Genomic DNA, 272,769 nt, shown 5'->3' with positions numbered 1-272,769 from the left:
TACCAGTCTGTGGCCCAGGGATTGGGCCCCTGATCTATTCTGTCCTAGGATCTCCAGCCTTCTGAAAAGACGCTCAAAGGGAGCTCTCTGCATTTAAAGGCAGCTGTTGAGCTGAGTGTGATGTAATCCCAGTGCTTTGAGAGGCCAGTATAGGAGGATCACTTAAGGCCAAGAGTTCAAGACCAGCCTGGGCAACGTAATGATATTCCATCTCTACAAAACATTAAAAATTAGCTGCTAATGGTGGCACATGCCTGTAGTCCCAGGTAGTTTGGGAGGCTGAAGTGAGAGGATGCTTGAGCCCAGGAGGTCAAGGCTACAGTGAGCAGTGATGGCATCACTGCACTTCAGCCTAGATGACAGCACAAGATTCATCTCTACAATAAAAAATAAAAAATTAAACTGGTGCGGTGATGGGCACTTGTAGTTCAGCTATTCGGGAGACAGGCGGGAGGATTACTTGAAACCAGGAGTCTGAGGTTACAGTTAGCTATAACTGTGCCACCACACTCCGGCCTGAGTGACAGAGCAAGACCCTGTCTCTACAAAAACAGTAAACAAAGGCAGTTTAATTAAACTGTTCTGGCTGGGCACGGTGGCTCACTCCTATAATCCCAGCACACTGGGAGGCTGGGACGGGTGGATCACTTGATCTCAGGAGTTCGAGACCAGCCTGGCCAACATAACGAAACCCTGTCTCTATTAAAATAAAAATACAAAAATTAGCCGGGTGTGGTGGTGCACACCTGTAATCCTAGCAACTTGGGAGGCTGAGGCACAAGAATCGCTTGAACCCAGGAGGCAGAGGTTGCAGTGAGCCAAGATCACACCACTGCACTCCAGCCTGAGCAACAGAGCAATACCCTGCTCCAAAATAATAATAATAATAATAAGTAACTGTTCTTTCCCCACCTGCCCACTTAGAGCTTTCAAGATTTAAACTATATTCACATCCAGGGTCAGCTAAAACCTGTTACTTGCTCTACTAGTAATAAATGACAACAACAAAACCCAGAAACAACCTAAAATGTTCGATATTCACCATTAGAATAGTTTAAGTACTTCCTTGAAGTGGGAAATACATTAAGCAGTTAGTTATATTCAAAAGATTTAATGAATGACTTGGGAATCAGACTATTGCGATGTTAGGTGAGTTTGAGGTAGTCTACAGAATTGTGGGGTCTCATCTCTACATTACCTAAATGTCCCCCTGACCCCATCTTCTGTCTTCTCACTCCAGGGGTATTGAGTGATCTCAACAGACTGGCTCCTTCTGACTGAGATGCACAGTCTGGGAGAAGGAAGGGGATGGGGCTCTCTCAAGGGATTTAAAGCACTGTCCATGGACTCAATGTCCAGCCCCCACTGATGCCCCCTCTGTCCTCCCCTGTTGCAGGAATGTTCGTTGTGTTCACCTCTCTCTGGGCATTTTCCTCCTGAGTCCAGTGGTGTGCTGGTAAATGTCTAACCAGTTCTCTGGGGAGGAATTGGTATAAATCAAGAGCCCTGATGTATAGCATTTGTCAGTTACCATGGTATAAATTCTCCCAGCATGGCCAATTTCAAGCTATAAATATGGGGCCACTGAACTGAGCTGGAAAGAAATGGGTATAACCAGTTCTTGCAAGCTGGGATAAGCCGGCTCTACACACCACTGCCTGAGTCCCACTGTTCCAAAGGAGGGGTTTCACTACGCTGTGGCTTCTAGTTTATCATCCTCTCAAGTTACCTGGTCTTCCCTTTGTTTAAGCAGAGACACACTTGGAGGCCGGAACAGGACATGTTCAATCTAGTCTTGTACCATGTCCTGAACCACCATCATCATCATCTTCCCAGAACCCAGGAGCTTACCCTACCCGGACTCTGTCCACATCATGGTGATTTTTTTTTTTTTTTTTGAGACAGTTTCACTCTTGTTGCCCAGGCTGGAGTGCAATGGCACGATCTCAGGTCACCACCACAACCTCCACAGGAGGCTACACAACCACCGCAACCTATGCCTCCCAGATTCAAGCAATTCTCCTGCCTCAGCCTCCCAAGTAGCTGGAATTACAGGCATCCACCACCACGCCTGGCTAACGTGTGTGTGTGTGTGTGTGTATGTGTGTGTGTATATATCTCAGCCTCCCAAGTAGCTGGAATTACAGGCATCCACCACAACCCTGGCTAACTTGTGTGTGTGTGTGTGTGTGTGTGTGTGTGTGTGTGTATATATATATATATATATATATATATATATATATATATATTTTTTTTTTTTTTTAGTAGAGATGGGGTTTCACCATGTTGGCCAGGCTGATCTTGAACTCCTGACCTCAGGTGATCCACCCACATTGGCCTCCCAGAGTGCTGGGATTACAGGCGTGAGCCACCCTGCCTGGCCTACCATGGTGATGTTTTAAGGAGCCCCCCATGCCCCTCCTTGTAATGTAGCTTCCATCAGACCTCCTTAATTGTCTGTACTGTATGGACCCCAGGTATTGACAGAATTCAGGGGTTTTCCTATGGAGTCCTGGGCCACTTGTCAATCAGCTGTGACTGGATAACGGGTTATAAGGGAAGGGGGATGGCAGCCAAACTCCACATGAAGTTTCTGGGACCCACACTTCTTTCTCGTTAGCCTATGACAGTTTTTACCCTTGTCTAATTTCCAGCACCAGTCTCTCACCCGAAGCACACACAGCTTTCCTGCTCAGCTCCTGGGGGCCACTCCTCCCACACACAGCACCAGGCTCAAGGTGCATGTTCTATCCTATCCACTGGGAGGGTTTTTCCATCCCGTCTTCTCTGAGCACCCACCCCGTGTGCCGCCACGCTGCGAGGCAGCTTCCGGGAGCTCTAAGAGTCATGGAAACCAACCTCATACTAAAAAATGTAATATCAGGCTGGGCACCCAAGGGGAGTTTTTCATCCCTTCTTCTCTACCAGATTGAGTTAACTTCAATCTCTCCTGGTCCTGTTATCCCTTTTAGGCCTCTCTGAGGACGCAAGAAGATTCAAAGCATTGACCGCTGAAACCATGGAAAGATTGGTTCCCTAATCTAAGAAGGCTAAGACATGATACTTGCAGCTTGCTTCCTTCTTGTTTCCGTGGGGGTTTTTGTTTGTTGTTGTTGTTGTGTGTGTGTGTCTATAACATGGTCCCACTCTGTCATCCAGGCTGGAGTGCAGTGATGCGATCATGGCTCAGCTCACTGCAGCTTCGACCTCCTGGTTTCCAGTGAGCCTCCCACCTCAGCCTCCAGGTTAGCTGGGACTACAGGCGCATGCCACCATGCCAAACTAATTTTTTTTTTTTTTTGTAAAGGTGAGGTTTCACCATGTTGCCCAAATTCCCGGACTCAAGCAATCCTCCTGCCTTGACCTCCCCAAGTGCTGGGATTACAGGTGCAAACCACTGCATCTGGCAAAGACCCTCTTTTCTTGTCTGGAAACCTTACCATGCACGCAGGAATGCGAATTTCTGCCCAAACTTTGTACCATGGTAAAAACCCCAGCCAATCTACAGCTCAATGGGAAGGACCTATTAGCTTTTGGTATTATTATTTTTTGAGACAGGGTCTCACTCTCTTGGCCAGGCTGCAGTGCTGTGATCATACCTCAGCCTCAACTTCCTGGCTCAAGTGATCCTCCCACCTGAGCCTGTCAAGTAGCTGGGACCACAGACACATGCCACCATGTGTCTGTGGTTTTTATTTTTTGTAGTGATAGGGTCTCCCTATGTTGCCCAGGCTGGTCTTGAACTCGGGCTCATGATCCTCCTGCCTCAGCCTCCCAAGGTGCTAGGATTACAGGCGTGAATCACCATGCCCAACCTGGCATTAGGCTTTTCAGTATGAGGTGGTTGTTTATGACTTCCAGACCTCCTAGAAGCTGCTGCTGTAACCAACTGGGACATCTGCCTCTCAGTGTGGCAGCACACAGGGTGTACGGGTACTCAGATCCCCAACTCACCACCTATTGCTGTCAAAATGACATGAGGAGTTGGGTTTTCATGCACACCAGTCCTTTGTTCATTGTGCTTTCAAAGGTTTCTACCCAGGCTGGCAACAGCGGTAACGTTTTCCACCGAGTGCAGCACTGCACAGGGCAGGGATGCAATTCGTGTTGACAGAATGGCTGAATGACATCGTGTGCACAGTGCCTACATTTCCTGAGATTGGTTGATCTAAGAATCAAAGTAAACCATTGAAAGATCTAAAGTGCAAAGGCTGAGGACCTTCTCAGACGCTGTAGGTTCTGGTAAAGCTTTTGTTCGGAATCTTCCCCGATCTGTGAGTCATCACTTGTTGCTAGACTTAAAATTTTTTAAACCGGCATGAGTCAGAGACATTTAGCAAAACTTCCTAAAATGTTACTTGACCAGGAGATAATTGTCTTCAAAACATAGCCAAACTACACAGTGACGTTGTAGCCCTGTGTTTCCACTGTTGATTTTTTATGTTTTTAGTTTGAGTTCTGAAATTTCTCAAATAAGCTTTTGGGTGGAATGTGTTTTGAATTGGATGCAGGAAAAAGAAAATGTTCCTTCTGTGAGCAGAATGCAAATAATGTGTTCCCAGCGCGAAATAAAAATACTCCTCTAAATATATCCTCCCTCAAAACGGTCAATGGACCTCAGGAATACTGCTGTGAAATGCAAAGAAACGGGAGGTCCTCCTTACCTCTACACGTCACAATGACTAGAAACATCTGCTGACGTTTTTTCTTCTCTGATCTTTTTGGGTTTTCTTTACTTTTGACATTTTTATTGTTTATTTATTTATTCATGTATTTATTTTTTTGAGACAGTCTCACTTTGTCACCCAGGCTGGGGCGCAATGACACCATCTCAGCTCACTGCAACCTCTGCCTCCTGGGTTCAAGCAACTCACATGCCTCAGCCTCCCAAGTAGCTGGGATTACAGGTGTGCACCACCACGCCCAGCTAATTTAGATGGGGTTTCACCATGTTGGCCAGGCTGGTCTCAAACTCCTGGCCTTAAGTGTTTATCTGCCTCGGCCTCCCGAAGTGCTGGGATTACAAATATGGGCCACCTCACCTGGCCCACATTTTTGTTTTTTGTATATTACAAAAGGCTGGTAAATGGCTTACATTTGCCCATGTTCCTTGGGCGTAGGCCAAGTCCACGTCAGACATGTATGCCACTAATGGACAATTTTCAGGAACATCTATTATCAACCAAATGCTCTCTGGCAGCCTCTGAGTGGACCATTCATCTAGTGGGAACCACCTGGCTTAGTTCTCTGGAGGCTCAAATGAAAGAGAATCCTTCCTAAGCCACAGCCTAGCAACAAGAAGGATGGGTAAAGCTGACTTCAACAGTGTTGAACCCGGAATCCCACTAGGACTTTCTCTTTCCACCTTACATGTTTAATAACCTTTATTGCCTTTCTGACTTTAATCATAGGACATACTCAATATAAAACTTGGAAAAGTCAAACAGGCACAAAAGGAAAATAGACTGCCTGTGTATGTATATATTCACTTTTATTATGAAAGTTTTCAAAGCTGAATGGTACAATCACACACACACACACACACACACACACACACACACACACACACACAGTACCTAGGTTCAATCAATGTTAATTTTGCTGTTTTCCTCTCCATATAGTTTGAGCCAGGTGCAGTGGCTCTCAGCTGTAATCCCAGCACTTTGGGGGAGGCCAAGGAGGTAAGATCGCTTGAGCCCAGGACTTTGAGACCAGCCTGGGCAACACAGCAAAACTCCCTCTACAAAAAATTGAAAAAATTAGCCAGGCGTGGTGGCATAACACCTGCAGTCCCAGCTACGTGGGAGGCTGAGAGAGAGAGATCGCATGAGCCCAGGAGTTTGAGGCTGCACTGAGCTATGATTATACCACTCTACTCCAGCCTGGGCACCAGAGCGAGTCCATCTCAAAAAAAAAAAAAAAAAGTTGCTAGTATTGAAGCTTTGCCCATAATACACTAAAAAGAAGAACGTAATTACAGTCACATTATCGTACTGAAAAAAACAATTCTATATTACCTATATTCATTCCATTTTCAAATTTCCAATTGTCACAAGAATTGTTATAATCATTTATTTTGTTGAACTAGGATGCAAAAAAGTGATTCATCCATTGTATTGGGTTCTCTCTTAAATGCCTTTTAACCCAGAATACCTACTCCTTCCTTTTTTGAAATGACAGTGACTTACCGAAGAGCCCTGGCAGTGATGGAATATCACACATATTCTGCTCACCTGATTGTTTCTGAACGTTAACTTGTTCCTCTACCCCCTCTCCATATCCTGTCAGCTGGAGGTCTAGATGCTTGGTTAGATTCCAGTCAACAATTTCTTGGTGAGATACTGCTGTGTTCTTGATATCATCTTAGGAAGCACAGTAACATCAAGCCACCCCGTAAGTGACACTAGGTTTGATCACTTGATTATGGTGGCAGCAGTCAGATCTGTCCATTGTGAAGATTGGTGTTTTTCAAATTAGCCAGGCGTGGTGGCTCACACTGGTAGTCCCAGCCACTCGGTGGGGGTGAGATGGGAAGATCACTTGAGCCTAAGAAGTCGAGGCTGCAGTGAACTGTGATCACATCACTGCACTCCGGCCTGTGGGATAGAGCAAGACCCCGTCTCTAAAATAAATAAATAAAGACTGATGTTTTCCTTTTGCAAGTGACCTGTGCAGCAACATTTGAGCATTGTGCTAAAATTCTGTTCCTCAGCAGCCTTTTACCTGAAAGGTTTTTGGCATCCAGTGATCTTTGCCTCATCAGTTATCTCATTAATGGGCTGGGCTCTATGTTAAAATGTTGGAGCCTCTCATGGCACATGCTGAGTAGCCAGTAGTCTTTAGGACAATGGATTCTCCAGGTAATCTTGTCACCACACTGTTCCCAGTGAGGCTGGAAGACGGTTTGTCAACACCGTTATTTCAGGCTGGAGGTGAAAAGAAGCTGTTGAGGAAATTCCCTTTGCAAGCCCTACTCCCAGCTCCCAGCTGGTGAGACAATTTACACGGAAAAACCATGAATACAACACAAGATCTGAAGTGTCTCCACCCTCTAGGAACCTGGGAGAAGCTTGGATAGGCTTTGGTTCACTATCCAAATAGGATCCCGGCAACTAGTAGTCAGACCTGCCTTCCTAACAAACCTGCTGAAAAAGGTAGTAATAGTTAATGCAAAAATGAAAACCACAGGTCTGCCAAATTAGAAACACCTCCGCAGACCTAACTGGCACTTATCACCAGGTACTATACATTCAAATGGGAAAGAACAAAAGAATGTACACAAAATATCAGAAACACATTGTTGATAACTGTGTCTACAAGGCAGGGTGAGGACAGGGCATGTGGCTCAGGGCCTGTAATCCCAGTACTTGGCAAGGCCAAGGTGGGAGGATCACTTGAGGCCAGGAGTTGGAGACAAGCTGGGCAACATGAGACCCTGTCTCCACAAAAAAAAGTTTTAAAACTTAGCTGTGCATGGTGGTGAGCTCCTGTAGTTCCAGGGATGTAGGAGGCTGGGGCGGGAGAACTGCTTGAACCCAGGAGGTCGAGGCTGCAGTGACCTGTGAGGGCACCACTGCAAAAATAAAGGCAGGCAGGATGATGTGTAAAGAATGGACAGAATTTCAAAATGCAAATTTCTAGAGAGCTTTTCAGAATAAAAAGTTTCAAAAGTGAGATGGCATCCTAAGATATTTCATTTTATAATACGTAGGTCTGTTAAGTTTCAAATTATTTTCTGGAGGAAAATTAAACACCTTCTAAAAACCTAAAGGCAGATGAAGCTCACAGGTGAAAAGTCACTCCACTCTGGAGCTCCAGAAGGCTGAGTCTTAGTCAACATTATTTTTCTTTTTTCTTTTCAGAGACAGGGTCTCATTCTGTCACCCAGGTTGAAGTACAGTGGCACAATCTTGACTCACTGCAAAACCCGCCTCCCAGGCTCAAGCGATCCTCCTCCATCAGCCTCCCAAGTAGCTGGGGCTATAGGCAAGTGCCACCATGCTCAGCTAAATTTTGTATTTTTTGTAGAGACGAGGTTTTGCCATGTTGCTAGGCTGTCTCCACAAACTCCTGGGCTCAAGCAATCCTCCTGCCTCAGCCTCTCAAAGTGCTAGGCTTATGGGTATGAGCCACCACACCGTGTTCAACATGGCTTTTCTGAAAGCTCTGATTACATGCTGAATTTACAAATGGTGGAAAACAAGGAGTAATGGTTAATAAGCTGAATGGTACAGTAAGAATTACACAAAGTAGGCCGGGCGCGGTGGCTCAAGCCTGTAATCCCAGCACTTTGGGAGGCCGAGACGGGCGGATCACGAGGTCAGGAGATCGAGACCATCCTGGCTAACATGGTGAAACCCCGTCTCTACTAAAAATACAAAAAACTAGCCGGGCGAGGGGGCGGGCGCCTGTAGTCCCAGCTACTCCGGAGGCTGAGGCAGGAGAATGGCGTGAACCCGGGAGGCGGAGCTTGCAGTGAGCTGAGACCTGGCCACTGCACTCCAGCCTGGGCGACAGAGCGAGACTCCGTCTCAAAAAAAAAAAAAAAAAAAAAAAAAAAAAAAAAAAAAAAGAATTACACAAAGTAGAACAATATATGAATTAGAAATTTAAAATTTAGTTGAAATATAAAAGAAATATTGCCAGAAACACAAAGCACAGATGAACACAAAAGGGGAAACAGCTTAATGGGTTTCTGTTCTCTGAAAACCCAAGGCACATCTCTGAGTGATAAGAGTACCCTAAGAGGCAAAGCCCTCTGAGGTCCAGAACCAGGACAGTGCTACTCTACCTACTGCCAGTCTGGCACTATCTGTAGGCTGGAGTTGGGATGGGGATGATACATTCAAAATGGACTTTGGTAAACTAGGGGACGACGCAGACAAACACTGCAGAAAGGAGGAAGGACTCCCTCTCCAGCATCTCAAATCCAAGGCTCCAAGTTGCCAGGCTTGGGAAAAAGTCACATACTTTCTCAACACAGGCCATCTGCTGACAATCCAAATGTAAAAAATACTGCCATTAGGCCAGGCACAGTGGCTCACGCCTGTAATCCCAGCACTCTGGGAGGCTGAGGCAGGCAGATCATGAGGTCAGGAGTTCGAGACTAGCCTGGCCAACATAGTGAAACCCCCTCTCTACTAAAAATACAAAAAATTAGCCGAGCATGGTAGTGGGCGCCTGTAATCCCAGCTATGGGGGAGGCTGAGGCAGGAGAATTGCTTGAACCCGGGAGGCAGAGGTTGCAGTGAGCTGGGATTGCGTCATTGCACTCCAGCCAGGCGAACGTGAGAGGCTTCATATCAAAAACAAACAAAACACCCACAGCCGAGGCTGGGCGCGGTGGCTCACACCTGTAATCCCAACACTTTGGGAGGCCAAGGTGGGAGGATCACAAGATCAGGAGATCGAGACCATCCTGGCTAACATGGTGAAACCCCGTCTCTACTAAAAATACAAAAAAATTAGCTGGGCGAGGTGGCGGGTGCCTGTAGTCCCAGCTACTCAGGAGGCTGAGGCAGGAGAATGGCATGAACCTGGGAGGCGGAGCTTGCAGTGAGCCGAGACTGCGCCACTGCACTCCAGCCTGGGCCACAGAGGGAGACTCCGTCTCAAAAAAATAAAATAAAATAAAAAAACACCCACTGCCATTAGAAGCTTTCTTTTATTTACTTATTTTTTGGAGACAGGCTCTTGATATGTTACCCAGGCTGGCCTTGAACTTCTGTGCTCAAGCCATTCTCCTGCCTCAGCCTCCTGAGTGGCTGGAACACGTATGTGCACCACCACACAGGAAGAGCTTTATTTTACAAAGTCTCCAAGAAAAAAGAAAACAAAGTACTCATCTATGGCAAACAGTGATCTTCTGAACCTTTTTTGAGATGGAGTTTTGCTCGTCGCCCAGGCTGGAGTGCAGTGGCACAATCTTGGTTCACTGCAACCTCTGCCTCCTGGGTTCAAGCAATTCTCCTGCCTCAGCCTCCTGAGTAGCTGGAATTACAGGTGCCTGCCACCACACCCGGCTAATTTTTTTTTAAGTAGAGATGGGGTTTCACCATGTTGGCCAGGTTGGTCTTGAACTACTGACCTCAGGTGATCCACCTGCCTCAGCCTCCCAAAGTGCTGGGATTACAAGCGTGAGCCACTGTGCCCGGCCGAGTTCTTTTTTTAATGGAAAGAATTTGGCATTCCTGCAGTAGATAAAAGGCAGCAGAAACAGAAACTGCAGGCATGTGTAACAAGAATGCAGATGCCATTTATTTGGTCCATAAGTATAGTCGTTATTTGAGTTTTACAAAACATCGAATATAAATAACCTGAAACTGTAACAATACACAAAAATTGGCTTCTTACACAGACATACCAGGCAGTACAAACTGAAAACTTGAGTAAATTAACATTGTTTTACATTAATATACATAGTGCCATTTAACATTTAAAAACAAGTTTCAATGCATAGCACTTGATACTTCTTTGAATCTGTTTCAATCAGTTAAGAGTATGAAAATGGTTAGATCTAGGCTAAAAATAATTCTTCTTCTAGCCAAAAATAAAGGCATAATATTTATAACCAGGTATCAACTTTACTAAACCACAATATTTTGAAACTATTAATGATACCTAAGGGTATTTACATTAAAAAGGCAACATGCATTGTGTTGTTTTATCTCATGACTGGTTATGCATACACTTTGTTCAAAGGGTTTTTAAACTATATTCCTACTTTCAATACAGCATACTGCAATGTGTCTAACAGTTCTAGCAAAAAGAATGCTTTCAAAGGGAGCAGAATAATTTTCAAGTCACTGGTGTCAATTTTTTCCCTTTGGAACAAAGGACATAACAATCTGGTTCTGCCCAGATAAACTAAACAGTAAGAGGGTTCTGTTTAGAGGCGTTTCTGTTCAATCTAATGCTATGACATCATCAAGCTCTTCCTTCTGTTCTAGACGTGACCTCTTTGCACTGAGATTCTCTTTCTCATCTAATTTCCTCTTGCGGCTTCTCTCTTCTTCACTGACGTCAGCATTATTTGAAGAATCTTCTTCATCCGAATCAACTATAAGAACGTCATCTTGCTCTTGAGCTTATTTCAGAAAAAAGGAAAAAAGAAAATGGGTAAAAGCGTGGGAGTTACTTGTGCTCACCAGTATTTTCTGTAATTGAAAGCTGACTCTTCTAATATACACCAAACTTAAGAATGGCTGCATTTTCACTTTACACATCATGTATTTCCATACTGTTTTAAATCTTTTATATAATAAGCACCTATTTATTTTCTAATCAAAACAAAAAATTGTGACAAGCATTATGTAACTCAAAGGACCCATTACACATCCTTGATTCTACCTCTACCTTCTCCAACAGAAGAGCAGAGGGAACATATTCTAATAATGGTAGTAGTGGTAACAATAACAACAATACAGCACTTACAATGTGCCAGGAACTGTTCTGAGCACTGTGCATATGACAACTCATTTAATCATCACAACCCTATAAAGAAGATCACGATTATCCGCTTTCCAGGAAAGGAAACTCAGTGAATGACTTCCCAAGCTTACACAGTAGCAGAGGATGAAGCCAGGAACCATCCCCAATGCAAAAATGATACTAAAGGTGGTTTTATCTCCTCGTCCAACAAAATCAAAGGCAGAATACCTACCTTACTCATGGCTGTAACCCTGGAAACCTACCCACAGTAGAGGATCAATAAATGTACATTTCAAATTATGATTTTGGAAAATCTACCATATAGTCTCTTCCTCAAAGGAGGATGATGGACCTTTCTAATTTCAGTGAGGGGGAAAAAAAAACAGGTTATGAACCAATGACCCAGGCCATAATCTGAATGTTCATCTTCAAAAATCTCAAGAGAACATTAGAGCCAAGAGTAAACATATTCCAAAGAATGCCACAGACAGGGTCAAAGAAATGAAAACAAGTAAAAATTTGGTAACTTTTTGTTTCCTAACTAAAGGAAGAGAGGGAGCAGAGTAAATATTCAAATCAGAACACAGTAAAGAATCAGTTATTTGGAAAAATACCAAGCACCAGCACTGGAAATCCAGGGGAAAGGACTATACCCAAGGCATACTGGTGACGAGGAAACTCTAACATGCCTAAATTCCATACTTACCAAGCATTTGTTCACTCAAAATAGTCAGATGCATGGATTTATTGCTCCTAAATAAAACAAGCATACAAAACCCCAACCTGCTACTACATAGGCTGACTGCGCACTAGTAAACTCTCATTTCAAACTGTAAAAACCAATTAACAAAAAATAACAAAGTGTTCCTATTTTCTGTAAGAAATTTCCGTAAGAATTTCCCCCAGTCTTAAATGACTTTTTGTTTTGAGGTGGAAGTCTCACTCTGTAAACCAGGCTGGAGTGCAGTGGCACAATCCCGGCTCACTGCAACCTCCGCCTCCCGGGTTCAAGCGATTCTCCTGCCTCGGCTTCCCAAGTAGCTGGGGCTACAGGAGTATGCTGCCATGCCTGGCTAATTTTTTGTATTTTTAGTACAGATGGGGTTTCACCGTGTTGCCCAGGTTGGTGTCGAACTCCTGGGCTCAGGCAATCTGCCCGCCTCAGCCTCCCAAAGTGTTGGGATTACAGGCATGAACCACTGTGCCCCGCCTTAAATGACTTTTTTTTTTTTGGAGACATGGTCTTGCTGTTGCCCAGGCTGGAGTGCAGTGGTGCGATCATGGCTCACTGCAGTGTTGAGCTCCTGGGTTCAAGTGAACCACTCTAGCCTCCTGAGTAGCTGAGACTACAGGTATGCGCTACCATGCCTGGCTAATTTTTTTTTTTTTTTGTACAGATGGGGGTCTCACTGTGTTGCCTAGGCTGTTCTCCAACTCCTGGCCTCAAGTAATACTCCCATCTTGGCCTCTCAAAGCGCTGGGATTACAGGTGTGAGCCACCACACCCAGCCCTTAAATGTCTTCATGGTTCATAAATTCAAAGCTCCATTACAACAATCAATACCAAACCAATACACACCTCTAGTAGTTTTATGGATTTATGGTCAATGTTCCTAATAATCAGTTTGCTTTTATTCTTGCTTGGTGGGTGTTTAACAACCTGCTGGCTGGGGCCATACTTACCTGTGGAGGTAGAGGGCTGAGCTCCATCATCACTGCCATTGGTTATGCTTTTAGCAACATCTTCAGCTTGTTTGGGTCCCACTTTTTCCGGGGCATCACCAACAACCTCAAATTCAACATCCTTTCCTAGGTCTTCACTGTAGGAGAATCACACAGGTCACTGCTATGACTATTTACAAAGCAAAGGAGCACCAGAGAAATCCTGTTGTTCCTCAAAGCATACACTATGTACACACCAAATATGTGGATCCTAATTTTTTTTTTTAATTTTTATTTAAAAAAAAATTAGAGATAGGGTCTCGTAATGTTGCCCAGGCTGGTCTTGAAATCCTGGGCTCAAGCCATCCTCCCACCTTGGTCTCCTAAAGTGCCGGGATTACAGGCATGAGCCAACCATACCCACCTTGGATTGTAATTTTCAAAGAGCTAAACTTACAATAAGAAAGACGGTACACAACAATTTCTGTGATAATCTACATGCACTTTCAAATCAGGGCAAGGTTTTGGTTTTTTGTTTCTTTAAAACAGTAAATTAACTTTTATTGCTAAAGCAGAAAACTGAGTCCAAAACTCAGTGGCCTGAAGTGGTAACTCTTAGACATGATTTCTTCAGCCACCATGGAGTGCAGCAGCGAGATCTCGGCTCACCGCAACCTCTGCCTCCCAGGTTCAAGCTATTCTTCTGCCTCAGCCTCCCGAGCAGCTGGGATTACACGCAGCTTTTAGATACCATGTGGTATTTCCACTTCATTGTACATGTCCTTCCACTGTCTTTTCTTTCACAAGTGAAAACAAGCATGCCACTTACATCTAACTAGTGTCCAACTGAAGCAGGACCGCTTTGACTCCATTATACAACTGTGAAATACACTACTTACTAATAACTCTCATTCAGTCCTTCCTGTCATTTTTTTTTTTTTTTGAGACGGAGTCTCGCTCTGTTGCCCAGGCTGGAGTGCAATGGCGCAATCTTGGCTCACTGCAACCTCGGCTCCCAGGTTCCAACGATTCTCCTGCCTCAGCCTCCTGAGTAGCTGTGATTACAGGCACACGCCACCATACCCAGCTAATTTTTGTATTTTTAGTAGAGACGGGGTTTCACCATGTTGTTCAGGATAGTCTCAAACTCCTGACCTCGTGATCCGCCACCTCAGCCTCCCAAAGTGCTGGGATCACAGACATGAGCCATCACACCCGGCCTCCTTCCTGTCATTTTATGCTTTTTATAAACAAAGTATGAAATGCAGTTCTCTCCAAATAGCCACACAAACACTATGCATGTTTGTATACTCATGAAAATACTGACAAAATAACTGGACACAGGTGGCAGCACCACTAAACCCTTTGTTTGTTAGATGCTACCCAAAAACCCCAAGTCAGGCGCAGTTCCACCACGTCAGTGAGCATGAACAAAAATGCAACCTGGTCAACACATGAATATATAAGCAGACATGGTAAGATACCATGTCTCTCTTAACTGTGCTATAGACTCAGGAATCTGTACAATTCTTTTTTTTTTTTTTTTTGAGATGGAGTTTTGCTCTTGTCACCCAGCCTGGAGTGCAATGGCGCAATCTTGGCTCACTGCAACCTCTGCCTCCCAGGTTCAAGTGATTCTCCTGCCTCAGCCTAAGTTTTTGGGATTACAGGCGTGTGCCACCACCAGCCTTTGGGCAGGCTGGTCTCAAACTCCTGACCTCAGGTGACCCGCCCACCTTGACCTCCCAAAGTACTGGGATTACAGGTGTGAGCCACCGTGCCCGGCCAGTACAGACAATTCCCAATATTCTTTTGCTATTGTCAAAAAATCACAAACGAAATGATTTGTTTTATGGGAGAAATACTACGTTTTTCTAGAGAAACTTGAAAAACAATTAATAATTTTATTCCAGTTTAATTACTATAATGAATTCGCCTCTGTTTAAACTGTTCAAACACCTGGCCTCTAGCTCTTCCTGATCAGCCACCACTGATGACAATTACTCTTAAACATTTTTTGCTTATTTCTTTTATTTCTGAGTTTGTTTGTTTTTTTTAAGTTGGAGTCGCACTCTGTTGCCCAGGTTGGAGTGCAATGGCACAATCCCGGTTCACTGCAACCTCCACCTCCCGGGTTCAAGGGATTCTCCTACCTTAGCCTCCCAAGTAGCTGGGACTACAGGCGCCTGCCACTATGCCTGGTTAATTTTCGCATTTTTAGCAGAGACGGGGTTTCACCACGTTGGCCTTGAACTCCTGACCTCAGGTGATCCACCTGCCTCAGCCTACCAAAGTGCTGGGATTACAGGCGTAAGCCACCACACCCTGCCAATTTCTGATTCCCCAAATTTTCCTGTTGGTCAAACATCACGGAACTCAGTGACCAACTCGACCAAATATACGATACAGTTTCAAATGAACAGCAGGGTTTAAGGATAAGAAAACACTTTTCCTCCATTTCCTCTAAAGTTTATATATTCAAATAATTTCTTACAATTAAAATATTAGTAGCTCTTACCTATGAAGGATGTTGATCAATAAAGTATAGTCCTGGAGGAAGTCATCTGCTTGAAGCCGGCTGCCATTTCTAATTCCAAATTCTGACAACTTCTTGTGATTATTAGCTAGGAAATGTGAAAATAATTTAGATAGTTCAGTTACATCTTCATAGAGCAGTCAGGTTTGTTTTTTAAAAAGCTAAACCTCTGTTATGGGGCTGAATTGTGTCCCATCCACCAAAATCCAAAGCTTGAAACCCTAATCCCTAGTATCTCAGAATGTGATTGTATTTGGAGACAGGACTTTTTAAAGGAATGATTAAATTTAAATGGGGCCAGTAGGGTGGGCTGTAATCTGATCTGACTGATGTCCTTATAGGAGGAGGAAGGCAGGCACAGTGGCTCACACCTATAATCTCAGCACTTTGGGAGGCCAAAGCAGGATTGATTCCTGAAGCCCAAGAGTTGCAGTGATTGCACCACTGCACTCCAGCCTGCTGGGCAACAGAGCAACAAAATTTTTTTCTTAAGACTCTGTCTCCAATCAATCAATCAATCGCGAAATTTGGACAGAGACATCAGGGATGTGCACCCCCAGAGGAAAGGCTATGTGACACAACAGAAAGGCAGCTATCTGCAAGCAAAGGAGAGAGGCTTTAAAATAAACCAAACCTGCCAGCACCTTCATCTTGGTCTTCCAGCCTCCAGAACTGTGAGAATGTATTGTTTAAGCAACCTGGGCTGTGGTATTTGTTATGGAGGCCCTAGCACCCTAAAACATTAAAACACTGGGAATTCAGTCTTAAAACACTTAACTACCGAAACTACTTCAAGGGGACCAGACTGAGAAATTCTGAAAACTTTTCCCCATTCAAATCAATTTTTTTTTTAAGACAGGGTCTCACTGTGTTACGCAAGCCGGAGTGCATCCCAGGCTTGAGCGGTCTTCCTACCTCAGCCTCCAGAGTAGCTGGGACTACAGGTGTGCACCACCATGCCTAGCTAAAATTTTTTTTTTTTTTTTTTTTGGAGACAGAGTCTTGCTCTGTTACCCAAGCTGGAGTGCAGTGGCACCATCTTGGCTCACTGCAACCTCCACCTCCCAGGTTCAAGCGATTCTCCCACCTTAGCCTCCCGAGTAGCTGAGATTACACGCACCCACCACCATGCCTGGGTAATTTTTGTACTGTTAGTAGAGACAGGGTTTTGCGATATTGGCCAAGCTGGTCTCAAACTCCTGATCTCAGGTGTGACCCACCCACCTCAGCCTCCCAAAGTGCTGGGATTACAGCCACAATGCCCGGCCTAATTTTTGCATTTTTACAAGAGATAAGGTTTTGCCATGTTGGCCAGGCTGGTCTCAAACTCCTGGCCTCAAGTGATCTGCCCGCTTCAGCCCCTCAAAGTGCTAGGATTAGAGGTGTGAGCCACCGCACCAAGCCCAATTTTCTATATAACCTCAATTTTCAATCCCCTTCTTTTTTGTCTTTTTTTTTTTTTTTTTTAACATTTATTTCATCGTTTATAAGGAAGACGTTTAGAAAGGTTTTCCCTACACTGACACCCAGAACATACTAACGGTTTCTCCTAGTTCTTTTCCAGATCTGTTGCTTGCTTTACCATTTTTATCACCAGGAATGCCCTTGGCATTCTTACCCAGATTTCCACCTCCAAGCCCTTTCACACATCTCCACTGACTGCAAACCTCTTGGAACCATCACATTCAAAAGGAAAACCAATTAATATGGGTTCTTATTTTGGTGATTTAGCATCACCTGTGAAATCTTGTGCTGGCCTAACAACGCTGCTAACATTATAAGGCTATTCCTCAACTGGGCTCCAAGTTCTGACTTTGCGAATCTCAAATCTATCACCTGCCTCTGCCTTAGTAAAAATCTCTCAATCCCCTCCTCCCTAACTAGCTCCCTGCTACTCCCCTGTTTAAACCCTGGTGGCAGGTGGCAGTGAAATACTGCCCCTTCCTCTGGAGGGTAGGGGTCAAGGGAGAGGAGGAAGACACACAGTGCACGTATGACAAGAGAGACTCCAACCTCACCACTGCTGCCAACCCCTCAGCACCCCAGCTTCCAGTGAAACCAAATAATGGGCCACTCCCAAGGCAGTTTAGGTTGTTTCACAAGCTCACACCTTTACAGACAGATGTTCATTCTGTCTAAATGCTCTCTTCTTTGTCCAGTGAGTCCCAACTATTTTTTCAAAAACTGACCCAAGGGCCCCCCCTCTCCTATTACTCCCCCTCCCTTTCACAAAGCTGAGTATACTTTCCTTAGATTTGTACTGTGTACACACTCTTTCTACAGTTTTCCTTGGACTATGCTGAATTCAGCTGTTGACAACCTCCCTTCTCCTTCCAGGCCGCAAGGCACTTCAAGCCAAGGTCTGTTGTCTTATTCATCCTTGACTTATGAATACCCAAAACTATGCCTGTCATACAGGACTCCACACATATTCTGATAAGTGCTGTCTCACCCTCCAAACCACATGTATTTCTGTACAGAACGGTCACACTGAGAAGCCACTGAGATTCCTGACCAGTTTCCATTTTTAAGCTAGCATGTGAAAGTGCTGGCTACAACTAAGGGACAGCATATAATCACAGACAGACTTTTTTTTAAAAGTCAGCTGGCTAGAATAAGGCTTGAATACTCAAGTAGACTCCTAAAATAGAGCACCACACAGCCAAAACATGGCCTCCAATTACACATGACCTAATAGCCCAAACAATTTCTCAACAAGCAACTACAACCAAGAAGAACCCTGACACTAAACCTGCATTTAAAGCCTTAACATCTGGATCCCAAAGTATGAATAAATGACCAATGGACAAATAGGTATGAATTAACTCAATATACGGGGAAAACACAGGGCCTAGAACCTTTGAAAATAACAGTACACTGGCAAAAACCGGGACATGAAAAAACGAGAACAGCAACCCAAATGAGCTGCAAAAGTGACCGAGGAGGTACGGGATCAACGAGTAGTCTGAAGGAGGAATAACTACGACGCAATTCTTACTATGAAAGCTTCAACAGAATCAAATATATTGTACCTTGTATAGCAAATGCATCAGCAAAAGGGATGACCTGCTTGAACTTTTCAAAGGAAAGATCAGAAAGCCAAAACTGGGCACTGAATTTCAATAATCTTTCTGCTATATAGAAGGAACAGGCTACCAAGGCTTGCCCACTCTTGGAGAAAAATCTCCAAATGCCTTAGAACCCTCCCCATTGTGATTTGACGGAAAGAACAGTCTTCTCATCACAAGGTTAGCTCCCAGGATCCATGATACTGGCAAGGAGGTTCCTTGGAAGTGGACAAGAGCACTGCAGTCACTGCAAATGTCTGACATGGAGCTCCCAAACATGGAAGTGTGATGACCCCCAGCAATGTCACCTTGAAAGAGCACCTCCATGACCAAACACTGCCACTCTCTGTAATATTGAGTATCATATACAGTAAATGAATCAACTAATGTGCACTCTTTCCTTTAAGCAGTCTCCTCAATGAGAGGAGTGAATAAATGCAATGTATGATACCTTCCGTCTCTCCCTCTTCGGAAGATATTAGGATTGTTCCTTTCCCATCTTCAATTTGGACATCTGGTGCTACCATAGCAAATTTTTCTTTCACTATCTACAAAAACAAAACAAACAAAAAAAAAAAACACGGATTCAAAATATTAATGTAGGTAATTAAAGATCATAAGAAATCCTAGACTTCTATAAAGGCTCTTACTTTCCCCTTCGATTTATTGGAAACCGGCCAAGTCACTCTTCAAGATCCCTTAGATCAAGCAGGAAAGCCGTGAGGATTCACCTGAGTCCCATCCCCGCATCTGACCACTGATGCGGATCAGATCCAACTTCATCCCAACAGGGGACTAGGAACTCCCTGGCCGGCTCCTGCTACTTTGTCTTTCCCTGCAGATTAGGTAGTGAGCTACACACACTTGACATATTTCATTTCAGTCTCTGTGCCAACCCTGTAATGGCAGGGGTTTGATAGATGGAATCATTTCTCATTAACCTGACTCTCAGATAAGCCTCCCCATTCCATGCATTTAGAGAAGTGATAATATTCTGTTAAATCCTACCAGCTCCTAAAAAAGAAGGAAAAAGGGAGGAACTCTCTATAGGTCTAAGTATCCTACAAACAGAGGAATTACCTTTAAGCTCAAGAATCAGGAGATACCAAAGATAATTATTTTCTAGAAAAGAAACTGGGGCAACCACCCTCTGTTGTACCTGCCACTTCCCTGACCAAAACATAAGCTCAAATCAATCCGTCCTGTGTAACCAGTTTCTGGAAGAAAGGCCATTCCCTATCAGGCAGCACTGCTATTTGAGAAGGGCTGCTTCCTCCTCTCTCAAGAGGCATGTAAATATGTAGCATTATGATGGTCACAACCAGAGAACATCATGAAGTGATCTCAAAGTGGAAAGTGACACTTTTGGGTCATAAAAAAAGAAAACCTCCCTAATACACAAATATAGCCAATTTAACAGGAACTTAAGGACCAGACCATGTCCTAAATCCCCATTTCTTCCCTCACTTCAGCTCCAGAGGTGAACCCAGGTGTGCAAATGCTCTACGTCCTCAGGGACTAACTTACCACACCAGAATCAGGTCATATTAGTTAAGTGTGTACCACCACCAAGTCTCAACTCAGACCTCAGAAATAACAAAAGCCCCCTAATTTGCTGGGAGTGGGCACTGTCCAACATGCACAGAACCCAAAACTCTGCAAATGACTTATACCCTTTAATACAAAGCTGGTAACTGGGGCTTTGCTCTACTGGAAATGCAAACTTTGCACTGCATGCAAATACTTATCTGCTCACTGCCACAGTGAGGACCATTCAAGGATACCTGTTATTTGTCAAAAAATACAGAATTTACCCACTGTCTGGGAAGCAAAGAGCAAAGATGTCCTCTGCTTGCAGTGATACTGTGCCACCACTGTGCTGCAGATTCCAGTCAAATACTCCCACTCCGTTCTGGGATGTGAGGCACTTACTCTGGAACCACAGACAGAAAAGCCTGCAGGTATCCAGAAGGCAAAATAACCCAGGAAATCACAGCAACACATCTCTGCAGTCGGACTTTTTCAGAGTCACTAGCTAGTGTTTGCCTGTTATCACAGTAATACTGTAAAAGCAAAAGGAAAAGAGACCCAGGCCTTGCACTGACCTTGTCTTGTAAGGTGAGAACAGTCACTTTATGGACATTCAGCCGCACAGTCACCTCTGGCTTGCTGGCACATACGTAACAATTGGGGTTGGGAGGATCCAGTGCACAAGGCACAAGAAGCTTCTTTCTTGGGTTTGGTTGTTTATTCAAAAAAATCTTTGGAGGAGAAATAACAGGCAGAAATCAGAAACGTGTGCTATAATTTTATATACCATACAATCTAAAATTGCGTTTACCAGATATCCAATAAAAAATGACTTAAAAATTCCCTTCCAGATGGCAAAATGGATCAGGAAAATCATGAGCTTTTTAGGAGTCTAGTTTTTCAACCTTCTTTTCTAATCAGCTAAAGGCCAGGCTTGCTAGCCTTGCTGAAAAGACATCTCCTTGTATTATGTAACACTCCGTGTTCTTCTGCAACCTAATTTAGCAAGAGTAAGGGCAGAGGCATGCTCATCTGTGGTGCCTTCATTGTATCAGCTGCTGGTGTCCCTCCCTGAGGCTATTCTTATCAACCAAGTAATCTCATGACAAGACCAACACATTCATTTCTCCAGTTAACAATAATGCCTTTCACAGATGTCTAGAATCAATGTCACTGCCTTCCCAAATTTTCTGATTATAATAACATTTATATAATGAGGGAAAAAAATAACGTATTTCTGGCAGTATATGTACCTATTTACCATTCCTCTAATACTAAACAAAAAAATAATTAAGAACCAAGGCAGATATAAAAATTACATTGAAATTAAGAAAAGCTGGCCGAGACGGGCAGATCACGAGGTCAGGAGATCGAGACCATCCTGGCTAACACGGTGAAACCCCGTCACTACTAAAAAATACAAAAAAACTAGCCGGGCGAGGTGGTGGGCGCCTGTAGTCCCAGTTACTCGGGAGGCTGAGGCAGGAGAATGGCATGAACCCGGGAGGTGGAGCTTGCAGTGAGCCGAGATCCGGCCACTGCACTCCAGCCTGGGGGGGGACAGAGCGAGACTCCGTCTCAAAAAAAAAAAAAAGAAAAAAAAGAAAAAAAAAAAAGAAAAGCTCCAAGTTCCTGCTACTACTAAAGTTTGGAAAACACTAGCAAGATCCAACACAAACAACTAATGTCAGAAGACAAGAAGTTGAGGCACGAACCTTTATCTTGTGACTACAATGTAGTGTTAAGTCTGCTAAGAGGAATGAATTCTAAAGGAGTACTCTATGGATTCCCCCGAGCATACAGAACTAAATCCCTCAAGAGACACTAAAGCCCTCCTCTGTAAAATAGCTTCTCCCTACAATGAATACTGGCAGGTAGAAGGGCTAGAAGCAAACTGCCCAGGCCAAGCAGGTTACAGAGGCAGAAAGATTTGTTTGATTTTGGGCTTCACTGGGAAGTTAAGTGTGCTAAGGGAAACTGACAATAATAAAAGCAATTGCTACCACGATTAATACCTGGGCTAACATTAATCCATGCTGGAATTCATTTACAAATGTAAACAAATGAAATCCAGATATATTACTATTTTTTCTTTTGAGACAGAGGTTCACTCTTGTTGCCTGGGCTGGAGTGCAATGGTGCGATCTCTCGGCTCACTGCAACTTCGCCTCCTGAGTTCAAGTGATTCTCCTGCCTCGGCCTCCCGAGGAACTGGGATTACAAACTTGCGCTGGGATTACAAACTTGCGCCACCATGCCCGGCTAATTTTATTTATATATATATATATATATATATATATATATATATTTTAGTAGAGACCAGGTTTCTCCACATTAGTCAGGCTGGTCTCGAACTTCTGACCTCAGGTGATCCGCCCACCTTGGCCTCCCAAAGAGCTGGGATTACAGGCGTGAGCCATTGTGCCTGGCCAGATATATTAATAGTCCAAGAGTGACATGGAGCTAAGCAGGCAAAGAAACCAGAAGGATGTGATGGGAAATAACATACATTTTAATAAGTTTAGTAGTTTGTACACGCCTGTAATTCTAGCACTTTGGGAGGCCAATGCGGGCAGATCACCTGAGGTCAGGAGTTCGAGACCAGCCTGGCTAACATGGTAAAACCCCGTCTCTCCTAAAACTACAAAAATTAGCCAGGCATGGTGGCGCCCGCCTGTAGTCCAAGCTACTGGGGAGGCTGAGGCAGGAGAATCGCTTGAAGTTGGGAGGTGGAGGTTGCAGTGAGCTGAGACTGCGCCACTGCACTCCAGCCTGGGTGACGGAGCAAGACTCCATCTCAAAAAAACAGATACCCAAAAATAAAGTTATTAGAAATTAAAAATATATACAATAAAAGTTTAAGTAGAAATGACAGACTGGGCAATTTGATTCTGTTCCTTCAAACTGAAATTTCATGAAAATAAAATATTTTAAGAGTGCATCGAGGCTGCGCGCAGTAGCTCACACCTGTAATCCCATCACTTTGGGAGGCTAAGGAGGGCGGATCATTTGAGGCTAGGAGTTTGAGAACAACCTGGGCAACATGCTGAAACACCGTCTCTACTTAAAATACAAAACTTAACCATGTGTGGTGGCATGTGCCAGTAATCCCAGCTACTCGGGAGGCTGAGGCAGGAGAATCGCTGGAACCCAGGAGGTGGAGGTTGCAGTGAGCCAAGATCACACCACTGTACTCCAGTCTGAGTGACAGTGAGGTTCCGTCTCAGAAAAAAAAAAAAAAAAAAAAAAAACAGGAAGGAAGGGAGGGAGGGAGGGAGGGAGGGAAGGAAGGAGGGAAGGAAGGAAGGGGGGAGGGAGGGAGGGAGGGAGGGAGGGAGGGAGGGAGTGCATCAGGCCAGGTGCAGCGGCTCACACCTGTAATCCCAGCACTTTGGGAGGCCAAGCTGGGAGGACTGCTTGAGCTCAGGAGTTCAGGACCAACCTGGACAACATAGCAAGACCGCATCTCTTAAAAAAAAAAAAAAAAAAAAAAAAAACACGGCCAGGCGTAGTGGCTCACGCCTGTATGCCTGTAATCCCAGCACTTTGGGAGGCCAAGGTGGAAGGATCAGGACGTCAGGAGTTCGAGACCAGCCTGACCAACATGGTGAAACCCCATCTCTACTAAAAATACAAAATTTAGCCAGGCATGGTGGCGTATGCCTGTAATCCCAGCAACTCAGGAGGCTGAGGCAGGAGAATCGCTTGAATCCAGGAGGCAGAGGTTGCAGTGAGCTGAGATCGTGCCACTGCACGCCAGCCTGGGCGACAGAGTGAGACTCCATCTCAAAAAAAAAAAAAAAAAAAAAAAAAAGTGTGTATCAATGACACTGCAAAGTAAAGAGTACCATTGCAAACTAGGTATTTTTTGAAATTTCTGAAGGTAAATGGGTCATTTTATTTCAACAAAAAGGGGAACCTAAACAACAGTAAAAGTATTGGCTAATATTTCCTAGGAAGCGTTCTTGAGCTGGTAAGAAAGTGAAGTGTCTGCAGACATAACATCGAAGGAAGGAATCCAAAGAGAACATCCAAGTAGTGTTAGTCTTAAGAGATACACCTACCCCACCCACCACTAGGGTAGGAACTCTTAAAATAGGAGATCCTTACACAAAGCAAGGAGCTGAAAGGACAGGAGAAAAATACTTTCTCCATAAAAATTATCTTAAACTTGGTGCTTAGTGGAGGGGGAGGAGTATCTTCCCATATAATTCATGACAATAACACACGGCCCGTTCAGGTTTGTGGTCTGAATACATAAGTATTGAAAATCCTAAAATTAAGAATTGAAAAGTGGTCCTCTATTGGCAGTGCCCCAAGCACCCACATATAATAACCAGAAATGCTTTTTGAAGAAATACATCTACAATGGGTTCCTAAAAAATTACCAGACACAATTCTAATACAAATTCAGTTTTTAAAAAATCATAAACCATACAAGCGAAGCACTATGAGAAATAGCAGAAATGACAGCAGATTCACCCATAAAGATCTCAGACACTAACATGATCAAAAACTATAAAATAAAATTGAAAAGAATGACTCAACAGAATGACTGAAGAGGGGACTATAAAATGATCAAGCGGCCAGGCGTGGTGGCTCATGCCTGTAATCCCAGCACTTTGGGAGGCCAAGGCAGGCAGATCATGAGGTCAGGAGATGGAGACCATCCTGGCTAACACGGTGAAACCCCGTCTCTACTAAAAATACAAAAAATTAGCGGGCGTGGTGGCGGGCGCCTGTAGTCCCAGCTACTCGGGGGACTGAGGCAGGGGAACGGCGTGAACCCGGGAGGTGGAGCTTGCCGTCAGTGGAGATAGCGCCATTGCACTCCAGCCTGCACGACAGAGCGAGACTCCGTCTCAAATAAATAAATAAATAAATAAATAAATAAATAAATAAATAAATATAAATTTAAAAAATAAAATGACCAAGCAAATTTTAAAACCCACATAGCACTCTCAGAATTGAAAAACAGCTGAAACATCTTCTTTGTATAAGGACCACACAATGAATTCTTCCAAGAATTCAGCAAAATTGGAAATGTTAGAAGCAAAAGCAACTTCTTTTTTTTGAGACAGTCTCACTCTGTCGCCCGGGCTGGAGTGCAGTGGCGCCATCTCGGCTCACTGCAAGCTCCACCTCCCAGGTTCATGCCATTCTCCTGCCTCAGCCTCTTGAGTAGCTGGGACTACAGGCACCCGCCACCACACCCGGTTAATGCTAATTTTTTTGTATTTTTAGTAGAGATGGGGTTTCATCATGTTAGCCAGGATGGTCTCAATCTCCTGACCTCGTGATCTGCCCGCCTCAGCCTCCCAAAGTGCTGGGATTACAGGCGTGAGCCACCACGCCCGGCCGCAACTTCTTATTTCATTTTTGTTGCAATTTCCAGGAAGCTTAAACACACTCACTTGGTAACTAGAAAAATTAATTTTCCAGTGCTTTAAACCAATTTTATTGTTTTCATTTTAAAAATTACCTGTTTAATGTACTTTTTATTAATGATTTTTAAAAGGGGGTTGAATATAAATGCAAACAGAAATACTCACTGTTCTGCACTGGTCTATTTTTCCTGATAAAATCTTCAATCCTTCCAGTACTATCAACCCAGCAATCACTGCATTAGTAGTAGCAATAGCAGGAATAATGTTCCCTGCCATTGCTGGAAAAAAAAAAAGATGAGTATGTTTTGCTGCTTAAAAAAACAACTTCAAGGTTTTAGTGATACAACTTTAGTACAAATAACTTACACTTGATATCAAATCTACTCTTCATATTCATACTGAAAATATGCATCCTGAGGTTTGCAGCAGAGGTGACAAAATCCATTGCAGATGGGTCATCCTGCCAATAATTTAAACAATTTAACAAGTTTCTCCACAAATTTACTATTCTGAAGCATTACTTTCAGAACAATACTTTCATGTGTTTGTAACACTGTAGGCTTTCAACTAGAACGAGAGGGTGCTGAGCTAGGACCTCACAGTAGCATGGAGGTGGGCTAAGTAGGGGGCGGGGTCTTATCATCCGCTCCTCTGGTTCAGTAATGACTCTGATAAGAACACCAAAAACCTGCCGGGCGCGGTGGCTCAAGCCTGTAATCCCAGCACTTTGGGAGGCCGAGGCGGGCGGATCACGAGGTCAGGAGATCGAGACTATCCTGGCTAACATGGTGAAACCCCGTCTTTACTAAAAATACAAAAAACTAGCCGGGCGTGGTGGCGGGCGCCTGTAGTCTCAGCTACTTGGGAGGCTGAGGCAGGAGAATGGCGTGAACCCGGGAGGCGGAGCTTGCAGTGAGCCGAGATCATGCCACTGCACTCCAGCCTGGGAGACACAGCGAGACTCCGTCTCAAAAAAAAAAAAAAAAAAAAAGAACACTAAAAACCACCAGCTTCTAGGAACTCACTACAGCCTAAACAAAGGCACCAGAGACTCAGGTTGTACACCAGAACCTCAATTCTACTCACTGACAATGGCAACCCTTTCCTGGGTCCATTCATTAGTAATGAGAAGGTTGCTGGACAAACAGAATCTGGGCCAAAAGATGGGTCATTTAAGAAAACTGTTATAGGCTGGACATGGTGGCTAACACCTGTAGTCTCAAGCAATTTAGTAGGTTGAGGCTAGCAGATTGCCTGAGCTCAGGAATTTGTGGCCAGCCCAGGCAACATGGCAAAACCCTATCTCCACCAAAAATACAAAAAATTAGCCAGGCATGGTGGCGCACAGCTAAAGTCATCCCAGGTACACGGGAGCCTGAGGTGGCGGGATCGCCTGAACCCTGGACGCAGAGGCTGCAGTGAGCCAAGATAGTGTCACAGCACTCCAGCCTAGATGACCGAGTGAGACCCTGTCTCAATTTAAAAAAGCTGTTTCATTAACACTTCAGAAAAACCTGGATGACTCTTTTTAGCTCCCCTTTGCCAAACTTTCTTCATATGCGCCACTCTCTCATATGTGCTGTTTCTTCAGATAAGGCAATACAAGTTTTTCCCGTTAACGATTTATATTTTTTCTGAGACTATATCCTAGTCTCTAGATTTCAGCAAGGCTTCCTGCTTTGAACTGAGAAGATACTACCCTGGTCTAAAATTCAGAGGCATCACAGAACAGAAGAAAAAACACTGATAGCACAGCTCTTTACGTACTTATTGGTTCGCTGTGAATCCTCAGGCAAGTCAAATTCCCTGAGTCAAAATCCCTTAATCTATTAAATATGAGAAATTATATCCGTATCTCATAAGGTGTGGTGAGGACTAAGAATACTGAATACTCAACACAGTGTCTTCCCTAGGCAGCTGTCTTATCACACCCATTCCATGTGGACTTTACTCAAGAGGATAACAATTCCCGTTCCGAGGGCTCTTTATTTAGCCTCTGTGCACTGATGAAAACTTCCCAAATCACTAGCATAACAACAACAATGAAAATATGAAAAGTTACTCTTTAAATATCACAAAACCCAAGAGACTAATGTTTATAAGAATCCCAAGAATCTAAATATACTAGCTTCATTTTAGTGTATTTAGATGTCTGATTCAACCAGTTTCAAAATCTGTACACACAAATTTTTCTCAGGTTTCTAAAATTGGCCTTTATGCCTTAAGACCCATGACTAATCTTTACCACCATTCCTATCTCATACAAACTTTATGAGATAAAACACTTTTAGCCATAGATAATACTGATCACAATTAAGTAAGATTAATTCATAATATCAAATCTCAAAATATGACATAACTGCAGAGTACTATTAAATATGATTTTAACGTCTAAGAATAATTACATCTCATTTTTATATCAAGAGCTCCTTCAGACTTCTGAAACAGTCACAACTATTTCAATTCAAAGACAATCTTACTACTTTCGAGGGCAAATCAGGCCAATGAGATGTTTTCTCCAAATGATTTTATGACTTCTATGAACACATCTACACTACACAAGAAACATTTCACTTTAATATATTCACATTATTTTTCTAGTCAACATAATTATAAACCCCGAACACATCACTAGAATCCCAAATGAAGTTTTATGATATTGCTTGAATTCATGTACAGAAAATTCAGCTCCATACAGCAATTAAAGCTGAAAATATCCAAGCCAAATTTAACATATTTCCTCAAAATCTAGTAAATATTCAAAAAATGACTAGCTTCTATTACACCTCAAGAACTAACCTCAAGAACTAAAACACACTTTTGATATGTAATTACTTGCCACACATTGTCAAAACGAACCTTATCCCATATGAGCTCAGCTCCATCCCCCTTTTCTGCTAAATGAACTCTCAAAGTCTCAATGCTCTTTGAAAAAAGGCGTGCATAGCTCTTTACATCTAGAACCTGCTGGTCTTTCAGGCCTAACTGGGGTTCATTCTGTTGATCTGTTGCATTCGTTTCTTCTCCTTAAAAAAAAAAAAAAAAAAAAAAAAAGTATATATAATATCAGAAATTTCACTGATAAACATCATTCCTCTACTGTGCTCTATTTAACAAGTTCAATCCCCACCATTAAGAAATCAAATATGAAATAAATTCCATTAAAATAATTATCATGGGACCGGGCACAGTGGCTCACGCCTGTAATCCCAGCACTTTGGGAGGCTGAGGCAGGTGGATCATGAGGTCAGGAGATCGAGACCATCCTGGCTAATACAGTGAAACCCCGTCTGTACTAAAAATACTAAAAATTAGCTGGGCGTGGTGGCAGGAGCCTGTAGTCCCAGCTACTCAGGAGGCTGAGGCAGGAGAATGGCGTGAATCCAGGAGGCGGAGCTTGCAGTGAGCCGAGATGGCGCCACTGCACTCCAGCCTGGGCGACAGAGCGAGACTCCTTCTCAAAAACAAAACAAAACAAAAAACTGTTAAAGCTGAGATAGGAAAGGTACAAGACCACCTCAGAACCTCACAGGATTACTGGGAGATTCAAAGATATAATGTAGATAAAATGATAAATAAGCATTATGCCCAGCACCTAGTGAGAACTCAGTAAGCGGACACTACTAGAATCGTAATTAAATGTTTGATAACTATCCCCAGATTGTTGAGAACTGCTCTAAAATGATATCCCAAGTCTCCCAGGATCTTTTACGTTTCAATGCGTGTTATATTGCTGTGCATAAATTAATCCTAATATAGTTCAGATAAAGGAGAGACAAGAAGTGTTGAAGGGGAGTGGGATGAGAAAGCAGCCACAATTGTTTTCCTGCATTTAAATTTTTTTTTTTTTTTTTTTTTTTTTTGAGACGGAGTCTGGCTCTGTCGCCCAGGCTGGAGTGCAGTGGCCGGATCTCAGCTCACTGCAAGCTCCGCCTCCCGGGTTCCCGCCATTCTCCTGCCTCAGCCTCCCGAGTAGCTGGGACTACAGGCGCCCGCCACCACGCCCGGCTAATTTTTTTTTTTTTTTTTAGTAGAGACGGCGTTTCACTGTGTTAGCCAGGATGGTCTCGATCTCCTGACCTCATGATCTGCCCGCCTCGGCCTCCCAAAGTGCTGGGATTACAGGCGTGAGCCACCGCGCCCAGCCTAAAATTTTAAAATGTGCTGGGCACAGTGGCATACAGTCCCAGCTACTCAGGAGGCTGAAGCAGGAGGATGGCTTGAGCCCAGGAGTCCAGGGATGCCTTGCGCTATGACAGCCTGTGAACGGCCATTGCACTCGAATCTGGGCAACACAGCAAGACTACGCCTCAAAAAAACTTTTCATTTCTAAAAATTAAAAAAAATTTAAATTAAAAATGTGTTTCTAGATTAAATCTTAAAGAGATAATCACAAGGATACAATGGTGTACATAAATAGGCCAGGTGCAGTGGCTCACGCCTGCCATCTCAGCTACTCAGGAGGCCAAGGCAGGAGAATCGGTTGAACCCAGGTTGCAGTGAGCTGAGATAGTGCCACTGCACTGCAGCCTGGGCAACAGAGTGAGACTCAGTCTCAAAAGGAAACACCAAGATGTACATAAATATATAGTGATCTCAAAACTTTATTTCAGGGAAAATATGAAAACACTACGTGTTAATCAATAACAGACTAGTTAATTACACTGACTGACAAAAGCAAGTTAGAGTTTATCAATAGTATGATTCCATTACGCAGTGTATACACGATTGCCTGCATCTGTGTGCATAGGGCGGACCACCAGAACACTTCTGAAAATGTTATTAGTGGCTATTTCTCTAACTGTGGGACTTCAGTGACTTTTGTTCTTCATACTTTTTTGCATCGTTTGAATGTATGAAGACATATCATTTTCTTTTTTTTTTTTTTTTTTTTTTTTTGAGACGGAGTCTCGCTCTGCCGCCCAGGCTGGAGTGCAGTGGCTGGATCTCAGCTCACTGCAAGGTCCGCCTCCCGGGTTCACGCCATTCTCCTGCCTCAGCCTCCCGAGTAGTTGGGACTACAGGCGCCCGCCACCGCGCCCGGCTAGTTTTTTGTATTTTTTAGTAGAGACGGGGTTTCACTGTGTTAGCCAGGATGGTCTCGATCTCCTGACGTCGTGATCCACCCATCTCGGCCTCCCAAAGTGCTGGGATTACAGGCTTGAGCCACCGCGCCCGGCCGACATATCATTTTCAACCAACAACGGGGCTATACAAAGACTTTAGGCAAGAACATTTCCAGCTTAGCTGTTCCACGACTAAAATGTATTCTTTACCTTGACTTTGTACTTCAGCCCAGTCCAATGGAACTGGAGGTTTCCTTTTCCGCCACAGTTTGTCCATTGTCAACAGATACCTGATGTCATCTTTAAAAAGCTTAAAAAAGAAAGATAGATCCCATGAACCCTACAATCCCTAATTGATAAGATACAAGAACATTCCATTGCTGATCTATTATATTACACTATGAAATCTGATTTAAAGATACATGTCATATACCAGCAGCATAACAATTTTCAAAAGAAAAAACATTTGTAAAAGGAAGTTCTAACAGAATCCCTACATTGAAAACAGTGAAATGCAGAAGTGCTCTGAGGAATGCAGAGTAAAGGAGCCCTGAAATGCTGACTGCCCCTGCCTTCCTAAGTCACCTCTCCAAAAGCTCCCCTAAAACTCCAAAGATCAGTCTGAAGCACAATCATACAAATAAATGTACACCAGCTCTGCGGGAACTACAGACAATCACTGAGCCTAGGGATGCCAGTCAGAAATGCCTCCAAGCTCATGGGGACATGCCAATAAAGTATACAGATTTTTAAAGTAAAGTGCTTCACAACAGAACTTCTGAACTGCAGTATCTTTAAAATGTGGTCTCCTCTCGAAATATAACCCACAGAAACAAGAGCAAAAATAAAATGAAAAAACCCCCAAACACACAATTATTACAAAAACAAAAACATTACAAGTAGACGGAAAAACTATCCTATGAAAAGATGTGCTAGAACTTCAAGTGATTTTAATATTTTTTTCTTTTTCCTTATCTGCATTTTCTATTGTTAATTTATTCAACACATTTATTGCTGGTACCAGGCAAGAACAGAAATTTGGCTATATTTAAAAATCACAGCCATTTCTATCAAAATATACTTAATTCATCAATACTAATTGAGCATCCTTAATCTTTAGAGAATAAGCCAAATATACAAATAATCAGAATACAATTTAGTGCGAATAGCACAAAGCCTTGAGTAATATAAGGATTTCTGGCTGAGCGTGGTGGCTCACGCCTGTAACCCCAGCACTTTGGGAGGCCAAAGTGGGTGGATCACAAAGTCAAGAAATGGAGACCACCCTGGCCAACATGGTGAAACACCATCTCTACTAAAAATACAAAAATCAGCTGGGCGTGGTGCCACATGCCTGTAAGCCCAGCTACTCGGGAGGCTGAGGCAGGAGAATTGCTTGAACCCAGGAGGCGGAGATTGCAGTGAGCTGAGATCGCACCACTGCACTCCAGCCTGGCGACAGAGTGAGACTCGATCTCAGAAAAAAATATATTTCTATTTTATCTAAGAAATAAGGAAAGAGTCTCCTTGTGACAGCAACATGTGAAATGGGTACAAAGGCAAGGAGATGAATCCACTATGACTTGGGTAACAAATGTGGCTGGAAACAATTTGTAGAGGATGTGAAGGCTTGAACCAACAGTTTTCTAAGCCTAAGCTCCACCTCTTTCTCTTTTATGCAACTATTACTAAATATTAGGAGTCCCTCAGATTTCTGTACTGAACCATCTTTTCATTCTATCCTCCATGGTGTATCATGTCCATTTCCAGTAGTTAACCACATCTATAAACCTAGGAATCCCAAATATAACCCCAGTTGAAACCTCTCTACTTATCTACAAAAACACTTCTCTAATGTTCCAAAAGAATTTCAAATGGGCCGGGCGCGGTGGCTCAAGCCTGTAATCCCAGCACTTTGGGAGGCCGAGACGGGCGGATCACGAGGTCAGGAGATCGAGACCATCCTGGCTAACATGGTGAAACCCCGTCTCTACTAAAAAATACAAAAAACTAGCCGGGCGAGGTGGCGGGCACCTGTAGTCCCAGCTACTCGGGAGGCTGAGACAGGAGAATGGCGTAAACCCGGGAGGCGGAGCTTGCAGTGAGCCGAGATCGCGCCACTGCACTCCAGCCTGGGTGACAGAGCCAGACTCCATCTCAAAAAAAAAAAAAAAAAAAAAAAGAGCATTAAAAAAAAAAAAAAAAAAAAGAATTTCAAATGAGTTCAAAGTTGCTGTATCACCTTCTCCTACCCTCCCCCAACCCCTATACACACATCTGCTTCCCACCTCACTTACATCAGAGAACAGCACCTCTGTTCTTTGACCTGCCCAGGCTGAAGTGCAGTGGTGTGACCATAGCTCACTGAAGTCGCAACCTCTTGGGCTCAAGTGATATTCCTGTCCCAGCCTCCTAAGTAGGTAGGGACCGCAGGCTCAGGCCACCAAGCCTGGCTATTTTTTTTTTTTTTAGTGATGGGGTCTTGCTATACTGCCCAGGCTGGTCTTGTGCTCCTAGCCTCAAGTGATCCTCCCGCCTTGGCTTTCCAAAGTGCTGGGATTACAGGTGTAAGCCACAGTGCCCAGCCAGGTACCATTTTTTTATTCCACTGACCTTCACCATATACATCCAAAATCCTGTTGAGTCTACTCCTCCATGCTCCACTGGGAGTACAGATGGCTGTCTCCAGATTATTCCGGCACTGCACAACTCCAGGGGCACTGTCCCAGATTGGTTATGATATGAATACCAGATCCTAGGGTAGTGTGTGCATCCCTTCTATCCCCTTATAGTGATCCTGTAAGACTACCTTTCAATGGACTGCCACTGTCTTGCTGTAACATCCTTAACAAAGCCTAGAAAGTCTGCCTGATCTGACGTCAACTTCTCTCTCCAGTAATCTTTTTCCACTCTCCCCTTAATGGAATTTAAGTCAGTTTTCCAACTGAGAGTTTCCTTGCACATACGGTACCATATTCCAACTCTTATTCTTTCAAGCCTTGGGCTTAAATGTTACCTCCTCTAGAAAGCTTCTTCTGAAGCCTCTCCCTAGCAACATCTGAAATGGGTTCGCAGGCCAGGGGATGAGTCCATTAGATGAAAATTACTATTAAAGGGCTGCAAAGTCTCTGAACTTTATGTCATTAAGACTTTGAAGCTGAAATTTATTGTTCAATGTTTGACTTCTCATCTTGACTATGAACTCCCTCTAAAGAGCAAGCACTCTGTCTTCTGTCTTGTTCACAACTAAATCCCCTGTACTTAAGTGTCTGGCACACAGATGTTTAAAATTATCTGCTAAACAACAGATTGGGGATGCACTTCAGATTTTTCTGGCATTCAAGTGTTGCTCAGATTGGAATGGAAATAAGTATACCAGTTTGGAAGATACTGCTGATGCCCATATCAAAGTTTACAGCATCTTAAGTATAATAAAAATAAAAACTATTATGATGCTTAATACTGAGTGTCAACTTGATTGGTTTGAAGGATGCAAAGTACTGGTCCTGGGTGTGTCTGTGAGGGTGTTGCCAAAAGAGATTAACATTTGAGTCAGTGGACTGGAAAACGCAAACCCACTCTTAATCTGGGTGGGCACCATCTAATCAGCAGCCACTGAGGCTAGAATACACAGAAGGCAGCAAAACATGAAAAGACTAGACTGGCCTAGCCTCCCAGGCTACATCTTTCTCCCATGTTGGATGCTTTCTGCCCTCAAACATCGGACTCCAAATTCTTCAGTTTTGAGACTCAGACTGGCTCTCCTTGCTCCTCAGCTTGCAGACGGCCCTATTGTGGGGCCTTGTGATCATGTGAATTAATACTTAATCAACTCCCCTTTATATATATCTATCCTATTAGCTCTGTCCCTCTAGAGAACTCTGACTAATACAACCATGTTTTAGAAAGGGCTGTAGTGAGAAAATAAATGCAATAGGGATAAGAAAGTCAATCTGTAGGCTGGGCACGGTGGTTCACGCCTGTAATCCCAGCACTTTGGGAGGTCGAGGCGGGCCGATCACCTGAGGTCAGGAGTTCAAGGCCAGTCTGGCCACTATGGCGAAACCCCGTATCTACTAAAAATACAAAAATTAGCCAGGCATGGTGGCGGGCACCTGTAATCCCAGCTACTCAGGAGGCTGAGGCAAGAAAATAGCTTGACCTGGGAGGCAGAGGTTGCAGCAAGCTGAGATCGTGCCACTGCACTCCAGCCTGGGCGACAGAGCAGGATTCTCTCTCTCAAAAAAAAAAAAAAAAAAAAAAAAAAAAAAAAAAAGTCAACATGTGACTTTTCTTCCTCTGTTACCACTGGGGAAATGAGATGAAATACAAGCTGGGGAGAGCAGTATGTCATTTAAGACAGCAGAACCTGTGCATGCTGGAAAGCAGACAAAAGAAACCAAGAAAAAAAAGATGCAAGACACAGGGGAGAGATGAAAATCCTGTCTGAATAATGGTACAAAAGAAAAGTAAAAAGCCACACGCAAGAGTTAACCTTTACTGAAAGTGGTCTCTTTCCAGTAGAAAGAAAAAGGTTGAGTTTTCGGTGATGCGGATCATTCTCTCAACAGGTAAATCATGTACAATGGCTTCAAACCTGTTATTATATCCTTAAGGTCATCTGCTTAGTGAGAGTTGCAAGAATACTGACTCAGTTTGATAAGAGCTGAGAAAGTTTTAAGCTCTGTGATAAGCTTTGCTAGGGGCTAGGCTCAGTGGTTCATGCCTGTAATCCTAGCACTTAGGGAGGCAGAGGCTGGAGGACAGCTTGAACCCAGGAGTTTGAGACTTGAAACCAGGAGTTTGAGATCTGCCTGGGTAACATGGTGAGACCCCATTCTCCACGAAGAGGGAAAAAAGAGTCAAAAAAATCCACACATGTACAACTTGTTAGGGAGTCAAGACAGAACAAAAAACTTTCCAAACATGGACCTGAGGGTCTAGATGAACAATAATTATGTAGACCCAATAAAAACAATCTCATAGATTTCTCTAGAAATATTCAACAGGCAAATAATATATGCTGATGAAGAAGGATTTCACCAAGAACAAGGGGCCTACAGGATTCAAGGGTAATTTAGGACACATGTCAGTCAAATTGCTAATAAAATACATGAGCAGGAAATAAAGGTGAACATGAAGCCAGGAGGGGTGGCTCAAACCTATAATCCCAGCACTTTGGGAGGCCAAGGTGGGCAGATCACTTGAGGTCAGGAGTTCATGACCAGCCTGGCCAACATGGTGAAAACCCGCTTCTACTAAAAATACAAAATTAGCCAGGCATGATGGTGCACACCTGTAATCCCAGCTATCAGGAGGCTAAGGCAGGAGAATTGCTTGAACCCAGGAGGCGGAGGTTACAGTGAGCTGGAATCCTGCCATTGCACTCCAGCCTGGGCAACAAGAGCGAGACTCCGTCTCAAAACAAAAAAAAAACTGAAAATGAGAAGCAGCAGAAAAACCAAGAAGTTCTATAAAAAGTGAGGGAAGGCAAGACAACCAAGAAGGTATACAAGCCACCTCTAATTATACCTCCTATTTAGATGTTATACAGAGAAATTTAGTGTAGATGGTAACATTTTAAAACTTGCATATCCTGACTGCATCAACCATTTTATTAGGACATCATAAGGCATATACATAGAAGCTTAATTCAATTTTATGGACTATTTTAAAACAAGCAGAACTAGAATACATCTATGCACAACAATACATCTATCCATGATTATACAGAAAGTAAATCTAACCTTCGTAAAAAGTTTAACCGGATCATATCCAGTTGATTTAGCCCATTCCTTAGTAGAAATACGTTTAATGTCACCATCTTCATTAGATGCTCTAGCTCTGGCTTCAGCTTCTGTTGGTTCCCCTATAAAACAATCATTATTTTATTTTCAGCTGTAATAAATGTAGAACTGAACTCTTTCACTCACCTTTGGGAATAAAAAGAGTCACTTGGCCGGGCGCGGTGGCTCAAGCCTGTAATCCCAGCACTTTGGGAGGCCGAGATGGGTGGATCACGAGGTCAGGAGATCGAGACCATCCTGGCTAACACAGTGAAACCCCGTCTCTACTAAAAATACAAAAAACTAGCCGGGCGAGGTGGCGGGTGCCTGTAGTCCCAGCTACTCAGGAGGCTGAGGCAGGAGAATGGCTTAAACCCGGGAGGCAGAGTTTGCAGTGAGCTGAGATCCGGCCACCGCACTCCAGCCTGGGCGACAGAGCGAGACTCCGTCTCAAAAAAAAAAAAAAAAAAAAAAAAGAGTCACTCATGGAAATCCCCAAATGCAACACATTCTGAGTTCAAGGAAAAAGAAAAATAACACATTCATCAGCATCTTTTTGTATCCCAATTTTCTTTCTTGTTTTTGGAGACAAAGCCTCGCTCTGTCACCCAGGTTGGAGTGCAGTATTAAGATCTCGGCTCACTGCAGCTTCTACCTCTTGGACTCAAGCCATCTTCCCGTCTTAGCCTCACGAATAGTTGGGACTACAGGTGCACACCATCACACCCGGCTAATTTTTGTATTTTTTGTAGAGACGGGGTTTTGCCATGTTGGCCAGGCTGGTCTTGAACTCCTGACCACCTGCTTCAGCCTCCCAAAATGCTGGGACTACTGGCATGAGCCACCTTGCCTGGCCTATTGTACCTCAGTTTCTGAAAGCTACACAAATCAGTTAAAAGCACAGACCAATCATCAGATCTAGGAATAACTTGCAGCTCTATTTACTAGACTTGTAAAATTTCTCTTAACCTTGATTTTCTCATCAGAAAATGGAATCACATTTTTTTTGTAAAACATTGTTTTGGCCAAGTATGGCAGCTTACTTACGCCTGTAATCCCAGCACTTTGGGAGGCTGAGGTGGGTGAGTCACCTGAGGTCAGGAGTTCGAGACCAACCTGGCCAACATGGTGAAACCCTGTCTCTACTAAAGATACAAAAATTAGCTGGGCGCAGTGGCAGGTGCCTGTAATCCCAGCTACTCAGGAGCCTGAGGCAGGAGAATCGCTTGAACCCAGGAGGCGGAGGTTGCAGTCAGCCGAGATCGCACTACTGTACTCCAGCCTGGGCAATAAGAGTGAAACTCCATCTCTGAGAAAAAAAAAAAATTAAATAACACATGTTAAACACACATTACCTAGCACATATAGCAATTATTATTTTTTCCCTTAAGCTACCAAAATTAAACCAACAAAATAAAGATAATAGTCTCTAATAAAACATATGCCAAATAATTTACTCACAGGCAGCTTCAGGGTCAGCTCTGTCAGGAGATACTTCTTGATCAGCATCTTCTTCCCCAAACAACTGGCTATAATTTAAGAATAGTAAATACTTATGTACAACAAAGCATTCCAAACATGTAATTTATAATATTTCAAATATTTAGCAGACATAAAGACTGAACAACTGGTTGGGCGCAGTGGCTCACACCTTTAATCCCAACACTTTGGGAGGCTGAGGCAGACAGATCACAAAGTCAGGAGTTCAAGACCAGCCTGACCAACATGGTGAAATCTCGTCTCTACTAAAAATACAAAAATTAGCCACGCATGGTAGTGCATGCCTGTAATTGCAGCTACTGAGGAAGCTGAGGCAAGAGAATCGCTTGAACCCAGGAGGCGAAGACTGCAGTGAGCCGAGATCCCGCAACTGCACTCCAGCCTGGGCGACACAGCGAGACTCCATCTCAAAAAAAAAAAAAAAAGAGTGAACAACTGATAAATGACTATAAACTTAAAAGTTTAACACAATGTGCTTGGACACCTTGCATCCCAATTTCAACAGCAATGCAAGCAAGGTTAAATTTTAGCAGATGTACATCCATTCCTATCAGCAAGGCTCTGCGCATTTCAATGTTAAAACCTCTGCTCAAGAAACAGGTGAGTGGTTTTCACTTACAACCTGGATAACATTCTAACACCAGAATAATGTTTGTGAAGTACACTTGCAACTACCTGTTCAACGAACATTATTATATACCTTCAGGTGCAGATTCCTGATCTAGGGGATAGAAATTCAGCAATGAACAAGATTAACGTTTTTTCATGGTAGAATGGCTCTTTACTGCTGAACAGTCTTAACAAACAATTTGAAGGTATTAAGCTGAGATTCTCTTTTATTAATAAAGTTATCCTAGGCCGGGCGCGGTGGCTCAAGCCTGTAATCCCAGCACTTTGGGAGGCCGAGACGGGCGGATCACGACGTCAGGAGTTCGAGACCATCCTGGCTAACACGGTGAAACCCCGTCTCTACTAAAAAATACAAAAAACTAGCCGGGCGAGGTGGTGGGCGCCTGTAGTCCCAGCTACTCGGGAGGCTGAGGCAGGAGAATGGCATAAAAACCCGGGAGGCGGAGCTTGCAATGAGCTGAGATCCGGCCACTGCACTCCAGCCTGGGCGACACAGCAAGACTCTGTCTCAAAAAAAAAAAAAAAAAAGTTATCCTAAAAATTGTTTAATAACTCACGGGTATAAAATTTCCAGTGAGGCCGGGTGCGGTAGCTCACGCCTGTAATCCCAGCACTTTGGGAGGCCGAGGTGGGTGAATCACGAGGTCAGGAGATCGAGACCATCCTGGCTGACACGGTGAAACCCTGTCTCTACTAAAAATACAAAAAATTAGCCAGGCGTGGTGGCAGGTGCCTGTGGTCCCAGCTACTCGGGAGGCTGAGGCAGAAGAACGGCGTGAACCCGGGAGGTGGAGGTTGCAGAGAGCTGAGATTGCGCCACTGCACTCCAGCCTGGGTGACAGAGCGAGACTCCATCTCAAAAAAAAAAAAAAAAAAAAAAAAAAAAAGTTTCCAGTATTTCCTCAAATACATGAATAATGAAAGTTATCTTACAGAAATCCTTTGTACAAACCCCCCACCCAACTATAATTTCAAAGCTCTGACAGTCACTCCCAACAATGGCATGTTAACACTTCCTAAAATTAATGCTTTGCCAACTAGTGAGTGCAAAATAGTAGACAGCCCCTAACTTAAAATGGTTCCACCTATGATTTTTCAACTTTGCAACAGGTTTATTGAGGTTATATTAAAATGCATTTTTGTCTGGGCGTGGAGGCTCACACATGACCGACACCTTGGGAGGCCAAGGCAGGTGGATCACCCAAAGTCAGGAGTTGGAGACCAGCCTGGCCAACATGGTGAAACCCTGTATCTACTAAAATACAAATATTAGCTGGGCGTGGTGGCAGGCGCCTGTAATCCCAGCCATTCGAGAGGCTGAGCAGGAGAATCGCCTGAACCCAGGATGCAGAGGTTGCAGTTGCACTCCACTGCATTCCAGTCTGGACAACAAGAGCGAAACTCCACCTCAAAAAAAAAAAAAATGCATTTTTGACTTAACGGTATTTTTTATTTATGAGTTTATCAGGAAGTACACTGAGAAGCACCTGTATCTCACTGTGGCCTTATACTTAATTTTCCAAGTCAGTCTTATGATTAAAACATAACTTAATTTGCTTATTGCCTATTTAGGTTTCCCTTTGAGTGAAAAATGCTGCTCATATTAATTTTGCCAGATTATCTTTTTTTGTGTGTGACAGTCTCACTGTCCCTTAAGGCTAGAGTGCAGTAGTGTGATTACAGCTCACTGCAGCCTCAACCTCCCTAGGCTCAAGTGATCCTCTCACCTCAGCCTCCCAAGTAGCTGGGACCACAGGCATGTGCCACCATGCACGGCTAATTTTTAAATTTTTTGTAGTGATGGGGTCTCACTATGTTGCCCACATGCTGGGCTCAAGCAGTCCTCCTGCTTGGCCTCCTAAAGGGCTGGGATTACAGGTGTGTGTCACTGCACACAGCCACTTTTTTTTTTTTTTGGTCTTTTTCTGAGACACAATCTCCCTCTGTCCCCCAGGCTGGAGTGCAGTAGCACGATCTCCACTCACTTCAACCTCCGCCTCCCGGGTTCAAGTGGCTCTCACGGCTCAGCCTCCCGAGTAGCTGGGACTACAGGTGTGTGGGTCTGTTGGTTCCACACCATCACACCCGGCTAATTTTTGTATTTTTTGTAGAGACGGGGTTTTGCCATGTTGGCCAGGCTAGTCTTGAACTCCTGACCACCTGCTTCAGCCTCCCAAAATGCTGGGACTACTGGCATGAGCCACCTTGCCTGGCCTATTGTACCTCAGACAGGGTTTCGCCATGTTGCCCAGGTGGTTCTCGAACTCCTGGCCTCAAGTGATCCACCCACCTCAGCCTCCCAAAGAAAAAAAATGTTTGCCAAATAAATAAAGTTTCCAAGTGTGGTTTTTGTGAACACACATCAAGCTGACACTGTTACGTATACTATTCTGAGTGCAAAAATTAAAGACAATGTTTGCTGAAAGCTTCTAAAAAATACTCCTTTATCAGGTTGAGGACATTCTCATTTTAGTAAGAAGGTTTTACTTCTGTTTTAGTAGAAACTTTCCTCATGAAAGGCTGTTTGCTAAATTTTACCAAATGTTTTTTCTACATCTATGAAAACTACATAGTTTCTCTTTAATTTCCTAATGAGTGAACGACATTTACAGATTTTCTAATTGAAACCATGCTTATATTCCTGAATAAACACATTTGGTCAAGATATACATTTTATTTTATATGATTCTAGATCCATATGCTTTTTTTTTTTTTTGAGATGGAGTCTTGCTCTGTTGCCCAGGCTGGAGTGCAGTGGGGCGATCTCGGCTCACTGCAGTCTCTACCTCCCAGCTTCAAGCGATTCAGCCTCCCAAGCAGCTGGGATTACAGGTGCCCACCACCACGCCCGGCTAATTTTCTATTTTTAATAGAGACGGCATTTCGCCATGTTGGCCAAGCTGGTCTTGAACTCCTGACCTCAGATCAGTGATCCACCCACTTCAGCTTCCAAGTGCTGGGATTACAGGCATAATCCACTGCGCCCATCCCCAGGATATGCTAATATTTTACATAGGGTTTTTGTATCTATTATTTATGTGTGAGACTAACAATTTTTTCTTATGCTATAATAGCTTTGACAGGTTTTGCTATCAAAGACATTACCAGCCTCATAACACGAGCTAAGTAGTATTCCCTTTTAAAGACTTCTCAAGGAGAGTTTAGCTAATATTGTAATGCATTCCTTGCAAGTTTGGTGAAATGAATCTGTAAAAATAACATAGGTTTGGTGCATTATTTAGAAGAATTTAAACTACTTATGTTTCTCTAAGGTATAGTGTTAAATTCAGGCACTCTATTTTCTTTCCAGTTGTTTTTTTTTGAAACATCGTCTCACGCTGTCCCCCACGCTGGAGTGCAGTGGCCCAATTTCCACCCACTGGGTTCAAGTGGTTCTCATGGTTCAGTCTCCCAAGTAGCTGGGACTACAGGCGCCCACGACCATGCCTGGCTAACGTTTGTATTTATAGTAAAGACGGGGTTTCACCATGTTGGCCAGGCTGTTCTCGAACTCCTGGCCTCAAGTGACCCACCCACCTTCAGCCTCCCAAAGTGCTAGGATTGCAGGCCTGAGCCACCGCACCGCACACTTAGTACGTTTCTAAAAATATATTTACCCAGACCATTTAAATTTTTTATGTACTAGCATCGTCTTATAATCCCTTGTTTTTTCTTATAACTTACTTAATCTGTGCTATGTTCCCCGTTTAGTTCTCACTCACTGCTCTTCTATGTTGTAATCAAGAATGGGCTCTTACTTCAATTAATATTCTTCCTTCTCATTCATCTTTCTTTCTTTCATTTTAAGACAGCATCTCACTATAACCTGGGCTGCAGTGCAGTGGCACAATCTCGGCTCACTGCAGCCTAACCTCCCAGGCTCAACTGATCCTCCTACCTCGGCCTCCCACAGTGCTGGGATTAGAGGCATGAGCCACCATGCCCGCATCCTTCTCATTTCTTAAAGTGTATTCTGTGGTTCACTTTCTAACTTAAGATTCTTAGTAAAGATTTACTAATTAACGTTCAGCCTTTCTTCATGTATGTAAATCTGTAACTTTTTGCCAACCACCACATTCAATACGTTCTACAAGTTTCAGGTATAGCATTTTCAACATTATCAGTACAGGGTATTTTTAACTTCCATTGTGATTTCCTTTATAACCAATGAGTTATTTTTAAGTATGTGTTCACATTTCCAAATACATAGATTTTTATCACTTAGTTAGATGGCTATCTCCAATACAAGACAAGACTAAGCTTCCTGAACAGGCATGGCCAAATTTAATTTTTTTGAGACAAATTCTCACTCTGTTGCCAAGCTGGAGTGCAGTGGCATGATCTTGGCTCATTCCAACCTCTACCTCCCGGGTTCAAGCAAGGTTCCTGCCTCAGCCTCCTGAGCAGCTGGATTACAGGCACCCGCCATCACGCCCAACTAATTTTTGTATTTTCAGTAGAGATGGGGTTTCACCATGTTGGCCACGCTGGTCTCGAACTCCTGAGCTCAGGTGATCCGATCACCTCAGCCTCCCAAAGTGTTGGGATTACAGGTGTGAGCCACCGCACCCGGCCAGCTGAATTTTACCTAAGAAATACCGCAAGAAAGCTACTAAAGCATCCCTTCACCATATTTAAACATTTTAAGTTCAATCTCTTCAAGGTAATTAAATAAAAATGACTCCATTTTCCATCCTCAGTACCAAAAAGCATGCCAAGAAATAGATACACTCTTACTTGAACAAGTACTTTGCCCAAACGATGCAATGTATAGGTTCTGAAGGTGTGTTACGAATTGTACAGCCAGGAAAGGTTCTCTGGGTTGGCTTAGGATGACATTCATAACACTCGGTCACACCCTACAAAGTCAGGATATGAGAAAAATCTTTATTCCATGATAGCAGTTTCTCAACATTATAAGGTAATATAAACACTTCATTCATCTATATTCCAACTAGGTTTTATCTTGTCAAGGAAATTTTGAAATATTAGTGACTCTAAAACCCTTACTTTATGATAAACTAACACAAAAGCTAACTGAATCTATCAGTCACAGCTAAGGCTGTGCTTGGACTCCCAACTCCTGGCTCAGTGAACATGACTTACAAGCCAAAATAAAAATTACTACACCTGAGTGTCAAATATGAGTTTACCTTGATCGCACTAAACAGAAAAACTACTGGAAAGACAAACAGCAGCTTTCCAACAAATTGTTTCTTAAAGTTGTAAATGTTATTTCAATATTATTCACAGCCATTTCCTTTTTTTTTTTTTTGAGATGGAGTCTTGCTCTGTCACCCAGGCTGCAGTGCAGTGGCATGATCTAGGCTCACGGGTTCACGCCATTCTCCTGCCTCAGCCTCCCCAGCAGCTGGGACAGCAGGCGCACGCTGCCACACTCGGCTAATTTTTTCGTATTGTTAGTAGAGATGGGGTTTCACTGTGTTAGTCAGGATAGTCTCGATCTCCTGATCTCGTGTGATCCACCCGCCTCCGCATCCCAAAGTGCTGGGATTACAGGCGTGAGCCACCGTGCCCGGCACCCATTTTCCTTATATTTTTCTTTTTTTTCTTTTTTTGAGCAAAACTAAGTGGGACTGGGGAATACAGCCATATCCTTATCATTTCCTGTAAATTAAGTAAACAAAAGTATTAATTTCAAGATATATCTACCTACACAGAAAAATCTTAGGTATTACTAAACCAAATACTCTTCATTTTATTGATATACATAAGGAGGAGACGGAGTCTCGCTGTCACCCAGGCTGGAGTACAGCGGCGTAATCTAGGCTCACTGCAACCTCCAGCTCCCAGGTTCAAGCAATTCTCCTGCCTTAGGCTCCCAAAGAGCTGGGATTACAGGCATCTATCATCACTGCCAGCTAATTTTCATATTTTTAGTAGAGACGGGGTTTTTCCATGTTGGCCAGGTTGGTCTTGAACTCCTGACTTCATGTGATTCGCCCGCCTCGGTCTCCCAAAGTGCTGGGATTACAGGCGTGAACCACTGAGTCCAGCCCATTTTATTGATATACATTCAAGTTTAAAATTACAATTTAAGGGCCGGGCGCGGTGGCTCAAGCCTGTAATCCCAGCACTTTGGGAGGCTGAGTCGGGCGGATCACGAGGTCAGGAGATCGAGACCATCCTGGCTAACCCGGTGAAACCCCGTCTCTACTAAAAAATACAAAAAACTAGCCGGGCGAGGTGGCGGGCGCCTGTAGTCCCAGCTAATTGGGAGGCTGAGGCAGGAGAATGCCGTAAACCCGGGAGGCGGAGCTTGCAGTGAGCTGAGATCCAGCCACTGCACTCCAGCCTGGGCGACAGAGCGAGACTCCTTCTCAAAAAAAAAAAAAAAAAAAAAAATACAATTTAAGGAATTTATGCCTTGCAAGAAGTACATGACACCTGAGACAACTATCAAATGAATCATCTTTCATCATCTCAGATATTCCTAACCTCAGTCTTTTCTTTTTTTCTTTTGGTTTGAGACGGAGTTTCGCTCTTGTTGCCCAGGCTGGAGTGCAATGGCGTGATCTTGGCTCACCACAACCTCCGCCTCCTGGGTTCAAGTGATTCTCGTGCCTCAGCCTCCCGAGTAGCTGGAATTAGAGGCGCATGCCACCACACCCGGCTAATTTTGTATTTTTAGCAGAGATGAGGTTTCACCATGTTAGCCAGGATGGCTCCAACTCCTTACCTCAGGTGATCCGCCTGTCTTGGCCTCCCAAAGTGCTGGGATTACAGGTGTGAGCCACCACGCCTGGCTAACTTTCTATTTTTAGTAGAGATGGGGTTTCTCTATGTTGGTCAGGCTGGTCTCGAACTCCCGACCTTAGGTTATCCGCCTGCCTCTGCCTCCCAAAGTGCTGGGATTACAGGTATAAGCCACCGTGCCCAGCCATCTTCAGTCTTAATACATAGTGGTGTGTCGGAATTACAGTAACAAGGATATAAAAAGCAACGTCTGGCCGGGCGTGGTGGCTCATACCTGTAGTCCCAGCACTTTGGGAGGCCAAGGCAAGAGGATCACCTGAGGTCAGGAGTTTGAGACCAGCCTGGCTAACATGGCAAAACGTCGTCTCTACCAAAAATGCAAAAATCAGCCAGACTAACTGTTCAAGAACCAAAACTCTCAAACACTGTTTTAATATAAATTGCGGCTGGGTGCAGTGGCTCACGCCTGTAATCCCAGCACTTTGGGAGGCTGAGACGGGCGGATCACAAGGTCAGGAGATCAAGATCATCCTGGCTAACACGGTGAAACCCTGTCTCTACTAAAAAATAGAAAAAACTAGCCGGGCGAGGTGGCGGGCACCTGTAGTCCCAGCTACTCGGGAGGCTGAGGCAGGAGAATGGCATAAACCTGGGAGGCAGAGCTTGCAGTGCGTTGAGATCCGGCCACTGCACTCCAGCCTGGGCGACAGAGCGAGACTCCGTCTCAAAAAATAAATAAATAAATAAATAAATTGCAGCAGATTTAGAGTTTTCTCCGTAACACCATTTCTAATGCCCTCAGCCTTCCAACATGCTTTCTTGAGGGTAGCCAAATGGCAAGCAGTCATGAGATTCATATTGCAATGCAGAGAACTTCCGTCTTGATCTGTCAACAAATATTGAAGGCCTCCACTTATTCAACAACTTAATACACACTGACATACACAAGTCTTTTGTAAAATGGTATTGAATAAGGTTCCAAGAATAACATTTAACAGTTAAAACAAATAAAGACAATTTCTAACATGAATAAGCTGCCAAAAAAATATTAGACACAATCAGCAAATGTTAAGTACATAACTCTCTTTCTATAGTTTCAAAATGTGGAAAACAACTCTTCAAATGTATCTACAATATTTGATTTCTTAAAAGAACTGAAAGAAAAAATATCTGGACAGCAAATGAAGCTGTGTTGAGATTTTAAAAACTGAGGTATGCACTGGGCACGGTGGCTCACACCTGTAAACCCAGCACTTTGGGAGGCCGAGGTGGGCACATCACCTGAGGTCGGGAGTTCAAGAGCAGCCTGAACAACATAGAGAAACCCCAACTCTACTAAAAATACAAAATTAGCCAGGCGTGGTGGTGCATGCCTGTAATCCCAGCTACTCGGGAAATTGAAGCAGAAGAATCGCTTGAACCTGGGAGACGGAGGTTGTGGTGAGCCAAGATTGCGCCATTGCACTCCAGCCTAGGCGACAAAAGTGAAACTCCATCTCAAAAACAAACAAACAAACAAACAAAAAAAACCATAAATAAATAAATGAACCAAAACTGAGGTATGAGCACACAGGTATTTTGTTCTACTATTCTCTAGTTGTATTTAAATGTTTGAAATACTTCACAAATACACCACTAAAAACTTTTCAAAGTTCCCTTCCACTCTATAAGCCCAGACTCTTTTAGACAATAGAATTTTTTTTTTTTGAGATGGAGTTTTTTTAAGTTTCTTTTTAAGTTTGTTTTCTGAGACAGAGTCTTGATCTGCAGCCCAAGCTGGAGGGCAGTGGTGCAATCTCAGCTCACTGCAACCTCCGCCTCTCAGGTTCAAGTGATTCACCTGGCTCAGCCTCCCAAGTAGCTGGGATTACAGGCGCCTGCCACCATGCCCTGTTAATTTTTGTGTTTTTAGTAGAGATGGGGTTTCACCATGTTTGCCAAGCTGGTCTCAAACTCCTGACCTCAGGTGATCTACCCACCTTGGCCTCCCAAAGTGCTGGGATTACAGGCGTGAGCCACCGCACCCAGTTGCATTTTAAGTTTCACATGGGCATAAAAGCCCTTACATTTTGGATGTTCGCCTGCTCATTTTATATAAATATGAAGTCTATTTTCTACTGCTCCAAGGTCTCAAGTAAACATTTGTGAAGTTAAAAAAACAAAACTTTTCTTTACCTTTTTGATAGTAGTTACTTGTCCAAGATACCCAGCAGTTCCACTTTCAATAAGAGGAACATCAGCTGCCAGGCACATTCTATTAACATGGTTTCGGGCAGCTGGAAGTAAAAAAACAGTATGAGTTTTTGGGGAAAAAAAAACAAATTAGTTACCTTTAATTAGGATGACACAGACCTAAAACTATCTTACTGGACTCATTTTTTGTACAATTTTCTTATAGCTATGGCCAGAAAAATACAACTGTTAATTACAGACATTTAAGAGACATTCACTTAACAAAATATCAAACAGAATTTGTATCACAAATCTTTTCCAGAAGTACCCACAGAAACACATAATTTTAAAAATCCAAACTGCCATCTTTCTCTTCTATCGCTGTACCTTACACAAAACACTGTTTCAAGGTGTTCCTTAACTCACCACTATTCTAATATAATTATCAGATAATAAATGATAGAAATGAAAGCAGAATGTGGAATATCAACTTGGAACTATTAAAGTAGTTTAAGGCTAGGAAAAAAAGATGAGTCAGGTTAAAAGAGTAATTTCAGGCCAGGAGCAGTGGCTCCTGCCCAGAATCTCAGCACTTTGAGAGGCTAAGTGGGAGGACTGCTTGAAGCCAGGACTTCAAGGCCAGCCCAGGCAACAAAGCAAGACTTCATCTCTACAAAAACAAACAGAAAAAAAATTAGCCTGGTGTGGTGGCACATGCCTGCAGAGTAGCTACTGCAGAGGCTGAGGTAAGAGTATCACTTGAGCCCATTTGAAGGCTTCAGTGAGTTATGATTACACCACTGCACTCTAGCCTGGGCAACAGTGAGACCCCCAAGCCTTATATAATTAATATAAACATAATTTTGACTTTTCCTTGTTTTTTATTTAGGTATTTCTGGCCCAATTTGTTGCAAACTCACTTGATAGATATACTTTTACATGTGGAAGTAACGGCAGGCAAAGAATATCACCGAAGCATTCCACACCCCACCCTCTAGCCATACTTGTTCTTTTTTTTTTTTTTTTAAAGACAGGGTTGTACTCTGTCACCAAGGCTGGAGCGCAGCGGTGTGATGTGGGCTCACTGCAACCTCTACCTCCTGGGTTCAAGCGATTCTCCCACCTCAGCCTCTGGAGAAGCTGGGACTACAGGCACATGCCACCACACCAATTTTAGTGTTTTTTGGTAGAGACGGGGTTTCACCATGTTGGCCAGGTTGGTTTCAAACTCCTGACCTCAAGTGATCCTCCTGACTTGATCTCTCAAAGTGCTGGGATTACAGGCGTTAGCCACTGTGCCGAGCCCCAGTCACACTTTTTGAGAGCTTTTCACTTCACTTCTATTTATACCTTTTGGTAGAAATGCAAAGAATATGAAAGCTAAATTCCCACCTGGAATAAGTCATTTCTATATAAAACTGCAATCAATGGGCAAGCTTTAAACTCCATCATTTCTCTTATGTCTTTTAAGTTCTAAATCACAAGTAAATAGTCTAATAAATATTAAATTTGTAAACAAATTGGATATGTGAGAGAGAAAATACTGAGAAATTAAAAGTATATATAAACATAATCTCACCTCTGTTATCCAAAGCATTCATAACCAGTATAAACTGTCGAAAAAATTCCACATTATAGTCAGGACTACAAAACAAAATAAAAAAATGTCACCAAAATAACTAGCCTTCCACATCATCTTTGCAGTATAATAAACAGTTCTGAAAAAAACATAGTAAGTGTAAACAAAACTGATATTAGGATTATATGCCATATAGATAGTAAGGTTTGACTCTTCCCAAACATAAGCAGATTTTAAAGAAATTATTTCCCTCAAATTCCTATCCATTTTGGCCAGCTACCTAGGGCACAAGAGAAGGATCTCAAACTGGCAGAAAGATGGCATGACTTCACTAGTCCCACTAGGCCTTCTTTGGGCAGCAAGTGCCTGGGAACACATAAAGAACACATTCCCAGGATCTGCCTGGCCTCTGACTTCACCTCACATGGTCAGGATCAGGCAGGGTTCAGGCCCCTAGGGTCTCTGCTTTTAGCAGCACTGGGAAAGCAACACAGGGTAAGGAGGTTATAGGGCTATAGGCAGGTTCACAGAGTAAAAAACTAAAAAACAAGCCAGATACAGGCTGGGTGCAGTGGCTCATGCCTGTAATCCCTGCACTTTGGGAGGTTAAGGTGGGTGGATCACCTGAGGTTGGGAGTTCGAGACCAGCCTGGCCAACATGGTGAAACCCTGCCGACTAAAAATACAAAAAATTAGCTGAGTGTGGTGGCATGCGCCTGTAATCCCAACTACTCAAGAGACTGAGACAGGAGAATCGCTTGAACCTGGGAGCCGGACGTTACAGTGAGCCGAAATCATGCCAGTATACTCCAGCCTGGGCAATAAGAGCAAAACTCCGTCTCACACACACACACAAAATCCGGAGATACAACTGCCCTGAGAAAGTGTTAAGTACCTCAATTCTAGTACCTTAAACAAGGACTATTTTTAATACTATTTACTTGTGAGCTAAACAACCACAGATAAAGGACAATTTCAGCCCACAGTTCCTTTACTCCAATACCTCCAAAATTATATGTTTACTCTATCTTTACTAAGATAAATATATTTACGTACTGTCACTACTACTGCCCTACCATAATTCCAAGTGTTATATTACAGAAGTCACAGTCATAATAAACAGATTTTGGGAGGGAACCTTTTAAACAGAAAAAGGCAAATGCTTTAGAAAAGTCTGAGTCATCATAAATAAGGATATTTCATAGTTTAAAATATCTTCTTACTTAAGGCAAGCATATAAGGTCTTCATAAATTTCCAAGTAACTTACTTATTAAAAGTATTAAAATATCTCACCACTTATCTACATCATTCAAACCATGTATTTATGAACTGGTAAAAAGAATGCCACTTTGTGAGCAGAAACTACCACTGATTAATAATTCTAGAAAAATCATTTTTTTTAAAAAAGTTGAATGACTTTGAGCTATGTATTTGGCTTACAAAACCCTTATTCTTTACACAACTCTGCAATGTAATCATTAAAGCATACTTCATGATGCTGTCATGGTAGGCAACGATATTAGCTTTCGGGTAAAACTGTAGTACACTTTCCTTGGCAACCTGGAAAAACAAACAACACTGAATTACTACAATATTTCTGCTCCTATCTGAAATCTGCTTCTGGAAGCCACAATGCTGTTATCTACTTACATAGTACCTTACTTATATTAAACACCAAAGAAATCCAAAATTGTGAGCAAACTGCATTAGGGTTAAGCTACACTTATAAAATTATACTTTTATACTTCTAAAATAACCGGAGAGCCCCCTGCCAACCCATGTACCACCAAACACATTTCTACATGAATGACAAGCTTCAGCAAAAATACAACATGACGTACCCAAGTGTCATTCATTCATTCACTTAACAAGTATTTACTGAGCATCTTGCATGTACCAGGAACTATACAAAGTACATGTTAAGCAAGAGAGACATTAATCATATAGTAGGCCGGGCGCGGTGGCTCAAGCCTGTAATCCCAGTACTTTGGGAGGCCGAGGCGGGTGGATCACAAAGTCAGGAGATCGAGACCATCCTGGCTAACACGGTGAAACCCCGTCTCTACTAAAAATACAAAAAACTAGCCGGGCGTGGTGGCGGGCGCCTGTAGTCCCAGCTACTCGGAGGCTGAGGCAGGAGAATGGCGTAAACCCGGGAGGCGGAGCTTGCAGTGAGCCGAGATCGGGCCACTGCACTCCAGCCTGGGTGACACAGCGAGACTCCGTCTCAAAAAAAAAAAAAAAAAAAAAAATCATATAGTAATCCAGATTAAGTTCAACTACAAACTCTGATAAATGCCATGAAAATGATAGGAAAAGGCCAGGCATGGTGGCTCACGCCTGTAATCCCAGCACTTGGGAGGCCAATGTGGGAGGATCCCTTGAAGCCAGGAATTCTAGGATGCAGTGAGCCATGACCGCATCACTGTACTCCAGCTCGGGGCGACAGAGTGAGACCCTATCTCAAAGAAAAAGAAAAGAAAATGATAGGAAAAGTAAAGGTTGTTATGAGAGAAAAACCAACCCGACTTAGTCTAAAAGGTTTAGGAAAGTACTCCTGGAGAAGGAAGCCAAAATATGAAAGAAGAAAAAGAGAAACGAGTGGGGGTTTGCCAAACAGGTTGGGAGACAGGCAAAGGGAAAAGATGTTTTAAGACTCTGAATCACCAAGGAACATTAAAAAAAAAAAAACTAAACAAAGGTCGGGGGAACTGTCTTGTTTCAACTAGGACAGCAGCGTAAGGTTACTCTAGCCCCCAAACATAGCAGTAGTCAACCTCTAGGGGGTGCAGGAACACAAGGTGCATCCTAGGTAAACCATCAGAAACTTAAATATAAAGAGGCCATGAAAGTTACACCATTCACAGGATTATTTCCTTTTTAGAACAAAAAAGGAGGGCTTAATCTTTAGTCCTTTACTTGATATATCTTCATCCTTCACAATCTCTCAGCTGAAATGAGAGCTTCACCCATTTTTTCCCTTCTATAGGACAGGCAGGATTAATCTGGTATCACAAATAGATGTTCCATCAAATAATTATAGAAATGGTATGCGAAATATAGTTACCTGTGCCTTTGATCTTCCAACATGTTTCTTTTGAAACAAAAACTGTCTGTTGAGGTTGCTGACATCAATAGTATCCAGATCAATCTACAAACGCATAAACCTCAGATAAATGACAAATGTTTAGGTATGTTTGAGCTGTATCACTACTCTCTGAACCTATAATCCAGAACTTTTGATATTTGCTACATCAGTGGAGAAAACGTTTTACGAATCCGCCATACTAAAACTGTTAAACTGATAAAGAATAATTTAATGCATGTAAGAATCTAGATTTAATGTCAGAGATAACCTTCAAAAATACTTTGAAAGAATGGCATATTTTGTTTGTTTAATCATCCTGGCAAATATTTCAGGAAATGCCTTGGATGCCATAAAAATATGTGAATTTATTAAAACTATATGTGCTGTCGAGGTAAACACTAAATATATTAAAATATTTCTCTATGCCGGGAGTGGTGGCTCACACCTGTAATCCCAACACTTTGGTAGGATGAAGTGAGAGAATCGCTTGAGCCCAGGCGTTCAAGATCAGCCTAAGCAAAATAGTAAGACCCTGGTGGCTACAAGAAATAGACGAATTAAAATTAGCTGGGCATGCCTATAGTCACAGCTACTCGGAGGTTGACGTGGGAGGATCACTGGAGCCTGGGAGGCCGAGGTTGCAGTAAGCCGAGATCAGGCCACTGCACTCCAGCCTGGGGGACAGGGCGAGACCGTGTTTCAAAAAACAAAAAACATTCAAGTATTTCTTTCAATCGAATTACTCTTTCAAATACAAAATATTAAATTTAACTGTGTCCTGTTCTTTTTGTTTTTTGAGACAGGGTCTCGCTCTGTTGCCCAGGCTGGAGTGCAGTGGTGCAAACACAGCTCACTGCAGCCTCGATCTCCCAGGCTCAAGCGATCCTCCTGACACAGCCTCCTGGGGAGCTGGAACCACAGGCGCACACCACCACACCCCGCTAATTTTCTTTTCTTGTAGAGACAGCGTTTCTCTATGTTGCCCAGGTTGTGTTCTTTCTCTTAAATGATACATGGCAAACGTTTATTGAATTTTTGCTACCTCCCTTGATTCAAGCCTTCATCCATACACAATTTCATTTACTATTAATTAACCTAAGAAATGTGAAAGGAAACTTTTCCACATGGTTAAAAAAGTGTCGTAAGTTTTATTTTTGGTTAAATACATAATACATAAAGGAAAGAAACAATGATTCAGTCGGCCATCTGTACTTTTTTGTTCATTCCATGTTTCTACTAGCCCTTAAGACACTTTAACACACCCAAGGGCCAGTAACATCTCCAAACTCTAAAAAGTTTGCATTAGTAGAAATAACTTGATTCAAAATAGCACTGGCTTGTCACTGTACACCAATGCAAAGGGCACAATTCTAATGTCTTTAATGAAACAAGCCAGTGTACCGTCTACTGTGAGAGCAATGACAGGCACGCAGCCCGCGGGAGCCCTGCCACTCGCTCCGAGACCCAGGGTAAGTTACTCAACCCCATTGCGTCTCCCTTTCCTCATCTGTTAAAAATAAAGCAGGGTGGAAATAGCGTTTGCACTCCTCGGGTGGTGTGAAGATGGAGCGCGTTCCGTGTGTAAACCTTCTCGTGACCAGCGCTTGGGACGCGTTGGTCGCTATCATCGCCATCCTCTGCCCCGGGTCGTTACTTCGGAGTTAGGAAGGGGACCTCCAAATTAAAGTCACAACATCCGCGAGGGACTCAGTCCTCTCCCGCATCTCCTAACACCCATGGATTTGTTTTGAAGGGAGGATACGAGGCGGCTTCACGCCCTCGAAGCGCCACACATTGGCTATGCCGGGGAGGCGGGGGCCCGCGGCCTCCTCTGCGTCCGGAGCCGGCCCAAGGAGCGGAGGCCCGCCCCGTGCCCAAAGAACAGTCCCCTCCCGCGGGGGGCCACAACCCGGGCCTCTCAGCCTGCCCCCGCCCCGCAACTCCGGTCCTGGGCTCCTGGCCCTGAGCCTCTGAGCCCCTCGAGCCCCGGAACCCCCGAACTCCAGCCCCCGCACCACAGCCCGCCATTCACCCGCGCGTGCCCGGCCCTCACCAGGTCGATGTGGGAGAAACCGGTGAGCACGAGGTTCTTGAGGAGCTCGCAGCCGATGCCGCCCGCCCCCACCACCAGCACTCGGCCCCCGGCCACCGCCTCAGCCAGCTCCCGGGGCAGCCCCCGCGACAGTGCCATGGCGGGACAACCACGAGCCGCGGCGGAGGCGGAGGCGGGAGAACCAAGCCGCGGCCGGAAGCGGGTGGGGGAAGGGCGGCCCGGCTTCCGCTCCTGCGCACTACGGCCTCCCAGCAGACAGGCGGGGCCCAGTGCGCGGGGATGTGCGGCCGCCCGCGGGAGCGAGCCGGCACTTGCTAAGGGCTGGCGACCTCCCGCTGAGACCGGTGGTGTTATTCCCACACCAGCATAGGCCTGCCATGAGACCTAAAAAGTCCAGGGGTCGCCTTCTAGCCTGGGGTTTCAAGTCCCAGCCAAGACTTCCTTACAGGTTAGAAAACTGATGTCCCTATATGTAAGGAGCTCTTACAAATTAACAAGGGTCACCCCCCAAAAAATACAGGCAAAGGATGTGAACAGGAAACTCACAAAAAATTGGACAATATGATCAATAAGCGTATTAAAATGTAAACCACAAAAGAATTGCTTGAACCCTGGAGGTGGAGGTTGCAGTGAACCAAGATCGTGCCACTGCACTCCAGCCTGGGTAACAGAGCAAGACTCCGTCTCAAAAAACAAAACAAAACAAAATGTAAACCATGCACAATGGTAAGATTTTCACCTGCCGGGCGCGGTGGCTCCCGCCTGTAATCCCAGCACTTTGGGAGGCTGAGGCGGGCGGATCACGAGGTCAGGAGTTCAAAACCAGCCTGACATGGTGAAACCCCAGTCTCTATTAAAAATACAAAAATTAGCCAGGCGTGGTGGCGTGGGCCTGTAATCCCAGTTACTGGGGAGGGGGAGGCTGAGGCAGAGGCAGGTGAATTGTTTGAACCCAGGAGGCGGAGGTTGCAGTGAGCTGAGATCATGCCACTGCACTCCAGCCTGGGCAACAGACTCTGTCTAAAAAAAAAAAACCCAGCTGGGCGTGGTGGCACAAGCCTGTTACTCAGGAGGCTGAGGCAGGAGAATTGCTTGAACCCAGAAGGCGGAGGTCGCACTACTGCACTCCAGCCTGGGCGATAGAGCAAGACTCTGTCTTAAAAAAAAAAAAAAAAAGTTTTTCACCTACTAAACTGGTAGAAAGAAAAAACAAGTAACACTTAACAAGGTATTGGGAAACAAGCACTCTCACACACTCCAGGTAAGGATTCCAAAGCAAAGCTTCTCTAGAAGGTATGGTGGCTTGTACTTGTAATCCCAGTTACTCAGGAGGCTGAGGCAGGAGGATCACTCAAGCCTGAGAGGTTGAGGCTGCAGTGAGCTATGACTTTACCACTGCCCTTCAGCCTGAGAGACAGAGCAAGACCCTGTCTCAAAAAAAAAAAAGAAAAACCCTAAAATTGTGCACAACTTTCGACTCATTCATTCCAATTATAGAAAACTGTCCTGTAGCAGTTATCATTGATTTAATAAATAAATAAATAAATTAAGCTATAGGGATGGCCATCATGGGAATAAAATTTGGAAAAAACAAGTGACTAAAAATTGTGTAAAGCTTTTGATGTATATTTTTAAAATACAGCAATTATAAATTATGTTGTGGGAAAAATATTAATGGGAAAATGCTCCAAATATAATGTTAAATGTAAGAGACAAGCCCACCCCATGATCACCTGGGCCTCATTATCCTTATCTACACAGGCAGAGCATGTCTGAACATGGCTGGGAGTGTTTTTATACTGCTGTTACAAGGCTGAAGAAGGGAAGGGGTCGATCATGTTAAAAATAAAGAAAAGGGAGACTGGAAGGCAGCTGGATAAAGGGACAGTCTCCAGAACGGAGTAAAGACCCCTTCCTGGGATGCGACAGGAGGAGAAGGTGGGAGTGGGTGAGGGCGGGGACCTGGGCTGATGAACATGGGCAGGTCTAAACAGCCAGGGTCACAGAGCAAGAACCTCCAGCAGCTAGAGCAGGTTCAGTGGCTTGATCAGGTGCCAAAAATAGCATAGGGCGCACTGGAGTGCAGGTGTCAGAGGTGTAAACAAGAGGCAGACCACTGCTCTTGGCTCTTTTGCTGCTCTCCCTCCCCACTAGAATGCCCACCAGGATGGCTGTGCTGGCAACACCAGCCCTCTGGACTAGAGAGGAGCTACCTTCCTAGCTGCCACTGTGACAGCTGGCCCTGGACCCTGGAAGGGCAGACCAACCCACAGTCAGGAGGTCCTGGCCCAGCCCCAGCCCAGGCACCAGCACCCAAAGGCAAAAAGCAACTCAGAAAAACAGAGGTTAATAACTTGCAAGTTAAAATAAGGTACATACACACATACTTGAACATAAAAATTGTTTTAATTTATATTAATAAAAGGAAGTGCTCTTAAACAATAATTCATCTGGGTCTTCTTGTATAATACAAAATTCTTCCATGGGGATCTGATGATTTGGGGGCCAGCAACTCTTCTCACATGTGTAAACTAGAATTGTTCCAAATTCCACAGAAAGACCTGAAAAATACAATGTATTCAGGCTTCCAGCAAAAAGAGTTATGAGACTGATGTTACTCAAAGGAGTGATTTTACCTTACAAGCTGAAAAAATAATTAGGTAAAGCAAAAACAGTGCTTACTGCTTTCAGCTATAACAGAATCACAGTCTATCCTATAATAAGTGAATATTGATAAAAAGCAGAATTAATTTAAAGTGGAAGGAAAATGTACTTTAATAATAAACAAAAATTTCAACAAGTGTTCATCACAACTGTCTAGATATCTGATGTTGAAAATCTATATTAAAATATATCAGAGCCTTTGGCTAGGTGTGGTGGCTCACACCTGAGTTCCCTGCATTTTGGGAGGCCAACGGGGAAGGACAGCTGGAGCCCAGCCTAGGCAACATAGTGAGACACCTGTCTCTACAAAAAAAAAAAAAAAAAGTTATAAGAAAAAAAAAAAAAAAATATATATATATATATATATATATATCTCATATAGCCTGGTTGACATAGTGAGACTTTACTAAAAAAAAAAAAAATTCACTGGGTGTAATGGTGCACACCTGTAGTCCCAGCTACTTAGGAGACTAAGGCAGGAGGATCACTTGAGCCCAGGAGATAAAGGCTGCAATGAGCTATGATCGTACCACCATACTCTGGCCTGGGTGACAGAGGGAGACCCTGTCTTTAAAAAATTAATAAATAAAATAAAATAAAAATAAAAGAGAAATATATGGCCGGGCGCGGTGGCTCACGCCTGTAATCCCAGCACTTTGGGAGGCTGAGACGGGCGGATCACGAGGTCAGGAGATCAAGACCATCCTGGCTAACACGGTGAAACCCCGCCTCTACTAAAAAAATACAAAAAACTAGCCAGGCGAGGTGGCGGGCGCCTATAGTCCCAGCTACTCGGGAGGCTGAGGCAGGAGAATGGCGTGAACCCGGGAGGCGGAGCTTGCAGTGAGCTGAGATCCAGCCACTGCACTCCAGCCTGGGCGACAGAGCTAGACTCGGTCTCCAAAAAAAAAAAAAAAAAAAAGAGAAATATATATATCATAGAACACACTACTGCCAAAAAAGGATAAGGATTCAGGAAAAAAAAAAAAGAAAGAAAAAAAAAACCCTAAGAGTTTATAGAAAATTATCAATGAATAAAGCCATAAAAAAAAGCATACCAAGAAAACATAAGCAATAAGAACTCCCGATGATATTAGAACAGAAAAGCAGGAGTCAAAAGGATGACGTAGGCAATGATTTACAGCAGCAAAGGAGAAATACGTTGTTTAAAAATGTATGCATTGGCTGGGCACAGCATATTGGCTTAGGCCTATAATCCCAGCACATTGGGAGGCTGAGGCAGGAGAATTGCTTGAACCTGGGAGGTGGAGGTTGCAGAGAGGAGAGATGGTGCCACTGGGCAATGGAGCAAGAGTCTGTCTCAAAAAACGAAAGAAAAAAAAATGAAAAAACGGCAGAGTTTATTAACTGGTATATGACCTTCTTCTAGGAGAATGTGACTGGTAAGGGGAAATCGCCTCAAGTGAGCATGCCTACAACTCCAGTAAACACACTGCGCATGCGGCCTCTCCCAAGTGCTGGCGGGCCACTATGCCCATCCCAAGGGAAGAAACAAGAGAAGTAACACAAGACCCGGGAAGTACAAAATCCCAAGTCAAAGGTCAAAAATGGACACTTCAATCTCTCAGGTTGCCTGGTTGGCCCCCTCTTCCAACTGTATTTACTTCCTTTCGTTCCTGCTCTAAAACTTTTTAATAAGTTTTCACTCCTGCTCTAAAATTTGCTTTGGTCTCTCCTCTGTCTTATGTGCCTCAGTCAAATTCTTTCTTCTAAGGAGGCAAGAACTGAGGTTGCTACAAACCCCTACAGATTTACCACTGCTAACAGTATTGTGGCAAAAATGTTAGTTACAAAGGGGGGAAAAATCAGACCACCCTCATACCTCTACAAAGCTACATTCCATGCAAAAGACATTTCTATATAAGTGAAAAATCTCAGAGATCAGAATGCCCATAAGCCCTTCCAGAAAAATATATTTCCCAGTGAGACTGAACCACCAGATGACAGGAGGCACCAGGGCAATGGCTGGCAGGGCTTTCACAGTCAGAAGACAACACAGGGGTCTACAAGGTTCTGAAAAGAGAAAGTGGGATTTAAAAATTTTATACATGGGTTGCCCCTCAAATATGAAGCCACATTACCGTGCACAATCTGAAGCAAGGCACTTCTGAGCCCTCCTAAAAGCTATTACTTGAGAAAATCCAGCTAATGAAAAAAGAATCAAAATAAAACAGGAATAAAAAAGCTCATTGTAAGAGTGGTGATGAACACTGAATCCATTTACACATAGAATTAAGGCTATCCAAACAGCTGTGATAATTATGATACTCGCGGTGGCTCATGCCTGTAATCCCAGCACTTTGGGAGGTCAAGGTGGACAGATCACTTGAGGTCAGGAGTTCGAGACCAGCCAAGATGGCGAAACCCCATCTCTATTAAAAATACAAAATTAAGGGCCGGGCGTGGTGGCTCACGCCTGTAATCCCAGCACTTTGGGAGGCCGAGGTGGGTGGATCACAAGGTCAGGAGATCGAGACCATGGTGAAACCCCGTCTCTACTAAAAATAGAAAAAATTAGCCGGGCGCCTGTAGTCCCAGCTACTCGGGAGGCTGAGGCAGGAGAATGGCATGAACCCGGGAGGCGGAGCTTGCAGTGAGCCGAGATTGCGCCACTGCACTCCAGCCTGGGCGACAGAGCGAGACTCCGTCTCAAAAAAAAAAAAAAAAAAAAAAAAAATACAAAATTAGCAGGGTGTGGTGGTGGGCGCCTATAATCCCAGCTACTCGGGAGGCTGAGGCAGGAGAATCGCTTGAACCTGGGAGGCAGAGGTTGCAGTGAGTCGAGACAGTGCCACTGCACTCCAGCCTGGCTGCAGATTGAGGCTCCGTCTCAAAAAGAAAAAAAAAGATACTGGGTCCGGGCGTGGTGTGGTTCATGCCTATAATCCAAGCACTTTGGGATGCCGAGGCAGGTCAGGAGTTTGAGACCAGCCTGGTCAACAACAGTGAAACCTGTTTCTACTAAAAGTACAAAAAATTAGCTGGGTGTGGTGGTGGGCACCTTTAATCCCAGCTCTTCATGAGGCTGAGGCAGGAGAATCACTTGAACCTGGGAGGCAGAGGTTGCAGTGAGCTGAGATTGCGCCACTGCACTCCAACCTGGGCGAAACTCCATCTCAAAAAAAAAAAAAAAAAAAAAAAAAAGATACTGAAATATTTCAAGGTAGGAATAGGGTATGAATTTCCTTATCTACTATGGTAAGGTGCCAGATGCATACTATCTAAAACTGAAACATAGGAAGAATGTAATTTTCTGTTAACAACAGAAGCACCTTTCAGAAACTTGGGCCTCTTGGGTAAAGAACCTATTACCAAAAGTCCAGGCCAGGCGCAGTGGCTCATGCCTGTAATCCCAGCACTTTGGGAGGCCAAGACGGGCAAATCACGAGATCAGGAGATCGAGACCATCCCAGCTAACACGGTGAAACCCTGTCTCTACTAAAAAAAAAAAAAAAAAAAAAAAAAAAAAAATTAGCTGGGCATGGTGGTGGGCACCTGTAGTCCCAGCTCCTAGGGAGGCTAAGGCAGGAGAATGGCGTGAACCCAGTGGGCGGAGCTTGCGGTGAGTGGAGATCGTGCCACTGCACTCCAGCCTGGGCAACAGAGCAAGACTCCGTCTCAAAAAAATTCCAGTAACTGCTTCACTTATACTTAACATTCCTTCTGTTAATTTGTACAAAAATTTATTCTAAGACTTTTAATTACCATGTTAGTGAATTTCCCTATTTTAGGAAAATTATTTTCATCTAGCCATCCATACATTCATCTAACTTGCTGTTTGTCTTTAAGTCAAAAATGATTATTGGAATAATGGTTATTAACATTGATAATAGTTGTAATTTCTGGCCAAGCATGGTTCATGCTTGTAATCACTTTAGGAGGCCAAGGCAGGAGGATCGCTTGAGTCTAGGAGTTCGAGACCAGCCTGGGCAACATGGCGAAACCTTGTCTCTACAAAAAATGCAAATTCCAGCCTGGCCAACACAGTGAAACCCCATCACTACTAAAAATACAAAAACTAGACGGGCATGGTAATCCCAGCTACTGGGGAGGCTGAGGGAGGGGAATTGCTAGACCCTGGGAAGTAGAGGCTGCAGTGAGCCAAGAACGTACCACTGCCCTCCAGCCCAGGCAACAGGAGAGAGACTCCATCTCAAAAAATAAATAAATCAATAAATATATATATATAAAAAAAAGACTGGCTGGATTACAAATTTCTTTTTCTGTTTTTTGAGACAGAGTCTTGCTCTGTCACCAGGCTGGAGTGCATTGGCGCGATCTTGGCTCACTGCAACCTCCACCTCCTGGGTTCAAGTGATTCCCCACCTCAACCTCCCAAGCAGTTGGGACTACAGGCACATGCCACCATGCCCAGCTAATTTTTTATATTATAGTAGAGACAGGGTTTCACCACACTGGCCAAGAAGGCCCCGATCTCCTGACCTCGTGATCCACCCACCTGGGCCTCCCAAAGTGCTGGGATTACAGGCATGAGCCACCACACCTGGCCTAAATTTCTTAAAATAATTTTTTAATTCCCAAATTTTCTATAATTTGCTTATGATATTTTATAAGTAAACAAAAGGTTTTTCATTTATTTAAAAATAATGCCAGAAATCCACAAACTCAAATTAATTTAGGCTTCTCACCTAAATTAGCACTCTTGAGCATGCTGACCAGTGCTGGCATAAGCTGAAACTCAAATATCCTTCGGCCTCCACATTGGCTGCAGGCTGGAAGCTCGGTGACTTCTGATGTAGGGCAGGTCAGAAAGAGTGGCTCTCCACTCCAGGAATACCTAGGACAAGGAAACAAAGAACCCCGAATTAGAGCCACACAAGTCACATTCTAGCATCTAAGGCCATGCTTTGCAACCTTTCTTTGTTTCTTGCAGAAATCCTCCAAAGGCCCAAAAACCTAGCACCATGGCTGTAAAGCATAGCAAGATATCTGGAAATCTTGTCAGTGTTCGATTCAAAGTCTCAAAGGCACTAAAGTCAACGTTCAATTGAATCTAGGTAAAGCTGTGATGAAGTTCAGACCCAGCTCCACTGCAGATTAAATGGAATCAGCCCTCCACACTACTGACCTTACAGAGGAAGGGGCATGCCTTAGAGCATAAGTCCCCAACCCCCAGGCCATGGACCCCCAGGTCATGGACCAGTACTGGTCGGTAGTCTATTAGGAATAGGGCCATGCAGCAGGAGGTGAGCAACAGGCAAGCGAGCATTACCACCTGATCTCCACCTCTTGTCCCTATGAGATTCTCATAGCAGCGCAAACCCTATTGTGAACTGCACATGCGAGGGATCTAGGTTGTGTGCTCCTTATGAGAATCTAATGCCTTATGATCTGAGGTGAACAGTTTCAACCCAAAACCATGCCCCACGTCCCCCACCTCAGTCTGTGAAAAAACTGCCTTTCACAAACCAGTCCCTGGTGCCAAAAAGGTCAGGGACCACTGCCTTAGAGGGAGTAAACATTCACTTCTGTTTTTGGGTTTTGTTTTGTTTTGTTTTTTTTAGATAGAGCCTTTTCCGTTGCCCAGGCTGGAGTGCAGTGGCACAATCACAGCTCACTGCAGCCTTGACCCTCTGGGCTCAAGCAATCCTCTGACCTCAGCTTCCTGAGTAGCTGGGAACAGATGCACATCACCATACCCAGCTAGTTTTTAAAAAAAATTTTGTAGAGACAGGGTCTTGCTATACTGCCCAGGCTGGTCTCAAACTCCTGGCCTCAAGTGATCCTCCCACCTCAGCCTTCCAAAGTGCTATGATTACAAATGTGAGCCACCATATCCAGCTCACTTCAATACTACTGGTCTTCGATATATAATTTCTGGTAATCATTTTAAAAGTTCCTAAACAAGCAAAGAAGCAGGAAAATTTAACCCATAAAGAAAGTCAATGCAAGGAGACCCATGGACAAGATGATAAATTTATCAGACAAAAACTTTAAAATACCAATAAAAAATATATATATATATCAATAATAAATACATAAAAAAAAAAAAAAAAAAACCCTAGTGGAAAAGGTAGACCAGGTGCAGTGGCTCACACCTGTAATTCCAGCACTTTGGGAGGCTGAGGCGGGTGAATCACCTGAGGACAAGAGTTCGAGATCAGCCTGGCCAACATGGTGAAACCCCATCTCTACTAAAACTACAAAAATTAGCCGGGCACAGTGGCAGGTGCCTGTAATCCCAGCTGCAGGGGAGGCTGAGGCTGAGGCTGCAGAATCACTTACACCTGGAAGGCAGAGGTTGCAGTGAGCTGAGATTGCTCCACTGCAATCTAGCCTGGATGACACAGCGAGACTCCTTCTCAAATAATAATAATAATAATAATTATACAAAAATTAGCCAGACATAGTGGTGCACGCCTGTGGTCCCAGCTGCTTTAGACGGTGTGGCAGGAGGATCACTTGAGCTCAGGAGTCTGAGGCTGCAGTGAGCCATGACTGCACCACTGCACTCCAGTCTACGCAACAGAACAAGACCCAATCTCTAAATAAACAAAACAAAAAAACAAACAAAAAAAGCAACATAAAGAGTTAAAAAAAGACAAAAAAGGGAACAAAATAGCAAACTAAAAATACTCAAGTCACCGACAAGCAGGTTCAATAAAAGGAATACAGAAACAAAATCAAAAAACTCCCCACCAAATGCAAAGCCAGGTGTGGTGACAGATGCCTATAACCCTAGCACTTTGGGAGGCTGAGGTGAGGGAATTGCTTGAGTCCAGGAGTTCAAGACCAGCCTAGGCAACATAGTGAGACGCCCATCTCTTTAAAACAAAAAGGAAAGAAAAAAGAAATGGAGGAAGAAACAATAACAGAATAAAATTAACCCAACATGGCAGGGTGCAGTGGCTCATGCCTGTGATCCCAGCATTTTGTGAGGCAGGCGGGTCACCTGAGGTCAAAAGTTTGAGACCAGCCTGGCCAACACAGCAAAACCTGTCTCTACTAAAAATACAAAAAAATTAGCCAGGCATGGTGGTGTGCACCAGTAATCCCAGCTACTCAGGAGGCTGAGGCAGGAGAATTGCTGAACCTGGGAGGCAGAGGTTGCAGTGAGCCAAGATTGTGCCACTGTACTCCAGCCTGGGCAACAGAACAAGACTCTGTCTCAAAATAAATAAATAAATAAATAAATAAATAAATAAATAATCCAACAATACCAATGATTAAAGAGACTGCATATTCCGTGTTAAAAAAAATCATAACTGTTAAGTTGAACTTCATCAAAATTTAAAGCCATCTGTCAGAATCTGTTTGAATGCTAAAAAAATTAAACTGAAAAAGGACTTGTACTCTTGACCATATGAAGAATTCCTACAACTCAGTAACACAAACACAAACAATATGGCAAGAGATTTGAATGACGCTTTATCCAAGATGATATACAGAGATGGAAAACAAGCACTTGAAATGATACTCAACATCATTTGCCATTTGAGGAAATGCAAATTGAAGCCACAATAAAATGCCACTACACACCTTCTTAACTGGCTAAAATTAAAAACTGAACATCCCAAGCATTAGCAAAGATATACAGGGAGTAGAATTCTTAAAAAACAGCTAGTGGGAACAGAAATGGCATAACCACTTTGGAAAATGGTTTGGCCTGTTTCTTAACAAGTTAAACATGCATATACCACATAACACAACCATTCTATTCCTAGGTATCTACCCCCACAAAATCAAAACATGTCTTACAAAGAGATGTAAACAAATGTTCATAGCAGCTTTATTTATAATAGCCAAACACTGGAAATAACCCAAATATCCATCAACTGCTAAATGTATAGTGGCACATCCATACAATGGAATATGACACAGTGGTCAAAAGGAATGAACTATTGATACATGCAATAAGAATGAATCTTGAAGTATGCTAAGTGAATAAAACCAGACCAAAAAAAAAGTATATTCCGTGTGACCTTATACACTTTCACAGGAAATGCACTAAGGTGCGACAGAAAGATGATCAGTGGTTGCCTGGGGATTGGGGGAGCAGCACGGGACAGGGTTGGCAAGAACTTGCGAAGGAGTATGAGGAAACTTCTGGCAGGGAGGAATATGTTTACTGTCTTGACTGTTGTGATTTCAGGGTTGTATACAGATGTCAACTTATCTAAGTGCACACTGTAAAAATATAGGCAGTCTGTTGTATGTCAATTGTACCTCAATAAAGCTGCTGAAAAATAAATGTAAACAGACACACTTCACTATAGAAGATACATAGATGCCAAATGAGCACATGGGAAGATGCTCAACATCATTTGTTATTAGGAAAATGCAAATTCAAACCACAAGGAAATACCACCACCACCTACTAGAATGGCTACAATTTAAAAGATTGACAATATTTTTAAAACCACCACCAGGCTAGGTTTCTCAATGCCAACCATTCCTATACTCCCCGTATTTCAGTATTTGCATATTTAGTTCTTATTTCATTAAGGAAAAATTCCCAATTTTATCTTTGAATATTGTTTCTGATCCATCCATTAGGTTCTCTATTTTGGAGACCAATTCTCCTCATAGTAAATACAATTATGAACCCTTGCTCAAGTCTTTATACCAGTACTTTGATTTTTAGCCAAGTCTATTATGTTCCCTAATTTTTTTTTTTTTTTTTAAGACAGAGCCTCACTCTGTTACCCAGGCTGGAGTGCAGTGGCGCAGTCTCGGTCCGCTGCAAACTCCTCCTCCTGGGTTCAAGCAATTCTCCTGCCTCCGCCTCCTGAGTAGCTGGGACTACAGGCGCCCGCCACCAACCCCAGCTAGTTTTTCTATTTTTAGTAGAGATGGAGTTTCACCATATCGGCCAGGCTGGTCTGGAATTCCTGACCTTGTGATCCGCCTGCCTTGGCCTCCCAAAGTGCTGGGATTACAGGTGTGAGCCACCACGCCCGGCCTATGTTCCTTATATTCTATATGTATTAGATACGTAATGTCATGGGGCTTGGTTTCTTTAGCAATTCAATTTCCGATTCATACATAGTTACTTTATTTTCTCACCTTTGAGCTCTTGTTTTATGGAATCTATTGTCTTATGAAGTTCTTATACATTTTGAAGCATCTGCTGGGACTGATGTGCTCCTTGGATTGTATTTTATTTTATTTTTTGAGACAGAGTCTCACTCTGTCACCCAGGCTGGAGTGCAGTGGCACGATCTCAGCTCACTGCAACCTCTGCCTCCCAGGTTCAAGCGATTCTCCTGCCTTAGCCTCCTGAGTAACTGGGACTATAGGCGCCCACCACCATGCCCAGCTACTTTTTGTATTTTTAGTAGAGACAGGGTTTCACCAGGTTGGCTAGAATGGTCTCGATCTACTGACCTCATGATCCACCCGCCTTGGCCTCCCAAAGTGTTGGGATTACCAGTGTGAGCCACCGAGCCCAGCTGGATATTTTCTAGCAGACTTGGTTCTTGAGCTTTTTGTATGTGCTCTTCATTTCCTTAACTATTCTTGCCACAGTATGATTACCTGGGTGGCATGCTATTTTTCATCTAGCTCACGCCTAAAAGGTGCAACTCAGTTTAGACCATCTATTTGCTCTGAAATGTCTGCAGAGGTTCTCATTGATTTCCTGTCCATCTCATATGAGGCCTGTTTTCCCCTCTGGAGGAGTACTGCCCATTTCCTCTGCATTTCTGTAGGTAGTAAAAGAGGGAACTGGGGCGAGGAGATAGTTCTTCTGGGACTAGATGCAATCTTTATTAGAATACCTGGGCTTTGTTTTTTCCTCTGAGACAGTGTAAAATACTGTATGTTGAGAAAGATCCCACTCCAGTGGAGGTGAAATTGCCCTTAACTTTCCAATCATTGCTCTGACTCATCATGGAACAAAGGAATGTTGCTTCTGAGAGGCAATCCCCAATTCCTACACCACCTCCCCACCACACCCAGTTCTTCAGCCAACATGGTGGAGGAGGTCCACCATCCTCCACATTAGGACATGCAAACTCTCCTCCTGTGTGCTTCCTTCCAGACATTATTAACTGAAAATTCTTAGGTCAGGTGCGATGGCTCATGCCTGTCATCCCAGCACTTTGGGAGGCTGAGGTGGGTGGATCACCAGAGGTCAGGAGTTCGAGACCATACTGGCCAACACGGTGAACTCTCATCTCTACTAAAAATACAAAAATTAGGCCGGGCGCGGTGGCTCACGCCTGTAATCCCAGCACTTTGGGAGGCCGAGGCGGGCGGATCACAAGGTCAGGAGATCGAGACCACGGTGAAACCCCGTCTCTACTAAAAATACAAAAAATTAGCCGGGCGCGGTTGTGGGCGCCTGTAGTCCCAGCTACTCGGGAGGCTGAGGCAGGAGAATGGCGTGAACCCGGGAGGCGGAGCTTGCAGTGAGCCAAGATCGCGCCACTGCACTCCAGCCTGGGCGACAGAGCGAGACTCCGTCTCAAAAAAAAAAAAAAAAAAAAAAAAAAAAAAAAAAATTAGCCAGGCATGGTGGCACATGCCTGTCGTCCCAGCTATTCAAGAGGCTGAGACAGCAGAACTGCTTGAACCCAGAAGATGGAGGTTGCAGTGAGCTGAGATCATACCACTGCACTCCAGCCTGGGGGACAGAGACAGACTCCGTTTCCAAAAAAAGAAAATTCTTTGTGGACTCATCAGTATATTTTAGGCAGGTGAGAGAAAAGGCCTGTGGGATTAGAACTTGCACTTAACCATGCCAGAAATTTCTGTACCTTTCTCTGCAAAGACTAAATTAGTTACATAAGTGAATAAATATATGTGAAACACTCAAGAACTCTATTAGACATTTACTGATATTATATCCTGGGTTATCACTTTGAGTTTTATAGTACTAAGCCCTTTTCCTTTTTTCAATGCTGATAAAACGGAACTTCTTTTTTAATATTTACTGTTTTATTTGGGCTAATTTTTAGCTTTTAGATTCACTGTCGTACGTATCGGAGAAAAAGGCCATTTGAGCTAATTCTGCCCACTTTGTCTGGACCTGTTTTTACTATTTTTATAAACTATACCTGCTATTTTTATAAACTATACCTGCTGGGTATGTCATTTCCTCTAGGCCTTCCTGATAGCCTACCTAAAATAGCTCTATTTTTTCCTCATTTATCACTTATGGAAATCACACAGGTTTTTTTTTTTGAGACGGAGTCTCCCTCTGTTGCCCAGGCTGGAGTGCAGTGGCGCAATCTCAGCTCACTGCAAGCTCCGCCTCCTGGGGTCACGCCATTCTCCTGCCTCAGCCTCCTGAGTAGCTGGGACTACAGGCGCCCGCCACTGCGCCCGGCTAATTTTTTTTTGTATTTAGTAGAGACGGGGTTTCAGCATGTTAGCCAGGATGGTCTCGATCTCCTGACCGCATGATCCACCCTCCTCGGCCTCCCAAGGTGCTGGGATTACAGGCGTAAGCCACCACACCCGGCCCATACAGGTTTGTTTTTAATCTCCCATTCTAGAAAATAAAATATATGGACCAGGGGCAGGACGCAGTGGCTCAAACCTGTAATCCCAGCACTTTGGAAGGCTGAGGAGGGCAGATCATTTGAAGTCAGGAGTTCAATACCAGTCTGACCAACATGGTGAAATTCTGTCTCTACTAAAAATACAAAAAGTAGTCGGGTGTGGTGGCTGTAATCCTATACTCAGGAGGCTGATGCAGGAGACTCTTTTAAACCCAGGAGGCAGAGGTTGCAGTGAGCCAGGATCACGCCACTGCACTCCAGCCTAGGTGGCAGAGCGAGACTCTGTCCCAGAAAAATAAAAAAAAAATTAAAAAATAAAAATAAATATATGAGCCAGGGGTTGTGGCTGACGCCGGTAATCCCAGCACTTTGGAAGGCCGTGGCAGGAGGATCACTTGAGGCCAGGAGTTTGAGAGCACACTGAGCAACATGATCAGATCCCATCTCTACAAAATACATTTTTTTAAAAATTAGCCACACATGGTGGCACACACCTGTAGTTCTAGATACTTAGGAGGATCGCTTGAGCCCAAGAGGTAACGGTTACAGTAAGCAATGATCACGCCACTGCACTCCAGGGTGGGCAACAGACCGAGACCCTCTCTCTAAAAAAAAAAAAAAAATTAATAATAATAATAGTCCAGGCACAGGGGCTCATGCCTGTAATCCTAGAACAAACTCTGAGAGGCCAAAGCAGATGGATGGCTTGAGCTCAGAAGTTTGGAACCAGCCTGGCCAACATGGTGAAATACCATTTCTAAAAAAATATACAAAAATTAGCTGGGCGTGGTAGCATGTGCCTGTAGTCCCAGCTACTTGGGAGGCTGAGGTGGGAAGGTCACTTGAGCCCGGGAGGGTGCACTGAGCTATAATTGATCACACCACTGCACTCAAGCCTGAGTAACAGAGCAAGACCCTGTCAAAAAACAACAACAAAAAAATTAAAGCCAGGCGTGGTGGCTCACACTTGTATCTCAGAACTTTGGGAGGCCAAGGCGGGCAGAATACATGAGGCCAGCAGTTCGAGACCAGTCTGGCCAACATGGTGAAACCCCGTCTCTACTAAAATACAAAAAAAAAAAAAAAAATTAGCCGGGCATGGTTGCGGGCACCTGTAATCCCAGCTACTCAGGAGGCTGAGGCAGGAGAATTGCTTAAACCCGAGAGGTGGAGGTTGCAGTGAGCCAAGATCACGCCACTACACTCCAGCGTGGGCGACAGAGCGTGACTCCCTCTCAAAGAAAAAAAAAATTAAATTAATAATAATAATAAAGGCTATGAGAACATGGACTTCGTCTGTGCCATTTCCTGCTATGCCATTTCCTGCTATATCTGCAGCACCTACAAATAGCAGCACCTGGCATGCAGAATAGACTCCCTAAGTATTTGTTAGACAAATGAGTGCACTTTACCTTACTGAATCCTTCTACACAACTGAATCCTCCTACACATCCTATAACGTAGGTATATGGTCCTATAAAGCAGGTATTAGGTTCTCTCTTGATTTGGGGAATACTGTAGGTTTTGCTTTTCTCATATTTTCCTGTGTTTTCCAAACTAACATGTATTACCTTTATAATCAAGGAAAACAATAAAATGAACTGTGCCTTTTTTTACCTCAAAATCTGCTCCTGACAAGCAGCAATTCGCTTCATGAATTTATAAAACGTCTGATCTCCACTTTTAATTACGGTTTTCTCGTATTTTTCATCACCATCATTAGAAAGGCTAAAAACAGAAGCAGAAAACACTTGTGAATGTCTATATCCAGAAAATTACAGCATTTGCAAGAGGAAACAAGATAATTTTCTTTTAAAAAAATTTATCAGGCCAGGTGTGGTGGCTAACGCCTGTAATCCCAGCAGTTTGGGAGGCCAAGGCAGGCAGATCACAAGGTCAGGAGATCGAGACCATCCTGGCCAACATGGTGGAACCCCATCTCTACTAAAAAACACAAAAAATTGGCTGGATGTGGTGGCGCACGCCTGTAGTCCCAGCTACTCAGGAGGCTGAGGCAGAGGAAATCGCTTGAACCCAGAAAGTGGAGGTTGCAGTGATCCGAGATCACAACACTGCACTCCAGCCTGGTGACAGAGTGAGATTCCGTATCAAAAAAAAAAAAAAAAGTCATGCCTGTAATCCCAGCACTTTGGGAGGCTGAGGTGAGCGGATTACCTGAGGTCAGGAGTTCGAAACCAGCCTGGCCAACATCTTGAAACCCCATCTCTGATAAAAATACAAAAAATTAGCCGGGCGTGGTTGCGGGCGCCTGTGATCCCAGCTACTTGGGAGGCTGAGGCAGGAGAATCACTTGAACTCGGGAGGTGGAGGTTGCAGTGAGTCAAGATCGCACCATTGCACTCCAGCCTGGGCAACAAGAGTGAACCTCTGTCTCAAAAAAAAATTTTTTTTAATTTATCAGGTCAGCGCAGTGGGCTCACGCTTGTAATCCCAGCACTTTGGGAGCCCAAGACAGGGGGATCACTTGAGCTCAGGAGTTCAAAACCATCCTGGGCAACCTGGCAGAACCTCGTCTCTACAAAAAAATACAAAAATTAGCTGGGCATGGTGGTGTGCACCTGTGGTCCCAGCTATTCCAGAGGCGAGGCTGTGGTGAGCCGTGAGCACACCATTGCACTACAGCCTGGGTAACAGTGTGAGGCCCTGTCTCAAAAAGAAAAAGAAAAAAAAAACTGTCAAAGTAAAAAACTGTAAAACTGTCAAGTAATTTTTTTTTTTTTTTTTTGAGAGGGAGTCTCCCTGTGTCACCCAGGCTGAGTGCAATGGTGCAATCTTGGCTCACTGCAACCTCCACCTCTTGGGTTCAAGCGATTCTCCTGCCTCAGACTCCCGAGTAGCTGGGATTACAAGTGTGCGCCAACACACGTCCGGCTAATTTTTGTATTTTTAGTAAAGACAAGGTTTCGCCATGTTGGCCAGGCTGGTCTCCAACTCCTGACCTCAAGTGATCCGTCTCGGCCTCCCAAAGTGCTGGGATTATAGGCGTGAGCCACCGCACTCAGTCAAAAACTGTCAAGTAAATATTTTTGATATTTAAATTGTGTACATGTAGCTCTATAGTCCCCTGCCTCACCCTTCTCCCAAGCTATTTTCAACTCTTGGGTAATTACTTACAATTTAAAAAATCGCAGGGCACAGTGGCTCACACCTGTAATCTCAACACTTTGGAAGGCCAAGGAGGGTGGATCACAAGGTCAAAAGATCGAGACCACCCTGGCCATATATATATATATATATATATATATATTTTTTTTTTTTTTTCGGCTGGGTGCAGTGGCTCAGGCCTGCGATCCCAGCACTTTGGGAGGCCAAGGAGAATGGGTCACTTGAGGTTAGGAGTTTGAGACCAGCCTGGCCAACATGGTAAAGCCCCATCTCTACTAAAAATATAAAAATTAGCTGAGTATGGTGGTGGGTACCTGTAATCCCAGCTATTTGGGAGGCTGAGGCAGGAGGATCACTTGAACCTGGGAGCTGGAGGTTGCAGTGAGCCGTTATCACGCCACTGTACTCCAGCCTGGGCAACAAAGTGAGACTCTGTCTCAAAAAATAAAAAATAAAAATTGCCTGGGCGCGGTGGCTCACGCCTGTAATCTCAGCATTTTGGGAGGCTGAGGCGGGTGGATCACGAGGTCAGGAGAGCAAGACCATCCTGGCTAACACGGTGAAACTCCGTCTCTACCAAAACTACAAAAAATTAGCCAGGCACGGTGGCGAGTGCCTGTAGTCCGAGCTACTCAGGAGGCTGAGGCAGGAGAATGGCGTGAACCCAGGAGGCAGAGCTTGCAATGAGCTGAGATCGCACCACTGCACTCCAGCCTGGGCGATAGAGCGAGACTCCATCTCAAAAAAAAAAAAAAAAAAAAAAAATTTTTTTTAAATTAGCTGAGTTTGGTGGCACACACCTGTGGTCCCAGCTACGGGGGAAGCTGAGGCCAGAGGATCCCTTGAGGCCAGGAGTTTGAGGCTACAGTAAGCCATGAGCAGGCTGGGCGCGGTGGCTAACACCTGTAATCCCCGGCACGTTGGGAGGTCGAGGTGGGTGGATCACTTGGGGCCAGAACTTCAAGAAAAGCCTGGGCAATATGGCAAAAGTCCATCTCTACTAAAAAGAAAATACAAAAATTAGCTGGGTGAAGTGGCACACGCCTGTGGTTCCAGCTACTCGAGAGGCTGAGGCATGAGAATTGCTTAAGCCTGCAAGGCAGAGGTTGCAGTGAGCCAAGAACGTGCTACTGCACTCCAGCCTGGACAACAGAGCAAGACTGTCTCAAAAAAAAAAAAAAAAAAGCCATGACCACACCACACCACTGCAGTTCAGCCTGGGAAACAAGGCAAGTTTCCATCTCTAAAAAAAAAAAAAAAAAGACAAATACTCTAGAAGAAACCCACCAAAAATAAGCAAATACATAAAAACTTAAGAAATTAAAAAATAAAAAATCTTGCCAGGTGCAGTGGCTCACACCTGTAATCTCAGCACTTTGGGAGGCCGAGGCAGGCAGATCACATCATCAAGAGATTGAGACCATCCTGGCCAACATGATGAAACCCTGTCTCTACTAATAATACAAAAATTAGCTGGGTGTGGTGGCGCACACCTGTAGTCTCAAATACTTGGGAGGCTGAGGGAGGAAAATTGCTGGAACCCGGGAGATGGAGGTTGGAGTGAGCCAGGATTGCACCACTGCACTCCAGCCTGGCAACAGAGTGAGAGTCCATCTCACAAAAAATAAATAAATAAATAAATAAATAAATAATTAATTAATTAAAAGTCCTTATAACCATCAGTTCTATTAAGCGTTATTTTCAAACACCAACATGTCTTCATGCACTCCCCTTCATCATTATTCTGAAAAAGCCTACAAATGAAACAGTTCTGGTAAAGAACCAGGCCATTTCTCCAAACATTCTATTGTAATTTTTTTATTCTAATAGTAACAAATGCTGGGTGCAGTGGCTAAAAAAAATTTTTAGTCCAGGCGCAATGGCTCACACCTGTAATCCCAGCACTTTGGGAGGCTAAGGTGGGTGGATCACCTAAGTTCAGGAGTTCGAGACCAGTCTGACCAACATAGTGAAACCCCATCTCTACTAAAAATACAAAAATTAGCTGGACATGGTGGCACATGGCTGTAATCCCAGCTACTCAGGAGGCTGAGGTAGGAGAATCACTTAAACCCGAGAGGCAGAGGTTGCAGTGAGCCGAGATCATGCCATTGTACTCTAGCCTGGGCAACAACAGTGAAACTCCAAAAAAAAAAAATTTTAATTGGTCAGACATGGTGGCGTGCACCCGTACTCCCAGCTACTTGGCCTAAGGTAGATTGCCTGAGCCCAGGAGTTCAAGGCTGCGTGAGCTGTGATCACAGCAATTAACTCCAGCTTGGGTGACAGAGTGAGACCCTGTCTCTCTCAATCAATCAATAAGCAAAAATGATCATTCTTACTTCTTTAGAGAGCTTTGGTTTATAAAGCCTTTCAAGATCTACTCTCTCGTTTGACTCTCAAAATCATGTGATGAAACAGAGAACAGAGATAGCACTATCACTCTCACTTTACAGAATTCAGGATCTGAAAGCATCTCCGAGGTCCTGGGCCAGTTCTGGAGCCACAGCCAAGAGTCAATAAACAAATGGCATTTTTCTTTTCCTTTTTCCATTTTTTCACCCCAATCTTATTATCCCGGATCAAATGGCAGTTTTCTAACTTGCCTGGCTCTGCTATAAAGACATATTAGAAATATAAAAGAAAGTTAGAGTCAGTGAACGCATCTTCTATAAATACTTGCCATCTCTAACTTCTGTTTGTTCATCTTTGTTCACTGTCTTAACGGGAGTTATAAATAGAGCAGGGTTTTCAAGCTAACTCAAGTTGGCTAATAAGGAAGTAAAGTGAAAAGGTCCTACATACAAGTTCTGCCTGAAAGTTTCCCCAGGTCCTGTGGTGAAACTGAAGGGTAACTCCTGTGGCTGCTTCCCAATCCAGTCACCTGTCAACCTCAGGAGCACACATCCTCACCTTCGGGAAAGCAACTGATCCATGGCAATGCCTTCTCTCTGCTGATAGTCCCTCAGAAGGCTGTGGGCATGATCCAGGTTGACAAAGTCTATGTATTCATCCTCGTCTGCAACACAGATGTAGTAGGGCAGGAATAGCGGCAGCCCAGGAGACAAGGCGGTCTGCTCCCCAGGAGGCACAGGATGGGCAGCACCCAGGACAGCATCCTGCAGGCGGAGGTCTTGGAGCCGAGCAGTCCAGTCTACGTCTTTGGCACTGCTGGCATCATTCCCAAAATCCAAGGTAAGCTGTGGTGAAGGCGCCTCCTCAGTGTCACTTCCCCAGTCATCAGCACCTTCACACCAGTCCTCAGGTGCAAGGCTGTTTTCCTGTGTCTGGAAAAATATTCAGTGAATGAGGTCCGAGCACATTTGGGAGGTTTATTCCATTACATCGGTTCCAGCCACCCATCCCTGTGCCTTCCAGAGGGAGCCTTCACACCAGCCCCTTCCCCTCTGGCACACTCCAATCAAACTTTCTAGACTTTATGTACTCAAAAGTATGTTGAAGGAAACTTAAAATATTTGTCTTTCCTTTTCAGGGTGTGGGGAAAAGAGAGATCAGCTTGTTACTGTGTCTATATAGAAGGAAGCAGACATAAGAGACTCCATTTTGTTCTGTATTTGAGATGCTGTTAATCAGTGACTCTACCCCCAACCTTGTCCTTGCAAGAGACATGTGCTGTGGTGACTCAAGGTTTAAAGGATTTTAGACTGTGCAGGATGTGCTTTGTTAAACAAGTGCCTGAAGGCAGCTTGCTGGTTAAAAGTCATCACCATTCTCTTAATCTAAAGTAAGAGAAAAGCATGTGTCTCCTCCCCGTCCCTGGGCAATGGAACATCTCGGTGTAAAACCCGATTGCATACTCTGTTTACTGAGATAGGAGAAAACCGCCTTCCGGCAAAAAGTGGGACTTGCTGGCGCAATGCTGCTAAAAAGTGTGTGGAGATGTTTGCATATGCATATCAAAGCATAGCATTTTTCTTTAAACTTATTCATGTCACAGGGATCTTTGTTCATATGTCTTACTGCTGATTTTCTCCCTACAATGATCTATTTGTCCTGCCACTCCCTTATCTTTAAGAATGGTAAAGATAATTATCAATAAATACTAAAGGAACTCAGAGACCAGTGCTGCCATGGGTCCTCTGTATGCTGAGCGCTGGTCCCCTGGGCCCTCTTTTTCTTTCTCTATACTTTGTCTCTGTGTCTCATTTCTTTTTTCAAGTCTCTCTTTGCACCTAACGAGAAACGCCCACACGTGTGGAGGGGCAGGCCACCCCTTCATGGGGCGAGTGTGACAGATATAGTACATGGTTTATTCAACCATCTGTTCCAATATCTTTCTGTTGTGCTTCATGTATTGCAAGAACAGAAAAGAAAGAACTACATTTCCCAGACTCCTTAGCACCTAGGGTTTCAGACTCCTTAGCACCTAGGGTTTCAGATATGATTAGGTGTCTGCTAATCAGGTCTACTAGAGAGAGACATGAACTTGAGACAGAGTGAAGTAGAAAGACAGACCACGTAGCAAAAGGCAGTCAGAGTGTAGACATACACAGAACAAGGTTTTAGAGCCAACAGTTCTGTGGTGAAGACAGCATCTAGTTCACCAGATCACACTTAAGCTTCCTGACAGCAGGAGAGGTGGCATAGCAGCTCCTTCAGGGACAGTTCTCAGGTGTGATTCTGGAGGGCATTCCTGGAGCCTCCTCCTTCAGCCTATCCACTTACTAAAAACCTGACTCCTGTGCTAAGTCTGTCTCAGCTTAAAAGCCAGGCGTGGTTGCACATGCCTGCAATCCCAGCTACTCGGGAGGCTGAGGCAGGAGAACAGCTTGAATCCAGGAGGCAGAGTTTTCAGTGAGGTGAGATCACGCCACTGCACTACAGCCTGGGAGACAGAGTGAGACTTGGTCTCAAAAACAAAAACAAACAAACAAACAGTACTTTTCTAATTATCTGCACTTGAACACTGACAAATATAGGCACTGTCTTCAACATTTTATTCGAGTACTGCTAGTACTATGCCTAGCAAACATCAAGAACTGGGTGCAGGCCGGGCCCAGTGTCTCATGCCTGTAATTCTAGCATTTTGGGAGGCTGAGGTGGGTGGACTGTTTGAGTCCAGGAGTTCAAGACCAGCCTGGGCAACATGACAAAACCCCATCTCTACAAAAAATAAAAAAGTTAGCTGGACATGGTGGCAAGTGCCTGTAATCCCATCTACTCAGGAGGCTGAGGTGGGAGAATGGCTTGAGCCCAAGAGGCAAAGATCATGCTACTGCACTCCAGCCTGGGTGACCAGAATGAAACCCCATCTCAAAAAAAAAAAAAAAAAAGAAAAGAAAAGAAAAAAGAACTGTGTATATATAAAGACACATTTACAGTCAAAGGAGGCTAAATTTTGTTCTGCAGCTACCAACTTGCCTGCCTTTTCAATAAATTCAGATTTCATCTTATGAAATGTGTTAAAACATATATATACCTCATAACGTATATTTACTATAAAGACATATATGTTATCACATACAACCACATATATGTACATCCCCATATATATTCCCAAACAGGAAAATCAGTAAACTGTGTCTCAAGACCTTCAGTGTAAGTTTGAAAAAACTACTATATACACAATGGAATATTCTTCACCCTTTAAAAAAAAAAAAAGGAAGTTCTGTCGTTTGTGACAACATGGATAGAACTGGAGAACATTTTGCTAAGTGAAATAAGCCAGACACAAAGACAAATGCTGCATGTATTCACTTACATGTGGAATCTAAAACAATTAACCTCAAAGTAGAGTAGAATGGTGGTTAAAGAAATGTGGAGTGGCCGGGTGTGGTGGCTCACGCCTGTAATCCCAGCCCTTAGGAGGCCGAGGCAGGCGGATCACGAGGTAAAGAGATCGACCATCCTGGCTACATGGTGAAACCCTGTCTCTACTAAAAATACAAAAATTAGCTGGGTGTGGTAGTGTGTGCCTGTAGTCCCAGATACTCAGGAGGCTGAGGCAGGAGAATCACTTGAACCCGGGAGGCTGAGGCTGCAGTGAGCCGAGATCATGCCATTGCACTCCGGCCTGGCGAAAGAGCAAAACTCCATCTCAAAAAAAAAAAAAAAAAAAAAATCTGGAGTGAGCGGGGCATGGTGGCTCATGCCTTTAATCTCAGCACTTTGGGAGGCCGACGAAGGTGGGTCACCTGAGGTCAGGAGTTCGAAACCAGCCTGGCCAACATGGTGAAACCCCGTCTCTACTAAAAATACAAAAATTAGCTAGGTGTGGTGGTAAGCGCCTGTAATCCCAGCTACTTGGGAGGCTGAGGCAGGAGAATCCCTTGAATCCAAGAGATGGAGGTTGCAGTGAGCCGAGATTGTGCCATTGCACTCCAGCCTGGGCAACAAGAGTGAAACTTGGTCTCAAAAAAAAAAAAAAGAAAGAAACCTAGAGTGGAAAGAATAAGGAGATGATGGTCAAAGAATACAAAACCTCAGTTATTCAGGAGGAATGTGGGTTTTTTTAAGTTCTACTGCACAGCTTGAATGTAGTTAATAATACAGTATTGTGACTGGGCATGGGAGTTCAAGGCTGTAATCCCAGCACTTTGGGAGGCCGAGGCGGGTAGATGACGAGGTCAGGAGATGGAGACCATCCTGACTTACATGGTGAAACCCTGTCTCTACTAAAAATTCAAAAAAAAAAAAAAAAAAAAAAAAAACAATTAGCTGGCCGTGGTGGCGGACGCCCATAATCCCAGCTACTTGGGAGGCTGAGGCAGGAGAATTGCTTGAAACCCAGGAGATGGAGCTTGCAGTGAGCAGAGATGGCACCACTGCACTCCAGCCTGGGCAACAGAGCAAGACTCCATCTCAAAAAAAATAAAAATATTTTGTATTTCCAAATTGCTAAAGGAAATTTCAAATGTTCTCACAAGACGTTAAGTATCTGAGGTGATGAATGCATTAACTGGCTTCATTTAATTATTCCACATAATATTCATGAATCATAACCATCACTTTATACCTCATAAATTTATACATTATTATAAACTATCAATTTACAGTTAAAAAAAAATGTTGAAGACATCCAGGAGGAAGTCTCCATCTCGCTCTCTTTTTTTTGGGAGGGGAGAGGGTCTGGCTTTGCCACCCAGGCTGAAGTGCAGTGGCACAAGTGTAGGTCACTGCAGCCTCAACCTCCTGGACTCAAGCAATCCTCCCACCTCAGCCGCCTGAGCAGCTGGCACTACAGTTGCGCGGCCATCATGCCCGGTTAATTTTTTTTACTTTTTATAGAGAGGACGTTTTGCTATGTTGCCCAGACTGCTCTCCCAACATCTTTTTTTTTTATACGGAGTCTGTTATTCAGGCTGGATTGCAGTGGCATGATCTCAGCTCACTGCAATCTCCACCTCCCGGGTTCAAGCGATTCTCCTGCCTCAACCTCCCTTGTAGCTGGGATTACAGGTGCCTGCCACGATGCCCGGCTAATTTTTTGTTTTTGTTTTTAAAAGAGACGGGGTTTCATCATGTTGGCCAGGCTGGTCTCGAACTTCTGACCTCTGATGGTCCGCCCGCCTTGGCCTCCCAAAGTGCTGGGATTACAGGCGTGAGCCACTGCGCCCGGCCTGGTCTCCAACTTCTGAGCTCAAGCAATCCTCCCACCTCAGCCTCTCAAACAATGGTGGGATCACAGGCGTAAGTCACCATGCGGGGCCGCCATCTCCTTTTAACAAAGGAGTTAGAAAATAAAAATAAAGTAAAATAGAAGAAAAAAAAACCCTCACAAAACCTCAAGAAAATAGCATTCTATGGTTCTGCAGAAAAGCAAAAAACACTCCAATGTACTTCAAAGAACACGGCTTTAAAGTCTGTCCCAAACTATACTCTGGATAACATCCTCAAATGACAGAAAAAAAATAACATGCCAACCACAACCTTTACCTGAGCGTCCTGCGCCTCTCTCTCTGGAACCTGCAGGCACTGGGAGCGGAACACCTTCCAGCTTCGGGGTGAAGACAAAGGGCCGTGAGGGCTACACCCCTACTCCAGCCCGACGGCCCGCCCCAGCCCGCTGGAAAGGACACCCCAGGAGCAGCTCTGGGACTTCCCCGCCTACCTGCGCGCACCGCCGGTGCTGCAGCCGGGGCAGGCGCACGCGAACACGTGCAGCAGACGGTGAAACGGAGAGCCTTCCAGCGGGCAGTACACCTGCACGATCAGGGCGAGCGGCTGCCCGCAGCGCTGACACACGGGCCTGGGCGCAGCCACGGTGGGCAGAGCGTCCTGAGGGGACAGAGGAGGCGCTCAGACTCCAACTCTCCCCGGGACCTTGCCCACTCCCTCCGCACCCTTCGCCACCACCCATCGACCCCAGCTCCGGCACCCGCCCTCACCGGAATGCCGCCCAGCTTGCTAGCAGTCCAGGCGTCCGGCCCTGTGGGGCTGCCGTGCACCGGCGCATCTCGAAGTCCCAGCAGCACCGGCTTCAGAACGGCCGCCATGGCTGCCTGGCGACCAGGTGAAAACGCGAACTACGGCAGCCGAGCGGGCGCGCGTGTGCGCGCACGCGCAACGCATACACTGACATGATAGCCCCGCCCCCTTACTAGGATCCGATGCGGAGGCGTGGCTTTCAGGCGCGTGCACTCAGGTCCAAGAGCCGCAGAGGCGCTGCTGGCATTTTGTGCCCCTTAATACGCTGTAATAGGAAGTACACACCATCTACTAGGAAGTAGTTTTGCCAAAAAGCTAACTTTTTTTTTTCCTTTTTTTGTTGAGACGAGCACTTGCTATATTGCCCACACTGATCTTGAACTCCTGGCTCCTGGGTTCAAGTGATCCTTCCGCCTCTGCCTCCCAAAGTGTTGTGATGACAGGTGTGAGCCACTGGGCCCAGGCTCCAAAAAGCCTTCCCGGGAAATAAAAATTTTAGGTGGGATAATGGTATTATCAATAACAAGAAGAACAATGAAGTTTTTAATTTTTAGAGAAACACACCAAAATGCTTATAGATGAAATATCTGGGATTTGCTACTACATAATTAAAGTGGGATGTAGATACAGTAAGATTGGCCATGAATTGATAATTGTTGAAATTTGGTGCCAGGCACATGGAGATTTATTCTATTTGGGTTTTATATGTTTGAGATTTTTCGGAGTTTTTATTTTTGTTTTGTTTTTGAGACAGAGTCTCGCTGGGTCGCCCAGGCTGGAGTGCAGTGGCGCCATCTCACTGCAACCTCTGCCTCCCAGGTTCAAGCGATTCTCCTGCCTCAGCCCCCCAAGTAGCTGGATTAGGATTACAGGTGCCCACCACCACGCCTGGCGCCCAGCTTTTTTTTTTTTTTTTGAGACGGAGTTTCTCTCTTGTTGCCCAGGCTGGAGTGCAGTGGCATGATCCCAGTTCACCGCAACCTCTGCCTCCAAGGTTCAAGCCCTTCTTCTGCCTTAGCCTCCCAAGTAGCTGTGATTACAGGCATGTGCCACCACGCCCGGCTAACTTTGTATTTTTAATAGAGACAGGGTTTCTCCATATTGATCAGGCTGTCTTCGAACTCCCAACCTCAGGTGATCTGCCCACCTTGGCCTCCCAAAGTATTCGTATTACAGGTGTGAGCCACTGCGCCCAGCCACACAATACAGTTTTTTAAATTCCTGCAGCACAACGTGGGTGAATTTCAAAAGCATCATGGGAAGAAGCCAGACACAAAAGGTGCCGTTCTGGTCAAAGCAGAACTTCAGGGGAAAAAAGATCAGTTCAATGGTAGTCAGGAATTGGGATGAGGGAGTAGGACTGGACCACAAGAGTGTCAGGAACTTTTGAGGGTGAGGAAAATGCTGTATATCTTGTCTGTAATGGTTATAAGACTGTATAGCCGGGCGCGGTGGCTCAAGCCTGTAATCCCAGCACTTTGGGAGGCCGAGACGGGCGGATCACAAGGTCAGGAGATCGAGACCATCCTGGCTAACACGGTGAAACCCCATCTCTACTAAAAAATACAAAAAACTAGCCGGGCGAGGTGGCGGGCGCCTGTGGTCCCAGCTACTCCGGAGGCTGAGGCAGGAGAATGGCGTAAACCCGGGAGGTGGAGCTTGCAGTGAGCTGAGATCCGGCCACTGCACTCCAGCCTGGGCCACAGAGCCAGACTCAGTCTCAAAAAAAAAAAAAAAAAAAAGACTGTATATACACTTGTGAAAACAGAACTGTATAGCAAAGAAAGGTGAATCTTACTATATGTAAATTATACCACAATAAACCTAACTTTTTAAATGCAGGCTGCAAAAACATTATTTTAGGATTCATAACATGGTATGCAAAGGAAACGTATGTTTTCAAGGATCTACACCTCAAAGGAGGAAGCACCAGCCTTTGTGATGTTCGGCTTTAGCCCAGCAAGGACCTGGAGACGCAACCTGTTTAATCCTGTTTTATCACACTTCAACCTGACAGCTGTAAAAGGCCCTGTGACGCTGGGCACGGTGGCTTGCACCTGTAATCCCAACACTTTGGGAGGCCAAGGCAGGAGGATCACTTGAGCCCAGGAGTTCAAGATAAGCCTGGGCAACACAGTGGTGTCACCAGGGCAGGGTCTTGACTACAGGTTGTCCAGGTTCTTGGAATGCTGAACAGAGAGGTGGACAAAACACACAAAAAAGCAACAAAAGAAGGAACAAAAGCACAGATTTATTGAAGCGAAAGTACACTCTACAAAGCAGGAGGAGGCTCAAGCAAGTGCCCTGTTTAGAAAATCTGGGGTTTAAGTACCCTTTAGAGGTTTCCTATTTGGTTACACCCTATGTAAATAAAGACTTGGCCTGCCACCAATCAGAGGCTGAAGTGAACGCTCCCTTGTCTCTAGACCCTATTCTCCTGTCTCAGTGGGACCCTATCACTACAAAAATTTATTTTCTATTTTTCTTATTTTTTTTTTTTTTTAAACAACAGTACACTGATCTACAAAAATTTAAAAATGAGCTGGGTGTACTGGCTGTCTCACGTGTCCGTGGGAAAAGACCCCCAAACAGGCTTTGTGTGAGCAACATGGTTGTTTATTTCACCTGGGTGCAGGCAGGCTGAGTCCGTAAAGAGTCAGCAAAGGGTGGTGGATTATCATTAGTTCTTATAAGTTTGGGGATAGGCAGTGGAGGTAGGAGCAACGTTTGCAGGCAGGGGGTGGATCTCACAAAGTACATTCTCAAGGTGGGGGGAGAATTTCAAAGAACCTTCTTAAGGGTGGGGGAGATTACAAAGTACATTGATCGGTTAGGGTGGGGCAGAAACAAATTACAATGGTGGAATGTCATCAGTTAAGGCTATTTTCACTTCTTTTATGGATCTTCAGTTGCTTCAGGCCGTCTGGTCACAAAGGATATGATGGCTTAGCTTGGGCTCAGAGGCCTTACACTGGCATGCACCTGTGGACCCAGCTACTTGGAAGGCTGAGGTGAGAAAACCACCTTAGCCTGGGAATTTGAGGCTTCAGTCAGCTATAACTGCATCACTGCAGTCCACCCTGGGCAATGAAGACCGTGTCTCTAAGAAAAAAAATTCTGAATAGGCATGATAATCCCAACACTGTGGGAGGCTGAGGTGGGAGGTTCTCGAGCCCTGAAATTCAAGACCCGTCTCTACAAAAAATGAAAAAACTAGCAGGGCATGGTGGCACAACCTGTAGTCTCAACTACTTGGGCGGCTGAGGCAAGAGGACTGCCTGAGCCCGAGTGGTTGGGGTTGCAGTGAGCTGTGATGGCACCACTGCACTCCAGCCTGGGCAATGGAGCAAGACCCTGTCTAAAAAGTAAGTTGTTTAAAAAAAAAAAAGAGCCGGGCGCGGTGGCTCAAGCCTGTAATCCCAGCACTTTGGGAGGCCGAGACGGGCGAATCACGAGTTCAGGAGATCGAGACCATCCTGGCTAACCTGGTGAAACCCCGTCTCTACTAAAAATACAAAAAAAAATTAGCCGGGCGAGGTGGCGGGCGCCTGTACTCCCACCTACTCGGGAGGCTGAGGCAGGAGAATGGCGTGAACCCGGGAGGCGGGGCTTGCAGTGAGCTGAGATCCGGCCACTGCACTCCAGCCTGGGCAACAGAGCCAGACTCCATCTCAAAAAAAAAAAAAAAAAAGAAAATTGTGCCGGGCGTGGTGGCTCACACCTGTAATCCCAGCACTTCGGGAGGCTGAGGCGGGTGGATCACCTGAGGTCAAGAGTTCAAGACCAGCCTGCCCAACATGGTAAAACCCCTTCACTACTAAAAATACAAAAATTAGCTCGACGTGGTGGTGTGTCCCTGTAATCCCAGCTACTCAGGAGGCTGAGGCAGGAGAATAGCTTGAACCCGCCCGGGAGGCGGAGGTTGCAGTGAGCCGAGATTGCACCACTGCACTCCAGTCTGGGCAACAGAGCGACACTCAAAAAAAAAAAAAAAAAAAAAAAAAAATCCTATTTCCAATATCTATCTGCCTTTTAAAGTGAAAGAACTACCTGAGCATCTTGCCAGGAGATGGCAGTCACCCTTGGTCGTGTCCAGGAATTCACCCCAAACAAACATCATCTCAATGCCGTTTGTAGAACCACAGAGTGAACAGAGTATCCAATTTCTCCAGTCACAGAGGTGAGGAGTGGAAAACAGTCTTAGGATTTGGTGACACAGGCCAAGTTGCCCTCTTGACTGATTGTGCTCCCACCCCACTACTGTCTTCTGAAAGCACCTGGCTCCACTCTAGACCCGCTCACCACTTAGTATTCAGTGTCCACGGAGGCACAGGCTGCGTCCTACCGAGCGCTCCTGCCTTCTGCTACATAAAGCACCATCGCAGGAAAAAAAATCAGAGGCTGAGCCTACAACCTCCTCTGTGGCATCTTTATTTTTCTACACGGGATGTGAACGTGAACATGGGTCAGAAAAGTCAGCTGCACAAAAACACTTCAGCCAGTTGTAACACAGAGGGAGCGAACACATGGAGGGGCTGGGGGTAGCAATTTGAGATCAGCCCTCCCCACCAAGGGCTCGTGGTCCAAGCCCACAACCAGAGGGCGCTCTGGGTGGTGTCCAGGACCATGCAGTGCCGGCTCTGGGGAGCAGGGACAAGAGAAAGAGGAATCACAGAGGAGGCTGCGGCTGAGCATGAGTTTATTGGACTCTGGCCTCGCGCTGCTGCTTGATGAAGTTGATAAGCCCGTTGGTGGAAGCATCATGAGAGGTCACTTGAGCACTGCCATCAAGCTCAGGCTCAATTTTCTTAGCCAGCTGCTTTCCCAGCTCCACTCTGCCAAGAAAGGAAGGGAAGAGTGGTATGGGGAAGGCTCTAACGTTGCTACTGAAATCCCTGAGCCGACCCAAAGGTATTCCTGGCCCTCCCCTGAGTGAGCAACTCACCCCCACTGGTCAAAGCTGTTGATGTCCCAGATGATGCCCTGAACGAAGATCTTGTGCTCATACATGGCTGCAGAGGGGACAGACAGGGCACGTCAGGGCTCCGCAAGCCCATTCCAACCTACCCCAAGCCAGGACCTTTCCCCTACTCACTCACCGACCAAGGCTCCAAGCATAAATGGTGTGAGCTTGGTGAACACAATAGAGTTGGTTGGGCGATTTCCTTCAAAGACCTGCAGAAAACACCAAGGAATGTCGCCAAGTGAGTCCTGATCCCTCAACCCCTTGAAGGCAAGCACGCCCTGCCCCAGAGGCTGAGACGTACAGGTCTGTGAGGACAGGCCCTCCCACTCTGTAGGACAAGCCAGGCATGCCCCAAGCCCCTGCCTGGTGCCACAGCTTCACACCTCCAACTCCAGCATGCACCCCAAAGCCGAATGCAGAAGTGCTGACCTTATGTGGCAGCAGCCTCTCAAGGTCCTCTGGACTCTTGCCTGCAGCCTGGAGCTCCTTTCGGGCCTCCTCCGTTGATTTCCCCCTCATCAGGGCTTCCGTCTGGGCCAGGAAGTTGGCCAGGAGGATCTGATGAGCGAGACATCAGTTATGCTTGAGAGCACCGTCTGAGCTTCAGGCAGAGGGACAAGACCGCCTGGCACTTCTCAGCAGGGGTCAGTCCCAGCCTGGGTCACTCACTGTACAGCTCAGTTGGAGCGAAGGGAACACATCCAATGACACCACAAGGCAGGGAACAGTGATAACTGCTCTTTTAGAACTACACACCAGTGGCCAGGCACGGTGGCTCACGCCGGTAATCCCAGCACTTTGAGAGGCCGAGGTGGGTGGATCACGGGGTCAGGAGCTCGAGACCAGCCTGACCACATGGTGAAACCCCGTCTCTACTAAAAATACCAAAAAAAATTAGCTGGGCATGGTGGCGCGCGCCTGTAATCAGGCAGGAGCCTGACGCAGGAGAATCACTTGAACCTGGGAGGCAGAAGGTGCAGTGAGCTGAGATCACACCACTGCACTCCAGCACTCCAGCCTGGGCAACAGAGCTAAAAAAAAAAAAAAAAAGAAAGAAAGAAAGAAAGAACTACACACCACTTGCCGGGTTCCTGCTAACAATTTTACCAACATCTATCTTTTAAGATCCTAAGAAAGTAGCCGGGCATGGTGGTGTGCACCTGTAATCCCAGCTACTCAGGAGGCTTAAGCACGAGAATCGCTTGAACCCAGGAAGCTGAGGTTGCAGTGAGCCAAGGTCGCACTACTGCACTCCAGCCTGGGCAACAAAGTGAAAAAGTGTCTCGAAAAAATAATAATAATACTAAGATCCTAAGGAGGAAAGGCATCATTGCCCTGTTCTAGTAGAGCCTTAGGTTCTACAAGTCCACAGTGCTGGATCACAGAACTATAGATGGGAAGAATCAGAATTCAACCCAGCTCACTGACTCCAAAGCTTGTGCTACTGTTACTGTAACCCTATGCTGCTCTGCACACCTAAGACAAGGCACAATAAATTCTGTGAAGGAGTTTGAGGGCAGCTTGGGCAACAAAGTGAGACTCCATCTCTACAAAAAATAAAAAAATTAAAAAATCAGCTGGGTGTGGTGGTGTTTGCCTGTTCCCAGCTACTCAGGAGGCTGAGGTAGGAGGATTGCTTGAGCCCAGGAGGGTGAGGCTGCAGAGAGCCTGATTGTGCCACTGCACTCCAGCCTGGGCAACAGAACAAGACTCTGTCTCTTTAAAAAAAAAAAAAAAAAAATCTAGGCATGGTGCATATCTGTAGTCCCACCTACTCAAGAGGCTGAGATAAAAGGATTGCTTTAGCCCAGGAGTTCAAGGCTGTAGTGAGCTATGATTGGGCCACTGCACTCCAGCCTCAGCAGACTGACATGCTAGCTCTAAAATTAAAAAATAAAAATAAAATAAACAAAAGGGGAGATTTTCCTGGATTATCTAGTAGGCCCAATCTAATCACACTGGCCCTTAAAAGTAAAAGAGGGCCAGGTGTGGTGGCTCACACCTGTAATCCCAAAACTCTGGGAGGTCGAGGCAGGAGAATCACTTGAGCCCAGGAGCTGGAGACCAGCCCAGGCAACATAGTGAAACCCCATCTCTACTAAAAGTTTAAAAGTTAGCCAGGCATGGTGGTGTGTGCCTGTAAGTCTCAGCTACTTGAGGGGCTGAGGCAGGAAGATTGCTTGAGCCTGGGACGTCGAAAATGCAGTGAACTGTGATCATGCCACTGAAGTCCAGCCTAGACAACATAGCACGACGCTGTCACTTAGGGAATAAAAGAAAAATGCAGAGGAGGAAGGTGAACGGGTGGCCTGCCCCTCCACACCTGTGGGCGTTTCTCATTAGGTGGAACGAGAGACTTGAGAAAAGAAATGAGACACAGAGACAAAGTTTAGAGAAAGAAAAGGTGGGCCCAGGAGACCAGCGCTCAGCATACAGAGGACTCACGGCAGCGCGGGTCTCTGAGTTCTCTTAGTATTTATTGATAATTATCTTTACCATCTTAAAGAAAAAGAAGTGGCAAGATAATAGGATTATTATAGGGAGAAAGTCAGCAGTAAGATGTATGAATAAAGTTCTCTGTGACATGAATAAGTTTAAGGAAAAGTGTTGTGCCTTGATATGCACATGTAAACATCTCCATAAACCTTTTTAGTGCATAAAGAGCAGCACTGCACTAGAACCAGCAAGCTGCCTTCAGGCACTTGTTTAACAAAGTACACCCTGCAGAGCCCAAAATCCATTAAACCTTGAGTCACCACAGCACATGTCTCTTGCAAGGACAAGGTTGGGGGTAGGGTCACAGATTAACAGCATCTCAAATACAGAACAAAATGGAGTCTCTTATGTCTACTTCTTTCTATATAGACACAGTAACAGTCTGATCTTTCTTTCTTTTCCCCACAGAAGGTAAACAAGTCAGTCAGAGAGATGCAACAGAAGTGGCAAGACAGAATCAAAGCTTCAGAAGGATTTAACCTGCCATTGCTGGCTCTGCAGTGAAGAGGCCCACAAGCTAGGGAATGCAGGTGACCTTAAGAATCTGAGAAGGGGCCGGGCGCGGTGGCTCAAGCCTGTAATCCCAGCACTTTGGGAGGCCGAGATGGGCGGATCGCAAGGTCAGGAGATCGAGACCATCCTGGCTAACCTGGTGAAACCCCGTCTCTACTAAAAAAAATACAAAACACTAGCTGGGCGAGGTGGCGGGCGCCTGTAGTCCCAGCTACTTGGGAGGCTGAGGCAGGAGAATGGCGTGAACCCGGGAGGCGGAGCTTGCAGTGAGCTGAGATCCGGCCACTGCACTCCAGCCTGGGCGACAGAGCAAGACTCCGTCTCAAAAAAAAAAAAAAAAAAAGAATCTGAGAAGGACCTTCAGCCCACAGCAAGAAGTTGGACTTCAGTTCCACAAACATACAGAAATGAATTCTGCCAACCACCTGGCAAGCACAGAAAAGGCTTTCCCCCTAAAGTCTCCAGAAACAAACACAGTCCTGATGACACCTTGATTTCAGCCTGCAAGACTCTAAGCAGAGATACAGCAGGGCCTGCTGGACATCTGAGCTTCAGAAACTCTTGAGATAGGCCAGGTGCGTTGGCTCATGCCTATAATCCCAGCACTTAGGGAGGCTGAGGCAGGTGGATCACTTGAGGTCATGAGTTCAAGACCAGCCTGGCCAACACAGTGAAACCTTCTACCAAAAATATAAAAATTAGCAGGCCGTGGTGGTGAGTGCCTATAGTCCCAGCTACTTGGGAGGCTGAGGCGTAAGAATCACCTGAGGCTGGGAGGGAGAGGGGGAAGGTTGCAGTAAGCCAAGATCGCGCCACTGCACTCCAGCCTGGGCAACACAGTAAGACTCTGTCCCTACTCCCCACCCTCAAAAAAAGAGTATTGTTTTAAGCCTCCATGTTTGTTGTCATTTGTTATGGCAGGAATAGAAAACTAACGTGATTGTCAACCAAGGCATCAGGTTTCCAGAGGTCTGGGTGCAATGTGAGCCAGACCCTCCAGATGGGGCCAGATGGGGGCTCTTACCTTGTGATGCAAACCCTTCCGTATGGGGTGCTGGGTCTGGACCGGGATGAGGAAGTCACAGGGTATCATCTTGGTGCCTGTGAAGGGCACTGTGGTCACCCACATGACCCCAGCCCATGGGAGCTAGCCATACAGCCTAGAGGAGGGACTGACCTAAGTGAGATATCTCTTCTGGAAGATCCTTTCCCTCCCCAACGCCACCCTGCCCAGGCCACACGGGCCTACCTTGGTGGATGAGCTGGTAAAAAGCATGCTGGCCATTGGTCCCAGGCTCCCCCCACACAATGGGGCCTGTCTGGTGGTCCACACGGGTGCCAGATTTGGTGATGTATTTCCCATTGGACTCCATGTCGCCCTGGAAAAGGAACAGAAACCCAGCCCTTGGCAAAATGAAAGAACATTTAAAAAGAAAGAAAGAGGCTGGGCGCAGTGGCTCAAGCCTGTAATTCCAGCACTTTGGGAGGCCGGGGCGGGCAGATCACCTGAAGTTGGGAATTTGAGACCAGCCTGACCAACATGGAGAAACCCTGTCTCTACTAAAAATACAAAATTAGCCAGGTGTGATGGCGCATGCCTATAATCCCAGCTACTTGGGAGGCTTAGGCAGGACAATCACTTGAACATGGGAGGCAGAGGTTGTGGTGAGCCGAGATCTCGCCACTGCACTGCAGCCTGGGCAACAAGAGCAAAACTCCATCTCAAAAAAAAAAAAAAACAGAAAAAGAAAAGAAAAAAAAACAAACCCAACCCTCTACCTGCAAATCTTGATCCTTCACACACTGTACCCAAATCCTGCTCCTTCCTGCACCACGCCCAAGTTCTGCCCAGATGCTCCAGACAGACCCACTGTGCCCTGGCCCCGTGAGGCAGACCCGCACCCGTGTCCACAGGCACGATCCCCTTCCTCCCCGCACCCGTGAGGACACAGCCTCCCAACCTTTCCAGCTTAGGCCACGGTGCAAGAAGGACTCATGCCCAGGAAAAGGTGGGTCTGGAGGTCAGGCAAGGACCTCCCTAAAGAAAAAATCGGTCACAAAATCAACTCATTTCTTAAGGGAGAGCAGGCTGGGGTCCAGAGGGCACAGCTTTTTTTTTTTCCCCAAGAGAAAGAGTCTCACTCTGTCACACAGGCTAGAGTACAGTGGTAGAATCGTAACTCACTGAAGCGTCGACCTCTTGGGCTCAAGCAAACCTCTTGCCTCAGCCTCTGAAGTAGCTGGGACTACAGGTGCCGCACCACCATGCCCACCTATTGTTAGTTTTTGTGGGTTTTTTTGTAGAGACCGGGTCTCGCTATGTTGCCCAGGCTGGTCTTGAACTCCTGGCCTCAAGCAATGCCCCCCCAGTCTCCCAAGGTGCTGGGATTGCAGGCATCAGCCACCACGCCCGGCTTAGAGTACAGCCTTTGAGGGCTGTCACCTCAACTAGATGCTAGGCTTTGGGTACCCACCTGGGCCCTGGTCATGGCAACCCTCACCAAGGCAGCTGGGATTTGGGGAACCTTGGCCTCTCCTTCAATCACAGGATTTGCTTCCAGGTGTTGGTGAAGCCTTCTGTACCTGCCCAAAGCAACTCAAGAGCTGCTGGACAGGGACTGGCTTTGTACTAAACAAAAGCAAGGACAGGGTCGGGCACGGTGGCTCATGCCTGTAATCCCAGCACTTTGGGAGGCCAAGGCAGGTGGATTGCTTGAGGCCAGGAGTTCAAAACCAGCCTGGGCAACATAGTGAAACCCCATCTCCACTAAAAATACAAAAATTAGCCAGGCATGGTGGTGCATGCCTGTAATCCCAGCTACTTGGGAGGCTGAGGCACAGGAATCGCTTGAACTCAGGAAGCGGAGGTTGCAGTGAGCCAAGATCGCGCCACTGCACTCCTGCCTGGGTGACAGAATGAGAATCTGTTCAAAACAAAAAAAGCAGGGACAGTTGCGGAAAAGCTTTCTGGGACATAATGTGACTAGGAAAGGGCCTGCTAAGCCTCTCGGGGGCTCTGGAGATCCCAAGGCAGAAGAGGACCACGTAGTCTAAAGAGGCTACCACAGACTAGATACAGACTTGCTTTTCTGGAGACATAAAGGCACTACGGGCTACAAGGGATTCCAGCTTGCAGCCCCACCCTATGGCCAAATCCCACCTCCTCTAACATGGACAGACCCAGATCCTCATAACCGTACTAGATCCTGCCTCCTCAGATATTAATGGACCTAGGACCTCATACCAGGGATAGATCCTACGTCCTCAGACACTATGCTGGGCATGCATAGTGATGTGCAAGAAAGAAGTGACCCCAGCTGAGAAACATCCCCTGAGCCAAGCCAGGACCTCCCTAGCCAGGGCGACATGATCACCAGTCATGCCCCTCCCATGGTGGTCAAACTCAGATGACACTCAAATGGAACCAACCTCAGTTACAAAGATTCATCCTGATGAGACAAGGAGCACAGGTGGACCTTGGCCAGGCCCAAGGGCAATGGGGCAGAGAGCTCCTGGAGGAGCTGAAACCCAGGTTCCTGGGCCTCCCAGACCCCCCACAGGCCCTGCTGACTCCAAGGCCTGGTCTGGCAGCTGGTACCTGCTGGAAGTACGCAGCAAAGCGGTGCAGGTACTGGTCATAGGGCAGCATGGCATGCGTCTCACACCCAAAGCAGTTGATGTACCAGATACCCAGCAGGGCCAGCAGGACGGGGGCGTTCTTCTCCAGGGGCGTCGTGCGGAAGTGCTGGTCCTGAAACAGGAGCAGGGTGAGTGGAAGCTGAGCAGCTGCACGGGGAGGGGGAGGGACAGGACAGTGGGGGAGAAAGGGGAGGGACCAGGACCAACACACACGCCTCTGGCCAGCACTTGGCAGAGAACCAGCCTCAGCACTCACCATCCAGTGAGCCCCCGAGAGCAGCTGCTCGAAGTTGTCAAAACCTGTGACACAAAAGCAGAGTCAACAGAAGTGGCCACACTCTGCGTCCTGTGGGCAGTGGGCACAGCTCCTTCTGCAACCAAGGAAGGCTGCATGGAGAGCCAGAAGACACGACACGGGAGGACTCAGGCCTAGACAAAGCCCCTCCAGTGAGAGGTGGCCCTGAGTGCAGGGATCTGACTCTGCCTAGGATAGGAAAGAAACAGGACTGCAGGTGTGAGGGGCAGAGACGGGGGCCGACCCGCACACCCAAAAAAACCCAGACCTTCCTTATGGACATGAAATAAATATCCCAGCCAGCTGCAGAGAGGCCAGCAGCCTGTGAGGACAGCATGATGTTCAGGGACACGAGCCCCCTACCCTGTCTCCCACGGGGGCTACAAGACGCAGAAACATATACACTCACCCACGTGCAGGGCAATGGAGAGTCCGATGGCCGACCACAGCGAGTAGCGTCCTCCCACCCACTAGGAGAGACAGGACAAGGTGCTGAGGGCGGGCCGGCACACCCCGCCCCCCACCTCCTGCCGGAAACCCTATCCCTGGTCTTGCACAGGGGCATCTTGGAGGGCCCTGGCCCAACCCACCTCCAGGAAGCAAGGCAGCAGGCAGGCGCTGGCAACACACGGGAAGACCAACAGGGCAGACTACACGTGGAACTGACCACAGCCACAAGACAAACTGAAGAGCTTACCGGGGTCTTCCCTGAGATGTTGGGCCCTGTCTCTGCAGACACCAGCAGACCCAGGGCCTCATACCTGTGCCAGGACCCACCTCCTCAGACACGGACAGACCCCGGGCCTCATACCTGTGCCAGGGCCCACCTCCTCAGATACGGACAGACCCCGGGCCTCATACCTGTGCCAGGGCCCACCTCCTCAGACACGGACACACCCCAGGCCTCATACCTGTGCCAGGACCCACCTCCTCAGATACGGACAGACCCCGGGCCTCATACCTGTGCCAGGGCCCACCTCCTCAGACACGGACACACCCCGGGCCTCATACCTGTCACAGGTCCCACCTCCTCAGACACGAACAGACCCAGATCCTCATACTCATACCAGATCCTACCTCCTCAGATATGGACAGACCCAGGGTCTCATATCTGTGCCCAGCCTCACCTCCCCAGACACTGGCAGACCCAAGGCCTCATACGTGCACACAGCTTCAACTCTTTAGACATGGACAGACCCAGATGCTCGTGCCTGTGCCAGATCCTACCTCCTCAGACATTGAAAGACCCAGATCCTCATACCTGTATGAGATCCTACCTCCTCAGACATTGAAAGACCCAGATCCTCATACCTATATAAGATCCTACCTCCTCAAATACTGACAGACCCAGATCCTCATACCAGGGCCAGATCCAACCTCTTCAGACACTTAAAGAGACCCAGGTCCTAATACCTGTATCAGATGCTACTTCCTCAGACATAGACCCAAATCCTAATACCTGTATCAGATCCTACCTCCTCAGATACAGAGACATGCAGATCCTCACGCCTATATCAGATTCCTACCTGCTCAGATACAGAGACATGCAGATCCTCATGCCTATATCAGATTCCTACCTCCTCAGATACAGAGACATGCAGATCCTCACACCTGTATGAGATCCTACCTCCTCAGATACAGACATGCAGATCCTCACACTTGTATCAGATTCTGAACTCCTCAGATGCTGACAGACACAGATCCTCATACCTGTACCAGATTCCTACCTCTTCAGATATTGACAGACTCAGATCCTCATAACGGGTCAGATCCTACCTCCTCAGACGTGAGCAGACTCAGATCCTCACACCTGTACCAGATCCTGCCTCTTCAGCCATGGACAAACCCAGATCCTCACACCTACACCATATCCTACCTCCTCAGACACTGCAATACTCAAATAGTCATGCCTGTACGAGGTCATCCTCCTGAGACAGAGACAGACCCAAATCCTCAAACCTGTACCAGATTCCTACCTCCTCAGATACTGACAGACCCCGATCCTCATACTGGTACCCGATCCTACCTCCTCAGACATGGACAGACCCAGATCCTCATACCAGGGTCAGAGCCTACCTCCTCAGATACTGACAGATCCAGATCCTCATAGCAGGACCAGACCTTACCTTCTCTCACACTGACAGACCCAGATCCTTACATGTGCACCAGATCCTCCCTCCTCAGACATGAACAGACCAAGATCCTCATACTCATGCCAGATCCTACCTCCTAAGATATGGACAGACCCAGATCCTACCTCCTCAGACTTGGGGAGACCCACATCCTCATACCAGGGCAAGGTCCTACCTCCTCAGACATTGACAGACCCAGATCCTCATGCCTGTAACAGATTGCTACCTCCTCAGATACTGAAAGACTCAGATCCTCAAACAAGGGCCAGATCCTACCTTCTCAGACACTGAAAGACCCAGATCTTTACATCTGCGCCAGATCCTACCTCCTTAGACAGGGACAGACCCAGATCCTATTTCCTCAGGCATGGAGAAACCCATATCCTCATACCAGGGCCAGGTCCTACCTCCCCAAACACTGACAGACCCAGATCCTCAAGCCTGCAAGATTCCTACCTCCTCAGACATGAAGAGACCCAGGTCCTCATACCTGCAGCAGACTACTATCTCTTCAGATACTGACAGACCCAGAACCTCATACCAGTACCAGATCCTACCTCCTCAGACATGGAGAGACTCAGATCCTCATACTGGTACCAGATCCTACCTCCTCAGATATGGACACACCTACAGCCTCATATCTGTGCCCAGCCTCACTTCCTTAGACACTGGCAGAACCAAGGTCTCATACCTGCACACAGCTCCAACTCTTTAGACACAGACAGACCCAGATGCTCACACCTGTGCCATATCCTACCTCCTCAGATATTGAAAGACTCAGATCCTCATACCTGTATGAGATCCTACCTCCTCAGATATTGAGAGACCCAGATCCTCATACCAGGGCCAGATGCTACCTCCTCAGATACTGACACATCCAGATACTCATACCAGGGCCAGATCCTACCTTCCACAACACTGACAGACCAAGATCCTTATATGTGCACCAGATCCTACCTTCTCAGACATGGAGAGACCCAGATCCTCATACCAGGGCCAGGTCCTACCTCCTCAGACACTGACAGACCCAGATCCCCATGCCTGTAACAGATTCCTACGTCCTCAGAAACGGAGACACCCAATACTCATACCTGTACCAGATTCCTACCTCCTTGGATATTGAAAGATGTCTGGACAGACCCATAATGACGACATGAACAGACCCAGATCCTTGTAGCTGTACCAGATTCCTACCTTCTCACACATGGAGAGACTCAGATCCTCCTACCTATACCAGATCCTAATACCAAGACCAGATCTTACCTTCTGAAACATGGAAAGACCCAGATCCTTATGTCTGAGCCAGATCCTCCCTCTGCAGACATGAACAGACCCAGATCCTCATACTCATGCCAGATCCTACCTCCTCAGACATGGACAGACCCAGAACCTACTTCCTCAGACTTGGAGAGACCAAGAACCTCATACCAGGGCTAGGTCCTACCTCCTCACACATGAACAGACCCAGATCCTCATACCAGGGCCAGATCCTACCTCCTCAGACATGAAGAGACCCAGATCCTCATACCTGTACCAGATTCCTACCTCCTCAGATATTGAAAGACCCAGATCCTCAAACTAGGGCCAGGTCCTACCTTCTCAGACATGAAGAGACCCAGTTCCTCATACCTGTACCAGATTCCTACCTCCTCAGACATGGACAGACCCAGATCCTCTCACCTGTACCAGAGCCTACCTCCTAAGACATTGACAGACTCAGATCCTCATACCAGGGCCAGATCCTACCTCCTCAGATACTGACAGATCCAGATCCTTATACCAGCACCCAGACACTATCTCTTCAGACACTGACAGTCCCAGATCCTCAAAATCCTAATGGGACAGATCCTACCTTCTCAGGCATGAACAGACCCCGATCCTTATACCTGCCACAGATCCTACCTCCGCGGACATGAACAGACCCAGATCCTCACTACCTCCTCAGACACGGACAGACTCAGATCCTACCTCCTCAGATATGGAAAGATCCACATCCTCATACCAGAGCCAGGTCCTACCTCCTCAGACAGTGAAAGACGCAGATCCTCATATATGTACCAGATTCCTACCGCCTCAAACACTGACAGACCCAGATCCTTATACCAGGGCCAGATCTTATCTTCTCACACATTGACAGACCCAGATCCTCATGCCTGTAACAGATTCCTATCTCCACAGACATACAGAGACCCAGATCTTCATACTTGTACCAGATTCCTACCTCCTCAGATATTGAAAGACCCAGATCCTTATACCAGGGCCAGATCCTACCTTTTCAGACATTGATAGACCCAAATCCTTCTATTTGTGCCACATCCTACCTCCTCAGACATGGACAGACCCAGATCCTAATACCCACACCAAATCCTACCTCCTCAGACATGATCCTACCTAAACAGACCCAGATCCTTGTATCTGTACCAGATTCCTACCTTCTCACACATGGAGAGACCCAGATCCTCATACTTGTACCAGATCCTACCTCCTCAGAGATGGACAGACCCAGATCCTTACATCTGTATCAGATCCTACCTCCAGACACGGAGAGACCCAAATCCTAACACCTGTACCAGATCCTGCCTTCTCAGACATTGACAGACACAGATCCTCATGCAAGGGCCAGATCCTGCCTCCTCAGATACTGGCAGTCCCAGATCGTCATAAGCCTCATACCAGGGCCACATCCTACCTTCTCAGACATGGACAGACCCAGATCCTCATACCAGGGCCAGATCCTGCTTCCTCAGACACTGACAGTCCCAGATCCTCATACCTGTACCAGATTCCTACCTCCTCAGACATAGACAGACCCAGATCTTCACACCTGTACTAGATCCGTACCTCCTCAGATACTGACAGACCCAGATCCTCATACCAGGGCCAGATCCTACCTCCTCAGATACTGACAGACTCAGATCCTCATAATCTTACTGGGCCAGATCCTACCTTCTCAGACATGAACAGACCCAGATCCTCATACCTGTACCAGATCCAACCTCCTCAGACACGGAAAGACCCAGATCCTCATACCAATACTAGATTCCTACCTCCTCAGATATTGAAAGACCCAGATCCTCATACCAGGGCCAGATCGTACCTTCTCAGACATTGAAAGACCCAGATCCTTATACCTGCTCCAGATCCTACCTCCGCAGACATGGACAGATCCAGATCCTCATACTCATGCCAGATCCTACCTCCTCAGACACGGGCACATCCAGATCCTACTCCTCAGACATGGAGAGACCCAGATCCTCATACCAGGGCCAGGTCCTACCTCCTCAGACATTGACAGATGCAGATCCTCATACGTGTACCAGATTCCTACCTCCTCAAACACTGACAGACCCAGATTGTCATATCAGGGAGAGATCTTACCTCCTCACACATTGACAGACCCAGATCTTCATGCCTGTAACAGACTCCTACCTCCTCAGTCGTGAGGAGACCCAGATCTTCATACCTGTACCAGATTCCTACCTCCTCAGATATTGAAAGACCCAGATCCCCATACTAGGGCCAGATGCTACATTCTCAGACATTGATAGACCCAGATCCCTATAATTGCACCGTCCTACCTCCTGAGACATGAACAGACCCAGATCCTTATATCTGTGCCAGATCTTACCTCCTTAGACATGGACAGACCCAGATTCTCATGCCTGTACCAGATCATACCTCCTCAGAAATTGACAGACTCAGATCCTCATATCAGGGCCAGATCCTACCTCCTCAGATACTGACAGATACAGATCCTTATACCCGCACCCATATACTACCTCTTCAGATACTGACAGACCCAGATCCTCAAAATCCTAATGGGCCAGATCCTACCATCTCAGACATGAACAGACCCAGATCCTCATACCTGTACCAGATTCCTACCTCGTCAGATACTGAAAGACCCAGATCCTCAAACGAGGGCCAGATTCTACCTTCTCAGGCATTAAAATACCTAGATCCTGATATCCGTGCCAGATCCGACCTCCTCAGACATGGACAGACCCAGATCCTAATACATGCACCAAATCCTACCTCCTCAGACACGAACACACCCAGATGCTCCTATCTGTGCCAGATTCCTAACTCCTCAGATGTGGACACACCCAGATCCTCATACCTGTACCAGATGCTACTTCCTGAGACATGGAGAGACCCAGATCTTCACACCTGTACCAGATCCTACCTTCTCAGACATGGACAGACTCAGATCCTCATACCTGGACCAGATCCTACCTCCTCAGACACTGACAGATCCAGATCCTTATACCCGTACCCAGATCCTACCTCTGCAGATACTGACCATACCAGATTCTTATACCTGCACCCAGATCCTACCTCCTCAGATACTGACAGACCCAGATCCTCATAATCCTAATGGGCCAGATCCTACCTTCTCAGATACTGACAGACCCAGATCCTCATAATCCTAATGGGCCAGATCCTACCTTCTCAGATACTGACAGACCCAGATCCTCATAATCCTAATGGGCCAGATCCTACCTCCTCAGATACTGACAGACCCAGATCCTCATAATCCTAATGGGCCAGATCCTACCTTCTCAGACATGGACAGACCCAGATGCCCATACCAGGGCCAGATCCTACCTCCTCAGACACTGACAGACCCAGATCCTCAAAACTGTACCAGATTCAACCCCCTCAGAGATGGAGAGACCCACATCCTCATACCAGGGCCAGATTCCTACCTCCTCAGATACTGACAGACCCAGATCCTCATACCAGGGTCAGATCCTACCTTCTCAGACATGGACAGACCCAGATCCTTATACCTACTCCAGATCATACCTCCACAGACATGGACAGACCCAGAGCCTCATACTCATGCCAGATCCTACCTCCTCAGACACGGAGAGATCCAGATCCTACCTCCTCAGACGTGGGGAGACACAGATCATCATACCAGGGCCAGACAGTACCTCTTCACACACTGACAGACCCAGATCCTCATGCCTGTAACAGATTCCTCCCTCCTCAGACATGGAGAGACCCAGATCCTCATACCTGTACTAGATTCCTACCTCTTCAAATATTGAAAGACTCAGATCCTCATACCAGGGCCAGATCCTACCTTCTCATACATTAAAAGACCCAGATCCTTATACTTGCTCCAGATCCTACCTCCTCAGACATGGACAGACCCAGATCCTCACACTTGTACCAGATCCTACCTGTTCAGACATAGAGAGACCCAGATCCTCACACCTGTACCAGATCCTACCTCCTCAGACACTGACAGACCCAGATCCTCATACCTGTACCCGCACCCAGATCCTATCTCCTCAGATACTGACAGACCCAAATCCTCATAAGCCTCATACCAGGACCAGATCCTACCTTCTCAGACATGGACAGACCCAGATCCTCACACTTGTACCAGATCCTACCTCCAGACATGGAGAGACCCATATCTTCATACTTGTACCAGATTTGTACCTCCTCCAATATTGAAAGACCCAGATCCTCATACCAAGGCCAGATCCTACCTCCTCAGATACTGACAGTTCCAGATTCTTATACCCGCACCCAGATCCTACCTCCTCAGATATTGACAGTCTCAGATCCTCATCTTCCTATCAGGGCCAGATCCTACCTTCTCAGACACTGAAAGACCCAGATCCTCATATTTATGCCAGATCCTACCTCCTCAGACATGGACAGACCCAGATCCTACCTCTGCAGACATGAAGAGACTCAGTTACGCATACCAGGGCCAGGTCCTACCTCCTCAGACACTGACAGACCCAGATCCTCATGCCTGTAACAGATTCCTACCTCCTCAGACATGAAGAGACCCAGATCCGTATACCAGGGCCAGGTCCTACCTCCTCAGACTTGACAGACCCAGATCATCATACCTGTACCAGATTCCTACCTCGTCAGATACTGAAAGACCTAGATCCTCAAATGAGGGCCAGATCCTACCTTTTCAGACATTAAAAGACCTAGATCCTTCTATCTGTGCCAGATCCTACCTCCTCAGACATGGACAGACCCAGATCCTAATACATGCACCAAATCCTACCTCCTCAGACATGAACACACCCAGATCCTCCTATCTGTACCATATTCCTACCTCAGACACTGACAGATCCAGATCCTTATACCCGCACCCAGATCCTACCTCCGCAGATACTGACCGTACCAGATTCTTATACCTGCACCTAGATCCTACCTCCTCAGACACTGACAGACCCAGATCCTCAAAACTGTACCAGATTCAACCCCCTCAGAGATGGAGAGATCCACATCCTCATACGAGGGCCAGATTCCTACCTCCTCAGATACTGACAGACCCAGATCCTCATACCTGCACCAGATCCTACCTTCTCAGACATGGACAGACCCAGATACTCATACCTGCACCAGATCCTACCTCCTGAGACATAGAAAGACCCAGATCTTCACACCTCTACCAGACCCTACCTCCTCAGGCATGGACAGACTCAGATCCTCATACCTGGGCCAGATCCTACCTCCTCAGACACTGACGGATCCAGATCCTCATACCTGTACGAGATTCAACCTCCTCAGAGATGGAGAGACCCACATCCTCATATGAGGGCCGGATTCCTACCTCCTCAGATATTGACAGACCCAGATCCTCATACCAGGGCCAGATCTTACCTTCTCAGACATTGAAAGATCCAGATCCTTATACCTGCTCCAGATCCTACCTCCACAGACATGGACAGATCCAGATCCTCATACTCATGCCAGATCCTACCTCCTCAGACACGGTCAGACCCAGATCCTACCTCCTCAGACACGGGCAGACCCAGATCCTACCTCCTCAGACATGGACAGATCCAGATCCTACCTCCTCAGACATGGATAGACCCAGATCCTCACACTTGTACCAGATCCTACCTGCTCAGACATAGAGAGACGCAGATCCTCACACCTGTACCAGATCCTACCTCCTTAGACACTGACAGACCCAGATCCTCATACCAGCGCCAGATCCTACCTCCTCAGAGACTGACAGATCCAGATCCTTATACCGGCACCCAGATCCTACCTCCTCATATACTGACAGCCCCAGATCCTCATACCTGTACCAGATTCAACCCCTCAGAGATGGAGACACCCATCCTCATACCAGGGCCAGATTCTTACCTCCTCAGATATTGACAGACCAAGATCCTCATACCAGAGCTAGAACCTACCTTCTCAGACACGGACAGGCCCAGATCCTCATACCTGCTCCAGATCCGACCTCCGCAGACAAGGTCAGACCCAGATGCTACCTCCTCAGACATGGGGAGACATCAATCCTCATACCAGGGCCAGATCTTACCTCTTCACACATTGACAGACCCAGATCTTCATGCCTATAACAGATTCCTACCTTCTCAGACATGGAGAGACCCAGATCCTCATACTTGTACTAGATTCCTACCTGCGCCAGATCCTACCTCCTCAGACATGGACAGACCCAGATCCTCACACTTGTACCAGATCCTACCTGCTCAGACATAGAGAGACCCAGATCCTCACACCTGTACCAGATCCTACCTCCTCAGACATTGACAGACCCAGATCCTCATACCAGTGCCAGATCCTACCTCCTCAGATACTGACAGATGCAGATCCTTATACGGGCACCCAGATCCTACCTCCTCAGACACTGACAGTCCCAGATCCTCGTAATCCTCCTATCAGGGCAAGATCCTACTGTCTCAGACATGAGCAACCCAGAGCCTTATAAGGGGGCCAGATCCTACCTTCTCAGACACTGACAAACCAGATCCTCTTACCTGTATCTACACCCAGATCCTATCTCCTCAGATACTGACAGACCCAAATCCTCATAAGCCTCATACCAGGGCCAGATCCTACCTTCTCAGACATGGACAGACCCAGATCCCATACCAGGGCCAGATCCTACCTCCTCAGATACTGACAGACCCAGATCCTCATACCTGTACCAAATTCCCACCTCCTCAGATATAGACAGACCCAGATCTTCACGCCTGTACCAGATCCTACCTCCTTGGACATAGATAGACCCAGATCCTCATACCTGTACCAGATCCTACTTACTCAGACATGGAGAGACCCAGATCCTTATACCTGTGCCGGATCCTACCTCTGCAGACATGGACACACCCAGATCCTCATACTCATGCCAGATCCTACCTCCTCAGACACGGGCAGATCCAGATCCTACCTCCTCAGACATGGGGAGACACAGATCCTCATCCCAGGGCCAGATCTTACCTCTTTACACATTAACAGACCCAGATCTTCATGCCTGTGACAGATTCCTACCTCTTCAGACATGGAGAACCCAGATCCTCATACCTGTACTAGATTCCTACCTCCTCAGATATTGAAAGACTCAGATCCTCATACCAGGGCCAGATCCTACCTTCTCAGACATTGAAAGATCCAGATCCTTATATCTGTGCCAGATCCTACCTCCTCAGACATGGACAGACCCAGATCCTCATACTCATGCCAGATCCTACCTGCTCAGACACAGAGAGACCCAGATCCTCACACCTGTACCAGATCCTACCTCTTCAGACACTGACAGACCCAGATCTTCACACCTGTACCAGATCCTACCTCTTCAGACACTGACAGACCCAGATCCTCATACCAGCACCAGATCCTACCTCTCCAGATACTGACAGATCCAGATCCTTATACGGGCACCCAGATCCTACCTCCTCAGATACTGACAGACCCAGACCCTCATAATCCTCCTATCAGGACCAGATCCTACCTTCTCAGACATGGGCAACCCAGAGCCTCATACCAGGGCCAGATCCTACCTCCTCAGACACTGATAGACCCAGATCCTACCTCCTCAGATACTGACAGACCTAAATCCTCATAAGCCTCATACCAGGGCCAGATCCTACCTTCTCAGACATGGACAGACCCAGATCCTCATACCAGGGCCAGATCCTACCTCCTCAGATATTGACAAACCCAGATCCTCATACCTGTACCAGATCCTACTTCCTCAGACATGGAGAGACCCAGATCCTTATACCTGTGCCAGATCCCACCTCTGCAGACATGGAGAGACCCAAATCCTCATACTGATGCGAGATCCTACCTCCTCAAACATGGACAGACCCAGATCCTACCTCCTCAGACATGGACAGACCCAGATCCTACCTCCTCAGACATGGAGAAACCTTGACCTTCCTCAGACATGGACAGACCGAGATCCTCATACTTCTATGATTCCTGCCTCCTCAGACATTGACAGACCCAGATCCTCACACCAAGGCCAGAACCTACCTTCTCAGACACTGAAAGACCCAGATTCTTATACCTGTGCCAGATCCTAACTCCGCAGACACGGACAGACCCAGGTCCTCATGCTCATGCCAGATCCCACCTCCTCAGACATGGACAGACCCAGATCCTACCTCCTCAGACATGGAGAGATCCAGATCCTGCCTCCTGAGACATGGAAAGACCCAGATCCTCATACTTGTACGATTCCTACCTCCTCAGACACTGACAGACCCAGATCCTCATACCAGGGTCAGGTCCTACCTCCTCAGACATTGACAGATGCAGATCCTCATACCTGTAACAGATTCCTACCTCTTCAGATATTGACAGACCCAGATCCTCATACTAGGGCCAGATCCTACCTCCTAGGACACACTGGAAGACACAGATCATCATACCAGGGCCAGATCACAACTCCTCAGATATTAACCGACCCAGATCCTTATACCTGCACCAGATCCTACCTCCTCAGGCATTGACAGATCCAGATCCTTTTACCTGTGCCAGATCCTACCTCCTTAGACACTGACCGACCCAGATCCTTATATGTGCATCAGACCCTACCTCCTCAGACATGGACAGTCCCAAATCTTCAATACTGTACCAGATCTTACCTCCTCATACCCTGACAAACACAGATCCTTATACTTGCACCAGATCCTACCTCCTCAGATATTGACAGACTCAGATCCTCATACTTGTGCCAGTTCCCACCTCCTCAGAAACTGACAGACCCAGATATTCTTACCAGGGCGAGAGCCTACCTCCTCAGAAACTGACAGACCCAGATCCTCTTACCAGTGCCAGATCCTTCCTCCCCCGACATGAACAGACCCGGATCCTCACACCTGTACCAGATCCTACCTTCTCAGATAATGAAAGACCCAGATCCTTATACCTGTACCAGATCCTACCTCCTCAGACACGAACAGAACCAGATCCTCATACTCATGCCAAATCTTACCTCCAGACATAGCAGACCCAGATCCTCACACCTGTACTAGATCCTACCTCCTCAGACATTGACAGACCCAGATCCTCATGCTTATGCCAGATCCTACCTCCTTAGTCACTGACAGAACCAGATTCTCACACTTAATACCAGATCTCACCTCCTCAGACACTAGAAGATCCAGATTCTCATACCTGTGCCAAATGCCACCTCCTCAGACACCTGAAGACCCAGATCCTCACACCTGTACCAGATGCTACCTCCTCAGATACTAACAGACCCAGATCCTCATACCAGGGCCAGATCCTACCTGCTCAGACATAGACAGACCCAGATCCTCATACCAGGGCCAGATCCTACCTGCTCAGACATAGACAGACCCGGATTCTCATACCAGGGCCAGATCCTACCTCCTCAGACATTGAAAGACCCAGATCCTCACACCTGTACAAGATCCTACCTCCTCAGTCACTGGAAGACCCAGGTCCTCGTTCCTGTATCAGATGGTAACTCCTCAGACTTTCACAGATGCAGATCCTCATACCTGTACCAGATTCCTACCTCCTCCAACACTGACAGACCCAGATCCTCATTCCTGTACCAGACGGTAACTCCTCAGACATGGACAGTCCTAGATCCTCATACCAGGGCCAGATCTTACCTCCTCAGACATGGACGGACCCAGATCCTCATACCAGGACCCGATCCCACCTCCTCAGATACTGATGGACCCAGATCTTCATACCTGTACCCAGCCTCACCTCCCCAGACACTAGAAAACTCAGGGCTTCATACCTGTGCCAGATGCTATCTCCTCAGGCAATGGAAGCCCAACGGCCTGACACCTGAGTCCAACCTCACCTCCTCAAACACTGGAAGACCCAGATCATCATACCTGTGCCAGGTGCTACCTCCTCAGACATGGGAAGACCCAGATCCTCATACCTGTGCCAGGTGCTACCTCCTCAAACACTGGAAGACCCAGATCATCATACCTGTGCCAGGTGCTACCTCCTCAGACATGGGAAGACCCAGATCCTCATACCTGTGCCAGGTGCTACCTCCTCAAACACTGGAAGACCCAGATCATCATACCTGTGCCAGGTGCTACCTCCTCAGACATGGGAAGACCCAGATTCTCATACCTGTGCCAGGTGCTACCTCCTCAAACACTGGAAGACCCAGATCATCATACCTGTGCCAGGTGCTACCTCCTCAAACACTGGAAGACCCAGATCATCATACCTGTGCCAGGTGCTACCTCCTCAGACATGGGAAGACCCAGATCCTCATATCTGTGCCAGGTGCTACCTCCTCAGACATGGGAAGACCCAGATCCTCATACCTGTGCCAGGTGCTACCTCCTCAGACATGGGAAGACGCAGATCCTCATACCTGTGCCAGGTGCTACCTCCTCAAACACTGGAAGACCCAGATTCTCATACCTGTGCCAGGTGCTACCTCCTCACACATGGAAGACCCATATCCTCACACCTGTGCCAGGTGGTACCTCCTCAAACATTGGAAGACCAGATCCTCATACCTGTGTTAGGTGCTACCTCCTCAGACACAGGAAGACCCAGATCCTCATACCTGTACCAGATGTTACCTCCTCCGACATCAGCAGACCCAGGGCCTCATACCTGTAACCTGCTGTTACCTCCTCAGACATCAGCAGACCCAGGGCCTCATACCTGTAACCTGCTGTTACCTCCTCAGACATCAGCAGACCCAGGGCCTCATACCTGTAACCTGCTGTTACCTCCTCAGACATCAGCAGACCCAGGGCCTCATACCTGTAACCTGCTGTTACCTCCTCAGACATCAGCAGACCCAGGGCCTCATACCTGTAACCTGCTGTTACCTCCTCAGACACCGTCAGATCCAGGGCCTCATACTTGTACCAGATCCTACCTCCTCACACACTGGGAGACCCAGATGTCATACCTGTACTTAGCCCATCTCCTTGGATACCTCTTCCAGCACCACATACCTGTACCAGGCCCTACTTCTGTAGACACTTGCAGACCCACAGCCCCATACCAGTGCCAGGACTCACCTTCTCAGCCTCATACTTGTGCCCAGGTATGCTTCCTTGGACAATGAAAGACCCAGCAGCTGTCTGCCGCTCTTGGCTGGGTCTCCTCAGATATTAAAAACCTACAACTACATTTCTGGTCCCCAGCCCACCTGCTTGCATAGTGGCCCAGTGCCTCATACTTGTGCCAGGCCCCACATCCTCAGATACTGACAGACCCAGATCCTCATACCTGTGCCAGAAATTCTCTGTTGAACAATGAAGACTCATCACTTTGTACCTGTGCCCATTCCCAACTCCTCAGGCGGTACTGACAGATCCAGAACCTCAGACCTGTGCCTCACCCTACCTCCTGGACACCGACAGGCCCAATGGGTCATACCTGGGCTCGACCGATCTTCTCGGCCCATCACCTAGGCCTATCATTCACACTGCACCTTCTCAAGCCACACCCACAGGTTCCACTTGGTGCCATCAGAATCCTCAGAACTTCACGGACGTCTCCCTGACAGCTGTTTATGGCGCACCTTCCACATTTCTAGCACAGGCAATGGACGCAGATCAAATAATCATGCCAATAAATGTGAAACTGAGAAACAAGTGCTCAGGAGAAATGGAATATGGTGCTAAGGCCACTTATAAAAGGAACCTGAGGGGTACTTGAGCCTTGATCTCAAGAACGAGCAGGCATGACCCAGAGAAGCACTGAGGGAGCATTCCAGCAGCAGTAACAGCACATGCAAAGGTCCTGTGGCCAAAGCAGTTTTTCTCAAGGGTGACAGAATTAAGGCCCACAGAAAATGATTTGAGTGACTTCTCAGTTCTCCCAAGGATGGTCCAAGACTAGTAACCTTCTAGACACGAAGGAGAGGTGCCCACTTATTACATCCAGTAGATGCCTTGGGCTGTGAGGGCTTAATTCTCTCCTGGAAGCCCACTGAGGCAGGGGGAAGCATAGCACCGTCCAGAGGATAAAGGAAGGGGTGAGGACCACAGGGTGGAAGCTGAGAGGCACGGCGGGAGGACTCTGAACAGTCTGTCGCTAAGGTAAGGACAGAAGCAAACAAGCCACTTCAAAGGCCCGGAGATTGACTGGGGAGTGCAGAGGACTGATTCTGGGAGCTCTCCAGTGTGGCTGAGAGGTTTCTGGTTTTTTTTAGAGACACAGTCTTGCTCTGTTGCCCAGGTGAAGTGCAGTGGCATGATCACAGCTCACTGCAGCCTCAAACTCCTGGGCTCAAGTGATCCTCCCATCTCAGCCTCCCCAGTAGCTGGGACTACAGGCACACACCACCATGCTTGGCTATTTTTAAAATTTTGTGTAGAGATGGGGTCTTGCTCTGTTGTCCAGGCAGGTTTTGAACACCTGGCCTCAACCTCCCATCTCAGCCTCCCATTTCAGCCTTCTGAAGCTCAGGGATTACAGCCATGAGCCACCACACCCAGCCCAGACTCAGCTCTAGAAACTAAACTTCAGTACAGCCAGCCCTCTGGCTGACCGAGTCCAGGCTGCTCACCGTGGCCAAGAACAGGTCCTGAGATCCCAGTTTTGCAAGAGCCCAAGCAATGCCAAACAGTGTCTGACCTGAGCCTCCGAACCCTCAATCTGCAGATATGGGTCTCTAGACCTCACCTTTAAGTGCAGAGGCCTCTGAGACCACACATTATAGATGCAGCTCCTCAGTCAGTTCAATGTTCTGGGCCTCACCTGCCCCAGTGCCCCAGATCTCACCTTATCTAACCATCATCTACCTTTTTCCTCACTTTACTCACTTTTTTTTTTTTTGAGACAGGGTCTCTCACTCTGTCACCCAGGCCTGAGTGTGGTGGGTGGCATGATCTCAGCTCACTGGACTCAGTTTCTTTTTTTTTCTTTTGAGACAGGGTCTCTCACTCTGTCGCCCAGGCCCGAGTGCGGTGGCATGATCTCAGCTCACTGCAATCTCTGCCTGCCAGGTTCAAGCAATTTTCCTGCCTCAGCCTCCTGAGTAACTGGGATGACAGACATGTGCTACCATGCATGGCTAATTTTTGTATTTTTAGGAGATGGGGTTTCACCGTGTTGGCCATACTGGTCTCGAACTCCTGACCTCAAGTGATCCACCCACCTTGGCCTTCCAAAGTGCTGGGATGACAGGCGTGAGCCACTGCGCCTGGCAACTTTCCTCACTTTTAACTCAGACCCTATGTCAACTGGAGCAAAATGCCACCTTGGATGCAGGCCAACACCATGGACTGGTTACAGATCCTCAGGCCTCTGTAGTACCCTGAGCTCTGTCTATCATACCTGACCAGGGTGCTGAGAACAGATAGCTGACCCACCTGATCCTTAGGGTTCCCCAGACATCACCAGGCAGACCCAGGTACAAACACCTACAATGACTACCACTTTCCCTTGATATAAGAGCCCACACTACTCACCTAATTGTGCCTGACCCACCTTCCCCAGGCCTGGCTAGCCTCACCAATTATGCATTCCTGGGCTAGACCCCACCCACTTCACCTAACAAGCCCAGCAGTACTTTTGTGCTTGAACCCAGGTGTCAAGAACCCACCTAAGACCATGTTTATACAACCTCTGTGAAACTGAACCTGGATCCACAGACTCACTGCCAATGTCAGGCCAACATACCAGCACTGAGCCTGGATCCATGGACTCAATGCCAATGTCAGCTAAACATACCAGCACTGAGCCTGGATCCACAGACTCATTGACAACACCAGGTCAATATGCCAGCACTAAGCCTGAATCCACAGACTCACTGACAATGCCAGGTCAACATAGCAGCACTGAGCCTGGATCCATGGACTCACTGCCAATGTCAGGTAAACACACCAGCACTGAGCCTGGATCCACAGACTCACTGACAACACCAGGTCAACATGCCAGCACTGAGCCTGGACCCACAGACTCATTGATAATGCCAGGTCAACATACCAGCAGTGAGCCTGGATCCACAGACTTACTGACAACAACCAGGTAAACATATCAGCACTGAGCCTGGATCCACAGACTCACTGACATAATCAGGTATACATACCAGCACTGAGCCTGGAGTCACAGCCTCACTGACATAATCAGGTAAACGTAACAGCACTGAGCCTGGAGCCATAGACTCACTGACACCACCAGATAAATATACCAGCACTGAGCATCGATGCAATGGCTTCACCTGGAAGACCTAGTTCTGCCTGTTTGTGTCCAACTCCAGTGCCTCAGGCTACAGAGTTACACACCTGTCGAAGATGGGTTCCAGACATCTCAGCTGATAGACCAGGCTTCACATAACCTGACCCCTCATACCCTGACTGACAGACCCAGGTTCCTTTGCCTGAGCCCAACTCAGATTCCTTACAGCCTACCAGGGTCCAGCTTTATTTACGTGAGCCTGGCCTCGGCAGTCCACATCCTGTGTCTGGCTTGGCTTTTCATGTCTCACAGACAGAGCCAATGCTGCCAATCTCTGCTTAACATCAGCACCAATGAGCTCACTGAGGAGCCTCAGACCTCATCAAATGGAACATCTCTGCCTACCTGTGCTCCCCAGCTGAGATGTGTAGTTCTACCAACTTGTGACTAACCCATTGTCCCCAGGCCTAAGACTGAGTCAGCACAACGGAGCCAGAACCACGCACCAATGACTCCACCTGCAAGACCCCAGGTGTACGTCCCTCTAGCTACAAAGTCCTTACTTGAGAGAGATACATCTACCTACTCACGTCTAACTTAGGGGCCACAGACCTCGTAGGAAACCCACAATGTTCTCCCTGCCTGTGGAGACCCCCATGCTATGGGCTTGACCTGAGAGGCCACTCTGTACACCTAGGATCAACTCTGGTTCTTCAGGCTTCACCTCAAACACCCAGGGGCATATTCCTGTGCCTGAATCCAACTCCTGAAAGAGCCAACTCTATCTACCTGCATTCAATCCTAACTCCTCAGCTCTCCTTCAAGAGACTACTGGCAGACCAGTTTTGTCTACCTGCCTGACCCTGGCTCCTCAGACCACACATGGTGGGCCAGCTCTGCCTACCTGTGCTTGACCCTGGCTCCTCAGACCACACCTGAAAGGCTATCTCTACCTACCTGAGCTTGACCCTGGGTTCTCAGACTACACCTAGTGACCCAGAATACCTACCTGTACTCAATCCTGGCTCTTCAGACCATACCAGGCAGGCAGCTCTACCTACCTGAGCCTGACCCTGGCTCCTCAGACCATACCTGGTGGGCCAGCTTTGCCTACCTGTGCTTACCCTGTCTCCTCAAACCACACCCAGTGGGCCAGCTCTACCTACCTGTACTTGACCTTGGCTCCTTAAACCACACCTAGAAGACTATCTCTACCTACCTGTGTTTGACTCTGGCTCTTCGGAGTATACCTGGCATGCCAGATCTACCTACCTGAGCCTGACGTTGGCTCTTTAGATCATACCTGGTAGGCAAGATCTGCCTACCTGTGCTTGATGCTGGCTCCTGGGCTTGTACCTGGTGGACCAGCACTCCCTACCTGCATGTGGTGAGGGTTCCTGAGCTTGTACCTTGTGGGCCAGCTCTGCCTACCTCTGCTTCACACCTCAGCTGCTCATATCTCATCCAACACACTTGGTTTCTCTTACCTGGGCTTGACTATGACTTTTTAGGTCTCATGAACACACCCAGCTTTGTGAAGCTGCCCTGATTCTGGCTCCAAAGACCTTACCTGCCAAACCCTGCTCTAAACAGGTGCTCTAAACACCTGTGTTTAACTCCTGTTCTTCAGACCTGATAGACCCGAAGAGATATACCTGGACCAGGCTCCAAAAACCTCACCCAAGAAACTCAATTCCACATGCCCACTTACCTGTGGCTGGCCACAGCTCCTCAGCCTCACCCAGGAGATGAACTTCTACCCACCCATCTTTTTTCTTTTTTTTTTTTTTTTGAGACAAAATTTCACTCTCGCTGCCCAAGTTGCAGTATAGTGGCATGATCTCGGCTCACTGCAAACTCTGCCTCCCAGGTTCAAGCGATTCTCCTGCCTCAGCCTCCCGAGTAGCTGGGATTACAGGCACATGCCACCACATCCAGCTAATTTTTGTATTTTTTTGTAGAAATGGGGTTTCACCCGTCACCGTATTGGCCAGGCTGGTCTTGAACTCCTGACCTCAGATGATACACCCACCTTGGCCTCCCAAACTGCTGGGATTACAGGCGTGAGCCACCACACCCGACCCCTGTTTTTTTGTTTGTTTGTTTTTTGTTTTTTTGAGATAGAGTCTCACTGTCATCCAGGCTGAAGTGTAGTAGCACGATCTTGGCTCACTCTGCCTCCCCAGTTCAAGCAATTCTGGTGCCTCAGCCTCCCAAGCAGCTAGGACTGCAGGCATGCACCACCACCATGCCTGGCTAATTTTTGTATTTTTAGTAGAAATGGGGTTTCGCTATGTTGGCCAGGCTGGTCTCGAGCTCTTGACTTCAAGTGATCTGCCTGCCTTGGCCTCCCAAAGTGCTGGGATTACAGGCATAAGCCACTGCGCCTGGCCTTCCCACCTGTCTTGACACCACCTGGGAAATCCAGACCTGCTCACTGTGCCAAATCCCAGCCTCTCAGACCCTCCTGAGACCTGGCTCTATCCACTGCCTTCACTTCACACCCTCAGAGGTTGTCTACCACATCCAGGTCTTTCTAGATGAGCCTAACCCCAACTCCTTGGGCCTCACCTGATAGATCGTTCTCTCCACCTGTGCCTGACCTCAACTGCAGGACAGTTTAATTAGCTTGACTATGGCTGTTCTGGTCAACCTCCCTCCGCGTGCCCCTGGTTTCACAGATGTCACCCGACAAACTCTACCCATCATGCTTCTCGGACCTGGGATACAAACCAGGGCCTGACCTCAGTGGCTCAGACCTTACCTGTGAGACCCAAAACTACATACCCATGTCTCACCTTAACCCCTGAAACCTCGCCTGCTAGAACCGCTCTACGTACCTCGACCAGACCCAGGCTTCATCCACCTTTCAGACGGATGCAGGTCGTCCTCCCTTTGTCCGACTCCAGCTTTTTGGTCTCTTCCCAGGCTCACCCACCAGAGCTGCTCAGACATCGCCTGAGGACACAGCTCCAACCTGGACCCAATCATGGATCTTCAGCCTCACTTATCAGACCCAGCTCAACCTGTCTGCCTATCTTTAGCTCCAACGTCCTTACCAGACTGGTCCAGTTCTGCCTACCTGAGCAGAGTCTTGGCTCCTCAGGCCTCCCCTAGAAACCCAGCCATACAAACCTGTCTGATTCCAGCTCCTGGGACCTCAGACAGACGCGGCTCTGAAAGGCTGCACTATACACACCTAACCTGAACAGTCACTTTCCTCACACATGACAGATCACTGGCTGCTGACCTCGGCCTGAGGGAGCCTGGTGAGAGCCCAGTGTTGACAAACACTGTCTGACTGGCCTAGTCTTGATGTCTGCCCTGCAGACCCAGGTCTCTGGACCTTTACTCACCCTGAGCCACTCAGACCGCACCTACCCAGCACAGCTCCGCATGCAACCCGCCGGCTTCACCTGCCGCAGCTCCCCTGTCCTTGCCTCACATCACCAGGTACATTCCTACCTCTCCCGCATCTGGGCTCTGCAGACCCTGACGCCACAGACTTGGACTTCAGTCACGAATTCTCAGAGGCCTCTGATGCCCTGAGCTCTGCCCATCACACCCAGTCAGGATGCTGAGAAGCAGGTGCTGACCTGTGTGTCCCTAATCCTGGGTTCTAAACACCCCATTCAAGCAATTAGCCACCCACTACCTGATCCTCACTTTTCAAAGAACTGGCCAGAGATCCCAGCGTGCACACCCGTCCCATGCCATAGGTCAACATCACCTCCCACAGAGCCCGGCTGACATACACACATACAGGCTCCTCAGACTCCACCTGACAGAACCATCTCTAAATACCTGCCTCTCCTCCAGAATTCACAGACCCATGGGTCCCTCTCCCTGCCCTGGCTCCTCCTCAGAACTCACCTGGATCTGCTCTGGCTCCGCTTCGGGCCTCCCCAGCCAAAACTGGCCCTGTGGCATGTGCTGACTCTGGCTGAGCCCTGAGAGACCCTGCGGTTTCCCACCACCGCTCTGCCTGATCCTGACACCCAAGGCTGCCCCACAACTGGCCCTGGCGGACCAAGAATTACCACTACCAGACGAGACTCTTCTGATCTCACCTGAGAGCCGGGACTGCATCCCTAGGCCTGAGCTGATGGCTGTAGCTCACCCGAGACCCTACCTCCAGGAACTTCACCTGCTCCTATCCCTGGGTTCTTCAGATATCACCTTCTGGATTCAGCAGGACACACACTAGTAACTCAGGCCGATCCCTCCTCCATCCCCTGTGGTCTGTCTAGCCTGGCCCAGGAAGCCTCCGCTTAGGTCTCACCAGCCAGCCCTGGCCCCATGTTCCTGTGCCTAAATATCATTGCTAGGCCTTACCTGGGAGACCAGACCCATCCTCTGCTTAAGCCACACCCTAACTCATCTCTACATGCTGGGTGGTGACGAGCAAGGACACCCCCGATCTGCTCAGCTCCTTGGCTGGCAGCAGCACCCACACGTCCCTGCCCACCACCTGCTCAGGCTCCAGATCCCAAGGAGGAGGTGGAAGGTGGCTGCCCTCCATTATCAGGCATGCAACATTTATTAGAAGCCGCACAGTCTCTCTTGACCGGGGTTCCGCATCTGAGCCACAGGATGCAGAAAATGACTTGAGTGACTCTTGTCAATTCTTCCAAGGATGGTATGTAACTAGTCTCATTCTAGAAAGAAGTTAACTCATTATACACAGTGGATGGCTTAACGCATTAGGGCTTCATTCTCTCCCAGACCCCTAGAGCTTTCAAAGGTACAAGGTTATGTCTGTGGATGCCATCACCAAGCAAAGGGCCTCCGGTCCAAATGCCTGGAAACAGCCCCAGGTGGGAAAACCACCACATGGGCAATGCCCTCTCTGCTGCGCCTGCCACAGTGTTAGACCCTGCACCTAAGCCTGGCCATGCCCACAGCATTCACAGCGCCTGCACTACACCCTGCACTGCACCCCTGCACCCCAGGCTTCACAGCCAGAGCCCTCCTCACACCACTGCTGAGCTCAGGCAAGTGCACAAGGAAAGCTGCAGCTCACTGTTCGGCTCCAGCAGAGGCGGTCCCATGGACCACCTGTTGCTACGGAGGGGTCTGCAGCCCTGTCACTCAAGGCAGGGTTTGCTCTGCAAGCTGCCCCAGCCTGGCGCCTCCTCTACGCCACCCCCCAGCTCCTCCTACAGCTCCTGTTGCTCCTTTCCAGGCCTACCCGGTCATACCTCATGCCTCACCCTGCCCCTTGGCCTTTACAGATGGTGGCTGCAGTTCAGAGAAAGGTCATTACTGAGAATAACTCACAACCTCAACTCAGTGAGGGGGGCAAGGGGGACTCGCGTTACCCCACAGTGGGTGTTGCAGGCAGGCACCCAAGGGAGTGTCATCTGGCAATGCAAGCTCAGCCCGCCCTCAGGTGGAAGTGGAGCCCTCATCCTGCCTGGGTTGCTCTTGTCCTCCAAGCCTCTCTGAGGGCCTCTCTACCTTTCCCCAAGCTAGGTATGCAGCAGGTACTCAATAAACACTGACCTGACCTCATGGGCCCCTCAACGGCCAGGATTTGGCAAAGGAACTTAATTCACCCAGTGCAGAAGTGCTTGTACTTACATCCCAGAACTCGAACATGTTTTGAGGGTCAATTCCAAACTCCTTCACTTTGGTCTACAAAAAAAAAAAAAAAAAAAAAAAAAAAAAAAAAACAAAGGGAGAGAAATGAAAGGAAGCATTTGCTAGTGGGATGGAAACAGGAGCTCCAGGAGGCAGGGAGCTATGCTCTGTGAGCTGAGCCTCACCTTCCCCAGAGCCAGGGATGGGGCAGGGCTAGAGCAGTCTGTGAGTCGAGGGCAGGGCCCAGGATCTGCCCACCCCAAGATGGACACCAGGCACACCAGTGACGCTGCACCTGTAAAGCCCCCTGCTGAGGGCAGCTGTAACCCCGTGTGAGGAACTGGCCCACACACTGCTCTGCAACAGCTCTCATCCAGGCCTGTCTGGGACACCAGAACATGACCCCTCAGGGCATCTAGGAACCGAACCTAGGACTGGGACCCGAGCATGGGCAGGGGCCACCTACCAGGCCAGGCAACCACACACAGGCTGGACAGTTACCCAGCCCTTCCCACGTGTGGGAGGGTGACTGCACCAAGAAGCTCTGAGGACCCATCAGGTATTCTGGTCCCCAGAGCAGACAGGGCCAGCAACCCCTTACCTATTCCCCACAGGAGGAGAAGCCCTGCTGACCAGTCAGCGGGAGGCAGGCAACAGTGCTATGGTTAGCCAGCCTTATGGCGTCCTGCTGCAGCCGGGCGAGCACTGGAGGCAGAGATGTAGGGGTAACGGTGGAGGGGGTGGGAGGGAGTGATGTGGGTGTGGTCCCCAGCTCTGACACAGCACAGTGCCCACCGGCTGACTGCTGCTGTCACTCCTGGAACATCCCTTACTCTGCCATGCTCTGCTGAGCCTGCACAACCTCGGGGCCAGGCAGACTGTGAGAACTGGGGGACAGGTGACCCAGGTTCTAATCCTGGTATCACCTACTCATACAGTCACTAAGTGAGCCAGGTACAGTGGCTCATGCCTATAATCCCAACACTTTGGGAGGCCGAGGTGGGCAGATCACTTGAGGTCAGGAATTCGAGACTAGCCTGGCCACCATGGCGAAACCCTGTCTCTACCAAAAATACAAAAATTAGCTGGACGTGGTAGTGGGTGCCTGTAATCCCAGCTAGTCAGGAGGCTGAGGCATGAAAATTGCTTGAACCCAGGAGGCAAAGGTTGCAATGAGCCAAGATCGCACCACTGCATTCCAGCCTGGGTGACAGAGCGAGACCTTGTCTCAAAAAATAGGCTGGGCACAGCAGCACACACCTGTAATCCCAGCACTTTGGGAGGCCGAGGTGGGCGGATCACTTGAGGTCAGGAATTAGAGACCAGCCTGGCCAACATGGTGAAACCCCGTCTCCACTAAAAATATAAAAATTAGCCGGGCATGGTGGCGTGCACCTGTAATCCCAGCTACTCAGGAGGCTGAGGCATGAGAATCACTTGAACCTGGAAGGCAGAGGTTGCAAGGAGCCAAGATCTCGCCACTGCACTCCAGCCTGGGCAACAAAGCGGACTGTCTCAAAAAAAAAAAAAAAAAACAAAAACACCACACACAAAACAACAATCACTAAGTAGGAGGCAAAGCGTGACCTCCCTTCATTGGGGCTTTATGTCCTTACGTGAAACATGGAACGCATCCTCCACCCCCACCCAGCATGGCCCATTCGGGGAGATGCCGCGCACAGAGGCCTAGGAAGGTCATGTGTGTGGAGGGTTCTGGGTATCACTCAGGCCTGGGAGATGGAAAAAGGGGTTATCGTGATCCCACTGACTCCAAGCTTCTCTTCTCAAGGCTGCAGAGGTTGAATGGGTGAATGTGGAAAAGGCAAGGAAGGCTTGCAGCCCACAGGCAGCCAACCCTTCCATAGCATCAGCTCCACCAGACCTATGAACCACGTCTCTGACGGGCCATGACCTAGACATGCTGGGCCCTCCCAGGAAGGCAGTACAGGGGACCACAGGGGCACTTACTGTGTTAGTAGACAGGGCAACGAAGTGCTTCGCCACTGCAGAAGGCTACAAAAGACAGAGCCAAGTTACCAAATCCAGCCCAGGGAGACAAGGGGTAGTCACTCCCCATCACCAGAGGAACCAAGGCCCTGCATGGGACTGAGATTCCCAGTCCCTGGTTCTGAGACTGTTAAAGGAGGCCCACATCGAGGTCAAGGTCAAGAAAGCAGGTGGGTCACAGGCTGCCTGCTCATCCCATCTTACAAGCATGCGGGGCTCAGGGACATCCCTCCCCTATAAAATAGGTGTGGCCAAGAGTCCCTGCTGCACCAAGGAACCTTAGAGAAAGGGCAACACAAGGGCTGTCAGCCTGCGAGAGCAGGTTCTGTCACATCTGCAAGGCTGGGTCTGGCAAAGCCAGGATGAACAATCATCTCATCTAGCAAAGGCAGGCACTGGCAAGGCCACCTTCCTCTTCCAACTTCAGGAGAGACAGGGCCAGACTTGGTCACTCAGGGGCCCACCCTGCTCTTCCCAGCTCAGAGGCTGACCACGAGGGAGGCCCTATAGCCCACTCACATCCTTGGCCGCCTGGAGAAACCACTCCTTCGCCGTCTCCGCATTCGTGATGGTCTCCTGGGTGGTAAAGGTCTGCAACCGAAGAGAACAGCAGTGGGCGCCCGAGCTTAGGGGTGGGTGCAGCCTCAAGCCAGGGCTCAGCAGCGGAGGCCAAGGCAATGCCCAGTTGTCAACTGGAGCAGTATTTGCAGGTCAGTGACAGTGACGTCACATAACCTCCTGAGACTCCAACTCTTTAATACCAAAGGAGGGAGGCTGGTAAACACAAACCGCCGACCCTAAGCCTTCAGGTCAAAGGCCACAGCTTCTCCCCTGGGGGGCTGCAGTCAGCCTGAGGCTCTCTTCGGCCCAGGCTGGAAGGTATCTCAGAATTCAGATGGAATTCTTCATATTTTATGTACATTCATGTGAGTAAATAGAGCATAAACGGCAGCAAACAAAACCCCTCTATTATCAGGGCATGGCTCTGGGATCAGAAAGGAGCAAGTGTGGCAGGGCATGCTTTGGGAGCACTTTGGGAGGCCGAGGTGGGGGCATCACCTGAGGTCAGGAGTTCAAGACCAGCATGGCCAACATGGCGAAACCCCATCTATACTAAAAAATAATAAATAAATAAATAGTAAAATTAGCCAAGTGTGGTGGTGTGCTGCCTAGTCCCAGCTACTTGGGAGGCTGAGAAAGGAGAACTGCTTGAAACCCAGGAGACAGAGATTGCAGTGAGCCGAGATCGCGCCACTACACTCCAGCCTGGGTGACAGAGCCAGACTCTGTCTCAAAAACAAAACAAAAAACAGGAGCAGGCATAATGGACAGGTTTGTAAGGAAGTGGTGAGCAGTCCCAGACTGAGCAGAGATGCCGCAAGGTGAGTGGGTGTGATCAAGACACAAAGGTTCAAACTGATGTGTTCAGGCTTTCATCAGTCAACCTTGTTTGCTGCCAGGCACAGAAACAGTCTAGGGCAGCTGTACTGACCTGATCCACAAACCATGGTTCACCCACCGAGAGGGACCAATGGCCAGGGGGACAGCAAAACAGCCGTCCCTCCCTGCCCCAACACACACACGGCCAGGGGCCGGGCAGTTTTCGGCGCTCATACCTTGGAGGCGATGATGAACAGGGAGGACTCGGGGTTCAGCTGGGTCAGGGTTTTGGCAATGTGAGTTCCATCAATGTTGGAGACATACCAGACGCGGGGACCTTCTGAAGAGTATGGCTTAAGGGCTTCAGTCACCATGAGGGGTCCCTGGGGGGAGACACAGCATCAGAGAATAAGAATTCAGAGCCCACAAAAAGTGGAGACAGCCAGGTCCCATCCCTGGAGAAAGTAAGGACCTGGGTGGGACCAACAGTGCCCAGACTCCCACCCTACCCCAAGGCAGTTTTCTCCTCACCAGGTCGGAGCCGCCAATGCCAATGTTGATGACGTCCGTGATGGTCTTGCCTGTGTACCCCTTCCAGTCACCGCTCCGGACACGCTGGCACAGGGAGGAAGATGCCGTCAGCCCAAACCCCCAGGCATAAGCCGCTGTTCAAAAACATCATTACTGCCATGTCCTGGTTCCTCAGTCCCAGCTTTCAGGCCCTCGCAGGTGCCTCTATTTTTTTGTTTTTAACTTACAATTTTTTTTTTTTTTTGAGACGGAGTCTTGCTCTGTCTCCCAGGCTGGAGTGCAGTGGCGCGATCTCGGCTCACCGCAACGTCCGCCTCCCGGGTTCATGCCATTCTGCTGCCTCAGACTCCTGAGTAGTTGGAACTATACAGGTGCCCGCCACCATGCCCAGCTAATGTTTTTTGTTTTAGTAGAGATGGGGTTTCACTGTGTTAGCAGGATGGTCTCGTACTCCTGACCTCGTGATCCACCCGCCTCGGCCTCCCAAAGTGCTGCGATTACAGGCTTGAGCAACCGTGCCCGGCTTATTTATTTTTAATTTTGTTTTTTTTTTGAGACAGAGACTCCACTTTCTGGGTTCTAACAATACTCATGCCTCAGTCTCCTGAGTAGCTGGGACTACAGGCCTGTGCCACCACCATGCCTAGCTAATTTTTTTGTATTTTTAGTAGGGACGGGGTTTCGCCATGTTGGCCAGGCTGGTCTCGAATTACTCGCCTCAAGTGATCTGCCCAGCTCGGCCTCCCAAAGTGCTAGAATTACAGGTGTGAGCCACCGCATCTCGCTATTTATTTATTTTTAAAACTGTGCCTTAGGGGCCAGGAAGGGTGGCTCAAGGCTGAGACAGGAGAATTGCTTGAGCCCAGGAAGTTGAGGCTGCAGCAAGCTAAGATTGCTAACACTGTACTCCAGCCTAGGTGACACAGGAAGACCCTGACTCCAAAAACAGAACAAAATGCTCTGCCTTAGCCATTTTTTTTTTTCCTAAGACAGAGTCTTACTCTGTCGCTAAGGCTGGAGTGCAACGGCACAATCTCAGCTCACTGCAGCCTCCACCTCCAGGCTCCAGGGTTCAAGCAATTCTCCTGCCTCAGCCTCCCAAGTAGCTGGGATTACAGGCACCTGCCACCATGCCCGGCTAATTTTTACTACTTTTAGTAGAAACGGGGTTTCGCTGTGTTGGCCAGGCTGGTCTCAAACTCCTGACCTCAGGTGATCCACCCACCTCAGCCTCCCAAAGTGTTTGGATTACAGGTGTGAGCCACCACGCACAGCCTATTTTATTTTTTGTAGAGACGGTGTCTTGCTATGTTGCCCAGCCTGGTCTCTAACTCCTGGCCTCAAATAATCCTCCCATCTTGACCTCCCAAAGCGTTGGGATTACAGGCGTGAGCCACTATGCAAGGCCTAGGAGTCTCTGGAGACCACAGTGGCCCCTGCCACACTCACCACCAACTAGACTATTTCCTGGTTACAACAGTGAGACATCCCTACCTCACAGAAACACCGTCAGAATTTGCAAAACCAGGGATAACTCGGCAGAATCTACTATGCCAGAGACCAAGAGATGTGAAATGCTGAAAACTGTGACTGGGCGGGGAAAGGAGTATCAGACCTGCAGCCAGTCTCCAATCAGACGCCAGTGATCCCTGCTTCCTGGAACTCATGCCCCTGCATAGCTTCCGCCTGTGCTGGGAGAGGTGACCTGTGCACCCACCAGGAGACTGGCAAAAGGGGTGAAATGTGACTTCAGAGAACCTGCAGTTTCTGCTTTGCTCTCTCGGATGACTCGCTTTTGGCGAAGCCGTCTATGATGCTGTAAAGACACTCAAAAGAGCTCCATAAAGAAGCCCACGCAGCAGGGAACTGAGGCCTTTTTCCAACAGTCACTGCCAACTCGCTTCCTGTGTATGGGACACCTTAGAGGGGAGTCTTCCAAACCCATCAAACCTTCCAGTAACCAGGGCGCTGGCCAACATCTTGACTAAAGCCTCATGAGAGATCTCCAAACCAAGACCAACCAGGTGAGCCACTCCCAAACCTCTGACCCACAGACACTGTGAGAGGTAATAAAAGTACTGCTAGGCCCGGCATGGTGGCTCACACCTGTAATCCCAGCACTTTGGGAGGCTGAGGCAGGTGGATCACAAGGTCAGAAGTTCGAGACCAGCCTGGCCAACATGGTGAAACCCCATCTCTACTAAAAGAAAAAATACAAAAATTATCCGGGCATGGTGGCGTGCCCCTGTAATCCCAGCTACTCAGGAGGCTGAGACAGGAGAATTGGTGAAACCCAGGAGGCGGAGGTTGTAGTGAGCTAAGATTGTGCCATTGCACTCTAGCCTGGGCGACAGAGCAAGACTGTCTCAAAAAAAAAAAAAAAAAGTTTATTGCTGTTTTAAGCCAAGTTTTCACGTCATTTGTTACACAATGATAGATAACTAATACAGATTCTGGCACCAAAAGTACAGTGTTGTCATAATAGAAACCTAAATATGCATGACTCAGTGACTCATGCTTATAATCCCAGCACTTACTGGGAAACTGAGGCAGGAGGATCACTTGAGCCCAAGAGTTTAAAACTAGCCTGGGCAACATAGCATGACCTCATCTCTACAAAAAATAAAAAAGTAACCAAGCATGGTGGCATGTGCCTGTAGTCCCAGAAGGCTGAGGTGGGGGATTGCTTGAGCCCAGGAGTTCGAGGCTGCAGTGAGTGGTGATTGCACGCACCACTGCACTCCAGCCTGGGCAACAGAGTGAGACCCTATCTCAAAAAATAAGAAAGAAAGAAAAGAAAAAATAATTATCCCATACATATCAGTCATCCTATGCCCACCTCGCCATTGTATGTTGGGTGTCTGGGGGTAATTTGTCTCTTTAAATTCACATGTCTTCAGATTGAAAGGAACTATACTCGAGTTGTACTAAAGGAAATGCAGGTACTACCACACCTGTACTTGACAAGATGAGGTTCTAGACTTCTGATACTGTAACAGGATATGGACTTAGGAGAAAGTGAGTGGGGTGTTTGCGTATGGAAGGAACACAAATCAACCACTAGGCGCCAGAAGCAGGACTACGATAGCCACCCACCTTCTGGGATGGTGACCAGTGGTCCTTGCCTCCTGGCATTAACCCACTGGTGCAGTCCCTTCCCACAATGACCAGGGCTGATCTGTAACACCAACAGGGTATTATAGAAATGAAAGAGTGTAGCTGGGCGTGGTGGCTCACCCTGTAATCCCAGCATTTTGGGAGGGTGAAGCAGGCAGATCACTTGAGATCAGGAGTTGGAGACCAACCTGGCCAAAATGGTGAAACCCCATCTCTACTAAAAAAATAATTAAAAAAAAAAGGGGGCAGGCATGGTGGCGGGTACCTGTAATCCCAGTTACTCAGGAGGCTAAGACAGGAGAATCGCTTGAGCCCAAGACCGGAGGTTGCAGTGAGCCAAGATCACGCCATTGCACTCTGGCCTGGGCGACAAGAGTGAAACTCCATCTCAAAAAAAAAATAAAAAAAGAGTGTGAATCCTGACATTAGGTCACAAAAGACCTCCAGGCATCTGCCTTGCTCTCTATTGGATCACTCACTCTGGGAGAAATAAGCTGCGTTGTCATGAGGACACTTGAACTGTCTGTGCCTCCCAAAGCCAGCTGTGCTAGTGAGCCATCTTCAAAGCAGACCCTCCAGGCCCCATCAAGCCTTCAAATGACCACATCTTTAGCCAGCATCTTGATTGCAATCTTAGAAGATCAGAGCCACTACTCCAAACGCAGCCACTGCAAATTCCCCACCTAAAGAGATGGTGATTGTTGCTTCTAGTTGCTAAATTTTGGAATAATTTGTCACACATCAATAAAAAATTAGTATACACTAATAAGATCCAGCAATTTTCTTTTCTTTTAAATTTTTTTTTTTTTTTTTTTTTAGAATCTTGCTCTGACACCCAGGCTGGAGTACAGTGGTGCGATCTCAGCTTACTGCAACCTCCATCTCCCGGGTTCAAGCGATTCTCCTGCCTCAGCTTCCCAAGTAACTGGGACTACCGGCGTGCAATACCATGCCCAGCTATAAATAATAATAATTATTATTATTATTTTTTGTGATGGAGTCTTGCTCTGTCACCCAGGTTGGAGTGCAGTGGCGCTATCTCGGCTCTCAGTAACCTCCACCTCCTGGGTTCAAATGATACTGCTGCCTCAGTCTCCCGAGCAGCTGGAATTACGGGTGCCTGCCACACCCCCAGCTAATTTTGTTTGTATTTTTCGTAGAGACAGGTTTTGCCATGTGGGCCAGGCTGGTCTCAAACTCCCGACCTGAAGTGATCCACCCACCCCAGCCTCCCAAAGTGCTAGGATTACAGGTGTGAGCCACAGCATCCAGATTACAAATTATTATTTTTAAATTAAAACAAAAATAGGCTGGGCACAGTGGCTCACGCCCGTAATCCCAGCACTTTGGGAGGCCGAAGTGGTCAGATTATGAGGTCAGGAGTTCGAGACCAGCCTGGCCAACATGGTGAAACTTCATCTCTACTAAAAATACAAAAATTAGCTGGGTGTGGTGGCAGGCACCTGTAATCCCAGCTACTCTGGAGGCTGAGGCAGGAGAACTGTTTGAACCCAGGAGGCAGAGGGTGCAGTGAGCCAAGATCAGGCCATTGCACTCCAGTCTGGGCGAAAGAGAGAGACTCTGTCTAAAAAAAAAAAAAAAAAAAAAAAAAGGCCAGGCGCAGTGGCTTACGTCTGTAATCCCAGCACTTTGGGAGGCAAAGGTGGCCAGATCACGAGGTCAGGAGATGGAAACCATCCTGGCTAACATGGTGAAATCCAGTCTCTACTAAAAATACAAAAAATTAGCCGGGCGAGGTGGCGGGCTCCTGTAGTCCCAGCTACTCAGGAGGCTGAGGCAGGAGAAAGACGTGAACCCGGGAGGCAGAACTTGCAGTGAGCCGAGATTGCGCCACTGCGCTTCAGCCTGGGTAACAGAGCGAGACTCTGTCTCAAGGAAAAAAAAAAAAAAAAAAAAAAAAGAGGGTCTATGTTGCCCAAACTAGTCTTGAACTCCTGGCCTGTAGTGATCTGATTCACCCTTCCAAAATGCTGGGATTACACACAAGCCACTGCACTTTTCTGGGTTTAGGTTTTAAAGACACGGTCGTGCTCTGTTGCTCGGCCTGGAATGCAGGAGTATGATCATAGCTCACTGCAGCTTCAAACTCCTGGGCTAAAGCAATTCTCCCGCCTCAGCCTCCTAAGTAGCCAAGACTATAGGTGCACACTACCACAGCTGGCTAACTTTTAACTTTTTTTTTAAAGGCAAGGTCTTGTTATGTTGCCCAGGCTGGTATTATACTACTGGCCTCAAGCAATCCTCTTGCCTCTGTCTCCCAAAGGGCTGGGATTACAGAGGTGAGCAACTGTGCCTGGCCCTACTTTTTCTTTAAATATACCATGGGAAAATTTCCATCAATACAGAAAGAAATAAAATAAGTTGTTCAACTTCTCAACCCTCCCTCACGGGCGTATGACAAAAGAGGTTACAAAAGCAAGTCTCAGCTGGGTGTGGTGGCTCATACCTGTAATCCCAGGACTCTGGGAGGCCAAGGCGGGTGGATCACTTGAGATCAGGAGTTCAAGACCAGCCTGACCAACATGGTGAAACCCTGTCTCTACTAAAAATACAAAAATTAGCCGGGCGTGGTGGTGTGTGCCTATAATCCCAGCTACTGGGGAGGCTGAGGCAGGAGAATCACTTGAACCTGGGAGGCAGAGGTTGAGTGAGCCGAGACCACACCATTGCACTCCAGCCCGGGTGACAGAGCGAGACTCTGTCTCAAAAAAAAAAAAAAAGGCAAGTCTCCTTCCCTGACTGTCAAAGGTTTGTTATAATGAAGCATCCCAGAGGCAAAATGTATCTTTTTTTTTTTTTTTTTTTTTAAGTTTTGAGACAAAGTCTTACTCTGTTGCCCAAGTTGCAGTGCAGTGGCGTGATTTTGGCTCACCGCAACCTCCCCCTCCCGGGTTCAAGTGATTCTCCCACCTCAGCCTCCCGAGTAGCTGGGACTACAGGCACGCGCTGCCATGCCTGGCTAACTTTTTTGTATTTTTTTTTCAGCAGAGATGGAGTTTCACTATGTTAGCCAGGCTGGTCTTGAACTCCTGACCTCGTGGTCCACCCACCTTGGCCTCCCAAGGTGCTGGGATTACAGGTGTGAGCCACCACACTCAGCCAAATGTGTCTATCTTTATTACAATTACATCCAGCTTTCATTTGACCAAATGAGGCTTTACCATACCCACCAATTCTGCAACTTCCTTTTTCAACTTCCCAGTCCCCATCCTGAACAGCATGGCAAGTCAATCCAACTGTAGCTCCCTGATTCCTAACGGTGCCCAGGATGACAGTATATGAATATATGCTGACTCTACTTGGTAAGTCCCCTGACATAAATGAGTACAGCTTGGTTTCAGGTTTTGCCACTACAATCAAGGTCACAGTGAACGTCTTCACCCAATCTTGGCAAACTTTGGAGAGCACAGCCATGAGGAATGTTCCTCACCAGGGGATTGCTGCCATTCAGCAACTTTTTTTGAACTATAAATACCCTATCAGCCTGAGTCAGGTACTCCAGTGGCCAGCTTTAAGGGAAGGCCTTCCTGGAAACAGCACCCCAAACAGTGCAGTGCCACCCTCGCCATGTGGCATGGCTGAGCGCACCCAGCCCGATCACACAGCACTAGGCTTTGAATGCACTTCAGCTCTGCCACTCACAGCACATGGCTGGAAAGGCCCTGCTGCACGCCCAAAGCCCGTCACATGGACTGACCACCCTAAATGACATTCTGGAAATCCAGATTCCCATCAGGACCCCACAACTTCCTTGCCCTGGGAAGCGTCTCACTCTGTCACCCGAGCTGCCTCAACCTCCCGGGCTCAAGCAATCCTCCCACCTCAGCCTCCCAAGTAGCTGGGACACACCAGCATGCCTGGCTAATTTATTTATTTTTTGAAGAGATGGGTTTTTTTTTTGTTGTTTTTTTTTTTTTTTTGAGGCAGAGTTTCACTCCGTCACCTAGGCTGGAGTGCAGTACTATGATCTTGGCTCACTGCAACCTCCGCCTCCCAGGCTCAAGAGATTCTCCTGCCTCAGACTCCCCAGTAGCTGATATTACAGGTGCTCGCCACCATGCCCAGGTAACTTTTTGTATTTTTAGTAGAGACGGCGTTTCACCATGTTGATTGATCTCAAAACTCCTGACCTCAAATGATCCAACTGCCCAGCCTCCCAGAGTGCTAGGATTACAGGCATGAGCCACCGTGCCCAGCCCATTTTCAGGTCTGAAAGTGGCTCTTGGCCAAAGTAACCGGACGTTGACCAGCCACATGTGGAGACCACTGCTCCTAGGACAAGCAGCAAATGATCACAGCTGCAAGAGCTTGGATGATCACCCTTGGCGCATGCATAGCCCACACAGACACACCGGCATCACCCTCATTCTCCAGGCTTGAGGACGTCTGCCAACCCACCCCTGCAGAATCACCCCTGGGATAGACACTGAGGCAAGTGCTTGATGTGGGGAAACTTAGCTGGTCTCTGAGGCAACCCCTACCACCCTACACACAAGGAAAAGGAGGCATGTTACATGCACTGTCACTGACACACAGACACCGCTTACATACTTCCAGGTGGAAATAAGTTGCAGAAGAGCAGGGAGAAAACCAAACTGCGTGCATGTGCACGTGTGTACATGTTTCGAAGAGGAGATGACAGACGTGTACGTGCACAGGAACTTTCTGGAAGACTTCACAGGAAAACTTTTCTATTTTTTAAATTTATTTTTTGAGACAGGATCTTGCTCCGTTGTCCAGACTGGAGTGCACTGGTGTCACCATGGCTCACTGCAGCCTCGACTTCCCAGGCTCAAGCCATCCTCCCACCTCAGCCTCCTGAATAGCTGGGACTAGAAGTATGAGCTGCTGCGCCTGGCTACAGGAAACGTTACAAAGGCTGCTTCTGGAGGGTTAGCTGGGAATGGGGATGAGGAATTTTTTTTTTTTTTTTTTTGACAGAGTCTCACTCTGTCGTCCAGGCTAGAGTGCAATGGCACACTCACAGATGACTGCAACTTCTGCTTCCCAGCTTCAAGTGATTCTCCTGCCTCAGCCTCCCAAGTAGCTGGGGTTACAGGTGTGTGTCACCATACTTGGCTAATTTTTGTATTTTTAGTGGAGATGGGGTTTCACCATGATGGCTAGGCTGGTCTCAAATTCCTTACCTCAAGTGATCCGCTCGCCTCAGCCTCCCAAAGTTCCGGGATCACAGGCATGAGCCACCCACCACACCCAGCCAGGGTTGAGGAAATTTTACAACGTTTTATCTATTTCTAGACTGGGTGATAAGGGCGTATGACAAAAGAGGTTAGAAAAAGCTCCTTCCAGCCAGGCGCAGTGGCTCACGCCTGTAATTCTAGCACTTTGGGAGGCTGAGGCGGGCAGATGACCTGAGGTCAGGGGTTTGAGACCAGCCTGGCCAACATGGTGAAACCCCATCTCTACTAAAAATATAAAAATTAGCTGGGCGGGGTGGCGCATAATTGTAATCCCAGCTACTCGGGAGGCTGAGGCAGGAGAATCACTTGAATCCAGGATGCAGAGGTTGCAGTGAGCTGAGATCGCACCACTGCACTCCTGTCTGGGCGACAGAGTGAGACTCCATCTCAAAAAAAAAAAAAAAGAAAGAAAGAAAAGAAAAAGCTCCTTCCTTTCCTGACTGTCCCGTCTCTCGGGTGCCTCACTTCTTTTTTTTTTTTTTTTTTTTTTTGAGACAGAGTCTCGCTCTGTTGCCCAGGCTGGAGTGCAGTGGCACAATCTCTGCCCACTGCAAGCTCTGTCTCCCGGGTTCATGCCATTCTCCTGCCTCAGCCTCCCGAGTAGCTGGGACCACAGGGGCCCGCCACCTCGCCCGGCTAATTTTTTTGTATTTTTAGTAGAGACAGGGTTTCATCATGTTAGCCTGGATGGTCTTGATCTCCTGACCTCGTGATCTGCCTGCCTCGGCCTCCCAAAGTGCTGGGATTACAGGCGTGAGCCACCGCGCCTGGCCCCTTAGGGCCCCACTTTCCATTTCGAGCCTCTGTCATTTGTCACCATGAGCCCACAGGTGTCTGTAATTCAGGAAGGAGACTGCCCCCACTTCTGCCAGCAGTAGGTTCCTTCAGAGCAGAGCCAGGAGAAATTCAGGCCTCAGCAAAAACCCCCAGGGTCAGCGATCACACAGGCAACTCCTCCCTTAAGCTGCAGTGAGAGCCTGAGTCCTGCCTCCAAGAAGAGAGGAAAAGTTGCCCCTCAGGGATCCCAGATTCCCATATACTCACACACGGCCAAGGGCGAGTTCGGCCCAGTAGCCACTTACCTGGCAGAAAGACTTCATCTTGTCCAGAACCTTGTTGACCTCTGGCATCACATCCTTGCCATCTACCAGGATGGGTGTGTTTGACCGGTTCCGAAGAGCCACGTGCAGCACAGCTCGACCCTGGGGATGAGGGTGGGTGTAAAGACTGTCCCCTCAACCCCAGGCAGCCATGCTCCCAGCTGGGCATGGTACCATAGCTCGGCCCTCTATCCACTAGACAGGCAGGCCCTGAGGTCTCTGTTAGCAGCATGATCTTGTTCCAAGAACCCACTGTATGCTTACAGGAGTAGGAGCTCCCCAAGGACTTATGTGCTGCAGACAGTCGGGAGGAGATGGGGGCGGGACCCATACATGCCTAGGACAGGCCCAGAGGGCCTGCCATAGGTGTTCAGGGCATGAACAGTGAGAGAAAAGAGCAACAGTGGGCAAAGGCAGAGAATGGGGACAACACATGTCAGAAACAAGCAATAAATGCTTTCAGAAGCCGGGCGTCATGGCTCAAGCCTGTAATTCTAGAACTCTGGGATGCCAAGGCGGGTGGATAACTTAAGGTCAGGAATTCGAGACCAGCCCGGGCAACATGGTGACATCCTGTCTCTACTAAAAATACAAAAATTAGCCAGGTGGGGTGGCACACACCTGTATTTCCAGCTACTCGGGAAGCTGAGGCAGAGAATCGCCTGAACCCATTAGACAGAGGTTGCAGGGAGCCGAGATCGCACCACTGCACTCCAGCCTGGGCGACAGAGCGAGACTCCATGTCAAAATAAATAAATAAATAAATAAACGCTTTCCGAAAATGAGTGCTCACTAAGCCTGAAGTAACCTCATCCTCCCAATGCGTGTCCACGGTGTTTGCTGGCACCTTTTAGGCAGTGTCCTCAGCTCCTTGGATTTGCAGCAAGGTATGCAACTCAAGCTTCCCTCACCAAGCAGCCCGATTAACTACCAACTGCCAGGAACCAAACCAGACTTGAAGTCTGTGACCGGTGCCAGGCGGTTGGCCCGGCTACGTGAGTGAAACGGCCTGAAGCCAGCAGAGGAGTCCTTGAGGGAAGGTCTAAAGACCCTAGGTGGGCCGGAAAAGGATCATCTTGGGATTCCAACCCAGTGAGAGGCTTGCTGAGGTGGAAGGTTTCATGCCACCCCACCCTCACCCTGCCAGACCCCACTCCTGCCCCACGTTTTATAGGTGAATGCACTCCTCCAGGAGGCCTTCCTTGATTGCATCCTCTCTCAGCTTAGACCCACAATGCAAGACAGGTTGAGTGTGAATCTCCACTTTGCCTCTTACAGCTACGACATCTTAGATAAGGGACGTGACCTCTGAACCTCAGACTCCTCCCATGTAAGAGGAGGATAATGACATCATGAGGACAGAGTGTGGGTGCTCAGTGTCCATTATACCTCCAGGCTTGGCTCCCATACTGAGTCAGGAACAGAGGTCCCCAGGCCTGGCCTCTCCACTGCTTCCTATTGACTCCTACTGCTTGAGTAGGCTGAAGTCTTCAGTGATTAAGATTCTTCTTGTCGCTACTAAAACTTGCAGCGAGGATATATTAGAGTTAACTTCTCCAAGAAAATGTCAGCCTTGAGAAACTCTCCCTCTGGGTATGTGATGTCCTCCTCCCAGGCAGACACTGGGAACCATTCCAAGGAGCTCACCAAACCTAGATGGCCAATCTTGTGGAAGACACACCCTAAAGCCCTGCTACAAAGCAGGAGGAAAAAGGCCTTCAGGCCCCTCATTAAGCAAAAGCATTGCCCAAGAGAAGGGGTGAAGACACAGGGTAATGCGGCTAACAGTCAGATAAACCCCAAAGGGAAGGAAGGAGGCCCCAGAGGGTATGTGGGGCCTGCTCACCTCGGTGTAGTTGATCTTCTCACCATTGAACATCCGCTCCCGGGCGGCCTCCACGCCCCTGGACTTGGCCTAGGAAGATACGATACTGAGGCCTGGTCCCGCCCAAACTGACCACCCCAAGTGTCGGCCCCCAAACACAAGGCTTGGTGCTGTCCCCAATGAGACAGACAGATGGCTGCTGCCTGGTTCCCTCTCCCACTGTCTGGGAAAGGTCTACTCAGACATCAGACACTGGGGTCCCCGGGAGGCTGCTTAGAACCTAAGCCAGGGCAGGTGCCTCACCTGCACAGAGGAGGTCACCGAGGTCGAATGAGAGGAAAAACTCAAGATGCTCAAGGTCCTGGGGACACCCAGGAGCCCAGCTCGCCCATCACTCTGTCAGTTACCAGTTACACCTCCCTAAGCAGAACATTACCAGGTCCACCAGCATCCGCATCACATCCTCCGTCACCAGGTTCTTGGAGTAATCCAGCAGGATATGCCCATGGTTGGTGTTGAGGGTCAGGCTGCAGAAAGATGGAGATGCTGCTGACCACACCCTGGTCACCCTAGTGGGAGACCTGTCCTGAGCAGGAGCTGTTTCCAGAAGAAACATCCTCCCTGACCCACGCCCCACAAGGGCCACGGCCACCCAGCACAGTGGTGATGTCTGTCACCTGCTGGCCCACCAGGATGATCTGCAACAGCAGCACAGAGAAAGAAGCCATCCTCACAGACCCCTGATGCAGGCAGACCCTGGGTGAGGAGCCTGGACTGAAGGCGGGGACCACCCCCTCCCAGGGCTTCCACTCTCTGCCGTAAGTTACTCAAGCACCCATCCAGATGACAGGGATGGCCACTGGGACGTCTAGCCCAGAGCCACAGCCGCTCCCCGCCCCTCCTCCACCAGCATCAGTGATCAGAGCTCGCTCGGCCGCGCCCCGGCCCATGATTTCCTCCAATGCTCCTTCCCACTTCCCGGTCGTGCACAGGTCTCTTCTGCAGGAATCACGCCCGACGTCTCCACCCTTCCACCCAGCTCCCTCAAACCCCACGCCCGGGCTGCCCGCCCGGCAAACGGTCCCAAGCCCATGTGGCCAGGAGCGGATGGAAAGGGACAGCCCTTTCCCGCTTGCTGCGTCAGCCAGGGCCTCTCCTCACAACTGCGAAAGGAGCCCCTGCTCAAATGGCCGGAGCTGCACGGGTGGGGGAGGGGAAACGTCCCCATGTAGAGGCCCGTTTTTCCTCGTGACGAAGCAGACACGGCGCCGAGACCCCCGGCGAGGCCGCAAGCCCCCAAGAACGCACTCCAAGGAGACTCCAAGGACGAAGTGCGGCCTCGGCTTGGGCCCCAGTCCGTGGCCTGGAGGTGGGGGGCGGGGGTCCCCGGGCACCACTGCCCCGACCTCCAGACCCCATCCCCGCGTGCCCGGCTCCGGGCGCCGCGCGTGGCAGCCCCCGCCTCCCGCCCGCCCGCACCTGAAGTGGTTGAAGCGATCCTTGTCGGCATCGAAGAGGCGGCGCAGGTTCAGCTCGGAGCCGTGCTCGCGATACCATTGCTGCAGCTTCTGGAAATGGGGGTCCCGGGTGAGAGCGGCCATGGCGGGACTAGAAGGTACGCGGACTGGAACGCGCGCCGAGGAGGAAGGAGCGCTGGCAGCGCGCAGCGAGCAAGGCGCGGGGGGGCGCGGTGGCCTTTATGGCGCAGGCGCCCGTTCCGGCCCCACCCCTGAGCCCCGGCCCCGGCCCCGGCCCCGCCCCCGACCCGCGCCCCGATACCCAGGCCGGGTGCCCGCTAAGCGACCTTGCCCGCGGCCGCTGATCTGGGGCCTCAGCTCCTCTCTCCCTACCGCTTGCGCCACCGCTTCGCTGGCTTCTGCCCGGAAGTGGCTGTGGAGAGGGATGGGCAGAGCCCGGGGATCACTGGAGCCCAGAAGTTGGAGGCTGCAGAGAGCTACCCATGGCGCCACTGCACTCCTTGTGCGCTGGTCGGCTTCATTCATTCATTCGACAAAACTCTACAGCTCGAACACCTTCCACGTTACAGGCAGTGTTCCAGGCGCTGTGGATACATATGTGCCAAATAAGCAAGTACAACAGATGATGTGTGTCAGGTGCTGGTAAGGGCTATTGAGGAAAAGCAAGATGAAAAGGGTGCTGAGAATCCGGGTTGCAATTAAGAAGAAACTTACTGGGGCGGGCGCGGTGGCTCACGCCTGTAATCTTAGCACTTTGGGAGGCCGAGGCAGGCGGATCACGTGAGGTCAGGAATTCGAGACCAGCCTGGCCAACTTGGTGAAACTTCGTCTCTACTAACAAAAAAAAATGCAAAAATTAGCCGGGCCTGGTGGCACGTGCGTGTAATCCCAGCTAACTCGAGAGGCTGAGACAGGAGAAGCACTTGAACCTGGCAGGTGAAGACTGCAGTGAGCCACTGTACTCCAGCCTGGGCGGCACAGTGAGACTCCGTCTCAAAAAAAAAAGGCCGGGCGCGGTGGCTCAAGCCTGTAATCCCAGCACTTTGGGAGGCCCAGACGGCGGATCACGAGGTCAGGAGATCGAGACCATCCTGGCTAACAGGGTGAAACCCGGTCTCTACTAAAAAATACAAAAAGCTAGCCGGGCGAGGTGGCGGGCGCCTGTAGTCTCAGCTACTTGGGAGGCTGAGGCAGGAGAATGGCGTGAACCCGGGAGGCGGAGCTTGCAGGGAGCTGAGATCCGGCCACTGCACTCCAGCCTGGGCAACAGAGCGAGACTCCATCTCAATAAAAAAAAAAAAAAAAAAAAAAAAAAGAAGATGAGGTCAGAGAGTGAAAGGGAGGCAACAAGATCACATAAGACCTTGTAAGTCATTGTAAGAATTCTGGGGCTGGGCACTCTTGCCTACAATCCCAGCACTTTGGGAGGTGGGATGGCTTGACACCAGGAGTTCAAGCCCAGCCTGGGGAAGATAGCAAAACACTGCTTCTAAAATACTAAAAATAAATTAGCAGGGCATGTGGTGGTGCACACCTGTAGAGTCCCAGCTACTCGGGAGGCCAAGGCAGCAGTATCACTTGAGTCCAGGAGTTCGAGGCTGCAGTGATTACGACCACTGTACTCCTTGGGTGTACAGCATGGGTGACACAGTAAGACTTTGTCTAAAAAAGAAAAAAGAAAAAAAAAAAAGAAAATAGGGAAAGGCTAACAACGAAAGAAATGAGTGGCCACTGAGTGGTCACAGCACTTTCCAGGGAACAGCCCCGTCCACATGGCCCTTCTCTAAGAATTGTCAACTCTAAGATTTCACTGAGCTTCCACACCTAGCACAACCCTAGTAGTTCTGAACGGTATTTGTTCTACTGGAGTTCTTTTTTGTTTGTTTGTTTGGGATGGAGTCTCGCTCTGTCCCCAGGCTGGAGTGCAGTGGTACGATCTCGGCTCACTGCAACCTCCACCTCCCTGGTTCAAGCAATTCTCCTGCCTCAGCCTCCCGAGTAGCTGAGACTACAGGCACCCGCCACCACGCCCGGCTAATTTTTTGCATTTTTAGTAGAGACAGGGTTTCACCATGTTAGCCAGGACGGTGTTGATCTCCTGACCTCGTGATCCACCCGCCTCAGCCTCCCAAAGTGCTGGGATTACAGGCATGAGCCACCGCGCCCAGCCTCCCCTACCTTTTAACCTTCCATAATGTACACCTCTCGCAATTTGGCCTCTGTGATTCCCGGAAGCTTCAACTATTCCAGATTTCACATTTACTTTGAAACTCCAAAGTTACATGGATTTTGGTTTTTTTTTTTTCCTTTTTTTTTTTGAGACAGAGTTTCACTCTTGTTGCCCAGGCTAGAGTGCAATGGCACGATCTCAGCTCACTGCAACCTCTGCCTCCCTGCAACCTCCGCCTCCCAGGTTCAAGCAATTCTCTTGCCTCAGCCTCCCTAGTAGCTGGGATTACAGGCGCCCGCCACCTCGCCAGGCTGATTTTTGGTTTTTTTTGTTTTTGTTTTTTGAGACGGAGTCTCCCTCTGTCACCAGACCAGAGTGCAGTGGCACCATCTCGGCTCACTGCAACCTCCAACTCCCTGGTTCAAGCAATTCTCCTGCTTCAGCCTCCTGAGTAGCTGAGATTACAGGCATGTGCCACTATGCCCAACTAATTTTTGTATTTTTAGTAGAGATGGGTTTTCACCATGTTGACCAGGATGGTCTCTATCTCCTGACCTCGTGATCTGTCTGCCTCAGCCTCCCAAAGTGCTGGGATTACAGGCATGAGCCACTGCGCCCAGCCTAATATTCGTATTTTTGGTAGAGATGGGGTTTCACCATGTTGGCCAGGCTGGTCTCGAACTCCTGACCTAAGGTAATCCACCCACCTCGGCCTCCCAAAGTGCTGGGATTACAGGCATGCGCCACCACGCCCAGCCTGGATTTTCTATGTTAGCAGGAAACTAGGTTCCTATCGGGTGGGCCGTAAGTCACAGTGGCTACAGGGAGAAAACAGAGAAGTACGAAGAAAGGTCATTACTAATCCAAAGCCATTCATCATCATACTACAATACTACTAACATGGCCACTACTCTAGCCAGGTTTACTATGTGCAGAGTGCCATGCTAAATCCTTTCCATGTATCCCTCATGGCAGTCCTATGAAGGATACCCTGTTGTCCACCCCATTTAACAGAGAGGTTAAGAAATGTGAAACAAAGCCGGATGCGGTGGCTCACACGGTAATCCCACCACTTTGGGAGGCTGAGGCGGGCAGATCACGAGGTCAGGAGTTCGAGACCAGCCTGAGCAACATGGTGAAACCCCGTCTCTACTAAAAATAGAAAAAAATTAGCCGGATGTGGTGTTGGGCACCTGTAGTCCCAGCTACTCGGGAGGCTGAGGCAGGAGAATGGTGTGAACCCGGGAGGTGGAGCTTGCAGTGAGCTGAATCATGCCACTGCACTCCAGCCTGGGCGACAGAGCGAGACTCCATCTCAAAAAAAAAAAAAAAAGAAATGTGAAACGAGACCGGGTATGGTGGCTCACACTTGTAATCCCAACACTTTGGGAGGCCAAGGCGGGCAGATCACTTGAAGCCAGGAGTTTGAGTCCAGTCTGGCCACCATGGCGAAACCCTGTCTCTACTAAAATTACAAAAACTAGCCGGACATGGTGGCGGACACCTGTAATCCCAGCTACTAGGGAGGCTGAGGCAGGAGAATCACTTGAACCTGGGTGGCGGAGGTTGCAGTGAGCCGAGATCACGCCACTGCACTCTGGTCTGGGTGACAGAGTGACACCCTGTCTCAAAAAAAAAAAAGAAAGAAAGAAATGTGAAACAAGCCACTCTGCTCTTAACTAGAGAATCAACCCAGGCTACCTGGTTCCTTCCTGAACCCTGTGCTTAATCACAGCCCTGTGCTGCCTGCCAGTTCTTCTTCAGTCCTAGGAAAAAAGTGGAAAGGAAGTGGAGAAGCAGGCAATCCCTTTCTCCGCTCATCATCCCAGTTATGTCTTATTAGTTGAAACACGGTCTCACTCTGTCACCCAGGCTGGAGTGCAGTGGCATGACCATAGCTCACTGCAGCCTTGAACTCTGGGCTCAAGCGCTTCTCTCACCTCAGTCTCCTGAGTAGCTAGAACGACAGGCATAGCCACCCTGCCCGGCTAATTTTCTTCTTCTTATTATTTGTAGAGACTGAGTTGCACTATGTTGCCCAGGCTGGTCTCAAATTCCAGGCCTCAAGAGATTTTCCTGCCTCAGCCTCCCGAAGTGTTGGGATTACAGGTGTGCGTCACTGTGCCTGGCCATAAGGTCATTTTATATTCTGTTGTCTACCACCATCACTACAATCACTACCATATGCTGAGCCAAGTCCTGCAAATCGCAGAGCTTAGGGCTCAGAATCCCCAGGATCCTGGGGGCAGTGAATCTGGGAGGGGTCATGCCCCCGGACCAGGGATTGACCAAGGATAATCGATAGGAAACCTAGCCCAGAAATTCCAAGAGAGCATGCTGCAGAGCCAGACACCTTCATGTGCCCCCTGCAAGATGATCTGGCCCCGAGAGAGGAGCGGACCAGAGGGTACACCTGAGAGCAGAGGCAAGTTAGGAAGTCCAGGGACAGTCCTTACTCTGGATAGCAAAGATTTAATTTCAAGCATAAGGCAGCCCTGGAAAAGTAACTGACTTCCACTGAGTATTGATGAAGCTAGCACTTACTGCAGGCTGTGGCGGGCACAGTTGCAAACAAGAGCCCCGTTCTAAAGATGGGGAAACTGAGGTATGGGCATTTAGACATCTCAGACCTTACTTCAGGGCCGCTGGACAGGGATCAGGCAGGCCCTGGAGGACAGGTAGTCATGGGAGAGAAGGCAGAGGGACTGGGGCAGGGGATTGGTGGGGTGGTCAGTTCTGGGGCCTGAGCTGAAGGAGTCGGGAGCGGGGCGTGGAGTGGCGTTTCCACGCCGATGGATTTTAGACATCTGTTTCGGGGCGGGGGGGCGAGTCCACCGAGGATGCTGAGTCATGTTGACTAGCGAAGGCGAGGGGCCCGCGCCTCTGGGGCCCCGTGGAGCTGCCGGGATTGGCTCACCGTCTCCGGGGAGGCCACGGAGCAGGTGTAGGCGGGGTTGAGCGCGGATGGGGCGCGGCGCGGGGGGAGGTGCGCACGCGTGTGCGTGTGGGCCGGCACGTCCGGGTGGGCTGGGCAAGCGCTTGTGCGCATGTCCCCGCACAGGGTCGGGGGCAGGAGTCCGGACACCAAGCCTTGCAGACACGGATCCTTGCAGACACCCGGGTCCGCACGTCTGGGATGGACGTGGTGAGTGCACGTGCGCATGCGCTGCGTAAGGCTGTGCGCATGCGCACACCGGGAGTGGTGCGTGGAGGGGCCGCCTCCTCACCACGCCCCCAAGAGGACTAGAGCTTGTACCTGTTGTTGGCTTTACCGTACGCGACCGACTCTTGTCGTTTTGGGGCTTCATTACCAGAGTCCCGAATCCTTTGCTAGGTGCTTAAAAACATTTTCTTCATTGTACATAGGTGTTTCCACGAGAATAAAAAGCTTTACACTGGGGCCGGGCGCGGTGGCTCAAGCCTGTAATCCCAGCACTTTGGAAGGCCGAGACGGGTGGATCACGAGGTCAGGAGATCGAGACCATCCTGGCTAACACGGTGAAACCCCGTTTCTACTAAGAAATAAAAAAAAAAAGGGCCGGGCGCGGTGGCTCACGCCTGTAATCCCAGCACTTTGGGAGGCCGAGACGGGCGGATCACGAGGTCAGGAGATCGAGACCATCCTGGCTAACACAGTGAAACCCCGTCTCTACTAAAAAATACAAAAAATTAGCCGGGCGAGGTGGTGGGCGCCTGTAGTCCCAGCTACTCGGGAGGCTGAGGCAGGAGAATGGCGTAAACTCGGGAGGCGGAGCTTGTAGTGAGCTGAGATCCGGCCACTGCACTCCAGCCTGGGCGACAGAGCAAGACTCCGTCTCAAAAAAAAATAAAATAAAATAAAAAAATAAAACTAGCCGGGCGAGGTGGCGGGCGCCTATAGTCCCAGCTACTCGGGAGGCTGAGGCCGGAGAATGGGCGTGAACCTGGGAGGTGGAGCTTGCAGTGAGCTAAGATCCGGCCACTGCACTTCAGCCTGGGCGACAGAGCGAGACTCCCTCTCAAAAAAAAAAAAAAAAGCTTTACCTTTATTTGAGGTCTGCTTGGGCCTACGCGCATCTCCACCGTAGTGCTAATCCCTTCCCTGTCCTGGGACAGCCTCAATGATGTATTTAATAGTATTCTTTTAGCCCAACGCAAGAGCCTTTTCGTCTGGTTGTTTTTGTTTTTCGTTTTTAGAGACAGAGTCTTGCTCTATTACCCAGGCTGGAGTGCAGTGGTAAGATCTCGGCTCGCTGCAGCCTCGAACTCCTGGACTCAAGTGATCCTCCCACCTTGGCCTCCCAAAGTGCTGGAATTCCAGGCGTGAGCTGCTACACCCAGCCTCTGGTTCTATTTTTTTTGCTCAGTATTAGAATTCGTAAGTTCTGGCCCCGGCAACACATCCTTTCATGTCTCAAGTTGCATTGTGGTGGTCACAGGACCTGTCCTGCATCTTGCACATGTGGCCATGAACAAGACTCGCTCCTTGCTCTCATGGGGCCTTCATTCCAGTGAGACACAAATGCAAACACAAAATTCCAGAAGAGTGCTAAGTGCTGTCATGAGAAACGAAGCCAGGCTGGAAGATGGGCTCTAACCCCAGAAAACTGATGGAGAGGCCCAAGCAGCCTTGGGAGCAACAGGTAGGCAAGTTGGAGGACACATGGCAAGGCTACTTGGAAGTAGGGGAGGGTGCATGGGAAACTCTGAGGCTGTGGGGGGAGAGGCAGGAGCCAGGTGAAGTCCAGGTAGATAGCAGTGGAGATGTAAGAACATGGTGGAAATTTTTTTTTTTTTTTTTTTGAGATGGAGTCTTGCTCTGTTGCCCAGGCTGGAGTGCAATGGTGAGATCTCAGCTCACTGCAACTTCCACCTCCCGGGTTCAAGCGATTCTCCTGCCTCAGCTTCCTGAGTAGCTGGGATTACAGGCACCCGCCACCATGCCCAGCTAATTTTTGTATTTTTTAGTAGAGTTGGGGTTTCACCATGTTGGTCAGGCTAGTCTCGAACTCCTGACCTTGGGTGATCCACCTGCCTTGGCCTCCCAAAGTGCTGGGATTATAGGTGTGAGCCACAGCACCTGGCTAGAACATGGTAAAATTTGAGTGTGCTTGGGAATACGCTTATAGGACTTGTTGATTAGTTGAATGAGGAAATGAAAAAATGAAGAATATCTTCTGGGATTTCAGCCTGAGCAACTGGGTTGCTGGTGGATGCTGGTTCTCTTACCAAGGACGGGAAAGATGGGTTGTCTCCCCTAAAATACTGAGTTTTAAAGGCAGGGACTGTTATCTTTGCAGTCTTGGCTCCTAGCAAGGGCCTAGCCCTTATGTGACATTAGTGAATGTTGAAATGAATGTGACATGCCTCAAACAATCCTTCTCCCTCACCTAGGCCCACATCTTCAAGTCAGTATTCCAGTACAAGCCACATCGAGTCCCCTCACTGACCCACAGAAGCCTGGGCTCAGGAGCTCACCCCTGTGCTGTAAGGCCATGTGCATGTGTTATTTCCAGAGCCTACCCTTGGAGATGCCTCAGACTCCTGGGTACCTGTGGCTGGGAGGTAGCCAGTCATGCTGTCCACATACATGCTTTTGGGCAGTGGAGAAGCTGATCATTGGGAAGGTTTATTTCCTGTCTCCACATTAGGAGGCAGGTTACAGCAGTGGCCACACGGTGCACAAAAGGCCATCCCCTAACAGCCCCATGGTTGGCATGCAGCATCTCAGCCTCCAAACTGGAAGCCCCCCGCTATCCAAGGAGCCCCCAGGTGGGAAAGGAAGGTCACAAGCCTCCCAAGTACCTCAGATGGGCTGGGGCCTGTGAGGCCCCTGCAGTAGGTCAGGTGTAGCATCTGCTCAGCTTCCCTCCCCACTCATTCGCACACAGCCAGAGCTACAGGGCTCCTGCCCTCTGGCCTCCAGCACTGCTGTGAATCAGAACTAGTCAAGAGAACTGGGTGCTTGTGTTAAACGGGAACACACTTAAATAAAATACGGGCTTTTTTTTTTTTTAAAGAGATGGGGTCTCACTATGTTGCCCAGGCTGGTCTTGAACTCCTGGCCTCAAGCAGTCCTCGCAGGTGAGCCTCCCAAATTGCTGGGATTACAGGTGTGAGCCAGCACACCTGGCCCCTGCTAGCTTTTTAATATGGACTTCCAGTGTGTTCTTCAGCACACTCAGGCAACATGGCTGTTACTGAGCAACTTTGTCTTGAGGTGCATTTGGAAGGCTCTGGGACTTGGTCCCCATGCTCAACTTCAGGGCACCTTGGCAGAAAGAAGAGTGGTTCCTACACCAGCAGCTTATATATTAATGCCCACATTACTCCATTTCCTTCAGATCAGCAAAAATGGTTCCAATGAGGTGCTTTCTGTAAATGAAAATGAGTTGAAATGCTCCTGTGACCTGCCCTCCATTTGTGGTTCTCATGATACTATCTTCCTTCTGCTTAGCAGGATGGCATCATCCAGTGAGACAAGTCCTTCTTTTTTTTTCTTTTTGTCTGAGACAGAGTCTTGCTCTGTTACCCAGGCTGGAGTGCAGTGGAGCAGTCTTGGCTCACTGTAACCTCTGCCTCCTGGGTTCAAACAATTCTCCTGCCTTAGCCTTCTGAGTAGCTGGGATTACTGATGCCTGCAACCACACCACCTAATTTTTTGTATTTTTAGTAGAGATGGTGTTTCACCATGTTGGGCAGGCGGGGCTTGAACTCCTGACCTCATGATCCACCACCTCAGCCTCCCAAAGTGGTGGGATTACAGGTGTGAGCCACAATGCCTGGCCTTTTTTTTTTTTTTTCTTTGGAGACAGTCTCGCTCTCTGGACAGGCTAGAGTGCAGTGGCACGATTTCGGCTCACTGCAACCTCCAACATCCTGGGTTCAAGCGAAGCGATTCTTCTGCCTCAGCCTCCTGAGTAGCCGGGATTACAGGCACGCGCCACCATGCCCAGCTAATTTTTGTATTTTTAGTAGAGATGGGGTTTCACCATGTTGGCCGGGATGGTCTCGATTTCCCGACCTCGTGGTCCACCTGCCTCAGCCTCCTAAAGTGCTGGGATTACAGGTGTGAGCCACTGCGGCAGGCAGAGACAGGTCCTTCTTATCCCTGTGTGGCACAGTATCTCTGCCATAGATTGGGTCCCTGGTTTGGGGAGAGGGTAAAATAAGCCCTCATTCCTGGGTCTCCTCATTGGACAAGCTAGCTGGGCAAGTCACAGCATCCACATTTGGTGGGACATGGGTGTTGGCAGACCCCAACCCAGAGAGCTTGCACCTTTCAGAGGACATCTCCTTCACTACGGCACTGGCTTCCCCTGCACAGGGGCCTAAACCAGCTTGGGCCTTAGGGAAGCTAATAGAGGAGGTGTAGCTGCTTGTTCTGCCTCCTGCCCATCCACTTCAGCTCACTGTAATATCCCAAGTGGTCTTCCCCTTGCTAGAATCAGAGGACAGGCTGACCTAAAAACCAACTCAGTCTGCAGCTTTTCAAAGCAATGAATCAGGCAGGGCTTTTGACATAATGTCCTCTGCAGTTCATTTTAAACAAGGATACAAAGTATTATTAAATGTATATTTTTAATAAAGCCAATAGTTATTTTACTTATAGGAGCTTTAAAAGATACAAAATGTAGAGTTCCAGTTTGGAAGCATTGTAACTATACACACAATGTCCTGCTGATGCCCTAGCAAGGCAGCCACGCCCGACCATGCAAAGGACACATACATTCACACACGCACACACATGCGCTTTGGCGAGACCCCTCTGCCAAGCGCAGCACCTGGAATTACCAGTGTTCAGAGCAAGGCGGTGCCGGGAACACAGCACCTACATGGAGACCACACAAACGGCTTCACACAGTCTCACAGCCCATGGAGATGCAATTAGAAAATGTCTTCCTTAACAGAGAAAAACAAACTGGAAAGTGACAATTAGCAACATCACCTGTGCTGGGGCATCAAGGACTGACCTCTGTCCAAGGTGAGGCCTTTGGGGAGGCACTATTAAAACAAGAGTACATCAGTATAATAGAACTCGAAATACAGGGTACTGTGGACACATTACTGAAGGAAATAGAAAACTATCTTACAAGTAGAACAGCCATAGACAACTTTAACAGAGATTAGTGTGCACACTGTGACAGCTAACAGACAGGAGCCACGCAGGGTTGGTGCAAAGCACGTGCCTGAAAATGTCTATATACAAAACAGTTCTTTGTAAACATGGTGAGGTGAATGCTCAGAACCACGGCAAAAGATCATAAATACAGGCAGCAATGCATCCCCACACAGCACAAAAGACAACACCTGAGGCCTGGGAACAGCCTGACAACACAGTACTAAAAACTCAGGTGGCTGGGCTCAGACACCCTAAGGGTCCTCTCGAATTAGTGTGTGTGTGTGTGTGTGTGTGTGTGTGTGTATGTGTACATACATATATATATGTGTGTGTATATATATATTCTTTTTTTTTTTTTCTTTTTGAGACGGAATCTCGCTTGGTCACCCAGGCTGGAGTGCGGTGGCGCAATCTCGGCTCACTGCAACCTCCGCCTCCCGGGTTCAAGCGATTCTTCTGCCTCAGCCTCCCAAGTAGCTGGGACTACAGGCGCCCGCCACCACGCCTGGCTAATTTTTGTATTTTTAGTAGAGATGGGGTTTCACCATATTGGCCAGGCTGGTCTTGAACTCCTGACCTTGTGATCCGCCCACCTCGGTCTCCCAAAGTGCTGGGATTACAGGCGTGAGCCACCGCGCCCGTCCTCTTTTTGGTATTTTTATATATAAATTTACTTATATCTGTAGAAAAACGAGAACATAAATGTGTTATTACAATCTTTGCTGGAAAAGCTTATATGGAGTTAGAAAGAATAAACCATTTATTAGTAGTTAACATATATTAAAATGGTTTAATGATTTAAGAAAATATAAAAAAAATATTAATACTGTCAAACTTTCATACTAGAAAATATTATGGATTTTTCTCAATTAGACTTTTTCAAAGATGAAATATGAAAAATTTAAATAAGTTTTATATAAAGAACTTTCTGTAACCTCAATTAATATACAGTGGGATATGTCTATTCTATATAGATATATTTATTATTATTTCTCAATTTAAGCACCATTCAATTCTTCTGGATCCATTCTGGCTGGAAAATATCCCTAAATCCACAGGATGTTATCTATTTAATGGCACATGTTAACTGAAAATGAGGTGGATTTTTTTTTTTTTAAGAAAAGACCTTAAATTAATTTCTATCTACATCTTAATTGGTTTGTCTTCTGAGCCAGCTCACAATGTCAATGCAATTTCTAGTGCAGGTGTCTCTGAGTGCCCCTTGACCACACCCCGAGGACTGTGGCAGTGTCCTGGCCGTGTGTGGAAGGATCGAAGGGCAGCAGGTGCAGCCTTGCTCTGCACATGGACAGCAGCCGGCTGGTCCACCGCCACGCACCTTCAGCAGTATACCTCCGACACGAGTTCCACCATCCTGCTTCCGTAAAGCTGGGAAAGGCCGCAGTTCCTGGGTGCTGCTGAGTGGCGAGGAACTGTCCACCCACAGAAACCTCAGGTGACTGCTTCCAATCACAAATATTCTATATTTTGCTCATTTTGTATAAGCTTAAATATAGTGTTAAACAAACCTCCAGCCAGTATATCTGTTATCTTAAAACATTCAATGCATTTTAGGCAGGAGATGTTTTAACTAAAAACCTACATGAAAAAAATAGCTAGAAAAATACAGTGATTGGTGTGGTCATCACTCAAGGGGTGGAGGAGGGAGGAGAGGGTTTCTGAAAAATGGTCAGTTATGCCCTCAGCTTTCAGGCCTGATGTCTTCTCAACACAAAGCAGGACTAAAAACCCAAGAGCTATGTTTCTTCAAGTGTGGCCGTGGCGCCTGCATCAGAGTCACCTGCGGGGCTTATTAGGCATGCAGGTTCCCCAGCAAGCCCCCGAAGGCCAGACGCCTGTGTCTCCAGCTGGCTCTCCAGGGCTCTGATGCCGCCAATGTTTGAGAAGCCAGGTTTAAAGGCTGGGAGCTGCCAACCACCCTTGTCCCCAAGGAACCCTCCCTGGGATGGGGCGCACTGGTCCTCTGAGTGGCTGGTGTCAGCTAGGCGGCCCTGGGATGGGGACACCCATCCCCACAGCTCTGGGCAGGCAGGCAGGCTGGCCTGGGGTCAGTACTGGGGCAGATAGGCTGGCCTGCGCTCAGCCTTCCCAGGGAAGGCCTTGAAGCCCTTGGGTGCTGCCTTATGTGCTGGTGGGGGTGGGGGCTGTGGTGGGGTCTGCACGTAGGAGAAGGCGGCGGCACTGCAGTCGTTGGTTGCGGCCCATACTGGGGACTGCAGCATCTGCATGGTGTCGTTCCACTGGCTGCCGGGGCTGGTGACTGCATAGAGTGGTGCGCTGGGGCTGGGCAGCGTGCTGGGAAGCGGGGAAGGGTGCTGCCAGGGTGCTTTGGGTGGCCACGTTTTGGTTTTGTTATCCTGAGAGACAGAAGAGAGTTCTTAGTGGCATTTTGGGCAACGTATCATCTTTTCCCACCTCCCCAGATCCCTGGCCCTTATTCCCACCTAGGAGGCAGGGTCAGAGCACCACTCACTCCCACAGCCCTATCCAACAGAACTTCTTGCAATGGTAGCCACTTGCCACATGTGGCTAGTGCAAGCTGAGGACATTTTTACTTTTTTTTTTGGAGACGCAGTCTGTCTCTCACCCAGGCTGGAGTGCAGTGGCGTGATCTCGGCTCACTGCAACCTCCGCCTCCCGGGTTCAAGCGATTCTCCTGCCTCAGCCTCCTGAGTAGCTGGGATTACAAGCGTGTGCCACCATGCCTGGCTAATTTTTGTATTTTCAGTAGAGACGGGATTTCACCGTGTTAGCCAGGATAGTTTCGATCTCCTGACCTCATTTGTGATCCACCCGCCTTGGCCTCCCAAAGTGCTGGGAGTACAGGCATCGCCACTGTGCCCGGCTGATTAATTCTTTTTAAAAAATATTTTAGAGGCAGTCTCACTCTATCACCCAGGCTGGAGTACAATGGTGCAGTCATAGCTCACTGTAATCTCAAATTCCTGGGTTCAAGCCATCCTCCTGCCTCAACCTCCTGAGCAGCTAGGACTATAGGCATGTGCCACTGTGCCTGGCTAATCTTTTTTTTGTAGAGACAGTGTCTATGTTGCCTGGGTTGGTCACAAACCTCTGGCCTCAAGCCATCCTTCTGCCTTGGCCTCCCAAAGCACTAGGATTACAGGCATGAGCCACCATGCCCAGCCTGAATTTTTATTTGTATTTAAATTTACATAGCCACATGTGGTGAATGGCTATCATACTGCACAGCACAGCCGTAGAACGTCCTGTGGCTCTGAGTCAGCTGAGGAGGCTAATCATTTACACAGTTAATCATCACAAAGAAGACCCCTCATTACTTTGAGGCCCTCTGAAAACTGCAGCTGTGGAAGCTAGCCCAAATCTGTGCCCACAGAGCCTGCCTGAATACCTGGTTCACGTCCTCCACTGTGGTGAGGAGAGGTGGTGAGGGCAGCGTGCTGGTGTCCTGCTCTCCACTGCTGTGTTTCCTGAAAGAACCAAGAGCTCAGGGCAGTGATTGCCTGGCTTCCTGCCCAGCCTACCTGCATGGGACACACTAGTGCTAGGCTGCAGCGACTCCAGGCCCTGGTTCTAGGAGGGGAGGAGGGCTGCATGGGTCCATGGCGTAAAGGGGGCTAAGGGGAGCCCGCACTGAATGATGCGCTCCTGCATGGCCAGTGCAGGCAGAGGAGCTGGGGTTGGGGGTGGCAGGCAAAGACAGGCACCGGCTTTACTCACATGCTGAGTCCACCTTCTTTGCCTTTTTTTTTTTTTTTTTTTTTTTGAGACCGAGTCTCACTCTCTTTCCCAGGCTGGAGTGCAGTGGCATGATCTCAGCTCACTGCAACCTCCGCCTCCCAGGTTCAAGCAATTCTTGTGCCTCAACCTCCGGAGTAGCTGGGATTACAGGCGTCTGCTACCATGCGCAGCTAGTTTTTGTGTTTTTAGTAGAGATGGGGTTTCACCATGTTGGCCAGGCTGATCTCAAACTCCTGACCTCAGGTGATCTACCTGCATCAGCCCCCCATAGTATTGGGATTACAGGTGTGAGCCAGCGGGCCTGGCTGGCTTTTTGTTAATTCATTTAAGAGATACTGTTTCCAAGCACTAAGGATATGTGACTGTTACAAGGTTGAATGAAAAAGGCAGGATGTGGCCAGATCAGAGCCAGCACTCCTGCATGCAGACAACAGTCTCTGCAGAGATGGTGCCAGATGTGACTTCTTAAAAGTCGAATCAGTCATATGTCTGAAACAGCAGTCTCAAACTCCACCCCGGCTCAAACTTGCTCCTCCTGCAGGCTTTGCACCTCAGTTCACGGCACCCTTCACAGAAGCTCAGGCGGAAAACTTGTGTGTCATCCTTGACTCTTCCCCCCTCACCCATACCCCACTGCCAATTCCCCACCAGCTGCTGCTGCACTTTGTTCAGCTCTCTGCTCATCAGAAGTCTCATTGACTAAGTTCTGAAAATAGAACATCCACCTGTTCTCTGCATTTACTACCCTCATACCCTGCTTTATTTTCCTTCAGAGCACCTAGCCTAACCTGACATGATTTTTTGTTTGATTTTTGAAACAGGGTCTCACTCTGTTGCCCAGGCTAGAGTGCAGTGGCACAAACACAGCTGACTGTAGCCTCAACTTCCCAGGCTCAAGTGATCCTCCCACTTCAGCCTCCCGAGTAGCTGGGACTACAAGTGTGGACAGAAAGCATCTGAATGTGTGCTCAGGATTGGTCACTGCCACCCCCCAGCCCACTACTATTCTGTGCAAGTACCCTTCTGTCTTCACCTACCCGCTCCCCACTGCCTATCCGACGGAGCCTGGCCTGTCCGGCAAGGACCATGTAACCCTGCCTCCAGCTCTGCTCCACAGCATGGCTTCGAGTACCTGGGAGCCCTGCGTACCCTCCACTCCCATGGCCCTTAGTCTGCCACCCTAACCTTGCTTTCATAGCCACAGCAGTTTCTCTACTTATTTCTTTTTTTTTTTTTGAGACGGAGTCTCGCTCTGTCGCCCAGGCTGGAGTGCAGTGGCGCAATCTCGGCTCACTGCAAGCTGCGCCTCCCGGGTTCACGCCATTCTCCTGCCTCAGCCTCCCGAGTAGCTGGGACTACAGGCGCCCGCCACTGCGCCTGGCTAATTTTTTCTATTTTTAGTAGAGACGGGGTTTCACCATGGTCTCGATCTCCTGACCTTGTGATCCGCCCGCCTCGGCCTCCCAAAGTGCTGGGATTACAAGCGTGAGCAACCGCGCCCGGCCTTCTCTACTTATTTCTAACCAAGCTCTCCTCTTAGTTCAGAGCCCATTTTAATTTTTGGGACCACTTTTGAAACATTCTCAGGTCTGAATATGCTATATTACTACTTTTTTGAACTTTGAAATGCCATTCAGAGGTCATTTTATCCATCTTTAATAAAGAGACTGAGGGTCAGTGAGGGCCAGCCCCTTGTCGGGGGTTGCAGAGCCTGTTGGTGAGTCCAGATTAGAACTCGCAACCAAGGGCCTGCTCTTCCCACAGAAAGGGGTGCCTCCTGCAAGGCACAGACCAGCACCAGCCACCCTGTCCCCCAAATCGAGCCGGCACAAGACGAGGCCGGCTCTTCCTTGTGGAAACCGCCTCCTGCAGGCGCTCTTTAGAGGCTTCAGCCGGGCAGTGCTGGAAGAGCCCCTCCTCCCACACCGGGAGACTAGGAGCGACTGGGCTCCTGGCTTTCCCAGGGAGTGAGCCGTGGGTTGCATTCACATGCCCCTCTCTCCCCACCTTGGTTTAGAAACCCCTTCATACCTTCTCTGCTTGACAGCAGCAACGAGGTCAGGCCCTGAAAACATGGAGAACAAGCTGTCCCCGTTAGCTGAGGATGTCTCATCACTTGAGCTGGCAGAGTCTCCCTGAGCACCCGACCAGGCACCATGCAGGCCATCCCTGAAAGCCGGAGAGAGAAGCTGGGCCAGGGCCTCCTGCAGCCCCACCACCCTCCACCCCACCCTGAAAGGGCAGTCCTTACCCTGCATTCATCCCATAACCAAATAGTGGTCTCTTGTCTCTCCCTTCTTAAAACGTGAGGTTTTCCTCCTTTGCCTTATTTCAAAAGTAATACATATTCATCACTTCCCTTTATTCCTCTAAGAAGCCTATGGTTTGTATATGAAATTTGTTTTAGAAAAAAACAAGGGAGGGATAGCATGGGGAAGAATAGCTAATGGATGCTGGGCTTAATACCTAGGTGATGGGAAGATCTGTGCAGCAAACCAACATGGCACACGTTAACCTTTGCAACAGACTTGCACATCCTGCACATGTACCCCTGAACTTACAATAAAAGTTGAAAGAAAAAAAATTTTTTTAAGTTAAAAAAAAAAATTAAGAAGTAAGAAAAAACTAAAAGTTGAGCTGGTCTTTAGTCACCCAGATTTATTAACTAGGTAGCAATATGGGATATAAAAAAATCCCCACTTGTCTTTACGATAAAAATTCGCAATTCTGTCAATATACTAGAATCTCAACTGTACACCTTTGCTTTTTGTAGGCTATAATGACAGCATTCCATAAATCATGTGGGCTTCACAGCCACACTCATTTCAGTATAAAGGCCGTGTTAAATATGCATTTATCTTACAAGCACCATCATGTAAGAGCCTTGTCTAGGGCTGAAGAGTCTGTTTTGAAAATCATGAATGTATACCAATGGCATGTTCACAGGGACACAACACACTACTTAGCATCTAACAGTCAGCCACATGACTCTGACCCCTAAAGATTTAATCCCATGTCACTCTCTCACACGGGGGCTTGGAATTGAACTGCTTGCAAAGAATGCCCACAGGCAAGGAGCCTCCCTTCTCACAGGCCCCTCGGGGGACACTTGGGTCTCAAACTCGGATTCCGTGCAGTACCCAGCACTCACCCTTCTGTGAAGAACTCGGGGAAGGGCCAGGTCCGATGGGCGTCATCCATAGGCGGCCAGTTGCCCCGGGGGTTGCCTGGCCGGCGACCATGCTGGGCCTGCCGCTTCTGCTGCATCGCCTGGCTCACTCCTGCCACATAGCGTGCAAACTCTGGGTCTGAGCCCACTGCATGGCGACAAAAGGAACAAACCGGGTTTGGGGAGAAACTGGCCTCTTAGTCCTTCCCTATGCTTTGCTGACATGCTGGTCACACATGCAATGAAAGGCAGTGAGGAGCTGCCAGGCTTTTGCCCCACAGCGTGGGCTGTAGGCTGTGCCCAGCACCCTGCTGTGGGGAGATGGGACTTGTAGCACCTAGGGCTAAGGCACAGTGTGTGCCAGGGATGTCTGGAAGGGCATTGCCTAGGACAGAGGCAGGTTTAAGTGTGAAAGAAACAAAAAGAAAGAAAAATGGTTTGATTTACCCATGATTAGATTTTAAAGACAAATACTAATAACTTTAAAAAATTTCTAGCATCAGCCAGGCACAATGGCTCACTCCTGTAATCCTAGCATTTTGGGAGCATGAGGTGGGCAGATTGCTTGAGCCCGGAAGTTCGAGACTAGCCTGGCCAACATGGAGAAACCTCGTCTATACAAAAATTAGCTGGGTGTGGGCCAGGTGTGGTGGTTCACGCCTGTAATCTCAGCACTTTGGGAGGCCGAGGCAGGTGGATCATGAGGTCATGAGTTCAAGACCAGTCTGGCCAAGATGGTGAAACCCTGTCACTACTAAAAATACAAAAATTAGCTAGGTGCGGTGGCAGGTGCCTGTAATCCCAGCTACTCGGGAGGCTGAGGCAGGAGAATCGCTTGAACCCAGGCGGCAGGGGTCACAGTGAGCCAAGATCGTGCCATTGCACTCAGCCTGGGAGAAAAAGCAAGACTCTGTCTCAACCAAAAAAAATAAAAAATAAAAATTTGTTGGGTGTGGTGGTGTGCACCTGTAGTCACAGCTACTTGGGAGGCTGAGGTGGGAGGATCACTTGAGCCCAGGAGGTGGAGGTTGCAGTGAGCCAAGATTGCGCCACTGCACTCCAGCCTGAAAGAGCTAGACTCTGTCTTAAAAAAAAGAAACAAAAAACAAAAAAAACACCTGGGCTGGGCTTGGTGGCTCACGCCTGTAATCCCAGCACTTTGGGAGGCCAAAATGGGTGGATCACCTGAGGTCAGGAATTCAAGACCAGCCTGGCCAACATGGTGAAAACCCGTCTCTACTAAAAATACCAAAAATTAGCCGGATGTAGTGGCAGGCACCTGTAATCCCAGCTACTCAAGAGGTTGAGACAGGAGAATCACTTGAACCCGGGAGGCGGAGGTGGCAGGGAGCCGAAATCACGCTATTGCACTCTAGCCTGGGTGACAAGAGCGAAACTCCAACTTAAAAGAAGTCCAGCGTCTTGGTGCTCTGTACCTAGAGTCATTAGCTAACAACTTAGAAAATCAGATGATGACTTTGGCCAACTGATAACCTGAAAGTTAACAAAGCATCAAAGCATTGGGGTCAGCCAGATAGAGGTTATATGCTGTTCCCACTTGAGCTAAAGTTTGATCTGGTATTTTCCTGGCTATTGGCCAGGAGATTTGCTCATTCCATCTGAACATCTTAAGTGTGGCAAAGAATAAAATGCAACTTCAGAATGCTTTAAGAGGTGGCTGGAAACACTGGCAGTGCTGAATGGGGATATGCAGGGCAGTACAAATGGGAGAAAAGCACAGATGGCGTTTACAGAAAGTGTCAAAAAAAAACATATGGCAGGAAAGCATCCATGAATCATAAATGTGACTCAGCAATTCATTTTTTAGCTTAAAATTAGGGAAGATACTAGGGCACAATCCCATTACCAGCTTATCCTAGGGCACTGTCACAAGATGATCTCAGTCACACTGTCCTGTCTCCCGACCCCCATCCCGCACTGAGTTTGCCTATCCAGACGGGTGCACTAGCTGGCGCCCTCTGATTCTGTCCAGAGGGGCGCTCCTCCTTAATCTGCATCAAGGGCTATGCAGATCTTATGCCCTTGGGGCAGGTAGAAAACTACACCATGGACTTCAGGGGCAGAAAGGAACACCCAGAAGGGAAAGAGTAGGATTTGTAGTCTACAGACATAAGAGGTGTCCAGGACTCAGAGGTCAAATACGGTAACATTCTTATTTAAAAAAAAATTTTTTTTTTTTTTTTTTTTTTTTGAGACGGAGTCTCGCTCTGTCGCCCAGGCTGGAGTACAGTGGCGTGATCTCAGCTCACTGCAAGCTCCACCTCCCGGGTTCACGCCATTCTCCTGCCTCAGCCTCCCGAGTAGCTGGGACTACAGGCGCTGCCACCACGCCCGGCTAGTTTTTTGTATTTTTAGTAGAGACGGGGTTTCACCGTGTTAGCCAGGATGGTCTCGATCTCCTGACCTCGTGATCCGCCCACCTCGGCCTCCCAAAGTGCTGGGATTACAGGCGTGAGCCACCGCGCCCGGCCTTAAAAAAAAATTTTTTTTTTTAGACAAGAGTCTCACTCTAGTTATCCAAGCTGGAGTGCAGTGGCGCCATCTCAGCTCACTGCAACCTCTGCCTCCCAGGTTCAAGTAATTCTCGTGCCTCAGCCTCCCAGGTGGTTGGGACTACCACACCTGGCTAATTTTTTTGTACTTTTGGTAGAGACGGGGTTTCACCATATTGGCCAGGCTGGTCTTGAACTCCTGGCCTCAAGCAATCTGCTGGCCTCAGCCTCTCAAACTGCTGAGACTACAGGCGTGAGCCACTGCGCCCAGCCTCAAATATGATACGATTCTGACAAATACTGTTTATATTCTGAATTTAGTTACATGACAGTCAAAAAATGTATAGACCATTTATGATCAGAGAAAACGCACTGTGCCCACAGCAGTGGGTGGTAGCCAGTGGGCTTGCTGTTTCTTAGCAGGATGGAGGTGTTTACCCTTCTTGTGGCCCAGGGTTGCAGGCACAAGGATTTCCTATATCCATCCACCCAGGGGGAGCAAGCACAAGACAGCAGGAGCAGCGGCATGAAGAATTTTCAGAAGACACGAGCAATGGTCAGGTGCGGTGGCTCACGCCTGTAATCTCAGCACTTTGGGAGGCTGAGGTGGGTGGATCACCGGAGATCAGGTCAAGACCAGCTTGACCAACATGGCAAAACCCCGTCTCTACTAAAAATATAAAAATTAGCCGGGTGTGGTGGTGGGTGCCTGTAGTCCCAGCTACTCAGGAGGCTGAGGCAGGAGAATCATTTGAGCCCAGGAGGCAGAGGTTGCAGTGAGTGGGGATCGTGCCACTGCACTCCAGCCTGGGCAACAACGCAAGACTCTGTTTCAAAAAAAAAAAAAAGGAGTGTTAACCCCAGCATTAACTTCCCTCCTGTAACAAGTGCGGGGGTGTTTCAGCAAGGAATCTCTTCTGGTGGGGATTTACTTGTACAAGTATTTGCTATACTTATTTGTAACATTTCACAGTACTCACCTGTGAATGAAATACATTTTCTTTTTTTTTTTTTTTTTTTTTTTGAGACGGAGTCTTTGCTCTGTCACCCAGGCCGGGGTGCAGTGGCGCGAACTCGGCTCACTACAAGCTCTGCCTCCTGGGTTTACGCCATTCTCCAACCTCAGCCTCCCGAGTAGCTGGGACTACAGGCGCCCGCCACCGCGCCCGGCTAGTTTTTTTTGTACTTTTAGTAGAGACGGGGTTTCACCGTGTTAGCCAGGATGGTCTCGATCTCCTGACCTAGTGATCCGCCCGTCTCGGCCTCCCAAAGTGCTGGGATTACAGGCGTGAGCCACCGCGCCCGGCCCTGAAATACATTTTCTACTTCTGTATGCCTTTTGCTATTTAATTAGAGAAAAAAGTTTGCATGTACCTATGTTACCAAATTCTCTTACTAATTTTAGATTTTTTGGTGGCGGGGGGGTTCAGTTATATTATTAGCAAAAAGATGTGCTGCTTAATCTATCATTTTCCAAAGCTTGGACCACTTATTTCATTGCTTTTTGTCTTGCTGCATTTGCTGTGAAGTCCAAGACAAAGTTACATGCTACAGGTGATAACAGTTGCCCTTGTCTGATTCCTGATATTAACTGAAATGATTTTTGTTTCATTATATAAGGCACTATTTGCTATTAGCTTTTGGTAGATAGTCTTTTTTGTTTTTCTTTTTTTTTTTTTTTTTTTTTTTTTTTTTTTTTTTGAGACGGAGTCTCGCTCTGTCACCCAGGCTGGAGTGCAGTGGCCGGATCTCAGCTCACTGCAAGCTCCACCTCCCGGGTTCACACCATTCTCCTGCCTCAGCCTCCCGAGTAGCTGGGACTATAGGCGCCCGCCACCTCGCCCGGCTAGTTTTTTGTATTTTTTAGTAGAGACGGGGTTTCACCGTGTTAGCCAGGATGGTCTCGATCTCCTGACCTCGTGATCCGCCCGTCTCGGCCTCCCAAAGTGCTGGGATTACAGGCTTGAGCCACCGCGCCCGGCCGGTTTTCCACTTCTTGGTATAATTTTGTAATGCCTATTTTGCTAGGAAAGAATCGATTTTCTGCTGAGTTTCCAAATGTATTGCTATTAAGTCTTAGATGGTAATGACTTAAAGTGGCTTTTTTTTGAAATAGGGTCTCTCTCTCTGTCATCCAGGCTGGGGTGTAGTGGCATGATCACAGCTCACTGCAGCCTCAAAATCCTGGGGTCAAGGGATGCTACTGCTGCAGCTTCCTAAGCACCACCACACCCAGCTGATTTTTTGTTTAGAGATGAGGGTTTTGTGATGTTGACCAGGCTGGTCTTGAACTCCTGGCCTCAAGTGATCCTCCCGCTTCAGCCTCTCAAAGTGCTGGGATTACAGGCATGAGTCATTGAAGTGCTTTTAATGTATCCTATTTCCTAATTTTGTTTCTCTTTGTTCTCTCTTAATCAAGCTTAGAATAAATTGGCTTATATATTTTATTGGTCTTCCAAAGATCCTTTAGAGTTATTTGCAATTTCTACTCTATTTTTCTTTTTAATTTACTTATTTTTGGCTTTTCCCCCTTAATTCCTCCTCCTAGTTTGTTCTTGTTTGTAAATTCCTTCTCTAATTACTTAAGATGACTCTGGTGGTATTTTCATTGTCTAGGCCAGGAAAAGCTGTTTTCTATGAAGGCAGGAGGGTGTCTGTCACCTATCATAAGCCCTAGAGTTTAGACAAAAAAAAAAAGCATCGCAAAGAACAGGTTATATAATCAGGAAAAAAGCACCCCACAAAAGACTGTTGATCTTGGCTACTGGGAGTGGGCAGGCCTAGACTGGAGCCCAATTGAACTATGGGACTTTGAGCTATTCAAGTAACCTCTCTTAGCCTCAGTTCTGTTCTCCATAAAGTAAGAAAAATAGTCCACTCACATTCTCAGCCCCTTTCTCACCACTGTTTCCCACTCTTGCTAGATCTGCCCCACACTCGCCTCCACAGTGAGAAAGGGTCGTAAAGGGGGATTAAGTGATTTCACCTTCACAAGTAAGGCTGCGGTAGACAAGCCCTGGGAAGACCTCAGCAGTTGCGTTTGCTGTTGACACTGGGCGAGGGGTGGGAGGCCTCACATACCTGCAGGATCGAAAGGCAGAATCTCTCCCAGCATTCCAAAGACTCCATCGCTTTGGTCACGGTTTGGCCATGTGTTATTTCTAGGTCCCTGCGGCTTCTGTCCCAGAACCTCTGACATCACATTATCCATATAGCTGCTCACCAGACCCAAGCTGTACAAGTCAGAACTGAGATCAGATATGCCAGGCCACTGACCAAGAGGAGACAGACCTGCTCCAACAGTCTGCCCTGGCTGTTGGGATGAGCCATGTACCCATTTCCCAGGTGCCCGAGGCTGGGGCGGGGGCTGCTGCGGTCCAATGGGCTGGAGTAGGTGTTGGTAGTATTGGACTTGAGGTTGTTGCTGCTTTGGGGACTGCTGCTGAGGTGCCAGTCCCGGCTGGGGTGTCAGAGGTGTGTGTGCCCCAGCCTGGGGTGCCCGTGGTGGAGGGGGCACGGGCAGTGACGGCTGCTGTGGCTGCATGGCTCCTGCCTTCTGCTCAGTCACCATGGCTGTGGCAGCAGAATTACGCCTTGTCACCAACGGAGAGCCCTGATGTGACTGGCCCATGTTAAAGCCCGAGAGAAAATCTATCACCTCTTGCATTTCCTGATCAGTTGGTAAGTTCATACCCTTCTCATCCTTGCCATCATCTCCATGCAGGAAGTTCTCACGCCTCTCCATGAGAAAGCCATTGGCCACTGGATTACTGGAATTCTGAGCTGACTGTGAAGGGTCTGTAGTCCTGGGGAAATTGCCAATGTTCAAAATGCTTTGTAACCTTGTATCAATATTGCCAGGCATTTTGGCCTTCTCTTCTGAACATCCAGCTATGAAGATGTTTTTAGAAGGGGTATTTTGGATGGAATAATTTGTGCTGCTGCTGGAGCTAGTACATGAAGCTTTCTTGGTGAACCGGGATGTCAGTTTGGAGAATGTCTTCTGCAGGCCACCTGAAGATTTGTTTCCATTTCCAGAAGGCAGGTCAGCCTGGTTGCCAAAATCACAGATCTCCCTTTGCAGCTGGATCTGTATGCAGGGTAAAGCTTGCTCCCTATTTAAACAGAAATTTGTTTTAAAAAAAAAAAAAAAAAAAAAAAGACAAATATATAAAATAATAGAATGGACCTCTTTGTATTTAAGAATGGTGTTGAGAGCAAGAAAAACCTCTCTGGTTGGTATCAGGTTCACTTATCTTATAAATAAATGAACACCCAGGGGTTTGGAGAGTATGAAATCTACAGTGTCTAACGCAGGACTGGAAGTTCTGCTAGGATTCTGGCCTGAGGAGTGTGATTGAGTGAAATCCTCTAATGGTGGCACAGGAGGGGAAAGCATGGCTAGATGTGGGGATGCAACTTGCAGAAGCTAGCTTTGTACCTGGAGGACAGGGGCTACAGCCACGCAAATACAGCAGAGGGACAATGGACAACTCCACAAAGCAGAGGGAGGTGGTGGGGGGATGCAGGGATACTATGGACCAAAGTTGTCCCAAAAGATGGCTGTGACTTTCAAAGTTTCCTGAGCACATTTTCCCCATACTAAAATGGAGCCCTACAGAGCGAAAGGGCATGGGGCAGGAGCTGAGGCAGGTGAAGGCTGTGTGGCCCTGGAAAAGTCACTTCACTATTCTGGCCTTTGTGTACTCATGAGTTAAGAAAGGGAGAAAAGGTTGGGCATGGTGGCTCACGCCTGTAATCCCAGCACTTTGGGAGGTCAAGGCAGGCAGATCACTTGAGGTCAGGAGTTTGATACCAGCCTGGCCAACATGGCGAAACCCCGTCTTCATGAAAAATACAAAAATTGGCTGGGCATCATGGCGCACACCTGTAATCCCAGCTACTTGGGAGGCTGAGGGAGGAGGATGACTTGAGCCCAGGAGCTGGGGGAGGCTGCAGTGAGCTGAGATTGCACCACTACACTCCAGCCTGGCTGGGTGACAGAGCCAGATCCTATAAAGACAAGACGACAAAACCAAACACAAAGACCAAGACAGAAAAGAAAAAAAAAAAAGAAAAGAAAAGAAAAGGGAGAGGGGCCATGGCTAGATGTTTAAGGCTCCTACCAGATGTATACACATTTTTCAGGTTCAACCTGAGAGAACGGATTGAAAAAGAAAACAAATTCTAAAAGACATAAGTAAATTTTCTAAACATTTCTCTGTTCTTAATTCATAACGAGAATATGAGTTAAAAGTCCTCTTGATGGACTTCCTCTCAAATGACAAAACAAAGGCAGGCAAAAATGTTAGCAAATAGGATAATCTGGGTACAGGGCATGGAGCAGTTCTTTGTATCATTCTTGCCACTTTGCTGCAGGTTTTAAATTATTCTGAAAATAAAAGTTACTAAAAAGTCCGTATTGCCTTATTTACAATACCGCATACTATCAGTGACACAAGCACACATGAAATTGTGCATAGTCACACTGTCCCCTCAGTATGCATCTAAATGCAAACCACAGACAATTTAAGTGACCCGCACAGACACCAACCTTCCAGCCCTCCAGCGGTTTAGGTCCAGCACGGCTGTGTAGAGCACATCCACCAGACCCAGGGTCTTCTCAGGATCAAGGCTTCTCTGCAGCAGGGACATGGTGGCAGGGTCTTCTTTCAGGCACCTAGGCACAGATTAGGCTGCATTAGTCTTGGCTGCTCTTCTCTGCAAAGGTGTTTCAAGCAGGTCTCATAGAAAAGGCTACAACTTTTATGTACTTCTCGCGCCCAACAAAAATTCAGTAACTGTAAGAACACGGAGAAAACAACAGGGCTGACCCTGGAACTCACTGCTCCACAAGAGGAGGAGGAAGCAAAAGGGTCTGAGGTCTCGTGATATCAGAATATATATTTGGTCTCTGCCTCCAGTTCCTCATACAGAGCTCCTAAAACCCTTGAGAGTTCCTGGATGATAGTGTCTTTTGTTCTAATAAGATGACTTGCTTATATGATGAAGCCTCCATAAAAATCATTAGATCATCGGGTTCTGAGAACTTCCACGCTGGTGAACACACTGAGGTGCTGGGCATGGGGCACACCTGGCAAGGGCATGGAGGCTCGGGGCCCCATCCTACACACTGCACGCTATGCACCTCTTCACCTGGCTGTGTATCTGCTATAATATCCTTTATAACAAACCATAAATGTAATTAAATGTTTTACTGAGTTCTGTGAGACATTATAGCAAAATATCAAACCTGGAGGTTATGGGAACCCTCAACTTATAGCCAATTGGTTAGAAGTCGGGTGACCACCTGGGACTTGTGGATGGCATCTGAAGTGGGAAGTAGCCTTGCAGGGCTGAGCCCTTAACCTGTGGGGTCTGTGCTAGCTCAGACATTCTGATTCCTGCTGACTTCTCCAATAAGTAAACACAACTGTCTACCACAAAACTTACACATCCTCTCTAGTTCCTCACATCTTGCATGCAATCCATCAGTGAATCCTGACACCTCTTCTTATAAAACACATCCAGAATCCAAGCACTTCTCACCACCTTGTTTATGAACCCCCTGCTTCAGGAAACCACCACTCCTGGGTTTCAGGACCAAGCTCTCACCTGGTCTCTTTTTCTCTACTCCTGTACCTCCAAAGCCCATCCTTCACATAGCAGCCAGAGCGAGCTTCCCGTAGTGCCTATCAGAGCACATCACTCCCCTGCTTAAAACCCTTCAACGGCATCTCATCGTGATTGAAATAAAATCTGAACCCTCACCACAGTCCTCAAAGCCCTCTGTGCCCAGCCCTTCCACCTTGTCCCAGCCGTGAGGCCTTCTCTTTCCCTGGATGGGTTTGTCCACACCTAGGACCTTTGTTCTTGCTGCTGCCTTTGCCCGAATTTCTCTTTCCTGAGATTTGGATATGGCCAACTGCTTCTCATCATTTGGGTCTCCACTGTCCATTCAGGGTACCTACACCAAGAGCCCCCCAACCTTTTTTTGAGACAGAGTCCCACTCTGTCCTCAAGGCTGGATTGCAGTGGTGTGATCAAAGTTCACTGCATCCTCAACCTCCTAGGCTCAAGCCATCTTCCCATGTCAGCCTCCCAAGTAGCAGGGACTACAGGCGTGTGCCACCGCACCCGGCTAATTTTTTAATTTTTTTGTAGAGACGGGGTCTCACTATGTTGCTCAGGCTGGTCCTGAACTCCTTAGCTCAGGTGATCCTCCTGCCTCAGCCTCCCAAAGTGCTAGGATTACAGGTGTGACCCACTTGGTCCAGCCAAGAGCCCTTTTCTGAGAGGGAAAACAGTCTGAGCAGCACAGATCTACTAGGAAGATGATGTCTGCCAAATCCTGGGCACTCTAGGAGCTAAATGGTGAACTCAACACTTGCAAAGTCACCCAAGGAGGTAGCAGTACTCCCTAACATGACTTGGACTTGGGAAGAAATGTATCACAGAAATGCATAAGAGCATGAAATGAGAGTCAGCCAGGCTCTGAAGCACAGGAAAGGGTGAACAACAACGCAAGCTCTGCTAGTGCCCAGCTAGACCTTGGACTCTTCAGAGAGAATCTTGGCAACTGAGCCTGCCCAGGGTTCAGTGCACCCAATTCTCTCCGTCTGGAATCACTGATAATCAGGACACATATGCTCTTGTTCCCAAGCCAAGTCTCGTTGTGACTTGGCTTGTCACATGTTTGCCCACTAGGAAAGCATTTGTTGGCCATGCAGAAAAGAGTACTACAGTTCCTGGTGATAATAATTAATCTTTCTGAAAAATCAACAATCAACAAACTGGCATTTTTATTTTATTCATCAGTCTTGAGCTGATCAATAAAATGCCCTTAAGTGGCTAAACCCATTCTGCTGACAAATCATCAAGACTTGCTTAAAACCCTGTACCTGTTCTTAGATTAAAAGCCCAGTTCCCTCAAGGGCCCTGCAAGTCTTGACATCTATAACTTCCCGTCCTTATCACCACCTAGTGCATCTCGTTCCATGCTGGTTCACTCCTGAAGCCTCTGCACTGGCATTCCTTCTGCCTGAAGTGTGCTCCCCATCTGCTCTCTCCATGGCAGGCTCCTCTCAAATCCAACGTCATATCGTCAGAACCCCTTCCAGACTGACTCGTCTAAAAGTCTCCCCCCAATCTCTATTCCACTTATTCTCTATCATATATTGGCACTCTCCTCTCATTTCCATCATATGCCTGCCTGTGTTTGAACTCATCTCTTATACTTAACAGCTGTCTCCCCCTTCTCTATTCTCAAGTTGGTTTATGAGGAGCAGGGACCCTGTGTGTCTTGCTCATAATTAAATTCCCAGAGCCCAGAACAGTGTCTGGTACACAATAAGTATTCAGTAAATATTCAGTGAAATGAAGCATGGATAGATAGCAATATCCTTTTTCTCCTGGTGGAGTAAAGCAATCATTTCTGTTTGTATTCTTCCCAACAAGCACATACAGTATTCTGTAATTTGAAAAAAACAAAAGAATTAAAATTTTGCAAAATTACCAAAAGCAGCCAGCAGAGGGAGCCTCTGCAAGGACTCACAGTCTACAAGGTCTTTTTTGTGGGGGTGCAATGAGTTACAAAGGAAATCAACCCCACAGGGAGAGTTTTCAAAATAAACCGAAGTGTTAGCCATTTTTGCATTGGCTGTTTATATTCACCCAACCATCCAAAAGTTCAAACTGTTTTCTTCAAAATGAGAATTCTGATTAAGTTTTAACATTTTCCAATAACAGCCTGAATTGGAAAAATTTAAGAATTCAGGGCCGGGTGCAGTGGCTCACGCCTGTAATCCCAGCACTTTGGGAAGCCAAGGCGGGTGAATTACCCAAGGTCATGAGTTTGAGACCAGCTTGGTTAACATGGTGAAACCCCATCTCTACTAAAAATACAAAAATCATTAGCTGGGCATGCAGGTGGGTGCCTGTAATCCCAGCTACTAAGGAAGCTGAGGCAGGAAAATCATTTGAACCCAGGAGACGGAGGTTGCAGTGAGCCAAGACAGTGCCATTGCACTCCAGCCTGGGCAACAAGAACAAAACTATCTCAAAAAAAAAAAAAAAAAAAATCAGGAACACATTTCAGTAGAACACTGACTACAAAAGAAAAAAAAAAAGAATTTAGGAATACAAAAATCTTTTTTTTTTTTTTTTTGAGACGGAGTCTCGCTCTGTCGCCCAGGCTGGAGTGCAGTGGCCGGATCTCAGCTCACTGCAAGCTCCGCCTCCTGGGTTCACGCCATTCTCCTGCCTCAGCCTCCCGAGTAGCTGGGACTACAGGCGCCCGCCACCGCGCCCGGCTAATTTTTTGTATTTTTAGTAGAGACGGGGTTTCACCGTGGTCTCGATCTCCTGACCTTGTGATCCGCCCGCCTCGGCCTCCCAAAGTGCTGGGATTACAGGCGTGAGCCACCGCGCCCGGCAGGAACACAAAAATCTTACAGAAAAGTGAGCCTCTGGTTTACTGTTTGATAGAAATGAAAATATGTGTATAAATTACCATTAATTTCAGGACACAGTATGCCACCCTATAATTAACTTAAAATTTTGGGCCAGGTACAGTAGCTCATGCCTGCAATCCCAGCACTTTGGGAGGTCAAGGCAGTGGGATCACTTGAACCCACGCATTTCAGACCATGCTGGCCAATATAGTGAGACCTCATCTCTACAAAAAAACTTAAAAATTAGCCGGGCATGGTGGCGCATGCCTGTAGTCCCAGCTACTTGAGAGGCTAGGGTGGTAGTATTGCTCGAGACCAGGAGTTCAAGGCTACAGAAAGCCATGATCACACCACTGCCCTCCAGTCTAGGGGACAGCGTGAGATCTAGTCTCTACCAAAAAAAAATTAATTTAAAAACATAAAAACTTTTTGGTGGCAGAGTACTTATAGAAGGGAGGTTTTAGGACACAAAGTGAACTGCCAATCTTTACTTAATATATTCATAGACTCTAAACATTTTTTACAGAATCTACTATTGTACTCTTACATTTTTTGTTGTTGTTGTTGAGACTGAGTCTGGCTCTGTCACCCAGGCTGGAGTGCAGTGGCCGGATCTCAGCTCACTGCAAGCTCCGGCTCCCGGGTTTACGCCATTCTCCTGCCTCAGCCTCCAGAGTAGCTGGGACCACAGGCGCCCGCCACCTCGCCCGGCTAGTTTTTTGTATTTTTAGTAGAGACGGGGTTTCACCGTGTTAGCCAGGATGGTCTCGATCTCCTGACCTAGTGATCCGCCCATCTCGGCCTCCCAAAGTGCTGGGATTACAGGCGTGAGCCACCGCGCCCGGCCTGTACTCTTACATTTCAAGAACAAATGGGCCAGGCGCGGTGGCTCACGCCTGTAATCCCAGCACTGTGGGAGGCCAAGGTGGGTGGATCACCTGAGGTCAGGAGTTCAAGACCAGCCTGGCCAACATGGTGAAACCCTGTCTCTACTAAAAGTACAAAAATTAGCCAGGCGTGGTGCCGTGTGCCTGTAATCCCAGCTACCCAAGAGGCTGAGGCAGAAGAATCACTGGAACCCAGGCGGAAGAGGCTGCAGTGAGCTGAGATTGCGCCATTGCACGCCAGCCTAGGTGACAGACCAAGACTCCATCTCGAAAAAAAAGGAAAAGAAAAAAAAAAAAAGAACAAATGGTTTAAATACAACTTGTATGCCTTACCCAACTACCATTTTAGTTCACATAGGCACCAACGGCGCCTCTTTGTTCCTTAGTATTTCTGCCTACTTAAATGATTTAAATATTTTCTCTTATAGCTAAATATTCATGCAGATTACCATTTTAATAGCAAATGCCTTCCAATATATGCTTAATTTTTCCTGTTTATTAATAAAACTATGATGCTCATCCTTATAGTTGAATGTGAATACATATCACAAAGATAAATTTCTAGAGGCGAAACTGGAATTATTGAGGTCATATCCCTTATTTTAGGCTTCTAATATACTAAACTGCCCTCCAGAAAGGCTGTATTTATTCAACAACCCTTTTGCCTGTTTTCACAGTCTGGCTCAAACTAGTATTGTCACTATATTTAGTATAGTTATTCTAAAACAAGTTGACAATATTCTGGGCAAAATGACATCATATTTTTTTTTTTTGGAGATGGGGTCTCGCTCTGTCACCCAGGCTGGAGTGCAGTGGCACGATCTCTGCTCACTGCAATCTCTGTCACCCAGGCTTAAGCAGTTGTCCTGCCTCAAGCTGGGATTACAGGTGCACGCCACCATGCTGGGCTAATTTTTGTATTTTTAGTAGAGACGGGGTTTCGCCACATTGGCCAGGCTGGTCTCGAACTCCTGACCTCAGGCAATCCACCCGCTACGACCTTCCAAAGTGCTGGAATTATTACAGGTGTGAGCCACCCCAACTGGCCCCATATGGTTTCTTTACTTTGTCTCTGATTATTATTATTATTTTTTTGAGACAGTTTTGCTCTATCGCCCAGGCTGGAGTGCAATAGTGCAATTTCAGTTCACTGCAAACTCCACCTTCCGGGTTCAAGCGATTCTTGTGCCTCAGCTTCCTGATTAGCTGGGATTACAGGCCCCCGCCACCATGCCTGGATAATTTTTGTATTTTTAGTAGAGATGGGGTTTCACCACATTGGGCAGGCTGGTCTCAAACTCCTGACCTCAGGCAATCTGCCTGCCTTGGCCTCCCAAAGTGACAGGATTACAGGTGTGAGCCACCACACCTGGCCATTACATTTTCTTAATCTATTTGTTGATCATATGTCTTCTTTTCTGACTTAGCTGTTCATGTCCCTTGACCATTTTCTTCTGATTTGTAGGAACTTTAAAAAAAAAAAAAAAAATTAAGAACAATCTTTTATCTATTATAAGTGTTACGAATATAATATCTAAAAATGACTGTCCCAAGATTTGTAAAGACATTGGGTGTGTCATAACATGAGCTCAAGATCATCAGGGTTGTAGCTGGAACAGAGGAGAAGGAATTCTATGTTCTCTACTCAGCTTTAGTGAACACTGGGTGAGAGAAAATGATATACTATGTTTAAATGCTGTAGACTCAGTAACAAAGATAATACTGCTCATTATGATCCAAGAATATATAACATTTTAGTTACCTTATGGTCAATGAGATCATTTTTCAGACCTCTTGGCTTTCTCATCATAGACCAATAATCATGACACACGCCACTAACATACCACTGCTGTCCATAAACCTGCATGTGCAGCAAGACTTGCTGCGTCAGCCAGCGTGGGGATTGTTCAAAACAAGGCCATCATTTCAAAGATGTGCAAATGTCAGTGAGAGCTTAGGCTCCGGTGAAAGTAAGAGGCACGTTACCATGTGGATGGGACTTGAACCACGATTCTAGAGCCTTCTAAACTGATCTGGGGGGCATAGGCTTCTTTATTCTCAATCTGTGCTGTGTCAACCACCACCTAAGATAGAAAAAAACAACAAATAACAACAACCAGCTTTCAGAGAGGAAAACACATCAGAATAAAATCCAATACATAAAATGACTCTCTAAGAACTATTCCCCTAGCAGCCTAGTTATGCCAAGGCCAGTCAGGGCCCCACGAAGACAACAGCAAGCAGTAAAGATGACCAAATCTAAGAACATTTCAACAAACACAAACCACATTCTGGGCATGGGATTTACTGAACTGGCAAGCACCTCTAGCACTTTTTCCGAACTATAAATATGTTAATTAGGAGGAATTAATGTGTGTCCTTTATCTTAGTATTTTTTACTTTATGCACTTAAAAGAAGTAAAAGTATCACTGAAAGTCAAACCAGGCTGGGTGCAGTGGCTCATGCCTGTAATCCCAGCACATTGGGAGGCTTAGGTGGGTGGATCACTTGAGGTCAGGAGTTTGAGACCACCATGGCCAACATGGTGAAACCCCCATCTCCACTAAAAATACAAAAATTAGCCAGGCATGGTGGTCCTGCAGTGCAAGCTACTTGGGAGGCTGAGGCAGGAGAACTGCTTGAACCCGGGAGGCAGAGGTTGCAGGGAGCTGAGATCGTGCCACTGCACTCCAGCCTGGGCGACAGAGCGAGACTCCATCTCAAAAAAAAAAAAAAAAAAAAAAAAAGTCAAACCAATGCTTCAGATAAGCCCATTTGTCATGACATGCCCAGAAGTGGATGAAACTTTTTTTAAAGATTATTTTATCCTCAACTATCAATAAAAACTGAACTACTTCAGGACAGAGGAAGAACTAACCCCTTTTTGAATAATTTCCTCTTATTTCCAGGAAGAGTCTTTAATACTAGATAGGTGATAGAGTATCCTATGTAATCTAGAGTCTGACAAAGTGATGAATATATTTCAAATAACTAAAAGAATGTTTTTATTTTATTTTATTTTATTTTTTTTTAGATGGAGTCTTGCTGTGTGGCCCAGGCTGGAGTGCAGTGGCGCTATCTCGGCTCACTGCAAGCTCCGCCTCCCGGGTTCACGCTCTTCTCCCACCTCAGCCTCCGAGTAGCTGGGACTACAGGCGCCCGCCACCACACCCGGCTAGTTTTTTTATACTTTTAGTAGAGACGGGGTTTCACCATGTTAGCCAGGATGGTCTCGATCTGCTGACCTTGTGATCCACCCGCCTCGGCCTCCCAAAGTGCTGGGATTACAGGCTTGAGCCACCACACCCGGCCAAGAATGTTTTTAAAAATCATAAAATATTTAAAAACCAAATCTGTAATATTTCAGAAGGGGTAAAACTGTATAGAGTTGTGTATCATATTCCAAACTCAGCCTCTAATGCAGCCAGCTTTCACTGGTTTAAAGAGTTCCCATAGCTGATCTGCAATGACCTTTGGAAAAAACTTCCTGTCAAAGGAATAGCCATTGTTGGACCACACAGGTGTTTCCTCTCTCCTCCCATCCCCAGAACCATAACCTAAAGTCACACATAAAAGCATCCTGCAATCAAGACGCAAGGAACTAGGAAGAAGTTTCTGCTCTCTGAATAACATGGAACTTTTTTTTTTTAACCTACAGTGTTTTCTCAAAATACCCTTGTGCCTTTTGGCCTTATTTTGCACACTTCTTTCAGGGGAACTCATTGGCATGGTCCTTGCAGTTTCAGCTAAATGGTCTCTGGGAGTATAGATCGGTATCGTAAAGCCAATGGGCTTTTCCATGCTTCAGCAAGGCATGTCTGGTTTACTACTTCTTTTGGAGGTCCCTATACTGAGGAAAAGATCCCAAAGGAAATGTAACTCATTACTGTGAACAGGCCCTCATCTGAGTCTCCACAAGGCAGCCCCACCCGGAGCTGGGCTGCCTGAGCCCTGACCCGCTTGAAACAAAAGGACAGCATACCCTCAATAGCTCTTTATGTGAATAAAGTAGGAATCAGACTAAAAAACAAGTTCTTTAATTTTCTTAATCTCCAATTAGGTCCTTCCAACCTCTGACTGAAATGCCGTATCTTTTTTTTTTTTTTTTTGAGACTGGGTCTTACTCTGTCACCCAGGCTGGAGTGCAGTGGCGCAATCTCGGCTCATTGCAACCTCTGAATCCCAGGCTCAAGTGATTCCCATGCTTCAGCCTCTCAAGTAGCTGGGATTACAGGTGCCCGCCACCACACCTGGCTAATTTTTGTATTTTTAGAGACGAGGTTTCGCCATGCTGGCCAGGCTGGTCTTGAACTCCTGACCTCAGGTGATCTACCTGCCTCGGCCTCCCAAAGGGTTGGGATTACAGGTAGGTGTGAGCCACCATGCCCTGCCACCATATATTTTTCAAAAGTTGTCATTTACTAGAAAGGGAGATCAAATACATAAGATTCTATGGGTCACTGGTGCAAACAAAAAGCTACATGGTGGTTTCAGATGTTGATCTCCTGACCCACTCAACTCTGGCCAAAGTTTTTTTTCCTCTGAAAGATGAACAAATCATTATTTTTTAGTTGATGTTACTTTACTGCTAAGAAGGAGATAAACAGAACTGGTATACAGTGACTGGATCAGGGCACTACTTATACCATTGTGGTCAAGGTAGGCCTCTCACAGGAGGTGATTTTGGAGCTGACACCAGGAAGATAAGGAGTGACCCACATGATAATCAGAAAGAAGAGTATTTTCAGATAAAAGGGGCATCAAGAGCACAGGCCTGGGACAGGAAGAAGCATGGGATGTTTGAGCAACAGACATCCAATGTAGGTCCAGAATAGGGGCTAGGTTAAGGGGCCCTGTCAAATTGTTACTAATGTAATTTTTCTTTTCTTTTTTTTTTTTTTTTAAGGGCCAGGTATGGTGGCTCATGCCTGTAATTCTAGCAGTTTGGGATGCCTAAGTGGACGGATCACGAGGTCAGGAGTTCCAGACCAGCCTGGCCAACATAGTGAAACCTTGTCTCTACTAAAAAATACAAAAATTAGCCAGGCATGGTGGTGCATACCTGTAGTTCCAGGTACTCGTGAGGCTGAGGGAGGAGAATCACTTGAACCCGGGAGGCAGAGGTTGTGGTGAGCCGAGATCACGCCACTGCACTGCAGCCTGTGCAACACAGCGAGACTCCATCTCAAAAAAAAAAAAATTACCCGGGTGTGGTGGCGGGCACCTGTAATCTCAGTTACTTGGGAAGCTAAGGCAGGAGAATCACTCAAACCTAGGAGGCAGAGGTTGCGGCGAGTTGAGATCGTGTCACTGCACTGCAGCCTGGGTGACAGAGCAAGAGTCTGTCACAAAAAAAAAAAAAAGAGAAAAATAGAGGCAAGGTCTCACTATGTTGCCCAGGCTGATTTAAAACTCCTAGACTTAAGCAATCCTCCTGCCAAAGTGCTGGGACTACAGGCATGACCCATGGGGCCCAGCCTGTAATAGTTTTCTTAAAATGAGCAAAGCCCATAGCATCATTTTGCAACTAGGTTCCCTGCAAATATGTATTATCAATCTGATTTTTCTTTTTCTTTTTCTTTTTCTTTTTTTTTTTTTTTGAGATGGAGTCTTGCTCTGTCACCCAGGCTGCAGTGCAGTGGCCGGATCTCAGCTCACTGCAAGCTCCTCCTCTCGGGTTCACGCCATTCTCCTGCCTCAGCCTCCCGAGTAGCTGGGACTACAGGCACCCGCCACCTCGCCTGGCTAGTTTTTTGTATTTTTTAGTAGAGACGGGGTTTCACCGTGTTAGCCAGGATGGTCTCGATCTCCTGACCTCGTGATCCGCCCATCTCAGCCTCCCAAAGTGCTGGGATTACAGGCTTGAGCCACTGCACCTGGCCTGATTTTTCTTTTTAAAGAGATTTTTTAAATGCTGCTCTTCCTTTACCTTGTCTACCTTCCTGGTCTAAATTCCATAGCACCAAATAACTTTTTAAATTATTCAATATTTTCACACATGTGTCTGCACCACATCCTCATATGCTTGAAACATCTTGGTATTCCACCTATCATCCACCACCCGCACTCACTCACCAGTCCAGCCTGGCCAAACAGCAGCTGCACCGCCGTCTTGCAGGCACCCCGCCATGTGGATGGGCAAACCTGGTTCAGCACTTCAGTCACAGGAAAATCATCCCTGGATGTGATTCCATTATAGCAGCCTGCTTCCTTCATCAGCTGTAACATTGTATGCTATAGATTGATAAGAAGAGAGTTCACACCTCAAGACAAAGCCATGCAAGGTTCTAAAATTTGTAAAAATGCATTTATACAATCATCCTTAAAAGAAGAGCATTTTATTTATATGTTTTTTGAGACATGGTCTCACTCTATCGTCTAAGCTGCAGACCAGTGGCATGAACATGGCTCACTGCAGCCTCGACCCCTCAGGCTTATGTGATTCTCCTGCTTCAAGCCTCCCCAGTAGCTGGGACCACAAAGGTAGGTGCACACCACCACACTCAACTAATTTTTAAATTTTTTGTAGACGTGGAGTCTTGCTCTTCTACCTTCTAGCTGTGTGACCTTGGGTACCAGTTCCCAGGTGTGGCAGGTGGGCCAAAGGGCAGCACCCCCACCTCGTGGGTGAGCATTAAGTGAGACAATGATGTGGAGCACCTGGCACAATGGCTGGAACACATGATGTTCCACAAATAATCATTATCACTGCAGCATTATGACAGTATCTCTCTTCTTATGTAATTCATACAAGTCCACGGACAGACATTAATCATCAACAATATCTTATAGTGTACTTTCAAACCCTTTCTGTTAAACATCTGAATAAAATTATGAATAAAACTCTCTTGGCCCAGCTCGGTGGCTCATGCCTGTAATCCCAGCACTTTGGGAGGCCAAGTAAGGTGGATCAGCCGAGGTCAGGAGTTCGAGATCATCCTGGCCAACACAGTGAAACCCCGTCTCTACTAAAAATACAAAAATTAGCCAGGCTTGGTAGCACACGCCTGTAGTCCCAGCTTCTTCAGAGGCTGAGGCAGGAGGATTGCTTGAACCCAGGAGGTGAAGGTTGCAGTGAGCTGAGATAGATCACACCACTGTACTCCAGCCTGGACGAGAGAGTAAAACTCCATCTCAAAAAACAAAAAAAAAACTTGCTTGACAAACGTCTGATTAAAGTCTCCATAGGTCTGCTTTTTAATTTTTTTTTTTTTTTTTTTTTTTTTTTTTAAGACAGAGTTTTGCTCTTGTTGCCTAGGCTGGAGTGCAATGGCACAATCTTAGCTCACTGCAGCCTCCACCTCATGGGTTCAAGCAATTCTCCTGCCTCAGCCTCCCGAATAGCTGGGACTACAGGCGTGCGCCACCACACCCGGCTGATTTTTGTAATTTTAGTAGAAATGGGGTTTCACCATGTTGATCAGGCTAGTCTCAAACTGCTGACCTCAGGTGATCCACCTGCTTTGGCCTTCCAAAGTGCTGAGATTACAGGCGTGCACCACCACACCCGGCTGATTTTTGTATTTTTAGTAGAAATGGGGTTTCACCATGTTGATCAGGCTAGTCTCAAACCGCTGACCTCAGGTGATCCACCTGCTTTGGCCTTCCAAAGTGCTAGGATTACAGGCGTGAGCCACCACGCCCAGCCCCATTTTGTTTTTTAATCTACATCCTTTGCAAGCCTTTACATTTCTCTTAAGAACTCTATTTTCAAGTTCACACTCAGTTGCTGGAACCCCATGGAAAGCTACCGTCTTAAGTTTCAGATTGTCGGCGGCCGACTCATTAAAGGAGACGCCCTTCAGGAAGTGCGATCCTATCTGCACAGGGACGGTGGGGAGCTCACACTGCATGGGCTGCGGGGGTGTCTGCCTCCGCCCTGTCTGCTGGGCTTCCGCCTCGCTGCAGCAGCCCTGGAAAAGGCATGGATGGAAGAGGAGAGGTGACCCATCGCTCATCTGTTAAAACACTTGGTTCACATTACACTGCAGCAGCAGCACCCTAGGTCCCCAGAGCTTTAGGAAGGAAAAGCGTACCTGCAAACTTGCTTCAATTGCCTTTGGATTCAGGTGGAAGCCAGCTTTCATTGCATATTCACAGTGTCCTAAGCTTTCCAGAGCTATCTTATATGCCTGGAAATAAGTTATTTTTAACAATCAAGATCATAAAGCAAATTATAAGATGACAGAGTTCAATGGAAATAGAAGTCTTAAATTTCTATAGCTATTAAAAGACTCAAGGCCAATTACTACTCTATAACCCTTTGTAATTGGTTCAACATCACAACTTTAACTCCCTCCCTTGTTTCTATCCCATGGAAATCAGTATGTCAGTTCTGAAAAACTTACTTGCAAAGCACTGTCAATTTTTATGTTCAGTTCTTTTAGCTGGTGCTCAGGAATTGCTGCACTTTGAGAACAAAAGAGTTGTTGAACTTCAATTCCTGCCAGGCAACCATCACAGCCTCTTTCTCTTAGCCTAGATGTCGCCTGCAATATATATAGTAACTGGTAGGTAAAAGAGGGTTGCACAGTTCTTGCAACATTAGACCCACAATAACAAGAAAAACTCCCTCAACTAAAATGCAGCAATAAACCATCTAAGCAAATAAACTAGAAGTTCTAGATTGTTTGTATTGCAAAGTGAGCAGCCCAAATTTTGAAAGCCTAATTAACCATCCTGAAGATAAAGGAAATCTCCCTTTATTTTATTTTTATTTTTTTTGAGACAAGGTCTTACTCTGTCACCCAGGCTGGAGTGCAGTGGTGCTATCTCGGCTAACTGCAACCTCCACCTCCCAAGTTCAAGCAGTTCTCCTGCTGAACTCAGCCTCCCGAGTAGCTGGGATTACAGGCGCCCACCACCGTGCCCAGTTAAGTTCTGTATTTCTAGTAGAGATGGGGTTTCATGATGTTGGGTCAGGCTGGTCTTCAACTCCTGACCTCAGGTGATCCACCCACCTCGGCCTCCCAAAAGCTGGGATTACAGGCTTGAGCCACGACACCCGGCCGAAATCTCCCTTTATTTTAGGAACCCTGGAAAAAAGACTTACCTACTTGTTATTTGTTTTATATATACATATATATATTCAGACATTTTTAACTTTCCTGCTTTAAAAAGACAGGTTACCTAGAATATTGGCACTTGGAGTTTCCAGAATAAAAAAAAAAAGAAAGGAAGAACATACATGGTTGGGCATTCCTATACAGTGAAGGAAAAGGCCACATGAATACAGAACAGGAAAATATACATTGGCATGTTAACAGAAAAACAGAGCTTTTGAAATCTGCACAGAAAATTAAATATTTATTGTTCAGTCACTACATATGTTTATGAAGAGTAGATAAGCAAGATAGAAAAGGAGAAACTAATCTCTGTCATTTGATGATTAAATGCAGAAAATATATACATGGATCAGGACAAGAAGAGAATACAGAAAAATATATATTTGATTTATTAGATGGGATTACAGATGAACTGTGTTTAGGTTTCTATTTTTGTTGCAATTCTGTGAACCAAGTAACATTTTTTAGCAGTTAACTTTTGTTCTGCTGGGCCAGTGTAGGAGTTGTAATATTTACAAAACTTGCAGACTACAGGAAAATGACTAGCTGCTATAATGCCGTAAAGTTCCAAAGCTTTGGTTTCACAAACTGTATGTAAACACCCTTCCCTGAAGCCTAAGAGTCTCACAGTTTAAAACTGTTTGACTCTTTCTTAGGATCTTTCAGTCAAATACTTAGCTCACGCAGGGTGCGGTGGCTCAAGCCTGTAATCCCAGCACTTTGGGAGGCTGAGACGGGCGGATCACGAGGTCAGGAGATCGAGACCATCTTGGCTAACATGGTGAAACCCCGTCTCTACTAAAAAATAAAAAAAACTAGCCGGGCGAGGTGGCGGGCGCCTGTAGCCCCAGCTACTTGGGAGGCTGAGGCAGGAGAATGGCCTAAACCCGGGAGGCGGAGCTTGCAGTGAGCTGAGATCCGGCCACTGCACTCCAGCCTGGGCGACAGAGCAAGATTCCATCTCAAAAAAAAAAAACAATTTAGCTCACAAGGTGGTGTATTAGGTTCATGCTGGAGCACAAAGCTGCTCCTTACCCCCTCCTGGAGCTGACAGCCTCATGGCCAAAAAGGTGAACAAGGAAAACATAATTATAAATGGAGAAAAAACACTGAAGGAAACAGAGGACTATACCAGGGAGTGTCCTAGACACCCAGAAAGCAGTATTTAGGGTGAGAATTAGAGGAGAAGGTCATGAATGGAATTGCATGTGTGTGGGGTGGGGTGGGGGTGTCAAGACCTACAGGCGGGTCCATGAAACAGGCCAAGGATCCAAGATAACAAAGGCACATCCAAGGAACTAGAGCCCAGCGAGCGAGGGCAGGGTGGCCACTGATAAGGCTGGCCATCAAGGCAGGAGCCAGACTAGGCAGGTCTAGGCAGGTCTAGGCAGGTCGTGCCGAGGGGTCCACGTGCTACCCTAAGGAAATGAGAAGCAACATCATCCAATTTTAAAATGAAGGAGAGCAAGACAGGGAGGGGAGAAGTAACGATTCCCTGAACGAGGGTAGTGATAAAGGACATGGAAGAAGGGGACAGATCTGGGATAGGATTTTGGAGGTGGGACCTGCCTGGTTTTCTTAAGGACTGGACTAGGTGTGGGGACATGATGGAAATGCTGAAGGATAAATCTCAGCTTTCTCAAGTGAACAACCCAGTGTGGGATGGTACCGCTTACTAGCATAGAGAGGGTCTAGGGAGGAACAGGTGAGTGGAGAGAGGCTATGCGAGACCCCTGGTAGCAGCTGAGCTCAGGTGCCTGAAGCCCACAGGAAGTGGGCGGCTCACTGATCACACACATTTGAGCCCCCTCCCAGGACACAGGTGGCTTTTTGAGTCCAAGACTGTATGGAGAGGCCGGGCGCGGTGGCTCAAGCCTGTAATCCCAGCACTTTGGGAGGCCGAGGCGGGTGGATCACGAGGTCAGGAGATCGAGACCATCCTGGCTAACATGGTAAAACCCCGTCTCTACTAAAAATACAAAAAAACTAGCCGGGCGTGGTGGCGGGCGCCTGTAGTCTCAGCTACTTGGGAGGCTGAGGCGGGAGAATGGCGTGAACCCGGGAGGCGGAGCTTGCAGTGAGCCGAGATCACGCCACTGCACTCCAGCCTGGGAGACACAGCGAGACTCCGTCTCAAAAAAAAAAAAAAAAAAAAAAAAGACTGTATGGAGAACCCCTAAGGAGAAGGGCGCTATAACTGAGCCTGGAGAAACTCATTCAGAAGTTGTGTTGAGGAAGGAGAGGCCAGTAAACTAGATGAAGAAAGGATGACCCAAGAGAAAAGAAAGCTTGGTTCCTGGATGTCACAAGATGAGCGTATTTCCAGGGAGGAATATTCTCCACACTGCTGTGAGCTGCTGAAAGTTGTTGAAAGGCTTCCCTGGATTTGAAAACACGGAAGGAAGGCACCAATGACCTTGATAAGAGAAGGCATGTTCTTTTATAGGAGTGGAAGCCAGATTTCAGCAAGCTGAATGACATCATGTACATAAAGTTTCAGACTGTGTAAAATAATACCTTATATATGGATACATTCATATATGGAAAAATACTAAAATACGCACAAGAATCACAGGCTTCAAATTCAAAAGAGGTTATTTCTAGAGACAAAGGGATGAATAAGAAAGTGGAGAGGTACAAAAGGGATTCAAGTGAATTTGCAGACTGGGTGCAGGAGCCTAGGAGCTGGGGACCAGCCTGGGAACATAGCAAGACCCTGTCTTTGCAAAAATAAATAAACAGTAAAATAAAATAAATAATTAGCCAAGCATGGTGGTGCATGCCTATAGTCTGAGCTACTCAGGAGGACTGCTTGAGCCAAGGAGGTCAAGACTGCAGTAAGCTGCACACCAGCCTGGGCAACAAAGCAAGACACAGTCTTTAAAAAAAAAAAAAAAAAAGGTGCACTGGTGATACTTTTCTGTTAAAAATATGTAACAGGCATGAGCAAATATGGCAGGCAGCTAAAAGGAAGATACTGATGGGTATGAAATGTTCTATATGCCTGAAATACTTCAACAATAATTACTTTTTAGACTACTCTGGGTAAACTGTCTATAGGGTGTGCCAGGAGCAGTAAGGAGCCACAGGGTGCAGTAAAAATAAAACAGTAATTTTTTAGAATGAATGAAAAGTGAAAGAAAGGCAGACAACTACTCCAAGAAGTTGGCTGAGAAAAGAGCAGAGAAATGGACTTTTCTGTGGGAAGCATCTTTGTATACTGGCGGGAACAGGCTGAGGATGAGGGCGAGAAAACACTGGGTCACACCACAGAAGTTGGGCCCTCGACGATGGGGGCAAGGAGGGCACCGGGCAATCCTCGACAGGAGGAGACAGCACCTCCCCTGCTGTCATGAGGCAGGAGAAGGAAGAAAAGATGGGTGTGAAGTGGGGTGGCAGGGGCGGGGGTGGCTTGGCCACATGAGGAAGAAGGGCTGCCATCAGGGAGATTCTATTTTCTCAGTGTAGTGGGAGGTGGCATCACTGGCTGAAAGCAAAGGAGTGTAAAAAGAGCAGAAAGGCCTGGACAGACTAAAATGGTGGCAGAAAAGGTCAAGGTGAAAAGGTCAAGAGAGCACTCGGAGGCCTCCTACTGTGGGCTGGTCCTCAGCATGAGTGGTCCAGAAGATGGAGCAGGGGACCAAGGCAGGTGTTAGGTTCACATGTGTGAGCTGAACAGTCAGGAGGCTGGGGCCCAGCAGCCAAGAGGACACCAAGGGCTGTAAAGTCACACGACAAGGCGACAAGGCGCAGGTCTGGACCTCAGGGTCCAGCCATCTACAATAAAGCCAACTGGTCCCACCCCCACACACAGCCTCCAATTAGCATTCCAGGGCCTTTCTGATGAACAGAAAGCCAGCTCAAGGAAAGTCTTTGGCATGAAAGACAGACCAAAACATGCAAGCAAACAGGAAAAAGACCAAAACATGCAAGCAAACAGTGAAAATTAAAAAGAAATGACAACAATGCAGCAAATGGCATGAAACTGAATAATAAAAAAACTAGAGACTGGACAATATTAAGATGTGAAAAATCATGTTTTGAAAATTTTACTAATGAAAATTTCCAAAACATAAAATGAAATACTTTGCCAAGTTCATTATGGAATGATGTGAACTAGACATTAATGAATCACTATACTGTTAACTATAAATTATGGTTTACTCTGTGTTTGCCTTTTGGGATAGTTTTAAAAAATTATTTTTTGGCCCGGGTGGTGCCTCATGCCTGTAATCCCAGCACTTTGGGAGGCCAAGTCAGGTGGATCACCTGAGGTCAGGAGCTTGAGACCATCCTGGCCAGCGTGACAAAACCCCATCTCTACTAAAAATACAAAATTGGCTGGGCATGGTGGCGGGCACCTATAATCCCAGCTACTGAGGAGGCTGAGGCAGGAGAACTACTTGAACCCGGGAGGCGGAGGGTGCAGTGAGCGGGGATTGTGCCACTGCACTCCAGCCTGGGCGAAAGAGCAAGACTCTGTCTCAAAAAAAAAAAAAAAAAGAAAAGAAAATTATCTTTTACTCTGTAAAATGGAGCAGTAAGTCCTAGTTAAAGTCTCAACTTCTAATGTTTATTTTTTATTTCTCATACTGGAAACAAAGATGTAGTAAAATGCCTACAAGAAATGTCACCCATGGCCAGGAGTGGTGGCTCACACCTGTAATCCCAGCATTCTGAAAGGCCAAGGAGGGTGGATCACCTGAGGTCAGGAGCTCGAGACCAGCCAGGCCAACATGGTGAAACCTCATCTCTACTAAAAATAAAAAAATTAGCCTGGCGTGGTGGTGTGTGCCTGTTATCCCAGCTACTCAGGAGGCTGAAGCAGGAGAATTGCTTGAACCTGGGAGGTGGAGGTTGCAGTGAGCCAAGATCACGCCATTGCACTCCAGCCTGGGCAACAAGAGCGCAACTCTGTCTCCCAAAAGAAATGTCACTGATCATAGGCAAAAGTCTCCTTAAAACAGACTTTTTCAGAGCTGTTTTTGATTGCCTTTTATTTAAGCTTAAATGCTTCTGGCTGTGGAAAAGGAATAGAGAATGCCACATCAGAGTGACTAGGAAAGCAACCCTGTGCTAGGCTGGAATCGCCCCACCGGAGTGGCTCCCTGCAGCCCACCATTCAGTCATAAGGTTGTCACCACGAGAGGAGACTCGCACAATTCTCCCCCACGTTATTGCTGATGACCATGCCACACCATCCCACACCACTGTGCTCTCTATCCACTAGGGAGCCAACCTCTGGTCTAGCTCTTGCATGATGGTTAGATTTTATAAACATATCTGCTGTGCTGGGAAATAGCCAATCTTCCAAGGGATAAAAGACTTCATGTTGGTCCGGTGTGGTGGCTCATGCCTGTAATCCCAGCACTTTCAGAGGCCAAGGCAGGTAGATCACAAGGTCAGGAGTTCAAGACCAGCCTGGCCAAGATGGTGAAACCCTGCCTCTACTAAAAATACAAGACTTAGCTGGGCTAAAATACAAAAATTAGCCAGGCGTGGTGGCGGGCACCTGTAATCTCAGCTACTTGGGAGGCTGAGGCAGAGAATTGTTTGAACCCAGCAGGCGGAGGCTGCAGTGAGCCAAGATCGTGCCACTGTACTCCAGCCTGGGTGAGAGGGCGAGACCCCGTATCAAAAACAAAAAACAAAAAACAAAAAAAAACTTCATGAAGTCACATAAAGCATACTAGAGAACTGCTCAAATCACATGTAAAGCAACTGACAAATGAGGATGTAGGCAGAGTTAGACCAATTAAGAATCTTGTCCACGCCTGTAATCCCAGCACTTTGGGAGGCCAGAGGCAGGCAGATCACGAGGTAATCCCAGCACTTTGGGAGGCCGAGGCAGGCAGATCACAAGGTCAAAAGATCAAGATCATCCTGGCTAACACGGTGAGACCCCGTCTCTACCAAAAATAAAAATAAAAAAAAAACAAAAAAAGCCGGGCGTAGTGGCAGGCGCCTATAGTCCCAGCTACTCAGGAGGCTGAGGCAGGAGAATGGCGTGAACTCGGGAGGCAGAGCTTGCAGTGAGCCAAGATCACGCCACTGCACTCCAACCTGGGGGACAGAGTGAAACTCCATCTCAAAACAAAACAAAACAAAACAAAAAAGAATCTTGTCTGGGCACAGTGGCTCATGTCTGTAATCCCAGCACTTTGGGAGGCAGAGGTAGGTGGATCACTTGAGCCCAGCAGCTCAAGACCAGCCTGGACAACACAGTGAGACTCCATCTCTACCAAAAAAAAAAAAAAATAGAATAATATTAATAGTAATAATAATAATAATAAGCTAGACATGGTGGCATGAGCCTGTAGTCCCAGCTACTTGGAAGAGGCTGAGGTGGGAGGATCTCTTGAGCCTGGAGGTCCAGGCTGTAGTGAGCCTTGATCACAGCACTGCACTTCAGCCTAGGCAGCAGAGCGAGACCCTGTCTCAAAAAAAAAAAAGAAAGAAAGAAAGAAAAAGAAAAGAAAAACTTAAAGAATTTAAAAAGTTTCAAATATTCCAAGCCCTGCTATAGGGAATGATTTGACTAGCAAAAAACAGACAAAATTCCCTGTGTCCACTGAGCTCTCACCCTGTTGTGGTTTTATCTTTGGAGCCTGCCATCCCATCTGTCTGCCAAACACTCCTGCTCGCTTGCCTCGATGCCTGGCTGGCCACTTACCCTCCCCAGACAGCTCCACCCCGTCTTTCCTGACTTGGGTGCCAGCCTCTTCTCACTGGTGCCCCATCTTAGCTTTCCTGCAGCACTACTGTTCAGAGACATGACCCTCCCTTCCTCTGGCTCCCGCACATCTCCATCCTGGCCCCTTAACCCTGTTTTTGTAAGCCTATTCTCCCAGCAGGCTGTGAGTAGAGGTTGTCATCCTAGTGCCTGGCACAAAGTGGGCATTCACAAAGATGTTCACTGTTAAATGAATGAACAAGCTAATGAAACAGTTTAAAATGTACATTTCTAAATAAAATGGCTCTTTTGAGAATCAACAGGCAAAGGCCCTCTGGAGCCTCTCCTATTTGAACACAGGTACCAATCTCCCCAAAGCCAGGGTTACCTCAGCAGCCCCCCGCCAGGACCGCACAGCTTCTTCCAGTTCAGGTGTGTGGCCCATGCCAGATAAGCTGCCGCCACTGCTGCTGTTCTTTTTTTCTGGCACAATGACCTCAGCAAAGCAAGAGTGAGCCACCGGCTGGACCTTCTGTAATGCATGAGTCAAAAACTGGAAATGGACTTGCACCACAGTCAGGAAACATCGCCCCAACACCTGTGAAAACAAGACAGCCAGGGATGTTTAGGTTGTGGGTTGCTGTTGGATTCACGCAGTAAATTTTCAGTGACCAACTTAATAGAAGCAATGGTTAACTGGAATTCCAAAATCATACAAAGGTAAAAGGCCACCATGCTTCAGAAGGATCTGCCTTTGTTTTTGTGTTTGGACCTCGGTGACTGATGCCTAGAAGTCAAAACATTTCCATCAAATAACAAGGTCCAAGGTTGAAATAAGTCTTCCCATTTCCCACCAACTTGCCCCAATCCTGTTCTCCACTCCCTACATCTGGACTCACACCACTTCTGGTGTCTTTGAGCTCCTGCTGAACCACAGTCATCCACAACTGCAATTATGTCCACACAGTATTCAGAAGGTAAAGAAGAAAACTGTGCAACTGAAAATCTGAAAGAAGGCCAATTTGACCATAAGACATTCCATTGAAAATGGAATCCAAATATACTGGTTATTTTAGTAAGAGTGTTAACATAGTTATTAACATAGTCATATGTCATCTTTCCAGTCTTACGAAACAAAGCTGACAGACCAGTCTTCCAGGAGTCAAGAAAATATAATGGACAGCTCCATTCATGAGTACTATTAGCCTGATATATATCCGTGATTGGCTGCTAATAGACCAAGTAGGAAATTAACTTAAAAAATACTATACACATAAATATGTAATTATAATAAGATGTATACTAAATACATACTACGTGCCACAAACATTTTCAGATATGATTGTGCATTTCTCTGGCAGCCTTCTGGTATGGGCTAAGGCTGTTCTGACAGCTCCTTTGCTGCTCCTCCCTGTTACTCTCTTGCGTAAACCAGTTACAATGTGTTCTCTATCATTTATTATTTATCTTTCTTTTTTTTTGAAATGGAGTCTCGCTCTGTCACCCCGGCTGGAGTGCAGTGGCATGATCTCGGCTCACTGCAACCTCCACCTCCCGAGTTCAAGCGATTCTCTGACCTGAGTGCACCATCACACCCAGCTAATTTTTGTATTTTTCAGTAGAGATGGGGTTTCACCATGTTGGCCAGGCTGGTCTCAAATTCCTGACCTCAGGCACTCCACCTGCCTCGGCCTCCCAAAGGGCTGGGATTACAGACGTCAGCTACCATGGCCGGCCTTATTTCCTCTTTAACACAGGGCAAAAACCTGCCACTTACAAAGCAACCTGACCACAAACCTTCCAGATTATTGACATTTTTTCCTAATCTCTCATAGTTGTTTTGCCCACATCAGATCTGACAATAATACCAACAAAAACCTTTTGTAGCTCTTTTATCCTGTTTCCTAATAATCTTTTTGTGGAAGATATTTTATATTTCTTTGGCTTATGCAGATTACTTACTCACAACTTACTTTACTGAGTTTGCAATTCACCCAACTGAGCAGGAGTGGACCTGAGAGAGCCAGCCCTCAGCCCACTGCCTCGTGGAAGTAGTAAAGGTCAGGGAACTATGGCCATTGCTTTTTACAAGGAACCAAAATCCAGCACAAGTGCCCATGCACTGTCCTGACCCTTGAGCAGCACACAGTAAGACTCAACCTTCCTCTCCCCTCAGATGAACACGTGGACTCTCTGCCTTGTGGCATGCACGTGGACCTCTTACCCTGCCTTACCTCACGCACATGCGCAGATTCCTTGGGCGCAGTGCGCAGGTGGACCTCTCGCCTCGCCTCAGCATCTACCCTTTGCCACATGCCCTCTCAGTTCCCACGAGTCAGAGCTGTTTCCTAGAGAAGCAGGGGCAAGCCAGTTCCCAGCATGACACTTACTCTCTCTGAATCCCTCCTCACCCCGTGGAAATCACCAGGACCAACTAAAGCAAACAAAAAACCGCACACAAATCTCACACCAAAGCATCCGCCCTCCAGAGTGAACAACTGGCATTACAGGCTGAAGTCCCCCAAACTCCTGGGCTTCCACTCACACCTCCTCAGAGCACTTCCCCCAGTGCTCTGTGCTAGACTGGGCAGGGTGAGGGACACAGAGGCAGCGCACCCAGGCCAGTTAGACAGGTGCCAGGAGTAGAATAAGCAGCAGCTATTCAGTCCTATAGAGCACACAGACAGCTTTAGTGGAGCAAGCAGCCTGGACGTGACCAACGCTGAAGAGTCACATGGGCTAGAGCATTCAATCCCAGGAACCACCCTATGAGGTCATCCTCCCTTCACAGACAACAAGATCAAGATATAGAAAGGCTATGAAATATTGTCAAGGTGATACAAACTAGATGTGGTGGACCAGTCACCTGACTCAAATGTCCATGCCCTTCACTTGTGTGCCCCACTGCCTTCAGCAGACTCTAAACTGGGATCGACTGGCACATGACAGAAACTCCACCTTAAATGGTGTAGGCTGAAGGTATCCTCAATCTCCTCATCCACTGCAGACACAGGGAGGAGGAGTGAGCTGGCTCCCCAGGGACACAAACTCTTCCTCCCTCTCCTTCCTCAGCACCTTGGCAGCTATGGGAAGCTGGAGGAGCAGGAGAAAGGGAAGACGCCATGCTCCATTAGCTCTGGGTTCACACGCTCACAGCTCTGACGGACACAACTGAGTCATTCATTCTCTCAATAAATATATAACATGGGGATGCCTAATACGCACCAAGCACAAGGAGCTGGGAACACTACCGGAAAGAGAATGAGCAAGTCCCTGCTCTCACCAGGGTGACATTCTAATGGGGGAGTCAACAGGCAATGAACAGATATGCAAGGTCGGGTGCTGCTGGGAAAGGAACACAGGCGGGTGGGAAGGAAAAGGCTCTCCGAGGAAATGACCAAGGGCAAAGAGAGAGCTACCCTATCACCTCCTAAGGGGCAAAGTTCTGAGGAATGGCTAAAGGCCTGAAGGAGGGCCCCCAGATCAAGAACAGGATGCTCTCTGACAAGGCCATCACCCCTGGGGAGAATGAGGTAGAGGAAGCCCTCTTGCTATGGGGTGGCAGTAAGAAAGGCAGAACGCTGCCGTAGGAAGGAGTGGGGTAAGAGACTCGGGTCAGTTTTTTTTTTTTTTTTTTTTTTTTTTTTTGAGACGGAGTCTCGCTCTGTCGCCCAGGCTGGAGTGCAGTGGCGCGATCTCGGCTCACTGCAAGCTCCGCCTCCCGGGTTCCCGCCATTCTCCTGCCTCAGCCTCCTGAGTAGCTGGGACTACAGGCGCCTGCCACCGCGCCCGGCTAATTTTTTGTATTTTTAGTAGAGACGGGGTTTCACTGTGGTCTCGATCTCCTGACCTTGTGATCCGCCCGCCTCGGCCTCCCAAAGTGCTGGGATTACAGGCTTGAGCCACCGCGCCCGGCTCGGGTCAGTTTTAAAAGGCATTGTCTGTGTTGTCTCCACCACTTAGGACCTGTTTGACCTTGGATGAGTCATTTAACCTAAGCTTCTTTCCTATAAATAAGGAATGAGGACAACAGCTCAGCCACTGTGCACCTCCCTCTCCTACCCAGGATGCCTGGAGACCAACTCAGTCATACAAATTATGATTGTAACAAAATATCTACGCTGTAAATAACTTATTCAAAGCCAATCAAACCAATGTTAATGTTGGACCTTGGAAACAGCCGTTTCATCAGATAGCTGCTCTAAAAATTTACCCAGAGTAGCAGATACATAACCACCACCTTCTCTTAAGAGACTACAGAGCTCAACCTCTTGCCTGCCTTTGCCCACCTTTCCTCTATGAGGATCTCATGTCTTAGCTGAGCTCCCCGCCTGAAACAGACCCCACTCTCCTTGACCCAGGGATGAGCCAGTCCTTGGGTGTCTTCCTGACATAAATTTGGGAGTGTGTGACCCCAGGACTGTGGAAAGCTATTTTCTCCTTCACATGGAGAAAGTTTCCTGGACTGTGTGGTTCAAATTGCAGAACAGGTATGGGAAGCTGGGGATGAGCAGAGTGGCCAAAGGCAGGCATTTAAGTTTAAAATGCCAGTGAAGCTCTATCAACAGCTACCATTTTTTGAGTGTTTAAATACCAAGCACTTTACGTTTGGTGAACCATCCCTGTGGGGTGTGAGCAATTCACCCATTTTACTGATGACAACACTGAGGTTTACTGAGATAAAGAAACTTGCTCAATGTCAAGCAGGTAATAAGTGGGGATCTGACACCAGGTCTGTCTGACTCCAAAAGTTGTGTTGCCAACCACCAGACTACACTTTCTTCCTTTGACAAGACCTAGAATGTAGCCACAATAGTGGATAAATACTAATCAGAGGAGGAGCTATGGATTACAGACGGCTATCGGGGTCTACTGAATGAGAGCCTGTTTTCTAGCAACCTTGATGTTGGAGGAGAAGCGTGCATGTTTACCTTCCTATTCCTTTGCACACATACCACATCTGCTGCTAAGGATGTTGTGTTCATGTACGTGACCAGAATACCTTTTCTTTTTGATGATATTTATATTTTATTCAGATTGTAAAACAGTTTTTAATTTCAGGCCTTCCTATTTGGAGCCCCAAAAGACTACCCTTTCTTTTTTTTTTTTTTAGACGGAGTCTTGCTCTGTGGCCCAGGCTGGAGTACAGTGGCACAATCTCGGCTCACTGCAAGCTCCGCCTCCCAGGTTCCTGCCATTCTCCTGCCTCAGTCTCCAGAGTAGCTGGGACTATACGCGCCTGCCACCACGCCCGGCTAATTTTTTGTATTTTTAGTACAGACGGGGTTTCACTGTGTTAGCCAGGATGGTCTCGATCTCCTGACCTCGTGATTCGCCCGCCTCGGTCTCCCAAAGTGCTGGGATTACAGGCATGAGCCACCGTGCCTGGCCAAGATCACTCTTTCTATACCACTGCAGTTGTTGAAGATCAACCTACATGTCAACTCTGCTTTCCTGGAATATTTCAAAGTTTAGTTGCAGCTATTCCTCTTCTAGGCTCAGGTCTGACTCAGCCTGTAATACCTGCATGTGGTTGGAATTATGGAGTGCCCAAGTCCACCCCATTTCCCAAAACATGGTGTGATTTTCACATCAATACAAATAATTTCTCACTAAGTTCACTGTTCTGCTCAACTCCATGAACTCGAGTTCATCTTTTTTATATCCCTTTAGAGTGAGGAACAAGTAAAACTCTCATACATCCATTTATTTCTGATTACTTTAAAAACCCAGTGTAAGTAGGTCCAAGATGGGTGCTTGCATTAGAAATTCCAAAGCATTCAATCATTTCTTTCTCTTCAATACTCATTTATACCTTAAATGTTACATTAGGTTCCTAGTGTCCTCAACCTTGTTCTTAATGAGGTCTCTTTTGTTCTGATGATCACTGGATTCATTACATAATGAGCTACACACTAGAATGTGACACAAAGACCCAGAGATAAAGAGAATGCAGTACACCATGCCTGGACTATAGAAAGTAATTATGAAGATTATGCTACAGTAGAAAAATGTAAGAAACAGGCTTACTGAAACTAATAAGTAAAAAACTAACTAAAGAACAACCCAGTCTCCTTGCAGTCAGCAATAACCTAGAGCATAGAAAAGCTGCCATGCTATGTTTAGAACAAATGAGGGAGAGAAAGAAAGCTCATGCCCAAGGGTGTCGGAACCAACACCAAATGCTAATAATTCACACAAGAGTACATTCTGCCCCCGGACACGCTGCTTCACTGCTGGTGATAATAACAGCATGGGCAGTTTCTGAGTTCATATTTCATGGGCAATGCACTGTGGTGCACAAAACCTTTTGTATCAGTAATACTCATCATCAATAAGTCAGGGGGGGAAAGATTAGCTATACAAACATACAAATAGTTCTAAATATTCCTAAATAGGTATAACCATTGATTGTATGATTCCTAACAGCCCATATTTGAACCTATAGATTTTTTTTTTTTTGCAAAAAGTAGATTGTGTGTTGTTTTATAGTTTGCTTTCCAAAATAAAATATATTAAAAATTTGTTACCATATCAATATACATAGTAAGTTTTATATTTCAGCTACACTGCTATAAATCTTAACACACCTAATAATAATAATTACCAAATATCATCCAGGGAAAAAATGAAATGCCACTCAAGATAACTAAGTCCATGTTAATTACTATTGAGTAATTTTTCCCATTCAAAATGCAAGTTTTTGCCAGGCACAGTGGCTCATGCCTGTAATCCCAGCACTTTGGGAGGCTGAGGCAGGCGGATCATTTGAGGTCAAGAGTTCAAGACCAGCCTGGTCAACATGGTGAAACCCTGTCTCTACAAAAAATACAAAAATTAGCCGGGCATGGTGGTGCACGCCTGTGATTCCAGCTCCTCGGGAGGCTGAGGCAGGAGAATCGCTTGAACCTGGGAGGCAGAGGTTGCAGTGAGCCAAGATCACAACGCTGCACTCCAGACTGGAAGAAAGAGCGAGACTCCATTTCAAAAAATAAATAAAAACAAAATGCAAGTTTTCTCCATAATACACTGTGGGTTTATATAGGGCAGAGATAAAAATATATTTAAGTTATCCTGATATATGGCCTCAGGAGCCCATCAGAGGTCAGAAAATTCTTTTTGTTCGCAAGTGTACTTTTTGTTAAAATTTGTCACTTCCATCAAGAATACTAAAATACCTCAATTGATAAACCGATTACAAAGGCAAACAGGAAACTGGCAAATAGAAATCAGTCTCCAATCAGTCTCCATATGCCAGTCTCCTTATCATGACATATCACTTGGGTGAGGCCACTCTGTCACACTGGATGCCTTGCATGTTACCGCACTGAGACAGAGATCCCAATATCCACATCTGACAGGGACACTCCCAGCCGGCTGTATGTGCACAGTGTTCCAAGTGGTATAACTATGGCAAATCTTGGAATGGGGTGGAGAGGAGGCCTCACCTCCCTTCAGCAGCAGCACCCTTGCTTCATTTCCTTCCTAGCTCTCCAGCTGTTCCAGTTTCAGACTCCTGCGCGGCTTCCTATTCATCTTCTGACTGTGAATGTGGGAGTGCCCCAGGGTTTACTATTCTCCAACTACGCTCTTCCTTGATGACCTCCTTTAGTTCTCTAGCTTTACATTCATCTACTGACTGAGGGTCTCCAAGTTCTGGACCTCAACCCTCAACTCCAGATTTGTGTATGCAACTATCCTCTAGAAATCACCCATGGGATATCTAACAGGCATCACAGACCTATTATCTGAACTTACTCTTCCTCACTACTCCCCATCTCAGTAAATAGTACTACCAGAGAGTGACTACCAGAGGCTGGTAGCCAGAGAGTGACTACCAGAGGCTGGTAGCCAGAGAGTGACTACCAGAGCACTACCAGGGAGTGACTCCAGAGTGATTTACCAGAGTAAATAGTACTACCAGAGAGTACTACATAGCACTACCAGAGGGTGCTCATGTCATAAATCATGCAAAATACAACTGCTGAAATATTTATCAGCCTTTATTTATTTATTTATTATTTTAATTTTTATTTTTCTGAGATGGAGTTTCACTTTTGTCACCCAGGCTGGAGTGCAACGGTGCGATCTTGGGTCACCGCTACCTCCGCCTCCCAGGTTCAAGCGATTCTCCTGCCTCAGCCTCCCGAGTAACTGGGACTACTGGCATTCATCCCCATGCCCAGCTATTTTTTGTATTTTTAGTAGAGATGGGGTTTCACCATGTTGGCCAGGCTGGTCTCAAACTCCTGACCTCAGGTGATTCACCCGCCTCAGCCTCCCAAAGTGCTGGGATTACAGGCATGAGCCACTGCACCTGGCCGCAGCCTTTAAAAAGAAGGAAATTCTGATGCTAGCCTTAAAAAGAAATTTAAAGCTCACGAATGAGCCTTAAAGACATTATGCTAAGTGAAACACACTTGTCACAAAAGGACAAATATTCTATGGGTCCATTTATACGAGGTTCCTAGTCAAATTTATAGAGACACAAAGAAAGGTTGTTGCCAGGAGCTGGGAGGAGAGGGGAACCAGGAGTTATTGTTGAACAGGTACAGAGTTTCAGTTTAGGAAGATAAGAAAGTTCTAGAGATGGATGGTGGTGATGCTTGCACAACAATGTGAGTGTACTTAACACTACTGTACACTTAACAATGGTTAAAATGGCAAAATTTATGTTACATATATTTTACCGCAGTAAAAATACATATAACTACTTCTAGTCACCTCTGCTACCCTTCTATTCCAAACTACTATCATCCCTCACTTAGACTGCTCTAATAGCCCCTTAACTAGTCTTCCTGCTTCCATTTAATTAGAATCAGGTTTATCTACATATAACAAAACAAAAACAGAAACAGGCCAGGCATGGTGACTCACACCTGTAATCCCAGCACTTTAGGAGACCCAGACAGGAGGATCGCTTAAGCCCAGGAGTTTGAGACCAGCCTGGGCAACACTGTGAGGCTCCATCTCTACAGTAAAAAAAAAAAAAAAAAAATTAATTAAAATCAAACCCAAAACCAATATAGTGGCTTAAATAAGAACGATGTTGCCGAGTGCAGTGGCTCATGCCTGTAATCCCAGCACTCTGGGAGGCCAGGGTAGGTGGATCACCTGAGGTCAAGAGTTCGAGACCAGCCTGACCAACATGGTAAAACCCCGTCTCTACTAAGAATGCAAAAATTAGCCGGGCGTGGTGGCACACGCCTGTAATCCCAGCTGCTTGGGAGGCTGAGGCAGGAGAATCGCCTGAACCCAGGAGGCAGAGGTTGCAGTGAGCCGAGATCACACCATTGTACTCCATTGTACTCAAGAGTGAAACTCCATCTCAGACGGGGAAAAAAAAACAATGATGTTTATATTTTTCTAAGATAAAACAAATCCAGAGCAGAGGGACCAGGGCTGGAATAGAGATGCCAGGGCATCACAAGGAGCCTGCTTCCCAGCTTTCTGCTCAGCACACTCATGCGAGGCTCCCATTTCTAGGTGACTTCACGGTTGGAAATGGCTAAATGGCCCTCGGCCATTCTGCACGCACTGGAGATGGTAGAAAATTGGGGGAGAAAGGATCACCCATTTCCCCTTAAGAAGACGTCCCAGTAATCTCATGCAGTACTTCTAGTTACACCGTCAAGAACCAGATCTTATTCAAGTGACCACTCCCAGCTTTAAGGAACTAAGAGTAGTCCTTATTCCAGGCACAGTATGGAAAACAAAATGAGAGTTTGTTACTAAGAAAAAAGGGCAGCTTGGGCAATGTAATGGAATCCTGACTCTACAAAAAAAAATACAGTTTAGCTGGGTGTGGTGAAGTGCACCTGTAGACCCAGATAGTTGGGAGGCTGAGACAGGAGAATCACTTGAGCCCAGGAGTTCAGGCTGCAGTGAACTGTGATTGTGCCACTGCACTCCACCCTGGGCAACAAAGTGAAATCCTGTCTTGGGGGGAAAAAAAGGTAAAGAAAGAAAGAAGAAAGGAAAAAAGAAAAAAGAGATTGTATATTGAGAGGCAGTTACCAGTATCTCCTCACTCTCCCCATGGCCTACTGGGCTATCTGCCCTGCCCCCACTTGGATGCGCTCTTGGTTAGGCAGGAGGTTCTGGTACGAGGGCTGGCCCTGGCACAGTGGGTGTGGGGAGAGGAGCAGTTGAAAGTTTTGCCGAATCAACAGACTTGAGGCTATTTTCCATCTGCATCACAGCACTCATCACACCTAGTGCCACTGTCTATTTATTTATCTGGCCTACCAGTCCTGGAGCGCTTTTATTGACCCTGTCATCTGTGCAATGCTTGCAGCTAGCTCATGTGTATTTATCGAGGCGGGTGGGTGGCTCAGCTGGAAGAAGAGGAAGGCAGGGCAGGTGGCTGGGCCTACTCAGGAGCGGTCCTAGTGAGAGCAAGGGTGCTCAGGGGTGCCTCCACATCAGGCTGTTTCTGATTTCCTGGCTCTGGACATTTCGCCATTAGCAGAGGGGCAAGGCAGCCTGTTCTCACAGTGGGATGGCCTCTGCCAACAAGCCCCTCTGCACTAGACTGCCCTGGCCCGAGGCAGCGGGGAGGCAGCAGACACATAGGACACATAACCCCTTCGCTGGCTGGCCTCAGAAGGACTACAGGCAAATGCTGTTTTATGGGTGCTCAGGTTCCTGGTTTGTAAAGAGGAGGGAGGCTGCCAGAACAGGCCATATCCAATCCTGTGAGGTCTCCCAAGCTGACCAGAACCAAAAAAATTAATTCAGGAGAGCCAGTTCTATCTGAAATTATATTCCATGAACTCTCCTATTTGTTTCCTTCTAATCTACCCACCAAACCTAATTTTTCCAGCAAATTCACTCAAGCCTTTTCAGCAACTCAAAATTTTAAATCCTACTCTCTGAAAAGACAGCAACATTGTCATTCAATCACTAGTCCCCCAAATTAGCAACATTTCATTCTTTCCTTGACTCCTACCCTGCTGCTGGCCTCCCACTTTCAGAGAGGGTCTTTTCTCTGTTCCCATTTTCTCCTTTGATTCACTTTTATTCTCTTCATTTTTTTGAAGAACACATGCTTTTCTCTTCATCCCTATACCTTGGGTTTTCTAACTACTCAATAATGGTCCCTTTCTGTTAGAAGACCACTTCACATGCGAAAACTCCTCCATGAAATGGAGTTATTTATTGGGTACTCATACATTACACTTTTAATACATTCCTGAATTTCTCTCCCTTTTTGCAAACTTGGAAAAGGTCCAGACAGACACAAAAGCATGTACCCATCAAAACGCTTCAATCCTATGGCCAGGCACAGTGGCTCATGCCTATAATCCCAGTGTTGTGGGAGGCTGAGGTGAGAGGATCACTTGAGCCCAGGAGTTTGAGATCAGCCTGGGCAAACAGCAAGATCCTGTCTCTACAAAAAAATTAAAAGTTTCGGCCAGGCGCAGTGGCTCAAGCCTGTAATCCCAGCACTTTGGGAGGCCGAGACGGGCGGATCACGAGGTCATGAGATCGAGACCATCCTGGCTAACATGGTGAAACCCCGTCTCTACTAAAAAAAAATACAAAATACTAGCCGGGCGAGGTGGTGGGCGCCTGTAGTCCCAGCTACTCGGGAGGCTGAGGCAGGAGAATGGCATGAACCCGGGAGGCGGAGCTTGCAGTGAGCTGAGATCCGGCCACTGACCTCCAGCCTGGGCGACAGAGCGAGACTTCGTCTCAAAAAAAAAAAAAAAAAATTAAAAGTTTCAATTCCATTAACATTTTGCCATGTTTTTTCCATCTATCCTTCCCCATCATTTTTTTTTTTTTTTTTTTGAAGCAAATCCCAGTCAACCAAGACTCAGTAGGTGTTCAAGCTTCCCAAATTCTCTTTTAAACATTATCTTTTTTGGCCGGGTGCGGTGGCTCAAGCCTGTAATCCCAGCACTTTGGGAGGCCGAGACGGGCGGATCACGAGGTCAGGAGATCGAGACCATCCTGGCTAACACGGTGAAACCCCGTCTCTACTAAAAAAAATACAAAAAACTAGCCAGGCGAGGTGGCGGGCGCCTGTAGTCCCAGCTACACAGGAGGCTGAGGCAGGAGAATGGCGTAAACCCGGGAGGCAGAGCTTGCAGTGAGCTGAGATCCGGCCACTGCGCTCCAGCCCCGGCGACAGAGCGAGACTCCGTCTCAAAAAAAAAAAAAAAACAAAAAACAAAAAACATTATCTTTTTTACATTTGGTTTGAATCTCAACTCCAAAAGGTAATTTTATTTGGTTGTTATATTGTTTAACTCTCTTTTAATCCAGAACAGTACATTCTGTGTAATTTTTTTTTAATGCTACTGACTTGTTAAACAAATCAGGTCAACTTATTACAGGATATACCACATTCTGAATTTGTCTGGTTGCTTTCTCGTGGTATTGCATAACTTGCGTCACTGCACCCCACATTTCCTGTAGACTGGATTCATTTTAGAAGCTAGATTAGATTATTTCAGGTTTTTTTTTTTTTAAGAGGGAGAAGTAGAATAATATTATTAATATTAGAGATGTTGTGTGGTTCTTACTGCAGCACATCAGGAGACATAATTACCTGCCTCCATTTCCATGACACTAAGGCTGATCAATGGGATTTGGGTGGGGAAGGCCTAATTCTCCCAAATGCGGTTCCTCAGCAACCTTCCAACAAATGGTTTCATCCTCCACTGTTGGCCACTGGTTGAGTCACTGAATTGATCATGGTCTGCAAAGTGGAGATTTTTCTCTCATCCATTAGGGCTATTTGGTTACCATGAAAAACAGTTTCTACCGGAAAAGCAGGAAATTTGCTTACTTCCTTACTTTTCTCCTTTTAATGGGCAATTATCAGAATAATGAGTTGGTTGCACATGCCTGTCTCAATTAAAGTCAAAGGGTCCAGTCCCTCCACAGTGACAGATGCCCACTGGTCCTGGTGGCTTCCACCCACATAGAATGGGCTAGGCAGATGGTAAATCATGTTTGTTGACCACAATGCAAATTTACAGAATCACCCAAATTCCAGCTGCTTAATTAAGTACAGCTTCCTCTACAGGCTAAAGTCTGAAGACAATTTAGGTAATGGCAGATTCACCTCAGCAAAAAAGCAAGCCAAAAAAGACTGACCTGAAATTGGCAAGTTTCAAAATTGGATTCATACAAGCTTTTTATGAGGTGACCTTCAGTTTCTGATTAGCAGCAGCAATATGAACTTTCATCTGGCACATACCATTAGGAAATATTTACTCCATAATCCGTTACGGAAGATCTACCAGTCAAAACAAGTAACACTGACTTTTACCTTTAGGGCAAAAAAAAAAAAAAAAAAAAGAAGGAACAGGATGCACATTTAATTCCATTAAGGTTAATGCAAATCATATTTCTGAAACCAGTTTCTAATATTTTCCATTATTGTTACTCTACAATATTTTTGGCATATATCTATCCAAAATAAATGTTAATATACCTGAATAAAGGTCCTTAATTAAGAGTCAGTCAGCACTCACAGATAAATTATTTCAAACATATTGATGGGTAATCACATATATACAAAAGAAATTTGTCGTCGTGTCAAACTGAAAGCCAAGATGCAACTGTGTAATTTGAGAGCCAGGCACAGTGACACGTACTTGTAGTCTCAGTTACGCAGTCTCAGCTATGCAAGAAGCTGAGGTTGGAGGACTGCTTGAGCCCAGGAGTTCAAGGCTAGCCTGAGCAATATAGCATATATATGTGTGTGTATGTGTGTGTGTGTATAAATGTCTGTCTGCTTAGTCACAAGATGGTAAACACTTGAAAAATCAATCAATGCTGGAATTTATAAAATATAGTCTCCTTAGAGACATACAACTCCTGGGAGCCCCATGGTTGCCCTGGGTTCCTGGACTGCCTACACAGAGGACCAACACCTCTCAACAGTGAGGACCCTATGTAAAACCAGAGCCCTGGAGCTACCCAGTATGAAGAAGTCAAGGGGAGAAGTGGCATCACTGCTCACTACATAAGAATGGCAGAGCCCAGCCTGCTGTCCTCCCTTCTCCTGCCCTTCAGAAGTGTACCTCACCCTGCCTCCTACCTGGCTACTCAGAACAGACACCAGAGTGGCCCCTTTTACCCTTCTGACCTCACCCCTACTTCTCTCCCTTCCGTTCACTCTGTTTCAGCCACAGTAGGTTCCGTGCTGCTCTTCCAACACTCCAGGCTGGCTCCTCCCTGGCTCCTGCCTCTGGGACTCTGTGCTAGGCGCTCCCTCTGCCTGGAATCCTCTTTTCTTGGCCAACAGGCTTGCTCTCTCATCCCTTTCGGGCCTTTACTCAAATGTCACCTTCTCAGTGGTAAAGTACCTTTTCTAACTACCTTCTCTAAGATCGAAATTTCCTTCTAGCTACATGAAGGGAGAGATTTCTGTCACGTTCACTGCTGCAATCACTATGCTGGAGTAGCACCAGGCAGAAATGAGGCATATAATAAATATCTGTGGAATGAATGCACAAATCACAAGTCACTTTGATTCTTTTATTTACGTACACTTCCACTGAACAAGTAATTTTTTTTAAGTGACAGATGTCACCTTCCAAACCCAGGTCTTCTGACTCTGTGCCCTGTAACTGACTTCCTAGGCTGATGTACCAAACAGTGTCGCAGGCACTAGTCAGCTAGTGAAACCCCAGAGTCACAACTCGCTTCTCTAACAGGGAGACTGTGAGGGTGAACCACTTGGGCTAAGGGACAAAGTCACTGGTGAGTACAGACTGGACAGGACTTACATATGCCCGGCTGGTTCCAAGGCATGGTGGCAGAGCACACAGTCAGCCACCACCATTCCTGGACACAGGCATCAGTATCTGTCAAACAATAACCACAGCCCAAACCTGGCTGTAAGTCAAAATCACCTGGGAACACTGTACACATGCACTGGCCACATGGCAAGGGGACAGGATCGTCCTTTGTCCTAGCTCTTAAATGGTCAAATATTTGAATACTCTCAAATCCAGAGCTTTTCTCACCCACAGTCCCGGACTGAGCTCCTGAGTAGAGGCCTTGCCTAGCAATGTTAGGCCATAGACCTCTTTCCCCAGGGATGAATGTCAAAGCAACTCTCAGGACCTCGCTTATAAAAATCCTTAAAAAACAGAAAGGAAAAAATCCAAATGCCTACCCATTTCATCTGAGTTGCTGAACATTCTGAGAGAGACCCTTATTGGCCTATGGCTAAATCCCCTGGCAGTACATAAATTCCAGAAACAACAAATACTGCTCTGGGGAAAAAGTGAAACGTGAAGTCTGCGGGCCTATGCTTGGCAATTACATTTAGAAATTCATTTGTAAGTCAGCTGTTTGAAACTCAGAATAGATGCATAAACTGGAAAACCCACCAACTACTTAGTTTCCAGACTTGTCTGGGAAAGCCTGTTCAGCCCATTATGTACAAAAAAGCATGGTAGTATTCCAGCTATCTAATCAGCATTTCAATGCAGAAAGCCAAGTCAAAATTCCAAACTACAACAATAAGTATTTCCCATTCTCAGCTACAAGGGTCAATGCCAGTCCCAGGAAAGCAGAAGAAACAAAGCAGGTACTGCTGTGCCCCAGCGGCTTACCAAGCCCCTGCTGCTCACAGCTGGTTATCTTCTCTAATTGTCCTGCCCTGGGCAACAGGCGAACTTGCCCTCCAGGGTTGGGAAGCAAAGGGCCCTGCAGGTCAAGCTCTGTTTCCTCCAATACCTGCAAGCATGGCCTGAAGAAGAGCTCAGTAACGCTCAGGTTAAAATAAAAGCCTTTGGCCTTATATCTCCAACCACTTTTGCCTGAAGTCCTGAATAAAGCTAAGAGCACTATGTCATCATGGGGTGATAGCTGTGTCAGAGTCTAAGATTGTTCAATACTTTCTAGGAGAGGACAAAGTGTTCCTAACTGCTCTCCTGCCATATCTCTATCAAGCAGTGATCAGGCAAAATGGTGGCTGAAAAATGTGGTTCTTTATGTCAAACTTAAAGCTGCACACATCTGTAAACATCCATGCATGTACAGACATGTAGTCTGGAATGGTATACAACAACCAGTTACCAATGGTCACTTCTGGGGAAAGGAATGAGATGCTAAAGGAAGGTAGAAGTTTCACTGCTTACATTTCTTTTGAGAAGTAAAGGCATGCTTTTTACATGTCAAATTTTTAAACAAAATTATGACAAGCCGGCCGGGCGCAATGGCTCACGCCTGTAATTCCAGCACTTTCGGAGGCCGAGGCAGGCGGATCACGAGGTCAGGAGATCGAGACCATCCTGGCTAACACGGTAAAACCCCATCTCTACTAAAAATGTGAGAGATTGGCTGGGCGTGGTGGCGGGCGCCTGTAGTCCCAGCTACTCAGGAGGCTGAAGCAGGAGAATAGCGTGAACCCGGGAGGTGGAGCTTGCAGTGAGCTGAGATCGCACCACTGCACCCCAGCCTGGGCGACAGAGCGAGACTCCGTCTCAAAAAAAAAAAAAAAAAAAAAAAAAAATCAAACAGGTGCACACCACCACACCCAGCTAATTAATTTTTTCATTTTTTGTAGAGACAAGGTCTTACTATGATGCCTCAAACTCCTGAGCTCAAGCGATCCTCCCGCCTTGGCTGTAACTGTGGGGTTACAGCCGCCACACCTACCCTTAACCTACTTAATTTGATATGAAAGCAATTCAGAACCTGGCATGCATAAATTTCTTACAAAGACAGAGTACCAACAGAAACAGGACAAAGGCTACTATTACAGTGATTTGGAAAAAACTTAAGAGAATATTCTCACTTACCTTTGTAGTATATTTTTCTACACAAGTATGACACAAAAGATACTCTACCTCAATGTCCTGGAGACTGAATTCCTTTTGATCCGTAAAATTTGCGGCCCCAGCACTAAGTTCCATTAGCATCTTGGCGATCTCAGGCTTTATGGCCGAGGTCAGCCGACTGGCTGCTTCCATGACATGCTCTTGCACATCTTTGAGCTGCGTGGCTGCCTTTGAGTAGTGAGAGTTCCTGAACACAGTGCTGAAGAGATCTGTGAGAAAAGTACTGGCGCGGCAGAAGACGTTCAGGGCATCCAGATACTTGGAGATGCCCTGCTGGATATCGGCGATGGGAGTGGAGTGGGGCATGGCATGGTGGCAGCTGCCTGCAGCAGTCAGACTGCCCAGGGGGGCAGTGGTGGCTGTGGATGCCAGGGGAGCACTCAGCGCTCGGCCCAGCTCGGGCATCGGGTACTGCTGGTGCTGCTGCACCTTCTGCTTGGACCCGCCAAGCAGGAAGCGCCGCTTGTAGTCCATTTTACTGTCCTGGGCACTGCAGCAATACATGCGGGAGAGGGAATTGTCCCAGCGACCGTAAGCGGGTCAGGGTTCTGATTCTTCTTTCTCAAAACTGTAGCTAGGTATAAAAATAGCGGAGTTCTGGAAATCGAAGTTTTAAAAAAGGCATTTCCATGAGGCAGGTGACCATGTGATCCAACGTAGAGGTGAGAGAGACAACAGGTTTATATAATTAATATTTTCAGTGTAGGCAAGATCTCTGACAAAAAATAAAAGATGTCCAAAATGCTGGATAAGAACTGTTTAGCATTCCACTCTCTTACTAAAAGGATATGCTTGCTGAGAAAAATGTTTACTTCTTTGCAAGAATAGTTTGATACTTGTATTTACAATGGCAGAAAAATAACTTAACTTTTAAAAATGTAATATAATGTAGTACACCATGTCTTCAATATACCCAAAAAAGTTAGAACCCAAAAACCCAGAAGCTGATCAACAGCAATTTAAAAAGCAGTACAGAATTACTTCACACAAAGTCCTTAAGAAGATCAAACTTCTGCAGAATTTTGACAGAGCCTGCCCGTCAAATCTGTTTACCTGTGAAGCTGCTTCTATGCAATGCTAAAATTCTCCGAATTTCCTCTAATGTTTTCTGAAAACAAGTTTTTCTTTTTTTTTTAAATGGCATTTGTTATAAGTCTCCTCCTCCATTCCTTTTGTTTGCTGAGGTAGCGGTTTCCTTGTAACATTAACAAGAGATGCTTCCAGACTGGGCTGGCCCTCAGTTGTAAAGTCTGAAGCAAGAATGCACAGATGTATTTGTAAGGCTTCTAAGTCCTTTCCTGTCGGGGGGAAAAATAAGATAAAGTGAGGAAGGCTACAGGACAATGAGTAATTCCAGACAATAACTCCTGTGATGCTGTTATCCACACAGGTGGGCGACAAATGAATAAGAAATCATATTATAACCTTACAGGAGCAAGTACAATAGTGAGCACTGAACTATGAAATGACTGTCAGAAAATTCCTCAAGTAGTAATAAAAAAATAATGCAACAAAAAAAGTATGATTCTAGGCTGGCCCCTTCAAAGCTGAGGCTGGCATGTTGAATGGGGGGCCTGGATCATCGTTCAGCATTTTCTCGTTTCCTCCTTGAAGAGCTCACAAGTTGCAGGAGGATTGCCTGAGTACTCAGATTATGGTGAGGGCTGTTGACAAGCACAGCACTCATAAACTTTATGGGGCATCAGCAAAGACAGAGATGGGCAAAGGGCGAGAGAAATCAAGAAGTCTGTTACGAAAAAAATATTATTCTGAAGTAGGCCTTGATTGTAGGATAGATTTGGACAAGTGCAAAAGGGACAGGTGGGACTCACGAGGGAAAGGACCACCACGGCAAAGGTCCCAAAGCAGGACGGGACAGTCAGATACCAAGCTGAGCTTAAGTGCAGGGTGCAGAAACAGAGCCTGGAGAAGGGAGTGGCTGCCAGGTGGTTTACAGACACGATTCTTCCAATCCTCCCTCCGGTACCAGTTTCCCTTTGGGTGTGCAGAGCGGGAGCCTGGCAAGCTATACCAGTTTCACACCTTGGGTGGCTTCTTAGAACCCCTGACTCTGGGTAGGTTCAAAGAGCAGAATCTGGACATCGCTGATTATAGTTTCTGATACTTACAACAGTGGAATACTGTGATTCTTCTCAAAAAGCTAAAATCAGGAATAATGCTTGCTTGAAACCATCTGCTCTCCCAAACAAAAGTTCAAATACATTTCACTGAAAGTCACATTTACCACATATTTAACTTATTTTATTATTATTATTATTTTTTTAGATGGAGTCTTGCTGTTGCCCAGGCTGGAGTGCAGTGGCGTGGTCTCAGCTCACTGCAACCTCCACCTCCCAGGTTTCAGTGATTCTCCTGCCTCAGCCTCCTGAGTAGCTGGGAGTACAAGCACCCACCATGCCTGGCTAATTTTTGTATTTTTAGTAGAGACAGGGTTTCGCCATGCTGGCCAGGCTGGTCTCGAACTCCTGACCTCAGGTGATCCACCCATCTCAGCCTCCCAAAGTGCTGGGATTATAGGCATGAGCCACTGCGCCTGGCCAACTGTTTGTTTTTGTTTTTGTTTTTGTTTTGAGACAGAGTCTCACTCTGTTACCCAGGCTAGAGTGCAGTGGCATGACCTTGACCTACTACAGCCTCGAACTCCTAGGCCCAAGCAATCCTCCTGCCTCAGTCGCCAGAGTAGCTGGGACTACAGAGATACCACCATGCTTGGTTAATTTTTGTATTTTTTGTAGAGACGAGGTTTCGCCATGTTGCCCAGGCTGGTCTCAAACTCCTGAGCTCAGGTGATCCTCCTGCCTCAGCCCAAAATGCTGAGATTACAGGCATGAGCCACCGTGCTTGACCACATATTCAACTACAACCTAAGTAATGGTGGTATATAGTTTGGTCTACTTATTGATAACCAGGTTTTCTTTCTTTCCATTTTCCTTTTTTGAATATATAATTAAATGTAACTCATACTTCATCACTTGCGGCCAATTACCATAATTCCTTTGTATTTCTATGATTGTGTTGGCAACACAGGAATTAGGTACATTACAAAGGCAAGAAATGAGAAGAACACTGTGGATACAAACACATACATATAAAGTCAATAAAACAACCACTATTTATGGCTCTATGTTCAACAAAATTTGAGCTCCTTAAAAAAATCTCATAAACTTTTCAGGAAACAAATATCAAATGGCTACTTGTAAAAAACATGTTCCCAAATGTTTTCTTTTTTCAAATTCATGACAAATAAGGCAATCATATCTATCCCCACCTGAGTGCTCCACAATTTACAGGTTTTGATATACAACAGAAGCACTCTACAGGAATGCTGAAGGGGGGCAGGATGTTCCCGTGGAGACTCTGTAGCCTCTGAAGGAAAACCTTCACCTGAGTTGGCCACAGTGAGAGTCTTAGGCAGCCCTGAGAAGCACTCTATCTTTGTTCAGTGGTGCACCAGCTTCCTAGTTCCTATTCCGCGGGCTGCCTGTGGCTCTAGGAGAGCCTGCCCCCATTCCTTTGACAGATCTAGAAGGCCAAGTGGGACCTATATGCTTACCTAATTAAAAAATCACAAACACTGAACTTTTTCACTTTACATACTTCCAAACTTTCTCTAAATGAAACTTATAATGCTTAAAGTTATACTATTTCACCAAATTCATCCACAGATTCAACACAATCTCTATCAAAAAAAAAAAAATTTTTTTTTTTTTTTGAGACAGAGTTGTGCTCTGTCGCCCAGTCTGGAGTGCAGTGTCGCTATCTCAGCTCATGGCAACCTCCACCTCCAGGGTTCAAGTGATTCTCCTGCCTCAGTCTCCCAAGTAGCTGGGATTACAGGCACGCGCCACAACGCCCGGCTAAGTTTTTGTATTTTTAGTAGAGATGAGATTTTGCCATGTTGGCCAGGCTGGTCTCAAACTCCTGGCCTCAAGTGATCCACCCACCTCGGCTTCCCAAAGTGCTGGGATTACAGGCATGAGTCACTGCGCCGGCCTCAAAATTTGAATTACCTTTTCTACAGAAATGGGCAAGCTGACCCCAAAATTCATTTGGAAACCAGGAATGGTAGCGCATGCCTGCTGTTCTAGCTACTTAGAGGTGGCCAAGGTGAGAGCATCACTGGAGCCCAGGAGTCTAAGAGCAGCCTGGGCAACACTGCAAGACTCTGTATCTAAAAATAAAACAAAGCCTTAAAATTCATATAAAAATGTGAGGGTTCCGGTTCTAGGTGCTTCAGGAGCTGGGGCTTAAGGTACAGACACGGCCAAGACCAAGAACCACACCAAACACAACGAGTCCCGAAAATGGCACAGAAATGGTATTAAGAAATCCGATTACAAAGATACGAATCTCTTAAGGAGTGGACCCCAGGTTCCTGAGGAACATGCACTTTGCCAAGAAGCACAACAAAAAGGGCCTAAAGAAGATGCAGGTCAACAATGCCAAGGCCATGTGTGCACATGCCGAGGCTATCAAGGCCCTCGTAAAGCCCAAGGAGATTAAGCCCAAGATCCCAAAGGGTGTCAGCCACAAGCTCGATCGACTTGTCTACATTGCCCACCCCAAGCTTGGGAAGTGTGCTCGTGCCCGCATTGCCAAGGTACTCAGGCTGTGCCAGCCAAAGGCCAAGCAAGGCCAAGGATCAAACCAAGGCCCAGGCTGCAGCTCCAGCTTCAGTTCCAGCTCAGGCTCCCAAAGGTGCCCAGGCCCCTATAAAGGCTTCAGAGTAGGTATCTCTGTCTACCAATGTGAGAACAGAAGGACTGGTGTGAACCCCTCGGGCTGCCATCTGCATGGGGCTGGGGTCCTCCTGTGCTATCTGTACATATAAACCTGAGGCAAGAAAAAAAAAAAAAAAAAGCGAGGGATCCAGGATGACCAAAACAAATACTGAAAGAAAAAACGTTGTAAAAGTCATATTTCCTGATTTCAAAATCTACTATAAGGCTATAGTAATCAAAGCAGTGAAATACTGGCATAACGAAAGATGCATAAATCAATGGAGTAGAATTAGAAGTCCAGAAATAAACCCAAACATCTACAGTCAACTGATTTTAGACCATGATGCCAAAAATATCCAATGGGGAAAGAAAAGTCTCTTCAATAAATAGTGATGGGAAAACTAAATATCCACATGAAAAGAATGAATCTGAACCCTGACCTCACATCGTATAGGCTGGTGTAGTGGCTCAAGCCTGTAATCCCAGCACTTTGAAGGGCTGAGACAGGTGGATCGCTTGAGGCCAGGAATTTGAGACTAGTCTGAACAACAGGGCAAGACGCCATCTCTACAAAAAATTTAAAAAATTAGCTGGTCATGGTGGTGTGCACCTGTAGTCCCCACTACTTAGGAGGCTGAGGAAGCAGGATCACTTGAGCCCAGGAGTTCGGAGCTGCAGTAGGCCATGATTACACCACTGCACTCTAGCCTGGGTGACAAAACAAGACCCTGTTTAAAAAACAAAACAAAACAAAACAAAACACCAACAGATACGAGATTCATGAAAATAAAAGCCTAAAAAGAAGGGAAGGAAAGAGTATCATCAAAAATGGCAGACTAAGGACTTCCCCTGACCAAAATTCTCTACTACATAAAGACAATGAAAAATTGGCAAAATAATCAGAATCACCTGTTTCAGAACTGTGGAAATAGGCTTTTAAAAAGCAAACTGGGGATAATTTATCAAAGACAAATAGCTGAATCTGGGTAAGAACAGTGAGTTTTGTAGCATTTTAACTTGACTGAGTCCCATTCCTAGCTCTCCAGCTCCATAACAGCCTTGAAAACTACCAGCTGCATCCACGTTGAAGACCAGAAGACTGGCAGTTAGCAGAGGAAGCAGAACTGGGCTACAGCTCCTTCAAAGTACCATTCCCAAGAAATTAGCATTATTTGACCTGTCTGGTGGTTCCCCAAAATACCCCATTTGCAAATATCTCTGTATTTTACCTGACTGAGAGCTCACCTGCAGAGGGAGGAGAATGTGATTTTCAGAGCTGCCACATTACATCATTTAAAATGTCCAGTTGGTTGGCCACATGGCTCAAGCCTGTAATCCCAGGGCTTTGGGAGGCTGATGTGGGCAAATCACCTGAGGTTAGGAGTTCAAGACCAGCTTGGCCAACATGGTGAAACCCTGTCTCTACTAATAATCCAAAATAATTAGCCAGGTGTGATGTTGCCCACCCATGGTCCCACTACTCAGGTGGTTGAAGCACGAGAATTGCTTGGATCACACCACTGCACTCCAGCATGGGTGACAGAGTGAGACTCTGTCTAAAAATAATAAAATAAAATGTTCAGTTTTCAACAAAAAATTGGAAGATATGCAAAGAAACAAAAAAATACAGCCCATATAAAGGGAAAAAACAATAGAAAACTCTTCCCAAGGGAAGCCAAGATATTTGACTTAACAAAGAGTTTAAGTCAGCTAATTTAAGTAGGTTCAAAAAACTAAAAGAAACCACATTTTTAAAATGTAAGGAAAATATAGGAATAATGGCTCCCAAAACACAAAATATTAATAAAAGATAGCAATGATATTTCATTTTATTTCACTTACTTTTTTTGTTTTTAGAGATGGGGTCTCTCTCTGTCACCCAAACTGGAGTATAGTCATGCAATCACGGCTCACTGCAGCCTTGACCTCCTGGGCTCAAGCAATCCTCCACCTCAGCCTCCTCAGGGGCCAGGACCTCAGGCATGCACCACCACGCCCACCTAATTTTCTTTGCTTTTTTTTGTAGAGACAGGGTACTCACTATGTTGTCCACGCTGGCCTTGAACTCCTAATCCCAAGCTATCTTCCTACCTTGGCCTCTAAAAGTGTTGGGAGTATAGGTGTGAGACACCATGCCCAGCCTACTCAAGCCTATACATTTAAGGCACAGTCCACCTGATAATTTAGAAGCATATAATTTACAAAGATAAGTTTATGCAGCCAGGTGCAGTGGCTCATGCCTGTAATCCTGGCACTTTGGGAGGCCGAGGCAGACGGATCACCTGAGGTCAGGAGTTCAAGACCAGCCTCGGCAACAGAAGGAAACCCCATTTCTACTAAAAAATACAAAAATAAGCCACGTGTGGTGACACGTGCCTGTAATCCCAGCTACTCGGGAGGCTGAGGCAGGAGAATCACTCCAACCTGGGAGGCAGAGGTTGCAGTGAGTTGAGATCACACCACTGCACTCCCAGCCTGGGTGACAGAGTAAGACTCTTTCTCAAAAAAGAAAACCAAAAAACTATATATATATATACACACACACACATTTTTGTGCTTCAAGAGGTTGGGCAAAGTGGCTCACACCTGTAATCTTAGCACTTTGGGAAGCCAAGGCGGGCAGATCGCTTGAGCCCAGAAGTTCAACCAGCCTGGGCAACATGGTGAAACTCTGTCTCTACAAAAACATACAAAAATTAACCGGGCATGATGGTGCGCACCCGTGGTCCCAGCTACTCGGGAGGCTAAGGTGGGAGGATCACTTGAGCCCAAAAAGTTGAGGCTACAGTGAACCATGACCACACCACTGCACTCCAGCCTGGGCAACACAGAATCTGTCTTTAAAAAAAAAAAAAAAAGGCCGGGTGCGGTGGCTCAAGCCTGTAATCCCAGCACTTTGGGAGGCCGAGACGGGCGGATCACTAGGTCAGGAGATCGAGACCATCCTGGCTAACACGGTGAAACCCCGTCTCTACTAAAAAATACAAAAAACTAGCTGGGCGAGGTGGCGGGCGCCTGTAGTCCCAGCTACTCAGGAGGCTGAGACAGGAGAATGGCCCGAACCCAGGAGGCGGAGCTTGCAGTGAGCTGAGATCCGGCCACTGCACTCCAGCCTGGGCGACAGAGCAAGACTCCGTCTCAAAAAAAAAAAAAAAAAATTGCTCCAAGAGAACAATTACATCTGGTGAATCAAGAGGGAGAGGATGAAACAACTCATTTTTTATTTACTCCTTTTTTTCCCTTCAAGAGTGCTTCATTCTTGAAATGAAAAATTTTCTAAAAGCTAAACAAGTTGAAGAATTATGTTATTAGTCATTAACTTTTTATTTTAGTGCTAAATTCACAGTGCAAATTTTTATAAATATGCCAATACACATTACAACTGTTTAGAGAGCAACTTAAGCTAATACGCATGTAAAAATATCTTCACTATTTAGTTTGCCATATGTCTGCTTTATCAAAACTGATTACTTCAGTAAAAAAGACAGTAACAAGTATTGATGAAGATGTGGAAACATCAAAACACTCATACATTGCATGTAGCTCATATAATAGGCCAAATGCAGTAGCTCATCACTGTAATCCCAGCACTTTGGGAGGCAGAGGCGGGAGGATCATTTGAGGTCAGGAGTCAGAGACCAGCCTGGTCAACATGGCAAAACACTGTTTCTACTAAAAAATACAAAAATTAGCTGGGTGTGGCGGCACATGCCTGTAATCCCAACTATTCAGGAGGCTGAGGCAAGAGAACTGCTTGAACCCAGGAGGCAGAGGTTGCAATAAGTCGAAATCATGCCACTGTGCTCCAGCCTGGGTAACAGAGCAAGACGTTGTCTCAAAAAAAAAAAAAAAAAAAAAAAAGTAGAATGGGATAGCCACTGTGGAGTAGTTTGGCAGGTCCTCAAAATGCTAAATATAGTGTTACCACATGACCCAGCAATTTCATTCCTATGTATACACCCAAGAGAAATGGAGAAATATGTCCAAACAAAAACCTGCACACAAATGTTCATAGCAGCATTCTTCATAACAGTCAAAAGTAGCTAACGACCCAACTCTTTATCAACTGACAAATAAACAAATGTAGTAGACATACAATGGATTATTCAACTATAAAAAGGAATGAGGTTCTGATAAATGCTACAATATGGATGAACCTTAAAAACACTGCGCTAAGCGAAAGAAGCCAGATGAGGAGACTCCTATTATGAGTCTACTGATATGAAATGCCCAGAATAGGCAACCTATACAAATAAAAAAGTATATCTGGCCGGGTGTGGTGGCTCACGCCTGTAATCCCAACACTTTGGGAGGCCAAGGGGGGCAGATCACTTGAGGCCAGGAGTTCAAGACCAGCCTGGCCAACATGGTAAAACCCCGTCTCTACTAAAAATGCAAAAACAATTAGCCGGGTGTGGCGGCACATGCCTGTAATCCCAGCTATTCAGGAGGCTGAGGCAGAAGAATCACTTGAACCTGGAGGTGGAGGGTGGAGGGTGGAGGGTGCAGTGAGTCAAGATGGTGCCACTGTACTCCAGCCTGGGCAAGAGAGTGAGAATCTGTCTCAAAAAAAAAAAAAAGGAGATTTGTGGAATGAGGAGTCCTTGCTAATGTGTACAGCTTTTCTGGGGGCTGATGAAAATGTTCTGAAGTTAAATAGTGGTTGCTATGGCTTGAAACATCACCCAAAGCTCTTGTATTGGAAACTTAATCCCCAGTGCAATAGTTTATAGAGGTGAGACCTGTAAGAGATGATTAGGTCCTGAAGGCTCTTGTCCTCCTGAATAGACTAATGGCATTATCACAGGAGTGGTTTAATTTATTGTGAGAGTGAATCTGTTACAGAAGTTCAATCCTGCCTTGCTCTCTTGAGCTCTCCTGTCCTTCCACCTTTCACCTTGGGGACGCAGCAAGAAGGCCCTCACCAGATGCCAGTGCCATGACCTTGAACTTCCCAGAACCATGAGCCAAATAAACTAATTATGTGAATTATATCTCAATAAAACTAATTTTTAAAAAAGTATTACTTCATCTTTCTTTGTCATTTTCTTCACATAACTAACTTCTCATTTAATAGCAAAAACTAATAATAATAAATAAGTTTTCCAGGGATGGCTTTAGTGCCAGACTTAGTCTCCTTTTTGTACGTCAATCAGAAAAGTGTACACATGGTTCCTGACTTACAGTGGCTTGACTTACAGTTTTGCTACTTTACAAAGGTAAAAAAGGAATATGCAGCTGGGCGCAGTGGCTCATGCCTGTGATCCCAGCACTTTGGAAGGCTGAGGCGGGTGGATCACCTGAGGTCAGGAGTTTGAGACCAGCCTGGCCAACATGGTAAAACCTCGTCTCTACTAAAAAATACAAAAATTAGCCAGCCGTGGTGGCAGATGCCTGTAATCCCAGTGACTTGGGAGGCTGAGGCAGGAGAATCGCTTGAACCTGGGAGGCGGAGGTTGCAGTGAGCCAAGATTGCACCACCACACTCCAGCCTGGGTGACAGAGTGAGACTCTGTCTCAAAAAAAAAAAAAAGCAATATGCTTTCAGTAGAAACTATACTTCAAATTTTGAGTTGTGATCCAAATTTCTTTATAACTTTATCACAAAATAGACTTTGTGGCTGGGCCTGGTGGCTTACAACAGTAATCTCAACACTTTGGGAGGCCAAGTTGGAAAGATCATTTGAGGCCAGGAGTTCAACACCAGTCTGGGCAACACAGCAAGACCCCACCTCTACAAAAAAATTTTTCAAATTAGCCAGGTGTGGTATGCACCTATAGTCCCAGGTATTCCAGAGGCTGAGGTGGGAGGATCACTTGAACCCAGGAGTTTGAGGTTACAGTGATCTGTAATTGTGCTCCTGTACTCCAGCCTGGGTAACAGAGTAAAACCCTGCCTCTAAGAGGGAAAAGAAAAAAAGGCTTTGTGGTAGATGATTTTGCCAAACTGTAGGCTGAAGTTAAGTGCTCTTAGCACATTTAAGGTAGGCAAGTTAAGTGCTCTTAGCACATTTAAGTTAAGGCAATATGATGTTTGGTACATTAGGAATATTAAACGCATTTTCTTTTCTTTTTTTTTTGAGACAGGGTCTGGCTCTGTCACCCAGGCTGGAGTGCAGTGGTGCGATCTTGGTTCACTGCAAGCTCCGCCTCCTGGGCTCAAGCCATCCTTACGCCTCAGCCTCCTGAGTAGCTGGGGCTACAGGCACACAGCACCACACCCAGCTAATTTTTGTATTTTTTCTGGGTTTCACCATGTTCCCCAGGCTGGTCTCGAGCTCCTGAGCTCAAGCAATCCTCCTGCCTCAGCCTCCCAAAGTGCTGGAATTACAAGCATGAGTCACTGTGCCTGGCCCTTACATTTTCAACTTAGGATAGTTTCAACTTACGAGAGGTTTATCAGGACATAACCCCCATTGTAAGTCAAGGAACATCTGCATGTGAGTGCTGCCATCCAGAATCTGTGAATATAAGTGGCAAAAAGGCCCTTCATGATAATCTAATTTAAACCCTTCAATTTATAGATTAAAAAGGGGATTCAGGAAATTAAAGGTCTTGCACTAGACCACATGTAGTCTCAGAATCAAACTCAGGTATCTTGACTCTCAACACTTCAAACTGGCAGACAGATCAAGCTAGGCTGCAGTAACAAATCCTGAAATAAACAACTTAACCTAATATAGATTTACTTTTTTTTTTTTAATTTTTTTTGAGACAGAGTCTAGCTCTGTCACCAGGCTGGAGTGTAGTGGCATGATCTCGGCTCACTGCAACCTCCGCCTCCTGGGTTCAAGCTATTCTCCTGCCTCAGCCTCCTGAGTAGCTGGGATGACAGCCACGCGCCCAGCTAATTTATTGTATTTTTAGTAGAGACAGTGGCTTCACTATGTTGGCCAGGATGGTCTCGATCCTCTGACCCTGTGATCCGCCCACCTTGGCCTCCCAAAGCGCTGGGATTACAGGCATGAGCCACCACACCTGGCCTTGGAGATGGAATCTTGCTCTGTCACTCAGGCTGGAGTGCAGTGGTGAGATCTTGGCTCACTGCAACCTCCGCCTCCCAGGTTCAAGCGATTCTCCTGCCTCAGCCTCCAGAGTAGCTGGAACTACAGGCATGCGTCACCAAGCCCAGCTAATTTTTGTATTTTTGGTAGAGACGGGGTTTCACCATGTTGCGCAGGCTGGTCTCAAACTCCTGACCTCAACTGATTCCTGCCCTGGCCTCCCAAAATGCTGGGATTACAGGCATGAGCCACCATGCCCAACCGTTTTGGAGACGGAGTCTCGCTCTGTAGCCCAGGCTGGAGTGCAGTGGCCGGATCTCAGCTCACTGCAAGCTCCGCCTCCCGGGTTCACGCCATTCTCCGGCCTCAGCCTCCTGAGTAGCTGGGACTACAGGCGCCCGCCACCTCGCCCGGCTAGTTTTTTGTATTTCTTAGTAGAGACGGGGTTTCACCGTGTTAGCCAGGATGGTCTCAATCTCCTGACCTCGTGATCCACCCGTCTCAGCCTCCTAAAGTGCTGGGATTACAGGCTTGAGCCACCGTGCCTGGCCTATATATATATATATTTTTGAAACAGAGTCTTGCTCTGTTGCCCAGGTTGGAGTGCAGTGGCGCAATCTTGGCTCACTGCAACCTTCACCTCCTGGGTTCAAGCGATTCTCCTACCTCACAGGCACACACCACCATTCCCAGCTAATTTTTGTATTTTTGGTAGAAACAGGGTTTCACCATGTTGGCTAGGTGCCTCGGCCTCCCCAAGTCCTGGGATTACAGGTATGAGCCAAGGTGTCCAGCCCAGATTACTTCTTGTTCACAAAAATTCATTGTGGGTCTGGCAGCCCTTCTTCAGCTTATAGGGACACTACGAGAACTTATGTCCCCCATGGTTGCCCCAGCACAGAAAAAGAAAGTCAAAACTCATACTCACTCTTTAATACTTCCCACTGAAAGTGACACACATCGCCTCCCTTCAAAGCCCTTTGGCTCTGAGGTGTTGAATCTCAAAAGGCCACCACCAAAGGCCAGAGGTGGTTGCGTGGTACCAATTCCACTACAAGAGAGGTAGAGAAATGTAGGGGAACATATAGAATAGCGGGCAAGCCCTACAGTCGGCCACAGTTGTCCACACAGCCCAACTGTGTGTTCTATGGTTCTGCCCAGATGAAAGCAATTCTGATTCCACATGGGGAGGTTGTTTTGTAATGGGGAGGCCCCACAGTTGTTCTCCAGAGGTTGCGCCAGGACATCATTCTTTCTTGTATGTATGGAAAGTGAAGGGGTGGAAGGTAGTGGGGGAAGAGTCACAGTTTCCTTTGAGAAATTGACAAAAGGAAACTTTGGTCAAACGCACATCCCAAACACCAGTTTCCATTCAGTTTTGGAACTGGAGCCTCAGGTGAAGAACTAACTGCTTTCTACACTCCCCACACTTCCTTTTCTTTCAGAGGAAGCTACACAGAGCTGGAGGCACCAGATGACTTTTTGTAAACTGAGCTTCCTGCACTTCCTACACCTAGTGTTGGTCCAACAGGTGACCAAGCAGGGGGAGGCCTAAGGCTTGGACGAAAGCATTTAGTGGAACCACAGAGAAATACACGAGATCCTTTGCAACTATACTATCCACTATGCACCTATGTTGTCAGGGTGTGGTCCTCAGACCACAACATCAGAACTGAATTGCCCACGACCAAGGGTACACCTGTGTCATGGACTGAATGTTTCCCAAAAAATGCATATGTTGAAATCTAATTCCCAATGTGATGGTATCTGGAGGTAGGGCCTTTGGGAGGTATTTAGGTCATGAGGGTGCAGCCATCATAAATGAGATTAGTGCCCTTATAAAAAGAGGCCAGCTCACACTCTTTCTGCCATATAAGAATATGATAAGTCAGCACTCTGCATGCCGAAAGAGGGTTCTCATGAGAACCTGACAGTGGTGGCACCCTGATCTTAAACCTCCAGACTTTGGAACTGTGAGAAATAAGCTTCTGTTGTTTATAAGTTACCCAGTCTATAGTACTTTGTTATAGCAGCCTGAACTAAGACAACCTCTGTGACAGTAAACCTGTTTGTAGGCTGTAAAAGTCTATGTGGGGTTGTCATAACACTCATTGAGCATGTTCAAGAATGAAAACAATTTCAGCAATGTTTTTCACCACCTACCAACCTTAGTAAAACTAGGATGAGAGCTGGACTCAGTGGTGACCACCTGCAGTCTCAGCACTTTGGGAGGCCAAAGCAGGAGGGTCACTCGAGCCCAGGACTTTGAGTCCAATCTGGGCAAAATAGTGAGATCTCGTCTCTTAATAAACAAACAAACATCAACAACAAAAAAAAACCTAGTATGAAAAGAAAGCAGTAGCCAGTGAAAACCAACAATGGCTTTTAAGGACTTCCTTCCCTGATATTAGAATCAGGATACCACCCTTCCTGGAATGACTATTTAAATACTGATTACTGGCATACAATCCAAATCTAATGAATCAATCTTTGGGAAAGAAGCAGAGAATACTTTTTTTTTTTTTTTTTTTTGAGACAGTCTTGCTCTGTCTCCCAGGCTGGAGTGCAGTGGCGCAATTCCGGCTCACTGCAAGCTTCGTCCCCCAGGTTTCCACCATTCTCCTGCCTCAGTCTCCCGAGTAGCTGGGACTACAGGCGCCCACCACCACGTCCTGCTAATTTTTTGGAGAATACACTTTTTTAACAAGTTCCCCAGATGATTCTGATGTATCCTATAATTTGAGAGCCAAACTGGGGGTCTGCTGAAAATCTGCTGAGAGCCACAAGAATGAGGATGCCTGATGATGCTGACTATAGTGCAACTCAGGGATTCTCACCAACATTCCTGTGCATTCAAGAATACAGAAAGACCGGGCACGGTGGCTCACGCCTGTAATCCCAGCACTTTGGGAGGCCACGGTGGCCAGATCTCAAGGTCAGGAGATTAAGACCATCCTGGCTAACATGGTGAAACCCCATCTCTACTAAAAATATAATAAATTAGCCAGGTGTGCTGGTGGGCACCTGTAGTCCCAGCTACTAGAAAGGCTGAAGCAGGAGAATGGCGTGAACCCGGGAAGCGGAGCTTGCAGTGAGACGAGATTGTGCCACTGCACTCCAGCCTGGACGACAGAGCGAGACTCCGTCTCAAAATATAATGATAATACAGAAAGGCACCTCCCCTCCAAAGTGATAAATAAGTTTTTTTGTTTTGTTTTGTCTTGTTTGTTTTGAAACAGGGTTTCACCAGTCTCGGGCTCTTGAGCTCAAGCAATCCACCTGCCTCGGCTTTCCAGAGTGCTGGGATTACAGGTGTGTGCCACTGTGCCTGGCCACAACTCATTTTCTGAGAACCAAGGGGCTGGTTAGACAGTTCAATAAAAAGTTCTGTTTGTCACATAATTGCTTCTAATGAGACTGCTCAAGTAACACAATCATGCCTGAAGTTCCTAACCAAGCAGAGAGAAAAAACATTTAAAACATGAAAATTGGTTTTCGATAATTCTTAACAGATTTGGTGTTCTTGTGCAGATCTTTGTTGTAATCAAAACTAGATAGTGTTGACTTTTTTAAAAACTGTCATGGAACTGGCCGGGCACAGTGGCTCACACCTGTAATCCCAGCACTGTGGGAGGCCGAGGCGGCTGGATCACAAGGTCAGGAGATCAAGACCATCCTGGCTAACACTGTGAAACCCCGTCTCTACTAAAAATACAAAAAATTAGCCAGGCGTGGTGGCTGGCACCTGAAGTCCCAGCTACTCAGGAGGCTGAGGCAGGAGAACGGCGTGAACCTGGGAGGCGGAGCTTGCAGTGAGCTGCGCACCACTGCACTCCAGCCTGGGCCAACAAAGTGAGACTCCACCTCAAAAAAATAAAAAAGTCATGGAACATTCAAGTTCTATCATTTTCTTTTTTCTTTTTTTGAGATGAAGTCTCGCTCTGTTGCCCAGGCTGGAGTGCAGTGGTGCGATCTCGGCTCACTACAACTTCTACCTCCTGGGTTCAAGCAATTCTCCTGCCTCAGTCTCCTGAGTAGCTGGGATTACAGGTGCCTGATACCATGCCTGGCTAATTTTTGTATTCTTAGTAGAGACAGGGTGTCACTATGTTGGCCAGGCTGGTCTCAAACTCCTGACCTCAAAGTGAGCTGCCCGCCTCGGCCTCCCAAAGTGTCGGGATTACAGCCATGAGCCATTATGCCTGCCCGAGTTCTATCATTTTCAAATGGCATTTTGCCAAGAAACAATGTACAGAGAAAGTGGTAATACCTACCTAAGCATTTGTCTTCATGGCAGTGATCATAATATGCCCTGACAAAATACTGTTGGAAGTTAGGTGATGGGTACATGAAGTGCATCATATCACTTGCTCCATGGTTGTATATGACTGAACATTTCTGAAACAGAATGTTGAAAATGCACACACGAACACACACACACGAACACCTGGATTTTATTATTTTATTTCTGTTTTTGTTTATTTATTTTTTGAGATCGGGTCTGGCTCTGTCACCCAGGCTGGAGTACAGTGGCGTGATCTCAGCTCACTGTAACCTCTGCCTCCTGGGCTCAGGTGATCCTCCTACTGCAGCCTCCCTAGTAGCTGGGACTACAGGCACATGCCACCATGCCCAGCTAATTATTATTATTATCATTATTTTAATAAAATTCTTCCTAATGCTGTCTAAATGTTTTTCACATGCTTCTCCACCCCCATATTTATCTGCCTGACAGGCTAAAATATGTTCAATCCATTTAAGGACATTTCTTTTCCATATTTTCTTAAAAAGAATTTTCACTGGGAAAACATTCACCATTTATGAATCCACTATTCATGCTGCATGGAAATAAATACGCATTGTGAAAGACCTCAGAAGTTAGTGTAGCCAAAACTTGTGAGATCTGTCATGTACTCTTAAGTTTTAATGCTACTTAAAAATATCAAATACATAGCAGAAAAGAACATTTTAAGTAACATCTTTTCAACATAATAATTTGCAAAGGTTCTCAACAGATTAAAACTGAATTAAGCCATAATTATATCATTTAAAATATTCATTTCTGCAATTAAGAGTCTTCAGCGATTTCTATTTCAGGCAATAAAGAATATGCTTGAAACTAGATGAAAGTGAGACATGGTGGCTCATGCCTGTAATCCCAGCACTTTGGGAGGCTGAGACGGGCAGATCATTTGAGGCGAGGAGTTCCAGACCAGCCTGGCCAACATGGTGAAACCCTGTCTCTACTAAAAATACAAAACTTAGCAGAGCATGGTAGCACACGCCGGTAATTCCAGCTACTTGGGAGGCTGAGGCACAAGAATCACTTAAACCTGGGAGGTGGAGGTTGCAGTAAGCCGAGATTGTGCCACTGCAATCCAGCCTGGGTGACTGAGACCATCACAAAAAAAAAAAAAAAAAAGGGCCAGGCCTGTAATCCCAGCACTTTGGGAAGCTGAGGTAGGTGGATCACGAGGTCAGGAGATCGAGACCATCCTGGCTAACACAGTGAAACCCCGTCTCTACTAAAAATACAAAAAATTAGCCGGGCATGGTGGCGGGCGCCTGCAGTCCCAGCTACTCGGGAGGCTGAAGCAGGAGAATGGCATGAACCCGGGAGGCAGAGCTTGCAGTGAGCCGAGATCCCACCACTGCACTCCAACCTGGGCGACAGAGCAAGACTCCGTCTAAAAAAAAAAAAAAAAAAAAAAGAAAGAAAGAAACTAGATGAAGACTCAGACTCAGTATTAGAGACTTTCTTATACCTATGGTTGACAAGACATGAAAAGTGGTCAGCCATCCTGATAAAATCTCTTGAAGCACTTCCCTTTAGAAAGACAGAGTATTGAAGTGAAGAAGATAATGGCCTTGGGCACCTGACTAACTGGGTGAGATCTTGGCTCTGTCAGGATCAACTTCACCTTGAGCAAGTTCCTTAATCTCTCTCTGCCTGTTTCATCATCTGTAAAATAAGGATTATAGTAACCACTGTTACTAAGTTAAAAGGATTTTTACATATAAAACACTTAGAATGATGTCTGGCACATATTAAGAACTAAATGTTTGATGATGATGTTATTATCATTTCCACAAAGCAAGCAAAGGAAGCAGACCTTGTTATTTCTGCTTCTCTGGAAAAAAGTTACTGACAAACCAGAAAGGTCTTGAAAAGTTACCCAATCCCTGAACCAAATAGAAATCTACCAATCGCAGGGCAGGAAGCATCACACACTTCAGTGATAACTAACTTCTACTTACATGGACCATGCAGCTATAAAGAGAAATTTAATCCCTGAATTAATTAAGTTTTCCCATCTGACTAAAGACTGATAGCTATGATTTGTGAATACAGAGAATAATTTTAGATCCATTTCAGTCCTTAATTAAGCCAATAGAGAAAACAGAGTGGCAAGCAGTCCTGCTGTCAGAAATGGGATGACATAAAGGGGCCTCATTTCAAAACAACAGGCTAAATAAACAGGCACGTGCACTTACCTCTCCATCCTCCCCAAATCCCAGCGACTTAACAATAAAGACATTCACAAGGGAATCTCAGCAAAACAGTATTGAGAAGGTCTGAGGGCCACAGTCTATTTAACTGCAGGCCATTTTCCAGAGAATGGAGAGAAAGCAGAGGAACCTATATTACAAGACAGACCAGAGCAAAGCTGGCCACTTTTTAGAACACGTGGGGCCAAAAGAGGACAGAGAGGCAGAGCGCTTTTTCCTGGAGGAGCTGGATAAATGCCCAGCTTTGAGTCAGCAGGTATAGAAATCAGGAGTGCGAAACTGGCTAATCAACCTGATTTCATCTGTAATTCCCATTCCTGATCAATCAGCCAATCCTCACTAAGGCAAGAGGACTATTGAAAAAACAGAGGTACCTCCTGCAAATTACCTATATAAACAACCCAGTTCTTCATTGATAAGGATCACCAGACAGTAAAGGAAAACCAAAAGGACAAAAAAGGACAACTAAGATGAAAAGGTGACCAGACCTCAGAAGAAACATATATTTTAAGTCCCAGAAAAACATCTGAAAAGAAATTCTGACTGGTATTCCTCAGACAGAGTTGGAAAGATAGTGCATCCTTAAAACAAAAGTAGGGCTGGGCACAGTGGCTCACGCCTGCAATCCCAGCACTTTGGGAGGCTGAGGCAGGTAGATCACAACGTCAGGAGTTTGAGACCAGCTTGGCCAACATGGTGAAACCCCGTCTCTACTAAAAATACAAAAATTAGCCAGGTGTGGTGGTGGGCGCCTGTAATCCCAGCTACTCAGGAGGCTGAGGCACAAGAATTGCTTCAACCCAGGATGCAGAGGTTGCAGTGAGCCAAGATCACACGACTGCACTCCAGCTCTGGGCGACACAGCAAGACTCCGTCTCAGGCGGAAAAAATAACAAAAGCAAACAAATCATAAAGGAAGCAGAAATCAACAAAGAATTCTTGGAAATAAGAAATATGATTGCCAAGATAAAAACAAGGCAAGAAATACAATGGGAATGAAGTAAGGTATAGGGTATACAAAAACACACAGACACACATACTTGTAGCTTTTAAAATAAGCCATGGGAGAATAAACCAAAAACCAACAAAAATGTTTACCTACAAGGTACAGAGAAGAACAGAGACAGGGAGGAAAGCCAGACTTCTTTCAATCTATCTTGCTTATGGTTTTATCTTTAGAACTACATAAATATATAAGCAAAAAACAAATATAAAAAAGAAAAATATCCCTAAAACTTAAAAGACAAATGAATCTATATTATTTACCAAATTAGTGGCATAGCCACACAGAGAAGAATTATTTCAAGTTTAAACCTGTGTTTTGGCCAGGCGTAGTGGTTCACACCTGTAATCCCAGCACCTTGGGAGGCCGAGGCAGGAGGATTGCTTGAGAGTTCAAGACCAGCCTGGGCAACACAGTGAGACCCCATTTCTATAAAAAACAAACAAAATTGGCCAGGCGCGGTGGCTCATGCCTGTAATCCCAGCACTTTGAGAGGCAGCGGCAGGCATATCACAAGGTCAGGGGTTCGAGACCAGCCTGGCCAATATGGTGAAACCACGTCTCTACTAAACATATAAAAATTAGCCAGGTGTGGTGGCGGGCGTCTGTAGTCCCAGTTACTCGGGAGGCTGAGGCAGGAAAATCACTTGAACTCGGGAGGCAGAGGTTGCAGTGAGCCGAGATCACGCCACTGCACTCCAGCCTGGGTGACAGAGCAAGACTCCGTCTCAAAACAAACAAACAAACAAACAAAAAAAATTATCCAGACATGGTGGTGCATGCCTGTAGTCCCACCTACTGATAAGGCTGAGGTGGGAGGATCACTTGAGCCCAGGTGGTTGAGGCTACAGCGAGCCAACATGGCACCACTATACTCCAGCCTGGGTGACAGAGTAAGGTGGTCTCCATCAATCAGTCAATCAATAAAATCGTGTCTTGACTGGACCTCTCTGGTGTTGCTGTCAACAAATGAGAAAAGACAAATATAAAATCAAAGATACAGGCCAGGCGCGGTGGCTCAAGCCTGTAATCCCAGCACTTTGGGAGGCCAAGACAGGTGGATCACGAGGTCAGGAGATCGAGACCATCCTGGCTAACACGGTGAAAAGCCTGTCTCTACTAAAAAATACAAAAAAACTAGCCAGGTGAGGTGGCGGGCGCCTGTAGTCCCAGTCCCAGCTACTCGGGAGGCTGAGGCAGGAGAATGGCATAAACCCAGGAGGTGGAGTTTGCAGTGAGCTGAGATCCGGCCACTGCACTCCAGCCTGGGCGACAGAGCAAGATTCCGTCTCAAAAAAAAAAAAAAATCAAAGCTATAAAAACCCTTTAATCCTTCATTTGAATTGGAAGTAAATCAGTCTGAAATCATGGTATACCTTTTTCTTTCCATAAAGTATGTATTTCCTAGTTCTACAAAAAAAAAAAAACCTACTGGAATTCACATCCTAGTTGTAATGAATGCCCTTAATACCATTTCCCACCAAAAAGAATCAGAACTACTTAAAGAAATGGCTGATTCTGGAGCTGGGATCAGAAATTTTTCTGATAAGCCCCGGACTTGTTGTCAAGCCAGAAAGCAGTGAACTCATCATACAAGACTACTAGGCTCAGGTCAAAAGCACCTAGAGTCAACCCGAAAAATAAGTTCCATTAACAATCAATAATGGGACAACTTAAACATCAAAAAGAATAACCATTTAGGGGTGAAAATCATTAAGTATATAAAAATTACTGAATTCAGACTTAGCAATAATTTATTGGATATGACACCAAAAGCACAGGCAACAAAATATAGATAAACTGGACTTCAAAATTAAAACTTGTATGCATCAAAGGACATTACCAGCAAAAAGCAATCCATAGACGAAAATATTTATAAATCACATATGGGAAAAGGAATTAATATCCAGAATATATAAAGAACTCCTACACCTCAACCACAAAAATCCAATTTTTTTTTTTTTTGAGACGGAGTCTCGCTCTGTCGCCCAGGCTAGAGTGCAGTGGCCTGATCTCAGCTCACTGCAAGCTCCGCCTCCCGGGTTCACGCCATTCTCCTGCCTCAGCCTCCCGAGTAGCTGGGACTACAGGCGCCCGCCACCTCGCCCGGCTAGTTTTTTGTAGTTTTAGTAGAGACGGGGTTTCACTGTGTTCACCAGGATGGTCTCGATCTCCTGACCTCGTGATCCACCCGTCTCGGCCTCCCAAAGTGCTGGGATTACAGGCTTGAGCCACCGCGCCCGGCAAAAAATCCAATTTTTAAATGGGCAAAGGACTTGAATAGACTCTTGTACCAAGAAATATACAAACAGCCAATAAGCACATGAAGAGATGCTCAACATCACTAATCACTAGTGATATAGTTTAAATCTGTGTCCCCACCCAAATCTCACGTCGAATAGTAATTCCCAATGTTGGAGGTGGGGCCTGGGAGGAGATGACTGGATCATGTGGTGGGTTTTCCCCTTTGTATTCAATAGGGAGTGGGTTCTCATGAGACCTGGTTGTTTAAAAGTGGGTAGCACCTCCCTCTTCTCTCTCGGTCCCGGCTCCTGCCATTTAAGATGCCTGCTCCCCTTTGCCTTCTGCCACAGTAAAAGCTCCCTAAGGTCTCCCCAGAAGCAGATGCTGCCATACTTCCTGTACAGCCAACTGAACCACTTTTGTTTATAAATTACCCAGTTTCAGGTATTTCTTTATAGTAAGGCAAGAATGGACAGTACAACTAGGGAATAATATAACTAGGAAAATCAAAACGACAATGAGATACCACTTCATACCCCATTAGGATGGCTAATGTTAAAATAAACAAAACACAGAAAATAAGTGCTGGCCATCGCCAGCCTGGGCAACATGGAGAAACCCCGTCTCTACTAAAAATTAAAAAAAATAGCCAGGCGTGGTCCCAGCTACTTGGGAGGCTGAGGTGGGAGGATCACCTGAGCCTGGGAAGCAGAGGTTGCAGTGAGCCGAGATCGCAGTGGGCCACTGAACTCCAGCCTGGGCCACAGAGCGAGACACTGTCTCAAAAACAAAACAAAACAAAACAAAAAGTGCTGGCAAGGACATGGAGAAATTGGAAGCCCTGTGTATTGCTAGTGGGAATACAAAATAGTGCAGCTACTGTGGAAAACAGTAGGTGCTTCCTTAAAAAATTAAACATGGAATTACCACGTGATTCAGCAATTTCTACACATATACGCAAAAGAATTGAAAGCAAGGACGTGAACAGGTATTTCTTCACCCATGTTCACAGAAGCATTATTCATAATAGTCAAAAGGTGGAAACAATCCAAATGTCCATGGAAGATGAATAAACAAATGTGGTATATCCATACAATGGACTATTATTTAGCATTAAAAAGGAAGAAAGGCTGGAAGCAGTGGCTCATACCTGTAATCCTAGCACTTTGGGAGACTGAGGTAGGAAGATCGCTTGGAGCCAGTTTGAGACTAGCCTGGGCAACATAGCAAGACCCCGTCTCTACAGAAAATTTAAAAATTAGCTTGGTATGATGGTACACATTTGTAGTTCCAGCTACTTGGGAGGCTGAGGCATGAGGATCACTTGAACCCAGGCATATGAGGCTGCAGTGAGCTTGACCGCGCCACTGCACTCCAGCCTGGGTGACAGAGACCCTGTCAATAAATTCTAATAACATGCTCCAACATGGATGAACCTTGGAGACACTCTGCTAAAACACCAGATACTAAAGGACAAATACTGTGTGATTCCATATATATGAGGTGCCTAAAACAGTCAAGTTTTAGGAGACAAAAAGTAGAAGAGAGGTTGTTCACCAGGAGCTGAGAGAAGGGGAAAATGCCGAGTTACTGTTTAATAGGCAAGACTTTCTTTTTTGTTTTTTGTTTTGAGACGAAGTCTTGCTCTGTCGCCTAGGCTGGAGTACTAGTGGCACAATTTTGGTTCACTGTAACCTCTGCCTCCTGGGTTTAAGCAATTATCATGCCTCAGCCTCCCAAGTAGCTGGGACTACAGGTTCATGCCACCACGTTCGGCTAATTTTTGTATTTTTAGCAGAGACAGGGTTTCACCATGTTGGCCAGGCTGGTCTCAAACTTCTGACCTCAGGTGATCCACCCGCTTCAGCCTCCCAAAGTGCTGGGATTACCAGCATGAGCCACCGTGCCTGGCCAAGACTTTCAGTTTGGGATGTTGAAAAGTTCTGGAGATGGATGGTGGTGATGGTTGCACACTGTTAATGTACTTAATGCCACTGAAATGTATACATAAAAATTGTTAAAACTGTAAATTTTATGTTATGCATATTCTACCACAATAAAAAACATGAGTCAAAAATGATACTAAGAAAAATTCCATTGGTCACCTATCTGTGGAGGTGTTAAGGCACCAAGCTATTGTTCTGAAAACTGTTGGGGATGTGGGGGTGAAATCAAGTATTTATACTGCTTTTCCTGTTTATATAGTTTTTTTTCCATTTAGAAAAGAGCTTAATCAAAGAAAACTAGCCCATAAATATAGAAGAAATGCTAGGAAAACTATTATTTTGCAACTCTAATGAAATAGTGTATCTAGTCAATGATTATTAATCACTGTTAAAATGATACGGTGAAACTTGATGGGGAAGTTTATGATGAAGGAATCAGGCATAACACCCGAACCCACTAATTACTTTTAGCATCATTAAGGTGGGGAACTAAACATATAATTATATGCCTATCATTGTGACAAAATAGGAAGCACATAGCACCACCCGAAAAATATTTTTGCCTAAAATACTGAATCAAAATCTAATTGAGTCTCTATATCTAGCGAATAACTTATAGGAAACATGAGAGACAGAGAAACTCCAAATTTCACGTGTTTTTTCATAGGTCTTTTCAATTGTATTGTTCATAAGTAACCACTGATCTTATTAGCCTAAGTGAATTAGGATTCTGATAGATCCTTGGGGGCAATTTTTACCAGTTTGGTCCTCCAGTTAGTTGCATTTTTATTCCTTTTTGCCAAACTTTTAATCTCTCTCCTGCATGCAGTTTACAAAGAATTTATACCCAATGGTCCCCGGCACTTCGAATAAAATCAAACTCCTTACTAAGACCCGCACAGCCCTGCCCACCTCTCCAGCCTCATGTTGTGCCTCCTGACCCTCGCTCATCATTCTGCAGTCACACCATTCATCTTCCAGTTCTTCTAGTGCCCCAAGCTCTTTGCACATGCTGCTGCCTCTATCCAGAAATCTCCTGCCTCCCACCTACTCATGATGCTCCTCCCTATCATCCTTTAGCTCTAAAAACAAGTGTTACACCCTCAGAGAAGCCTTCCACAGCCAATCTGTCTAATCTAGGGTCACCTCCCCCCTACAATGCTGTCTTGTCTTCATGACAACTTGTAATCATCTTACCATTTTATTTGCATATGTACACCTTACCACCTGGCACATAAGCTCCTAAAGACAGCAATGGCTTGTTCACAGCTGGATTCTCGCAAGTGTGCTGGCCGACTCTCTGGAAATCTGACATGAATGAGCCATTGTTCCAGTGGCACTGTCGTGCAAACCTGAGAAATTGGCTGCTATAGCAAGCTACCTCTCCACCTGAAAGGTGACTGGCTTGTGGAAACCTGGCAGTGGCTGCAGCATCTGTGACCTTAAGACAGATGATATGAGGGAGAAGGCAGAGATCATAGTCTCCACTTCCAAGTCAGAGCCAGGTGACAGGATTATCCAGAACTCTCCTCTCACGCTCAGGCTTGATGTAGATGGAGCACACTGGCTATTTCTCTGGGGAGCCTGTCCTTTAACTTTTACAAATCTGTATATGGCACCTTCCACTGTACATATACACACATGTACACACACACACACACACACACACTCTTTTCCCCTCCTTTCTACAAACAAATATGTATGTTTGTTCCTTCAGGTTTTGCAACTTAATTTACCTTGCCACAACTGATGATCAAATATATACGGGCTGGGCGCGGGGGCTCACCTCTTAATCCCAGCACTTTGGGAGGCCGAGGCAGGCAGATCACTTGAGGTCAGGAGTGTAAGACCAGCCTGGCCAACATGGTGAAACCCGGTCTCTACCAAAAATACAAAAATTAGCTGGGCGTGGTGGTGCACACCTGTAATCCCAGCTACTCAGGAGGCTGAGGCAGAACTGCTTGAACCCAGGAAACATAGGTTGCAGTGAGCCAAGATGGCACCACTGCACTCCAGCCTAGACGACAGAGCAAGACTCCATCTCTAAAAAAACAAACAAACAAAAACCAAATATAGATGAACTCTCCAAAGAAGATGTGCCAATAAGCATATGAAAAGACAGTCAACATCATTAACTATCAGGGAAATGCAAATCAAAACCACAATGAGATACCTCTTCACAACCACTAGGATGACGATAATCAGACAATAACAAGTGTTGGCAAAATGTTACAGAATTTGGAATCCTCATATACTGCTCAGGGGAATACAAAATGGTACAGACACGTCGGAAAACACAGTGGCAGTTCCTCAGATAGTTAAACAAAAAATTTTTACATGACCAAGAAATTCTACTCCTAGGTATATATCCAAGAGAAATGAAAAACATACCTACACACCAACATGCATATGAACGTTTCGAGCAATAGTATCATAATACCAAAACCTGAAAACAACTCAAATGTCTATCAATTGACAAATGGATAAACAAAATGTAGTATAACTATACAATGGAATATTATTCAGCCATGAAAAGGAATAAAGTACTGATGCATGGATGAACCTTGAAAACATTATGCTAAGTGAAAGAAGCCAGACCCAAGAGGCCATGTATGGTTCCCTTAATATGAACTGTACCAACTAGGCAAATCCATTGAAACAAAAACTCAATTAATGGTTGCCTAAGGCTGGGGGTGGGGGAGTGGAATGGGGAAAATAAGGGATGACTGCTAATGGGTATATGTTTTATTTGCAGAGTGATGAAAATATTCTAAAATTGGTGATGGTTGCTATGAATACACTAAAAACCACCAATTTATATACTTTAAATGGGTAAACTGTATGGTATGTGAATTATATTTCAATAAAACTGTTACAAAAAATATAAAGATGAATCATTCCTAAACAATTCCCTCTTCTAAGAAAAAAAAAAACACAGAAAATGTTCAGTCCTCTCCAATCCACAAAAATGTAAACCCAAATATCTACCCTTGATAATGTGGAGACACTACAGGAAATTCTTTAGGCAGATTAGTGAAGTTATTGTCTATGAAGTTCAAAGCCCAACCATTTCCATGTTTTTAGTCAGTTCAGACTGACTCAAACCATATTTAGAAATGCACTCTAGAAAAATGCTTTGAAGAATTTTATTCTCAACATTCATAAATTTAAAATATCTATCCAGGCAAGAGAAAATGCCTGGAAAATTCAGTGCTTTGCTCGGACCTTCCTTAGAACTCTACTTTTTTAGCTCCCTTTATCTGTTACCACATTACAAAGTGAAGCAACTCTGTAGGTTGCTAACACAAAAAGACGCTAGTGCTGACTCTCCTCATACCTCTCTGGCCATTCTTAGTTGCCCCTTTGAGCTACTCCTCCTCTAACAGACCTTAAGTGTTGTGCCCTCTCTGTTTCTAAGAGCAACATATTCCTTCTGGGAAGATTCCCAAATCCATCTCTCTAGCCCAGATCTTTGTCCTGTGCTCCAGAACCCAAATATTCAACTGCCTAGTGGACAGGTCCCAAAGTCAAAAGTCCAAAACCAAATTTCCCAAGTTTTTCAATATGCCTTCCCAGTCTTGGCAAATGACATCACCATCTGCCTACTTGAACAAGGCAGAAACCTGGGAGTTACCTCTACTCCTCACTCTCCTTCACATCCAATTAATCACAGTCTTATCCTTCCTGCCTTCTTGAGATGGAGTTTCACTCTTGTTTCCCAGACTGGAGTGCAATAGCGAGATCTCGGCTCACTGCAACCTCCGCCTCCCAGGTTCAAGCGATTCTCCTGCCTCAGCCTCCCGAGTAGCTGGGATTACACGCATGCACCACCACGCCTGGCTAATTTTGTACTTTTAGTAGATACAGGGTTTCTCCATATTGGTCAGGCTGGTCTCGAACTCCCGACCCAAGGTGATCCGCCTGCCTCAGCCTCCCAAAGTGCTGGGATTACAGGCGTGAGCCACAGTGCCCGCCCCCTTCCTGCCTTCTTAGTATCTCTCAAGTCCTTTCCCTTCAATCTTCACTGCCGTACCAAGGCTACTGTTTTTACCTACTGGCTGAATTACAGAGGCACCTCCTGAGTGATCTTCCAAATGCCTGGGCTACTCCCCTCTGGATGCTGTGTCTCCAGAGTCAATGTGATCACACCACTCTGTGCTTAAAATCCACTATGGCTCTCCACTATCCTTCCCAATTTTCTTACACCCAACACCACCCACTTCCTACATGTGCCATCTTCCCTCTCGCCACCTGGCCAAACGTTTCATTTCCACTGTCTGGAAAGCTCTCTTGGCTCACTCTCATTCCTCTTGGATGTCTAACTTAGGCATCACTTCTTCTGAGAAACCACTTTGACAGACTGAGCGAGGGGTTCCTCTGCTGCCGTAACACCCTGTTTTTAGCCCCATCTTAACATTAACTCTGCTGTACTGTAACATGCTAGATCACAACTGCCGGTTCGCTCCGGGTTTCCCTGCCACCTCCAACCCCCAGGACCCCTGAGCTCATTCAAAACATCCAAGGGTGCTAAGCACGTTGTAAACATTTAATAGATATTTGTTGAATTATTAGTTCACCCTCAGTATTTATTTAAAGATATTTCTTTACAACGTTCGTGAAGTCACGCTTGCCAACCACAGAGGCAGCAGTTAGATGCTAGAAATAAGGCTCTGTTTAAAATAAATAAATAAGCTAGTGAAGACATGCCACATCCACACAAGTACTCCCCAAAGAAATGGACCAGTCACTAAGTGTCTACGACGTGCCAAGCATTATACTTGGAGCTTTAGATATAAAATAACTTGAAACAGCTGATATTAACTGTGGGTAAGAGCCAGGCACTGTGCTATGCACTTTACATGTTATCAAATTTATTTATTTATTTATTTATTTATTTATTTTCGAGACAGGGTCTTCCTCTGCTGGCCAGGCTGGAGTGCAGTGGCACAATCTCGGCTCACTGCAATCTCCACCTTCTGGGTTCAAGCGACTGACCAGCCTCAGCCTCCCAAGTAACTGGGAGTACAGGCATGCACCACCACGCCTGGCTAATTTTTGTGTTTTTAGTCGAGATGGTTTTCACCATGTTAACCAGGCTGGTCTTGAACTCCTGACCTCAAGTGATCCAACCTCCTTGGCCTCCCAAAGTGCCGGGATTACAGGCATAAGCCATCATACCTGGCCATGTTATCAAATTACGAGGTTATCACAATGACCCCGTAAGGTAGGTGAGGCATCTAACAAGATGAAGTGAGTTCTTCACGTTCTCAATACATGGCTAAGAGAATGGTCACCACACAGCTAGGTCTGGGACATGGCAATCTGCTGCGAGAGATTGAGCTCTCCATCCTCGCACCATCCCACCTCTGTCAAATATCCAGACCACGGCACTCTGTTTACCACTCTTAGGAGATGGTTAAGGCTGTCAGCTTCTTGGAACTGAGGCGAAGTTAAGCTGGAGCAATGAAAAGTGACTTCTCTCAAGGAGATCATGCTCCATATCACTGCTGACGATTCCCAAATTCAACTCTCCAGTCAAGACCTCCCTCTCCAAGGACCAGACCCATGAGGCATCTCCGCAGGGTCTTCAAGTTTTACCTCTTCACGGCCAGGCATGGGGGCTCACGCCTGTAATCCCAGCACTTTGGAAAGCTGAGGTGGGTGGATCACCTGAGGTCAGGAGTTTGAGACAGCCTGACCAAAACCCTGTCTCTACTAAAAATACAAAAATTAGTCAGGCATGGTGGCGGGCGCCTGTAATCCGAGCTACCTGGGAGACAGGCAGGAGAATCACTTGAACCCAGGAGGCAGAGGTTGCAGTGAGCCAAGATTGCATCACTGCACTCCAGCCTGGGCAACAGAGCAAGACTATGTTTCCAAAAAAAAAAAAAAGTTTTACCATCACCTTTCCATTTCCCACTCCTCCTGCTACATTTACTGCCTTGCTTGGTCAAATACACAACCAACTTTTAACCTAAACCAGATGGTCCCTGTCCTGTTCCCTGACTAGCCTGTCCTTTCAATCCTGCAATCCTGTTCACCATAGTGCCAGTTCTATAGCAACTGCTCCATAAATGTTACCTATTGTTATTATTATAGCCTAAATGCTTCTCATCGCCTCCTTTACCCTTGCACTACTCAGCTTTCAAGGAACTTGACTCCCAGAGCAAGCAAAATCAAGGCATAGAAGCTGACAGAATGCCTTCTATGAGGACAAGAAGCTAGCCTGCCAAAGGCTCAGGCCCTAGCTTTTTTTTTTTTTTTTTTTTTTTTTTTGAGACTTGCTCTGTGGCCCAGGCTAGAGTACAATGGCATGATCATAGCTCACTGCAGCCTTGACCTCCCAGGCTCAAATGTTTCTCCCACCTCAGCCTCCTAAGTAGCTTAGCTAATTTTTATTTTTTGATTTTTTGTAGAGATGGGGTCTTCCTACATTGCCCAGGCTGGTCTCAAACTCCTGGGCTCAAGCGATCCTTCTGCCTCAGCTCCCAAAGTGCTGGTACTACAGACATGAGCCACCGTGCCCAGCCCCTAGCTCTTTCAATGAAAGTACACAGAAAAAGCCCGGCGCGGTGGCTCACGCCTGTAATCCCAGCACTTTGGAAGGCTGAGGCAGGTGGATCACGAGGTCAGGAGATCGAGATCAGCCTGGCCAACATGGTGAAACCCCGTCTTTACTAAAAAGACGGGTGTGGTATGGTGTGTGGTGTGGTGTGCGTGTATGATGCACACCTGTAGTCCCAGCTACTAGTTAGCCTGAGGCAGGAGAATCACTTGAACCTGGGAGATAGAGGTTGCAGTGAGCCAAGACTGTGCCACAGCACTCTAGCCTGGGCAACAGAGTGAGACCCCATCTCAAAAAAGAAAAAAAAAAAAAAGTGCACAGAAGGTATACCTGAACGCTAGCTGAAGCTGATAGAGCACAGTACACTCTAAGTAGCAAACTAAGAATTATGAGAATGTCAGATATGGAAGTAGAAACTAACAAATGGCTTCAGTCCCAGGGAACCAAACATTCTCCTTTATTCTATTTTATAAATTAGTAATTCAATTCTTTAACACAGTGGTTCTCAACAAGTGGGGAAAAGTATAATTATGTGTCCCTCTCTGCCCTACCAATACCTGGCAATGTCTGGAGATGCTTTGGCTGTCACACTGGGCAAGTGCTAGTGGGTAGCATCCAGTGGGCAGAGGCCAGAAGTGCTGCTGAACATCCTGTAATGCACAAGACAGCTCCTACAAAGAATTATCCACCCCAAAATGTTAATAGTGCAGCTCTTAAGAATCCCCGATAAACTAATGCTTTGAGCACCTTCCATATTCAAGTTAACTAATGTATAACAAGTTACTTCTTTCTGGGGAGATGATACAAACTTTCTCCATAAATTAAGCTATAACCGGTCCATAAGATAAAAAGAGGCATCATCAAAAAAGAGACTGATAAATGCTAAATAAGTCGTTTAGAAAATAAATGCCATGAGTTCAGATGAAGGAGAGTGCCATAGAGGCTGAGGCCCTCCTCAAAGATATCAGAGAGCAGACTGGGCTCCTCAGCTCACTTCAAGCTGCCAGTCAAGGCCCCCTAGAGAGTAACCAGAATCCACCTTCCCATCCTTACCTGCAACAAGGCCTCTCCCTTCAACTTAACCTTCCCTCAAGCTGCAGAGGCCACAGGGCCACAACATCCCACCCACACTGTTACTGCTGAAAAAGCCCTTACCTCCTCTTCACAAAAGTGCTGTCCTCAAACTAAACAGCAACCCCTATCTCCACCCACAAGGCTGAGGACATGATGTCACTTCAACCCAATCCTAAAATCATGTTCCTATGACTCCCAGAGGAAGAAGGTAGTGAAAAGACTAAGGTGGAAAATGCCTTAAATGGCTCAGGCCCTAAGGCCTTGTCCTCTGCCACCTAAAATCACTGCTTAGCAGCAGCCAGGCAGGAGCCGCCTCATTTCCTGTGCCACTGCGGTAAAAATAGGAAGTGGGGGAGGAAGTTCACAAAGCAGAAACAAAAGTAATCACTGCCTAGCTTCCTGAACACAAATCACCGAGCAGGGAGGGTATCATTAAAACATCACAAGAGAAAGGCGGGCATGGAGAGCAAGGCCAGAGGAAAGGAAGTGACACTCTGGGGTGGGGTCCACCAAGCCCAGACTATTTCTGTGCCTGAAACACTGCTCCAAAAGGAAAACTGGACAAAACTGGACCCAAGTATTAATTCCAAGGAATTAATACTAAAGCATGTTCACTTGAAGACATGCAAAAACTGAACTGTTCTAGCAGAGTAAGAAATATCAATGAAAAAGTTTTAAGGAGGCCAAGATTAAACTATTTTTCTAGTCAACAGGTAGCTACTAAAACAAAACAAGGGCCAGGTGTGGTGGCTCACGCTGTAATCCTAACACTTCAGAGGGCCAAGGCAGGAGGATCACTTGGGCCCAGGAGTTCAAGGTTGCAGTGAGCTATGATCATGCCACTGCACTACAGCCTGGGTAACACAGCAAGAGGAAGGAAAGAAGGAAACAAGGAAAGAAGGAAAGGACAGAACAGGACAGGAGAGGAAAGGAAAGGAAAGGAAAGGACAGAAGGACAGAAGGACGGAAGGAAGGAAGGACGGAAAGACGGAAAGAAAGAAAGAGAAATAAATTTTAAAAACAAAACAGAGCTACTATATAACTGATTGGTTGACAAAGTCCGAAGCCCAGGTTATCCTATATTGAGCTATGAAAACTCAGGCGGATAGGAAAAAAACTACTGAATAAACCTTCTAATCAGTGTCAGAATCTATCATAAGTAAAATAAGGAGGCTTCTACAACCATCCCCACCCCCCCTCCCGCCAGTGACACAGGTCAACCCTGTGAGGCTCCAGACACCCAGGATGCAGTGGGAAAGGAGACAGATGCACCACCTGCTTGCTACCAGTCTCACGTGGGAACAACCTGCTTCCACGTGGTGATCCATGACCGCCTCTGGTACTGACATTCACTCTGTAACAATCTACCACCACAAACCATGGTGTTCCTCTATGAAGCCAAAGCAACTTATCATTAGCGGTTCTGAAGAGCTTTTATATTTGGTAATCTACAAACAACTGATCATTTCATTTAAGCAGAAGAACAACTTTTCTAACCACAAGGTCAACGGAGCCAAAATTTACTTTCAAAATAACAGAGGTCTTAAAAAAATAGGTCAAATGTGCTAAGTAGTCATATAGATAAAGAACAGGCTTAATTTTGTTTCAATTGAGGGGTGGTTTGTTGTTTTTGCTTTTATTTTTGGTGGGGGAGAAACAGGAAGATCAATGCATAACATTTTTTTAAGCAGTCACTACATTAATAAGGAAAAAAGTAAATGAAACGGGTAGTAATCACCACATATTGAATTTCTTTTTTCTTTCTTTTGTTTTGTTTTGTTTTTTGAGACGGAGTCTCGCTCTGTCGCCCAGGCTGGAGTGCAGTGGCTGGATCTCAACTCACTGCAAGTTCCGCCTCCCAGGTTTACGCCATTCTCCTGCCTCAGCCTCCCGAGTAGCTGGGACTACAGGCGCCCGCCACCATGCCCGGCTAATTTTTTGTATTTTTTTAGTAGAGACGGGGTTTCGCCGTGTTAGCCAGGATGCTCTCGATCTCCTGACCTCGTGATCCGCCCGTCTCGGCCTCCCAAAGTGCTGGGATTACAGGCTTGAGCCACCACGCCCGGCCTGTTTTTTTAAGAGATGGGGTCTCACAGTGTTGCCCAGGCCAGTCTCAAACTCCTGGACTCAACCAATCCTCCCACCTCACCCTCCCAAAGTGCTGGGATTACAAGTGTGAGTCACTATGCCTGGCCTCAATTTCATACAAAGAAAAATAGTGAACATTTAATGAAAAAAAAAAAATCCAGTATTACTTGGTCCTGATGAGGACAGACCCAGCTGTCTGTCTGATTTTCTGGTAATAAATTGACTTAACTGTACTCTAAGACTATTGTTTTAGTCTTCTTATGAAGTCAAAAGCTCATTCTCAGAACCTGCTGCCATCAAAACAAAGCAAAACAAAACTAGTATTAGAACTCTTGAAGGAATTCTATTAGAGGAACACTGTGAGCCAAAAAAAATCTTTGTTAAACAGAGACCTTCAAAGAAAGAAGAAAAAACAAAAAAAAGGGGCAAATCCCCGCCAAGGAAAGTTTTGTCTACAAACACATACAAACCACCACCCATCACCAAAGGATGAACAAAGCTGGCTCCTAAACTTCCGAAAAAGTTTTTTCAGGTAAAATGAAGGTTTCATCTATTTACTAAAATACTCTTGGACCATTAAAAATTTCTGCATCAAATGTTCCCAAGTACTATGAAAACATGACAACAAATTGTGTTGCTGGTGGAAATTCAAATGTAAATCAGGGAATGAAAATAATTTATTTCTAAGTAAATTTTTTTTTTTTTTTTAATCACAGACTGGACGCAGTGGCTCACACCTGTAATCCCAGCACTTTGGGAGCCTAGGCAGGCGGATCACCAGGTAAGGAAATCGAGACCATCCTGGCTAACACAGTGAAACCCCGTCTCTACTAAAAATACAAAAAGTAGCCGGCTGTGGTGGTAGGCGCCTGTAGTCCCAGCTACTCGGGAGGCTGAGGCAGGAGAATGGCATGAACTCAGGAGGCGGAGCTTGCAGTGAGCCAAGATGGTGCCACTGCACTCCCACCTGGGCGACAGAGCAAGACCTATCTCAATAAAAAAAAAAAAAAAAAAAAAAAAAAAAAAAAAAAGCACAAAGCACCGGGTGCGGTAGCTCACACCTGTAATCCCAGCACTTTGGGAGGCTGAGGCAGGTGGATCACTTGAGGTCAGGAATTCAAGACCAGCCTGGCCAACATGATGAAACCCCGTCTCTACTAAAAATACAAAAATTAGCCAGGCATGGTGGCAGGCACCTGCAATCCCAGCTACTCAGGAGGCTGAGGCAGGAGAATCGCTTGAACCTGGAAGGTGGAGGTTGCAGTGAGCCAAGATCACCCCACTGCACTCCAGCCTGGGCAACAGAGCAAGACTCCGTCTCAAAAAAAAAAAAAATCACAAAGCAATTACATAATTTATTCAAACCTAATTTGTAAAAAAAAAAAAAAAAAAAAATCTACACCAGTTAGAAACCTGCAGTTTATTTTTGTTACAGTGTGGTACAATGTGAAAAAGCCCAGGTATCCCAAAAAGTTTTCAAAACTTGTAAAAAAATGGTTGGACTACTGAAAACTAATTATGTCCATTAGAAAGTTATTTAAGAAGACTTAAAATTATATTTTTTTGTTTTTGTTTTTACTTATTTTTTTAAAGACAGGGTCTTGGCTGGACGCTGTGGCTCATACCTGTAATCTCAGCACTTTGGGAGGCCAAGGTAGGAAGACTGCTTGAGCTCAGGAGCTCAAGAACAGCCTGGGCAACATAGCAAGACTTTGACTCTACTAAAAGTAAACAAAAAAAATTAGCCCAGTGTGCTGGCATATATCTGTAGTCCCAGTTACTTGGGAGGCTGAGGTAGGAGGATGGTTTGAGCCAGGGAGATTGAGGCTGCAGTGAGACCCTACAGTCTCTTGCTCTGTTGCCAAGGCTAAAGTACTGCAGCTGTGTGATCACGGCTCACTGTAGCCTCGATCTCCCGGGCTCAGGCAACTTCCTACCTCAGCCTCCCAAGTAGCTGGAACTATAGGCACACACCATGGGTAATTACCCACCTGGGTAATTTTTTATTTTTTTTTGCAGAGACGGGGTCTTGCTGTGTTGTTCAGGTTGGTCTTGAACTCCTGGCCTCAAGCGATCCTCCCACCTAAGCCCTTCAAAGTGCTGGGATATAGGCATAAACTACCATGTTTGGCCCAAGAAAACTTAAAAATTCTATACTGCCATTCTTAACAACTTTGCACTATGGAACCTATCCAAAATTAACCTCACATGGGTAAAAAAAAACAAGTATTTATCCAGAAGCTTATATATTAACAGATAAATCAAACTATAATTTAGAAATTTTTTTTCTTACTATGGAGAGGGATTATATATATAAATTTTAGATAAACTTAAGATTCAAGACCATTTCTGAGAATTTAAGGCATCCATAAAAAATGTTATCACTAAATTGTAACATCTCTTCCAAGCTGAGAACACTGACTCCAATTCTGCATACCCAGCAAAACTTCCCATCCCTCAAAAAGACTAGAAAGTCGCCTGGCGCAATGGCTCACACCTGTAATTCCAGCACTTTGGGAGGCCGAGGTCAAGAGATCGAGACCATCCTGGCCAACATGGCGAAACCCCATCTCTACTAAAAATACAAAAATTAGCTGGGTGTGGTGGCGGGCGCCTGTAGTCCCAGCTACTCAGGAGCCTGAGGCAGGAGAATCGCTTGAACCCAGGAGGCAGAGGTTGCAGTGAGCCGAGATCATGCCACTGCACTCCAGCCTGGGCGACAGAGCGAGACTCCTCTGTCTCAAAAAAATAAAAATTAAAAAATAAAAACAGAAAATCAGAGTCACAGCCAGGGAGCCCATTCTTCCCTAGAAATATTTCAGCAGGTCAAACATTAAAAAATGAGAAAATTCTAGATGATTCCTCACCATCCACTCGCTAGGCAGGGAAGACAGCCCCAGAGAGCAGGCCCGCAATGGTTCACCTCCTGGCTGGCTTCCAACTCTGCCACTTATCTGCGCCATAAGCCTTCACATACTCAAACGTTCACCAAGGTTCTACTAAGTGCATAGCACTGCTCCCAGCATCCAGGATGCAGTAGTGAAGAGACAGACATAATGCTTGCTCTCAAGGAGCTTACTGTTAATAAGGGAAAAGGAGAAAATGCTCCTCGCCTTTCAGGTAGATGCTCCAATACAAAGAAACTTCATAGAAACCCCACACTTCCAAAATGCAGTAGTTACGAGTATGGGTATGGGAATCAGACTGATCTAGATGTGAATTCCTGCTCTTAGTAAATATCGGCTGAATAAATGGCACTTACTAACTTTGAGCAAGTCGCCTAACTCTTGTGCCTCAGTACTGCTGAAGATTACATCCATAAAGCACAGCCTCCGCCATACCCTCAGTCTACATAAATGAAAGCTACTGCTCTGAAAGAGGCCCTGGACTAGTAAGAGGGTAGCATTTCATCTTCCACTGCAATTCTTTTTTTTTTTTTTTTTTTTTTTTTTTGAGACGGAGTCTCGCTCTGCCACCCAGGCTGGAGTGCAGTGGCCAGATCTCGGCTCACTGCAAGCTCCACATCCCGGGTTCACGCCATTCTCCTGCCTCAGCCTCCCGAGTAGCTGGGACTACAGGCGCCCGCCACCTCGCCCGGCTAGTTTTTTGTATTTTTTAGTAGAGACGGGGTTTCACCGTGTCAGCCAGGATGGTCTCGATCTCCTGACCTCATGATCCGCCCGTCTCGGCCTCCCAAAGTGCTGGGATTACAGGCTTGAGCCACCGCGCCCGGCCTGCAATTCTTAATTCTGGTCTTCTACTAGTTGAAAACAAACTTCCTCGAACCCCCAAAATCTATTAAGTTAAAACAACTTTCAGAAATAAAACTTACTTTCCTGCAGCTCCGGGCCCAACTCCTAAGTCCAGGCAACAAACTAAAAGAAGTAGTGCCCTGTGCGCTGGAGGGGAAAGAGGTCATGGCTCCTCCCATTTCCCTGCCCACCACTCCCTCCTCTTTCAACCCCAAGCCAGAGGAAAGAACAGAAGGGACACAGTTGAGGAGTGGCATCACCTCGAATTACAAAGTACATTACAAAGTGACTCAAGCACAAGGTTGCAGTGCATTCTCTCCCACCTTGACACCCAGAAGCAGCACATGTCCTTGTGGCTAGTTCCCAAATCTGGGAACCAAGCCAGCTTTCCCCCGCCTCTGTTCCCATGCACATACATCCACCTCTGGGACCTGGGGGTGGGGTGAGGGAAGACGCAAGTATTTCCAGGTTTCCTGGCCATAATTAGCATCTAGCTAGTACTTAATCCCAAAATCATTTTTAGTAAGAAAATTATATTTTCTTTCAGGTAGTATCTCGCTCTAATTCCACTTTCAAAAATCTTCCCATTATGATTCTTTGCAACTGTCAGTTTGAAAAAACACTTACCTGACAGTGGCCCAGACACAAGGAACATAATCAAAATGACTGAAAAAAAAAAGAAAGCAATACTCTATCTAGGCATGAATCCTAAAACAGACTCACAGTTAATGTAGAAGCCTGCGTCAAGAACACTCACTAGCAACACTGGCTATGAGCAATAACCCACGTGCCCTGCATTACGAGGATTGTTAAATACATCACACAGGAACACCTCACAGCCATTCCAAACATCAAGGCAGAGCCACCACACTTCATTGAGTCAAAGATGCCGTCATCTACAAATCATATCATTGTCTCATATATATGCCAAGAAAAACTCTGCCATATAACAATGACATGCCATCACATGACATGTCCCAATTTCAGGCCTCCTCAAAGCTCTTGTCCTGTTTCTGACTCCTCTGCCTGCCTCAGGCTGGCTGGGACACACAACCTTGGAAAAACTCCCTTTGTGTTATTTTCCCTCTAGAAATTACCCATATTTAACATCCGCCGTTTTGATGAAACCATCTTCGGCCACCTTAGCTCCCAAGGAGCCTTTTCTGACTCCTGCAACCTCTGCTGTCTCTGTCATTAGCTGGTGCTCTCCCTTTCCAAATGAACTGGGAGCATCAGAGACAGAGGCTGGACACATCTTTACACTTACTGTCATGCACAGCACAGGGACAGAGCAACACAGACAACGACAAACACATACCTCCTGGGAACTGTTCCAAGGACTTTACAAATATTAACTCAGTAATGCCTCGCTACAACTCCAGGAGGCAGGTATTACTACCTCTCCATTTTCAGAGGAGGTAAACTGAGGTCAAGGCAGGGGCAGGCCTCGAACCCAAGCCGTCTTACACAGTCCTCACTCTTTTTTTTTTTTTTTTTTTTTTTTGAGACGGAGTCTCACGCTGTTGCCCAGGCTGGAGTGCAGTGGCGCGATCTCGGCTCACTGCAAGCTCCGCCTCCCGGGTTCCCCCCATTCTCCTGCCTCAGCCTCCTGAGTAGCTGGGACTACAGGCGCCCGCCACCGTGCCCGGCTAATTTTTTGTATTTTTAGTAGAGACGGGGTTTCACTGTGGTCTCGATCTCCTGACCTTGTGATCCGCCCGCCTCGGCCTCCCAAAGTGCTGGGATTACAGGCTTGAGCCACCGCGCCCGGCCACAGTCCTCACTCTTAACCTCTATGCAGCGTTCACTCTACACAACAGCCATGTACATCATAGACATTTATTATAAAAGTTATTGTTAAAATGAAAACATAGGCCGGGTGCAGTGACTCACGCCTGTAATCCCAGCACTTTGGGAGGCTAAGGCGGGTGGATCACTTGAGCTCAGGAGGTCGAGACCAGCCTGGCCAACATGGTGAAACCCCGTCTCTACTAAAAGTACAAAAATTAGCCAGGCATGGTGGCGGGCGCCTGTAACCCCAGCTACTCAGGAGGCTGAGACAGGACAATCGCTTCAACCCAGGAGGCGGAGGTTGCAGTGAGCCAAGATTGTACCACTGCACTCCAGCCTAGACAACAGAACAAGACTCTGTCTCAAAAAAAAAAAAAAAAGAAAAAGAAAGAAAGAAAGAAAATACATATACACAGGGAAAAAAATTCACACCATACAAAATGGTATGCAAAGAAAAAGCTAACTCAGCCTAACAGCCTGGTTTTCTGGGGTCTCATCCCAAAAACCACCACTGTTTCTTTTCTGTCATTCCAGAAATTATTTCTGCACTTATAAACCTATTTCATGTGTATCTCTCTCTCTATCTATCGAGACAGGGAGACATTATTTATTTTATTTATTATTTTTGAGATGGAGTCTCGCTTTGTCACCCAGGCTGGAGTGCAGTGGCACGATCTCCACTCATTGCAACCTCCGCCTCCCAGGTTCAAGCAATTCTCCTGCCGCAGCCTCCCGGGCAGCTGGGATTACAGGCACCCACCACCATGCCTGGTTAATTTTTGTATTTCTAGTAGAGATGGGGTTTCACCATGTCGTCAGCCTGGTCTTGAACTCCGGACCTCAGGTGATCTGCCCACCTCAGCCTCCCAAAGTGCTGGGATTACAGGCGTGAGCCACCACGCCTGGCCTATATATATATTTTAAAACAAATAAGCACATATTACTTCAAAAGTGGAGAAATTTGTTTAAAATTAGAAAAGCACAAATGGGCAAATATACATTGTTCTGCACCTTGCTTTTTTCACTGATTATTTCTCTGAGCTTGATCTACATCTGCACCTGTGCTGTTTTTATTAAATTCTAAGATGTACATATTTTTACATTTTAACTTCGTGGTTTTTCTTGAAGTCAGAGAATCTTAGCGTGCTTGGACTTCATCAGGAAACAGGATCACGAAAAGCTTTTAAACCTATATAAGACAGTGGGAGTTACCTTGGCAGCCATGTGCAGGCTGAATCAAGAAGCAGAGGCCAGGTGAGGTGGCTCTCGCCTATAATCCCAGCACTTTGGGAGGCCAAGGCGGGAGGATCGCCTGAGGTCAGGAGTTCGAAACCAGCCTAGCCAATACAGTGAAACCCCCATCTCTACTAAAAATATAAAAATTAGCTGGGCATGGTGGTGCATACGTGTAATCGCAGCTACTTGGGAGGCCAAGGCAGGAGAATCACTTCAACCCAGGAGGTGGAGGTTGCAATGAGCTGAGATCGTGCCACTGTACTCCAGCCTGGGTGAGAGAGAGACTCTGCCTCCAAAAAAAAAAAAAAAGGTAATTCATATTTTGAGGCCAGCGCGGTGGCTCACGCCTGTAATTCCAGCACTTTGAGAGGCCGAGGTGGGCGGATCACGAGGTCAGGAGTTCGAGATCAGCCTGGCCAATATGGTGAAACCCTGTCTCTACTGAAAATACAAAAATAAGCCGGGCATGGTGGCACTCGCCTGTAGTCCCAGTTACTCAGGAAGCTGTGGCAGAAGAATCACTTGAACCCGGGAGGTGGATGTTGCAGTGAGCGGAGAGCCTGCCACTACACTCCAGCCAGGGTGACAGAGCAAGATTCCATCTCAAAAAAAAAAAAAAACAGAGAGACCTACCAGGTGACATGTGACATGATGCCACACATACCAGAGGTAAGTACCTACATCAAAGGGTTGTTGTGAGGATTGAACAAGGCAATATAGACAAAGCCCTCAGCATCAAACCTCGTTAGCACAGTGAGTCGAAGGACTCAGCACAGGACCTGAAGTGCTGTTAGTGCCCAGTTAGACATTGTTATCAGTTATTTCAAGGACTGGTCCCACTTTCCAATGTCATTTCCCTCTACTGCTTATTCACACCTGTCCAGACTCTACCCTCAATCTCCTGCAGCTCAAACACCTCATGCTTGCTCTCACCTTCACACCTTTGGACGTGTCATGCCCCTGCCCAAGAGTCCTCCCCTCTTGCTGTGGCACTGGACTTACTTTTTCCCACGGTACTCAGCTCAAGAACAGCCTTCTCCAGGAAGTCTCCCGAGAACTGCAGGCTGGATTTCCTGGATGAACAGTTTAGGAGCAGCTTATCTGTCATTACTTCCCAATGTCTATCAGCTTATTCAATGCAACCAGAAGCAAGCAGTTTCATGGGGACTGATTATTTAGGCTATCTAAGCTCAAAGAAGACTGATGTATGAACCAGAGGCCAGTTACTAGTTTATAAACACCAATGAGAGCTAATACTCTCATTGAATACTTATCACAGGTGCCAGGGAGTGTGCTCAGAGCCCTCACTGCAACACTAAGAGAAAGGTGCTACTATTATCCCCATTCTACAAATCAGAAAACTGAAAGATTAGCCAGCATCCCAAGACCAGGATCTGATCCAAGCAGCTTAGATGCAGAGCTCTCAACCACTCACATTTTCTCCTTACCAAGAAATCTCCACATGCAGCTATCTTCTACTCAGATGGTACTGGGAGGACAGACGCTAAGCAAAGGAGAGACCCTCGAAGCCAGAGGCAACAACAGGGACACGCCCATCTGTGCATTAGTGCAGATGGCTTTGTGGAGGGAACACTGCACACTGCTCCTCTGGTCAGGGCCCCAGACAGTGCTACACACACACACCACTTAATTCCTCTCTTGGACCCGCCACCCCAATTTCCAGACACTGTCCCAATCCTCTCCCAGAAGCACAAGTATTTCTTCTGAGGATACAAAATTAAGTTTAAGCTTTCTGGCTACAAACGCATTCCAAGCATGCCTTCCTGGGGTTATAGCTGGGTCAGTTTGGTTGAATTTAAAGTTTTCCCTGAGATTCTTCAAACTACATTTACAAAATATCTTTCGACTTATATCTTTTCTATAGATAGCTAATATGTGTAACATTTATTCTGATGTCATTCTCAGATGATCATTCATTCCTTCAACAAATACTTCATTTCTAACGCACTGTGTTCTAGGCCCTGGAGATCAAAGCAGTGAACAAGATACGCAAGATCTCTGAAAACTGGGAGAGGTTACTTGGTGTCTCCCCTTCTAGGCGCTTATGATACTTTATGACAATTGCTTATTTGGCATTCTTCCCAAGATGTGCTGTTAGGCTCTGTATTCTGATCTTCCAGTAAAGTAACTGGGCCATACTGTAGGTACTCCACAAATGTGAGCTAACTCAATTCATGACTAAATTCACTGGGTTCCTTTCACATCCAGAGTAGGACCACGTTAATTCTGAAATCCCTTAGGAAAAAGGCACAAAGTCTAAATCAAGGTATAGGCATAGAAAGCAAATGGCAAATACCATCCATATCAAGAAGGAAGATGTGATTCATCAGCTGGTAAGAACCTCAGAGTCAGGAAGGACAGGACACTTTGATAAGTGATATTTATTTATTTACTTACTTATTTATTTTGAGACAGGGTCTCTCTCTGCTGCTTGGGCTGGAGTACAGGGGCAAAATCACAGTTTACTGAATCCTTAACCTCCCAGGCTCAAGCAATCCTCCCGCCTCAGCCTCCCAAGTAGCTGGAAAGACAGGCACGGACCACCACACCTAGAAAATTTTGGGGTCTCACTATGTTGCCTAGGCTGATCTCAAGCAATCCTCCCACCTTGGCCTCCCGAAGTTCTGGGATCACAGGCATGAACCCCTGTGCCCAATCTAAAATTCATTTTTTTAAGAGACGGAGGTCTCACTATGTTGCCCAGGCTGGTCTCCAACTCCTGAGATCAAGTAAAACTCCCACCTTGTCCCTGCAAAGAAATGATATTTTCTTTTTTCTTTTTTTCTTTTTTTTTTGAGATGGAGTCTCACTCTGTCGCCCAAGCTGGAGTACAGAGGTGCGATTGCGGCTCACTGCCTCCCGGGTTCACACCATTCTCCTACCTCAGCCTCCAGAGTAACTGGGACTACAGGGGCCCACCACCACACCCGGCTAATTTTTTTGTAGTTTTTTTAGTAGAGATGTGGTTTCACCGTGTTAGCCAGGATGGACTTGGTCTCCTGACCTCATGATCTGCCCGACTCGCCCTCCCAAAGTGCTGGGATTACAGACATGAGCCACTATGCCTGGCAAGAAGTGATATTTTCTTCACCTGGAGAAAATATGGCCTCAGGAATATGTCCAGGGGTTATGAGCAGGAGAAAAAGAGCTGACTTGCAGAAAAGTCTGAGTCGAGGGTCACTAAGTGGTGGCAGAGGTGAGGAAATGAGGTAGTTCTCTACCCAGGACTCATATACTGGAAGAGTGGGAAGGAACATGTTTTGGAGGGGAGGGTGAGAGGTACAAAGCTAGGCTTCAGAAAATGCCCCAAGGTATATGTATGAAGAGAAGCAGTAAAGACAAACGAGAAAATACAGTCACAGATTTCAGGAAATGACCACACTAGTTTCAAGTCAAGAAGGCCAATCAAGGCTGGGCATGCTGTCTCACGCCTGTAATCCCAGCACTCTAGGAGGCCGAGAAGGGTGGATCATTTGAGGTCAGGAGTTCAAGACCAGCCTGGCCAACATGGTGAAATCCTATCTCTACTAAAAATACAAAAATTAGCTGGGGGTGGTGACACAGACCTGTAATCCCAGCTAGTCGGGAGGCTGAGGCAGGAGAATCGCTTGAGCCACTGAAGCCAGAGGCTGCAGTGAGCTGAGATCACGCCACTGCACTCTAGCCTGGGCAACAGAGCAAGACTAACAGAGCAAGACTCTGTCTCAAAAAAAAAAAAAAAGAAAGAAAGAAAAAGAAAAAAGCAGGCCAATCAATGGGAGATTCACGAGAGGAAGAAAGAATAGCTCACCATGCCAAATACCTGAGATCAAAGTCAAGGAAAATGATTAAGCAATGGCCACTGCATGCATCAATTAGGGGACCCTCAAGAGGGCAGTTTCAGTAGAGTTAAAGACATTTCAAGCACAAGCACAACCTGTTGCTGTTTTTCCTTATCCAAACACAACATTCAGGCTCTCTGTGAACTTACACTTCAGAGAAAACGGCAACCTGCTTTTCAATAACTCCAAAACAAATCAATTCCTTATCTAAATCAACATTTTTTTGCCTACCTAGGAAGATCATCATTTTTCACTAAGGACAAAGTCACAGGAGGAAAAAAGAGAGAGTGATTGGCTGGGCGTGGTGGCTTACACCTGTGATCCTAGCTTCGAGGGAGGCTGAGGCAGGAGAATCGCTTGAACCCGGGAGGTGGAGGTTGCAGTGAGCCAAGACTGCACCACTGCACTCCAGCCTGGGGGACTCCAACTCAGAAAAAAAAAAAAAAAAAAAGAGTAGACACCCAACCCATGAGATATCCCAGCCTGCTAGCTTTCAGAAACAATTATTTTCCTACAGACTTGGAAGACCCACTTGACACATGGATCCTGATGTATTAGGCTATAGGTTTTCAACAGAATAAACATTTACTAAAATTTTCACAGAATCATGTGCAATTTGCTTAAAAAAAAAAAAAAAGGATGCTTAAAACATGGTCTTCCAAAAATCCGGAGATAATTTTAGATTGAAAAATCTAGGCTTGCCAAGGGAATCTGAGAACTTTTCTATCTTGGTCTCCAATGCTAACCTACGTATTTGTGTGCAAAAATAGAGGAAGATTAGAATCTCAAATGCCAGACTGAAAAGTTGCCACAACAAACCTGAACTCTTCATATGGAGTTTGTTATCCTGTCAGCAAGAAAGCAAATGAAACGGCAATAAACTAAACTTTTTGTTTTAAAGATAAAAAGAAAAAAAAATCTCAAACATGAAATATTCCCTGGACTTGTATTGGAAAATGATTTCTTTCTAAAACAAAATATTGTGAAGATATTGTGAAAAGAAAATACTGTGATTTTTAAAGAAACTTGAAAACATCTAAGCATACACAAAATCTAAATATAAGCTTTGTAAGTAGCCCTTACAAACATATACTTAGAACTTTTGGTCTAAAATATGATAAAATGATAAAGTTTACATATTATTGAATAAATCTGGAACTGACTAGCCATTTAGAAAATATTTCATATTTTAAACCAAGAATGAATTTTAGGTAGACTAAAGGCAAAAAAATAAAACCATGAAATGATGAGAAGCAAACATGAATTTCTTTTTTTTTTTTTTTTTTTTTGAGACGGAGTCTCACTCTGTTGCCCAGGCTGGAGCACAGTGGCATGACCTCAGCTTACTGCAACCTTCACCTCTGGGGCTCAAGCGATTCTCCTGCCTCAGCTTCCCAAGTAGCTGGGACTACAGAAGCGCGCCACCATGCTTGGCTAATTTTTTTTGTATTTTTTTAGTTGAATCCGGGTTTCACTACGTTAGCCAGGCTGGTCTAGAGTGATCTGCCCGCCTCAGCCTCCCAAAGTGCTGGGATTACAGGCATGAACCATCGCGCCAGGCCAGAATTTTTTTTTTATGACAATGAGACAGAAAAATTTTTCAAATATGTCAAAGGAAAATAAACACTTTCTTTTTTTTTTTTTGAGACTTTGAGACGGAGTCTCGCTTTGTCGCCCAGGCTGGAGTGCAGTGGCAGGATCTCGGCTCACTGCAAGCTCCGCCTCCCAGGTTCACGCCATTCTCCTGCCTCGGCCTCCAAGTAGCTGTGACTACAGGCGCGCACCACCACGCCCGGCTAATTTTTTGTATTTTTAGCAGAGATGGAGTTTCACCGTGTTAGCCAGGATGGTCTCGATCTCCTGACCTCGTGATCCGCCCGCCTCGGCCTCCCAAAGTGCTGGGATTACAGGCGTGAGCCACCGCGCCCGGCTATGTATTCTTAAAAATTGAACGTTACGGCCAGACAAGGTGGCTCACGCCTATAATCCCAGCACTTTGGAAGGCCGAGCCGGGCGGATCACTTGAGGTCAGGAGTTCGAGACCAACCTGGTCAACTGGGTGAAACCCTGTCTCTACTAAAAATACAAAAATTAGCAGGGCGTGGTGGTGGGCGCCTGTAATCTCAGCTACTCGGGAGAGTAAAGTAGGATAATCGCTCGAACTCGAGAGGCGGAGGATGCAGTGAATCTAGATGCCGCCACTGCACTCCAGCCTGGGTGACAGAGCAAGACTGTCTCAAAAACAAAAAAAGTTACCTTTGACCCCATTTGTAAATTTATTCTAAGATAATAATCAGACCAGGTGTAGTATCTCACACTTGTAACCCCGACACTTTGGGAGGCCAAGGCGGGAGGGTCGCTTGAGGCCAGAAGTTTGAGACCAGCCTGGGCAACAGTCTCTTATTAAACAAACAACAAAAAAAGACCATATCAGATGAATCCTTCCGGCAGAATTATCTTGTGACAAACTGGAAACGATCTCAATGTTCATCAGTGGTTAAATCACATACTGTAAAGTCCATAAAATAAAAATACCTATCTGTATTTATTGATTATCACCAAAATGTTAGCAGTGGTTGTCACTGAATGGTAGACCGGCAGATGATAGTCATTTTCTCCCTTAGACTTTTTGTGTCGTCTTGAGTGTTTTGCCAGGAGAGGAGAATGAACTGCTTTTATAATGGGGATGAGGGAGCAGAACAAGCTATTTTCAAACTGGAGGCCCCCAAAGCTGAGTCTTTCTCTGGAAAATTTCTGAAAAGTCTAAACAAAATTCTTATCATGCCAACCAGGCATGCTCCTTTCCTCGCACCGTGCGGCGCAGGAAGACACACCCCTGACTCTGCGCTCGCCCCTTGGGCTCGGGTCCTCCACGCTCAGCCCCGGCCCTCCCGGTCCCCGCGGACCCTCCCTCGGGCCCAATGCGCCCGCGGGCTCCGCAGGGCCGGAAAAGCGCGTTCCTTGGCAGCCTGGCGCCGCCGGGAAGGTGCGCGCAACCAGCCCGGCAGCCCCGGGGTGGCGTGAGGGCCGCCTCCCCCGCCAGCCCCAGCGGACCCCAGCCGTCAACAGGCCGCCCTCCCTCCGCGGGCTTCCGGGAACGGGTCCCGGCGCCAGCGCGACCTCCCGGGCCCCGGCGACCCGAGGGAGCGCCCCCTTCCCCTGCCTGACGGGCGCCGACCCGCCCCTGCGGTGCCGCTGCCGCCAAGTCACTGCCGCGCCCCCAGGTCCCGGGTTCGCACCAGGAGGCCCCTCCGGGCTTCCGTCGGCCCGGCCAGCGCCCGCAAAGCCCGGCGTCCTCCACAGCGGGCGGGCAAGGGGCGGGAGCCCACGTCCCCGCGCCCTGCGGCCCCGAGCGGAGCGGCGCCCCGCGAGCCCGTCTCGCCGTCAGCCCTGGCTGCGGCCCGCGGCCCAGCTGCCCACCGCCCACCGCCCGACCCCGCCCGCGAGCCCCCGCCTGCGCTCGCCGCGCCCGCTCCTCACCTGCGACGCGCCCCGGCCCCCAGCGCACCGCCTTGGACCGGCTGTGTACACCGGAAGTGACGTATCCGGTCCGGCCCCGCCCCCGCCTCTGGCGGACGCGGGGCGGCTGCGGATCCCGCGCTTGGAGTAGGCTCTGCCCTCGCACTGGCGGGGAGGGAGCGCCGCGGAGCCTCCTCTCCTGGGACCCAGGACCCCCAAGCGGGACGGCCGGGGCGGAGGTGGAGGACCGGCGGCCAGAGCCGGAGGTCCACGCAGATCCTCCACCATGGCTTGGTCCCCAGGCGGGAGGGGTCGTCTGCGTCCTCCTGAATTTATTACTGAAATTGATTACTGGCGCATGGAGTGTTTCCTAGATGCCAGGCCCCGACGGGCACTGCAGGAAACGGTAGTGCTCTCTCCCTCATAAGTTTATTCCTTAGTGGTAAACACACAATACCATTGTCACAAATCCGGGTGATAATATAGTACCAATGGTGACAAGTGGTAGGAGGGGAAAGAGTAAGAGGGAGGGAGTACCCTGACCTAGTAGGGGAGACTGAGCCGGAATTCCCCCAGGGAAAGAGCAGGAGCTGAGGTCCTAAGGGGTAGAAGGGAGAAAAAAAAAACTGGAGAAAGGAGGAAAACACGTTACGCAGAAGAAACAGCAAATGTCTTCCAGTTTTGTGGGGTTTGTTTGTTTGAGAGGGAGTCTTGCTCTGTCGCCCAGGCTGCAGTGCAGTGACGTGATCTTGGCTCACTGCAAGCTGCACCTCCCGGGTTCAAGTGATTCTCCTGCCTGAGCCTCCCAAGTAGCTGCGATTACAAGCGTGCGCCACCAAGCCCGGCTAATTTTTGTGTTTTTAGTAGAGATGGGATTTCGCCTGTTGGCCAGGCTGGTCTCAAACTCCTGACCTCAGGTGTTCCGCCCGCCTCGGCCTCCCAAAGTGCTGGGATTAGAGGCTTGAGCCACGGAGCCCCGCCCAGTTTTGTGTTCTAATAATAAATCAGGGTGGTGAGAAGTCAGGTCTTACTTGACAGTGTCGCAAAACTAATGAGTTTTAAGCAAGAGGTGATTTGTCCATACTTGAGAGTATAAAGGGGTTACTCTAGCTGCTGTGTGGAGAAGGAAGGACTAGGAAGGGGAGGCAAGAGTGGATATAAATGTGTACACCCATGTTCATATTAGAAGATGGAAGCAACCCATTGTCCATCCACGGGTGAATGGGTACACAAAATGTGGTATAAACATAACGATAGAATATTATTCAGTGTTGAAGGAGGCCGGGCGCGGTGGCTCACGCCTGTAATCCCAGCACTTTGGGAGGCCAAGGTAGGCGGATCACCTGAGGTCAGGAGTTCGAGACCAGCCTGACCAACATGGTGAAACCCCATCTCTACTAAAAATACAAAATCAGCCAGGCGTGGTGGCGCATGCCTGTAATCCCAGCTACAGTCCAAATAGATGAGCTTTGAAGACATTATGCCAAAAGAAATAAACCAGTCACAAAGACAAATATCATATGATTCCACTTTCATAAGGTACCTAGAGTCGTCAAAAACATAGAGACAGGGGCCAGGTGTGGTGGCTCATGCCTGTAATCCCAGCACTATGGGAGGCTGAGGCATGAGGATCACTTGAGGTCAGGAGCTCCAGACCAGCCTGGCCAACATGGTGAAATCTCATCTGTACTAAAAATACAAAAAGTCAGCCAGGTGTGGTGGTAGAGGCCTATAATCCCAACTACTTGGAAGGCCAAAGCAGGAGAACGACTTGAACCTGGGAGGTGGAGCTTGCAGTGAGCTGAGATTGCACCACCGCATTCCGACCTTGGCGATGAAACGAGAGTCCATCTCGGAAAAAAAAAAAAAAAAGGAAAGAAATATAGTAGTTCTAATATTTTCTCCCAGTATCCCAATGGATGGCCCTCCCATACTATGAGGTACGTGAACCTCCCTTTGAAAACCATTCATGGACTATGGTAGTGGCAATGGGGATGGAAAAAAAAAAGTCATATTTGAGAAAGATTTTGGAATAAAATCTTTGGTGAAATAAAATCCATTTGGTGAAATGGATATGGAGGGTGAGGGAGAGGTGGGAATCCTGAATGTCTCCTGGGTCTCTGGAATGAGCCATTGTGCTGGCACTCACTTTTTTGGGAAACCCTGGAAAAGGACCATATTTGGGAGGGCGGAGGATGGGAAGAATGACCCGAGTTCCAGTGTGAACATGGCATCAAACAGGAGGCACCAAGAAGGCGCTTGGGGATGTGAGGATCTGGAGCTTATAAGAGAGGTATGTGCTGGAGATGTCAGTGTAGATTGAGGGAATACCTTTCTTAGTGGTTGATTTTTTTTTTTTTTTTTTTTTGGATGGAGTCTCACTCTGTCACCCAGGCTGGAGTGCAGTGGTGCAATCTCGGCGCACTGCAACCTCTGCCTCCCAGTTTTAAGCAATTCTCCTGTCTCAGCCTCCCAAGTAGCTGGGATTATAGACACGCACCACCATGCCCAGCTAATTTTTGTATTTTTAGTAGAGATGGAGTTTCACCATGTTGGCCAGGCTGGCCTCGAACTCCTGACCTCAAGTGATCTGCTGCCTCAGCCTCCCAAAATCCTGGGATTATAGGTGTGAGCCACTGCGCCCAGCCTTGGTGGTTGATTTTTTAAGGTAGAAAAGAGTTAAGCATGTTTTAAGGTCAGAGAGGAGGATCTGGTTGAAAGAGGCTGAGATTATAGGAGAGAGATGATCTGGTTCTTCTTGTGAAGTTCTGAAAAGGCTTGAGGGAGGGGATCTAAAATGCTTGGTGGGATCGGGCATGGTGGCTCACACCAGTAATCCCAACACTTTGGAAGGCCGAGGTGGGCTCATTGCTTGAGCCTTGGAGTTTGAGATCAGCCTGGCCAACATAGTGAAACCCTGTCTCTACAAAAAATACAAAAATTAGCCAGGTGCAGGGGCATGTACCTGTAGTCCCAGCTACTCAGGAGGCTGGAGTGAGAGGATCATTTGAACCCGGGGAGTTCAAAATTGCAGTGAACCATGATTGTGCCACTGCACTCCAGCCTGGGTGACAGAGCGAGGCTCTGTCTCAAAATAAATGAATTCATAAATAAAATGCTTGGTGTTAGGTTTACCTTAGACTGCAGCAAAGAATGAGGGGAGTGGGAAAGGTCTGGAAGCACAAAGGTGAGTGGACAGAAGAAACATGGTAGAATTTCCCAGTAGTACTGAGGATTCACTGCAGGTTGACAACCATAGACATCTCCTTTATTTTATTTATTTATTAATTTTTGAGATGGAGTCTCGCTCTGTCACCCAGGCTGGAGCGCAGTGGCACGATCTCGGCTCACTACAACCTCCACCTCCGAGGTTCAAGCGATTCTCCTGCCTCAGCCCCTGGGTATCTGGGATTACAGGTGCCTGCCACCACACCCAGCCAATTTTTGTATTTTTAGCAGAGATGGGGTTTCACCGTGTTAGCCAGGATGGTCTCGAACTCCTGACCTCAGGTTATCTGCCCCCCTCGGCTTCCCAAAGTGCAGGGATTACAGGCATGAGCCACCGTGCTGGCCTGTAGACATCTTTCTACTAAGGGACTTGTCCAGTAGCTTTTACGTAAAAGGGAAGAAGGTTGAGCAAGGATTCTTCAGAAGGTTGAGTAATGGAGAGTAGGGCAAGAGTGTTCCTGACATGATGGACTGAGCTGTAGAACCTGAACCACAGGAGGAGAGAGGGAAGAGGGAAGAGGACAGCTGGCTTGGAGGAAGTGTGCCTGGGTGCTAGCGTCCTCTTGCTTTTGTAGGCTGGAAAAGGGGCTAGAAATGATGGTGGCAAGTTTTGTCATTTGTTTGGTGGAGATGGGCTCTTACCATGTTGCCCAGGCTGGTTTCGAACTCCTGAACTCAAGAGCGATCCTCCCACCTCAGCCTCCCAAAGTGCTGGGGTTACAGGCATGAGCCACCATGCCTGGCCAGTGGCAAGCTTTTGAGTGTGCCAGTTGTGGCTCCTGCAGTCTCAGATAAGCCCATCTGTTATTCAGAGGTCCCCCTAGCTCTTGCTACAAGCCCCAGGGGGCACTGGACCTTGCCACAGAATCCTTCAGTGACCACACCTGGATGTACTTGGTAAACACCAGATGGGTTGGTTGGTTGGTTTGAGACAGGTTCTGGCTCTGTCACCCAGACTGGAGTACAGTAGCATGATCTTGGCTCACTGCAACCTCCACCTCCTTAGCTCAAGTCATCCTCTCACCTCAGCCTGCAAAGGAGCTGGGACTATGGGCGTACGCCACCATGCCAGGCTAGTTTTTGTATTTTTTGCAGAGACAGGGTTTCACCATGTTGCCAAGGCTGGTCTTGAACTCCTGAGCTCAAGCGGTCCACCAGCCTGGTCTCTCAAAGTAGTGGGATTACAGGTGTGAGCCACCACAACCAGCCACAAATGAGATGTTAAATTGACCCTTTCTCCATGGGGCAGACTCTGACACACCTGCCCACGTGTGTCTGGCCAGCCGTCTCCAGACCTGTTCCCAAATCCTGCGGACTCTGGAATGCAGCTACCCTTCCTGGGGCTTACAGCCTATCTCACAGCTTTCACATCCTGCCAAGGGAGACCAAGAAGGTTAAAATTTACTCCCGGCCGGGCGCGGTGGCTCACGCCTGTAATCCCTGCACTTTGGGAGGCCGAGGCGGGCGGATCACGAGGTCAGTAGATCGAGACCATCCTGGCTAACACGGTGAAACCCCGTCTCTACTAAAATACAAAAAATTAGCCGGGTGCGGTGGCGGGCGCCTGTAGTCCCAGCTACTCCGGAGGCTGAGGCAGGAGAATGGCGCGAACCCGGGAGGCGGAGCTTGCAGTGAGCCGAGATGGTGCCACTGCACTCCAGCCTGGGCGACAGAGTGAAGACTCTGCCTCAAAAAAAAAAAAAAAAAAAAAAAAAAAAAAATTTACTCCCAGCGGGGTGCAGTGACTCACACTTGTAATTCCAGCACTTTGGGAGGCTGAGGTGGGAGGATCACTTGAGGCTAGGAGTTGAAGATCAACCTGGGCAACAAAGTGAGAATCCATCTCTACAAAAAATTTCAAAAATTAGCTGGGCATGGTGGCCCCCACTTGTAGTCCCAGTTACTGGGGAGGCTGAGGCAGGAGGATGACTTGAGGCCGGCAGTTCAAGGCTGCTGTGAGCTTGTGCCACTGCACTCCTGCTGGGGAACAGAGTGAGACCCTGTCTCAAAAAAAAAAAAAAAAAAAAAAAGTGGCCGGGCGCAGTGGCTCATGCCTGTAATCCCAGCACTTTGGGAGGCTGAGACGGGCGGATCACAAGGTCGGGAGATCAAGACCACCCTGTGAATGGTGAAACCCCATCTCTACTAAAAATACAAAAAATTAGCTGGGCGTGGTGGCAGGTGCCTATAGTCCCAGTTACTTGGGAGGCTGATGCGGGAGAATGGCATGAACCCTGGAGGCGGAGCTTGCAGTGAGCCAAGGTTGCGCCACTGCACTCCAGCCTGGGAGACAGAGTGAGACTCCATCTTATTAAAAAAAAAAAAAAAATGTGACTGTCTGCAAACAACCCCATTGCCCCCTCCACCACCAAGAGCACTTGGCTGTGAAAACCCCTTTCCTGAAGGCTCTTCTTTCAGACATTCCCACTGAAACTAACATGTAAAGCTGTGGCTCACTTTACCCCAAACCTCATGTTTCCAGAGTAATGTGCCAGAAACCGCTTATGCTCACACCATTTTGGCCCCTTCCGTGGGCCAGGAGTCCTGGAGAACCACTCAGCTATATATGCAGTTCTGAGATCCGTGTGAACATTAACAACCTTGGGGCCCTTTTGGTGGCCTTTGTGGTGCTCTGGGGAGCAGACGGCCCTGGACCTCTCAAGCTTACCTGACAGCATTTTGTATTGTGGACATACCACCTTCTGTTTTGTGAATCCATCTGCGGATATTACACCCATGCCCTGCAAGTTCGAATTATTTATTTTAATTCATCAAATATACATATGGAGAAGGAGGGAAAAAACACCCATGTACCCACCACATAGGTTTGAGGCACTCGTCACCTCATGCCACCTCTTTATTCCATGTTCCTTGCACCAAACTGTCGAGAAAAAAAGATAGAGGCCAGATGCAGTGGTACACGCCTGTAATCCCAGCACTTTGGGAGGCCAAGGTGGGAGGATTGTTCAAGCTCACTAGTTCAAGACCGGCCTGGGCAACGTGGTAAAACCCTGTCTCTACAAAAAATACAAAAATTAGGGCGGGTGTGGTGGCTCACACCTATAATCCCAGCACTTTGGGAGGCTGAGGTGGGCAGATCACAAGGTCAGGGGTTTGAGACCAGCCTGGCCAATGTGGTGAAACCTTGTCTCAGTAAAAATACAAAAACATTAGCTAAGCATGGTGGCACATGCCTGTAGTCCCAGCTACTTGGGAGGCTGAGGCAGGAGAATTGCTTGAACCCAGGAGGCAGAGGTTGCAAGTGAGCCAAGATCGCGCCACTGCACTCCAGCCTGGGCAAGAGAGCAAGACTCCGTGTCAAAAAACAAAAAATACAAAAATTAGCCTGGCATGGTGGCATGTGCCTGTAGTCCCAGCTACTTGGGAGGCTGAGATGGGAGGATCACTTGAGCCCAGGAGGGAGAGGTTGCAGTGAGCTGAGATTGCGCCACTGCGCACCCCAGCCTAGGCGATAGAGTCAGACCTTGTCTCAAAAAGAAACAAAAAAAATGAAAGAAGAAAAGAAAGAGAGAGAAAGAAAAGAGAAGAGAAGAGAAAAAGGGGTGGAGTCCACAGGTCTAAAGATGGAAGCCAGGCCCTCCTCTTCAGGAATGGTAGCTATGGCCTTCCAGCTCTGCAGAAAGGTCTGTGAATCGGAGCCTCAGCACGTGCACAGGCATGAGATGGTGCCTTAGAGACCACCAGACCTACACCTGTAATTTGCTGTTTAGGAGGCCAAGAAGGTCAAGACCAGGAAACAGAGGCCTCTCCAGAATGCAGCTGGCCCCCTGTGTATCTGCATAGAGGCAGAGTTAGAGCCAGGTCCCGTGAAAAGCATGAGCGTCTCTGAGATTGGTGCCTGTGACAAATGAGTAGAAGGAGGCTTCAGGAGCTCCTCCATGACCCAAGAGCTGGATGAACAAGACCCGCATTTGTAAGAGATGCCAAAGAAATGCACCCTGGGCTGGACATGGTGGCTCACACTTGTAATCCCAGCACTTTGGGAGGCCGAGGCGGGCGGATCACCTGAGGTCAGGAGTTCGAGACCATCCTGACCAACATGGTGAAACCCCATCTCTACTAAAAATACAAAAATTTGCCAGGCATGGTGGCACACGCCTGTAATCACAGCTACTCGGCAGGCTAAGGCAGAAGAATCGGTTGAACCTGGGAGGCGGAGGTTGTAGTGAGCCCGAGATCACGCCATTGTACTCCAGTCTGGGTGACAGAGGGAGACTCCATCTCAAAAAAACAAACAAAACAAAAAAAAAGCTAGGCAAGGTGGCTCATGCCTGTAATCCCAGCACTTTGGAAAGCTGAGGCAGGCAGATCGCCTGAGGTCAGGAGTTGGAGACCAGCCTGGCCAACATGGTGAAACCCCGTCTCTACTAAAAATACAAAAATTAGCCATGTGTGGTGGTAGGCACCTGTCATCCCAGCTACTTGGGAGGCTGAAGCAGGAGAATTGCTTGAACCAGGGAGGCAGAGGTTGCAGTGAGACAGAGTCTCGCTCTGTCGCCCAGGCCGGAGTGCAGTGGCCAGATCTCAGCTCACTGCAAGCTCCGCCTCCCAGGTTCAAGCGATTCTCCTGCCTCAGCCTCCCGAGTAGCCGGGACTACAGGCGCCCACCACCGTGCCCGGCTAGTTTTTTGTATTTTTTAGTAGAGACGGGGTTTCACCACGTTAGCCAGGATGGTCTCGATCTCCTGACCTCGTGGTCCGCCCGTCTCGGCCTCCCAAAGTGCAGGGATTACAGGCTTGAGCCACCGCGCCCGGCCAGAACTGATTTTCTTAAGTAGCCAAAGTTATTACTGTTGGCTTGTGCATTCCTTATGGAAATAAAAGTCAGGGCTTCTAGGCTGGGCTTTACATGTTAGTTTCAGTGGGAATATCAGAAGGAAGAGCCTTCAGGAAAGGGGTTTTCACAGCCAAGTGCTCTTGGTGGTGGAGGGGGCACTGGGGTTGTTTGCAGAGTCACTTTTTTTTTTTTTTTTAAAGACAGGGTCTCATTGTGTTGTCCAGCAGGAGTGCAGTGGCACAATCATAGCTCACAGTAGCCTTGAACTGCTGGGCTCAAGCAATCCTCCTGTCTCAGCCTCCCCAGTAACTGGGACTACAAGTGGGTGCCACCATGACTAGCTAATTTTTGAAATGTTTTGTAGAGATGGAGTCTCACTTTGTTGCCCAGGTTGGTCTTCAACTCCTAGCCTCAGGCGATCCTCCCACCTTAGCTTCCCAATGTGCTGAGATTACAGGTGTGAGCCACCTTACCTGGCCAAGAGTAACTTTTCTTTTTTTTTTTTTTTTTTTGAGACGGAGTCTGGCTCTGTCACCCAGGCTGGAGTGCAGTGGCACGATCTCGGCTCACTGCAAGCTCCGCCTCCCGGGTTTACGCCATTCTCCTGCCTCAGCCTCCCGAGTAGCTGGGACTACAGGCGCCCGCCACCTCGCCCGGCTAGTTTTTTGTATTTTTTAGTAGAGACGGGGTTTCACCGTGTTAGCCAGGATGGTCTCGATCTCCTGACCTCGTGATCCGCCCGTCTCGGCCTCCCAGAGTGCTGGGATTACAGGCTTGAGCCACCGCGCCCGGCCAAGAGTAACTTTTCTACTTTACCTTCCTGGTCTCCCTTGGGCAGGATGTGAAAGCTGTGAGATGGGCGGTGAACCCCAGGAAAGTAGCTGCATTCCAGAGTCCGCAGGATTTGGGAACAAGTCTGGAGAGGGCTGGCTAGATATTTTGGGCACAGAGCAACTGGCTGCATCTGCTGGGTATGGAGAGTCTGGGGTGAGGCCAGGCCAGTGGCTTAGGTGGCATAGCCCAGGAAGGAACAGAGCTGAGGGCAGCATGGGTTAAGTGTGGAAGGGGACCCCTCCCCCTCAGTCTCCAAACTGCTTCCCTGAGGAAGTTCCCCTTCCCTTCTCTCCCCATAACTCTGTGAGGACCGTGTTGTGCCCTCTCTGCCCCAGCCCCCACTGGCTGGAAACAGTTGTGCTGTGGCTAAGAAGCCCTTGCCAGGCAGAGTAATCTGCTTTTATCTCACCCCACTGATACGGTGGGGTTCATTGAGCCCAGGAGATTGAGGCTGCAGTAAGCTATGGTCACCTTGCATTGTCCTCGTGGTCTGGTGCTGGCCAGGAGCCTGGGAGATTTCTGATGGGTGAGCTGGACCCCAGGAGTCCAGGCCCCTTCCACTGCAGCCAGGACAAGAGGTCTGATACCATGTTGTTGATTTTACTGTCTGCAAAGTCCTGAGTAACAGGCTGCTGGGGTGGTGTGGAGATGGAGAAACCTAAGGTACAGGTAGGAGGAGCTGCTGCAGGGCTCCCTGAGGGCTCTCTAGGGCTTGGTGAAGCAACAGTATCTTGTGTGTGTGTGTGTGTGTGTGTGTGGAGGGTGAGCTACTCAAGGGACTAGGGGCCACCTGGAGACTATATCCATCAGTTACCAGCTGTGAAGATCTGCACAATGGGGAAGGTTTTTTTTTTCTTTTTCCTTCTTTCTTTTTTTGTGAGACAGGGTCTTGCTCTGTTGCCCAGGCTGGAGTGCAGTGGCCTGATCTCAGCTCACTGCAGCCTCAACCTCCCTGACTCAAGTGATCCTCCCACCTCAGCCTCCCGTAGCTGGGACTACAGGCACGCACCACCATGCCCGGCTATTTTTTAATTATTATTTTGTAGAGACAGGGGTCTCCCTATGTTGCCCAGGCTGGTCTCAAACTCCTAGGCTCAAGCGATCCTCTCGCCTTGTGCTGGGCTACAGGTGTGAGCCTCCGTGCCCAGCAGGAGGGAGATTTTCTAGGTCCTACAAACTCCCAGGGAGTCTAAGGGCTCTTATAACCAGGAAAGGAAGGACAGGTGTGTTGGGGAGGGACCCTAGGCACAGTTCTAGTGTTGGTGGAGCCATAGGACTGTGACCTTGGAGTCATTTTTTTAGAGATGGGATCCCACTCTGTCGCCCATGCTGGAGTATAGTTCTGCAATCATGGCTCACTGCAGCCTTGACCTCCTGGGCTCAAGTGCTATACTGAAAGTCAAGAGTAGCTCTTGTCCATTCCACAGCTGACAGAGCAAAGGTCCTGTCCTTCCCAGATCCCCATATGTGGACCTGGCCACAGGCCCCACCTGCATTCAGAAGTCCCGCATTGAGACTCTGGTCCGACAAGATGTGTCTCCCAGGAATTGTTAGAGGATCGTGTGCAGAGTCAATTCTGTGGCCTTGTAAAGAATTTGAGGTCGAGCCAGGCACGGTGGCTCACGCCTGTAATCCCAGCACTTTGGGAGGCTGAGGCGGGCAAATCACTTGAGGTCAGGAGTTCGGCATCAGCCTGACCAACATGGTGAAACCCTGTCTTTACTAAAAATACAAAAAAAATTAGCCGGGCATGGTGGTGTGTGCCTGTAATCCCAGCTACTCGGGAGGCTGAGGCAGGAGGATCGCTTGAACCTGGGAAGTGGAGGTTGCAGTGAGCTGAGATCAGGCCACTGCACTCCAGCCTGAGTGACAGAGGGAGACTCTGCTTCAGAAAAAAAAAAAAAAAGAATTTGAGGTTGAACACATTTTTTTTTTTTTGAGACAGAGTCTCCCTCTGTCACCCAGGCTGGAGTGCAGTGGCGTGATCTCGGCTCACTGCAACCTCTGTCTCCCATGTTCAAGTAATTCTTGTGCCTCAGGCTCCTGAGTAGCTGGGATTACAGGCGCATGCCACCATGCCTGGCTAATTTTTGTATTTTTAGTAGAGATGGGGGTTTCACCCTGTTGGCCAGGCTGGCCTTGGACTCCTGACCTCGAGTGACCTGCCTGCCTTGGCCTCCGCAAGTTCTGGGATTACAGGCGCAAGCCATTGTGCCCGGCCTAAGTTGAACATTTTTTGGAGGGGTTCTGAACAATGAAAATTATGAGCATCCCCTCAGATTCTTAAACCCATCAGGGGCCAGGGCTAAGGGGCGTGAGAAATCTTCTTGGGTTCATCTGGCTGAAGAAACTAGAACTCTGTCCCCTTTTCCCATGTAAGTGGACTTTCCTTTTGGTTATCAAAATGTAATAACCCCAACTCCTTCTCACTGAAACAAGAGGGGACTTATTAGCCCTAACAAAAAGGGTACTGTGGCTGTCAGAATGGCTGTCCTTGGCAGCGATCCTGATGCCTGGAAGGAGCTCACAGCCAGCCAGCCAGCCAGCCAGCCAACCAGCCCGCAGCTTATCGGCTCCCTCCAGGCACAGTGGGAAGGAGGACCTAACGTGTGAGTCTTCATTCCTTCCACACAGTGCCAGAGTCCTCCAAGCCAGCTCTGAAGTTGCTACATGGTTCCAAGCGGAGATGTTTTTTATTTTATTTATTTATTTACTTATTTTTATTTTTATTTTTTTGAGATGGAGTCTTGCTCTGTCACTCAGGCTGGAGTGCAGTGATCTCATCTCACTGCAACCTCTGCCTTTCAGGTTCAAGTGATTCTCCTGCCTCAGCCTTGCGAGTAGCTGGGATTACAGGCACCTGCCACCACACCCAGCTAATTTTTGTACTTAGTACAGGGTTTCACCCTGTTGGCCAGCAGGCTGGTCTCGAACTCCTGACCACAAGTGATCTGCCCGCCGCAGCCTCCAAAAGTGCTGGGATTACAGGCGTGAGCCACCGTGCCTGGCCTTTACATTTTTTTTTTTTTTTTTTTTTTTTTTTTTTTTTTTTTTTTGAGACGGAGTCTCACTCTGTCGCCCAGGCTGGAGTGCAGTGGCCAGATCTCAGCTCACTGCAAGCTCCGCCTCCCGGGTTCACGCCATTCTCCTGCCTCAGCCTCCCGAGTAGCTGGGACCACAGGCGCCCGCCACCTCGCCCGGCTAATTTTTTGTGTTTTTAGTAGAGACGGGGTTTCGCCGTGTTAGCCAGGATGGTCTCGATCTCCTGACCTTGTGATCCGCCCGTCTCGGCCTCCCAAAGTGCTGGGATTACAGGCTTGAGCCACCGCGCCCGGCCGGCCTTTACATTTTTGTGTAGTGATGGAGTCTCGCCATTTTGTCCCAGCTGGCCTCTAACTCCTGGGCTCAAGCAATCCTCCTATCTCAGCCTCCCAAAGACTTGATCACTTTTTGTGTCCTCTCTGCTTACTCCAAGGTCTTGAAGATATGCTCTTTTCCCAACAGCATTCTGCAGTTTTCTTTTTTTTTTTTTTTTTTTTTTTTTTTGAGACTGAGTCTGGCTCTGTCGCCCAGGCTGGAGTGCAGTGGCCAGATCTCAGCTCACTGCAAGCTCCGCCTCCCGGGTTTACGCCATTCTCCTGCCTCAGCCTCCGGAGTAGCTGGGACCACAGGCGCCCGCCACCTCGCCCGGCTAGTTTTTTGTATTTTTTAGTAGAGACGGGGTTTCACCGTGTTAGCCAGGATGGTCTCGATCTCCTGACCTTGTGATCCGCCCATCTCAGCCTCCCAAAGTGCTGGGATTACAGGCTTGAGCCACCGTGCCCGGCTACTGCAGTTTTCAATGCAGAAGTCTTGCATGTTTTTCATTAGATTGCTAGGTATTTTATTGTTTGGGTGGGGTACTATTACAAATGGCAGTGGTTTTTTGTTGTTTTTTTTTTTTTTTTTTTGAGAGGGAGTCTCGGGCTGTTGCCCAGGCTGGAGTGCAGTGGCCGGATCTCAGCTCACTGCAAGCTCTGCCTCCCGGGTTTACGCCATTTTCCTGCCTCGGCCTCCCGAGTAGCTGGGACTACAGGCGCCCGCCAACTCACCCGGCTAGTTTTTTGTATTTTTTTAGTAGAGACGGGGTTTCACCGTGTTTGCCAAGATGGTCTCGATCTCCTGACCTCGTGATCCACCCGTCTCGGCCTCCCAAAGTGCTGGGATTACAGGCGTGAGCCACTGCGCCCGGCCAAATGGCAGTGTTTTGACTTTTCATTTTCTAATTACTTGTTGCTTGTAGATAGAAACAAATGTTTGGCCGGGCACGGTGGCTCACGCCTGTAATCCCAGCACTTTGGGAGGCCGAGGCGGGCGGATCACAAGGTCAGGAGATCGAGACCACGGTGAAACCCCGTCTCTACTAAAAATACAAAAATTTAGCCGGGCGCGGTGGCGGGTGCCTGTAGTCCCAGCTACTCAGGAGGCTGAGGCAGGAGAATGGTATAAACCTGGGAGGCGGAGCTTGCAGTGAGCTGAGATCATGCCACTGCACTCCAACCTGGGGGACAGAGCGAGACTCCGTCTCAAAAAAAAAAAAAAACCAGAAACAAATGTTTGTGTATTTTGATATTTTACTTAATTGTAGGGCAGGCAAAGTTGCTCATGCCTGTAATCCCAGCACTTTGGGAAGCTGAGGTGGGAGGATAAATTGAGCCCAGGATTTTGAGACCAGCCTGGGCAACATGGCAAAACTCCATCTCTACAAAAAATGCAAAAATTAGCCAGGCATGGTGGTGCAGGCCTGTGGTCCCAGCCTCTTGGGAGGCTGAAGTGGAAAGACTGATTAAGCATAGGAGTTGGAGGCTGCGGTGAGCCATGTTTTCATCATTACACTCTAGCCAGGGCGATAGAGCAAGACTATATCTCAAAAAAAAAAAAAAAAAAAAAAAAAAAAAAAAAAAAGTTACCATCTATTTCTAGTTTGCTGAGAATTTTAATCTCCTCTTTATTTTTATTTTATTTATTTATTTTTTGAGATAGAGTCTTGCTCTGTGGCCCAGGCTGGAGTGCATTGGCGTGATCTTGGCTAACTGCAACGTTCACCTCCCCAGTTCAAGAGATTCTCCTGCCTCAGCCTCCCAAGTAGCTGGGATTACAGGCACACGCCACCACTCCCAGCTAATTTTTGTATTTTTAGAGATGGGTGGCCGGGCGCGGTGGCTCAACCCTGTAATCCCAGCACTTTGGGAGGCCGAGGCGGGTGGATCACGAGGTCAGGAGATCGAGACCATCCTGGCTAACATGGTGAAACCCCGTCTCTACTAAAAATACAAAAAACTAGCCGGGCGTGGTGGCGGGCGCCTGTAGTCCCAGCTACTCGGAGGCTGAGGCAGGAGAATGGCGTAAACCCGGGAGGCGGAGCTTGCAGTGAGCCGAGATCGCGCCACTGCACTCCAGCCTGGGTGACACAGCGAGACTCCATCTCAAAAAAAAAAAAAAAAAGAGATGGGTTTTCACCATGTTGGCCAGGCTGGTCTCGAACTCCTGACCTCAAGTGATCCACCCGCCTCAGCCTCCCAACGTGCTGGGATTACAGGTATGAGTCACTGCGCCTGGCCAAGTCCTCTTTATTTTTCTTGAGACAGACTCTCACTTTGTTGCCCAGGCTGCAGTGCAGTGGTGCCATCTCAGCTCACTGGAATCTCTGCCTCCTGGGTTCAAGTGATTTTCCTGCCTCAGCCTCTCGAGTAGCTGGGATTATAGGTGTGTGTCACCTGTAATCCCAGCTAATTTTTGTATTTTTAGTAGAGACGGGGTTTCACCACATTGGCCAGGCTGGTCTTGAACTCCTGACCTCAAGTGATCCACCCACCTTGGCCTCCCAAAGTGCTGGAATTACAGGCATGAGCCACCCCGCCTGGCCTCCTCTTTATTTTTGAAAAGCTAAACAGACTGTTTGCACACCCCATTTGTGCATGGGGGAGCGGGGGCGGGATCAAATGTGAGAAGATGTTAGCCTGCTCTAGAAGGCACCCTGGGGCTCGTGCCGGGAATCATCAGCCTTCCCGACAGCAGTCCCTATGGGCTCATCATTGCCAGGTCATCTGTAGCTTACTGTCCTTTTCTGGTAGTTTGCTGTAACAGACATTACTAATATTTGAATATAATATTATTTGAATGTCCTCAATAACAAATATTATTAGAATATTCAAATTCCAAATTTCCTTGCTTCCTCAAGTTAGGTGAGAACAAGGCAAAGTTCAAGTTGAGATAATGCAACTATAAACACATCTGACACCAGCACCTCCTTTCCATTCATAAGAACAGCTACCTTCCAACCATGCTAGAGAGAGATACCAGGACAGTAACCCATCTCAAATCAATGAAGTTCCAAAGACTCCAGGATTTCCAGATTTAAACCAAGTACCAGCTAAAAGAGGAGGAAAGCAGGCTGGCCCAGACACAAGGTGTTTTGTTTGTTTGTTTTTTGAGATGGAGTCTTGCTCTGTCACCTAGGCTGGAGTGCAGTGGTGCGATCTCAGCTCACTGCAACCTCTGCCTCCCGGATTCAAGTGATTCTCCTGTCTCAGCCTCCCAAATAGCTGGCATGACAGGCGTGTGCCACCACGCCTGGCTAATTTTTGTATTTTTCGTAGAGACAGGATTTCACCAGGTTGATCAGGCTGGTCTCGAACTCCTGACCTCAAGTGACCCACCCACCTCAGCCTCCCAAGTGTTGGGATTACAGGCATGAGCCACCATGCCCGGCCAATGAGGTGTTGTAAGCACAAGTCGTGACCTGGGTTGGTGAAAGCTGCAGAGCAAGCCATTGACAGTTTAGAAGCCCAGACTCAGACAGGTATCTGATCCAGGGACACCTCCAGGCCAAAGTCATAGTGGGTGTGGGCTACCCAGCATTGCTTGCTTTATCTGTCAAGGAAGACCTCTAGACGAAGGAGCAGCAGCAGTGCTGGACACAGGGCGTCCCCACTGTGGACCACTGGCTCACCATAGACCCAGAGGTGTGCAGCTGTCCTGCTAGCTCACAGCCCTGTGATTTATTTTTAGATCTATGACTCAGAGGCCTAGACCGGTACTGAGGCCATGGGGAGATGAGTCTCTGCCTGGGGGCTGCTTTCTGTGGGTAGCATGGGTCTGTTTGACACCATGATCTCATTCCCATCAGACCATAGCTGTGGTAATACCACTTCCAGAAGGACACCGTCTCTTCTTTTTTCTTTTTTGTTTTGAGACAGAGTCTCATTCTGTCGCCCAGGTTGGAGTGCAGTGGCACGATCTTGGCTCACTGCAACCTCCGCCTCCCAGGTTGAACTGATTCTCCTGCCTCAGCCTCCCGAGTAGCTGGGACTACAGACATGTGTCATCACGCCCAACTAAGTTTTGTATTTTTAGTAGGGACAGGTTTCGCCATGTTGGCCGGACTGTCTCGAACTCCTGACCTCAAATGATCCACCCGCCTCGGCCTCCCAAAGTGCTGGGATTATAGGTTTGAGCCACCCTGCCTGGCCACAATCTCTTAAGGCTTCCAGATTAGATGCCTCCTCTAAGACATGTGACAGAATTTGACAATCAGATTTGTGTTCCCCAAAGTGTATTCTGGCCTCTGCACAGACCATGGCACAGAAGAATGCAGTATGAAGAGAGGATAACCAATGAGGTTACCATAGTCCACGCAAGAGGTGAAGGGGCTTTGAACTAGGGTAGAGGCAGAGAGATTTGCTCACTCTAGATCGGAAACCAAGCACAAATGTTTACCTTCTTTGCCTTTAAGACTGCGCTGGCTGGGCACGGTGGCTCACGCCTGTAATCCCAGCACTTTGGGAGGCTGAGGCGGGCAGGTCATCTGAGGTCGGGAGTTCGAGACCGGCCTGACCAACATGGAGAAACCCCATCTCTACTAAAAATACAAAATTAGCCAGGTGTGGTGGCGCATGCCTGTAATCCCAGCTACTCGGGAGGCTGAAGCAGCAGAATCGCTTGAACCTGGGAGGCGGAGGTTGCGGTGAGCTGAGATGGAGCCATTGTACTCGAGCCTGGACAATAAGAGCAAAACTCCATCTCAAAAAAAAAAAAAATTAGCCAGGCGTGGTGGCACATGCCTGTAATCCCAGCTACTTGGGAGGCTGTGGTGAGCTGAGATGGAGCCATTGTACTCCAGCCTGGACAATAAGAGCAAAACTCCATCTCAAAAAAAAAAAAAAAAAAAAAAAAATTAGCCAGGCGTGGTGGCACATGCCTGTAATCCCAGCTACTTGGGAGGCTGAGGCAGGAGAATCACTTGAATCTGGGAGGCGGAGGTTGCAGTGAGCCGAGATCGCGCCATTGCACTCCAGCCTGGGTGACAGGAGGGAAACTTCGTCTCAAAACAAAACAAAACAAAACAAAACAAAACAAAAGACTGCCTTAAAGGTTGCTCTGCCTATGGAGTAGCCATTCTTTTATTCCTTTACTTTCTTAATGAAGTTGCTTTTATTTCAAAAGACTGCATTAAGATGTCAACACATGAATAAATCAACAGTTATAAATAGAATTGGGCAGGAATAAGCCTGTGAAGTATTTTTTCTTTCTAAAGTAATTTTTTATTTTTATATATTTTTTGAGACAGAGTCTGGTTCTGTTGCCTGTTGCCCAAGCTGGAGTGCAGTGACGCAATCATGGCTCACTTCAGCCTTAACCTCCTGGGCTCAAGGGATCCTCCTGCCTCAGCCTCCTGAGTAGCTGGAGCCAGAGGCACACACCACTATGCCTGGCTAATTTTTAATTTTTTTAAACTTTATTTTTTTGAGACAGGGTCTCACTGTTTTGCCCAGGCTATAGTGCAATGGTATGATCACAGCTCACTGTAGCCTCGACCTCCTGTGCACAAGCAATCCTCCTTCCTCAGTCTCCTGAGGTAGCTGGGACCACAGGCACACACCACCATGGCTGGCTGATTTTTTAGTTTGTTTATTGATTGATTGATTGATTGATTGATTGAGATGGGGTCTCCCTGTGTTGCCCAGGCTGCTCCCAAACTCTTTGGCCTCAAGTGATCCACCCGCCTCAACCTCCCAAAGTGCTAGGATTACAGGCATAAACCACCTGCGCCCAGCCAAGACTCTTCCTTTTATTTGTTTGTTTTTTGTAACAGTATGCTGCTTAATTATAAGCCATGCTGACTGCAGCAGTGAGAAACAGGTTTGTTCACTACTTGTGCAGACCTTCAATTAGGTTTCCCATTTTCTTTTTTTTTTTTTTTCAGACGGAGTCTCGCTCTGTCACCCAGGCTGGAGTGCAGTGGCGCGATCTCAGCTCACTGCAAGCTCCGCCTCCCGGGTTTATACCATTCTCCTGCCTCAGCCTCCTGAGTAGCTGGGACTACAGGCACCCGCCACCTCGCCTGGCCTCGCTAGTTTTTTGCATTTTTTAGTAGAGACGGGGTTTCACCGTGTTAGCCAGGATGGTCTCCATCTCCTGACCTTGTGATCCGCCCGTCTCGGCCTCCCAAAGTGCTGGGATTACAGGCTTGAGCCACCGCGCTCGGCCAGGTTTCCTGTTTTCAAGTCCCCTTCTCACTCTTGTTTCGTGTTGCACCTGCTGGCTCAGAGGTAGAAGCCTTCCAGAGGCCCAGGCAGGTGGCTCCTCCCACACACTAGTGCCCTTTGAGCACGGTCCAGGCAGCAGCACCCTATGCTCTGCCCGAGGTTGCCATGCTTCCAGCTGCTCTTGTCAATCTAGAAAGTTGCTGAAAAATACCTCACAGGGCCAGGTGTAGTGGCTCATACCTGTAATCCCAGCACTTTGGGAGGCTGAGGTGGGTGGATCACTTGAGACCAGAATGAGACCAGCCTAGGCAACACAGTGAGACCCCATCTCTACAAAAAAAATTTAATAACCAGTTGGGCATGGTGTGATGTGCCTGTAATCCCAGCTACTCCAGGAGGCTGAGGTGGGAGGATGGCTTGAGCCCAGGAGGTGGAGGTTGCAGTGAGCCGAGATTGCGCCACTGCACTCCAGCCTGGCCGACACAGCCAGACCCTCTCTCTCTCTCAAAAAAAAAAAAAAATAAATAAAATAAAATAAAATAAAATAAATAAAAATAGGCCAAGTGTGGTGGCTCACGCCTGTAATCCCAGCATGTTGACCAGCCTGGCCAACATGGTGAAACCCTGTCTCTACTATAAATAAATTAGCTGGGTGTGGTGGCAGATACCTGTCTTTGGGAGGTTGAGGCAGGATAATTGCTTGAACCCAGAGGCAGAGGTTGCAGTGAGCCGAAATCATGCCACTGCACTCCAGCCTGGATGATAAAGCGAGACTCAGTCTCAAAAATAAATAAATAAATAAATAAATAAATATCAGTGATTAAGAGAGGGAAAAAAAAAGGAAGATCTTCTTTGTAGATACCTATGGGATCTGGAGAGATTGGCGTCCTACAACAAAGCCCTCTGGAATTCAGAAATCTCAAGAATAAAGATCACTACCTTAAAGCAAACACTTCCGGTTAATAAATCCTGGTCACACAGAGCGCGCCAGGGCACCTCTTTGCCTCCTTCTAATGACAGCCAGCCAAGAATCCGCTATTTTAATAAAGCCTACTACAGGAAAGAGACCAAGATAAACAATAGCAAAGGAAAGAAAATAGCAGAAAAAACTAAGAGATACAGGGATTGAATTTTTGTTTTTTTTTGAGACAGAGTCCCGCTCTGTCCTCCAGGCTGGAGTGCAGTAGCGTGATCTCGGCTCACTGCAACCTCCACCTCCCGGGTTCAAGCGGGTTCAAGGGATTACAGGCACGCGCCACCAGGCCCAATGAATTTTTGTAGTGTAGTAGAGATGGAGTTTCACCATGTTGGCCTGGCTGGTCTCAAACTGCTGGCCTCAAGTGATCCGCCTGCCTCAGCCTCCCAAAGTGCTGGGACTGCAGGTGTGAGCCACCGTGCCCGGCCAAATGGGCAGCTCTTATATCTGAGTAAAAGAAACCTCCAGTGAAAGCAGAGGGAGAATGATATGAAAAAATTTATCCAAGTAAAAAGAGAGCTAAAGGGAAGACACAAACCATTAAATCAAAAGGGCCTACCAACTGCCCAGCATAATACTGGAGTGAAACAAAAAGACCCACACTCTGAGAAGTCATAACATTTCTCAACAGAAAGGATCATGCTGTTTCCACAGAGGAAAAAACAGGTCATCTACAATGAAAAGAAAAAAATCCAATTGGCATTAGACTTAGCATCACTGCATGCTAGGTCAAGGGTCAGCAACTAAGATAAGAATTGCTTTGATGTTTTCTTGTTAAATAAGCAAAGGCGGCTGGGGCTGGGTGCAGAGGCTGATGCCTGTAATCCCAGCACTTTGTGAGGCCAAGGCAGGCAGATCACCTGAGGTCAGGAGTTCGAGACCAGCCTGGCCAACATGGTGAAACTCCATCTCTACTAAAAATACAAAAATTAGCCAGGTATGGTGGTAGGTGCCTGTAATCCCAGCTACTGGGAAGGCTGAGGCAGGAGAATCACTTGAAGCCGGCAGGCAGAGGCTGCAGTGAGCCGAGACGGCATCACTACACTCCAGCCTAGGCAACAGAGCAAGACTGTGTCTCAAAAAAAAAAAAAAAAAAAAAAGGAAAAGAAACGAGGAAGAAGGTGTGGCAGAGACCTTACTGTCTAGAAAGCTCCCTAAGGAGAAACTCCCGTAAACAAAGAAATGGAGGCTGGGCGCGGTGGCTCAAGCCTGTAATCCCAGCACTTTGGGAGGCTGAGGCGGGCGGATCACAAGGTCAGGAGATCGAGACCACAGTGAAACCCCGTCTCTACTAAAAATACAAAAAATTAGCCCGGCGCGGTGGCGGGCGCCTGTAGTCCCAGCTACTCAGGAGGCTGAGGCAGGAGAATGGCGGGAACCCGGGAGGCGGAGCTTGCAGTGAGCCGAGATCGCGCCACTGCACTCCAGCCTGGGCAACAGCGTGAGACTCCGTCTCAAAAAAAAAAAAAAAAACACACAAAGAAATGGAAAACATGGTGCCAGTAACTGTAATTCTAGCCCAGGAGAGCAGTGACGGCAAAATCCCGGGATCGTGACTTTGTTGACGCCAGGAAGCAATATATTTGGGTTTTATTATTTATTTATTTATCTTCATCTTTTTTTTTGAGACAGAGTCTGGCTCTGTTGCCCAGGCTGGACTGCTGTGGCGCAATCTTGGCTCACTGCAAGCTCTACCTCCCGGGTTCACGCCATTCTCCTGTCTCAGCCTCCAGAGTAGCCGGGACTACAGGTGCTCGCCACCACACCCGGCTAATTTTTTGTATTTTTAGTAGAGACGGGGTTTCACCGTGTTGGCCAGGATGGTCTCGATCTCCTGACCTCGTGATCCATCCATCTCGGCCTCCCAAAGTGCTGGGATTACAGGCGTGAGCCACCGCGCCCGGCCTATTTATCTTTTTCAAATTTTTTTTTTTTGTCTTTTTTATTAGAGACAAGGATCTTACTATGTCACCCAGACTGGTCTTGAACTCCTGGGCTCGAGCGATCTGCCTGCCTCAGCGTCCCAATGTGCTAGGATTATTGGTATAATCCACGGCGCCTGGCCTGTTTGGATCTTAGCAGAATGGTGGGAGGTTATGGAAGAACAGTCTCTATGAAAAAAAGGAGATTTTGTAGACTAAATCATAGCATGGTTGAGGAGTTGGAAAAACTTGAGAATAGGATAAAGGCAACAAACACCAGGAAGAACGAACATTTAGAAACTCCAGGAAAACCGAAAAGCTGTACAGAAAAAAACAGTCCAAAGAAGAAATGTGGCCAGGCGCGGTGGCTCAAGCCTGTAATCCCAGCACTTTGGGAGGCCGAGACGGGCGGATCATGAGGTCAGGAGATCGAGACTATCCTGGCTAATCTGGTGAAACCCCGTCTCTACTAAAAAATACAAAAAAAATTAGCCAGGCGTGGTGGCGGGCGCCTGTAGTCCCAGCTACTCGGGAGGCTGAGGCGGGAGAATAGCGTAAACCTGGGAGGCGGAACTTGCAGTGAGCTGAGATCCGGCCACTGCACTCCAGCCTGGGCGACAGAGCGAGACTCCGTCTCACAAGGAGAGTGGAATAAATTCCCAGTAACAGAGAACATCCGAGAGCCAATCAGAAACTCCTGGGGAAAAAAACTGTAAAAAACAAAAACAAAACCAAGATAATACACAGAGCTGGGCACCGTGGCTCATGCCCATAATTTCAGCACTGGGAGGCTGCGGCAGGCAGATCGCTTGAGCCCAGGAGTTCGAGACTAGCCCGGGCAACATGGCAAAACTATGTCTCTACAAAAAATTAAAAAATTAGCCAGTCGTGGTGGCACACCTGTGGTCCCAGCTGCTCTGGAGGCTGAGGTGGGAGGATCGCCTGAGCCCAGGAGGCTGAAGTGAGCTATGTTCACACCACTGCATTACAGCATGAGTGACAGAGTGAGACCCTGTCTCAAAACAAAAGGCTCACTGGAGATTGTTGGTGATCTTACTAAGAACTGTTTCAGTGGAATAGGTCAAGTGGCTTGAGAAGTGAAGTCTGCCTTCACTTCAGGAATCCTGACAGTTAAACAGGAGTGGGAGGTGTAGGATCCCCAGGATAATCTCCTTTTTCTTTCTTGGTTACAGATGGGGTCTCACTATGTTGCCCAGGCTGATCTCGAGCTCCTGGGCCCAAGCGATTTACCTGTCTCGGCAATCATAGCCAGCTCACTGCAGCCTCAATCTCTGGGGTTCAAGTGATCCTCCCACCTCAACCTTCCAAGAAGCTGGGACTACAGTTATGCGCCACCATGTCCAGTTAATTTTTAAATTTTTTGTAGAGATGAGGTCTCGCTATGTTGCCCAGGCTGGTCTCTAACTCCTGGCCTCAAGCAATCCAATCCTACCACCTCAGCCTCCTGAAGTATCGGGATTATAGGCATGGGCCACCGCACCCAGCCCCTTCCTCCTTTTAATAGGGCCTGGGATGCAGATGAGGCTGGTTTAGAGTGTGGTAAGCATCTGAAACTGTTTTCATCCCACAGCCACCAGTTGTCTTTGAAATAGATGGCAAGAGCACTTGCTGACTGCAGAGAGGTGATTACAGAAATATACCTGGTTTTGATGGCAAAGTTCAGGGCCAAGGTTGAGGGTAGTAATCAGAATTACAGTGGCATTAATTTGCTCAACTGTGATTCTTGTCCTCAGGACTCAATCCTCTGGGTGAAGACATTGACAATGTGGATGAATGATGCTTTCAGGGTTGAAGTTTCTCTAGGCAGGAGCATAAGAAGCTCAAAACAGGCTGGGCGCAGTGGCTCAAGCCTGTAATCCCAGCACTTTGGGAGGCTGAGAAGGGCGGATCACGAGATCAGGAGATCGAGACCATCCTGGCTAACACGGTGAAACCCCGTCTCTACTAAAAAATACAAAAAAAAAAACAAAAAACAAACTAGCCGGGCGAGGTGGCGGGCGCCTGTAGTCCCAGCTACTCAGGAGGATGAGGCAGGAGAATGGCATAAACCCGGGAGGCGGAGCTTGCAGTGAGCTGAGATCCGGCCACTGCACTCCAGCCTGGGCGACAGAGCGAGATTCTGTCTCGAAAAAAAAAAAAAGAAGCTCAAAAGAGAAGCAAGGGAGTTTAGGGTGTTTGCAAGATAAATGAGGAGTGAGTCATGGAGTTTAGGCTGCTTGGAGATGGTGGTGGGGAAAGCAAGAGGGAACTAATAAAGTCAGAGAAAGTATAAAGATTCTAGACCTGGAGTTCTGCACCAGGCTAAAAACAGTTACTAAGAAAGGGAATGGGTTAGGTCACTGCTTTTTATTTATTTATTTTTTTGAGAGAGTCTCACTCTATTGCCAGGAGTGCAGTGGCACGATCTCAGCTCACTGCAACATCTGCCTCCGGGGTTCAAGCGATTCTCCTGCCTCAGCCTCCCGAGTAATTGGGATGACAGGCACGCGCCCACCATGCCCAGCTAATTTTTTCTATTTTTGGTAGAGACAGGGGTTTCACCATGTTGGCCAGGATGGTCTCGATCTCCTGACCTCGTGATCTGCCCGCCTTGGCCTCCCAAAGTGCTGGGATTACAGGCGTGAGCCACCGCGCCCGGCCTAATTTTTTCTTTTTAAGTTATTTCTTGAGCAAGACAGCTGGAAGGTCAAAGAGTGGGGTATCTAAATCTGTGATGTGGAGGTGTTGCAGCTGAGGTTGATGGACAAGGTCCAGGTGTGTCTACAGCTTTGGGTAGGAGGGGACGACAGAAAAAGGTCACAGGACAAAGAAGGAACCCAGGGTGTGGGCGAGTGTGCAGAGGAGTTAACGAAGCAGGTTTGACTGCTGTCATTTACAAAACCTGCTTATAAGTTTGGCTCTTGCCTAACATTTGGGTTTCAGGAGGGTTCCCACCATTCCCAGAACTGGTTAAGAGTGGTGCGCTGCATCCAGACTGTACCAGACTGTTGTAAACAATGTGGTTTACTTGTGCTTTACTTCTGGGAGCCTGGAATTTTGGCATGTGCCACGTAGAAGGTGTCTGCGTACTCAGCCCCCAATAAAAACCCTGGGCAACTGAGTCTGAAGCTTCCCTGGCAGACAACATTCCACGCATGTTGTTGCAACTCCTTGCTGGGGGAATCAAGCACGTCCTGTGTGAGGTTCTACTTTCTAAGTCCCCTTTGTAAGTTTGAGCCTGGTTTCCTCCAGACTTTGCCCACGCATCTTTTCCCTTTGGGAATTTTGCTTTGCATCCTGTCACTGTAATATATCATAGCCATGCGTGTGATTACCCTGGGGACTCCCAATACAGATGGGTAGATCACATAACAGCTGAAGTCACTTTGAAAAGGACAGAAGGGGAGAGGAAGAGGAAGACGGGTATCAGACTTCTCACGATGGTGGGCAGAGATCAGGTCATTAAATGGTCATCACCACGAGAGTGAGGGGATCACATGAACCTCACTGGGATAGGAGTTTTTATCAGCAGGGAAGCAAGGAGGCCACGTCCACATCCTGAACACAGTTTTGTAGGACAAGACATATTCCACTGCCGCCAGAGAGTAAGGGCAATGGGGGAGCAGTGTCCTTAGGGGACAGAGCTAGGCACACGGAGGATTAACTCTGGATCTGCTCTAATAGATACGGTTATCTACATCTATGTCTAACGTACATAAGGGTTTTATGGTACTTTATGGTTAGTGACAAGCGGGGCACTACCATACGGTTCACTATGCTCCAAGTCCTCAAGAGGGCTAGGTCAGCATTCCTCTCACCCACTCTAGTTCTGGCTTCTCTCCCGAAGGAAAAAACAGTACCAGCATTATTTTAATAGCCAGAAGCTAGAAACCACCCAAATACGGCATCAACAGTAGAAAGAAGCAACTGTGGTCTATTAACACAATGGAATATTATACTGTAATGAAAATGAACAGTCCACAGCCAAATGCAACAAGAGAGATGAATCCCACAAACACAATGCTAAGAGGCCAAACACAAGAGTATATACTGTGTAATTCCGTTTATACAAAGAAAAAACACCAAAGGCAATCTATGGTGTCAGAAGTCAGGATTGTAGTTTGCCTTGAAGGGATGGGGACTACTGGAAGGGAGTCTGGTGGCTTTCTGGGGTACTGTTAATAATCTGATTTATAACCTGGGTGCTGGTTACATAGGTAATTATGATGTGTGCTTTTCTTCTTTTGGAGACAGGGTCTTGCTCTGTTGCCCAGGCTGGAGTGCAGTGGTGTGGTCAGGGCTTACTGCAACCTCAACCTCCTGGCTCAAGTGATCCTCCTGCTTCAGCCTCCCAAGCAGCTGGGACTACAGGCATGCACCACTACACCCAGCTAATTTTTAAAAAATTACTTGCACAGGCCGGGCGTGGTGGCTCACGCCTGTAATCCCAGTACTTTGGGAGGCCGAGGACGGTGGATCACCTGAGGTTGGGAGTTCGAGAACAGTCTGGCCAACATCTACTAAAAATACAAAAATTAGCCAGGCACGGTGGCGGATACCTGTAATCCCAGTTACTTGGGAGGCAGAGGCAGGAGAATCGCTTGAACCCAGAAGGCAGAGAGGTTGCAGTGAGCCCAGATCGCGCCGTTGCACTCCAGCCTGGGCAACAGAACAAGACTCTGTCTCTAAATAAATAAATAAATAAATAAAAAATAAATAAATAGTAGAAACAAGGTCTCCCTATGTTGCCCAGGCAATGCCAGTCATTGGTCTTTAGTGAGGACCTGTTTGAAGCAGGTCATTTCCTATAACCACATGACACTTTCACGATAAAAATGTTTCAAAAGACGCGGCCAATGACCCTTGGCAGCAGATCGAGACCTTCAGATTTTCCCATTTAGAGATGTGGAGTTTTTTTTTTTTTTTGACTGTCACCCAGGCTGCAGTGCAGTGGTGTGGTCATGGCTTACTGCAACCTCAGCCTCCTGGGCTCAAGCAATCCTCCTGCCTTGGCCTCCCAGAGTGCTGGGATTACAGGCGTGAGCCACTGTGGCCATCTACTTTTCTAGATGCATATTATACTTCAAAAATAAAACAATGGTACTGAATTTTAAAAAGCTGGCTATTTTCTTTTTTTTTTTGAGATGGAGTCTTGCTCTGTCACCTAGGCTGGAGAGCAGTGGCGTGATCTTGGCTCACTGCAACCTCTACCTCCCAGGTTCAAGTGATTCTTGTGCCACAGTTGCCCGAGCAGCTGAGATTACAGGTACGTGCCACCACAGCCGGCCAATTTTTTTTTTTTTTTTTTTTTTTGAGATGGAGTTTCGTTCTTATTACCCAGGCTGGAGTGTGATGGCATGGTCTCGGCTCACTGCAACCTCTGCCTCCCGGGGTCAAACAATTATCCTGCCTCAGCCTCCCAAGTAGCTGGGGTTATAGGAACCCGGACCATGCCCGGCTAATAATTTTTATATTTTTAGTAGAGATGGAGTTTCACCATGTTGGCCAGGCTGGTCTGGAACTGCTAACCTCAAGTGATCTGCCTGCCTCGGCTTCCCAAAGTGTTGAGATTACAGGCATGAGCCACTGCGCCCGGCCAAATCCACTTTTGCTGTACTGAACAATGCCAGACAGAATATATACCCAAATAGTGTTAACATGGTCAGCTCCGCCGGGCGTGATGGCTCAAGCCTGTAATCCCAGCACTTTGGGAGGCCGAGACGGGTGGATCACGAGGTCAGGATATCGAGACCATCCTGGCTAACACGGTGAAACCCCGTCTCTACTAAAAAATACAAAAAAAAAAAACCAAAAAAAAAAACAAAACCCCAGTCGGGCAAGGTGGCGGGCGCCTGTAGTCCCACCTACTCAGGAGGCTGAGGCAGGAGAATGGCGTAAACCCGGGAGGCGGAGCTTGCAGTGAGCTGAGATCCAGCCACTGCACTCCAGCCCAGGTGACAGAGCGAGACTCCGTCTCAAAACAAACAAACAAATAAAACAAAACAAAACAAAACAAACATGGTCAGCTCTGGGTGGTGGGATTAGAGAATTTTTTTCTTCTCTCTCCTTCAAAAAAAAAAAAAAAAACTACATTGCTTGCATTCTTTGTTTCTTTTTAAAAATACCATCCAATCAGACAAGAAGCCTGCATTATTTTTACATGTATTACTTTTATAATGAAAATATATACCTAATTATATTTTATAAATTGCAGTCTACAATGTTCCACATATCCACTTTCAGTCAAAGAAACACTATTAAGTACTGGCAATACAGCAAGGGAGAACTGTCACCCAGCTAACCCCAAAAGAAAACGTTGACAAAATGCTTTCAGCACAAACAAAATCCTGAATTGCAATGTTGGGATTTGCATTCTCATCAATGATCCTGCGTGAGGCTGGCATCCCAGGATTATCTGGATTAAGTGCATATGAGGATTACAGAGATGCACTCCAGACACCTAGTAAACATGTTCCTGTCCTCTGTCCTGGAACAACTGTACACCGTTTACTGGAGTTCAGTACAATCTCACCTGGGCCCAGGCCTCTCTTACCCTCTTCAAGGTTGGTGATCTTCCCTAACCCTTCAAGCCTGGAGAGAAAGGCTGGACCTTCTGGGCCCTGCGTTCCTTGCTGTCTGCTCTCAGTTGTTTCTGTGCAACTCAATTCTGAGTGACTATGAGTCATTCTTTCTAAGAAAGCCTTACTATTGAACTGAAATATGCTTTGGCCTCACAGACCTGCTTTGTTTATAAACCACAACATGGGCATCAGGACATTTTAAAGCATTTTCTCAAAAATCAACACTCATGATGAACTGGAATTATATTCAGGTCTACGTTGATATGCTTATGAGCTAAACCTGAAAATATTTTTATCAGTTAGCCAAGTTCATTAACTAGTGAACTGAACTGGAATTTTAAGGACACCCTACCACTGGCTCACAGCTCTGTACCATCACGGAGAACAGAAACCACATAGGATTCAGAGTCCTACCTCGTGCTCTCAGAACCAGATTTATAGATGTCTCAAACCGCAAGCCTCCTTTTCTGGACACTGACTCCGATAAACAGGATAAGAACTTTTGCACCACTCCTTAGAGGGCTGGGACGGATCCCACAGGGGCAATGCCTGGTCCCTGGACCACTAGCTTCCCAATGCACGCATGCGCTGTTGGCTGCTGGCTGGCTGGCTTCCAAGCCTCTGCTGCTCAAAGCTCTCTTTCCCACTTCCCTTCCTTGATCAATTTCTGTTTGGAGGACACTGCTTCCAAGAAGCTGTCCGTCTCTCCAGCTTGGGAGAGAAGCCAAGGCAGCCTGCTAAGCAAATCTTTTAGCATCTTCAGATTGACAGATTAATGGTACTATGATACTTTCCTAAATTTGATTCATTTTACTAATACTTTTTATCTTTTAAAAACAGAACAGGCCAGGCGCAGTGGCTCACACCTGTAATCCCAGCACTTCAGGAGGCTGAGGCAGATGGATCACTTGAGGTGAGGAGTTCGAGACCAGCCTGGCCAACATGGTGAAATCCCATCTCTACTAAAAATACAAAAATTAGCTGGGTGTGGGGGCACACGCCTGTAATCCCAGCTGCTTGGGGGGAGTATCACTTCAACCTGGGAGGCAGAGGTTGCAGTGAGCCAGATCGCACCACTGCACTCCAGCCTGGGTGACATCTCAAAAAATCCCCCCAAACCAGTCAACTAAAGCAAATTGATGACACCTGCGCTCCCACAGGAAGCGACCATTCACCTCAATTACTTTATACCATGACACTCTCCCCACCTTTACTATGTAAAACAGCTTCATCTCTGAACTAACAGGGCAGGGGGGTCCTGCAACACACCGAATCCAGATGTGATTAGATGGCCTAAGTAGCCCTTCTTAGGAAAAGAAGTTGCTTCTCAGCCTATGCTGTGAACAGACGGGCCCTGCAGAAAGAGCGGCTTCTCTGATGGGCAGAGAACCCACAGAGGCAGGGACAACTGGCATGTAAAATTAAGAGACAGAAAGAACACAAACCCTATGCCAGGAATATAAATAAATAAATAAATAAATAAATAAATAAATAAAACTCAGTACTCAAAGCACCCAAACTCTGGAGGAAACGCGAGTCTCAACCTCCCCATTTCCCCCGATTCCATCCTGCAAAACTGTTCCCTCCTTTACACTTAGTCCCGTCCCTCTCATCATGCCCCAGTCACAATCTGGATATACTGGGTTTGGAAAGATGGGAAAAATGCTAAGATAATCCTACTGTGGAAAATGTACCAACACCCCCAAAGCAGGAGCCAGCTTTGGTGTTGTACAGCCATCTTCCCAAACCTAGCTAATCACAACTACCTGTGGGACCAATAAGATTCCCAGGACCTACTGGAGCAGGGGGCCCTGATCCCTGGGTGGCAGACCGGTTGTGGTCCGTGGCCTGTTAGGAACCAGCCCGCACAGCGGGTGAGAGGCGGGCTGACGAGCGAGCGAGCATTGCCGTCTGAGCTCCACCTCCTGTCACATCAGCAGCAGCATTAGATTCTCAGGATTGGGATCCCTATCGTGAACTGTGCATGTGAGGGATCTAGGTTGCGCACTCACTGATCATGCCTGATGATCTGTCACTGGCTCCCATCACCCCCAGATGGGACCATCTAGTTACAGGAAAACAAGCTCAGGCTCCCACTGATTCTACATGATGGTGAATTGTATAATTATTTCATTATGTATTACAATGTAATAATAGAAACAAAGTGCACAATAAATATTATGTACTTGAATCACCCCAAAACCATCCCCCCTCCCACTCGTCTGTGGAAAAACTGTCTTTGGTGAAAACAGTCCTGGTGCCAAAAATGTTGGGCTCTGCTGTACTAGGGAACTTCAGAATCAGACTCTCTGGGCCTGGGAATCTGTACTTAGAAAAGTTCCTCGGTAGATTCTGATCAGAGATTTGTGAAGCATTGATAGAGAACAGGATGAAGCCCTAACTCCTATGTGATAATGTTTCTACAATACTGACAGTGCTACGGGAAGTAAGTTCCCTTTATATTAATACTCCCATGCGGACAATTTCCTAAGCAGTAAATTTTTTTATTGTTCAAGTTGGCAGGAAATAATTTCTCACTTACTGTCTTTCCATGTGGAGGGACTTTAGCCACTGTTTCTCAGAATAGAGGGGCACTACTGCACTTTGGGTTGGATAATTCATTGTGTGGCACAGCATAGGACATTTATCATCCGGGCCCTTCCTTTTAAATACCAGTGGTGATCCCCAGTCATTGTGACAACCAAAACATATCCCCTCACATTCCTCAGTACTCATGCACCACTTAATGATGTTTTGGTCAACGAGGGACTGCGTTTACGATGGTGGTCCCAAAGATTATGATACCCTACTTTTACTATACTTTCTCTATGTTTAGATGTGTTTAATTACAGAAATACCCGTGTCATGACTGCCTACAGTATTCAGTACAGTAACATGCTGTACAGTTTGTAGCTGAGGAGCAACAGGCTATACCACATAGCCTAGGTGTGCAGTAGGCCATACCATCTCGGTTTGTGTAGTGCGCTCTCTGACGTTCACACAATGATGACGTTGCTTCACACATTTCTCAGAATGTGTCATGGTCGGGCATGGTGGCTCATGTCTGTAATTCTAGCACTTTGGGAGGCCAAGATGGGAGGATCATTTGAGCCCAGGAGTGAAGAGACCAGCCTGGGCGACAAAGTGAGACCTCATTGTCATTTAAAAATGAGAACATGTCGCTATTATTAAGCAATAGATGACTGTGCTCCTAGGATGTCAGGTCAACCCGACAGAGAGCCACTGTGCCGCGCCACCGTTCCGAGCTCTTGCCCCGCCCTCACACGAAGCCCAGCTTTTGGAGGGAGCGATTCGAACAGACAGGTCTGCATCTTCCGCAGGCGTCTGCCCACCGGGAGTGTGTTCCAGCTGCTGTTTCCAGCTTGGCCTGTGCCTAGTTGGCTTAGTCTCCTCATGTCACGGATCTGATCTCAGAAGCATTTTATTTACACTCAGGAGGGGAAGAAAGGGGCTCTTAGCTTTCCCTAAACATCTGCAACAAT

General features: G+C 47.0%; 4 protein-coding genes and 1 pseudogene across 11 annotated transcripts; 1 reads left to right on the top strand and 4 right to left on the bottom strand.

Moving 5' to 3' along the window:
* Positions 1 to 10,235: 10,235 nt before the first annotated feature.
* Positions 10,236 to 54,380, bottom strand: LOC105495567 (ubiquitin like modifier activating enzyme 2). Of its 2 annotated transcripts, XM_071086246.1 has the most exons (17): positions 54,206 to 54,379; positions 52,132 to 52,215; positions 50,554 to 50,624; positions 49,064 to 49,128; positions 47,488 to 47,588; positions 43,333 to 43,454; positions 37,927 to 37,994; positions 36,427 to 36,548; positions 30,890 to 30,989; positions 28,473 to 28,639; positions 25,980 to 26,073; positions 25,779 to 25,891; positions 20,802 to 20,957; positions 19,148 to 19,244; positions 15,611 to 15,716; positions 13,114 to 13,250; positions 10,236 to 11,086 (listed from the first exon to the last, which is right to left on the bottom strand). In XM_071086246.1, the coding sequence occupies exons 1-17, from the start codon at positions 54,341 to 54,343 to the stop codon at positions 10,905 to 10,907; spliced, it is 1,923 nt and encodes a 640-aa protein (XP_070942347.1). In that variant the 5' UTR covers positions 54,344 to 54,379; the 3' UTR covers positions 10,236 to 10,904. The 2 variants fall into 2 exon arrangements, with proteins under 2 accessions (XP_070942347.1, XP_070942348.1); XM_071086247.1 differs by lacking the exons at positions 25,779 to 25,891; positions 25,980 to 26,073 and having other exon boundaries at positions 54,206 to 54,380.
* A 2,212-nt stretch (positions 54,381 to 56,592) lies between these two features.
* Positions 56,593 to 79,987, bottom strand: LOC105495568 (programmed cell death 2 like). 2 transcript variants are annotated; one of them, XM_011765287.2, is made up of 7 exons: positions 79,833 to 79,987; positions 79,556 to 79,722; positions 79,381 to 79,441; positions 74,398 to 74,771; positions 69,976 to 70,086; positions 61,540 to 61,688; positions 56,593 to 56,766 (listed from the first exon to the last, which is right to left on the bottom strand). In XM_011765287.2, the coding sequence occupies exons 1-7, from the start codon at positions 79,938 to 79,940 to the stop codon at positions 56,621 to 56,623; spliced, it is 1,116 nt and encodes a 371-aa protein (XP_011763589.2). In that variant the 5' UTR covers positions 79,941 to 79,987; the 3' UTR covers positions 56,593 to 56,620. The 2 variants fall into 2 exon arrangements, with proteins under 2 accessions (XP_011763589.2, XP_011763590.2); XM_011765288.2 differs by lacking the exon at positions 69,976 to 70,086.
* A 4,300-nt stretch (positions 79,988 to 84,287) lies between these two features.
* Positions 84,288 to 131,783, bottom strand: LOC105495570 (glucose-6-phosphate isomerase). Its single transcript, XM_011765289.2, has 18 exons — positions 131,560 to 131,783; positions 130,517 to 130,607; positions 130,102 to 130,170; positions 128,238 to 128,357; positions 118,817 to 118,900; positions 118,522 to 118,668; positions 117,425 to 117,496; positions 116,867 to 116,911; positions 114,899 to 114,952; positions 92,191 to 92,251; positions 91,743 to 91,786; positions 91,446 to 91,598; positions 89,097 to 89,226; positions 88,872 to 88,948; positions 85,268 to 85,396; positions 84,972 to 85,047; positions 84,818 to 84,884; positions 84,288 to 84,707 (listed from the first exon to the last, which is right to left on the bottom strand). Exons 1-18 carry the CDS (start codon positions 131,679 to 131,681, stop codon positions 84,572 to 84,574), a joined length of 1,677 nt encoding a protein of 558 aa, XP_011763591.2. The 5' UTR covers positions 131,682 to 131,783; the 3' UTR covers positions 84,288 to 84,571.
* Positions 131,784 to 131,933: 150 nt separating this feature from the next.
* On the bottom strand, positions 131,934 to 241,506 carry GARRE1 (granule associated Rac and RHOG effector 1). 6 transcript variants are annotated; one of them, XM_024797218.2, is made up of 15 exons: positions 241,422 to 241,506; positions 195,198 to 195,442; positions 194,154 to 194,741; positions 177,719 to 177,928; positions 169,941 to 170,081; positions 169,629 to 169,724; positions 169,344 to 169,505; positions 167,668 to 167,826; positions 163,578 to 163,675; positions 156,807 to 156,932; positions 154,334 to 155,367; positions 148,722 to 148,887; positions 147,602 to 147,739; positions 145,221 to 145,299; positions 141,270 to 144,207 (listed from the first exon to the last, which is right to left on the bottom strand). In XM_024797218.2, the coding sequence occupies exons 3-15, from the start codon at positions 194,646 to 194,648 to the stop codon at positions 143,899 to 143,901; spliced, it is 3,213 nt and encodes a 1,070-aa protein (XP_024652986.2). In that variant the 5' UTR covers positions 194,649 to 194,741; positions 195,198 to 195,442; positions 241,422 to 241,506; the 3' UTR covers positions 141,270 to 143,898. The 6 variants fall into 6 exon arrangements, 3 of the variants coding, with proteins under 3 accessions (XP_024652986.2, XP_011763593.2, XP_011763595.2); XR_011617402.1 differs by lacking the exons at positions 141,270 to 144,207; positions 145,221 to 145,299 and adding exons at positions 131,934 to 132,142; positions 133,093 to 133,220 and having other exon boundaries at positions 194,154 to 195,442; XR_011617401.1 differs by lacking the exons at positions 141,270 to 144,207; positions 145,221 to 145,299 and adding exons at positions 132,273 to 132,392; positions 133,093 to 133,220 and having other exon boundaries at positions 194,154 to 195,442.
* On the top strand, positions 198,189 to 198,895 carry LOC105495649 (large ribosomal subunit protein eL29-like; annotated as a pseudogene).
* Positions 241,507 to 272,769: the final 31,263 nt, after the last annotated feature.

Source organism: Macaca nemestrina, chromosome 20 (assembly GCF_043159975.1).
Source record: "Macaca nemestrina isolate mMacNem1 chromosome 20, mMacNem.hap1, whole genome shotgun sequence".
Taxonomy (NCBI): domain Eukaryota; kingdom Metazoa; phylum Chordata; class Mammalia; order Primates; family Cercopithecidae; genus Macaca; species Macaca nemestrina.
Note: the sequence above shows the minus strand (reverse complement) of the source record. Positions and strands in the feature narration are given on the sequence as shown.

Excerpts from the sequence above, each read along its gene's own strand:
- LOC105495570 (XM_011765289.2), bottom strand. The coding sequence starts at position 131,681 with ATGGCCGCTCTCACCCGGGACCCCCATTTCCAGAAGCTGCAGCAATGG. Across the intron at positions 117,497-118,521 it reads TGTTCATCATCGCCTCCAAG|ACCTTTACCACCCAGGAGAC; the intron begins GTATGAGCGCCG and ends CTTCGGTTGCAG. Across the intron at positions 91,787-92,190 it reads CTCCATTGCCCTGCACGTGG|GTTTTGACAACTTCGAGCAG; the intron begins GTGAGTGTATAT and ends TTTGTGTCACAG.
- LOC105495567 (XM_071086246.1), bottom strand. The coding sequence starts at position 54,343 with ATGGCACTGTCGCGGGGGCTGCCCCGGGAGCTGGCTGAGGCGGTGGCC. Across the intron at positions 36,549-37,926 it reads AGCTGACCCTGAAGCTGCCT|GGGAACCAACAGAAGCTGAA; the intron begins GTGAGTAAATTA and ends ATTGTTTTATAG. Across the intron at positions 13,251-15,610 it reads TTGATCAACATCCTTCATAG|TGAAGACCTAGGAAAGGATG; the intron begins GTAAGAGCTACT and ends ATTCTCCTACAG.
- LOC105495568 (XM_011765287.2), bottom strand. The coding sequence starts at position 79,940 with ATGGCGGCCGTTCTGAAGCCGGTGCTGCTGGGACTTCGAGATGCGCCG. Across the intron at positions 74,772-79,380 it reads GAGAGGCGCAGGACGCTCAG|ACACAGGAAAACAGCCTTGC; the intron begins GTAAAGGTTGTG and ends ATATTTTTCCAG. Across the intron at positions 70,087-74,397 it reads GATCAGTTGCTTTCCCGAAG|CCTTTCTAATGATGGTGATG; the intron begins GTGAGGATGTGT and ends TTCTGTTTTTAG.
- GARRE1 (XM_011765291.3), bottom strand. The coding sequence starts at position 194,648 with ATGTATTGCTGCAGTGCCCAGGACAGTAAAATGGACTACAAGCGGCGC. Across the intron at positions 169,725-169,940 it reads AAATTGACAGTGCTTTGCAA|GCATATAAGATAGCTCTGGA; the intron begins GTAAGTTTTTCA and ends ACTTATTTCCAG. Across the intron at positions 163,676-167,667 it reads TGTTTGGCCAGGCTGGACTG|GTGGTGGTTGACACAGCACA; the intron begins GTGAGTGAGTGC and ends TTTCTATCTTAG.